At 42.4% G+C, this 288,358-nt stretch overlaps 3 protein-coding genes and 1 pseudogene across 6 annotated transcripts; 2 read left to right on the forward strand and 2 right to left on the reverse strand.

Moving 5' to 3' along the window:
- The first annotated feature begins 36,892 nt into the window (after positions 1-36,892).
- On the forward strand, positions 36,893-185,831 carry LOC112250116 (annotated as a pseudogene).
- Positions 185,832-190,066: 4,235 nt separating this feature from the next.
- Positions 190,067-240,940, reverse strand: LOC112250117 (rho GTPase-activating protein 18). 3 transcript variants are annotated; one of them, XM_024419981.1, is made up of 15 exons: positions 240,710-240,940; positions 206,576-206,778; positions 204,092-204,315; positions 203,675-203,735; positions 201,800-201,966; positions 198,660-198,825; positions 197,859-197,950; positions 197,581-197,658; positions 197,178-197,337; positions 196,801-196,883; positions 196,494-196,700; positions 196,237-196,383; positions 195,639-195,766; positions 195,254-195,309; positions 190,067-192,551 (listed from the first exon to the last, which is right to left on the reverse strand). In XM_024419981.1, exons 1-15 carry the CDS (start codon positions 240,847-240,849, stop codon positions 192,457-192,459), a joined length of 2,007 nt encoding a protein of 668 aa, XP_024275749.1. In that variant the 5' UTR covers positions 240,850-240,940; the 3' UTR covers positions 190,067-192,456. The 3 variants fall into 3 exon arrangements, with proteins under 3 accessions (XP_024275749.1, XP_024275748.1, XP_024275750.1); XM_024419980.1 differs by having other exon boundaries at positions 196,801-197,337; XM_024419982.1 differs by lacking the exon at positions 240,710-240,940 and adding an exon at positions 206,329-206,369 and having other exon boundaries at positions 196,801-197,337; positions 206,576-206,667.
- Positions 240,941-243,925: 2,985 nt separating this feature from the next.
- Positions 243,926-246,407, reverse strand: tmem244 (transmembrane protein 244). Its single transcript, XM_024422661.2, has 6 exons — positions 246,149-246,407; positions 245,661-245,746; positions 245,290-245,366; positions 245,022-245,147; positions 244,424-244,468; positions 243,926-244,249 (listed from the first exon to the last, which is right to left on the reverse strand). The coding sequence occupies exons 1-6, from the start codon at positions 246,251-246,253 to the stop codon at positions 244,152-244,154; spliced, it is 537 nt and encodes a 178-aa protein (XP_024278429.1). The 5' UTR covers positions 246,254-246,407; the 3' UTR covers positions 243,926-244,151.
- Positions 246,408-248,765: 2,358 nt separating this feature from the next.
- Positions 248,766-287,751, forward strand: LOC112250120 (lethal(3)malignant brain tumor-like protein 3). Of its 2 annotated transcripts, none has more exons than XM_024419984.2 (22): positions 248,766-249,045; positions 250,647-250,771; positions 252,431-252,542; positions 253,754-253,919; positions 254,960-255,107; positions 255,716-255,800; positions 256,065-256,159; positions 256,474-256,578; positions 256,937-257,072; positions 257,714-257,805; positions 258,400-258,551; positions 260,521-260,597; positions 261,821-261,906; positions 262,061-262,171; positions 265,749-265,863; positions 270,635-270,737; positions 272,486-272,641; positions 272,969-273,070; positions 275,675-275,766; positions 284,542-284,699; positions 284,792-284,854; positions 286,748-287,751. In XM_024419984.2, the coding sequence occupies exons 2-22, from the start codon at positions 250,664-250,666 to the stop codon at positions 286,889-286,891; spliced, it is 2,406 nt and encodes an 801-aa protein (XP_024275752.1). In that variant the 5' UTR covers positions 248,766-249,045; positions 250,647-250,663; the 3' UTR covers positions 286,892-287,751. The 2 variants fall into 2 exon arrangements, with proteins under 2 accessions (XP_024275752.1, XP_024275751.1); XM_024419983.2 differs by having other exon boundaries at positions 248,767-249,045; positions 284,539-284,699.
- Positions 287,752-288,358: the final 607 nt, after the last annotated feature.

A 288,358-nucleotide genomic window follows, 5' to 3' on the forward strand; every position in this document is an offset into this window, starting at 1 on the left:
TGTATTGTATTTATGATAATTTGGAGTAAAGTAAAATTCCTTTTATATAACAATAAATAATAAACAATAATGTGACTGAAATGATTAAAAACCGGAGCCTCCAGAGTCGCACCAAAGCAGTCCAACTGTAAGACTTTGGCAGGGAAACATAAATACTCCCAGATCACACTGCGGCAATAACAGTGTTTATGAAGAAAAGACATGTCAATGCCAACTGTTTTTTCAACATCAATCTTAATCATATTCATTTCCTTTTGGCGTTTGTCGTGTTTGTTTCATCTCTAAAGTAATCTTGTTCCATATCAGTGTTTGTTGTCTTTTTACATTGCTGTTGTTTACATTCTGATGCTTTCATACCCAATCCTTATGACTACGTGGCAGGTAAGCACTATGACCAAGCATTTGCATTTTAAGGATGACATAGTGGTTGAGACAGCACACACACACAGACACGCTAGCGTATGCATGCAGGCACACACTTCACAACGAATGTATGAACATGTACATAAAAATGACAAATATCTTAAAAGGTGTATACGTGTAAACAGCATAGGGATGACTCATTACTCCCCATAGACTTGCTGAACAAGTCTGTTAATGTTCTATTACAGTGACTGACTGGTGTGTTCAGACATCCAATGAGAGGGGAAAGCATTGTGACCCATTTTAAATTTCACCTTTATTTAACTAGGCAAGTCAGTTGAGAACAAATTCTTATTTTCAATGACAGTCTAGGAACAGTGGGTTAACTGCCTTGTTCAGGGGGCAGAATGACAGTTTTTTACCTTGTCAGCTCGGGGATTTCAATCTTGCAACCTATCGGTTACTAGTCCAACGCTATAACCACTAGGCTACCTGCCACCCCATGTTTAGGTTAAATGAGGTGTCTGTTAAACATATCTACCCTAGAACATACACAGCATGTACTGTACCTGTCACGTTCTGACCTTAGTTCTGTTATTATATCTTTGTTTTAGTAGGGTCAGGGCGTGAGTTGGGTGGGTTGTCTATGTTTGTTTTTCTATAATTTGGTAGTTCTGTGTTCGGCCTAGCATGGTTCTCAATCAGAGGCAGCTGTCAATCGTTGTCCCTGATTGAGAATCATACTTAGGTAGCCTGGTTTCACTTTTGAGTTGTGGGTGTTTATTTTCCGTGTCAGTGTTTGTGCTACACGGGACTGTTTTGTTTGTGTCGTTGATTCACGTTTATTGTTTTGTATTTCAGTGTTCATTTTGATTAAACATTATGGAAACTTACCACGCTGGGCATTGGTCCTCCGATCCTTCTCGCTACTCCTCCTCAGAAGAGGAGTAACGAGATCCATTACAGCACCGTATCATGTTTGGAGACATTTTACCAAGCAACAATATTTCATGCAAATATGTAAAAAATTTGTCACAGATATGTAATATTATTTCGAGGCAACATAAGATCATGTTTTGAGGCAATGAACATACACTAGTCAAAGGATCAAGATGTTTATCTTAACAACACAGTGTTGTTTCTGCTGTTGAATTTCTAAGGAAGTCTACACTTACAGTTGAAGTCTGAAGTTTACATACACTTAGGTTGGAGTCATTAAAACTCATTTTTCAACCACTCCACAAATTTCTTGTTAATTAACAAACTATAGTTTTGGCAAGTCGGTTAGGACATCTACTTTGTGCATGACACAAGTAATTTTTCCAACAATTGTTTACAGACAGATTATTTCACTTATAATTCACTGTATCACAATTCCAGTGGGTCAGAAGTTTACATACACTAAGTTGACTGTGCCTTGAAACAGCATGAAAATTCCAGAAAATGATGTCATGGCTTTAAAAGCTTCTGATAGGCTAATTGACATAGTTTGAGTCAATTGGAGGTGTACCTGTGGATGTATTTCAATGCCTACCTTCAAACTCAGTGCCTCTTTGCTTGACATAATTGGAAAATCAAAAGAAATCAGCCAAGACCTCAGAAAAGAAATGGTACACCTCCACAAGTCTGGTTCATCCTTGGGAGCAATTTCTAAATGCCTGAAGGTACCACGTTCACCTGTACTCTGTATTCTGTCTCCTAGAGATGAATATACTTTGGTGCAAAAACTGCAAATCAATCCCAGAACAACAGCAAAGGACCTTGTGAAGATGCTGGAGGTAACAGGTACAAAAGTATCTATATCCACAGTAAAACGGGTTCTATACCGACATAACCTGAAAGGCTGCTCAGCAAGGAAGAAGCCACTGATCCAAAACCACCATAAAAAAGCCAGACTATGGTTTGCATCTGCACATGGGGACAAAGATCGTACTTTTTGGAGAAATGTCCTCTGGTCTGATGAAACAAAAATATAATTGTTTGGCCATAATGACCATTGTTATGTTTGGAGGAAAAAGGGGGTGCTTGCAAGTCGAAGAACACCATCCCAACCGTGAAGCACGGGGGTGGCAGCATCATGTTGTGGGGGTGCTTTGGTGCAGGAGGGACTGGTGCACTTCACAAAATAGATGGCATCATGAGGTCGGAAAATTCTGTGGTTATATTGAAGTAACATCTCAAGACATCAGTCAGGAAGTTAAAGCATGGTCGCAAATGGGTCTTCCAAATGGACAATGACCCCAAGCATGCTTCCAAAGTTGTGGCAAAATGGCTTAAGGACAACAAAGTCAAGGTTTTGGAGTGGCCATCACAAAGCCCTGACCTCAATCCCATGGAAAATTTGTGGGCAGAATTGAAAAAGCGGCTGCGAGCGAAGAGGCCTACAAACCTGACTCAGTTACACCAGCTCTGTCAGGAGGAATAGGCCAAAATTCACCCAACTTATTATGGGAAGCTTGTGGAAGGCTACACGAAACATTTGACCCAAGTTAAACAATTTAAAGGCAATCCTACCAAATACTAATTGAGTGTATGTAAACTTCTGATCCTCTGGGAATATGATGAAAGAAACAAAATCTGAAATAAATCATTATCTCTACTATTCTTCTGACATTCCACATTCTTAAAATAAAGTGGTGATCCTGACTGACCTAAGACAGGGAATTTTTACTAGGATTAAATTTATTATGAGTTTAAATGTATTTGGCTAAGGTATGTAAACTTCCGACTTCAACTGTAGGTGTGTATAGTGCATTTAATCACCCAGGGGAATGGAGAAAACATCCTGCTGTTGGAGGTGTAGTAAAGGCCCTTGGTGTTGGCTCAGTGTGGTGTGCACAGTCGTGGCCACAGACAGGGGGCCATGGGGCGAAGTTGGACCAGGAACAGAGTTATACCCCCCACAACAGAGCCCTGGAGGAAATATCACAGGCATAGCAACTGGGAATCAGACACTGTGGTAGCCAGGTGCTACAGCAAAAACCAAGCCCTCTCAATTAAATCTCCAACAGTCGCTGGTTATTACAGATAAGTACTGTATGTGTCGATTGTCTTAGAATACATTTTTCAGATGTGGAGTGTTACTCAGTGCTGTCAAGTGAGTAATTAGTTAGACTTATAAATATGTAATTGGATAAAGGATCATGGAACGTTTATTAATTTAACCAACATTTTGGTGAAGCCTCTCTCCTTCATTTCTAGCAATGTACAAGTATGTGTGGACAACCTCATGTCCTCAATGGCAGATCTCCTGAAATGACTTCAGCCACCTCTCTGGCTCGTAATGAAAACCAAGCCACTGAATGTATTATCAATCACACTTGATCCAAGTCTCCAAGAACCACCAGGAGGAGACCTGACTGACAGGTACACATAGGAGTAATAAATAAGACTAACAGTGTCACAGAAGCGAAAAGAGAGTAGGAACACAAAGGCCTGTTGCGTCGCTTTATATGTCTGTGTCAAGCTTTCCTTTTTCAATGTAATTAATGGAGCTGTGGTATGACCCTGTGATTGCAACCCTAGCTCAGATCTAAATTAATTTGTATCTCTAAAGCATAATCTAACATTCTCAGAAATTATTGTGGCGGTATAAGTGTGCTAAATTAAAAACAAGGGTTATTAAAACAGTCGTAAATGCTCTCGCCTGTAGTGGTACCAGACTTTAAGGCAACAATGGAATTCCTGGCCAAAATTCCTTTCGACTTCCAAAAATACATGATCTTACTAGGCCTATATGCCCTTGACTTTATTGTATACAATTGTATACAATTGTATACAAAGCATACTCTTTGCTCTACCCTTGATATATTGGTGGGTGTAACGTGCTTTGTCTCTTTTTAGTTTGCCTTTTAATTGCATTTGATATTGATCTAGCATTCCAAAAGTTGGGAAAGTGAACTTGTCCTTTGTAGTTCCTTTTCTGTAATTCTTGCATGTCAGCGGTGTCAATCTCTCTGATGCAGAATGATGTCACAAGAGAAATCCAGTTCCTGTATCCTATCTGCCAATTGGCACAGTTGATGGTGAATAACAATGACCAGCTGATCTTGTAATGGGTGTGTCTGTGATGATGCTCAGACGAAATGCCTGAAATAACATTATCACGATGCTTATATACATTACAATGCGTTCCTATCCCACTGAGCACAGATGTCAATTCAACATGTATTTCACGTTGGTTCCACGTAATTTTGTTGAAATGACATGGGAACAACGTTGATTCAACCAGTGTGTGCCCAGTGGGATATCTCCACACAATCCACAGCACGGAGGACTGAAGGAATTGACCAAGACGGGCCTACAGCATTGGCAGGTAATTTGATGCTGAGATAAGTTGTTCGCTCTCTGCTCTTGTATTGATTTCCATCGACAGTGGACTGCGTCACAGGTAGCACACTTTCCACACGTCTCATGTTCACATTGTTAATGATCTCAGCCTGTCCTTTCAAAAGCTGTAGCTGATTCTCTTTTAAATGCAGCTACTATATTCTAATATTCAAGAATATAAGTGTTCTTATATTAGAGTTTTATCATCATGACCACATACCAGGAATGAGACCATTCACATGAAATTGGTGGAGTGTGACCTGTGCAATTAATAATGCCAGAAAAACATTTTGAGTAATAGCAGAGAGAGTGATCTTACACAAGAAATGGCCAGCTCAGTTTCCTATCCTGCATAATTGGAATACAGATCACTCCAAATATCAACCACAAGCCTCTAAAAGAGTGTAAGAACTACTACAATAAATTCTCAATGACCTTCATTAAGGTAAGTAAGAAGCACCACACTGCACATATATAGTTTACACTTTGTCCCTCACTATAATAACCAGTGTTGTGTATGAGACCACTTAAAGTGAGACTGATTCAAGACCAAGAACGGAGCAAATTGAATCAAATCAAATGAAATTTTATTTGTCACATACAGAGTCCGAGTCAAGACCGCGACTGAGAAGGACCATTTTTACAAAAACATATGGAAACTTCTGCCTTCTTGAAGGCCAACAGGTCTCTGCGCAACAGCGAGCAGTAGTTTTCCCATGGTCTATCTAGCTAGCTTTTGTTGTTGGCTAGTTTGCAGCGGCTGCAGCAGGTGTTATCGACTAGGATGTTGTCGCTAATTTGTTAGCTTCTCCCTTTTCAAGAATAATTTTCAACAAGTTACATTTTAAATGACCATCATCTGGTGAGTGGAACTGTGTTTTTTATTGCAGCATGCTTACTGTTAGCCATCTCTTTGAAAATAACTTACGTGTGAAACATTGTTGCATTTAAAGTGGAACTGACAGCATTTTAGCAACATGAAATCTTATTGAAATCTGTTCATATACACTCCCAGGAAGAATATGAGATTTTAAAAATAAAAACCTGACAAGCGACCACTTAGATATGGTCATTTTCACGTTTTCATAAATTCTTAGAATGTTTGGGAATAACAAATACTAAGGCATTTGTGAAAATTCTATAGCGATATAGAGTTCGAAAGCGGCTGTGCGTTTGGACAATTAATAGACACTGCAGGAAATAAAACCAAATAAAAACATCTGTCTTGTCCAGGACTGGAGTCTACTCAGTGTGCTATATCCAATAGGAGCTACAGTACCCAGCTAGCATTGAGGAAATGGTACAGCCCTTTTCCAGGGGGCCAGAAATGACTGAATTGGCCCGGAATCGGGTGTCAGACTCGGCCTGGAATCAAAATGAATGACCGCTCAGAATCGGCCCAAGTACATTGGGCTGTTTCCGTCTACTGGAATTCAGCCGACTTTACCAAAATTTGTCCCGATGCAAATTTTAATAAATCTATGCAAAATTACCCGATTTAGTAATTTTGAATATTACTATTATACATTTTATTCATACAAATTATACCCATCCACCCCCAAAAAATGTCATGTCAGAGGAAACATGGTACACCTGGTTACCACGTGTCAGTGTGAATGCGCCTGGCCCGCCACAGGAGTCACTACAGCGTGATGGGACAAGGACATCCTGGCCAGACAAACCATTCCCTAACTTGGATGTTGGCCAATTGTGCGTCGCCTCATGGGTCTCCCGGTCACGGCCGGCATGGGTATCGAACTAGCAACTGTAGCAATGCAGGTTGCAATGCGATGTAGTGTCTTAGACCACTGTGCCACTTGGGATGTGCCATCCATAAAGTTTTTAATGCTTATCAATTGCCTTGCACAAAGTATCAAAATACTAAAATACTACTTAAACAGGACTCCTAAAGAAATTAATTTAAATGTAATTTGAATATTTTTATCACAGAAACAATGAGAATATATGGAAAAATAAATAAATAATGAAATGTTAATTTTACAAAGAAGCCCATGTAATTTATTATTATAACTTTATTTCAACAAGGAACACAGACTGAGACCAAGGTCTTTTTTACAGCTGGGCCCTGCGTATACATGTTTACACATACAGTTTAGGTACAATGATTAAAAAATTAAACAAGACAAACAAAATGATCACAGATCACGATCATCTGCCAGAGAGTAGCCCCAATCGGCCGGAGACCCAAGTAATACATTTGGGCCAGATAGTTCAATCCCGCATCCTAGCCATAAGAAATACTGCCTACGGCGGCCCAGACTCGGGCCACATGACGTTGGCCAAGTCTGACTCTCAGCCGAGCGCCCGACTCTCAGCCGGAATCGGCCCAGATCCACTGTGCTAGCTGGGTAGGCCTTTATACAAACAAGCCATTTGCCACACGGGCCTGCCATCATTCACTTTGAACTGTGGACTGTGTGTTTACAGATATTTGCAACAGTGCAACTTTAGATCATTAGAACGCATTCACCAAAAGCCACAAAATATTCCGGAATAGATTTCTACAAATATGTAAACACCATGGGAGTCCTCTTACATTTTGGAACTTTACAGTCCTATTGATCAAACAAACATGAAAATGTAGGTTATTTCCTTCAGTTATGCACATCAACAATACCAAGATCAACAACTAATGCTAGCCAGAGCAAGATAAGCTCAAATCTAACAAAGGAACATTAGATAAACCCTCTCAAACTTTATCAGCTATTTGGCCTTAAAAATTGCACTGATAAACGATGGGCAATTGTAGTCTACTTGTCCTTCTGCAGCTTGCCTGCCAATGCATGCCTGTCCCAACCAAGCACCCAAGCTATGTGGGCTAAAGTTGTCTAGTTTGCTAGCTAGCTACTTCCAGACACAAATGAGACAACACCTCACTCTGACAATTTTACCCACTGTAGTAGAGCTGGTTAGGCTGTTTACATGTTATCTAGAGCGCTCTTGACTAACTTTTACTTTTTTTCTCTACATTTATTGACACCGGTCATATTCAGTGTTCGTGCTTTCGTAAACTCGCTTTCGTATCAGTTGTTCTGTGCTCAAGCACACAGATGAGAGTGCTCTGAAATCTGAGTATATAGCCGGAGTGAATCTGCGAATGAAAGAGATATGCCAACTGGATAACAGTCAAGTTCTTGCTAGCTAACCAAATGACACCTGCATCTCTTGCTGTGTATAGCCACCAAAAAACGATATGAGGGGGGAAGTCAGTCACTAACCCACTCCTCCAATGGCATAACATGACATCCTCATAGCAGTTAGCTAGCTAGCTATTATTATTAAGTTGAGGCACATGGGTTACTAACAGCTTACTACACAACATACACTTTGTATTACTTTCTTATCTACAGTATACATATCTCCCTGGCATATTACATCATTTATACAGCAGCATACAATACATTTTAGTACCCATCTTCTTGTGCACTGCTCCCTTGAACAAGAATTTTGTCATCAAACCTTGTCATCAAAGTCTGGCATTCGTTGGATTTATGGTGCTTTTAAGACAACTGGGAACTCAGAAAAAAACAAGGTTGAATCACAACGTCAGTGATCTTCAGGTCGGAGCTCTAGAAAGAGGGCTGAAGAGGCGACTCTGGGATGCTGGCCTTCTAGGTAGTGTTGCAAAGAAAAACTGTCCAATATAAAGAAAAGATTAAGATGGGCAAAAGAACACAGACACTGGATAGAGGAACTCTGCCTAGAAGGCCAGCATCCCGAGTCACCTCTTCACTGTTGATGTTGAGACTGGTGTTTTGTGGGTACTATTTAATGAAGCTGCCAGTTGAGGACTTGTGAGGTGTCTGTTTCACAAACTAGACACTCTCATGTACTTGTCCGTGTACCGGTGCCTCCCACTCCTCTTGTGTACCGGTGCCTCCCACTCCTCTTTCTATTCTGGTTAGAGCCAGTTTGCGCTGTTCTGTGAAGGGAGTAGTACACAGTGTTGTACGAGATCTTCAGTTTCTTGACAATTTCTTGCATGGAATAGCCTTCATTTCTCAGAACAAAAATAGACTGACGAATTTCCAAAGAAAGTTCCTCATTTCTGGCCATTTTGAGTCTGTAATCGAACCCACAAATGCTGATGCTCCAGATACTCAACTAGTTTAAAGAAGGACAGTTTTATTGCTTCTTTAATCAGGACAACAGTTTTCAGCTGTGCTAATATAATTGCGAAAGGGTTTTCTAATGATCAATTAGCCTTTTAAAATGATAAACTTGGATTAGCCAACACAATGTGCCATTGGAACACAAGAGTGATGGTTGCTGATAATGGGCCTCTGTACGCCTATGTAGATATTCCATAAAACATCTGCCGTTTCCAGCTAAAATAGTAATTTACAACATTGACAATGACTACATTGTATTTCTGATCAATTTGATGTTATTTTAATGGACCAAAAAGGGGCTTTTCAAGGAAACTTCTAAGTGACCCCAAACTTTTGAAAGGTAGTGTATATATTTTTTTAGCTGAACAGGTGGAGCTCTCACCTGCCCTGAATGACTGCCGATGTCATTCTTCTGTGAGCTGCTCCATGCTAAAACCAGTTGAAAGCTACACACTCTTGCTGCTTGCAGATCACATTCCTTTGAAACTATGTGTGCAGCGAGAATGTGAATATGTTTCACGTGCTTTGCGATTGTGTAGGCTACTTTATGCATGATGTCTCAATTGTCTTCCATAATTGATCAATCCTATACCGCCACCACACTACTTTGATACATATTTATCGGTAGGGATTCAGAAGTGAGTATAAGCAATGCCCACTGAAAAGAAAAGTAGTTATATGGTTTATACCTACGCATAGCCTCCACTACACCACTGTCTCTTTGTGTTTTACAGAAAGCGCACTCTCCTACATGAGTGTGCTGTATGGTTGCTGTCCTTTCAGAATCACAAACCTGTCACACAGTGAAGGTCTATAGCTTCACCGCTGCACAAACATGTCCATGATAGATATAAAAGGCTGTTAAAACACTGTATTAATGTTTCAAGATTATTTGGCTTGGAGAAGTGGTTTCATGCGCTGACTGAATGAAAACTGATAATTATGAGTTTCAACATTTTTTATTTTATTTTTATTTTTTTAACTCTGTTTATTAAGTTTTACACACACACACATTATGAGTTTTTTACTCAGCTGGTCTCTGAAAAATTAGGAGTCCTCACTCTCTGAGACCTAATCAAGACCAAGTACAAAGTACAAATGTATCCGACAACAAGACAAGACCAAGATACTCAATATATGGTCTCAATCGAGTACTACAACACTTCTAAATACAGAATGCATCCTGTCTATTCCCTATTCGATGTGAATATTAATGAATTGTTCCTAATGAAATCAAATTAATTATATGTCCCTGGTTGATCTGTGCAGTGCATTCAGAAAGTATTCAGACCCCTTCCCCTTTTCCACTTTTTGATACTTTACAGCCTTATTCTAAAAATTAAAGTGAAAACAGGATTTTTGAGATTTTAGCAAATGTAATAAAATTAAAGAACATAAATACCTTATTTACATAAGTATTCAGACCCTTTGCTATGAGATTCAAAACTTGATCTCAGGTGAATCTTGTTTCCAAAACCAAGCCATGAGGTTGAAGGAATTGTCCGTAGAGCTCCGAGAAAGGATTGTGTCGAGGCACAGATCTAGGGAAGGGTACCAAAACATTTATGCAGCATTGAAGGTCCCCAAGAACACAGTGGCCTCCATCATTCTTAAATAGAAGAAGATTGGAACCACCAAGACTCTTCCTAGAGCTGGCCGCCCTGGCAAACTGAGCAATCGGGGGAGAAGGGCCTTGGTCAGGGAGGTGACCAAGAACCCGATGATCACTCTGACAGAGCTCCAGAGTTCCTCTGTGGGGATGGGAGAACCTTCCAGAAGGACAACCATCTCTGCAGCACTTCACCAATCAGGCCTTTATGGTAGAGTGGCCAGACAAAGCCACTCCACAGTAAAAGGCACATGACAGCGGACTTGGAGTTTGCCAAAAGGCACGTAAAGGATTCTCAGACCATGAGAAACAAGATTCTCTGGTCTGATGAAACCAAGATTCAAGTCTTTGGCCTGAATGCCAAGCGTCATGTCTGGAGAAAACCTGGCAACATCCCTCTGTGAAGCATGGTGGTGGCAGCATGCTGTGGGGATGTTTTTCAGTGGCAGGGACTGGGAGTCAGGATCGAGGGAAAGATGAACGGAGCAAAGTACAGAGAGATCCTTGATGAAAATCTGCTCCTGAGAGCTCAGGACCTCAGACTGGGGTGAAGGTTCACCTTCTAACAGGACAACAACCGTAAGCCAACGCAGGAGTGGCTTCGGGACAAGTCTCTGAATGTTATCGAGTGGCCAAGCCTGAGCCCGGACTTGAACCCGATTGAACATCTCTGGAGAGACCTGAAAATAGCTGTGCAGTGACGCTCCCCATCCAACGTAACAGAGCTTGAGAGGATCTGCAGAGAAGAACGGGAGAAACTCCCCAAATACAGGTGTGCCAAGCTTGCAGCGTCATTTTTTTGTTTTTATATACGTTTGCAAACATTTCTAAAAACCTATTTTTGCTTTCTCATTATGGGTTATTGTGTGTAGATTGATGAGGGGGAAATAAACAATTTAATCAGTTTTCGAATAAGGCTATGATGTAACAAAATGGGGAAAGTCAAGGGGTCTGAATACTTTTCTGAATGCACTGTATGTCTACTGTAATATTGTCAGCTAATTAAAGGACCTGCTGGGCATTTCATAGGTTGATTATTTATGCATTATTTTCTTCTTTTTTTGGTTGATGGTATAGTAGCCTAATTATTATGGGATCCCCATTTTAATGAGTTGTGACAAAATGTCAGATTGCTTATTGATTAAAAGGTTGGCAACAGAAAGTTGAAATCACAATCCAATTATATCAACATTTAAACTCTGCTAATTCCATTTGTGGGTATGATTGGTTTGGCTGTGTTCATAACTCGATTACGATAAAGCTACACAGTCATGTTAATAAGATTGCCGCTTATTGCTGCCTTCCTTTATCAGATTGCTTGTTCAGTAAATTAAAAACGGTGCCTAGTAATTCCTGAACACAGGAATAACAAATATGATCAAACTGAATTTCAATGAAAATAAGCAGGAGAGTGGCTCCAACGCTTGGCAAATCATTAACTAGGAATGCCATGGGGCATATTTAAGGGCTGAGAGCACACTGGTAAAATGCCCAATGCCCACATAACCCTTGCGCCAACTGTGTTCTCAAGGCTGAAACCAGGGGCAGGTTTCCTGTTTTAATCATACTTTCAAATGTAATTTGCCCTATTCTCTTTTGATTTTGTAATAATTAACTAGTAACTATTATCGTTCCAGAAACTATAATGATGACAAAATGAGTGTGTGTCTAAAGAAAGTGATAATGAAAAGCCCTTTAAAGTAACAAATTAAAGTGTTATTTCTGTCTCCTATTCTTCTTTTACAGTCTCTTATCTAGTAAGTAGAGCACATGTAACCTTTTAATATCAGATTTTCATCCAGTGGCAGGTTGGGTTTGCTTTAGGTGATACAACACGTGTTCTTCAACATATAGAAACTTCATATTAAATGAACTGTACCTATTGTCTCTTCATAAAACTTGCAGGCCCTACAGTTCAAGACAACATCACACAAGGGTATGATTAAATCAAAGTTGAAACCCCACAAGGTGATTGGTATTCAATAGTTTTTCTGTTACTATGTATAGCTACATTAGCACAATCGAGAGAATGCACATTCCCAGCACTGTAGTTGCATGGAATAGCTTGCATATGGGGGCCAATTCAGACTTCAGAAATGTATGACTTTCCTACACACGCCTTTCCTACGCAATTCTCATATTCAGACTGACCTTACGCATGCGCTTCTCATATTCCGACTGACCTTACGCATGCGCTTCTCATATTCAGACTGACCTTACGCATGCGCTTCTCATATTCCGACTGACCTTATGCAGGCGCTTCTTATACGCAGACTTACCTTATGCAGGAGCTTCTCATATTCAGACTGACCTTACGCATGCGCTTCTCATATTCCGACTGACCTTATGCAGGCGCTTCTTATACACAGACTTACCTTATGCAGGAGCTTCTCATATTCAAACTTACCTTATGCAGGAGCTTCTCATATTCAAACTTACCTTATGCAGGAGCTTCTCATATTCAAACTTACCTTATGCAAGAGCTTCTCATATTCAAACTTACCTTATGCAGGAGCTTCTCATATTCAAACTTACCTTATGCAGGAGCTTCTCATATTCAGACTGACCTTACGCATGCGCTTCTCATATTCCGACTGACCTTATGCAGGCGCTTCTTATACGCAGACTTACCTCATGCAGGAGCTTCTCATATTCAGACTGACCTTACGCATGCGCTTCTCATATTCCGACTGACCTTATGCAGACGCTTCTTATACGCAGACTTAGACTTACCTTATGCAGGTGCTTCTCATATTCAGACTGATCTTACGCAGGCGCTTCTTATACGCAGACTTACCTTATGCAGGCGCTTCTCATATTCAGACTGACCTTACGCAGGCGCTTCTTATACGCAGACTTACCTTATGCAGGCGCTTCTCATATTCCGACTGACCTTATGCAGGCGCTTCTTATACGCAGCCTTACCTTATGCAGGAGCTTCTCATATTCAGACTGACCTTCTGCATGCGCTTCTCATATTCCGACTGACCTTATGCAGGCGCTTCTTATACGCAGACTTACCTTATGAAGGAGCTTCTCATATTCAAACTTACCTTATGCAGGAGCTTCTCATATTCAAACTTACCTTATGCAGGAGCTTCTCATATTCAAACTTACCTTATGCAGGAGCTTCTCATATTCAAACTTACCTTATGCAGGAGTGATTCCTTTGTGTGCGCTGAATACATGTAATTCAATATGAAAACCCTCCCACTTGCTGGCCAGCATATTTTCTTGTGGAGTTTTCATTCAACAGTGTTTTCAGTACATTTATCTTAAACCATCACTTTAAATACGGTGTAACTTTAATTAGAATGTTGACGACAGGCTCACTAGAATACATAAAGAAGAAGGCTTCAGAATATTCGGGATCAATGAAAGGAAGCCATCTAAAGATATGCATATTTTTCTCAGTTTCAGCACCAAAGTATTTGAAAAATACTCTGATCTTGTAGATTATTTAGGCACATATTAGGGTTCGGAAAGTATGTATGACTCATAAAAAATTGGTTTGGAGAGCCTTTACGCGCTAAATATATTGATGAATAAAAATGACAGTGGTTTGATTCATCCTGAAAGTTTCCAAACAATAAAATATATGTAACGGCAGAGCTATACTTATAGCCTACATCACTGTGGAAAAGGGGCCGCAATACATGTTTGTTTCCACATGACTGGTTTCACATTCTCCAGGGATCATAAGGATAAATCATCTAAAACAATTGCCCTTTGTATTTACAATCCCCTTCTCCAAATGGATTACTTACTTACCTAGCTCTTATCAATAGCTCTTATCGATTTATATATTACAGTGCATGGAGAATGCGGTTATTTCTATCAGAAAAAAATTAAGAAGATTTTTCAACTTGGAACGCTCAACCTTTTTTCATGGTTTCCTCGTGGGTAAAGGTGTTGGAATTGAGAGGGAATTAAGTCAAAGTCAGAATACGGCATATCTGTAGACACACCTTAATTTCTTTGATCTCCACCTCAAATGAATAGCGAGTGAATAGCATGCTATTCTCCTGCTTAAGTTCGAGGTCAGAATACGTGTAGTGAGAAAAGTGCATAAAAGGGAGTTTGTTCCATTTTCACAAGCTTAACTTGGCTCAGAATTCAATAGAAACAAAGTGTCTATAATCCACCAATGCATATTTACAAACAGAGTGGGAGCCAACATTTGGCTACCATCATAACAGAATTAATCATAATCAGTCATTTCTCCTTAATTATACCCACACACACTGAAATTCCTTAGTTAAGAGGTTGAACAGCAGTTGTATCTGCTCCATGCCTAGCAATTTGCTCTGGTGAAATGAACAAAACAGGTTTACAGCTGAGAGGCTTTTGTTTTCAACACCAGAATGCATCTATTGTTTATTTTCCACTCAACACTCTGGAATAACTCAGCAATCCCATACACTGTGAAATACTCTAATATCACATGATTTCAAGCTGTAGTTTTTTTCTCCATTGAATAATTGTTTGTTTTTCACTCTCATCGAACATTACAGGGATTCATCTTGGCATCATTAATGTTTCTCCCCTTGGGTTATCTTCTGTTTCACACAATACGCCCCAGGTTTGATCGTGATATGAGCTCTAGCCGCCATTTCTCTCAGCGCAGGGCATTATTGGAGTGAGTACAAGCCCTGTTTTCCTGGTTGGCATTTCAGTTAGTCAAATGCTGCGGTTTAACTTGTTGGTGTAAACTGCAAATAACATTTGGATAGAACAGTTACTTTTTGAATGATCCTTTAAGGGCCCTGTAATCTGCATGTGTGCTATTAAGAGAATATACAGTATGGCCTGGGTTGATGGATTGATACAAAACATTAAGGACACCAGCTCTTTCCATGACATAGACTGACCAGATGAATCCAGGTGAAAGCTATGTTCCTTTATTGATGTCACTTGTTAAATCCACTTCAATCAGTGTAGATGAAGGGGAGGAGACAGGTTAAAGAAGGATTCTTAAGCCTTGAGACAATTGAGACATGGATTGTGTATGTGTGCCATTCAGAGGGTGAACGGGCAAGATAACATATTTAAGTGCCTTTGAACAAGTTATGGTAGTAGGTGACAGGTGCACTGGTTGGTGTCAAGAACTGCAACGCTGCTGGGTTTTTCACGCTCAACTGTTTCCTGTCTGTATCAAGAATGGTCCACCGCCCAAAGGACATCCAGCCAACTTGACACAACATGGGTCAGCATCCCGGTGGAACACTTTCGACACCTTGTAGACTCCATGTCCCGACGAATTGAAGCTGTTCTGAGGGCAAAAGGGTTGGTGCAACTCAATATTAGGAAGGTGTTCCTAATGTTTGGTATACTCAGTGTATTATTGCAGTTATACGAATAACTGAAAGTGCTGAATTAGGAAGAATCTATTACCATTAGCACAGTACTGATCCTTTTGAATATTATATTGGATGTAGAATTCAAATATCTGTGAGTAAGCCCTCTTACCAATAATGGCGGAGACATTACATCACAGTACTATTTTCACTTTATTAAAGTCCATGCCGATATACAGTTAGTATTATCATCACCACTGTGAGGTATTATTAGGATGTCATGGTAGGAGTGTAGGCTGACCGGGTACAGCAGCAGCCTGTGTCTGACTGTGCCAATGTAGAAAACCCCTGGCAGGGTTGGAGCCACCCAGCCCATCCTCCAGGCTGGCACAGAGAGAGGATAATCACCTCAGGGTCACTGAGCTGCAGTGGAGACCTGGGATGCATCCCAAATGGCACCTGAGCCCTATGGTCCTTTGGGGTGCAATTTGGGACGCAGACCCACTGCCGCCCTCAGACAGACGGGCCACATGTGTCCCTCCTGGTCCTGCTGTGACACCAGGGTATTAGGCTCCACCATGCTCCAACACACCTCTGACATCTGCTGCTTCCAATATCTCTAATTGTAGAATTGGCTCAAATATACAAAGACCCTGAAAAATATAGTGTCATCAGATCTGTGTCAGATATATTTTGAGATGTTTTTTTGATGGTATCAAACCTATTGCTCAATGTATGCGTTACTCTTGACTTAATGTTTCACTCTAACTTAGATGGGGTGTTCAGGGGAATGACCGACCGGCTGGATTCAGACATGCCAGACCGACAGATGTTGATTATGTGGTTTCAGATCACCTCTGCCTTTCGCTGGCCTCTTTAATTACATACCAGATGATGAAAAAAATCCAATATCTGGTTCAGAACTAGCCTTTGCCGAATCCCCGACAACTGGATGTTCCAGTTTTTGGGGGAAATGGAAAGAGAGCCTGTGAAGCGACATCCGCTTTTGGACGTTAACAAGGCGATACATCTTAACTCCTCCTCCGCGGTTACTGGATTAGTTGCAGAAGATAACTGTTTTTTTTCTTCTTCTCATCAAGACCAGAATGTATGGCATTTAGTTTCCGGCGTTTTTTTTTATACGCCAGTTATGTTAGATTAGTTCAGAACAGACAGAGCTCCTACAGGGCCCAACTGAAAGACATCCTGCTCTAAAAGCGTTGTCCAATGAGAGAACAATAGTGTGGGCCGTGGAGTTGACGGCCCTTAATGGCCTCATTACGGCTGCAGATTGAAGCGGAATTGAAAGAGATGCAGCCAAGAGGGGGTGAATTGAAAACAGCACTCCCATGCTCTCCCCCTTTCTTTGGTCAGGGACCCCAATCGATACCTTACAACTGGGTTAATGCAGTCTCTTGAAAACATACTATTAATTTGCTCTAAACTGCACATCCAGATAATTGGTTCCCAGTGTGTGCATAGTGAGGGGTATTGGACTGGAGTTACAATGAGGCTTGGTGCCCTCTGTTGGAGTGTCGGTCCGAAGATCTCATTTCTACGCCTCTTGACAAGGATCCATGTTCAGAAGCACTTGATGAAATCTCATGTTTCGTTGAGCTGTTTTCAATAGTTGTTTTCCATAGTTGCTGTTATGCCAGCTGTACCAACTCTTTGGAAAAGGCCAGTGTATCAGGACAAAACAATGCCAGCACACACAAGCCTGTCATCATTTCCAGTCCTCGGGGACCTCTCCAGGTTATACAGAAACCAATGCCTAACTAATCAATTAACGACGCTGCTTACAGTTATGTTTTTCACAAGGCAACATGCAGAATGTTAATGAAAAACCATTGCCTGATGGAAAACCATTGTTTACAACATATCCTACATTGCTATATGGACATATTTTAGAGGCCATTATTACATTATTATAATTTGTTACCTTTACTCACTAATAGTAAAATGTTTTTCCTTAAAAATCTGACCATATCTTTGAAGTATTTGGAATTATTTGGAAATCATTCAGCTGCAATTCCCTGCTTCTCAGGAAAACACTCTGAATCATGGGTCTGTGAGTTACATGTTTAGTATGTTATAATTCTTGTGTTACACTATGTAAGTTTGCTCAGTAATTATAATACTAATAGCCTAATCAAATGCCTCTTCATACGGACTTGAGCAACTTTGAGTTAATAAGACAGAAAAATATTGATTTGGTGGTCCACTCTGTTGTCACAGCAACAAGAAAACAAACAATACATAATACTCTGAAGTATTCAAATGTCATGTACCCATATAGCCAGCAAATAACTATTAATGATATACATTTTGTACATTTAGTTTTCAAGTTCTTGGTTATCATTATTAGTTTATTTTTAACATAGATTAAAGTACTACTACTACCTCAGTATTATTGTCTGGTACCCTGCAAAAAAAATGTATGTAATTACTGGTTCCTATTTCCCTTGTGCTCTCTAGTTCTGGACAAAACTACCGTGAACTGAAGTGGAGGGTCCGGAGCCCATGTGGTGGCCTATAGCCACACTGCGTGAGGCGCCTTTCAGAGAGCTTTAGGAATATATCGCAGCTCTGAGAGCAGCTGAGACGTGGCAGCTCAAAACAAGCCACTTCTTGACATTTCTTCCTGCTTCACAGGTCCCCTAATCTCCCTCTGCAGAGCCCTCCATAACCGGGTGGCTCCCCTAATCACACCACATCACATGGATGCAAGGATAATTTGGTAACCTGTCTGGCATTTAATGGTACCACTGTGTGGGCAGCCCGGTGGAGGTACTGTGGTGGAAGGGCAAAAAACTAAAATCAAAAGCAGTGGATGTAGGCCTTCAGGCACTTTGCCATGTAAACCAAAGCACATTGAATTTAGTGCTGTGGATTTGTCTCCAGCAAGAGCCCTGGAGCTGTCTGCCAATGTTGCAAATCTGTCTGAGCATTTGTGCACTATTGGTTTAGGATGATATACATACAAAGGGCCAGATGAGTTGCCCTGGATTGATGATGATAATGTTATTACAGGAAAACTGACCAAACACCACTGAGCCAAAACCTGATGGAGATACTCTCAACTCATATTTATATACCCATTTAAATAACTGGACTAACTCAAACAACAAAACAACCCTACACATTATCCAAATTGTATGTCTAATGTTCATTGTTTCAAATAGATACAATTCTAGAAATTTATTTTATTTTGTTCAGCATATCAGAAGACTTCTGTCTCTTCTCTTTTCTCTGGAAAATGAAGTGATTGAGTGACAGACTTAGCAGTGGATGGGATTCAACAGACACAAACTGTGAATAGATAGTGGGTGGAAGAGAGGGAGGTGGGAAACAAATCATGCAGACAACATGGAACATGTTATTGACTTATGTTATACATTGTCCATCCAAGTTTGAGTATCCCTTTGCTTCATGTCATGCTATTGAGTGGCAGCACTTACTAATGTTCATGCAAATAAGCTGAAATGAAATTGCATGGATCAAAATGTTACCTACAGAAATCTGAAGGAATTAAATACGCAGTAAGAAGGTGGAAAGACCACCACAGCTCTAAGCAACAACACAGCAAGAATAGTGTTTTTCTCTGTCACATTTCTGCATTTCCCATCTTTCAAGGTTCACAGAGACAGAATTCACAATGATCTTCAGGTATTTCAAGACAAAGTAAATGTGAAAGTACTGTAGATTAAACCTGCCTTCCACCTAACTTAATTTAGTGCTGGGCAGGGATCTCTCATTAGCCTAGATTGACCAGAACATGAGTGCTTATGTAAAGTGTATTATATATTAAATATATTAGATTTCAAAAGTAAGCTTGGTCTGCCTCATATTTATTATACATTTTACACTTTGTCCAGTTCAATGTAGAAATGCAGTACGTACGGTATGTTTGAATTCTTACTGAAACCCTGGATTTCCCTCTTGTATGAAAAGGACCCTGAGTTTTAAGCTTTGACTCACTATGTGTTATGTGGGTAACAGTAACATTAAGGTCTACTGGAATCTCCCTGTGTCTGCCAAGCATGGTCCTTGGAGAGGTGCACCAAGACGAAACAAGTCTGGGAGCGGAGGACTGGCAGGAAAAGTCTGTTATTATTCAGATTTCCTCTCAGCTCTCAGACAATACGCCTTAAACACCAATTGCTCTAGTTTTTCAATATTTTTGGGAATCAAGACTCAGGACATTAGAGAGCAGATTGGAATTAGTACCCATAGTTATTTTAATGGTTTTCTTCTGTGGACGAAGGATCGGACTAAAGCGCAGCTTGGTTAGAGTCCAACATGTTTAATAAAGACCATAAATGTGAACACTACAAATTACCAAAATAACAAATGTGAAAAACCGAAACAGTCGTATCTGGTGCATAGACACAAAGACAGAAGACAACCACCCACAAAACCCAACACAAAACATGCTACCTAAATATGGTTCCCAATCAGAGACAATGACAAACACCTGCCTCTGATTGAGAACCATATCAGGCCAAACCCAACATAGAAACACAAAACATAGAATGCCCACTCAGCTCACGTCCTGACCAACACTAAAACAAAGAAAACACAAAAGAACTATGGTCAGAACGTGACAGTACCCCCCAAGGTGCGGACTCCGGCCGCAAAACCTGAACCTATAGGGGAGGGTCTGGGTGGGCATCTGTCCGCGGTGGCGGCTCTGGCGCAGGATGTGGACCCCACTCCACCATAGTCTTTGTCCGCTTTAGTGTCCTCCTAGGAACGGCGACCCTCGCCACCGACCTTCGACTGGCAACCCTACTAAAGGGCCCCACTGGACTAAACAAACTCCTCCGGACTGAGGGGCAGCTCCGGACTGAGGGGTAGCTCGGGACAGAGGGGCAGCTCAGGACCGAGGGGCAGCTCAGGACCGAGGGGCAGCTCAGGACCTAGGGGTAGCTCAGGACTGAGAATAGCTCAGGCTGGTTGATGGCTCTGGCGGCTCCTGGCTGAATGGCGGCTCTGGCGGCTCCTGGCTGAATGGCGGCTCTGGTGGCTCCTTGCAGACTGGCGGCTCTGGCGGCTCCTGGCTGACTAGCGGCTCCTGGCAGACTGGCGGCTCTTGGCAGACTGGCGGCTCCTGGCAGACAGGCGGGAGACTCTAGCAGCTCTGGACAGGCGGGAGACTCTAGCAGCTCCAGACAGATGGGAGAATCTGGAGGCGCTGGAGAGGAGGAAGGCTCTAGCAGCGCTGGAGAGGCGGGAGACTCTAGAAGCTCTGGACAGACGGGGCGCACTGTAGGCCTGGTGTGTGGTGCCGGCACTGGTGGTACTGGCCCTTGGACACGCACCTCAGGGCGAGTGCGGGAAGGAGGAACAGGGAGTACTGGGCTCTGGACACGCACAGGAAGCCTGGTGTGGGGTGCCGGCACAGGTGGTACTGGGTCGAGGACACGCCCCTCAGGGCGAGTGCGGGGAGCAGGAACAGATCACCCCGGGTTGTGAAGGTACTCTGGAGATCTGGTGTGTATAGCCGGCATCAATTGTTCCAGAGCTTTAACACATGTTTCAGGATGAGTACTAGGAACTGACACGTGGCATCAGACAGCTAACACGCTCCTCAGGGTGAATGCCGTGCATACTACGCCAAACCAACAGCTCTCTCTCCTCACTCTCCTACAATTTTATCAACAACTCCCCGAATGTCTCATACTCTCCCCTCCATTCACTCTCCTCCAATATGTCCAATAACTCCTCCACACTCTCAGACGCACACCTCAACTTCGCCGACTGCTCTGATTCCATCCTTGGCTCCTCACGGTAAACAGGGGGAGTTGGCACAGGTCTGACTCCTGACTCTGCCACACTCTCCCTGTGCCCCCCCCCAAGACATTTTTGGGGCTGTCTCTCGGGCTTCCATCTGAGCCGCCGTGCTGCTTCTCATTCCAGCGCCTCTCCGCCTTCGCTGCCTCCAGCTCTTCTTTGGGGCGGCGATATCTCCTGGCTGTGCCCAGGGTCCTTTCCCGTCTAGGATCTCCTCCCAAGTTAATTTCTCTAAATAGTGCTGCCTCTCCTGCTGCTGCTGCCTGTTACCACGCCGCTTGGTCCTATTGTGGTGGGTGGTTCTGTAACGGTTTTCTTCTGTGGACGAAGGATCGGACCAAAGCGCAGCTTGGTTAGAGTCCAACATGTTTAATAAAGACCATAAACGTGAACACTACAAATGACCAAAATAACAAATGTGAAAAATCGACATAGACACAAAGACAGAAGACAACCACCCACAAAACCCAACACAAAACAGGCTACCTAAATATGGTTCCCAATCAGAGACAATGACAAACACCTGCCTCTGATTGAGAACCATATCAGGCCAAACAACAAACCCAACATAGAAACACAAAACATAGAATGCCCACTCACCTCACGTCCTGACCAACACTAAAACAAAGAAAACACAAAAGAACTATGGTAGACAACACAGTAGAGGTATGCACATACTCACAGAATTATGCCATGAGATAATTATAATGATGAGATATATTTCACTTCACTTGGTTTAAGATGAGGTGATCTTCTCCACCACAAACAGAGATAAACAACAGTTAAACAACATATATAATTATACTCCAACAGCATAATTATGCTTCATATATAGAGCGTGAAAGTATGGAAACGTTAGAAACTAGAATCCTCCAACTATTCACTGAGATGAGATCATGGTTGTTATGCATGCTAAGTACAGTTTAATTATACAATTTAGTTGTGATGGGCACAGATATGGAAAGTCCCTATTGATATAATTAGCATTTTTCCCTTCGATATCGATATCTTTTCATATACTTTAGGGGCCGTGGCCACAGGGGGCGCTGAAAACACGAGACACATCACCTCTGAGTTTCTATTGGACAAATTCATGTAGGTCCCTCCCCGTTTCGTTTGCTTCCGATTGGTTCCTAGAGTTAACAGTAAAACAGTTTCAGTTGCAAAATGTTTTGCAACAGGTTAAAGGTTTTTCTAGTGCTACCTTCTGTGACAAATTAATACAACCCAGGTAAAAAAAAGCTTTTGAAAGCCCCAAAGATAAAATCTACAATAACTGCCCTAAAATGATTCAATATCAGCAACAAGTGATGTCTAGGCTACTAATTGCATGCACTCCTCTACCAAGCTAGAGATGATAGCTAGCTAACGTTAGCATAATATGGCTAGCTAACTGGTAAACACGAAATGTCTAAACATACTTAAGCAACAGTTTTGATTGGTCGGCTGCAACTGACATTGATGAGCTGTCCTTTTGACAGAAAATAGGCCTATATTTGTGCTCACCATTATTGATTACGTTGATTTCCACATGCCAGTCTCTTTGGATTAAAGGCTTAGATTACATTTCATGTCATTTAAAATGTATTGTATTTCTGCTAATTCTTGCAAAAACGGTTACATTTAATATCTTATCAATTAGAATGTGTCTTTACAATGCAATTACAGTATTTTCCATATTGCCTGTAAAACAGATAAATAAGAACATTCTATTAGTCTGAGATACTGTAGTAAATATATATTTTCCTACACAAGAACTTAATATTCATTGCCATACCTTTTAGTTTCAAGTGTAATAGTAATTAACAACATATTGTGAATTATGCTATAGACAACAAAACTAGTGAGGGAGGAATCATAATGACTTGGTAAACAGCAGAGCAGACATCTGCTCATCAGAGGAGGCTGGTCGGAAGAGCTACGTGAGGACGGGCTCATTGTAATGGCTGGAATGGAATAAATGCAACAGAGTCAAACATGTGGTTTCTATGTGTTTGATAGCGTTCCATTAATTCCATTCCAGTCATTACAATGAGCCTGTCTTCCTATAGCTCCTTTCACTAGCCTCCTCTGCTGCTCACACTAGATCGTTTACCACCATTTCCAATCACGTCTTTATTTTACAAGATGCCTTGGTGTGGTCTTCAACACACAAGCCAGGGAGTGTGTTCAACTCATCATGTAGGAGAAGTCCCCCTTGTCCTCCATGCTTCCCTCCAGAGTGGGCAGGAAGAACTGGGAGGTGTAGCTCAAGATGATGACCTCCACCAGGAACCTCTCAAAGTCCACCAAGAGGACCATCCCCCTCCAGGACCAGCAGTAGGCTTGGTTCAGGCAGTAGGCCACCATGATGAAGGTGATGAGGAACTGGGCCAAGGAGCAAAGCAGTCTGAGTCTGGACACCATGACCACCATGCAGGGCACCAGGGTCAGGAAGGCCACCACGGACCAGGGGCAGGGGTAGGAAGGAGAAGCTGTGACACATGATGCTGTAACACACCAGGTATAGGATACATCATCAGCTCAACGACCTGCGTTGCGTTCACCACCCGACCGCTCAGCAGGCGGTGGTGTCTTCGTAGGTGTCCTGCACTCGTATGGGCTGGCACTCCTCATTGTCCTCATGAAGGCAGGATACAAGGATCTTACCTGTGTAGTTGTAGATGACCGCAGCGAGAAGGAACAGACGCAATCCTTGGTAGCCACTCTGAAGGAGAGCGTAAGGCAGCCCCAGAACAAACACACCCTAGGAGAAAGGAAAAAACAAACAAACAACAGGTAGAGTGGGAACATGCAGTGATTTTTCTAATAAAGTGTGAGTCATCACCAAGGAGAGTGTAAATGACAGATCTTTGCCAGAGACACGGTTGTTTGAAAACTGACAGACATTAGAGGAGGATTTCTTCATGTACTCTAGACTAATCAGTACACAACATTAACACAACAATCTAATCTGGCAACAAACTCCTAATTGGATAGTCTGAGCACAATCTGGCTTCCAGTCAAATCGCAATGCAAAACAATGTACTCTAAGTAAACAAACTCTGTTTATAATATGATTCTGAGTAAATATGTAGATGCACTACATAGACAGAGTCAGGACAGACAGTAGGACACAGGGTAATTAGTGTTGTTGGAAAAGTACATGGTGTTGAGGATTATGATGATCGTATGACAAGGTAATATCTGAACAGATGAAGTTGTGAACAGCTTTTCAATAATCATACTCTGGCATAGACATATGAATAGGGGAAAACTGCTGAAATGCACATTTACTTACGTACTAAAATGATGCTTTAGTTATTAAAATGTTGTCAAACATTTTACACAGGATTATTCTCAGCTCCTCTGTTCCTTCCATTAAATATATACCCAATGCATCCTCTAGGCACAAAAACAACAACAACGCAACACTGGTAATGCTCATACAGTGCACTTTCTAACATTCATGCACCACAAACATTTCTTGAGAGTGGAAAAACACATAAAACATAAAGATAGAGAAGCATCTTTCCTAAGGTGAGAAGTCTAAAATCTAGGTTACCTGAATGGCATTCGTCACATTCCATCCCGCTTCCCAGGTGGTGATTTTGAACACTGCACTCAACATGAACCTGAGAGGCTTAATTGGCTCTCCCTGACATTTAAATGGTCTAACAGGTGATACATTATGAGGGCTATTGACAGGCTGTTACAAAAGATAATCCCTTCTGGCTTTTAAGGTGAATAAATAGTCCATTGTGCAATGAATGTCTGGCCTCTGCAGAGGGCCTGATAGGGTCCCACTGAATTTGTAAGTTGTCATTTTTATTTTTAAACAACAAGATATGATAACAGTTGAGTGTTTTTGGGCAAATAACTTACATTTGTTGCAACTCAAATAGCTGCCCTTGGTTCAACTATGGCAGTTAGACTTAAAAAACAAAAACACAATACCCCATAATGACAAAGTGAATTGTTTTTTTTAGAAAGTATGGAAAATGTATTGAAAATGAAATACTATCACACATTAAACTCTGTTAAACACATTAAACTTGCATTAAACTCACTATTGTCCTCCTGGTGAAACACCTGAGCGGTTTCCTTCCTCTCCGGCAACGGAGTTAAGAAGGACGCGTGTATCTTTGTAGTGACTCACAGAGTAAGTCTATGCAACTTATGTGACTTGTTAAGCAAATTTTTACTCCTGAAGTTATTTAGGCTTGCTTTAACAACGGGGTTGAATACTTATTGACTCAAGACATTTCAGCTTTTATTTTTGAATTAATTTATAAACATTTCTAAAAAAACATAATTCCACCTTGACATTATGGGGTATTGTGTGTAGGCCAGTCACACAAACTCTCAAATTAATCCATTTTAAATGCAGGCTGTAGCACAACAAAATGTGGAAAAAGTCAAGGGTTTGAATACTGTACATCCTGTCTGGTCACAGCCAGGCCTGAGAATGTCACCAGTGAATAAATTACTCTCAAGACATCGTCCAATCATATCCTAGCCCCATAAATCCCCGGAGGGCATATATCTATTTCAGGGGGTGTGAATGGTCAGACCCCTTCACCAAAAGAACATATCCGCTCCACAGTCCACACAGACACTATTCATATTTAATTTGCTCCTGCCTGGTAACATTTACTCTGTAGCCTGCTCCAGTGTGGCTCACCCAGCATATGTATAATGGGAAATACGACACCCAACACAATAAGAATTAAACGTTTACCAAACATTTCTTGTGTCCCATCTGTCTTGTGACGCATTATGAATTCAATCATGTTGGCTGTGGCTTTGTTTGTAATGTAGTAATCTTAGAGGTGAGTGTGGCTGCCTGGCTGGTCAGACGTGCAGAGCTTTGTGGTGTTTTCACAAAGTAAAGACACACAGTGTGTACTAGATGGGCCCTGTATTGAGCTGTTAGGGGTCATGGCCACGATTTATGCATATAGGGGAAACAGAGAGAGAGTAAGGGACAATGGTAGAGGTACAAACAAATGGAGAGAGAGTGACAGAGAGATGAGGAACATAGAGAGAGAGAGAGAGAGAGAGAGAGAGAGAGAGAGAGAGAGAGAGAGAGAGAGAGAGAGAAAGAGAGAGAGAGAAAGAGAGAGTGAGGAAGATGAGTGATAGAGTGAGAGAGCGAGAGAGCGAGAGAGCGAGAGCGATGGCAGATCTCCTGCAGAGACCAAAGGGTGCAACGAGAGGTCGGCCTTCCATCACTTAGTCAGGACAGACAGGCCAACATCACATGAGAGCAGTGTCTCAGTGCAGCTGCTGAGTGGGGAGTATGCCATGAGGATAAGAGAAGAAATCCCTCAGCTCTCTGAAGGGCTGCATATGGGGCCCATGCGTGAGGCAGTAGTAGCCAAAAGGTTATAGGTTCAAGTCCTGGCTACAGGTCCTGTGATGTGTTTAGTGGTGTCCTTCTGCAAGTTAAATAATCTTACCATACAGAGCTCTATTGGATGCGAATCTGGGACACAGAATTTTCAGCATGCATGACGATCTATACTCATATGCAAATATTTTAAACAAAACAACCACTGAAACAGTCAGACTATTGAAAATACATGATAAACATGTTTTATAGTCTCATTACCAGGTAATTTACACTCACAATGATTTTTTCGTTAACAATAGCTGTATGTCTAGAAATATACAGTGCCGTTTCATGAACAAGGCCCTTCTTCCTACGCATTTCTTCTTTTGCTATATTATGCTCCAAACATTTTGTCCTCAAACCTAATGGACAGCCCTTCATGTTTCTGATAGACACAGCAATTTCAAATGAATGCCAAAGCACCCACAGCTATTTTATTAGCATCCTTTCATCAGTATTTACTAAGACTAAGTCAGACTAGAGTTGGCCCCAGTTTTCATTGTTGTTGTGGCAGAATTAAGTATTGATTTTATACTTATAAGTATTCCACACAGTTTGGAAACACAGCTCTGCAGAGCCATGTACATAATGACCACAAAAAAATACATTTCTATTTCACCAGTAAACATTTTATTTTTCAGTCATAATGGGAAAGAAGACAAACAAACAGAAAAAGTTAAAGGTAGTCCCAATGACATTATTCTACTGCTGGTGGCCTGCCAAACAGAAATGTTACAGGGAAAAAATATGTTTTATTGTCACATACACCAGATAGGTGCAGTGAAATGTGTTGTCTTTTACAGGGTCAGCCATAGTAATACAGCTCCCCCAGAGCAAATTGCCTTGCTCGAAGGCACATCAACAGAGTTGTCACGTTAGGTATTCAAACCAGCAACCTTTCAGTCATTGGCCCAACGCTCTTAACGCTAGGCTACCTGCCACTCGAAGAAGCTACACTATCACAGAGTGGCACAGGCCTTAGAAACCTTACATAGCCGTTTCAGTAGCTTCTCTCCCTCATGTTGAAGGGGCTTATGTTGTTGTTTTGCATATCATCATCCATCCAGTATTACCATCTGGACAGCCATGGAGCCTCCACTAAACATCTGTTGGGCTGATTTGGTGATGCTCTAAATGACCACAGCATTGGAAGAGAGACACACCTCTGTCTGCTTAGCTCTGTTATCAAATACTCCTGACCAATGGGATTATCATGAGGATGACACACACCCATATAATGTCTTCTCCTTCCTGTGCCCATCTTAAGAATACAGGACGATATAGCACTATTTTTTGCTTATCACCTGCCTAAATTTAGAGTCCCCCCCCTGCTTTGGATTCTGTTAACAGACACGTGTCCCTTGCCTTTGACAGGAAAGGATACAGATCCTGCCTCTCACTGACCTGGAAAAAAGCCACTGAACAAAGCTCTATGTGATAAAGGAGAGGGACAAGTCTCAGTCGTACACTGACACAAGGCACAAACCTACAGTGACAGGGAATGATTACATTTCAACACAACACCCTTAGTGACAGACTAAAAAAGAAAATGGTTTGTAAGTAGACAGCCTCAATTTCCTATCAAAGCTGAAATGAGGGAAAAGCTCTAACTTCAGAGGGGATCTTTAACAATCCATCTCTAAACTTAGATGACACCAACCGATATCTCTGACATAATCCCTTTGTAACGCCTGTCGTCGGAAGGAGTGGACCAAAGCGCAGCGTGAAAAGTGTTCATGATTTCTTTTATTATCAATAAACACTCGAACAAAGTAACAAAACGAAAGCGAACCAGTCTGTCAAGTAAGAGACACTAAACAGAAAATAACTACCCACAAACGCAGGTGGGAAAAAAGGCTGCCTAAGTATGATTCCCAATCAGAGACAACGATAAACAGCTGCCTCTGATTGGGAACCATACTCGGCCAAAACAAAGAAATAGACAACATAGAATGCCCACCCCAAATCACAACCTGACCTAACCAAATAGAGAAATAAAACGTTTCTCTAAGGTCAGGGCGTGACACCCTTTCTGTTTTGACAGACATTTCTGTGGGCTCACAGCTGGCAGCTGCCCAAACATGAATATTCATAGAGAGATTTTAGAATTATTCTTTACACGGTTATTCTAAGAAATGTTTCAGAGAAGACTAATTGTAAAAGGATAAGTATCTTCTCTTAATTTTCTATTATTCTCTGCCAATACCAATATTTTCAGGTAATTTATTAAAATGATTTGAATTTGTCTGCTTTATGAAAGGACTAGAATAAACTCGACATAAACGGCCAATCTTGGCAAGGAAAATGTGTGTACTAACGACGGGGAAGAAAATCAATCAATCAAATGTATTTATAAAGCCCTTTTTACATCAGCCGATGTCACAAAGTTGTATTGAATACTCAGGGAGAAAAAGGTGTAGATTCACACGCAGAGCGTGGCAGGTGTTTATTTCACCTTCACAGAAGGCAGGAATCGTGGTCAATGGTCATACACAGGTAGGCAAACAGGTAGGTGAATCAAATATAACACTGAAGGCTATAACTGGTTCTCACAAACGAGCTAGGAAAAGTCTTAGTAGACTCAAAACGATCAATACCTCACAAAGGCAGAAACAGAATGAACTGAACTAAATAAGGAGCTGATGGGACCAGTTGAGTAACTAACACAGGTGAAATCAATGAACAAAAATGAAAGACAGGGCTACGTTCAAGAACACAACGAAACAGAACACAAGGTTGACTAAGAAAATAAATACAGAACCTTACAAAAGTACTGTACAGAAACCCAGCCTAAAACCCAAAACAGCAAGCAATGCAGATGTAGAAGCATGAAAAATAAAATAAAAGTATTGGACCAGCCTAAAACTAATTCACAAGTCACAAAGAAACATCTTAGACTGTGAGTAAAGCGATTACATGGCAATGATCCACTCACCCATTTACTGCGCTCGGCTGCATTGCCATAGCAACGCTATGAGTAGAAAAAGTACCCCTGGTTGGGAACCACTGATCTATTGTTCCCTCAGGTGTTAAAACTTATTTGGGGTAGGGGGCAGTATTTTCACGACAGGATGAAAAGCATGCCCAGAGTAAACGGCCTGCTACAAAGCCATAAAAGCTAGAATATGCATATCGTTAGTAGATTTGGATAGAAAACACTCTGAAGTTTCTAAAACTGTTTCTAAAACTGTTGATGAATGATGTCTGTGAGTATAACAGAACTCATATGCTAGGCAAAAATCTGAGAAAAAATCCAACCAGAAAGTGGGAAGTCTGAGGTTGGTCAATTTTCAACACAGCTCCTATTGAAGATACAGTGGGATATTGGTAATGTTGCACTTCCTAGGGCTCCACTAGATGTCAACAGTCTTTAGAACCTTGTCTGATGCTTCTACTGTGAGGTGGGGTCCAAAGGAGAAGGGAATGAGTAAGGTCTGCCATGAGCTGACCATGCTCTGATCATGCACGTTCACATGAGAGAGAGTTCTGTTCCATCGCACTTCTGAAGACAATGGAATTCTCCGGTTGGAACATTATTGAAGATTTATGTTAAAAACATCCTAAAGATTGATTCAGTACATCGTTTACATCTTTAAAATGTTGTAAAATACATGTGTTTGAGGAATTTTAATTCATTTTAGTTTCACTGGCTGTTGAAGAGGTGGGACGCTACCGTCTCACCTACCCTAGAGAGGTTAAACCTGTTAAGCTTCCCCCCTACTTTTTCTGAAATTCTGTTAAAAATCGCGCAACATTTTGGCGTCCTGCTACTCAGGCCAGGAATATAGTATATGCATATGATTAGTATGTGTGGATAGAAAACACTCAGACGTTTCCAAAACTGTTTAAATCACGGCTGTGACTATAACAGAACGTCTGTTTCATCGAAAAGCGCAGGAAAATCTGATCACTGGAGATGGAAAAAAGTATCCATGCGCCACTCCCATGAATTGTTAAAGGTGAACCGTAATATATTTGGCCAAGCTTGCAGTACCTACAGCTACCACAGGATCTATAGAGTCTCCTCATTTGAATCTGAATTGATTCTTGGTAGATCCGCCCAAAGGGAACCGATTCTCTCCGACCACCGACCCGAGGCATTGTCTGCCTTTTTCTCCGGACATTTTTCCACACGGCAGGCTATCGAATTTACATCGCCTCCTGATGATTTTTATAGCTTATTAACGTGTAGTTATACCTAAAGTTGCATTAGAAAGGTATTTCGAAGTGTTTTGTAAAAGTTTATCGTCGAATTTTTAACTTTTAAAAAATGACGTTACGTTATGAAACGCTCTTTTTTCCGTTTTCCACACAGTCTTCATAGATCGATATCTAGGCTATATATGGACCGATTTAATCCAAAAAAAGACCCAGTATTGATTATGGGACATCAAGGTGTGCAAAGAAAGAAGATGGTCAAAGGTAATTAATGTTTTATATTTTATTGTGCGGTTTGTGTAGCGCCGACTATGCTAATTCTTTTGTTTACATCCCCTACGGGTCTTTTGGGGTGTTGCATGCTATCAGATAATAGCTTCTCATGCTTTCGCCGAAAAGCATTTTAAAAATCTGACACGGTGGCTAGATTCACAATGACTGTAGCTTTATTTTAATACCAAACATGTGTATTTTAATGAACGTTTGCGTTTTAACTAATACCATTAGCATATAGCGTCGCGCATGTGCATTTCTAGAGCTCTAGGTGAGACGTCTGCGTCTCAAGTAAGCTCAAGAGGTTTTAAATAGATTTTGAATTCAAGCTGTAACAAAACAAAATGTGGAATAAGTCAAGGGGTATGAATACTTTCTGAAGCCGCTGTACATAGGAAGAACGTTCATTAAAAGGGAAGTGTGAGACTGAGACGTTCCACTCAACATCCCCTTGAATCCTGCATCAGCAGACGCTAGTCGTCATATGACTTATCCATTATCTAATGGCTTCAGTACTGACAGCATCCTAGTCTTCTGTTGGTCTATTGGATTTAATACCCACGTTTCTGGTGTCAGAAGCTACAGAAGGGAGATGGGGGTTTGTTATTGGCAAGGCTACCAATTGAGCCTGCAGTTCCTCATTTCCTCCACATCATTTAGCCTAATGAAGTTGCAAATGTGTATTCCTTTCTAAATGTGCATGATAGATAAAGTCAATTCTTGCACTTCTAGGAAGCTTGAAAAGGAGATTCCTCAGATGTTTTCTCAGCTTCCAATTACTTGACCATTTGTATTGCACTAAATGGATTCTCTTGTCACATTTGAAACCTGTGGGCAGCTTGTTTAGAGAACAACTTCACAAAGTATTGCCAGCAGTCACTAACTAACTCTTAACTCTGTACTTCAGAAGGGGTTTTGATTTTAGGGCTGTCTGTACTCATTTTCCTCAATTCACTCTCTCATGAAACGTTTTCAAACTATGTGCAATGTGACTTTGCTAAGTCAGTACTTAGTCATCTGGTGTACTAGTCTAAACCATGTTATAGTCTGTATTTAAATTCACATTTATTAACATATCTTACTTTAAAAGTAGATGATTATACTTTCAGAAAAAAAGTTGCTATCTAGAACCTAAAAGGGTTCTTCAGGTGTCCCCATCAGAGAACCCGTTGAAGAAACCTATTTGGTTCCATGTAGAACTGTCACGACTCCTACCGAAGGCGGCTCCCCTTCCCATTCGGGTGGCGCTTGGCGGTTGTCGTCGCCGGCCTACTAGCTGCCACTGATTCTTTCCTCCCCCTCGTCTGTTTATTGGTTACACCTGCTGTTTATTTGGTGATTAGCCAGCCGGCCCGCCTGCTCTTTGTGCGGGATTGTTTGTGTGACTAGTGTGCACGTTAGAGGTTAACGTGTTTTCCTGTTCGTGGGTTTTTGCTGGACTGTTTTAGTCCCCGTGTTCGGGGCATTTGTTTTTGTGTGCGCCCTGTGTTTTCGTGGGGTGGCTTATATTCACCGTTTGTGCATTAAATAGCACTACCCTGAACTCTCTGCTTCCTGCGCCTGACTTCGCACCCACTATACCCAGATCGTTACAAGAACCCTTTTTACATGGAACTCAAAAGGGTTCTACCTGTAACCAAAAAGGGATATCCAATGGGGACAGTCAAAGAACCCACCCTGGGATACCAGGTGTTATCCTTTATCTGTCACAAGGTGCATTATACAGACATATCTGCATCATGTTTTGGTCATTTTCTTCTTCCTTGTGTACTGGCATTGTGGACTCTCTGATATCAGACCCATAGTTCCCATGCATCAGCCTACCTCCATAGCCAGCTGTGTCTCAGGGGAAATATTACACACAGTGGTATTACACCATCAAGCTTGGCTTATATCGCTAATGTGTACATTAAGTTGTCCCAACTGTAAACAACATGGGATCTCCTTCACGCCTCCATTCAATGGGCTCCATGTAGACTTTGGGTCCTTCGAAAAATGACTCCAGCTGAAAGCACACTGTGATAAATATGAGAGCAGAACCCACAACATATTGTACAGACAATGTCATGAGGAAGTATACTGAAGTATCACAGAGATCCTTGATTTAGCCAGAGGACTGTATGTAGTCTCTTCCTCTCTTCCTCCTTTCTGTATTTGGATTCGTTCCCACACAGGCCTGCCTGTGTTTCTTCTGTGCAGAGGAGATTAAAGGCGTCCGCATGCTTCCCAGACGAAACAGTTCGGTAGACTTCCTGCATATATTAGTACAACCTTTTGTGACGTTTTTGGAGTTTGGTGAGTTTTTTGGGGGCTTTTCGAGCTCACACAAAAATGTCCTGCCCGCAAGCTGAAGTTCGGAGCCGAAGTCTACGCTCGCTTTGGCTGTGATTGGTCAACGGTAGTGATTTTTTTTTCTCATTGTTTTCATTGAAAAAAATGGAAATTGTGCAAATAAGATCTCTTCAGTAAAAATGTATTCTTACTATTTTGAGAAAGTGTATACTGGCTACGGCGTCTCAAAATGGACAAACATTATTGCTTGCCACAAATATTTCAAGTGTCTCTTTTAAGGTAGTATGCGAGCACACCCATTTGGTTCGGCTACCCGAGTTTGGCTAGGTGCCAGCTGAACTGAAGCATGCTGATGCCTTAAGTCCCACATCAGCCCCCCAAACTAATGGCTATTTGGCTTCCCTGAGCCTGTCGTCTGAGAGGTGCGACTGTGAGCACGGGCGAACCTTCTCCTCCAGGGCATGCTTGAAACCCATTTCCATTTGTTTCCCATTATACGTATTGCTGAACCAGCAAATAAGGTGTTATTGAGATGTCTGTTGAAGGTGCTTAGCTATGATTCATTGGAAACAAATAGCACCTTGACAAGTGGAATGGGCTTTTAACATATTTATAACATGCATTGCACCGTGGGGCCCCATTCTCACGCTGCCTTAATTTGTAATAGGAAGAAGGGCTTCCGCAGGAATCTTTCCCTAGCAGCCAATTGAATATAAAAATGTCTTCCTATATTTTTAATGAGTGCTGCCAGTAGGTGACGCATGGCATTGGATCATAGCCATTGCTTTTTGGCTTCACATTCCTGTGATTTAGAGCTTTAAAATATCGCCAGTCGTATTTCTTTTGGGAAAGCTATAAATATCACATTTACATGATTGCCAGGATTAAATAAGTATTTGAGAAACAAGCAAACTTACACATTTACCCACGGGATACCTTTTTGTGACAGCATGTTAAGCTTTATTTCCCTCTCTGCTACCAACTCAACTGTTGACTATTTAGACTATTTAGACTGACACCATGCATTTAAACTGGTTACATGTTTAATCATTCTAGTTGTGATATTCTAACCTTAATAACATCCATTACTGCTGCAATTATTAGATTAGTTGTTATTTGATATTCCCGGAGCTATGAGACGAAAATCTATCTGTGTTGATCTGAAAGCAGTCTTTGATTATAGGCTGTTCACTTAGAACACTGTCCTTTCATGCTTATTTCTCACTTTAGTTTGGTCTTAATTGAATCTATTTATGCGTCCCAAATGACACCCTATTTCTTATATGGTGGCCATCTTTTGACCAGAGCCCTAGGAGTGCCATTTGGGATGCAGACTAGGCTCAACAAGACGATGCAATAGCATCACCCACATGATAGCAGGCAGTCTGTCTTTTACAACACCGTCATGCTTTATCCTATTCTGTGGGCTCCTTGTAATGTAAAACTCATTTAAGAAATGACTTTGTCTTGTTCAATGTCCCTTTACTGGAAACAGTACAGTTTCCGCACCAGTCTGCTCCTACCTATCAACAGCACACTACACACACTATTATTGTACACAGAAAATGCCACCGACTTGTCAATTTGACACTAATGTTTGATAATAAAAAAATATCCAATTAACTAATAATGCTATAATATGACTCAATTACGAACAGGGCCTTAAGGTACAGTGCCTTCAAAACGTATTCATACCTTTGACTTATTCCACATTTTGTTGTGTTACAGTCTGAATTTAAAATGGATAAAAAATGTTCTTCTCACCTATCTCCACTAAATACCTGAGAGAGAGAGAGAGATTTGACTTTTTGTCTTTCTTTAATGAAACATTCTCATTTCATTAAAACCCCCTTAAAATAAAACACCAAAATATATCCTGTACAGCATACATGTACCATATTCACCTTGCCCTCTACCCCATGATACAAAACAACCGAAACCTCACTACTTCTACAACCGTATATCCAAAACATCTTCCCCAGCTATATAGACAGCAAACCCGACACACCATATCTCCTGAAACATCTCCACAATTTTTATCATTATATAGAACTCAAATTCAAGGCGAGCAGAGACCATCGCATTAAACAATAGTAAAGGTTCTGTTATCCCCCACCTTTGACCCTGTTCCTCCTTGTTAGCCAAATAGCCAACTTTGCCTGAGCAAACAGAAAATTCAACAAAACACATTTGACCTTTCCATTATAAACATCCCAAAAGTAAAACCACACCCAACCTCTCACACAGACATTCCAACATAAACATTAATGGCATTAACCTGGTGCACACAGAAAACACATGAATCACAGTTTCTCTCATAACACAGAAAGGACACCCCTGCCCAACTCCAGGGTCGACCTATGCCAACCAGCTGTTAGTGGCCAGGGCTCCATGTAGAACCCTCCACTGGAGGTCCCCTGACCTCCTTGGTACTGGGGCTTTGTAGAGCCCCCTCCATCTAAAACCCACCATACTCTCCACCCCACATACTCTCTGCCACTGATGTGCCTTCACTCCTGTTAGGCTCCTAATGTTCCAAACCGTAATGCAGAGGTTGTAGATGACTTTACCTCCAACCCCTTCAAACTCCCCCAGGCTCGGAGTTTTAAAATCTAACAAGTCCTCCAGACCCCCTTGCCAGTCCCCAGTCTCTGCCGTCATCTGCAGTGGCGGAAACATTGGTGGCACCTCCCCATTTGCCCGCTCAACCACCCCCTTACTGGCTCAGACAGTGCCTCCTGGACCTCCTCCAGGAATCTTTCCAGCAGCCTAAGAGACATTAGAGAGTTTTTCAGGGGGATTGCTATTCCTGTTTGTTGTGGCAAAACTTCTGGGGTTTTCCACCCCTCCTCTCCCAGCAGTTGCAGGTCACCCAGCCTTAGTAAACCCGCTGCCATCAGTTTCCTCTGCAGGGTGGCCGACTGAACCGATCTCAAAGGGATGGCTGGGTTGTGGAAGAAAGGCTCCACCCAAAGCCCAGGCTCCACACCCCCTTCTCATGAGGGCCTTAGTAGCTGCCAGGCCCTCAGCACTGCAGAGTAAAAGTCTGAGAGACCTGCTGTACTCAGCCTCTCCAGCTTCATGAGGAACAGCTGCCGGTCTAACCCTAATCCGCCAGCTCTCCTCAGCAGCGCGCATGCTGGTTCCCTCCAGCCGACATCAGTATGGTACAGCAGTCTCTGTAATGTCTTTAGTCGGAAAGCAGCCACCCTTCTCTCCAGTTCCACCAGGCCCCGTCCTCCTTTGTTGACGGTCATGTACAACAGTGATGGCCCGACCTGAAAAAGTCCACCATTTGCTTTGCAGGTCTGCGAGTCCAGCCCAGGTACACCCCTGACATTTTAAGACCTTCACAACCCAATAGCAATCCCCCTGGAAGCAGAGGAGGGGCCCTATCCCCCCCATGCCCCACATAACAGAAGCTCCCTCATACACCTTCAGACTAGTCTCTAGTGCCTGCATATCCTGACCATCCCTGACCATCACAGAAACGTAATATGCAAATGCTGACACTGCTATACCTGTCAACACACCCATGCCTGTCCAGCACTCTCCTTGCAGTCTCTTGCGTAGCAGGCCCAAAAAAGGCTCAATGGCTAGTGTATATAACTGCATCCTTGTCTAATGCCCCTGTCTCACCCAGACTGGTCTACTGAGCACCCCTCCCACCTTGACCATACATGACGCCCCAGCATACAACCTCTTCACACTGGCCAAAAACATGTCCCTGATTAAGAACAAGTTGTCTGTGATTGAGCGTCCCAGTACACAATATGTTTGGTCCTTGTGTACTATAGAGTCCAGATGGGACATCAATCTGTTAGAGAGGACCTTAGCAAATATCTTATAGTCCGCACAGAGCAATTACACAGGCCTCCAGTTCTTAAGTTCACACAAGTCCCCTTTTTTGGGCAGGAGAGTCAGAGCCGCCCCAGCTCATCGGCAACTCTATTATACCAACGCATTCACGCAACACGCAAAAGAAGTCAAGTCCAATTATTCCCCTGAATTATTTTGTAAAACTCCACTGGGAGTCTATCAACCCCCGGTGCACAGCCAGGGAACATCTGGGTTACGGCCTCTGCCAGTTCATGGGACAACAGAGGAATGTCCATTTCATCCCTCTGTGCCAGAGAGAGCTTAGGGAGTTCTGCAAACAAGACCTGAGCACACATAGCATCACACAGTTCTGCCCTGTACAACTTAGTATAAAACTCCACAGTCCGCTCCCGCATCTCCCCCACCACAGAGGTCACCCGCCCATCAGACAACCGTAGACAATGCATACTCTTGGCTTCAACACTCTGTCTTTCCAAACCAAAGAAGAAGGAGCTGAGAGTGTCCGTCTCCTTGAGCATGGAGAACCTAGCTCTTGCAAGTGCTCCCTTTGCTTTAACCTGGAAAAAACTGCCCAGGTCCCTACGTAATTCAGCTAAATTAGCCTGGAGCCTCAGCATCTTTACCTCCTGTAGGGGAATGGTCCCTTTATTGATTAAGACTTATATGCTTGCTACAGGCCTTATAATAGCATGCCTCACTATCATACTGTTGCTATATGTCTGAACTCTGCCACGGTTACACCCTAGCTGTTGCAAGAACATGCCTGCAGGCTGGGCGAGAGACAGACCGGAACTAGGTAAAGAGCTGAGAAGTAAACACTGTCTAGGTTGGCCACTTTGATCTTGTGCGACAGTGGAAAATGCTGATGATACTTAGAATTTAGAGAAGTTACTGTTCTAGGTATCTGCATTAATGTAGCCTCAACTCATTGGACATATACATTGACGTAGGTGATCACCACCAGGGAGTGATCACAGAGCTTACTCTGAGACACAGTTGAAGTCGGAAGTTTAGTCATTAAAACTCGTTTTTCAACCTCTCCACAAATTTCTTGTTAACAAACTATCATTTTGGCAAGTTGGTTAGGACATCTACTTTGTGCATGACACAAGTCATTTTTCCAACAATTGTTAAGGTGTATGTAAACTTCCGACTTCAACTGTACATGCTGTGTTTCCATTGTTAACTTCTGTCTGTAATTGCATTAATAAAGGTTTGATTGATTTACTTAAAGAAGATATTGTCTGACTGCTGATTTCACCAATAAGCCAATGATTGACAAGGAACAAGGAACCTAACCCGACACCTACATCTCACTAATACTACGCTTGAGTTCCCCCAATACTATCCTAGCCTCTGAGGATGATAGAGCTGTATACTGTCGACAGTAAAGCCAAATTTGGACTTTCCCCACATCCCACCATTGACTCAGACTCATACTCCTCTCTTTGCTGCCTCCACCTTTCCCAAAAAATCTGGAAACATGAGCAAAAATGGGCATCTTGTAAGAGCTTTACATTAAACTTCCAATAGGATGCATGCCGAGGCCCTGGTGAAATAGACAGCCGAGCCATGGTTATGTGGTGATCCGAAAAACCCACCGGGAGGATGGTAGCGCCCAACAGTCTATTGCTCTGATTCCTGGACATATAAAAACAATCAAGTCGGGTTGCGCTCACCTTAGCCCCAAAGACCATCACCCGTGTATACTGTCTTGTTTCAGGATGTTTAGTTCTCCAAACATCCACTAGGTCGAACTGATCAATGATGTCCCATAACACTCCCACTGACCCTGAATGAGGCTCCTCCCCATTTCTGTCTTTTGTAAAAATCCATTGTACAGATCCAGTCCATGCCGACCACCAGCATCTCCTCAGGCGCTACCTGTGAGAGTTCCTGTCTAAGACACCCAAATAGAACACCCCTCTCTCTAAGTGTGTTAGACGCATACACATTTCTAAAGAAAAATCCCATGTTGTTAATTTCTGCTTTCACAACAAACAGCCTACCCCTACACACCTCCTTTGAGGAGCACATTTTTACAGACAGACCTGGTACAAAAACGACTGCCACCCCTGCACTAAAATTTGTCCCATGGCTCAACACACTTGCCCCTTTCCACCAGAACCTCCAATCAACTTCATTCACCACATCACCATGCGTCTCCTGCAGAAACAACACCTTTACCTTTTTTTGTTTGACATATTCACCCAACACACTCCTCTTTCCTGCATCTCTGGCTCCATTTATATTAAGCAAGCCTACCCAAAGAGTCTCTATAACAAGTGGGAGAAAAGCTAACAAATAAAGAGACCAATAGCAAAGCTCAAAAAAACCCAGTGCCAGAAAGAAACTATTCATCTAAACTGTGTCTGAAGGTAGACCCTTACACACTGTTGTGATGTTGCACTGATCTTACAAACTTTCTCGGATGAGAATAAAAAGCCTCAAGATTAACTTCTTTTTTTCCCCTTTGGTCTCATTTAGCTGTTGCTCATTGTTATTCAGAAACTTGAACACTTGCCTCCTGAATGAAACAACATGCTTAAAGGCATCTGCCTGAACCTGCCGACAGTACACGAAAACCGCTAGCAAACTTATCAAAACGACTCAGCTCTTTCCTGATTTGATCATCCGTAATAAACAGAGGCAAATTTGCGACTACCATCCTGGTCAAATGGAAAGAAGAGCAATTGGCACCAACACACCCCTTACAAATATCCCACTAGCAATGAGTCTACCCAGTAGAACCTCCTCCACCTTAACTCCATTCTCAGGAACACAGCTGAATCCATGCCGTAATGACAGCGTCTCCTCCACGCTAGTCTGAGAAGCCATCGCGCACACCACACCTTCCAATCCCCAGGAAACTAAAACTCTGTCCTCTTCCACCCTAACTTTGTGAGAGTGTGAGAGTGTGAGATGTATATATATATATATATATATATATATATATATATATATATTCAGAAACTTGAACACTTGCCTCCTGATTATTACGGATGATCAAATCAGGAAAGAGCTGAGTCGTTTTGATACGTTTGCTAGCGGTTTTCGTGTACTGTCGGCAGGTTCAGGCAGATGCCTTCAAGCATGTTGTTTTGATCAGGAGGCAAGTGTTCAAGTTTCTGAATATATATATATATATATATATATATATATATATAATGTATGTGTCTGGGAATTTGGCATTATTATCTATGTCCTAACCAGGGGCGAGGAGCGAAGGCACATTCCTACACATTCTGTTTCCCGTTTAGACATCTGGACTTTCACTGGGCAAGAGTTGGCGGTGGGGTGGGGATCATCCTCACTTAAGTGTACTTTGGCAGGTGTTCCATCCAAGGGCCCGAACTCTCCACCTCAAAGCATCGGAGCACAAGGCTGGGCCATTGAGCCGCTGCAGCTCCATGCACACTGCTCTGGAAGCAATACAAGTAGCTAGGAGTCAGTCATTTAACTTCAGTGTTCAACGCTTTAAACTAAATGGTAGAGAGATGAGATGTTCTATTCTAATATTTTCCTTCATTTTCTTGTTTAATGAGAAGAACTTGCCATAAAGGCTGTCTGGTCGCTTTTATGAACTAAAACATTTTATGGGCAGAAACCAATCCAAATTTGCAAAAACTGTCAAATGAAATATGTGATTTGTGACTCGCAGCATCTCCACTTGCAGTTAAACCAGCACTTTATTGCAGTTTACAGCATATTGTTAATTTCCATCAGGAAAATGCACCAAACTGCAGTGGGAAACGAGCTCTCCAGAACAGAGCAGCAGAGACTGCAGGTTGAGTGGCCTAGGAATTTCTACACAATCTTTCTCATTTGGCATGTAGGGCAACTGTAGTGTAGAAATTTGGTTGGGAATGAAAACGTGTGCCTAGTTATTTTTCATGTATTATAACATATGCCATTAGCATTTGTATATTAAGTATGATCCATCTCATTTAAAATGAATAAAAAAACTAAAAAACGAACATCCATTGGAATGAATGAAGATGTTTGGATCATATCTATGTGTTTGTTACATTGTAAATCAGCAAAGGGAGAATTATCCCCTTTTATAAACATGTAAGGAGCATTGGCATGTGTTTGATTTGCCTTGGCTGGGCTGGTCATGAGCAAGTGCTTCAGTCCAAATGAAACTGGGATGGTTACCATGTTAAATCACCCTGGGGATCCTACAGCCAGACACATCAGGCTGCTTCACGGGAGATTTACCGGTGACTGGGCTGCACCACACTAAATCACAGTGACCACTTACTTTGGAGGGGACAGGGATGGAGAGGAGAGGAGCAGCTAGGGCAAGGTACCAAGAGGAGGGACGTGGGTGACCTACCTGTTTTAGTATTGTCCAATACTAGTGGGTGAGGGAGATAAGGCATTCAGAGGATTTTAGGATTGTGGTGTTACTGACAAGGACTGTGGGTAGTGTTGTCTCAGGGCTGTTGGGAAAATACACATCTGTCAGAGGACATTCCAGTGGGTCCCAGTCTTGAGGGGCGATCGGGAGTAGGGGGGACTGGGAAAATGTTTGCGTTGTTTGGATTGTCACCGGGCCCTTGCTTATGACTTTTCAGACAGGATCAGTTTCAGACACGATGTCTAAGAGAATAACTATTGTCACAGATAGTGTTTGTATGTGTTTGTATGATACATAAGAGGGATTTGATGTAGCCTTATGGCAGTTGCAATAGAATCATAGTTGGTGGAATGTCACATCGGCACCGTTATGAGATCATATCAAATCATTTTGTTGATTTCCTTGAAATATCTGTTTTTATCTAATTCAAGAGGATTTTATTTATAAAAAAATGCCTGTCACTGTGTATAAAATAAGATGGTATTATAAGACTAGTCTTAATCTTCCATAGGGGTCTTGCTATTTTGTTTCAGGTCCGTAGGAGGGGGAGCATTTGAGCATTTGAGAGCTGAGCGTATGCTCTAGCTCTGTCTTAAGATCCATATTAAAATCTTTGAAATGGCATGAATTTTAAATATATACGTATATTTAGCTGTGTGGTATGCACTTGGGTCCGACAAATCCTTTGTGATTTTTTTGGTATGGTTTGATTTAAAGGAAATCTTTATTGTTCAGCTCCGAGCACACTCTAGATTTCGCTGAATAACCTGAATGTTTTTTTTCTCGTGGCATTTGAGCAGTGCCAATTTAACGGAAATGACTCTGTGCTTCCGTCAATGTCAAGTGAAATGACTTTTGATATTGACAAATGACGGCAGTGTTACAGGTTGACTGCTCCTCTTTATTTGATATCAAATGAAATAAAATGCCAGTGTGTAATTGAAGAGAATTATGTTTCAGTTAGTGAAAGAGCGGTTTAAAAGTAATGACCACGAGAACCCACTGAAACAACTCATATGGAGCTTCCCAGTTGTACCTTCTCCCATACTGTACATTGGGATCATACTGAGATGTTTGTGTGTGCTTGCATGTGTGAGCAAGTGCACAAGTGCTATGGATGTGTGTGTGTGTGTGTGTTGTCCATTTGTCTGCCCTGAGGGTCTTTTGCAGTCTCATGAACAGTCTTGACCTGCTTGGACTGGATGTTTTCTCCTAGATTAAGGTCTAAACCAGTTGCTTTCCTGTTTGAGGTTAGCTTGTGAACCTCATCAGCAAAGCATTTGATCTGGGTTTATATGTATTATGGACATAAACACTCACACTTCCATACAACATGTATTTTATTTGAAATAATTAGTAATGATCAATTTATGGTCTGATGTGAACTTGAAAATGTTGCTAGACAGCACATTTTTGCCTGCATAAAGATAGGGAAATTAAACTTTTTATTGGAGGATGAGGACATTTTGTGAAAAAATGCTCTAACCAGTCCCACCTACACAACACCTGTAAAGGAATGTAGCTAATGAGTGGTTATAGATGCACTACCTTAAATTGAGCCAGTTTGCAGCAACAGGAAATGTGGATTATAATTCATTTACATTTTTGTGGAGGTTGTAAGGAAAAATCAAGTCTGAAATTTCAAAGTGCAAATAACAAACTTAAGAATAACAAACTTTCAGCAAAGTTCTCTTGCAACAGGGTGATCAAATTAAAATCCTACATCTGCAAACACAACATTCTGCTTTGCTCATGATTACAATGACTCCATTTAGAGAGAGAGAAATTATTCTAAAACAGTTAAATAGCTGTTCTATAAAGACATCTCTGAGTACTCTGTCCTTTCCTATTTGTATTCCTAGAAGAAGAGTGGGTTTATTTGACTGGCCTGTGATTGATGTTTATGTTGTGTTTTGATGCAACTTTGACTATGATGAATCTTAGATCCAGTGACAGTGCATTGTTCAAGGCAGTGAATCAAACATTGATTGAATGCACCATGAGTGGATATTCTTCTTGAAGTGCAGCAGGCATTTGAAAGGCCCTCAGATGTCACTCACGGTTCAGGCAGCTCACCTTCATTGATACCATGTTGGATTAATGTTGTCTTTCAAAAAAATAATGAATTTGATTCATTTTTAGAATCAACCAGCAATTCAGATCATAGAATGTATTGTGAACTGAATTGGTTTAGGCTATTACAGCTACTCTATGCTGAAATAACAATAATTTAGATGATGATGATGATGAAGAAGAATACAATGAGTTTTCTGCTCGTTGATAGTCTAGGAACAGATAGGATCTGTGTTTTCAGTGTGATCCTAGAACACTTCAGGACATGTGGAAGTGGCTTCTACAGTATAACATCATGCTCTGTCAGGCTTCCTGTCTGTCTGACTGTCCGCCTCATATTTTCTCTCCCACTCTTGACGTCTCTGTCTGAACCCAGCTTTTTAAGACGCTAATGAATTACTGATTGCTAAAATGAAAAAAATTGCAAATTACAAGTATCATTATCCTCTATTAAGGAAGTCATTCATTTCTTCGTGCATGTCCACAGATGTAGTTACTAGGGAAACGGCATGTTGTTTCATTAAAGCCTGCTATTCAGTGGTGGGGGCTCTAACCCCCTCTCCTCCCTCTTAAGATTGCATTACAGAGGTCTTAACTGTTCCATAATTGTCTGGTGGCTCTCAATCCCTCATCACTGTATGTGGGACGTGAATACACTTCCAGCCCTTAAAAAAGAAGAAAGGGATAAACAATAGCTAATGGAATGTGTTTTTAACAATAGTTTCAACAAAACAACGAGGTTACTTACCGGTAGGCACTTTGAGTTGTATTAATCCATATGTCACAGTGGGCTTTGCAAGCCATCACCATTCATGCCCAAATTTGTATTTCATGTTATGGATGGCTGATTTAGTTGGATTCCTATTTGAGAATATGTATCCATCTTTGGGGCTGTCGTGGTGATGCTGTCCTGTATCGATCTCCTGCAGTATGCGTGCAATGTGAGACTGATGCATGTTGGAGAGTACACACACACACACACACACACACACACACACACACACACACACACACACACACACACACACGTTTGAGACTAGCTGTTGCAGGGCTGGACAGGTGACCCACCTAGAGGAGTGATTGAATGCCACGACGCTGGGCTTTGGCATTGAGCAGATATAATGTAGAGTCTAAAGGTGCACCCTGCCATGATGATGAATACAGGCAAGATGAAAAATAAATGTTGCTGTATCATTCAATGGGCTGCTGCGTGACCTCTTTAAGATGCACTCTGTCTATTTTTTTTTGCCAGACACATTAAGCATCAGGATTAAAGTTTCTAATGTGAACACGGATCTCAAGGACAACTAAACTGTCTACTGGCATATGTCAGAGCAGGGCCTTCATCCCTGTTCCATGAGTTTCAACTACTCACTATCTTGGAGAGCAGGAGTCCCGAAGTAGCCTACAGGCCTAAGCTTATATGTTGTTATATACTGTGTATTTTCCTTGTATACTGGATGAAATGACTGGATGACATTAACTATGTTTATGAGGCCTTATAAGCAAGTAATGTTGCATATATCAACTGAGTATTCTAAATGTGAAGCAGATGTTTCATAACAAACTGGAATCTTTCAAATACACCGATAGTGCTGCATGCTTGTTTATTTTTGACATTGGGGCTGTCAGCGTTTTGAACATGTAGGCCAGACAGACATTCATTTTGAATGCAGGGAAAGGAACCACACTGGGAAAACTGTTAGCTGATAGGAGAGAAAGATCCATCTCTTTCTAAGAATCTGGAGCATGACTGCAGACAACCCTGGCTGAAGAGATGGCATGAAGTAGTTTTATCAACTTGAATGAACAATCAGCAGAAGCATAATATGAATGGGAGCAGCATCCACAGTATTATTGATTGGAGGCTGGAGAAACCACGGAGAGAAAGAATGAACCCAGCCTTGTCATCCATACTTCACATACCAAACACAAGCCCACAGTCAATACCCACCCCCTCCTGATTCAATAAAATATGTGTATACAATAGCAGCAGCAGATATCCCTGTAGTACACACAGCCTGTTTGGCTTAGCAATATTAGAAATAAATAGAGAAGCAGTACAGATGTAGGGTCTTAATTTGAGCTAGTTTGCTACAGCAGGAAAATATTCCTGCAGGAACAGGAAATGTGAATTATTATGTGGATTATAATTAATGGACATTTTTGTAGGGGTTGATCAATTTTTTTGTTAAGGCAAACCCAGTCTGAAATTTCTAAATGTAAATTACAATCTTTATAAGCCTTTTTAAAACTCAAATATACTACAAGTTTGCAAGAAAATTCTCAGCAACAAAAGAGTGATCAAATTGAGATCCAACATCTGTGTCAGTTAAAAAAGGCCAGTGCAATACCAGTATGAGGTACTTAGCCTTACATAGACATTTTCGTAACACTCATTTTGGGGTTTCTAAAGATGGGTCATTATCCAGCAATAATGTAAAGTATGATAATAGCTGATGATAGTACTTTCTTATTCCTTGATTGTTCCTCCCTCTGTGCCTCTGATGTGAATTTGAAATCTTGACCCCAGTACAGAGAAAAGAAAAAAACATAGAATGTAGGGGGGGTCTGTATTAACCTTCCATATTCAGAGCTCTGTTGTATCTTACAAGGTCCCCATGTAAGTATCAGCCTCATGAAAGCAATGAGTTCATGTCTCTTTAATCCTAGTCAAATGCCTTGCTTCTTTACTGATATTCACTCCTATGCTTTTAGACTACTGCTCCACTCTAATTACCAGCAAATAGTCCCTGCTGTGTTGAATGTGGTTCTGCAAATGGAGCTAGACACTGTTTATTAAACAGGCTGGGTTATTGGCTTGGTGAGTGAGGAGAAAACTCACAGTATAAAGATGTGGACGGACATTAACCAGATATTGCTTCCAGTTCAAGAAGTCATGGGATACGGTGTATTTTTTTGAGGTTGTACGGTACCATACTAGCTTATAATCTGACCTATAACAGTTAGGCCAGTGTTATTAGACCTAGACCTTCATCGGTTGGTGAAAGTCAGCGTTACTCGGGCCATAGACTTCCTCATAGGCATCCGTAAAACTTTATTTTCTGCAGCTTGACTTGGATATCAGATGTTCTTCACAGTTCATTTGGCCTGGACATCTGGAGGAACAGCTGGGAGCCATTTTGGAGCAATGGGCCCAGTCTTTGATATAGACTCAGTCAGTGTTCGCTTTCCATACAGATGCATAACAGAACAGGGGACAACATGAATCTCTCTCTCGCTCTCTCTCTCTCTCTCTCTCTTGCTCTCTCTCTCTCTCTTGCTTTCGCTCCTCTCTCTCTCGCTCTCTCTCTCTTGCTCTCGCTCCTCCTCTTGCTCTCTCTCTCTCTCTCTCTTGCTCTCGCTCCTCCTCTCTCTCTCGCTCTTTCTCTCTTGCTCTCGCTCATCCTCTCGCTCTCTCAGAACCAAGTACAGCTCCCTTTTATCCGCTCCCCCTTGGATATTTTTCATCTACGTTCCCATTGAAACTCCTCTGAACTAACGGCCCCATACTGTATTTTAATTTGAAAGCTGAAACCGTTGTGGCGGTTTATGTCTGTTTTTTTATTTTTATGGAGTGGCAGAGATGCATCAAACACCGGCCTTGATTGTGACATGATGTCGCAGCTATTCCTACCATTGCCAGATTGGAAATCTCTACCGTTGGGGTCGTAATTCTGCCAATGCTTGACATCAACAGTTCTGTATGTATGAAGGATGCTGTCCCTCACTCCCTCCCTCTACAGTACCATGAGCTAGGGGAGACTGTGGGTATAAACCTGATGGACCGTGGCTCTACTATGTATTCTCATACCGGCTGAGTCTCATTTCCCTCTCGGTGAACTCTGAGTGAGACCTGTCAAACTGGCCTGGGTCCTTGCTGTCCGGTATCTTTGGGACGTCCAACTCATACAACTCCCCATTTGACGTGGAAATTTAAATGCTCAAGGTTAGGGTTAGGTAAGGGTTAAGGTTAGGGTTTGTGGTATGGATGTCCCAAGGATTCTGGATAGCACTAACCCATTGGTGCCTATTCACCATAGGACTCCATTTATATTACAACAACGGCAGTGAAGGAAGCCACAAAATGTTCATAAAATTGGTCAGATAGCCTTGTATTGTCTATATAACAGCTGGATTTACAAAATGGCTTTGATAGTATTGAATTGTCAATGTTACAGATAGATATAGCTACTGTATGTACAGTGTCATATTATTAAGTAGATTATGTTTCCCAATCCTCATCCCTCAGGTCTGTTCCCAGCTGTACTGAACCTGGCCTCTAATGGTGGAGATCCACAACAACCTGTGGAGAGACAGGACCAGAGATGTACTGCAAACTAGTGGAGCACGTCCCCGGACAGCAAGTCAGGAACACGCAGTGCCTCATCTGCAACAACAACAGTGAGAGACCATTTGGTAACTATCACTATTATACTGTACCTACTGCATACAGTACAACTCCACTTTGTACTGTATCAGCATTATTCATACTGTACAGTAGGATTAGGAGTGTGGAATACTGTATACACCCACGTTCAGCAAAGATTTAGAGAATCAATTTGCACATTGCCCTCATCAAAGCGCATCCCTGCTATCATCATTTATCTATTCCAAAATCAATGGGCTCAGCCTATGAAATATAAGTGGCCTGAGATTGCTGAGGAGGGACTTTTGAAGAGCTCTGACTTGTGGTTCTGTAAGCACAGCCTGCGTTGGTGAGCATATCTCACTATCTAACTGAGGACACATCTTACTGTGTAAATCACAACAGTGTGCTGTGTGTACACAGAGAGGAGCCATGCATCCTCTTCTCACAGCCACTTTTGACTTAGGCTGTGAGTTGTAATTACTATCTGATAGAGAAAATCAGTCAGATGAACTGGTGCAGATAAACTTTGCAAATATATCCTAAAATATAATACATTTTTTCAGGAAACAAGTATCCTTAATACAGTTGAATTCGGATGTTTACATACACTTATGTTGGAGTCATTAAAACTTGTTTTTCAACCACTCCACACATTTCTTCTGAACAAACTATAGTTTTGGCAAGTCGGTTAGGACATCTACTTTGTGCATGACACAAGTAATTTTTCCAACAATTTGGACAGATTATTTCACTTACAATTCACTGTATCACAATTCCAGTGGGTCAGAAGTTTACATACACTAAGTTGACTGTGCCTTTAAACAGCTTGGAAAATTCCAGAAAATTATGTCATGGCTTTAGAAGCTTCTGATAGGCTAATTGATGTCATTTGAGTCAATTGGAGGTGTATCTGTGGATCTATTTCAAGGTCTACCTTCAAACTCAGTGCCTCTTAGCTTGATATCATGGGAAATCGAAAGAAATTGTAGACCTCCACAGGTCTGGTACATCCTTGGGAGCAATTTCCGAACGTCTGAAGGTACCATGTTCATCTGTACAAACAATAGTACACTAGTATAAACACCATAGGACAACGCAGCTGTCATAACGCTCAGGTTGGAGACACGTTCTGTCTCCTAGAAATGAACGTACTTTAGTGCGAAAAGTGCAAATCAATCCCAGAACAACAGCAAAGGACCTTGTGAAGATGCTGGAGGAAACAGGTACAAAAGTATCTATATCCACAGTAAAACGAGTCCTATATCGACATAACCTGAAAGGCCGCTCAGCAAGGAAGAAGCCACTGCTCCAAAACCACCATAAAAATAGCCAGACTACGGTTTGTAACTGCACATGGGGACAAAGATCATACTTTTTGGAGAAATGTCCTTTGGTCTGATGAAACAAAACTGTTTGGCCATAATGGCCATCATTATGTTTGGAGGAAAAAGAGGGAGGCTTGCAAGCCGAAGAACTGTCACGACTCCCACCGAAGGTGGCTCCACTTCCTGTTCAGGCAACGCTCGGCGGTCGTCGTACACGGTCTACTAGCTGCCCCCGATCCCCTTTTCCTTTTGTGTTGGTTTTGTCTTATTGGTTAGACCTGTTTCTTGTTTGGGTTTTGGTTAGGGCTGTTTAAGCCGGTTATGCCCGTCTGCTTTTGTGCGGGCTTGTTTCTATGTTCGTTTTGTGGATGTTTGGGTCCTGTTTTGGGGCCGGTCATTGTATGTGCCTGGTGTTTTGGCGTGACCTTTTCTGTCACCGGAATAAATGCGGTTGTCCTAAACCCTCTGCTCTCTGCGCCTGACTCCGCACTCACTACTCCTAGAAGTTGTAACAAGAACATCATCCCAACTGTGAGGAACAGGGGTGGCAGCATCATGTTGTGGGGGTGCTTTGCTGCAGGAGGGACTGGTGCACGTCACAAAATAGATGGCATCATGAGGTCAGAAAATTATGTGGATATATTGAAGCAACATCTCAAGACATCAGTCAGGAAGTTAAAGCTTGGTCGCAAATGGGTCTTCCAAATGGACAATGACCCCGAGCATGCTTCCAAAGTTGTGGCAAAATGACTTAATTACAACAAAGGCAAGGTATTGGAGTGATCACAAAGCCCTGACCTCAATCCCATAGAAAATTAGTGGGCAGAACTGGACAAAAGTGTGTGAGCAAAGAGGCCTACAAACCTGGCTCAGTTACATCAACTCTGCCAGGAGGAATGGGATAAAATTCATCCAACTTATTGTGGGAAGCATGTGGAAGGCTGCCTGAAATGTTTGACCCCAAGTTAAACAATTTAAAGGCAATGCTACCAAATACTAATTGAGTGTATGTAAACTTCTGACCCACTGGGAATGTGATGAAAGAAATAAAAGCTGAAATAAATAATTCTCTCTACTATTATTCTGACATTTCACATTCTTAAAATAAAGTGGTAATCCTAACTGACCTAAAACAGGGAATTGTTACTTGGATTAAATGTCAGGAATTGTGAAAAACAGAGTTTAAATGTATTTGGCTAAGGTGTATGTACACTTCCGACTTCAACTGTACATCTTTGGCTGTGTCCCAAATAGGGTTTGGCTGTGTCCCAAATATCTCCCTATTCTTTTTATAGTGCACTACTTTTGAACAGGACCCATAGGGCTCTGGTCAAATGTAGAGCACTATGTAGGGAATAAGGGGTCATTTGGGACGCATCTCAAGCCTCCATGAACCAACTAAGCAGTGTAGGTTAGAGTCCAGGGAGCAGGCAGCACAGATATCAGAGAGACTGACGGGCCAGACAGACAGACCTTGTTCAGTAATTACACAAGTCTCTCAGAAAGGTCATTGCTCTGTAAATGCTTTTAGACAATAATTATCGGCGAAGAGGGCTTCCTGTCTGGAAGAAAAGAGAAGAAATGGACTCGTCATCATTTATCTTGTCTCATCGTTCCATAATGAGACTTTCATTTTTCTGGTAATTTCAGGTCTGACTGAAAGGACATTTTTGTTAATTTACATTTAGCTTGTCATTGTGGGCACTCCTGATATGAAATACTATACATTCCCACCATATTAGTACGTCATTAGGGAAAGACAATGTTTGAGTCCATATTTTCCTCATCCACATCTTACAACTGCATGCCTGGTGAGTAATTAGCCATGTAAGAATAGGCCTGAACATGACCATGTTATAAGCAGATTCGTACTCCTTATTGTGAATCAATTGGACATGCATTAAATGAATGATTTCTCTCATAAATGGTAGAAAAACTATTAAACTGCGTAATCAAGAGGGCAACTTTAATCATTTAATGCTCCATAAGCAACGTTTCCTCATTAGCAGGCTCCTTACAGTTTCCATGGTTTCTAAATAGCACCGAAATGTCAGAAATAAGTAGCCTATGATTGAGAGTGTTCAATCATCTGATATCCAGCAGCTCTTCAGTTACAAGTCACACGCTAACTCATTGCTCCTATCTTCAAACACTGTCTCCTTAATTATAATGCTTTGTTTCATCTCATTGTTATTCCTAGAGCACCACCCGATTGAATATGCCATCGATGGGACTTACAGATGACGGCAGAGCCCCAGCATTAAGAACGGCATGGACTACCATTACGTCACTATCACTCTGGATTTACAGGTAGGCCCAGATCTGTAAGTGCTGTACAGCTAACTCCTCTGGTCGTTGTCTGGCATGACAATAACCATAGGTGTTGGCAAGATGGCACAAACAGATCTGGGACCAGGCTCACTGTAAATCCTATTGAAACTGTAAAGCCACTTGTCAGCCAAGTTCCCAGACCCGGTCCACAGTGTAGCTTAATTTACTTGGCAGGCTTATGTGATACATACTCACACGTTTGTTTAGCCCGGTGTCGATAGAGTGTTTGTAAAGATGCTGACGGTAGACTTTGAAATGCTATGAGATATTATGTGTAACTCATCATGTGAGATGCACAAGTGACTGGGAAGAGGGTTGTTGTAGTTGAACTCTGTGTAACCCCCATGGCTGTGTAACTCTATCTGAAAAAACAGTTATCGATTTCAAGCTTTCTCAGGAGGGGAACAGTACCACTGAATCACACCAACATTAGTTTTGTTTCCATATCCCCCCTGTCAATTACTTGACATGAAAAATAAATGAAAAGTTTCATACAAATATTTTCTTGGACACCGACACTATAGCTATCACTTTCTAAAATTGAAGTTTTTCTTATCAGCAACCCGCCCACTTCTTTGCACTTTTGCTCAACACAATATCTCAGTTGCAGTGAAAATGGGATTTAGACTAAGAGTGCAGCCATCCTTAGAACAGTTTGAGATGAACCCTAGCGGAAACATAGCATGAAGGTAGTTGTGTTTATGCCCACAATCATTATTTCAATTGACACACTTGAGAGGGTGTCTGGACTGCTGATTTCTTCCTTGTGTACCCTTCAAGCATATGTGTTCCGTAGGAGACTGTACTTCCTCATATCAGCATGATATACCTGATGTCTCTGTAATGACTCCTCTACTATTGACCTACAACAGGAAATTATTCAAACCAATGGAGACTCTCTGAATACAATAGTGTGCTGGATCTCTGTGACTTCTGGGTTCAAGGGCTGGTAGTATGCGTGTGTGTGTGTGTGTGTGTGTGTGTGTGTGTGTGTGTGTGTGTGTGTGTGTGTGTGTGTGTGTGTGTGTGCATGTGCGTCTATTCATGTGTGTGTGTGTATGCTTGCGTGTGAGAGAGCAAGAGAGAGAGAGGAACAAAAGGAGGGGGATCCTGAGGCTAGATTGTGATTAGTTTGGTAGGGGGTATGGTAACTCAGCCTTCCTCCCAAGGCCTCTGATATGATCAGGGGTGAGCGTGAAGACGTGGCCCCGCTCCCAGCGCCTCCACGGCTGGTGATTCATGGGAGTTTATCCCTGGCTGAGTTATTATGCTTAGGGTCAGAGTGTGGCTCTCAGCAGACGCAGGGGAAGGGTCCCTGTCTGTGTCTGTCTCTTTCCCTTCCAGGAAATAGACATGCAAACATGTCTCCTTCATCAACCTGTCATGTTACACAGGAGACGAGAGCAGGGTCACTCTGGAATTAATGAAAGTGTCACTTACACTGTTGAATTAAATATACAATGAAACTAAGTTGGGACCCTGGAATAAAAAAAAGAGAGATGGATGAAAAGGATGAGATTATGTGGAAAAAATCTCCTCGCTAACTCCAGCACAGCCCAGTGAGCCTATCATTGGTTATTCTACCAGGAGTAAGCAAGCAACCAAAGATGGAATGCGTAACATAGCAACTAGAATATGAACAGTAGAGAAAAGTATGTAATTTAATTTAATACACATACAGTTGAAGTCAGAAGTTTACATACACCTTAGCCACATTGTCACATTCTGACCTTTATTTCCTTTGTTTTGTAGTTATTTAGTATGGTCAGGGCGTGAGTTGGGGTGGGCAGTCTGTTTGTTTTTCTATGATTTTGGGATTTCTATGTTTCGGCCTAGTATGGTTCTCAATCAGAGGCAGGTGTCGTTAGTTGTCTCTGATAGAGAATCATACTTAGGTAGCCTGGGTTTCACTGTTTGTTTGTGGGTGTTTGTTTCCGTGTCTGTGTTTTTCACCACACGGTACTGTTTCGGTTTTGTCATTTCACGTATTCGTTTATTGTTTTTGTATTTCATAGTGTTCAGTGTTTTTGTTATTAAAAACGATATGGACACTTACAACGCTGTGTTTTGGTCCGATCCCTGCTACACCTCCTCAGATGAAGAGGAGGAAAACCCTTACAGAAACACCCACCAACCAAGGACCAAGCGGCGTGGTAACAGACAGAAGCAGCAGTAGCGGCCAGCATCACAAGACTCCTGGACTTGAGAGGAGATTTTGAATGGAGAAGGACCCTGGGCACAGGCTGGGGAATATCGCCGCCCCAAAGCAGAGCTGGAGGCAGCGAAAGCTGAGCGGCGGCGATATAAGGAGGCAGCACGGCAGCACGGCAGCACGACAGGTACGAGAGGCAACCCCCCAATTTTTTGGGGGGTAGCACACAAGGAGTGTGGCTAAGCCAGGTAGCAGACCTGAGCTCACTCTTTGTGCTTATTATAAGCAGCGCATTACTGGTCAGGCACCGTGTTATGCGGTTAAGCGCACAGTGTCGCCAGTACGTGCCCATAGCCCGGTGCGCTATAGGGCAGCCCCCCGAAAGTGTCATGCGAGTGTGGGCATCCAGCCAGGGTGTATGGTGCCTGCTCCGCGTGTCTGGTCGCCGGTACGCCATTTCAGTCCAGGGTATCCTGCACCGGCTCTGCGTGCTGTGTCTCCGGGGCGCTGGGTGGGTGCAGTGCGTCCTATGCCTGCGCTCCGCTCATGCCGGGCAAATGTGGGAGTGGAGCCTAAGGGAGAGGTGCGTGTAGTAGGCACTAGAACTCCAGTGCTTACCCACAGCCCGGTTCAACCTGTGCCTGCACTCTGGAGGGTCCGGGCTAGAGTAGTTATCCAGCCTGGGGGAGTGGTGCCAAGGCTGCGCACCAGAGCTCCAGTGCTCCCCCACAGCCCGGTCCTTCGTGTGCTCCTCCTATCACCAAGCCTCCTGGAGGTCTCCCCAGCCTGGTGGGTCCTGTGGCAGCCTCACGCACCAGGCTGTCTCTCTGTCTCCTCCCTACAGGTGCTCCCGTCTGTCCAGAGCTGCTAGAGTCTCCTGTCTGTCCAGAGCTGCTAGAGTCTCCCGTCTGTCCAGAGCTGCTAGAGTCTCCCGTCTGTCCAGAGCTGCTAGAGTCTCCCGTCTGTCCAGAGCTGCTAGAGTCTCCCGTCTGTCCAGAGCTGCTAGAGTCTCCCGTCTGTCCAGAGCTGCTAGAGTCAACCGTCTGTCCTGAGCCGCCAGAGCCGCCAGTCTGTCATGAGCCGCCAGAGCCGCCAGTCTGTCATGAGCCGCCAGAGCCGCCAGTCAGCTTGGAGCCGCCAGAGCCGCCAGTCAGCTTGGAGCCGCCGGAGCCACCAGTCAGCCAGGAGCTGCCAAAGCCGCCAGTCAGCCAGGAGCTGCCAGAGCCGTCAGTCAGCCAGGAGCTGCCAGAGCTGCCTGTCACACCGGCGATGCCAGAATCGCCCTTCACTCCGGAGCTGCCGGAGTCGTCCTTCACCCCGGCGCTGCCGGAGTCTCCTGCCTGTCCGGCGCTGCCGGAGTCTCCCGCCTGTATCTCCCGTCCACTCGGCACCCATTTCTAGGGTCCCCAGTCCGAGGTCGGCGGCGAGGGTCGCCGTGGTTAGGAGGCCACGGAGGCGGACAATGAGGCGGAGAAAGACTGTGGTGAAGTGGGGTCCACGTCCCGCGCCAGAGCCGCCACTGCGGACAGATGCCCACCCAGACCCTTCGCTATAGCTTCAGGTTTTGCGGCAGGAGTCCGCACCTTTGGGGGTTGGGGGGTTGGGGGGGTGTACTGTCACGTTCTGACCTTTATTTCCTTTGTTTTGTCGTTATTTAGTATGGTCAGGGTGTGAGTTGGGGAGGGCAGTCTGTTTGTTTTTCTATGATTTGGGGATTTCTATGTTTCGGCCTAGTATGTTTCTCAATCAGAGGCAGGTGTCGTTAGTTGTCTCTGACTGAGAATCATACTTAGGTAGCCTGGGTTTCACTGTTTGTTTCCGTGTCTGTGTTTTTCACCACACGGTACTGTTTCGGTTTTGTCATTTCACGTATTCGTTTATTGTTTTTGTATTTCGTAGTGTTCAGTGTTTTTGTTATTAAAAACGATATGTACACTTACCACGCTACGTTTTGGTCCGATCCCAGATGAAGAGGAGGAAAAGCCTTACACAAATACATTTAAACTCGGTTTTTCACAATTCCTGACATTTAATCCAGATAAAAATTCCCTGTTTTAGGTCAGTTAGGATCACTACTTTATTTTAAGAATGTGAAATGTCAGAATAATAGTAGAGAGAATGATTTATTTCAGCTTTTATTTCTTTCATCACATTCCCAGTGGGTCAGAAGTTTACATGCATTCAATTAGTATTTGGTAGCATTGCCTTTCAATTGTTTAACTTGGGTTCAAACATTTTGGGTAGCCTTCCACAAGCTTCCCACAATAAGTTGGGTGAATTTTGGCACATACCTCCTGACAGAGCTGGTATAACTGAGTCAGGTTTGTAGGCCTCCTTGCTCGCAGATGCTGTTTTCAGTTCTGCCCACAAATGTTCAATGGGATTGAGGTCAGGGCTTTGTGATGGTCACTCCAATACCTTGCCTTTGTTGTCCTTAAGCCATTTTTCCACAACTTTGGAAGCATGCTCGGGGTCATTGTCCATTTGGAAGACTCATTTGTGAGCAAGCTTTAACTTCCTGACAAATGTTTTGAGATTTTGCTTCAATATACCCACATAATTTTCCTACCTCATGATGCCATCTATTTTGTGAAGTGCACCAGTCCCTCCTGCAGCAAAGCACCCCTACAACATGAAGCTGCCACCCCCGTGCTTCACGATTGGGATGGTGTCCTTTGGCTTGCAAGCCTCCTCTTTTCCTCCAAACATAACGATGGTCATTATGGCCAAGCAGTTCTATTTTTGCTTCATCAGATCAGAGGATATTTCTCCAAGAAGTACGATCTTTGTCCCCATATGCAGTTGCAAACCGTAGTCTGGCTTTTTATGGCGGTTTTGGAGCAGTGGCTTCTTCCTTGCTGAGCGGCCTTTCAGGTTATGTCGATATAGGACCTGTGGGATTGATTTGCACTCTTCACACTAAAGTATGTTCATTTCTAGGAGACAGAACGTGTCTCCATCCTGAGCGGTATGACGGCTGCGTTGTCCTTTGGTGTTTATACTTGTGTACTATTGTTTGTACAGATGAACGTGGTACCTTCAGACGTTTGGAAACTGCTCCCAAGGATGAACCAGACTTGTGGAGGTCTACAATTTCTTTCGATTTCCCATGATATCAAGCTAAGAGGCACTGAGTTTGAAGGTAGCCCTTGAAATACATCCACAGGTACACCTCCAATTGACTCAAATTACGTCAATTAGCCTATCAGAAGCTGGAATTTCTGAAATTTTACAAGTTGTTTAAAGGCACAGTCAACCTAGTTTATGTAGACTTCTGACCCACTGGAATTGTGATACAGTGAATTATAAGTGAAATAATCTGTCTGTAAACAATTGTTGGAAAAATTACTTGTGCCATGCACAAAGTAGATGTCCTAACCAACTTGCCAAAACTATTGTTAACAAGAAATGTGTGGAGTGGTTGAAAAACGAGTTTTAATGACTCCAACATAAGCGTATGTAAACTTCCGACTTCAAATGTAATAAACGTGGAATTTACCCAAATACTGTATCTGAGTGGTAAGTATGCAGAGAGAGTCTCACTGAGGGCATCAAGCATCCATAAATCATACCTGCCCATGTTTAGTTAACGATTGAAATCTGACACAAGAAGTGTCGAGGTAGCAATTTTGCAATGCTAATTTTGCCTTGCTCATCTCTGTCCGGCCTGTCACAGCCGTGATGGAATCACTTTAACTATCCACATTGTCCCGGCTCAAACTGTTTGGCAGATTAGGGAGTTTCAAGGAGATTAGATTTAAGTAAAACAGTTATGTAATGTCCCATATGACATGAAGAGTAAACAATTGCAGAGATAATAGGCCTACTTCTTGGAAATAGCTTTCCCCCCTCAGCAAATCCATCTGTTCAACAATTTTTTATATAATGGCATATTTAAGCAATAATGCCCGAGGAGATGTGGTATATGGCCAATATACCATGGCTAAGGGCACAACGCAACGCGGAGTACCTGGATACAGCCATTAGTCATGGTATATTGACGATATACTATACCACAAACCCTCGAGGTGTCTTATTGCTATTATAAACTGGTTACCAACATAATTAGACCAGTAAATATTTTTAAAAAATTCATACCCGTGGTATATGGTCTGATATACCACAGCATTTAGCCAATCAGCATTCAGGGCTCGAACCACCCAGTTCATAATGAGGGTTATATACCAAGGTTCTACTATTGCTATTTCACCATGAATATGGATTAATCAGTAGTTGCATGTAGTAGATATTGATTGAGAATAATTTAATTGATATCCACTGATGCCAACCGTAAACACCCAACATCCATTTTGTGTTTTGCCTTTATGGCCCTTTTTACAACAACATTTGTCACAAAGGTCTTTACAGTAACCCGGCCTAGAGCCCAAAAGGGCAAGCAAGCAGAAGTACAGGGGCAAGGAACAACTCCCTATTAAAATCGGTCACTCCCTCCCTCATGGTTGGGCTAGCTTTGTCCATGGCCCTGTATGCAAAGTGTTTTCGCCATCAGTGTCCTGTAAAATGTAATCCTATTTGTGCTCCATTCAGGCACATTTCCCCGGCGGCCAGTCACTGTGCTTGCTGTCATCTCCTGCGGTAAATGAGTCTGTGCTGCTGTGGCTGTTGGTGATGTGTGTGAACGTATCGTTATCGCCCGTGACATCAGCACTCTCATTTCCCCCTCGTTATCCAGGAGCCCATGCTGGAGTGGAAATCTGAATAATGACAGACACTGTTGGAGGTGTGTGTGTGTGTGTGTGTGTGTGTGTGTGTGTGTGTGTGTGTGTGTGTGTGTGTGCTTGTGCTTGTGCGTGCGTGCGCGTGTGTCTTGGCGTCTGGGCCACTTTTCGATTAGACTGGGAATTGTAGTCATTATGCCCTGTATTTTTGCCCAGTGTGACTGACGTGGTCCAATCAGTTATTAGTTGTTACAAAAGCTTTAGCGCAGACTCTCCGATGGAGATCTGATCAGGAGCATAAATACTATGGAACATTTTGGTATGTTTTTGTGTCTGATAATCTGAAAAGACCCAAATAAAAAATATGAAATCAACATGGACATCCTTCGATCATGCTGTATGTCTAAGTCAGAGAAAAATGTGTCATTCATACACAGGACGTGAGCACAGAGGTCATGTTTGAATTATATTATATATGACAGCTAACTAATCACATACTCTACATGACAGATACTTGGTATGCTATTTGTAGACATGGAGGTGTTTTGTCAGTGAGTGGCTCTGGACTTATTTTGAAATACAAATCAGGTGTTAGCTATGTATTGTATTATTGGATTATTCTTTTCACGTTTGGGCACACAGAACAAACCCACACCATGGACCTCTGGCACCTCAACCTCCTATTGAGAATGACAGTGATGCGACCTAGCTTTATCTGTAGCTAAAGCTAGCCTACATCTTTGTGGATTTAAATAAAAATGGACCTATACTATAGATATCGACTCAAAATTCTCTGGCATTATAGGCCTCATTTCAAAGTAATTAAAGAGATGGTTTAATGGATATTCTGTATCACTTCTGTGATACGTGGAAAATAGATAGCCTACCTATGCTCAGTTATCTTTGTTCTATTCTTTAACTCGGCAGAGTCATTTAAATGGTTGACGTTTGCAGGTGATCTATCACTGAACCAAGACCTGACCTTTCTATTTAGCTGTTTTCAAGTTTGACTTCTACTTTACATTACACACAACTGGTATTCCCTTGTCATGTATGCTCTACATTCACATTCTTTATAGCGACTGCAGATTTTTAGGAACAGCAAACCTCCTCTGACTTCATTTTTGATCAAAACAAAGAATATGTGCAAAAAACAAATATCTCCCAAATCATCCGATTTCTGTTGTTGTTGTTGCTGTGTTTAAAATTACCCATAACTATTTCAAAGGCTGTCAAAGTGACTAATGCTTAGAGATTAGTAAGTAGGAGCAAAGAATTACAGCCAAGCAGGCGTTGACTCTATTGTCACTGATGTCACCGGGCTGGTAGCTCGAAACTAGTCCTGGCTTGGAATCCACATGGTCATGTTGTGACTCCAACACTTTCGTTTTAGACCGTGGTTAACAGGTCACGCTCTGCCCTGCAAACTTAAGAGCTCTCGTTTCTCCTTCTCCCCAGACTCCACTGCTCCCCTTTAATCATCACAATAATCCCACCTACCTACCCCTTACGCTGTGTGAGGACACCATCAGCCAGCCTTCCTGTTTTCCTGCTTCATCTGAATCAAGGAAACATTGAGGCTTTGTGAGATTTCCCCTGCTACCTGGACAAAATCCTATTGGGTTTCAGTGAAAGGGATGAGTACTGGGTTGAGTGGCGCTCTCTCTATTGTAAACACTGAAACGCTACACCGTTATCTACTGTAGATGAGAGGCAAACCGTGAGTCATTTTTTATGTTGATTGTGCCATGGTCGTTTATTTTTCTGCATCGTTGGGAGACAAGGAAACATTTAGGTGGAATGTCACCTTTCCCCCTGTGCTTCCTGTTTTTCTTGAGGAGCTGTCATTTACTGCTTGATGAAATTCATGTGTCCTTCGAGGGTACAGTACTGCACGTATTCCCATGATCCAGTCTTTTATTTCCATGATCTAGTCTTTTCAGCTATTTAGTGGTGGAGTACCTGAGGGCAGATCAGCTTTGGCTGTCTCTGAATGTACCAGGACGGAGATAAAGCATGTACATAAGTTGTTCCATTGGAAACGTCAAAGAAAGTACTCCATATTGTAGAGAATACTGTACAGGAGTGGAGACCTCATAAGGATAATCTTGACCATGCTCCCTGACAGGATTGTTTATTTCAGTGTCTGGTTTTCCTATCAAATACGACTAAACTGACTTACACTTGTCTATGAATGTGTCAGTGTCGTATTGAACGAGCAGGTGTGTTTTCTTAATTAACCTGAATATGAAACTTGTCATATGAATCTCGGGGTCAACACATTCACAGGACACAAAGGAAGGACTTTCAAAAGAAAATAATAAACAATAATTATATATTTATATATTTAAAATAAGATATAAATATTTACAAAAAAAAGTTACAAAAAAGAAAACATAACAAATGGATGGACTTCAATTCAATTACTTTTATAAGCTAAGCTTCTGAGTTACATCTGAATTCTACTTCCCTCTAAGGTGTACCAGATAGCATACAGTATATGATCCTGAAGGCTGCCAACTCCCCCAGGCCAGGTAACTGGGCGCTGGGGCGTTCTCTGGACGGGGTGACCTTTACCCCCCCTGGCAGTACTACGCCATCACAGACACCAAGTGCCTCACCCGATTCAACATTCTGCCCCGCACCGGACCGCCATCTTACACCCGCGACGATGAGGTTATCTGCACTTCTTTCTACTCCAACCCCTGGAGAATGGAGGGGTCAAGGGTCAGCATATAGCATCACTGAAAGGGCATAGGGGTCAGCAGTGGCGTAACAGCTACTTTTATTTATCCTTTATTTAACTAAGCAAGTCAGTTATGAACAAATTCTTATTTACAATGACAGCATATCCCGGCCAAATCCTAACCGGATGACGCTGGGCTGCCCTATGGGACTCCCAATCAAGATCGGTTGTGATACATCCCGGAATCGAACAAGGGTCTGTAGTGACGCCTCTAGATGCAATGCCTTAGACCGCTGCGCCACTCGGGAGCTACAGGGACTCATTTTTAAAGTAGATATGATTATGTTTGTTGAACACTTCAAATTGCAATCCAATTTCAATTCAACATAACATAAAACGTTGATTCCATTTAACTGTAATATATTAGATTCAACCATGGCCCACATGAAATAAGACCACCAGCACATTTATTCACTTGCTTCAATAGACATGTATGGAAGCTGCTAACATTTGATTGCCAGCTACATTAGTATTTAAGTGCTGTGGTGGTTTAATTAAATTACATCAGTCAGCTTTGAAGTCACTCACCAGCTTCTCACAATGAAATGTACATTTTGTGATTTAAGTTGTGATCAACACAGCTGCCTTAACATTATGCATTTTGTTTACAAGTTAGGCATACAGTCTAGGCACATGACACATTTTATTTCCTGGTGTGCTGGTTTCTATATTTGCTTTCATTGAGGATTTGGATAAAGAAAGCCTACCTCACACAAATAAATATACACACATCAACACACGCTCACTATACAAACAGCAACATTGCCTTGATCAGCTGTGTATCGGAGCAACTCCTTTTAATTGTGAGAACTGATCACACAGTCTGCTCCCACTGACAGTAATGAAGCAGTACAGTCAGTACCCCGCCCCCCCCACCACCACCGCGCACCCCGCACCCCCACCCCGCACCCCCAGCTCTGCTCAGACAATCAGGAGCTCCTGTCATCCAGCTCCTTTTAGTTAGTGACAGAAAGCGTAAAGCGTGATCACAGCGAAATCCTAATGAGTCGTAGGCGGGTGTCAAAGCATCGCAGATCTTATATTGAAATGTCACTCTCTCCGACTTCTTCAAAAACAACCAAGCTAACCACACAGCCTTAATTAGCAACCAGACACGGTTAACCCTTCATAGCTGCAAGCAAATCACATTTTTTCTTACTAGGTCCATTAATAATGTATTTTATTCTTACCACAGCAATGGAGTGCTGTAAATGTTGTTATGGGGCTCTTTTATAGATTTGCTGAGTAGAGATTGAATTCAGTATTTGTTAAATATGTGTAGGAAAATTTGAATAGAGGTCACTAAAGAGCTCCCTTTTCCTGTATAACTTACTAAGAATCCATACCATTCGGTGCTTTGTCTCTCACAATTTGCACCTGGGGCATAGATCCACACCTCTCTGATCAATGGAAGGCCGAGTGCCGATGACCCCTCCCCGACCTTACTGAACTTCACCTCTGCACGCTACATCCGCCTACAGTTCCAGCGAATCAGAACCCTCAACGCCAACCTCATGACCCTGGCCTTAAACGATCCCCGCAATGTCGACCCAATAAGAACGAAGCAACGTGTTGATGACCACACAACACGATCACTTTCATATAGAATCATGTATTCCATATGTGAGCCACTAGTTTATTCCTTTCTACCCAGCATCATTGGTGAAATGGCCATGGCGGCATGTTGATTACATTGCGCTCACCAGACAGATGGGTCTTAATTAAAAATGGCTATAATTAAGAAATCTGTTCCTTACTGAGCAACATCCACCTCATCATGTGTTGACTTTGGCCTACACAATCAGTCACCCAGTGAGCTCCTGTGTGACACATAATTACCGGACAGATTGCAGGGCTTATATTGAGCTAGGAATTTATCATTTACAAAATACTGTTCAATTTAGTCATACCAAAGGGACATAAATTATGAAATTGTGGATAAAATTATCTCTCACTCTCTCAGAAATAAACACGGAATACCAATGAGTGTCTTTGAATAAACTAGACTGTGCTGTAGCTTTGTAGAAGTAGCCAGTATATGATAGAAATATTAATGCCAGTGATCTCCATTTTTCTCAACTTGTTTCTTTTTTGTTTGTATTTCCAGTATTACTACTCTATCAAAGACAGTTGGAGGGATGTGTAGCTGCTATGATCATGCTAAAGCCTGTCCCCTGAACAACCAGACCGAGGTATGTCAGTCAACTTACATTCTCTATGGCCCCTTCTCTACATTGTAATCATACAGTGAGCTAGATTTTCTGTCCATGGGCACAGTTCATGTACCGTTTGATAGTAATATCAAAGAGAAACACAATACTTCTTAACCTGCAGCCCTCGTGTGAAGTGTGCTCCAGTTGTCTCTTGGGTGAAAAGATCTGAGTCTTTCCTTCAGTGACGATGACACTGTAACATGGCGTCATTTGATTCCCTGTCATGAATTTCAGTTGTGAGTGGGAACACAACACGTGTGGGGAGCGCTGTGACCCCTGTTGCCCCAGCTACAAGCAGAAACCCTGGATGGCTGGGACCTTCCTAACTCATCACAACTGTGAGAGTAAGACCACACAGTGATAAACTTAAGCATTAAGGCCCGAGGGGTTGTAGTATATGGCCAATATACCACAGCTAAGGGCTGTTCTCGATACAGGCCTTAGCTGTGGTAAATTGGCCATATACCACAAACCCCTGAGGTGCCTTATTGCTATTATAAACAGGTTTCCAACCTAATTAGAGCAGTAGAAATACATGTTTGTCATATCCGTGGTATATGCCAGACCTGTGCTGATGGCTACTACAGAACCACTGGGGTATGTACTGGTACTGTTGATCCCAGTTGACTAGGATCCAAGCAATGACTGAAGTGCATATTAGTGAATACTAAATAGCAATCTCACTGTAGCTTTGTATCATGACTAGGGTTAAGAGTTTTTCCTGGCCTGAGTCTCCTGCTCCCCTGTTCCCTCCAGGTGAGTCTAGAGACCCGTGTCAGCTCAGCTCATGTGACCCAGCAGGCTCCCCAGAATGTGTCCCAGACCAGTCCCCGATCAGTCCCAGGCTGAAGGAGGTAGGCTACTACTTAACCACCCACCACAGTTCTCCTCTCTACGCTGATCTAGCTGCCATATGTTTATTGCTGAAGCCTCCCCCCGTCTGGTCCTACAGACCTCACGGCTGGATCCTGCCACTGTAAGCAGGGTTACGGGGGACAGCAGTGTGACAGGTGTGCTTTCGGCTACAGCGGCTACCCCAACTGTGTCCGCTGTAACTGCAGTCTAGATGGAAGCCTAAACAAGGACCCCTGCCAGCTGCCCTGTGTCTGCAAGGTAGGCCACTCTCTCCTCCTCCACCCCCATCTCTCTGGCCTTTTCTCATTAGGGCAAAAGTCCATCCTCCACCCTCTCTCCTCTGACTTCACTCCTCTGTTACCAGGAAACCGATGAGTGGTCAAGGAAATGTCAATTTGTTAGTAGGCGAACGGAAAAGTGTCTTCCCCTCCACGATAGCCACCTTTCATCAAGGATAGTCTTCTGTATCCTACTTGAGTCCCTCGTGGAAGAGTTTAAATAATATGCCACACCCCTTTTGAATCAGCTTTTGTTTTGTCTGAGGAAAAAGCATGCACATGTTTAAAAACAATAATAATCATCCCTTCTTCCTATCCTCCCACACCACCAGAACCAATCCATTTAGTGTCAGGGGTGGACACATCAGCTCGATGCTTTATGCCTTCGTAGGGCCAACAGCTCCGAGTCCCCTCAAGTTCTTCTCACTAATTGCTCCAGCATATAATTTGACTTATCATTTTGTGTTCAAGTTAGCCGGCTACTTCCTCCACTGCTATTGTGCACACTCATGTCATACACATGTTATACCCTGGGCAAGTTTCACTCTTTCACTAGCCAATTATACCATCTCACTGCAGGGATGTCAAGGAGCACCGGTGAACTTTGCTCTCTATTGGTCTAATTATTGAGCTGGGGGGAGGATGTGCAGTCAAATATTGCATTTCGTTGTGTCTCCAGCTGAGTCAGATGCTACTGAAACTTTTCTCCCACTTAATGAGAGAGAGAGAGAGAGAGAGAGAGAGAGAGAGAGAGAGAGAGAGAGAGAGAGAGCTATAGGAAGGGTGTGGGTCCAGGACTAGAGCAGAAACTCTGGAGTGGGTGAGTGTCAATGCTGACATCACCAGGGGGTGGAGCCTACCCCCAAACGTGCACGTTGCTCATCACCCCAGAGCATCTGCACAACCACTCCCACCTGAGGAAGCAGACAGTAGGGATGTTTGCCAAGACTCTGAAGGACTTGGTAGACAAACACCCCATGCCGCACTAGACAGAGGACCACCCAGAGACCCCTACCAGACCACTGAACCACCAAAGACCCACAGGCCCCCTCAAGGCCCCACCCAGCCTACTACCCCAGACCACCACCTCTACCAGACCAGAGAGGAAGCCCCTCCGTCCCAGACCTGGCCCTCCTCCACTCCACAGGGCCCAACAGCAGGACCAGCGCAGAGGACCACAGGGCCCAACGCAGAGGTCGTCAGAGGACAGGAGAACCCTGTAGGATTAAGTTAGATTAAACAGCTCCTCCAATACATCTGCACTAAACTGCACTAAACGCGCACACACACACGGGCCCATGCATGCACACACACACACACACACACACACACACACACACACACACACACACACACACACACACACACCTATCGTACTAAAAGTTTACTTTTTCAATTAATAGGAATATACAGTATATATATATATATATATATATATATAGAGAGAGAGAGAGAACAGTTTTTTGTTGTTGCTGTTATCCTGTTTATCTCACTCTTAACAACTTAATAGTTAGTAGTTACTGTATTTCTGACAGTGCTATTCTTTCCTTTTGCAACATGAAATCACTATCAGTTAGCATGTGGAACATTCAGGGCCTAAACTCATCAGCCTTTGGACTGAAGAGTTTAGCACTGGAGTTCAACAAACATCTTAAAGATGTTGACGTCATTCTGCAGGAGACATGGTGTAAGGCAGACATTCTTATTCACTGTCCCACAGGCGACAAAGAGGTAATTGTGCCCTCACAGAAACACAGCTCTGTCATAGAGGCAGAGACTCTGGAGGATTGATCATTTGGTACAAATCCGAGCTACAAAATCTAATTGATCCCCTCAAAATTGTTAAATATCACATTTGGTAAAAAAAACGAACAAAAAACTTGTAATGACAGAATAAGATGTGTTCCTTTGCGCAATATATATCCCCCCTTCAGAATCACCATATTACTCAGAGGAGATCTTCCCCACCCTTGAGGAAGAGACGTGCCTTTTCCAGGCCCAGGGAAATGTTCTCATCTGTGGGGACACAAATGCGCGCACAGGAACACTACCTGATCTAACGACCACATGATGGACAGCTTTATTACAGGCCATACTGTTTCTAACTGCTTTAATCTCCCCATAGAAACAACAGTGACAACACCATTAACAAAAACGGAAGGGATCTGTTGCAGCTCTGTTGAAGCCTGGGTCTGTACTTTGTCAACGGTAGGTTACTCTTTGAGAAGATTCAACTATTGCTCACCTCTTGGCCACAGCACAGTGATTACATATGATTATAGACATTGACCCTTTCTCTCTCAGCTCATTCACCTCTGTCTGATCACAGCCAAATTACATTGTTCCTCAAAAGAACAGACATGGAAACAACCACACATTCACAGCCCAGTAAGCTGTACAACATCAGGAATTCATACAGATGCGCCCAAAACAGCACAGAAGAATACCAGAAAGCAACCAGTAAACAAAATATCCAAAGGCTCTTAGATAACTTTCTGGATACATCATTCACTCACAGTAAAGAAGGCATCAATCTACCAGTAAAAACATCAACTACAGTGGGGCAAAAAAAGTATTTAGTCAGCCACCAATTGTGCAAGTTCTCCCACTTAAAAAGATGAGAGAGGTATGTAATTTTCATCATAGGTACACTTCAACCATGACAGACAAAATTATTTTAAAAATCCAGAAAATCACATTGTAGGATTTTTAATGAATTTATTTGCAAAATATGGTGGAAAATAAGTATTTGGTCAATAACAAAAGTTTATCTCAATACTTTGTTATATACCCTTTATTGTCAATGACAGAGGTCAAAGGTTTTCTCCAAACAATCACGGATAATAAAGAGAAAGCCAAACACATCGCGGACACCGACACCTTACGCCCGGATCAGCTGAACACATTTGTCACCCGCTTCAAGGAAAATAACATTGAGCTGCTGAAGCGGGCCCCCTCTGCTCATGAGTTCTGTGTGCTCTCGTTCTCTGTGGCTGACATGATTAAGTAATTTAAGTGTGTTAACCCTCGTTAGGCCGCCGGCCCAGACGGCATCCCAAGCCGTGTCCTCAGAACATGTGCAGACCAGCTGGCAGGAGTGTTTACAGACATATTCAATCTCTCCTTATCCCAGTATGTTGTCCCCACTTGCATCAATATGTCCACCATTGTTCCTGTACCCAAGAAAGCAGAGGTAACTGAACTAAATTACTATTGCCCCGTAGCACTCACTTCTGTCATCATGAAGTGCTTTGAGAGGCTTGTTAAAAGCAGAGGTACAGGGGTGTGGGGGCCCCCTCCTGTACTGTTCACCCATGTTTACGTGGCCATGCACATCTCCAACTCAATAATTAAGTGGTAGGCTTTGTAAGAATATGTCGAAGATAAATACACAACGCGGAGACAGAGTACGAGAGGTAAAGAGGAACGAGGGTCAATAGAGTACTAACGATCAATGGAAATTGTGTTTTTTTCTGTAATAGGGAATTATTGATTAATGGTTTAGAGTCATGGGAGGAACATTTCTTCTGAAATAGGATACTTGTTATTTGGCCATTGGCTAGTTTTATTGGAAGAAAGTCTAATTTGTCAACTACAGGCTAGGGCTGGGTTATAAAACTACATACTGTTTCTTTGTTCTGTGGAGAAAGAACCACTGGAGAGAATCACTGAGAGAGCATCACTGAGGACAGTGGAGAATGACCATCTACCTCCCTTTATGATTTGTCCTCTTCAAATAAACCTATTCTCCTCCCCTGATTTGCTTTGGGGTTTGTGTTATTGAAGAGTAACATAAATTGCTAACATTTGGTGCCGTGACCCGAAAACATATCAACTGTGTGTTTATCCAGAATTAAGAGAGAAGGCTGAGTGCAACCCAGAAGGGAGTCAACTCTTAATCTCCTGATTGATGGCATAATTGCTGGGTGAGTCTAGACCAATATAATTTTAGAAGAACCAAATCAGGTTAAAATAGGTGCATGCAATGAGTGATATGTATCTGTGATGTATAAGTCCTTTGTTCTATTACAGACTTCCTTTGTTCTCCATGAAAATGTTTGAGGCCTTTGTCTTCGTTCTCTACTATAGGGGTTCAAGTCCTCTATTAAACGTTTGAGTCCTTTCTTTTTGTGGAACCTTCTTCTTGCATAGAAGTGAGTTGCTAGTTGAGTAGCGATTTTTACATGTGTGGTTAATGTCTTGAAGTCTTGAACAAGCTTCTTGAAGTGAACATATGTTCAATGGTAGCCATGCCCTACAGAGACAATTTGTGTTCCAGAAAAGGTTTGAGTCCTTAAAAGAGTAAAAAAAATTTTTTTTTTTTATTAAAAAAAAAAAATATATATATATATATATATGTATACAGTGGGGAGAACAAGTACTTCATACACTGCCGATTCTGCAGGTTTTCCTACTTACAAAGCATGTAGAGTTCTGTCATTTTTATCATACTTCAACTGTGAGAGACGGAATCTAAAACAAAAATCCAGAAATGACATTGTATGATTTTTAAGAAAATTTATTAGCATTTTATTGAGAGCCGGAACTCTTACTGGTTGGTAGGTGATCAAATACTTATGTCATGCAATAAAATGCAAATTAATTATTTAAAAATCATACAATGGGATTTTCTAGATTTTTGTTTTAGATTCCTTCTCCCCAGTCTGGGGCCTCCAGCGATGAGCTGCACTCCAGAGTCTTCAGCGACAAGCTGCAGTCCAGATCCTCCAGAGGTGGTTCCCAGTTCTGATCCTCCAGCGATGATCCACGGTCCGGTTCCCCCGACAACGATCCATGGTCCGGTTCCACAGAAGCGGAGGGATCAGTGTAGGGAGCGGGGACTGTGTCCAGAATCGGAGCTGCCACCGAGGGTAGATGCCCTCCCTTATAGGTTAAGGTTTGTGGCCGGGAGTCCTCACCTTTAGGGGGGAGTACTGTCACGCCCTGACCTTAGATATCTCTGCTTTCTATATATTTTGGTTAGGTCAGGGTGTGACTAGGGTGGTTCACGCTGCGCCTTGGTCTCATCATTACGACGAACGTGACATGGAAGATACACTCAATTCCTCCAAAAATGGGTCAGTCACTCATCAGCCGATGCAATCCATATATGGTGATTTGCAAAAAACGAAAAATGTATGTTTCCACAACTAATGACTGGGAAGAACAAAACTACGGTGACATCCTCGACAGGTTGTCACTACTGGACAGAGACGTCAATCAACATAATAAACCGTCTGTTATCAGAGTTGTGCTGGCTCCGAGTGAAACCAACAACATTATTTGTTCAGCAGAGTAGAAACCTGGTGTATGTCATTATTGCGGGATTTCTGGTCACTGGCAACAAGAATGTCGAAAAAGAAAATGTGTTGTTATGAGGAATGGCCAGGAGAAGCAGGGTCCGTCTAAGGGAAAAATGGAATCAAGACAACAGCCCCAACGACACAATGCTGATGCAGAAATATAAGAAGCTCTCTCCGGCTCAGCAGCAAAGTTTGCTGGATGCTGTTGAGCGAAACTAGTAGACCCCCTCTCACGTCCCATCTCAGCTAGTGTACATATGAAATCAGATGGAATATATGTGAACATGAAATGTGAATAACTTTTCAGTCTTTTTTTTGTAGATATGGGTGCTGAAGTCACTGTATTACCCATATCTTATGCAAAACATATATGTCATCAGTACACGGGCAAGATGATGAGAGCAACAGGAGTGGGGGGAGACAGATATGAAACAAACCAAACCATTATCAATTTCTATTGGCCCAATAAAGATTGATGCAGGGGTGTGGATAGCTTCATTTGAACGACCTATTTTAGGCCTCAATGTTATTATGCAACTTGACTCTACATTGAACATTTCTGAAGGAAAGGTAACGTGGCAAATTAGGTAACTGCAAGGATCTACAGTTCAGAACTATCCTCTTTGGACTATGAAGAAAAATGAGTGTGGAGCCAGTGTGCTTGACAGGTGTTGCCTCACCTTGCACAAAACATTATCCCATTAGCAAGGAAGCTAAGGAAGCTCTAAAGTAGTGATTAAAGATCTATGGGACATGGGTATAGTTGAAAAGACACCATGTAATCCAGCTACAGCTACTACATTACGACTGTTGTGAGTTGGTTTGGATCAGCACTCTGATGGGTTTATAGAGTCACATTAGGGACAAAATGGGAAGGTCCTTATCATGTTTGCTTATAACAAGGTCAGCAGTAAAAGTCCAGGGAAAATCACGATGGATACATGTCACTCATTGCAAGGTTGCCTGGAGAATAAAGAACTGATTGATTAGCATTTTATATTACTCTTCAATAACACAAACCCCAAAGCAAATCAGGGGGAGGAAAATAGGTACATTCGAAGAGGACAAATCATACAGGGAAGTAGATGGTCATTCTCCATCACCTCAGTGATGCTCCGCTCTTGAAATTATATTTCAAGAGCGGCATAGACTAAGAAACAGTAGAATAGGACAGAATACAGTATACAGTATGAGATGAGTAATGCAAAATATGTAAACCTTATTAAAGTGACTAGTGTTCCAATTATTAAAGTGGCCAGTGATTTCAAGTATATGTATAGGGCAGCAGCCTCTAATGTGCCAGTGATGGCTATTTAACAGTCTGATGGCCTTGAGACAGAAGCTGTTTTTCAGTCTCTCATTCCCAGCTTAGATGCACCTGTACTGACCTCGGCTTCTTGATGATAGCGGGGTGAACAGGCAGTGGCTTGGGTGGTTGTTTTCCTTGGTGATCTTTTTGGCATTCCTGTGACATTGAGTGCTGTAGGTGCAGATAGTTTGTTTCCGATGATGCGTTGGGCAGTCCGCACCACCCTCTGGAGATCCCTGCGGTTGCGGGCGGTGCAGTTGCCGAACCTGGCGGTGATCGGATGCTCTCAATTGTGCATCTGTAAAATTTTGTGAGGGTTTTAGGTGTCAAGTCAAATTTCATCTGCTTCTTGAGGTCGAAGAGGCTCTGTTGCGCCTTCTTCACCACACTGTCTGTGTGGGTGGACCATTTCAGTTTGTCAGTGATGTGTACGCCAAACTTGAAGCTTTCCACCTTCTCCACTGCGGTCCGTCAATATGGATAGGGGGGTGCTCCCTCTGCTGTTTCCTGAAGTCCACGATCAGCTCCTTTTGTTTTGTTGACGTTGGGTGAGAGGTTCTTTTCATGGCACCACACTCCCAGGGCCCTCACCTCCTCCCTGTAGGCCGTCTTGTCATTGTTGGTAATCAGGCCTACTACTGTTGTGTCATCTGCAAACTTGATGATTGAGTTGGAGGTGTGCGTGGCTACGCTGTCATGGGTGAACAGGGAGTACAGGAGGGGCTGAGCACACATCCTTGTGGGGCCCCAGTGTTGAGGATCAGCGGTGGTGTTTTTTCTAACTTCAGCACCATGGGGCAGCCGTAAGGAAGTCCAGGACCCAGTTGCACAGGGCGGGGTACAGACCCAGGGCCTGGAGCTTAATGATGATCTTGGGAGGTACTATGGTCGTGAATGCTGAGCTATAGTCAATGAACAGCATTCTTATATAGGTATTCCTCTTGTCCAGGTGGAACAGGGCAGTGTGCAGTGCGATTGCTTCGTCTGTGGATCTGTTGGGGCGGTAAGCAAATTGAAGTGGGTCTAGGGTGTCAGGTAAGGTAGAGGTGATATGATCCTTGACTAGTCTCTCAAAGCACTTCATGATGACAGAAGTGAGTGCTATGGGGCGATAGTCATTTAGTTCAGTTACCTTTGCTTTCTTGGGTACAGGAACAATGGTGGACATCTTGAAGCATGTGGGGACAACAGACATGGGATAGGGAGAGATTGAATATGTCCGTATACAGTCCAGCCAGCTGGTCTGCGCATGCTCTAAGGACACGACTAGGTTGCTCTCTGGGCTGGCAGCCTTGTGAGGGTTAACACGCTTAAATGTCTTACTCAAGCCGGCCACAGAGAAAGAGAGCCCATAGTCCTTGGTAGCGGGCTGCGTCGGTGGCACTGTGTTATCCTCAAAGCGAAGAAGGTGTTTAGCTTGTCCGGAAGCAAGACGTTGGTGTCCGCAAAGTGGCTGGTTTTCCCTTTGTAGTCTGTGATTGTCTGTAGACCCTGCCACATACGTCTCGTGGCTGAGCCGATAAATTGCGACTCCACTTTGTCTATATACTTACCTTTTGCCGTGTTTGATTGCCTTACTGATGGAATAACTATCCTGTTTGTATTCAGCCATATTCCAAGTCACCTTGCCATGGTTAAATGCGATGGTTCGCAGTAATGCTGCCATCTATTCACGGTTTCTGGTTAGGGTAGGTTTTAATAGTTACAGTGGGTACAATTCCTCCTATACACTTTATGATATACTCTGTCACCATATCAGTATATTTGCCTATTTTGTTCTTGGAGGCTACCTGGCACATGTTCCAGTCCGCGTGATCAAAACAATCTTGAAGCGTGGATTCCGATTGGTCAGACCAGCGACGAATAGTCCTTAACACAGTTACTTACTGTTTGACGTTCTGCCTATAGCAAGGGAGGAGCAAAATCGAGGTTAGAGCAGATTTGCCAGATTTGATACTCCCCAGCCTGCTTCCAGGGTCCTGCTCCATCCAGGATCTCCTCCCAGGTCCATTCCTCCTGACCACGCTGCTTGGTCCTTTGGTGGTGGGATCTTCTGTCACGTTCGTCGTATGAATGAGACCAAGGTGCAGTGTGAATAGAGTTCCACATATTTATTTAATAAATCGAAACTCGGTGAAACAAAAACCACAAACAACCAAACGAAACGTGAAGCTACTGGTGTGCACACAGGCACCTAACTGTAGACAAGATCCCATACCAGAAAGTGGGAAAAGGGCTGCCTAAATATGATCCCCAATCAGAGACAACGATAAACAGCTGTCTCTGATTGGGAACCATATCAGGCCAACATAGATATACAAAAACTCATAGACCTACAAAAACCCTAGACATACAAAAACCCTAGACATACAAAAAAAACTAGAGTACCCACCCTAGTCACACCCTGACCTAAACAAAATATATATAAAACAGAGATATCTAAGGTCAGGGCGTGACACTCGCGGCCCCACAGTTTGGGAACCACTGGAATAAAAGCCTGACTATGACACATGAAGACACTATTTACAATACACAAACATGGGAAGAAAAAATGCAATCCATGGGGGATTTGAATTGGTCCTGTAATGGGTAATGCTTTCATGTCCTCTTTCTTTTCCCCAGGTGAGATAATGTATCTAGCCACTCAAAGCTACAGAAACCTGGCTTTGGCTGTGTTGGCATGCAAAATGAATGTCCGTTGCGATTTGTTGACAGAAGCTCAGGGATGATGGCATTTAAAAGTGTTGATTTTGCCAAGTGTTTATCTGTCAGTGCATGCAATTCAACCAGAAAACAACAATCACCACCAGTTGTTACAGATTATGTTTGTTAGGAGAGTTTCTCTCAACGTGTGTTAGTCATACTTTATAAAATGTTAACGGCATCAGTTCAATGTTTTCACATTAGTTATTATTTTAATTGCTTTTATGTATCTACTATGTGATATTGGGAGAGAGGGAACGTCTGTCCCAGGGGTGTGTGGGCTGTCACAGTGTGTGAGTGCCTGTATAGCACATCCTCCTCATCCAGATGCTCTGTGTGTGTGTGTGTGTGTGTGTGTGTGTGTGTGTGTGTGTGTGTGTGTGTGTGTGTGTGTGTGTGTGTGTGTGTGTGTGTGTGTGTACATCTTCCAGGAAGACGTGGCGGGGGAAAATTGTGACCACTGCAAGCTGGGTTTCCACCATCTCCTGGGTGAGCGTCTCCGCGGCTGCGAGAAGTGCTACTGTTCCAGCATAGCTAGCAACTGCTCCGACTCCCACTGGACCTACAGTAATGTAAAAGACAACGCCAGGCCTCACTCTCTCATTTCCCCCCACTAACACAACTCATTAGTGCCTCCTGCCTGGTCTTGCGCGGCCTGCCGAGTTAAGTCTCTCCTAGCCGGCCTTATTAAATCAGGGTGCTGAGGGCTGGGCTGATGACAAGGTGGAGTGCAGGTGGAGGAACAAGGCATAGCCCCACACACACACACACACATCCATAAATACAGGCTGATTTATACTGCACAACACACTCTGACACGTTGACAGGATTAGTTGGGCGAGGGTCAGAGGTTGATGATCTGCAGAGGGTGATTTGCATAAGCAGGGGATGCTGGTGGGTGGTTGGGTGTAGACAAGCAAGGGAGCGGTATGTAGCCTAGAAGTTAGAGTGTTGGGACAGTAATCGAAATGTCTTCCATTTGAATCCCGAGCCGACAAGGTGAACAAAATATGTTGATGTGCCCTTGAGCAAGGCATTTAACCCTAGTTGCTCCTGTAAGTCTCTCTGGACAAGAGTGTCTGCTAAATTACTAAATTGTACAAAAATGGGGGAGGGCAGTAAAGACAGGCCTGTCACTGGATTACAGGGCCTGATTTACTGTGTAATACTACAGTGACAGACAGCTAGGCATCTGTCTCTGCAATTAACCTGACCTTGAGTTCTCCCTTCAATCCACCATTTGCTTTAATCACTGTGTGTAGATGTGGGGTGGGGGAGGTGTGTATAAGGGTGTAAATTTAATCTGTTTGTGGAGAAGACCATCTTCAACCTGTAATGACACAAAGGAATCAGCCATCGTCATTATCAGTGGAACAGTTAATCAGCCTGGGCCCTCAATGAACCTGTACCTCTTTATCCTAATGAACCTGTACCTCTTTATCCTAATGAACCTGTACCTCTTTATCCTAATTAATTTGTACCTATTTATCCTAATGAACCTGTACCTCTCCATCCTAGTGAACCTGTACCTCTTTACCCTAGTGAACCTGTACCTCTTTATCCTAATGAACCTGTACCTCTTCATCCTAATGAAACTGTACATCTTTATCCTAAAGAACCTGTACCTCTTTATCCTAATGAACCTGTACCTCTTTATCCTAATGAACCTGTACCTCTTTATCTTAATGAACCTGTACCTCTTTATCTTAATGAACCTGTACCTCTTTATCCTAATGAACCTGTACCTCTTTATCCTAATGAACCTGTACCTCTTTATCCTAATGAACCTGTACCTCTTTATCCTAATGAACCTGTACCTCTTTATCCTAATGAACCTGTACCTCTTTATCCTAATGAACCTGTACCAATTTATCCTAATGAACCTGTACCTCTTTATCCTAATGAACCTGTACCTCTTTATCTTAATGAACCTGTACCTCTTTATCCTAATGAACCTGTACTTCTTTATCGTAATGAACCTGTACCTCTTTATCCTAATGAACCTGTACCTCTTTATTCTAATGAAACTGTAACTCTTTATCCTAATGAACCTGTACCTCTTCATCCTAATGAAACTGTACCTCTTTTTCCTAAAGAACCTGTACCTCTTTACCCTAATTAATTTGTACCTCTTTATCCTAATTAATTTGTACCTATTTATCCTAATGAACCTGTACCTCTCCATCCTAATGAATCTGTACCTGTCCATCCTAGTGAACCACTACATCTTTATCCTAATGAACCTGTACCCCTCCATCCTAGTGAACCTGTACCTCTTTATCCTAGTGAACCTGTACCTCTTTATCCTAATGAACCTGTACCTCTTTATCTTAATGAACCTGTACCTCTTTATCCTAATGAACCTGTACTTCTTTATCCTAATGAACCTGTACCTCTTTATCCTAATGAACCTGTACCTCTTTATCCTAATGAACCTGTACCTCTTTATCCTAATGAACCTGTACCTCTTTATCCTAATGAACCTGTACCTCTTCATCCTAATGAAACTGTACCTCTTTTTCCTAAAGAACCTGTACCTCTTTAACCTAATTAATTTGTACCTCTTTATCCTAATTAATTTGTACCTATTTATCCTAATGAACCTGTACCTCTCCATCCTAATGAATCTGTACCTGTCCATCCTAGTGAACCACTACATCTTTATCCTAATGAACCTGTACCCCTCCATCCTAGTGAACCTGTACCTCTTTATCCTAGTGAACCTGTACCTCTTTATCCTAATGAACCTGTACCTCTTTATCTTAATGAACCTGTACCTCTTTATCCTAATGAACCTGTACTTCTTTATCCTAATGAACCTGTACCTCTTTATCCTAATGAACCTGTACCTCTTTATCCTAATGAACCTGTACCTCTTTATCCTAATGAACCTGTACCTCTTTATCCTAATGAACCTGTATCTCTTCATCCTAATGAAACTGTACCTCTTTATCCTAAAGAACCTGTACCTCTTTATCCTAATGAACCTGTACCTCTTTATCCTAATTAATTTGTACCTATTTATCCTAATGAACCTGTACCTCTCCATTCTAATGAATCTGTACCTGTCCATCCTAGTGAACCACTACATCTTTATCCTAATGAACCTGTACCCCTCCATCCTAGTGAACCTGTACCTCTTTATCCTAGTGAACCTGTACCTCTTTATCCTAATGAACCTGTACCTCTTCATCCTAATGAAACTGTACCTCTTTATCCTAAAGAACCTGTACCTCTTTATCCTAATGAACCTGTACCTCTTTATCCTAATTAATTTGTACCTATTTATCCTAATGAACCTGTACCTCTCCATCCTAATGAATCTGTACCTGTCCATCCTAGTGAACCACTACATATTTATCCTAATGAACCTGTACCCCTCCATCCTAGTGAACCTGTACCTCTTTATCCTAATGAACCTGTACCTCTTTATCCTAATGAACCTGTACCTCTTTATCCTAATGAACCTGTACCTCTTTATCCTAATGAACCTGTACCTCTTTATCCTAATGAACCTGTATCTCTTCATCCTAATGAAACTGTACCTCTTTATCCTAAAGAACCTGTACCTCTTTATCCTAATGAACCTGTACCTCTTTATCCTAATTAATTTGTACCTATTTATCCTAATGAACCTGTACCTCTCCATTCTAATGAATCTGTACCTGTCCATCCTAGTGAACCACTACATCTTTATCCTAATGAACCTGTACCCCTCCATCCTAGTGAACCTGTACCTCTTTATCCTAGTGAACCTGTACCTCTTTATCCTAATGAACCTGTACCTCTTCATCCTAATGAAACTGTACCTCTTTATCCTAAAGAACCTGCACCTCTTTATCCTAATGAACCTGTACCTCTTTATCCTAATTAATTTGTACCTATTTATCCTAATGAACCTGTACCTCTCCATCCTAATGAATCTGTACCTGTCCATCCTAGTGAACCACTACATATTTATCCTAATGAACCTGTACCCCTCCATCCTAGTGAACCTGTACCTCTTTATCCTAATGAACCTGTACCTCTTTATCCTAATGAACCTGTACCTCTTTATCCTAATGAACCTGTACCTCTTCATCCTAATGAAACTGTACCTCTTTATCCTAAAGAACCTGTACCTCTTTATCCTAATGAACCTGTACCTCTTTATCCTAATGAACCTGTACCTCTTTATCCTAATGAACCTGTACTTCTTTATCGTAATGAACCTGTACCTCTTTATCCTAATGAACCTGTACCTCTTTATCCTAATGAATCTGTACCTCTTTATCCTAATGAACCTGTACCCCTTTATCCTAATGAACCTGTACCTCTTTATCCTAATGAACCTGTACCTCTTTATCCTAATGAACCTGTACCTCTTCATCCTAATGAAACTGTACCTCTTTATCCTAAAGAACCTGTACCTCTTTATCCTAATGAACCTGTACCTCTTTATCCTAATTAATTTGTACCTATTTATCCTAATGAACTTGTACCTCTCCATCCTAATGAATCTGTACCTGTCCATCCTAGTGAACCACTACATCTTTATCCTAATGAACCTGTACCCCTCCATCCTCGTGAACCTGTACCTCTTTATCCTAGTGAACCTGTACCTCTTTATCCTAATGAACCTGTAACTCTTTATCCTAATGAACCTGTACCTCTTTATCCTAATGAACCTGTACCTCTTTATCCTAATGAACCTGTACCTCTTTATCCTAATGAACCTGTACCTCTTTATCCTAATTAATTTGTACCTATTTATCCTAATGAACCTGTACCTCTCCATCCTAGTGAACCTGTACCTCTTTACCCTAGTGAACCTGTACCTCTTTATCCTAATGAACCTGTACCTCTTCATCCTAATGAAACTGTACATCTTTATCCTAAAGAACCTGTACCTCTTTATCCTAATGAACCTGTACCTCTTTATCCTAATGAACCTGTACCTCTTTATCTTAATGAACCTGTACCTCTTTATCTTAATGAACCTGTACCTCTTTATCCTAATGAACCTGTACCTCTTTATCCTAATGAACCTGTACCTCTTTATCCTAATGAACCTGTACCTCTTTATCCTAATGAACCTGTACCTCTTTATCCTAATGAACCTGTACCTCTTTATCCTAATGAACCTGTACCAATTTATCCTAATGAACCTGTACCTCTTTATCCTAATGAACCTGTACCTCTTTATCTTAATGAACCTGTACCTCTTTATCCTAATGAACCTGTACTTCTTTATCGTAATGAACCTGTACCTCTTTATCCTAATGAACCTGTACCTCTTTATTCTAATGAAACTGTACCTCTTTATCCTAATGAACCTGTACCTCTTCATCCTAATGAAACTGTACCTCTTTTTCCTAAAGAACCTGTACCTCTTTACCCTAATTAATTTGTACCTCTTTATCCTAATTAATTTGTACCTATTTATCCTAATGAACCTGTACCTCTCCATCCTAATGAATCTGTACCTGTCCATCCTAGTGAACCACTACATCTTTATCCTAATGAACCTGTACCCCTCCATCCTAGTGAACCTGTACCTCTTTATCCTAGTGAACCTGTACCTCTTTATCCTAATGAACCTGTACCTCTTTATCTTAATGAACCTGTACCTCTTTATCCTAATGAACCTGTACTTCTTTATCCTAATGAACCTGTACCTCTTTATCCTAATGAACCTGTACCTCTTTATCCTAATGAACCTGTACCTCTTTATCCTAATGAACCTGTACCTCTTTATCCTAATGAACCTGTACCTCTTCATCCTAATGAAACTGTACCTCTTTTTCCTAAAGAACCTGTACCTCTTTAACCTAATTAATTTGTACCTCTTTATCCTAATTAATTTGTACCTATTTATCCTAATGAACCTGTACCTCTCCATCCTAATGAATCTGTACCTGTCCATCCTAGTGAACCACTACATCTTTATCCTAATGAACCTGTACCCCTCCATCCTAGTGAACCTGTACCTCTTTATCCTAGTGAACCTGTACCTCTTTATCCTAATGAACCTGTACCTCTTTATCTTAATGAACCTGTACCTCTTTATCCTAATGAACCTGTACTTCTTTATCCTAATGAACCTGTACCTCTTTATCCTAATGAACCTGTACCTCTTTATCCTAATGAACCTGTACCTCTTTATCCTAATGAACCTGTACCTCTTTATCCTAATGAACCTGTATCTCTTCATCCTAATGAAACTGTACCTCTTTATCCTAAAGAACCTGTACCTCTTTATCCTAATGAACCTGTACCTCTTTATCCTAATTAATTTGTACCTATTTATCCTAATGAACCTGTACCTCTCCATTCTAATGAATCTGTACCTGTCCATCCTAGTGAACCACTACATCTTTATCCTAATGAACCTGTACCCCTCCATCCTAGTGAACCTGTACCTCTTTATCCTAGTGAACCTGTACCTCTTTATCCTAATGAACCTGTACCTCTTCATCCTAATGAAACTGTACCTCTTTATCCTAAAGAACCTGTACCTCTTTATCCTAATGAACCTGTACCTCTTTATCCTAATTAATTTGTACCTATTTATCCTAATGAACCTGTACCTCTCCATCCTAATGAATCTGTACCTGTCCATCCTAGTGAACCACTACATATTTATCCTAATGAACCTGTACCCCTCCATCCTAGTGAACCTGTACCTCTTTATCCTAATGAACCTGTACCTCTTTATCCTAATGAACCTGTACCTCTTTATCCTAATGAACCTGTACCTCTTTATCCTAATGAACCTGTACCTCTTTATCCTAATGAACCTGTATCTCTTCATCCTAATGAAACTGTACCTCTTTATCCTAAAGAACCTGTACCTCTTTATCCTAATGAACCTGTACCTCTTTATCCTAATTAATTTGTACCTATTTATCCTAATGAACCTGTACCTCTCCATTCTAATGAATCTGTACCTGTCCATCCTAGTGAACCACTACATCTTTATCCTAATGAACCTGTACCCCTCCATCCTAGTGAACCTGTACCTCTTTATCCTAGTGAACCTGTACCTCTTTATCCTAATGAACCTGTACCTCTTCATCCTAATGAAACTGTACCTCTTTATCCTAAAGAACCTGCACCTCTTTATCCTAATGAACCTGTACCTCTTTATCCTAATTAATTTGTACCTATTTATCCTAATGAACCTGTACCTCTCCATCCTAATGAATCTGTACCTGTCCATCCTAGTGAACCACTACATATTTATCCTAATGAACCTGTACCCCTCCATCCTAGTGAACCTGTACCTCTTTATCCTAATGAACCTGTACCTCTTTATCCTAATGAACCTGTACCTCTTTATCCTAATGAACCTGTACCTCTTCATCCTAATGAAACTGTACCTCTTTATCCTAAAGAACCTGTACCTCTTTATCCTAATGAACCTGTACCTCTTTATCCTAATGAACCTGTACCTCTTTATCCTAATGAACCTGTACTTCTTTATCGTAATGAACCTGTACCTCTTTATCCTAATGAACCTGTACCTCTTTATCCTAATGAATCTGTACCTCTTTATCCTAATGAACCTGTACCCCTTTATCCTAATGAACCTGTACCTCTTTATCCTAATGAACCTGTACCTCTTTATCCTAATGAACCTGTACCTCTTCATCCTAATGAAACTGTACCTCTTTATCCTAAAGAACCTGTACCTCTTTATCCTAATGAACCTGTACCTCTTTATCCTAATTAATTTGTACCTATTTATCCTAATGAACTTGTACCTCTCCATCCTAATGAATCTGTACCTGTCCATCCTAGTGAACCACTACATCTTTATCCTAATGAACCTGTACCCCTCCATCCTAGTGAACCTGTACCTCTTTATCCTAGTGAACCTGTACCTCTTTATCCTAATGAACCTGTAACTCTTTATCCTAATGAACCTGTACCTCTTTATCCTAATGAACCTGTACCTCTTTATCCTAATGAACCTGTACCTCTTTATCCTAATGAACCTGTACCTCTTTATCCTAATGAACCTGTACCTCTTTATCCTAATGAACCTGTACTTCTTTATCCTACTGAAACCTATACCTCTTTATCCTAATGAACCTGTACCTCTTTATCCTAATGAACCTGTACCTCTTTATCCTAATGAACATGTACCTCTTTATCCTAATGAACCTGTACCTCTTCATCCTAATGAACCTGTACCTCTTTATCCTAAAGAACCTGTACCTCTTTATCCTAAAGAACCTGTACCTCTTTATCCTAATGAACCTGTACCTCTTTATCCTAATTAATTTGTACCTATTTATCCTAATGAACCTGTACCTCTCCATCCTAATGAATCTGTACCTGTCCATCCTAGTGAACCACTACATCTTTATCCTAATGAACCTGTACCCCTCCATCCTAGTGAACCTGTACCTCTTTATCCTAGTGAACCTGTACCTCTTTATCCTAATGAATCTGTACCTCTTCATCCTAATGAAACTGTACCTCTTTATCCTAAAGAACCTGTACCTCTTTATCCTAATGAACCTGTACCTCTTTATCCTAATTAATTTGTACCTATTTATCCTAATGAACCTGTACCTCTCCATCCTAATGAATCTGTACCTGTCCATCCTAGTGAACCACTACATATTTATCCTAATGAACCTGTACCCCTCCATCCTAGTGAACCTGTACCTCTTTATCCTAATGAACCTGTACCTCTTTATCCTAATGAACCTGTACCTCTTTATCCTAATGAACCTGTACCTCTTCATCCTAATGAAACTGTACCTCTTTATCCTAAAGAACCTGTACCTCTTTATCCTAATGAACCTGTACCTCTTTATCCTAATGAACCTGTACCTCTTTATCCTAATGAACCTGTACCTCTTCATCCTAATGAAACTGTACCTCTTTATCCTAAAGAACCTGTACCTCTTTATCCTAATGAACCTGTACCTCTTTATCCTAATGAACCTGTACCTCTTTATCCTAATGAACCTGTACTTCTTTATCGTAATGAACCTGTACCTCTTTATCCTAATGAACCTGTACCACTTTATCCTAATGAACCTGTACCTCTTTATCCTAATGAACCTGTACCTCTTTATCCTAATGAACCTGTACCTCTTCATCCTAATGAAACTGTACCTCTTTATCCTAAAGAACCTGTACCTCTTTATCCTAATGAACCTGTACCTCTTTATCCTAATTAATTTGTACCTATTAATCCTAATGAACCTGTACCTCTCCATCCTAATGAATCTGTACCTGTCCATCCTAGTGAACCACTACATCTTTATCCTAATGAACCTGTACCCCTCCATCCTAGTGAACCTGTACCTCTTTATCCTAGTGAACCTTTACCTCTTTATCCTAATGAACCTGTACCTCTTTATCCTAATGAACCTGTACCTCTTTATCCTAATGAACCTGTACCTCTTTATCCTAATGAACCTGTACCTCTTTATCCTAATGAACCTGTACCTCTTTATCCTAATGAACCTGTACCTCTTTATCCTAATGAACCTGTACTTCTTTATCCTACTGAAACCTGTACCTCTTTATCCTAATGAACCTGTACCTCTTTATCCTAATGAACCTGTACCTCTTTATCTTAATGAACCTGTACCTCTTTATCCTAATGAACCTGTACTTCTTTATCGTAATGAACCTGTACCTCTTTATCCTAATGAACCTGTACCTCTTTATCCTAATGAACCTGTACCTCTTTATCCTAATGAACCTGTACCTCTTTATCCTAATTAATTTGTACCTCTTTATCCTAATGAACCTGTACCTCTCTATCCTAATGAACCTGTACCTCTTTATCCTAATGAACCTGTACCTCTTTATCCTAATTAATTTGTACCTATTTATCCTAATGAACCTGTACCTCTCCATCCTAATGAATCTGTACCTGTCCATCCTAGTGAACCACTACATCTTTATCCTAATGAACCTGTACCTTTCCATCCTAGTGAACCTGTACCTCTTTATCCTAGTGAACCTGTACCTCTTTATCCTAATGAACCTGTACCTCTTCATCCTAATGAACCTGTACCTCTTTATCCTAAAGAACCTGTACCTCTTTATCCTAAAGAACCTGTACCTCTTTATCCTAATGAACCTGTACCTCTTTATCCTAATTAATTTGTACCTATTTATCCTAATGAACCTGTACCTCTCCATCCTAATGAATCTGTACCTGTCCATCCTAGTGAACCACTACATCTTTATCCTAATGAACCTGTACCCCTCCATCCTAGTGAACCTGTACCTCTTTATCCTAATGAACCTGTACCTCTTCATCCTAATGAACCTGTACCTCTTTATCCTAAAGAACCTGTACCTCTTTATCCTAAAGAACCTGTACCTCTTTATCCTAATGAACCTGTACCTCTTTATCCTAATGAACCTGTACCTCTTTATCCTAATGAACCTGTACCTCTCCATCCTAATGAATCTGTACCTGTCTATCCTAGTGAACCACTACATCTTTATCCTAATGAGCCTGTACCCCTCCATCCTAGTGAACCTCTACATCTTTATCCTAATGAACCTGTACCTCTTTATCCTAATGAATCTGTACCTCTCCATCCTAGTGAATCTGTACCTCTCCACCCTGGTGAACCTGTACCTCTCCATCCTAATGAACCTGTAATCGTCAGGATCACCTGTAATCGTCAGGATCACATAATCCACTTTATAAAATATTTACAAGGTTAATCTAGAAAACAAGGCAACAAGGCAGCAAATGTTCTTTATTCTACGGTTTAGGATATTCACTTGGCAGATCTAGAAAAAAAATGAGAGGGAAGAGAAAAAACATGGGGAAAAAAATAACATGATCATAGGCTGGCAAGGGAAAATGTCTTGTATAAATCGCAGGCTGCCAGACAGGAGTATTCATGGTGATTTAAGGAAGAGGGAACACGAGGGGTGTCAAACCGTGATGTATTTCCCTCTGCCTCGCACATAGAATATAAATCACAGAAAAATATCTCAACCAAAATCTGACTGTGGAATTTATTTTTCTATATTTATCTCGACCCAGGAAGAGTCATCTCTGTGTTCATTGGAGGGGAAAAAATGGCAAATTAGTGTTTTGAGATTGCCATCAACTGTTCTTAAACAATGACAATCTGTAGACAATGCAGTCCTACTGCATTGTAAAACTAGAAGCAGAATGTTTCAATATTTGAAGGGACAATTCCGTAACCTTATGAGGGATACTATGCTACACGTCATCCTCCATTATATGCTGCTGCCTTCTTGGCCAGCTCTCCTGTGCAAAAGAGACTCTGTGTCTTAATGGGCTTTTCCTGGTTAAATAAAGGTTAAATAAATAGAGTAAGGGCTACATAACACTGTCATAACAAGGACATAACATATGTCATAACCAGTCACAAGCTCTCTGTGTGCATTGATGAATATTTCAATCCTATCTGGTGTGATTCTGTTCAGGAGACATCCATGGCTGGCTGGTCCCTGACAGAGGCGGATGGGGAGGGGAAGGTGTGGCCCACCCCAAGCAGAGACAGAGACTGGCCCCAGATACTCAGCAATAATAACCAGGAGGCCAGGAGACACCTTCCTGCTGTCTACTACTGAAACGCGCCTGGAGGGTACCTGAGCAGCAAGGTCCGCACACAACAGCCCTCTTTCTCTCTCACATACACTCAAAACACAACTGTATTGTGCAGTCTTACATTGTCATTATACAAGGATGATCTGTGCTCTGCTGTACTGAAGTATAACACAACTGTTGTGGTCTTCTGTTGCATTTATCGTGTCTTTTGACAGTTTATGTACTTTTGTACTCTGAAGTTGTACTATTTATTTATGGAGTTTATGCAAGGGCTTTTTGTATATTGTTTGTATATAAGTTTCTTATCTTTTCTCCTCATAGGCTTTGCATGTCTTCGTATCCCATTGTCTCTAACACATTCTATTCCCCTGCAGTGCATTCTGGAGGGAAACAATGCTTTGATCCATGAACTCTGTAATAATGTATTTTTCTCTAACAAAAGTCTTCGGGCATCAGGGTTTACTCTGCTCTCCCTAATGTCAAAAGGCATGTCATTATGAGCTTTATATAGGGGTCCACAGTAGCGAACTAACGTGTGTGTGTGTGTGTGTGTGTGTGTGTGTGTGTGTGTGTGTGTGTGTGTGTGTGTGTGTGTGTGTGTGTGTGTGTGTGTGTGTGTGTCTGTGTGTGTGTGTGTGTGTGGCAGTCGAGCAGGATTTCAGTAAAAGGATCAGACACTAAAGCAGAGAATTATTTCATGCTAGCGTGGCGCTCAAAGCCCAACACAATTACTCCTGTACATCCGTGGTGCCATGTTTCATCCCATGAATTATCACCATTGTGACATGCATTAAAAGTGACTCATTTCTAATGAAAAAGAGAAATTGTTGAATTTCATTCCAGTTCCTACCAACGTCTATGACTGCTCATGAGTCTCAATCTATATAACATAGCAAAGGATGACTGACAGTTTTGTGCTTTATGTTTGGTTTATATATGTGGGGGAGGCTTTTTGCGGTTTACTATGTCCTTCCCTCTCCCAATAGAGTTTGTATCACTGTTGAGTTAGAGTTCTTGAGATTGAGGTAACACCGACCAGAGTACCACCACACAATGATTAGAATGAAATGAATACAATCTAGTCCTCAAAAGAAAATTACAGCTACAGTGCCTTCAGAAAGTCACACAATACCCCATAATGTCAAAGTGGAATATTTTTTTTTCTTTCGAAATTTGTATAAATTAATTTAAAATGAAAAGCTGAAATGTCTTGTCAATAAGTATTCAATCTCTTTGTTATGGCAAGCCTAAATAAGTTCAGGAGTAAAAATGTGCTTATTAACAAGTCACATAATAGGTTCATGGACTTTGTACCAATAATAGTGTTTAACATGATTTTTGAACGACTTCTTCATCTCTGTACCCCACATATTCAATTATCTGAATGTCCCTTTGAGCATGGTGAAGTTATTACTTACACGTTGGATTGTGTATCAATAGACCCAGTCACTACAAAGATACAGGCGTTGCTGAAGAAGAAGGAAACCGCTCAGAGATTTCACCATGAGGCCAGTGGTGACTTTAACACCGTTACAGAGTTTAATGGCTGTGATAGGAGTAAATGGAGGATGGATCAACAACATTGTAGTTACTCCACAATACTAACCTAAATTAGATAGTGAAAAGAAGAAAGCCTGTACAGAATAAAAAATATTCCAAAACATGCATCCTGTTTGCAATAAGGCACAAAAGTAACCTGCAAAAATGTGGCAAAGTAATTAACTTTGTGTTCTGAATCCAAAGCGTTATGTTTGGGGCCAATCCAACACAACACATCACTGAGTACCACTCTTTAATATGATCAAGCACGGAGGTGGCTGCATCATGTTATGGGTTTGACATTGGCCAAGACTAGGAAGTTTTTTAGGATAAAAGAAATGGAACAGAGCTAAGCACAGGCAAAATCCTAGAGAATCCTGGTTCAGTCTGCTTTCCACCAGACACTGGGAGACAAATTCACCTTTCAGCAGGACAATAACCTAAAACACAAGGTCAAATGTACACTGGAGTTGCTTCCAAGACGACATTGAATGTTACTGAGTGGCCTAGTTACAGTTTTGACTTAAATCGGCTTACAAATCTAGACTTGAACATGGCTGTCTAGCAATGATCAACAACCGACTTGACAGAGCTTGAATAATAAATAAAAAAATAATGTACAAATATTCTACAATTCAGGTGTGCAAAACTCTTAAAGACTTACCCAGAAAGACTCACAGCTGTAATCACTGCCAAAATTGATTCTAACATGTATTGACCCAGGTGTCATGCCCTGACCTTAGAGAGCCTTTTTATGTCTCTATTTGTGTTATTTGGGTGGGCATTCTATGTTCTGTTTTCTATGTTTTTGTATTTCTATGTTTTGGCTGGGTATGGTTCTCAATCAGGGACAGCTATCTATCGTTGTCTCTGATTGGGAATCACACTTAGGCAGCCTTTATCCTTTTTCTCCAGCAATGGTCCCCAGTCCAGGGCCCGCAACGAGGGTCCCCAGTCCGAGGGTCCCCAGCGAAGATAACCATCCAGCCAGGACGGGTTGCGCAGGCTCTACGCTCGAGACCTCCAGTGCGCCTCCACGGCCCAGTGATGGCCTCCAGTCCGGAGCCTCCATCGACCGTCTCCAGTCTGGGGCCTCCAGCGACGGTCTCCAGTCCGGAGCCTCCAGCGACGGTCCCCAGTCCAGGGCCCGAAACGAGGGTCCCCAGTCCGGGGCCCGCAGCGAGGGTACCCTGACCTTAGAGAGCCTTTTTATGTCTCTATTTGCTTTGGTCAAGGTGTGATTTGGGTGGGCATTCCATGTTCTGTTTTCTATGTTTTTGTATTTCTATGTTTTGGCCAGGTATGGTTCACAATCAGGGACAGCTGTCTATCGTTGTCTCTGATTGCGAATTATACTTAGGCAGCCGTTTTCCCTTTTGTCTTTGTGGGAAGTTGTCTTTGTTAGGGGTACTGTAGCCCTTGTAAGCTTCACGGTCGTTTTTGTTATTTCTTGTTTTGTTGACGACATTTTAACAAATAAAATAAAATGGAAGCACACCACTCTGTGCTTTGGTCTTCCTTGAAAGATGGCCATGACTCCAGGATTTTGAATACTTATGTAAATGAGATTTTTCTGTATGTATACTTTGTCATTATGGGGTATACTGTGTAGATGGGTGAGAAAAAAATCTATGTAATCCATTTTGAATTCAGGCTGTAACACAACAAAATGTGGAATAAATCAAGGGCTACATGTATGAATACTTTTCTGAAGGCACTGTATACATTCACTTGTTCGACAATCAGCAAAAAAGTAGCATCTTAATTGTTGCCAAATTTTGTAAGTACTTCCTGACAACGTCCACCTCTGATGGTGACAGATTTACAGGAGACAGTAAAACCTATAAACCTGCATAAAAATCTCAGATGAACTTTTCTCTTCAGAAATCTCCACGTGTTGATTGACTATTGCCCCGGTGCCGAGGGCTGCCTCCTTGCCTTCCCCAGCCGAGCAAAGTGAAAGGAATAGCACCAATTACTGCAGCTGCCTCTTCACTGAGTTGTGTCCTATCACGGGTAATAGACTATTATGATGATAAATGAACCCATCTCGACAGCGCTTGCCTGAGTACACACTTCAGCACTTTCTCCCAGTGAGGAACGGAGCCATTACCACTCGTCTTCAGATTGACAAGGCCGACAGAGCAGCCTGCGCAGAGAGAACCAGCGCACAGGAGAATATGCATGAGTGGTTGCCAGTGATAGTTTTACCCATATGAATGTATTTATTTACTATGTGTGTTTGGCTTCCTTTGTTGTACGAGGTAGTCCTTTCTGGGGACCTATAGACTAGAGACTGAGAGAGTGCCACTTATAGGATGCTATCGGAGCTCTGAATAGACACTGTGCTCCTCTGTCCCACTTGAAAGTAGAGAGGAGGATATTTAGCCACTCCAAGCCTGTCCCAGACTGCAGCTCCAGACTGCATGCTGTAGTTAACACTGTGATCGGGCCTCTATTCCCTCCACACTGCAGGGGGAGAGGCTGCAGGGCACACACAGCCTTATTCCCAGGCTATGCCACTTATGTAAATGTCCAATGAAGTGCAACAAGGAAGCCTCCAAAGTTTCCTCCTCATTCAGCGGATACTGGAGTAGATCATCTTCTGTTGATACAAATATAGCTTTTTTTAGCTTTGATAGAGCTCTATTAAAAAGATATTGGTTGCTTAGAAACAACTTAGTCCTGTGTGGCTCAGTTGGTAGAGCATGGCGCTTGCCACGCCAGGGTTGTGGGTTTTATTCACAGGACAGAAATGTATGCACTCACTACTGTAAGTCGCCCTGGATAAGAGGGTCTGCTAAATGACAAAAATGTAATTGTCAGATGCTGTGTGTTTTCTTATACCAAAAACATGGTGGAAATGTCTCCATAAAGCGCACCAACACAAACACATGGTTACAGATGGACAAACAAGCAGGGAAATTCTTGCAGCTTTTGAGGCAGCATTAGCCTTTGTCCCAGATGTGTTCACTTTGGACCGTCTCATTCGGGCCAGTAAAAGTGTTTCCCAGATGTGAGTGTTTCCAAACCCTAGTTTTGGACCCCCACCATCACCCACTATGCACAAACTAAACAGGACCCCATTTTGTAGGCAGTCAGAGGCTCTGAGCAGAGCCCCCTCTTTGTAGCTGTCCTGTGAGTGGCCGGTGGGAAAACACACATTGATGCTTCCTGGATATTAAAGTCAACAGAGCTAGGGCCCAGGGCTCGTAATAGGGGAGCAGATTTGAGGATCCCGGTGTCATGGTGAGACTTGTTTTAAGAACTCAGTAGATGGATCGAAGGTCTGTTGTTTATTTTCTGAAATGTGGGCGCTGATCACCCCCTGCTTGCTCTCTCTACCACTCTCTATCTCTCTGTCTCTCTGGGCATATTTGTTGTGGGATGGCTAGCCACTCTGGCTTTCTGTCTCTGTCCTAACACGGCCTCCCCTGTGATCTATAAAAGTGGATCCTAATTCCAGAGTCCTCTCTTCACAGGCCTCTCTTTATTTGTTCTATAACTCAATGTGTCCTCATGTAGAAAAACACACGTTTTTATGATTGTTCAGAATCAGCCATGGTGCTCCAGTAGGATTGTGAGATATACAATTTGATCCTGGACAAAGAGATCCTACTGCGACGTAGATGGTTTATTGATGTGAGTGTCCTGATAGGAGTGCTTTTGATGCTACTAACAAGAGGATTAGATCTGTCTCATTAGTGGTGTGTCTGACGCTTGTTGTTGCTCCTTAACAAAAGGTTAGATTTTCCCTGCTCCTCCCACCAACAATGCACTTCACCTTCATAGACCAGCCCCTTTGTTCCACAAAGGTTGAGGTGTTCTCAGTGTGAACTGGATTTCTGTGAGTTAAGAGGTTGTCATGACATTATATTAGGACCTGCAGTCTGTACATGACTCACTTTAGCCCTTGTTTATCTCGCTTCCTGTGTACAAACAAATAATGCTGTATTTCAACGCTTCTCTGCATTCATTTTGCCAGTGAACCATGGTTGGTTACAACGGGAACATTTTTATTAATCTATGTTGGTTGTCTGCACAGCTGTGCATGAGTCATATCACAATAATACATGCATAGACATCAATGATGCCAAAACACATGATGCCAAAACACACATTAAAAGAGCTCTGGCTCTGGTGCATGTGGCTCACTGCTGTTGCTGGTCTCCTAACCAGGGGATGATGGTGCTGGTAAGGCCCTGAGTTTTCCCTGACCACATGATCTGACCTGGACAAACTGTTATGGACAGAGCTACAGTCTAGGTAGGTCACATGCTCGGACCTCGACAAACTGTTACAGACTAGGCAGGTCACATGATCTGACCTGGACAAACTGTTACAGACTAAGCAGGTCACATGATCTGACCTGGACAAACTGTTACAGACTAAGCAGGTCACATGATCTGACCTGGACAAACTGTTACAGACTAGGCAGGTAACATGATCTGACCTGGACAAACTGTTACAGACTAGGTAGGTCACATGATCTGACCTGGACAAACTGTTACAGACTAGGCAGGTCACATGATCTGACTTGGACAAACTGTTACAGACTAGGCAGACTAGTGATTTGCCCTCCAGGTCTTAGTCAAAGGTTCTCCATGGTCGGAAAACAACAGGGCCTTTTCATTGAACACATCAGCACCCCCAGAGCTCCCTGTTATAGCCTCAGCAGGGGGCCAGGAGATAGAGTGGCTCAATAGCACCAAGATGAGAGGGCCCCTTTCTAGCAGGAAAAACACAACACACATGTCTGCTTTGTTTGGGGAGCTGGAGCAGCCAGAGGAGAACATAGGAAACATAGAGAGAGAACAAAGACAGATAGACAAATCCAAAGGAGGCGGGGGAGGATAGGCTGTCCTAGATCTGAGAATGTGTGCTCAACTGTACCAGACAGACATTTTGGGAATCCAGTCATCATTCGAACAATCACACACTCCAAGTTGTGGCAAATAGACATCCTAATCTTCAGGAGCCCAGTGCCTGTAAAACTGTGTCCATCTTTAAGGATCTTTGTTTTAAAACTGTTTGTAATGCATCTGGCGAGTACAGCCTCTTCAGTATTACTCCCAGGCATGGAAGTGTGCCACTATAAAACCTGTCCCTTAATGCTCATTACACACCGCTCGTAATGTCACCGAAGAGGTGTGGAGATTTGTTGGTGGTGTTGGGTCATTTCATACTCCACTGGGATTTAAAGGGGACTCTTGATCATTTTCAACTTTATATCCCGGTTTACTAATACAATAACTCCTATAACCCTCACTATACATGTACTGCATGCCTAATGTCAGTCCTTGTCTTTACATGCTGTTACATTGTTAAAGTTCCTTTGATGGTGGTAACCCATTTTCTTCTATGCAGCGCAAGTTAGCATACTGTAATGTACAATGTGACAGGTTACTTAAAATGTTGCCTTGTGTTTGTTTACACATCTCTGCCTATGGAGGAAGTCTCATATGATATGAGTTTCATATGACGCAGGAGAGAAAGACCAGGATATCAGGGTTAACTCTGCTCCTAATGTCATCATAGGGGTAAGTGTATGTAGCCTCATAAGCATGGACATACAACTACACTGAACAAAAATATAAATGCAACATACAAGAATTTCAAAGATTTTACTTAGTTACAGTTCATATAAGGAAATAAGTCAATTGAAATGAATTCATCAGGCGCTAATCTATGGATTTCACATGATTAGGAATACAGATATATGCGTCTGTTGGTCACAGATACCTTTAAAAAAGGTAGGGGAGTGGATCAGAAAACCAGTCACTATCTGGTGTGACCACCATTTGTTTCAAGTAGCACGGCACATCTCCTTCGCATAGAGTTGATCAGGCTGCTTATTGTGGTCCCACTCCTCTTCAATGGCTGTGCGAAGTTTCTGGATATTGACGGGAACTGGAACGTGCGGTCGTAAATGTCGATCCATAGCATCCCAAACATGCTCAATGGGTGAAATGTCTGGTGAGTATGCAGGCTACGGAAGAACTGGGACATTTTCAGATTCCAAGGCAGATCCTTGGAACATGGGGCATTATCATGCTGAAACACAGGGTGATGGCAGAGGATGAATGGCACGACAATGGGCCTCAGGATCTCGTCACGGTATCTCTGGGCATTCAAATTGCCATCGATAAAATGCAATTGTGTTCATTTGTATTCACCGCCACCATGGGGCACTCTGTTCACAACGTTGACATCAGCAGACCACTCGCCCATACAACGCTATACATGCTGTCTGACATCTGCCCAGTACAGTTGAAACCGGAAATGATCCGTGAAGAGCACACTTCTCCAGCGTGCCATTGGCCATCGGAGGTAAGCATTTGCCCACTGAAGATGGTTACGACGCCGAACAGCCGTCAGGTCAAGACCCTTGTGAGGACAACGAGCATGCAGATGAGCTTCCCTGAGACGGTTTCTGACAGTTTGTGCAAAAAGTATTTGGTTGTGCAAACTCACAGTTTCATCAGCTGTCTGGGTGGCTGGTCTCAGATGATCCTGCAGGTGAAGAAGCTGGATGTGGAGTCCTGGGCTGGCGTGGATACATGTGGTCTGCAGTTGGACGTTAATTCTCGTAAATTCTCTAAAACAATGTTGGAGCTGGCTTATGGTAGAGAAATTATCATTAAATTATCTGGCAACAGGTCTGGTGGACAATCCTGTTGTCAGCAAGCCAACTGCTTGAGACATCTGTGGCATTGTTTTCAGACAATGAGAAACAAGCTTCTTTGGCCTTAATGCCAAGTGAAATGTCTGGAAGAAACCTGGCACCATCCCTACAGTGAAGCATGGTGGTGGCAGCATCATGCTGTGGGGATGTTTTTCAGTGGCAGGGCCTGGGAGACTGGTCAGGATCGAACAAAAGATAAACAGAGCAAAGTACAGAGAGATCCTTGATGAAAACCTGCTCCAGAGCACTCAGGACCTCAGACTTGGGCGAAGTTTGACCTTCCAAAAAGACAACAAGCCTAAGCACACAGCCAAGACAACACAGGAGTGGCTTCGGGACATGTCTCTGAATGTCCTTGAGTGGCCCAGCAGGAGCCTGGACTTGAACCTGATCTAACGTCTCTGAAGAGACCTGAAAATAGCTGTGTAGCAATGCTTCCAATCCAACCTGACAGAGCTTGAGAGGATGTTTAGAGAAGAATTGGAGAAAGTCCCCAAATTCTGGTTTCAAATCAAATCCAATTGTATTTGTCACATGCGCCAAATACAACAGGTGTAGACCTTACAAGTGAAATGCTTACTTACAAGCCCTTAACCACCAACAATGTAGTTTTAAGAAAATACCCCCCCCCCCAAAAAAGCGAGAGATAAGAATAACAAATAATTAAAGAGCAGCAGTAAATAACAATAATGGGGCTATATAGGGGCTACTTGTACAGACTCAATGTGTCAATGTGCGGGGGCACCAGTGTCAAGGTAATTGATTTAAATATGTACATGCATGTAGGGTTATTGAAGTGGCTATGCATAGATAATAACAGAGAGTAGTAGCAGCAGGGGGGTGCAAATAGTCTGGGGAGCCATTTGATTAGCTGTTCAGTAGTCTTATGTCTTGGGGGTAGAAGCTGTTTAGAAACCTCTTGGACCTAGACTTGATGCTCCAGTACCACTGCCGTGCAGTAGCAGAGAGAAGTCTATGACTAGGGTGGCTGGAGTCTTTGACAATTTTTAGGGCCTTCCTCTGACACCGCCTGGTATAGAGCTCCTGGATGGCAGGAAGCTTGGCCCCAGTGATGTACTGAGCTGTGCGCACTACCCTCTGCGGATGTGTTGTTACCTACCCTTACCATCTGGGGGGCGGCCAGTCAGGAAGTCTAGGATCAAGTTGCAGAGGGAGGTGTTAAGGTGTTAAGTCCCAGGGTCCTTAGCTTAGTGATGCGCTTTGAGGGCACTATGGTGTTGAACGCTGAGCTGTAGTCAATGAATAGCATTCTCACATAGGTATTCCTTTTGGCCAGGTGGGAAAGGGCAGTGTGGAGTGCAATAGAGATTGCATCATCTGTGGATCTGTTGGTGCGTGGGGGATATTGCAGTGGGTCTAGGGTTTCTGGGATAATGGTGTTGATGTGAGCCATGACCAGCCTTTCAAAGCATTTCATGGCTACAGATGTGAGTGCTATGGGTCGGTAGTCATTTAGGCAGGTTACCTTAGTGTTCTAGGGCACAGGGACTATGGTGGTCTGCTTGAAACACGTTGGTATTACAGACTCAGACAGGGAGACGTTGAAAATGAAACCAAGCCATGAGCAATGTGTGCCAAGCTTGTAGCGTCATACCCAAGAAGACTCAAGACTGTCATCGCTGCCAAAGGTGCTTCAACAAAGTACTGAGTAAAGGGTCTGAGTACTTATGTATATGTGACATTTTAGTTCATTTATGAAATAGCAAACATTTTTAAAAAACTGTTTTTGTTTTGTCATTATGGGTATTGTGTATAGCTTGATGGGGGAATTTAAAAAAAAATCTATTTTAGAATAAGGCTGTAATGTAACTAAATGTGGAAAAGTCAAGGGATATGAATACTTTCCAAAGGCACTGTACATTAGGTTAGCTGCCAATAAGAACTCATTCATAGAGCAAGTGCTAAAATAGAGAATGTTGGTCCAAGTAATGTTCAACCTGATTGGCCCAGACTGATCATGACCCCCTGCAGTTCTAAAGATACTTTTATCTTTTGTTGAAGTTATGTCTGGTTTCATGAAATAAATGTTTGGCACAAAGCTATGTGTTGTGAATTGTGTTTGTGTGTGTATGTGTTCAGTGTGTGTGTACACATCTCTGTGTCTGTATGTGCTCCTAGGTATTAGACAGCATCTGTCTGTCATTAGCTGATCCTCCAAAAATGAGCTCAGCTTAGTAGTGCTGCATTGTTTTGTGTCCCATATGCAGTTGTCTTACACATTCCTGCTGGTCCCCATGGCAGAGCTCTATCCTTTTCACACAGGGTAACTTAAATGAAGAGGTTACGCAGAGAAGGCTAGGGGAGAATAGTGCGAGACAAAATGTATGTTTGGATATCTACAGAGTTGTTTACCGAAATCGATACAAGCTTGAGAATAAGGCAAGAATGAGTTCTTCGAAGTGAGGATTCTTCATCAAATTAAGCATGGAGGATGTTTCTCAAAGTAGACTTTAATGCTTTTTACAAGCGCTCTGTTGACAAAGCTGTATCATCAAACATGACAGCAATGGATGCATGTATATTTTTTATAATATAACCGTATAACAAACACTGTTCATTAACATGAACATATAGTGGTCCCCAGAGAGCTTTGCATCTAGTCAGTTGGTCTAGCTCCATACTATACCATGCCTCTGCATTAGTTTGTGCAGCGCTCAGAAGATACACTACATGTATGTGGACATCTGCTCATCGAACATCTCATTCCAAAATCATGGGCATTAATATGGAGTGGGTCCCCCATTTGTTGCTATAACAGCCTCCACTCTACTGGGAAGGCTTTCCACTAGATGTTGGAACATTGTTGCAGGGACTTGCTTCCATTCAGCCACGAGCATTAGTGAGGTCTTTGCACTGATGTTGGGAGGTTAGGCCTGGCTCACAGTTGGCATTCCAATTCATCCCAAAGGTGTTCAATGGGGTTGAGGTCAGGGTTCTGTGCAGGCAAGTCAAGTTCTTCTACACCAATCTTGACAAACCATTTCTCTATGGACTTCAGCTTGTGCACGGGGGCATGGTCATGCTGAAACAGGAAAGGGCCTTCCCAAACTGGTGCCACAAAGTTGGAATCACAGAATCGTCTAGAATGTCATTGTACGTTAAGATTTCTCTTCACTGGAACTAAGGGGTCTAGCATTGGGGCAGGTAGCATTCTCCTGGCATCCTCCAAACCTGATGGTGAAGCTTGATTCATCACCCCAGAGAATGCGTTTCTACTGCTCCGGAGTGCAATGGTGACGAGCTTTACACCACTCCAGCAGACGCTTGGCATTGCACATGGTGACCTTAGGCTTTTGTGCGGCTGCTCGGCCATGGAAACAGTTCTTGTGCTGACGTTGCTTCCAGTGGCAGTTTGGAACTCGGTAGTGAGTGTTACAGAGCATTTTTATCACTCGGCTGTCCCGTTCTGTGAGCCTACCACTTCACGGCTAAGTCTTCGTTGCTGATAGATGTTTCTAACTCATAATAACAGCACTTACGGTTGACCGGGGCAGCTCTAGCAGGGCCGAAATTTGACAAACTGACTTGTTGGAAAGGTGGCATTCTATGACGGTGCCACGTTGAAAGTCACTGAGCTCTTCAGTAAGGCCATTCTCCTGCCAATGATTGTCTATGGAGATTGCATGGCTGTGTGCTCGATTTTATACACCTGTCAGCAACGGGTGTGGCTGAAATAACCAAATCCACTAATTTGAAGGGGTGTCCACATACACTATATATACAGTGCCTTGCGAAAGTATTCGGCCCCCTTGAACTTTGCGACCTTTTGCCACATTTCAGGCTTCAATCATAAAGATATAAAACTATTTTTTTGTGAAGAATCAACAACAAGTGGGACACAATCATGAAGTGGAACGACATTTATTGGATATTTCAAACTTTTTTAACAAATCAAAACTGAAAAATTGGGCGTGCAAAATTATTCAGCCCCCTTAAGTTAATACTTTGTAGTGCCACCTTTTGCTGCGATTACAGCTGTAAGTCGCTTGGGGTATGTCTCTATCAGTTTTGCACATCGAGAGACTGAAATGTTTTCCCATTCCTCCTTGCAAAACAGCTCGAGCTCAGTGAGGTTGGATGGAGAGCATTTGTGAACAGCAGTTTTCAGTTCTTTCCACAGATTCTCGATTGGATTCAGGTCTGGACTTTGACTTGGCCATTCTAACACCTGGATATGTTTATTTTTGAACCATTCCATTGTAGATTTTGCTTTATGTTTTGGATCATTGTCTTGTTGGAAGACAAATCTCCGTCCCAGTCTCAGGTCTTTTGCAGACTCCATCAGGTTTTCTTCCAGAATGGTCCTGTATTTGGCTCCATCCATCTTCCCATCAATTTTAACCATCTTCCCTGTCCCTGCTGAAGAAAAGCAGGCCCAAACCATGATGCTGCCACCACCATGTTTGACAGTGGGGATGGTGTGTTCAGGGTGATGAGCTGTGTTGCTTTTACGCCAAACATAACGTTTTGCATTGTTGCCAAAAAGTTCAATTTTGGTTTCATCTGACCAGAGCACCTTCTTCCACATGTTTGGTGTGTCTCCCAGGTGGCTTGTGGCAAACTTTAAACAACACTTTTTATGGATATCTTTAAGAAATGGCTTTCTTCTTGCCACTCTTCCATAAAGGCCAGATTTGTGCAATATACGACTGATTGTTGTCCTATGGACAGAGTCTCCCACCTCAGCTGTAGATCTCTGCAGTTCATCCAGAGTGATCATGGGTGATCATTTATTCATATATTGCAGAGAGGAGAGCACTTGTCCTATGTGATATGGGGGAGGAGCCTGGATGTATGACAGATCATTATTGATAGTTAAACACTGCTTTGCATGTAGACTCCATTTATTCAGTGCAAATAAAGTGGATGTTGCCCATAAATTGTAATTTCCCAACAGCCACTGGAATAGTAAATAAACAGGCTGGATGAATAACATCTGATAATCCTCCCTGATGATTCCCACCAGTGTGTTTAAAGACTTTACCCTTAAAGTTTACCTGGCAATGCTTCCATTAGCTGTACTCTATCAGCAGACTCTCTCTCTCTCTCTCTCTCTCTCTCTCTCCCTCACACAGACAGATTTCTCTATTTCCTTCGAGCTCACACCTACACATAAATTACTATGCTTACACTGACAATAACTCACACACTTATTGAGTCGATGGACAATCTGGACAAAGACAAGTTTCATATTAGGAAATGTCACTCTTTATACAATTTAGCTATTCATGGTGTCTCAGAATAAAGTATTATTCATATGTGACACCCATGCTTCATTTATGGCCAATATTGACAGCCAGAGCCAAGACTTAGCATTCTGGCATGTGGATACAAAATACATGCACCAACATGGATGCTGTCTCTCAAACGGGGGGTGGAAAAAGAGAGAAAACTGACACGTATCATTTATTTTTTAAACCTGTAACTCTGGGTCTTTTTGTATCTGTCTGTTCTTGTAAGTTTATAAAATAATTGCATACTGGTATTTTCTACAATGGACAGTACCTATACACCCTTCTTGTGTGTGTTCAATAAAAAACACTTCAGCAACAAGACCAACATTTTCATCTCTTGCAGAGCAGCGGGATAAAAATGATTGACAGTCGATTCAGTCTGCCAGTGTACCCTTTTTTAGGAGAGCACAAAAATGATTGTGCTCTACCCTGACCACTTTGAGAATCAGGAGACAGGCTTGCCTGTCAGCATGAGGGACTTCATGATGGCTCTAACTAATGTGAGCAGCGTCCTCATCAGAGCCTCACACTGCAATGAGCGGGTCGCCATCTACAGGTAACCATACACACTGCACCCTCCTCTGTTCTGTTCCACACTGATCTGATCCTGCATCTGCTCTTTGGCACAAGAAGCCAAAATCTGCTGGGGTTTTCTGTGGTTGATGTCATCTGTATGTTAAAGAGGGCATCGTTATGAGGTCTGGCATGATATATTGGAGAGATGCTTGGCATTATTAGATGTTTGTTTTTGTGTTCTGTGGTCATGTTTTACAGCAGTTGATTTAGTGTGAACTGGATTATTTTTATGTTGCCATAAACCACCACTTTTCTAATAATGCTCTTGTGCTGTTGGTGTGTCTATCCTGTCCTGACCAGACTCCATTCTGTCAGTCTGGAGGTGGCCAGTAAGTTGTCCAGAAGATGACCAATGCCGTGTAGATGTGTCACTGTGTCACGCCCTGACCGTAGAGGTCTTTTAATTCTCTATGTTTGGTTGGTCAGGGTGTGACTCGGGTGGGAAACTCTATGTTCTGTGTTTCTATGTTTTGGCCGGGTATGGTTCTCAATCAGGGACAGCTGTCTATCGTTGTCTCTGATTGGGAATCATACTTAGGCAGCCTTTTTTCCTTTTGTATTTGTGGGTAGTTGTCTTTGTTAGTGGCATTATAGCCAAAGTAAGCTTCACGTTCGTTTTTGTTGTTTCTTGTTTTGTTGGCGACATTTATATTAAAGAAAAATGTACGCTCACCACACTGCACCTTGGTCCGGTCATTTCCAAAAGTGGTTGTGTGAGAGTGGCTCTGCTGGTGTGTCGTTGTCACTTCCGCTAGTTGTAAAGTGTGTGTGGTTTGTCAGTTTGGATGTGTGTGTGCATGCTTACGCGAGTGTGTCCGTAGGTGACTTGTAAATGTAAAGAGAAGCTGGTGTACAGGTACAAATACAAAGAAGTTTTTGCTATTGCAGCAATCTGTACTCTCGGTTAAAAACGGTCTTTTCTATTAAAAAAGCGATGGGTATTGATTTCGGCATGTGGCGTTTTGTGCTGACTCAAGCAAATGTGTGTGTGCGGGGGAGGGAGAGGGGAAATGAAATAGAATGCACGGTTATCATCAAGTCTTTATAGGCAATGGAAAGGGAGGGAGCGCTAGATGTGACCTCAATGAATAACAGCGGTGGCATTCTGTGAAGTGTGCAGGGCTCCCGGCTCAGTACTAATCCTTTCTCCCTCAGCAAAACCATTAAACGCCAAGAGAACTAAGAAAATGCTGCTTGAGGTTTCATATCCCCAAATCCAACAGCATAACCTTTCTAGAAAGGGTAAAGCGGAGGTAAATCCTCATAGTATTCGTATTGATGATTGTTTTATACTCTCTTCACCCAATGCCCAGGGGTCTAATATCTATCTATTTATACAGTATAGTATGTGTTGGTTTTTAAGTCCTTCATGCTTTTCTCTTGTGCTTTGTCTCTGTTCTTATCCTTTGAGAAAAACATCCTGGCTGTTCTATGCTCACCATTGTGCTCTTCCTGTATGTAGACATTGCTTCAACTAAACAAGTCTTCCTGTATGTAGGCATTGCTTTAACTAAACACGTCTTCCTGTATGTAGACATTGCTTCAACTAAACAAGTCTTCCTGTATGTAGGTATTGCTTTAACTAAACAAGACTTCCTGTATGTAGGTATTGCTTTAACTAAACAAGACTTCCTGTATGTAGGTATTGCTTTAACTAAACAAGTCTTCCTGTATGTAGGTATTGCTTTAACTAAACAAGTCTTCCTGTATGTAGGCATTGCTTCAACTAAACAAGTCTTCCTGTATGTAGGTATTGCTTTAACTAAACAAGACTTCCTGTATGTAGGTATTGCTTTAACTAAACAAGACTTCCTGTATGTAGGTATTGCTTTAACTAAACAAGTCTTCCTGTATGTAGGTATTGCTTTAACTAAACAAGTCTTCCTGTATGTAGGTATTGCTTCAACTAAACAAGTCTTCCTGTATGTAGGTATTGCTTTAACTAAACAAGTCTTCCTGTATGTAGGTATTGCTTTAACTAAACAAGTCTTCCTGTATGTAGGTATTGCTTTAACTAAACAAGTCTTCCTGTATGTAGGTATTGCTTCAACTAAACAAGTCTTCCTGTATGTAGGTATTGCTTTAACTAAACAAGTCTTCCTGTATGTAGGTATTGCTTTAACTAAACAAGTCTTCCTGTATGTAGGTATTGCTTTAACTAAACACGTCTTCCTGTATGTAGGCATTGCTTTAACTAAACACGTCTTCCTGTATGTAGACATTGCTTCAACTAAACAAGTCTTCCTGTATGTAGGTATTGCTTTAACTAAACAAGTCTTCCTGTATGTAGGTATTGCTTTAACTAAACACGTCTTCCTGTATGTAGGCATTGCTTTAACTAAACACGTCTTCCTGTATGTAGGTATTGCTTTAACTAAACACGTCTTCCTGTATGTAGGCATTGCTTTAACTAAACACGTCTTCCTGTATGTAGACATTGCTTTAACTAAACAAGTCTTCCTGTATGTAGGCATTGCTTTAACTAAACAAGTCTTCCTGTATGTAGGTATTGCTTTAACTAAACACGTCTTCCTGTATGTAGGCATTGCTTTAACTAAACAAGTCTTCCTGTATGTAGGTATTGCTTTAACTAAACACGTCTTCCTGTATGTAGGCATTGCTTTAACTAAACAAGTCTTCCTGTATGTAGGCATTGCTTTAACTAAACAAGACTTCCTGTATGTAGGCATTGCTTTAACTAAACAAGTCTTCCTGTATGTAGGCATTGCTTTAACTAAACAAGACTTCCTGTATGTAGGCATTGCTTTAACTAAACAAGTCTTCCTGTATGTAGGCATTGCTTTAACTAAACAAGACTTCCTGTATGTAGGCATTGCTTTAACTAAACAAGTCTTCCTGTATGTAGGCATTGCTTTAACTAAACAAGACTTCCTGTATGTAGGTATTGCTTTAACTAAACACGTCTTCCTGTATGTAGGCATTGCTTTAACTAAACAAGTCTTCCTGTATGTAGGCATTGCTTTAACTAAACAAGACTTCCTGTATGTAGGCATTGCTTTAACTAAACAAGTCTTCCTGTATGTAGGCATTGCTTTAACTAAACAAGACTTCCTGTATGTAGGCATTGCTTTAACTAAACAAGACTTCCTGTATGTAGGTATTGCTTTAACTAAACAAGACTTCCTGTATGTAGGCATTGCTTTAACTAAACAAGACTTCCTGTATGTAGGTATTGCTTTAACTAAACACGTCTTCCTGTATGTAGGTATTGCTTTAACTAAACAAGTCTTCCTGTATGTAGGTATTGCTTTAACTAAACAAGTCTTCCTGTATGTAGGTATTGCTTTAACTAAACACGTCTTCCTGTATGTAGGTATTGCTTTAACTAAACAAGTCTTCCTGTATGTAGGTATTGCTTTAACTAAACAAGTCTTCCTGTATGTAGACATTGCTTTAACTAAACACGTCTTCCTGTATGTAGGCATTGCTTTAACTAAACAAGACTTCCTGTATGTAGACATTGCTTTAACTAAACACGTCTTCCTGTATGTAGGTATTGCTTTAACTAAACAAGACTTCCTGTATGTAGGTATTGCTTTAACTAAACAAGTCTTCCTGTATGTAGGCATTGCTTTAACTTGACAAGTCTTTAGTTAATTTTTGTGAGTATTTTCACCTTCTCCATTGGCCCTTCTCTTTCTTCCTCTCTGCAGAGGTATAACAGGGTAACACTTCTTGTTAACAACAAAGTCAGTATAGAGGGAAAGTGCAGAGCGAGACGAAACACAGGGCATGTTTGTTATCGTTGTCATTCTCTGTCTTGTTGTTTTTAGCCTTATGAGAGCATTTTTGGAGCGATGCCTGACAGTGTGTTGTGTCTTATCTGTGTCCACGAGAGCATTGAACAACACAGTATGAACGGAGAGTTGACAAAAGGACAGAGAAAGGCATTTATTTTCAATGCTATTGTGACGTTTGTGCATGCCCCGTTCTCCTACTTGAAATTCAAACTAATGTTTTGCTTTTGGATTTGTGTGTGTACCTACTCAGATAAAAACAGTCTTTTTTTACCTCAAGTTGCTTACCCCAATTAATGCTATTTATTTAAAATTCACTGAAGATGTGTTTAAATTAGTTGGGTTGAAGATCTGAATGTAGCATTTAAAATTCAAATGTAGTCTTACTATTCCTGATGCATTTCTAATCTGACAGAACGATGTTACAATTTTCTCTCCAACTGCAGAAAGCACTTAGTTCAGCAACATTGATGCATTAATTACATCTTTGAAGGACTAATTATAAACCCTAAACAACTTATGAGGCGAGACAATTAAACTCCATTTCACTGGCAATTTTTTTTCATTTATTTATTTTGTTTTTCCCCTGTAGCTTGGAGACAGTTGATTTGTTTTTACATTGTTGGCTTTTTATTGATCTACAAATTGGTATCTTTAAACTGTCAAGATTCTGTACTCGTATTTTCATAGTCTAATAATGATATGCCTTGGTGAGTGTTTGTGTTGCAGATGTGTTCGTCTGGGCATCGCAGGGTTAATAGCAGTGTTTTCAAAGGAGTTTGTGAACCCTGCGACTGCCATGGCCATGCCACAATGTGATGACATCACTGGACAATGCTTAAATCAAATAAAATTTTATTTGTCACATACACATGGTTAGCAGATGTTAATGCGAGTGTAGCGAAATGCTTGTGCTTCTAGTTCCGACAATGCAGTAATAACGAGCAAGTAATCTAACTAACAATTCCAAAAAAACTACTGTCTTATACACAGTGTAAGGGGATAAAGAATATGTACATAAGGATATATGAATGAGTGATGGTACAGAGCAGCATAGGCAAGATACAGTAGATGATATCGAGTACAGTATATACATATGAGATAAGTATGTAAACCAAGTGGCATAGTTAAAGTGGCTAGTGATACATGTATTACATAAGGATGCAGTCGATGATATAGAGTACAGTATCAACGTATGCATATGAGATGAACAATGTAGGGTAAGTAACATTATATAAGGTAGCATTGTTTAAAGTGGCTAGTGATATATTTACATCATTTCCCATCAATTCCCATGATTAAAGTGGCTGGAGTAGAGTCAGTGTCATTGACAGTGTGTTGGCAGTAGCCACTCAATGTTAGTGGTGGCTGTTTAACAGTCTGATGGCCTTGAGATAGAAGCTGTTTTTCAGTCTCTCGGTCCCAGCTTTGATGCACCTGTACTGACCTCGCCTTCTGGATGACAGCGGGGTGAACAGGCAGTGGCTCGGGTGGTTGATGTCCTTGATGATCTTTATGGCCTTCCTGTAGCATCGGGTGGTGTAGGTGTCCTGGAGGGCAGGTAGTTTGCCCCCGGTGATGCGTTGTGCAGACCTCACTACCCTCTGGAGAGCCTTACGGTTGAGGGCGGTGCAGTTGCCATACCAGGCGGTGATACAGCCCGCCAGGATGCTCTCGATTGTGCATCTGTAGAAGTTTGTGAGTGCTTTTGGTGACAAGCCGAATTTCTTCAGCCTCCTGAGGTTGAAGAGGCGCTGCTGCGCCTTCCTCACGATGCTGTCTGTGTGAGTGGACCAATTCAGTTTGTCTGTGATGTGTATGCCGAGGAACTTAAAACTTGCTACCCTGTCCACTACTGTTCCATCGATGTGGATGGGGGTGTTCCCTCTGCTGTTTCCTGAAGTCCACAATCATCTCCTTAGTTTTGTTGACGTTGAGTGTGAGGTTATTTTCCTGACACCACACTCCGAGGGCCCTCACCTCCTCCCTGTAGGCCGTCTCGTCGTTGTTGGTAATCAAGCCTACCACTGTTGTGTCGTCCGCAAACTTGATGATTGAGTTGGAGGCGTGCATGGCCACGCAGTCGTGGGTGAACAGGGAGTACAGGAGAGGGCTCAGAACGCACCCTTGTGGGGCCCCAGTGTTGAGGATCAGCGGGGAGGAGATGTTGTTGCCTACCCTCACCACCTGGGGGCGGCCCGTCAGGAAGTCCAGTACCCAGTTGCACAGGGCGGGGTCGAGACCCAGGGTCGAGACCCAGGGTCTCGAGCTTGATGACGAGCTTGGAGGGTACTATGGTGTTGAATGCCGAGCTGTAGTCGATGAACAGCATTCTCACATAGGTATTCCTCTTGTCCAGATGGGTTAGGGCAGTGTGCAGTGTGGTTGAGATTGCATCGTCTGTGGACCTATTTGGGCGGTAAGCAAATTGGAGTGGGTCAAGGGTGTCAGGTAGGGTGGAGGTGATATGGTCCTTGACTAGTCTCTCAAAGCACTTCATGATGACGGATGTGAGTGCTACGGGGCGGTAGTCGTTTAGCTCAGTTACCTTAGCTTTCTTGGGAACAGGAACAATGGTGGCCCTCTTGAAGCATGTGGGAACAGCAGACTGGTATAGGGATTGATTGAATATGTCCGTAAACACACCGGCCAGCTGGTCTGCGCATGCTCTGAGGGCGCGGCTGGGGATGCCGTCTGGGCCTGCAGCCTTGCGAGGGTTAACACGTTTAAATGTCTTACTCACTTCGGCTGCAGTGAAGGAGAGACCGCATGTTTCCGTTGCAGGCCGTGTCAGTGGCACTGTATTGTCCTCAAAGCGGGCAAAAAGTTATTTAGTCTGCCTGGGAGCAAGACATCCTGGTCCGTGACTGGGCTGGGTTTCTTCCTGTAGTCCGTGATTGACTGTAGACCCTGCCACATGCCTCTTGTGTCTGAGCCGTTGAATTGAGATTCTACTTTGTCTCTGTACTGGCGCTTAGCTTGTTTGATAGCCTTGCGGAGGGAATAGCTGCACTGTTTGTATTCAGTCATGTTACCAGACACCTTGCCCTGATTAAAAGCAGTGGTTCGTGCCTTCAGTTTCACACGAATGCTGCCATCAATCCACGGTTTCTGGTTAGGGAATGTTTTAATCGTTGCTATGGGAACGACATCTTCAACGCACGTTCTAATGAACTCGCACACCGTATCAGCGTATTCGTCAATGTTGTTGTCTGACGCAATACGAAACATCTCCCAGTCCACGTGATGGAAGCAGTCTTGGAGTGTGGAGTCAGCTTGGTCGGACCAGCGTTGGACAGACCTCAGCGTGGGAGCTTCTTGTTTTAGTTTCTGTCTGTAGGCAGGGATCAACAAAATGGAGTCGTGGTCAGCTTTTCCGAAAGGGGGCGGGGCAGGGCCTTATATGCGTCGCGGAAGTTAGAGTAACAATGATCCAGGGTCTTTCCACCCCTGGTTGCGCAATCGATATGCTGATAAAATTTAGGGAGTCTTGTTTTCAGATTAGCCTTGTTAAAATCCCCAGCTACAATGAATGCAGCCTCCGGATAAATCGTTTCCAGTTTGCAGAGAGTTAAATAAAGTTCGTTCAGAGCCATCGATGTGTCTGCTTGGGGGATATATACGGCTGTGATTATAATCGAAGAGAATTCTCTTGGTAGATAATGCGGTCTACATTTGATTGTGAGGAATTCTAAATCAGGTGAACAGAAGGATTTGAGTTCCTGTATGTTTCTTTCATCACACCATGTCACGTTGGCCATAAGGCATACGCCCCCGCCCGTCTTCTTACCAGAAAGATGTTTGTTTCTGTCGGCGCGATGCGTGGAGAAACCCGCTGGCTGCACCGCTTCGGATTGCGTCTCTCCAGTTAGCCATGTTTCCGTGAAGCAGAGAACGTTACAGTCTCTGATGTCCCTCTGGAATGCTACCCTTGCTCGGATTTCATCAACCTTGTTGTCAAGAGACTGGACATTGGCAAGAAGAATGCTAGGGAGTGGTGCACGATGTGCCCGTCTCCGGAGTCTGACCAGAAGACCGCTTCGTTTCCCTCTTTTTCTGAGTCGTTTTTTTTTTTGGTCGCTGCATGTGATCCACTCAGTTACACTGGTTGTAAGGCAGAACACAGGATCCGCATCGCGAAAAACATATTCTTGGTCGTACTGATGGTGAGTTGACGCTGATCTTATATTCAGTAGTTCTTCTCGGCTGTATGTAATGAAACCTAAGATGACCTGGGGTACTAGTGTAAGAAATAACACGTAAAAAAACAAAAACTGCATAGTTTCCTAGGAACGCGAGCGAGGCGGCCATCTCTGTCGGCGCCGGAAGTACAAGTAAGTAGGGGTGGGGGGGGAGAGAAGATGTTGAGAGTCCACATGAACACTAAATCTGACCTTCTACACTGTATTTTCACATTTCAATTGGCTAGAATAATCCTCTTATAACAGATATTTTTTTCTGATTTTATATTGACTATCTAACACACAGGTACTAGTTCCTGTCAGTCACAGGGGTTTGAGATCTCAGAACTGCATTCCACTGAGTGACTTAAACATGTTCCTTCCTCCCTCTACCAGTGGACACAACACCTGATATCACCACTTGGAAATGTATAATAATGATATTTTCTTACGTGTAATGCTCCAAGTGTTGTTAATCTCACCCTTGGTAACTGTACTATTACCACTGTTAAATCCAAATAGCATTGATTTTAATGAGGATATCAGAACTCAGGATAAAACCCAGATGCAGACAGCTAGAATCACAGATGTCAGGTGTCACATCACAGTGTCACGTTCTGACCTTAGTTCTTTTTGTTATGTCTTTGTTTTAAGTATGGTCAGGGCGTGAGTTGGGTGGGTTGTCTATGTTCTTTTTTTCTATGATTTGGGATTTCTGTGTTTGGCCTGGTATGGTTCTCAATCAGAGGTAGCTGTCAATCGTTGTCCCTGATTGAGAACCATACTTGGGTAGACTGGTTTCACTTTTGAGTTGTGGGTGCTTATTTTCCGTGTCAGTGTTTTGTTCCACACGGAACTGTTACGGTTTTGTTTTTTCACGTGGTCGTTTATTGTTTTGTTCAGTGTTCATTATTCTTATTAAAAAACTAAGATGAACACTTATCACGCTGCGTATTGGTCCGATCCTTGCTACTCCTCCTCAGAAGAGGAAGAGGAAAGCCATTACAAGATGTTTATTGACCCAAACAGGGGGCAGGCAAAACACAGGTCAAGGGCAGGCAGAGGTCTGTAATCCAGGGCAGAGTCAATATGGTGAAGAAAAGCAGGCAGGCTCGGGGTCAGGGCAGGCAGAGGTTCGTAATCGGGTCAGAGTCAGGCAGGTACAGAACGGCAGCCAGGCTCGGGGTCAGGGCAGGCAGAATGGTCAGAACCGGGGCAACTAGGAAACAGAAACTTGAGGAAGATGGGAAAACACGCTAGTAAGACCTGACAAGACAAGACGAATTGGCAACAGACAAACAGAGAACACAGGTATAATGCACATGGGATAATGGGGAAGATGGGCGACACCTGGAGTGGGGTGGAGACAAGCACAAAGACAAGTGAAACAGATCAGGCTGTGACAGAGAATTAAGCCCCCACCTGAAGAGACTTGCTGGTTGGACCCTAACCAGGATTAACTTTGCTATCGTATTGACTTTCTACCCCCTCTTTTCATCTCAGCCTGTGTTATGATCAGGGCTTTAGAGGTAGAGATAGATCTCAGCCTGTAGCCCGTGGAGTTTTTTCATGACTCTGTGTTCAGATAGACCTGAGTTGTGTAGATGGCTGTGTCCCCGGGGCCGGAGGCCAGCCTCAGCTGTCTGTCTGTCCACATCCTGACAGCTAGCTAGCGCTCTCTGACCTCTGTACACCCTCACCTCTCTCAGCTTCCCCTGGCAGACGCCCCCACTGCCTCGACGCTACTTTCAGACATCAGACTAGACCTGCTTCAGTATGAAACAGACAGTCTGCTAGAACAGTGATGGGATGTTTTTTTTATTTTTTTTATTTAAACCATTATTTAAGCAGGGAAGTCCCATTGAGACCAAAGTCTGTATTTAATAAAAATGCACCAAATTCAAAATACATAAATGATAAGGAAGCAGTGATACAAATTACACAAATAAAGGCATGAACATGAGAAATACAACAACACAAACGATAAAAAATGCATATATTCACCTGAAAAGATTTACCAATACCCTAAAATACAGAAAGGCACTAGTCCAATCGTAGGATGTTCAGAAATGTACCACAAGTATGCAGCGCATAAAAATTAAAGGCTGTTTTACCTAAACCGGTAGGACAGAAGGAATTTCAATAGTTAGCCATTCCTGTGAATACGTAAGGTATTTGGTACTTCTGTAGGTTAGCGTTCCTGTGTCAGGTGTGGTGTCTATGATCGACTACTCCCCTGAGACCTACCGCTGTCTCCTCCAAGGCCGGTTGGTTCCTGTGAATGATGCCATAATGTTGAGTTAAACCCTGGTTGAGTGTGCCCTCCTCCTCCTAGGTAGTGTGCCCTCCTCCAGCTAGGTAGTGTGCCCTCCTCCAGCTAGATAATGTGCCCTCCTCCAGCTAGGTAGTGTGCCCTCCTCCTCCTAGGTAGTGTGCCCTCCTCCAGCTAGGTAGTGTGCCCTCCTCCAGCTAGGTAGTGTGCCCTTCCTCCAGCTAGGTAGGGGTGCCCTTCCTCCAGCTAGGTAGAGTGTGCCCTTCCTCCAGCTAGGTAGAGTGTGCCCTTCCTCCAGCTAGGTAGAGTGTGTCCTTCCTCCAGCTAGGTAGAGTGTGCCCTTCCTCCAGCTAGGTAGAGTGTGCCCTTCCTCCAGCTAGGTAGAGTGTGCCCTTCCTCCAGCTAGGTAGAGTGTGCCTTTCTGACTGGCTTTTATAAAGGCTCTCAGGATTTATCCCACAAGAGATAGGCTCTACGGCTCTGTGCCAAGCAAGTCTGGGGTTTATAGGTAGAGCCAATACACAAACTCATACATTTACACACTAAAACACACACACACACTTGTACGTGCACATGCACTAAACTGCGTGCCCATCCCTCCTCCCGTAATCAAGAAATCTTCTCTATGCTGGTGATTATGCTGAGTAGACATCTGCAATTGACTCAAGAGCGTTTAGTCTTTATTGGGGCTGACGAGGCGTGGAGCTGAAAAAAAAACAGCTCTCATTTTATTAGCGGTGCATTACCGGAGTTTGGGTTAATGCCAATCTGTGGGGAAATGCATTATGTTTAATTTGGCAACATCAGACTCACAAAGTCTCGGTCAATTATTCACCGGACCATCCCTGTCAGACAGACACTATGGAGAGGAGACTGTAGATTTTCTCTGTAGATTTTACTCAAATTTTGTTAATTGTTCATCCAGGTTTACTGCATTTGCCAATCAAGTACAGCTGCTACTCAAACTAATTATGACAATACACCAGATTATTATTTGGAAAAGCTAGTTTACAGTGGATATATTTATGTATTGGTAATGTTCTAGAAATAAATGGCCAAAGTGCAGTTGAAACAATAACAACACCCCACCACTGTTTTGGTAAAAAGCTTATGGATGGGGCTGGAGAAATGTAACCACTCTTAAATTCCTAGCCAGATCTATGGATAAAATGACTGACCATTGATGATATCACAGAGATTTATTTGTGGCTATATAGTGTTCGTTACATATTTATGTTCTTTACAATCATTGGAGTAAAACATGTTTATATTTTGGGTTCTAATCTAAGCTCATGAGGCTTTTATAAGATATGTTCTTCAAGAACCAATGGGTACATATCATTAATTTACAAGTCAGGAAATGTATGTAGCAACTGCGGATTGGCCTTTTAAAGAATGGATTCATTCATTTGCTGTATGTTAACCCTATAAACCTAAATAACCTACTGTACATTCCCAGGGCTGTACTGACCACACCACCGGATTCCACTGTGATGAATGTATCCCTGGATTCCATGGCGTAGCTAACAAGAGAATGCCGAATGACTGCCAGCCCTGCGCCTGCCCCCTCAACATCAAGTCCAACAAGTATGTCATCACTTGTCATATGGAAATAAGTTAATACGGCACTTAATCAGAACCCTTACCTTATCTAGCCACACTGACCTCTATCTATAATGCATTATAATCGTCTTATAATAGCTTTTATTTTCTCATCACGACACTAATCCTTAGTCACTTTAATGTTTTATTTAGGGCTGATGGTGCTGTCGACTAGCTCTGTTGTTTTTCCACAATGTTGAGGTCGCTGACTTGCGAACAGGGCCAGAGACAATCGCTTTAGTCAAGCACTGGTAACTGGCGGTAATCCTCTGGTGGTCAAAGTGGGGGCGGCACGCCCCGGTGCCAGGACTGGAGCAGCAGCTTAGTGGGACGATGGGTTTGTTGATACGAGCTTCTTTTCTTTTTCTTCTACTTCCTGTTTCTATTGCTGAAAAACATTGCCGTTTCAGTCCCACCTGCCATGTGGACCCGCGAGGGGAGCTGATATGTGACCGATGGCAGCCGGGGTACACGGGAGCACACTGTGACAGGTGAGTGTCCCAGGCCTCTGTACCCACAGACAAAGGGAGACACAATTATATCACAGCCTAAATCCAGTTTACTTGAGCCGTCCAGGGACCTTTTGTTAGCTTTGTGCTGCTGTTTGGTATTGGTAGATAACCTGCTTTTCCAATGGGTTGTAATCGTTTCTCACTTAGAAATTAAATGGGAATGTCTAAGCATCTTTATGTATGTCTGTACATAGGTTATAAAGGAAAACACTTGAGTAAATGAGGGATACAAGGTATATTTAAAGCAGGTGCATCCACACAGGTGTGGTTCCTGTGTTAATTAAGTTCCTGAGTCAATTAATCATCCCATCATGCTTCGGGTCATGTATAAAAATGCTGGGCAAGACATTATTTTGGATACCATTGCTATGCCCCCATAGGAAGAAAATGCCCCCATCCACAGGGCACGAGTGGTCACTGAATGGTTTGATGTGCATGAAAACGATGTAAACCATATGCCATGGCCGTCTTAGTCACCAGATCTGAACCCAATTGAATGCTAATGGGTGATTCTGGAACGGTGCCTGAGACCGCGTTTTCCAATACCTACAAAACACCAAATTATGAAATGTATTTCTCGTAGAGGAATGGAGTTGCATCTCTCCAATAGAGTTCCAGACACTTGTAGAATCTATGCCAAGGTGCATTAAAGCTCTTCTGGCCCGTGGTGGTCCAATGTCTTATTAACATGCTTTATGTTAGTGTTTCCTTTATTTTGGCAGTTACCTGTATGTAGGCCTATTTTATGCTCTGCTAAATCAAAATCAAACAGGAAGCCATGTCAATAGGTTATAGATAGACCTAAATTAGTCTAAATCATATTTAATGTAATTATATATGGATCACTTCTAAGTTGATTATGCTCATGACTATTGGCAGTTTTAGATTTTGTATTGGTCTGTCACTGGTGGCTAGTGGATTTTACAGTTATTCATTACACATGCATGTCAATAGCAGATCCATATGCCACTGTGGTCTTTTCTGGTTTGTCTGTTGATTTCAGTTGCCACACGGTGTGTGCCACTGTGTGGCTCTAAAAGCGTAGAGGCTGCAGAGGGGTTCAGTTGATGTTTCAAAGCGCTGGGATCTTTCCCAGAGGTGTCAGTAGACAAAGGACCATCCTCTCTGGAGCAGCGGGACGATTGATCACTTTGCAGTCGATGCCCACATATCTGTTCTGAGGTCTCTTGATTTCATTTGCATCATAAATACATACATTTCTCTGCCTCTCTTTCTCTATTTTTCTCTCTCTCCCTCTCTCTATATCATGCTCTGTCGGAACAGAGGGAAGGATGGTTGGTGCAGTATTTCTAATTGCTGTGGGTGTGGGTTTGCTGCTGCAGGGCTGAGATGGTGGTGAGGCGGCACCCCTCTTTATGACCCATGCTCTCTGACAGATGGAGACAGGCTGCTGTGGGCATGCTTGCCATCTCTGTGCCACGCTGCCTGGCAGATGCCCGCACTGCTCTGCTCTTGATCTATAAAGCGAGAGAGTCCAGGTGGGGCAAGGAGGGATTTGGGTTCTGTGGGTCATATGTGGGGACACAAGCCCATTTAGGCTGCTGACAGACAGGATGGGGCCTCATCTATCATGGCTGCCTAAAACAGGGGGCCTGAGGCCTGGGTCTCTGAGAGCCGGTGAAGTGAAGGACGTTACAGAGGCGTGCTATCAGAATGTCCCTCTTCACACCTGGACCTACAGTATCTCTCTCTAGTATAGTGAGAGTGAACTGAACCCTGGAAGTGGAGCACAGTCTGCCTGATAACAAGGGACGCTCTGCTGCAGGACCAAGGAGGGTTAGTTGGTAATAATAGCTATCACCTCAGCACCGTCAAACTACTGCAATCCCTGAAAACAAATTGGCAGTCGGAGCTAAAAGAGGCGTGTGAAGAGGTCTCTAACCCGCTGGGAGGCCATACTGCAGGGGCCAGGAGTACATTCAGTCAAGTGCAGAGTTGCCAGTAATAAGGTTATTGATTTTGGGGGGGAAAGTCTATCCAGAGAGCAGGGAAAGAGGGTTCACTTCAAATTTTGGGGAAGCTGATCTGAGTGGGCAGGTGAACACATGGAAGCTGTCGAAGAGAATACACAACAGTATCTTGGCAGTCGGAAAGATATATAGGCACTGCTTTCGATACATAGACACAGACCTCCAAACCTGTGCATCTTCTCTGTCTGAGTCTCTGAGCTCTCGGAGACATTAGAGTTTATGTATAGCTTGTCGGTGGGTGGGCATGGGCACCTGATGCACCAGGCTCTGTCAGATAGAGCGGTGTGTGTTGCCAGGTTGGGGTGAGAATGTTTCCTTTTTTAAAGGGGGCTGCTTGGGGCCAAGAGCAAGAGCTGAGGAGGTATTTATAGATGGGGAAGACAGACACCTGGCAGGAAACATCAATGTTTAAGACAGACCCTTCTTGTTTGTCTGAGAGAGCAAGGCTGCAAGGCTGCCTGGGTGAGATAATGGGTGTCAGACGGTGCCATGTGGACCCCTCAACCTCGACCCTACACTCTGAAAAAAAGGTACTATCTAGAACCTTAAAGGGTTCTTTGGCTGTCCCCATAGGAGAACCCTTTCAATAATCCTTTTTGGTTCCAGGTAAAACCCGTTTGGGCTCAATGGAAAACCCTTTCCACAGAGGGTTCTACAAAAACCCAAAAGGGTTCTACCTGCAACCAAAAAGGGTTCCACCCTTTTGGAACCATTTTTCTAAGAGTGTACCCTCTCCCAGGAACCACAGCCCCAACTGGAATGGAGTGAGTTGGATGTGGACCATAGAACCATTCTTAGTGGATATTAAGCCTACCTAGATCATGAGATAAAGTTAGATATACAGTTCTGTTTGATAGATCTTTGTCAAAATATGAATTATAGGTGAAACCATATTCAATGTACAGTATATGTTAAGAAATGTAAATGTTCTGTTTCATATTTCCATAGATTTCTATAAACAAGAAGGCTCCATAACTCACTACTCAGAAATTAAACAGGCCATTCCCCTATCCAAAGTACCTATCAAGCCATGTGGTGTATCGTCCCATTCATCTTGCTCCATGTTTGCCTGAAGTTACAAGCATGCAGGGAAGTAAACTCAGCAAAAAAAGAAACGTCCTCTCACTGCCAACTGCGTTTATTTTCAGCAAACTTATTAACATGTGTAAATATTTGTATGAACATTAGATTCAACAACTGAAACAGAAATGGAATAATGTGTCCCTGAACAAAGGGGGAGTCAAAATCAAAAGTTATAGTCAGTAACTTCTCCTGGTTCACTAGTTAGTGAACCTCTCCTGGTTCATTAAAACCTCTTGCTCCTACTTGAGACGCAGACGTCCCACCTAGAGATCTGGAAATGCAAATGCGCTACGCTAAACGCTAATAGTATTAGTTAAAACGCAAACGTTCATTAAAATACACATGCTTGGTATTGAAATAAAGCTACACTCGTTGTGAATCCAGGCACCGAGTCAGATTTTTAAAATGCTTTTCGGCGAAAGCATGAGAAGCTATTATCTGATAGCATGTAACACCCCAAAAGACCCGTAGGGGATGTAAACAAAAGAATTAGCATAGTCGGCGCTACACAAACCGCACAATAAAATATAAAACATTCATTACCTTTGACCATCTTCTTTCTTGGCACTCCTTGATGTCCCATAATCAATACTGGGTCTTTTTTCCGATTAAATCGGTCCATATATAGCCTAGATATCGATCTATGAAGACTGTGTGATAAACGGAAAAAAATAGCGTTTCATAACGTAACGTCATTTTTTAAAAGTTAAAAAGTCGACGATAAACTTTCACAAAACACTTCGAAATACCTTTCTAATGCAACTTTAGGTATTACTACACGTTAATAAGCTATAAAAATCATCAGGAGGCGATGTAAATTCGATAGCTGGTCGTGTGGAAAAATGTCCGGAAAAACACAGAGACGATGCATCAAGTTGGTGGTCGGAGGGAATCGGTTCCCTTTGGTCGGATCTACCAAGAATCAAATCAGAATCAAATGAGAAGACTCTATACATCCTGTGGAAGCTGTAGGTACTGCAACCTCGGCCTCATTTAATACGGTTCACCTTTAACAATGGGTTGAAGTGGCGCATGGATATTTTTTTCCATCTCCAGTGATCAGATTTTCCTGCGCTTTTCGATGAAACAGACGTTCTGTTATAGTCACAGCCGTGATTTAAACAGTTTTAGAAACGTCTGAGTGTTTTCTATCCACACATACTAATCATATGCATATACTATATTCCTGGCATGAGTAGCAGGACGCCAAAATGTTGCGCGATTTTTAACAGAATGTTCGAAAAAGTAGGGGGTAGGCTTAAGATTAACTACTTCTCAGATCGAGTTCAGTGTGCCAAATAGGAGGGCCTGTTGTCCGGACCTCTGGCAGTCTCTATGGGAGTGCTACAGGGTTCAATTCTCGGGCCTACTCTTTTCTCTGTATATATCAATGATGTCGCTCTTGCTGCGGGTGATTCTTTGAATCACCTCTACGCAGATGACACCATTCTGTATACCTCTGGCCCTTCTTTGGACACTGTGTTAACAAACCTCCATACAACACTCCGTGGCCTCCAACTGCTCTCTAATTCTAGTTAAACTAACTGCATGCTCTTCAACCGATTGCTGCCCGCACCCGCCCACTAGCATCACTACCCTGGACGGTTCTGACTTGTGGACAGCTATAAATATCTAGGTGTCTGGTTAGACTGTAAACTCTCCTTCCAGACTCACATTAAGCATCTCCAATCCAAAGTTAAATGTAGAATCGGCTTCCTATTTCGCAAAAACAAAGCCTCCTTCTCTCATGCTGCCAAACTTACCCTCGTAAAACTGACTATCATACCGATCCTTGACTTTGGCGATGTAATTTACAAATTAGCCTCCAACACTCTACTCAGCAAATTGGATGCAGTCTATCACAGTGCCATCCGTTTTGTCACCAAAGCCCCATATACTACCCACCACTGCGACCTGTATGTTCTCGTTACCTGGTCCTCGCTACATAACCCACTGGCTCCATGTCATCTATAAGTCTTGGCTAGGTATAGCTCCGCCTTATCTCAGCTCACTGGTCACCATAGCAACACCCACCCATAACACACACTCCAGCAGGTAAATTTCACTGGTCATCCCCAAAGCCAACACCTCCTTTGGCCGCCTTTTCTTACAGTTCTCTGCTGCCAATGACTGGGACGTATTGCAAAAAATCACTGAAGTTGGAGACTTATATTTCCACTTTAAGGGTCAACTGTCAGAGCAGCTTAACGATCGCTGCAGCTGTACACAGCCCATCTGTAAATAATCAACTACCTACCTCATCCCCATATTTGTCTTTGTTTTTCTGCTCTTTTGCACACAAGTATTTCTACTTGCACATCCTCATCTGCACATATATCACTCCAGTGTAAATTGCTAAATTGTATTTACTTCACCACTATTGGCCTATTTATTGCCTTACCTCCTTACTTCATTTGCACACACTGTATACAGCTCTTTCTATTGTGTTATTGACTGTATGTTTGTTTATCACCAACTCTGTTGTTTTTGTTGCACTGCTTTGCTTTATCTTGGCCAGGTAGCAGTTGTAAATGAGAACTTGTTCTCAACTGGCCTACCTGGTTAAATAAATGTGAATATTTTTTTCCCCCCCCAAAAAAATTGCGGACAGTCAGCCATGATGGAGGGATTGTGCGTTCCTGGTGTAACTTGGGCAGTTGTTGTTGCCATCCTGTACCTGTCCCGCAGGTGTGATGTACAGATGTACCGATCCTGTGCAGGTGTTGTTACACATGGTCTGCCTCTGTGAGGATGATCAGCTGTCCGTCCTGTCTCCCTGTAGCACTGTCTTAGGCGTCTCACAGTACGGACATTGCAATTTATTGCCCTGGCCACATCTGCAGTCCTCATGCTTCCTTACAGCATGCCTAAGGCATATTCACGCAGATGAGCAGGGACCCCGGGCATCCTTCTTTTGGTGTTTGTCAGAGTCAGTAGAAAGGCCTCTTTTGGTGTCCTAAGTTTTCACAACTGTGACCTTAATTGCCTACTGTCTGCAAGCTGTTAGTGTCTTAACCGTTCCACAGGTGCATGTTCATTAATTGTTTATGGTTCATTGAACAAGCATTGGAAACAGTGTTTAAACCCTTTACAATGAAGATCTGTGAAGTTATTTGGATTTTTACGAATTATCTTTGAAAGACAGGGTCCTGAAAAGGGACGTTTCTTTTTTTGCTGAGTTTATATGTGTAGTGTAAATTTTGCATGCATAGACTCTCGGGCACCCAGACTAGGATGCATGAAATATGTTGATCAGGACTCACTCTGTATAAGGACAGGTTTCCTTTTAAGTGTGTGCTTCCCCATACAGAGAACCGAGTTATCCTGGCTTTGACCTAGGTGTCTTCATATTCAACTGGTAGTGCTTTATAGTTTACAGCAGTCCATTGCCCAGTCAGCAGGACACTAAAAGTGCCTGATATCCCATTTAGTCCGGACCCAAGTTTGGCCATGATATCTGCATTCGTGCTGTCTATTCCCCAAGACACCCGCATGATGGTTCAAATGAAATTACAGACACGTACTCACTGTTCCACGCCAATAGCTCCTTCGAACATAAGACATTCGGAAGCAATAACATATTCAATTAATAAGTCTTCCGCGACTAAAGGAATCCGCTGCGCATGATATGGAATGATTACTTTTCCCATTTGGTATCATGGAGATAGAATGGCGGTGTGGAGATAAGAGTTGTAGAAACCATTTAACAAGGAGGCAATAGATGGAATGTATATCTTTATCAGGGCAGAACACGACTGACTTCTGAGGAGATATATGGCGGGAAAAGCAGGACAGTGCAGATAAGAGTTGGTAGGGGGGATATAGATATTGTCTGTGGCTTCACACGTTTGCCTTTTCAGATTGTTTCTCTGTGTTTTGACTGCCAAAGAAACTGCCTACTGTTTCATTACTGAAGCCATCTAAGTGAAACACTGAACGGCAGTCATATAAAGCTGTTCATGCTTGATGAGGTTACTAATTATCCAGTTTCACTACAGACTTGAAAAGGAGCAGAGGCATGGTGGTCATATGTTGATTTCCGTCATTATACTTTAACTCAGCTATGGGGAGAATGTGTTTCCCATAAGTAGTACCTATCAAGCCATGTGGTGTATCGTCCCAGCCATCTTGCTCCATGTTTGCCTGAAGTTACAAGCATGCAGGGAAGTAAACTCAGCAAAAAAAGAAACACCCTCTCACTGTCAACTGCGTTTATTTTCAGCAAACTTAATATGTGTAAATATTTGTATGAACATAACAAGATTCAACAACTGAAACATAAACATAAAGTTCCACAGACATGTGACTAACAGAAATGGAATAATGTGTCCTTGAACAAAGGGGGAGTCAAAATCCAAAGTTATAGTCAGTAACTTCTCCTGGTTCACTAGTTAGTGAACCTCTCCTGGTTCATTAACTACTTCTCAGATCGAGTTCAGTGTGCCAAATAGGAGGGCCTGTTGTCCGGACCTCTGGCAGTCTCTATGGGAGTGCTACAGGGTTCAATTCTCGGGCCTACTCTTTCATCTGTACATATCAATGATGTCGCTCTTGCTGCGGGTGATTCTTTGAATCAACTCTACGCAGACGACACCATTCTGTATACCTCTGGCCCTTCTTTGGACACTGTGTTAACAAACCTCCAAACGGGCTTCAACGCCATACAACACTCCGTGGCCTCCAACTGCTCTCTAATTCTAGTAAAACTAAATGCATGCTCTTCAACCGATTGCTGCCCGCACCCGCCCACTAGCATCACCACCCTGGACGGTTCTGACTTGTGGACAGCTATAAATATCTAGGTGTCTGGTTAGACTCTAAACTCTCCTTCCAGACTCACATTAAGCATCTCCAATCCAAAGTTAAATGTAGAATTGGCTTCCTATTTCGCAAAAACAAAGCCTCCTTCTCTCATGCTGCCAAACTTACCCTCGTAAAACTGACTATCCTACCGATCCTTCACTTTGGCGATGTAATTTACAAATTAACCTCCAACACTCTACTCAGCAAATTGGATGCAGTCTATCACAGTGCCATCCGTTTTGTCACCAAAGCCCCATATACTACCCACCACTGCGACCTGTATGTTCTCGTTACCTGGTCGTCGCTACATATTCGTCGCCAAACCCACATGCTCCAGGTCATCTATAACTCTTGGCTAGGTATAGCTCCGCCTTATCTCAGCTCACTGGTCACCATAGCAACACCCACTCATAACACCCACTCCAATAGGTATATTTCACTTGTCATCCCCAAAGCCAACATTATACTTTAACTCTGCTATGGGGAGAATGTGTTTCCCATAAGTAGAGTGGTGATCATTCAGTCCAATACTGTACAGTGCAGTCACTCCTTCCTGCTCAAATTAGTCATGAATGGGCTATACTATAACTACGGTCTGCGGTTATTCCTGGTCAGCAAAAAAAAAAAGCCTCACCCTGTCCCCTCCTTACCTAGAACTAGGGCCCAGATTACTCCTGGTCATCTCATACAGTATGGTAAGGAAACACTCAGGGTCCTAGTCACCAGTCTTGGTTTCCCGCTACCTCTCTGGTCACTGTAGATGCACCAATGGCTACTTCGGTCAGCCGGTGGTTAAGGGGGGCTTGAGCCAGCCCTGCCAGTGTAACGGTAACCTGGACCTGGCCTCACCACGGAGCTGTGACCCCATCACCGGATCCTGTCTGAGGTGTAGGGGTTCTACGGGGGAATCACCTGCGACACCTGCCAACATGAGTATAAGAAGTACATGAGTATCAGAGCCTGTAGTGCGTTAAAACCCCTGTTCCTGTCTGACTGTCTGAGTCTCCTGTGAAGAGTGGGGTGTTGCTTTAATGTTATGGAGCGCTGCGCGCCTGCCAGACAGCCTGTATGCCAGATGTAGCAGTGTGTTTGAGAATGTTTGGCTTTGAGAAGATAAATTAGGATGGAGAGAGAGAGAGAGAGAAGACTGAGATGTGCAGATGGTGACTGTCTGTGTAAATCCACATAAACAACCTGTGTTGAATCACAAACTTCAATGCCTGGCCCATAACAGTTTATCATTCATCTGCCTCTCCGTTCTCTGCAGTGTTGTCTGCTCTGTTGATTATGTCTGAAGATAACTAATTAGTCTCCGTTTACCAAAATAACCCATTTGACTATGATGCCAAGTTAATTAAAAATACATTACAGTGTATAGCCAAATGGATTATTGATATATAACTCTTGATAGACACATGCAATACAATAAGATGATTCATATAGAGTTATTGATAGTATATGAAAACTAGAGCCAAGGTAGAGTTCAAACGCTAAACATGCAGTTAGGCCTAATGCCTAAAGGGATTCTACAAGAGAATGGAATGGCTGCCATCATCTGCATGGTTAAAAGCTCTGCAGCAAAACACACTACTTCCATTTGAATGAAATCTATCGAGGTTGGTGAGAAGAAGTACATTTTCTCTGAAATAGTCTGGCAGTCCTAACTGATTCAAGTGGTGGTGGTGAGGCATGGGGCGGAGATGGAGTAATCAACATTAGGAATGCAGAAACAGGGCCGCAGTTGATGCAAATTACCGACACTATAATGGTGGCAGGGAAACTGCTCGTAGTGTTTCATTAAAAACAAGTTGATGATCATTGTCATAGATCGCTGCAACATAATGTGGCTGACACACAGTGTGATCTTGATGTTGATTTCAGTGTGTGATGAAACCATCAACCTGACCCGTTCTCTCTCTCTCTCTCTCTCTCTCTCTCTCTCTCTCTGACAGCCACAATTAAAAACTTGACCCATCCTAGATCCCATCTGGACTCCATGCTGTCAGAATGAGGAGAAAGGAATCTTACAACTCATACTAATTCCAACCTGTTAAACATTGAATAAATGCAGGCATTTTTTAGGCAAACCTTTCATTGGCTAGAGCGACTGAGTGTAGTACAAAGACAGGAAAAAAGCAGCTGTCTCCTCCAACCAGTCCTATAGGAAACCATCTGTGATGTCCCCTCCAACCAGTCCTATAGGAAACCATCTGTGATGTCCCCTCCAACCAGTCCTATAGGAAACCATCTGTGATGTCCCCTCCAACCAGTCCTATAGGAAACCATCTGTGATGTCCCCTCCAACCAGTCCTATAGGAAACCATCTGCGCCTGTGTTTTCTCTGCAGATCACTAGGACTTTTTAAAGTAAATAATGAGCCAGTTATACAACGGAAATGTGGTCCTATGTCTAGCAATCTGCAAGCTGTTGGATTTGCATACTCTATGAAATGATGATCGTAGACAGTAGTACAACACAGGAATAGGACAGAAGAGGACATGGTTGTACTGTACCATTACCTTTATCTGAGAGGACTTGGCTGGGGCTGTTCCTTTTTAAATCTGATAATATCCAACCCATCTCCTCCCCTCCTCCTCTTGTCTGTCTGCAGGGTGCCAGTGTCACAATGCGGATACTGCTTTAACTCAGTGACATTTGTGGGTTTTCAAGCAGGAACTGCTCATTCAAGTCTTGCCACAACATCTCAATTGGGATTAGATCTGGACTTTGACTAGGCCATTCTAAAACTTGAAATGTGTTGCTTTTTAACCATTTTCATATAGACTTGATTGTGTGTTTTGGATCATTGTCTTGCTGCATGACCCAGCAGCACTTCAGCTTCAGCTCACAGTCGGATGGCCTGACATTCTCCTGTAGAATTCTCTGATACAGAGCAGAATTCACGGTTCCTTCTATTAAGGTAAGTCATCCAGGTCCTGAGGCAGCAAAGCATCCCCAAACATCACACTACCACCACCATGTTTGACCGTTGGTTTAAGGTTCTTACTGTGGAATGCAGTGTTTGGTTTTCAACGGGCATAATGGGACGTCATCCTTGCACAGGAAGTCCAGGACCCAGGGCCGTGAGTTCAGACCCAGGGCCGTGAGCTTTGTGTTGAGCTTAGAGGGCACTATGGCATTGAAGGCTGAGCTGTAGTCGATGAACAGCATCCTCACATGTGCATTCCATTCGTCCAGATGGCTGAGGTCAGTGTGCAATGTACAATGGCAATTGTGTCATAGGTGGATCTGTCAGGGCGGTAGGTGAATTTGAGAGGGTCAAGTGTGTCGAGGAGGTGATGTGATCTTTGACTAGCCTCTCGAAGCACTTCATGATGACTGAGGTGAGTGCTACGGGTCGGTAGTCATTCAGCTCAGTTACTTTCCCTTACTTGGGCACTGGGATGATAGTAGACATCTTGAAGCAGCTGGGGATTGTGCTAGCAAATATCCATAGATTTGCTTTCTGACCTGATTTAGCCTAACCTGATTTTACAGAGAGCTGTGTCTCAAGTCAAGGACTGTCACGACTTCCGCCGAAGTTGGCTCCCCTGCCTGTTCCGGCGGTGCTCGGCGGTCGTCGTCACCGTCCTACTAGCCGCTACCGATCCCTTTTTCGTTTGTCTGTTGGTTTTGTCTTATTAGTTTCACCTGTGTGTATTTTAGTTTAATTAGCTTCCCTATATATAGTAGGTTGTCCCGCCCTTGTTTTGTGCAGGATTGTTTTTGTTACTCTGTTGGATTGTGGTTTTCATGTGTGTATTCTCCGGACTGTTTTGTCCTGTGTTTGGGCTGGTCTATTCTATGCGCCCTGTGTGTTGGCGTGACCGTTTGTTTGCCTGAGAATAAATTCACGATATACTGAACCCTGCTCTCTGCGCCTGATTCCAACCCACCACTCCTAGTATCCCGTGACAAGGACGTAGAGAGGCCGGTGTTAGCAAGACTAGGTTATACCTGCGCCTGTTACTGAATAGCCATATGTGATAGACTGTACATGTATTTATTTTTATTTAACCTTTATTTAACCAGGTAGGCCAGTTGAGAACAAGTTCTCATTTTCAACTGCGACCTGGCCAAGATAAAGCAGTGCGACACAAACATTACACATGGAATAAACAAACGTACAGTCAATAACACGATAGAAAAGTCGATAAACAATGTGTGCAAATGAAGTAAGATTAGGGAGGTAAAGGCAATAAATAGACCATAGTGGCGAAATAATTAGAATTTAGCAATTAAACACTGGAGTGATGAATGTGCAAGTAGAGATACTGGGGTGCAATATGGGAATGAGGTAGTTGGCTGGGCTATTTACAGATGCGCTATGTACAGGTGCAATGATACAGTCTGCCGGGTCCTCGGAGCATGCGCAGACCAGCTGGCTGGAGTGCTTACGGACATATTCAACCTCTCCCTATCCTAGTCTTCTGTCCCCACATTCTTCAAGATGGCCCCCATTGTTCCTGCACCCAAGAAAGCAAAGGTAACTGAACTAAATGACTATCGCCCCATAGCACTCACTTCTGTCATCATGAAGTGCTTTGAGAAACTAGTCAAGGATCATATCACCATTATCTTACCTGACACCCTAGACCCACTTCAATTTGCTTACCGCCCCAACAGATCCACAGCGCTGCACACTGCCCTATCCCGTCTGGACAAGAGGAATGCCTATGTAATAATGCTGTACATTGACTATAGCTCAGCCTTCAACACCATAGTACACTCCAAGCTCATCATTAAGGTTGAGGCCCTGGGTCTAAACTCTGACCTGTGCAACTGAGCCGCCCCCAGGTGGTGAAGGTAGGAAACAACACTGATACTCAACACTGGGGCCACACAAGGGTGTGTGCTCAGCCCCCTCCTGTACTCCCTGTTCACCCATGACTGCCTGGCCACGTACGCTTCCACCTCAATCATCACGATTGCAGACGACAGTAGTAGGCCTGATTACCAATAATGACGAGCCAGCCTACAGGGAAGAGGTGAGGGCCCCGTGAGTGTAGTGCCAGGAAAATAACCTCACTCAACATCAACAAAACAAAGGAGGTGATCGTGGACTTCAGGAAACAGCAGAGGGAGCACCCCCCTATCTACATCTACGGGACCGCAAAGATTCAAGTTCTTCGGCGTACACATCAATAACAAACTGAAATGGTCCACAGAGACATGGTGGTGAAGAAGGCGCAACAGCACACCTAAAACCCTCACAAACTTTTACAGATGCACAATTGAGAGCATCCTGTCGAGCTGTATCACCGCCTGGTATGGCAACTGCACTGCACTGCCCGCAACCGCACCGCCCACAACCGCAGGGCTCTCCAGAGGTTGGTGCGGTCTGCCGAACGCATCACCGGGGGCAAACTACCTGCCCTCCAGGACACCTACAGCATCCGATGTTACAGGAAGGCCAAAAAGATCATCAAGGACAACAACCACCTGAGCCACTGCCTGTTCACCCCGTTATCATCCAGAAGGAGATGTCAGTACAGGTGCATCAAAGCTGGGACCGAGAGACTGAAAAACAGCTTCTATCTCAATCCATCAGACTGATAAATAGCCATCACTAGCACATTAGAGGCTGCTGCCCTATATACAAAGACTTGAAATCACTGGACACTTTAGTAATTGGAGCATTAGTCACTTTAATAATGTTTACATAATTTGCATTACTCATCTCAAATATTTATATACTGTATTCTGTTCTACTGTACAGTATCTTAGTCTATGCCGCTCTGACATTGCGCGTCCAAATGTTTATATATTCTTAATTCCAATCCTTTACTTAGATTTTAGTCTATTGTGTGTATTGTTGTGAAATTGTTAGATATTACTTGTTAGATATTATTGCACTGTTAGAGCTAGAAACAAGCATTTCGCTGCACCCACAATATCATCTGCTAAAACACGTGTATGTGACCAATAACATTTGATTTGATGTGAAGTCTATAGGTATCTGCTAGCATGCTACCATATACCTATTCATTTCCAGCCATTGCACTAACGCTAGTTAGCATTTGCACTAGTTAGAAACTTCCTTCAAACTTCACGCAGAGACATAAAAATGGTATCCACGAGTTCATCCGTCTCTGGGGAAGTAGATATCCTGAAGCATAATTTGTTGTTTTATTGATGGTAGTGGAAAACGCTGTTTCAGGCGCTGCTACAGAATCTCCCATAAGAGATCTATTGGGTTGAGATCTGGTGACTGAGACGGCAATGGCATATGGGTTACATAATCAAAACACTGAGTGACCACTCGTGCCCTGTGGATGGGGGCATTGTCATCCTATGGGGGCATAGCCATGGTAACCAAAATAATGCCCTGCCCAGCATTTTTATACATGACCCTAAGCATGATGGGATACTAATTGCTTAATTAACTCAGGAACCATAACTGTGTCGAAGCAGCTGCTTTCAATATGATTTGTATTCTTTATTTTGGCAGTTACCTGTACCACAGGAGGTTGGTGGCACCTTAATTTGGCAGGACAGATTCATGGTAAAGGCTGGAGCGGAATAGGTTGAATGGTATCAAATACATCAAACACATGTGTTTGACGCCATTCCATTCGCGCCGTTCCTGCCATTTATTATGAACCGTCCTCCTCTCATCAGCCTCAACTGACCTGTACATATACAGTCGAGGCCAGAAGTTTGAGAATGACACAAATATACATTTTCACAAAGTCTGCTGCCTCGGTTTGTATAATGGCAATTTGCATATACTCCAGAATGTTATGAAGAGTGATCAGATGAATTGCAATTAATTGCAAAGTCCCTCTTTGCCATGAACTGAATCCCCCCCCCAAAATTCCACTGCATCTCAGCCCTGCCACAAAAGGACCAGCTGACATCATGTCAGTGATTCTCTCGTTAACACAGGTGTGAGTGTTGACGAGGACAAGGCTGGAGATCACTCTGTCATGCTGATTGAGTTCGAATAACAGACTGGAAGCTTCAAAAGGAGGGTGGTGCTTGGAATCATTGTTCTTCCTCTGTCAACCATGGTTACCTTCAAGAAAACACGTGCCATCTTCATTGCTTTGCACAAAAGGGCTTCACAGGCAAGGATAGAGGCTGGATATCCTTGAGGCTGCCAGTAAGATTGCACCTAAATTGACCATTTATCGGATATTCAAGAAAATCAAGGAGAGCGGTTTAATTGTTGTGAAGAAGGCTTCAGGGCACACAAGAAAGTCCAGCAAGCGCCAGGACCATCTCCTAATGTTAATTCAGGGGCACCACCAGTACAGAGCTTGCTCAGGAATGGCAGCAGGCAGGTCTGAGTGCATCTGCACGCACAGTGAGGCGAAGACTTCTGGAGGATGGCCTGGTGTCAAGAAGGGCAGCAAAAGAAGCCACTTCTCTCCATGAAAAACATGGGACAGACTGATATTCTGCAAAAGGTACAGGGATTGGACTGCTGAGGACTGGGGTAAAGTAATTTTCTCTGATGAATCCCCTTTCCGATTGTTTGGGGCATCCGGAATAAAGCTTGTCTGGAGAAGACAAGGTGAGCGCTACCATCAGTCCTGTGCCATGCCAACAGTAAAGCATCCTGAGACCATTCATGTGTGGGGTTGCTTCTCAGCCAAGGGAGTGGGCTCACTCCTAAGAACACAGCCATGAATAAAGAATGGTACCAACACATCCTTCAAGAGCAACTTCTCCCAAACATCCAGGAACAGTTTGGTGATGAACAATGCCTTTTCCAGCATGATGGAACACCTTGCCATAAGGCAAAAGTGATAACTAGGTGGCTCGGGGAACAAAACATCAATATTTTGGGTCCATGGCCAGGAAACTCCCCAGACCATAATCCCATTGAGAACGTGTGGTCAATCCTCAAGAGGCGAGTAGACAAACAAAACCTCACAAATTCTGACAAACTCTAAGCATTGATTATGCAAGAATGGGCTGCCATCAGTCAGGATGTGGCCCAGAAGTTCATTGACAGCATGCCAGGGTGGATTGCAGAGGTCTTGAAAAAGAAGGATCAATACTGCAAATATTGACTCTGCATCAACTTCATGTAATTGTCAATAAAAGCCTTTGACACTTATGAAATGCTTGTAATTATACTTCAGTATTCCATAGTAACATCTGATAAAAATATCTAAAGAGACTGAAGCAGCAAACTTCGTGGAAATTAATATTTGTGTCATTCTCAAAACCTTTGGCCACGAGTGTACATGCAGTTAGGAATGAATGTAGAACAGCATTCTTTAGACTGTTCATCTAAATGTAATTGTAAATCCCTGAGGCATTGAACAAACACTTGAATGCACAATGTGACCCATTTACATAGGCTGTGTTTACACAGGCAGCCCAATTCTGATTTTTTTTCCACTAATTGGTATTTTGACCAATCACATCAGATCTTTTCACATCACATATTTTTCTGATCTAATTGGTCAAAGGAACAATTAGTTGAAGAAAAGATTAGAATTGGGCTGCCTGTGTAAACACAGCCATACTGTAATCTACATTCTAGAGAGGTGATAGAGGATTCTTGGAAATATCCAGCCCCCACAAGACCCTTCAATCGATGTGATAATAGACAATGACTTTATTATCCCATAACAATACATAATGGAAGATAGACAAAGGACATAGACAGACAGTAAATACTGGTAGAAAAAGTTATGTTCATCAATGATCATCTGTACACTATATACACTATAAACAACAAACCACTCTGTCAACTACAATGGTACCTGTAGGCCAGCCTGCTGGTCCTATTTGTGGTTTTAAACATTCAGTAGCCTTACTGCCACTGGGACAAAGGATAGTTTGGCCCTATTGTTTTGTGCCCTTGTACGCTGTAACGTCGCCACGAGGGGAGAAGCTCACATACCTGACGATAACTGACAGCTGCAAGCAGTCTGGTGGGGCAATTTTTACGCCCAGGGGCCCAGAGTTTTTCCTTATCTGTTAACCTAACCAGGAAAATTCTGGATCCCATAGGAATGTCAGTGATTAATCCGTTGTAAAAGTTTTTTTATAAGGACTATGATCGGACCAGTTTTCCTAATCACCCTGTCAAACTGCAGCAACCTTATACTTGTTCATACTGTTAGGTTCTTATTTTTCAGAGTAAATAACTCACAGACACTAGAGAAGCTTTAACCAAGTTTAATCATTCCCAAAGGTTCTGTACAGCTGTAATCAGACAGCAAAACATTTCAGACATCACAGTTTATATACATCCTACTTAAGACACTCCTCCTCCTTACAGTTTATGGCTCCACAGGAAAGAAGGTAACCAGATACTAACCCTAATTACTCCCTTAAGGGGAGCTGACCTCACCCCTCACCTCCTGACCTCAACCCCTCCTTCACCTAATCCACAGATATCATTCTGTTTTCCCAATATCAACACATCGCTCTCCTCTCCTCCATCAAACACATGCCAAAGCCTTCTGTCTTTCTTCAGAGAACCATTAACTTCTAACAGAACACCCAGGCTCTTTCATTTCCTATCATTCATTTACTACCTCAATGATCAAAGTTTAGCCGATTCCAACAATATGAATGAAATGTAGACCAAATGTCCTCTACCCAGACACGGAGACAACAGCTGATAGACAATAGAACTCACAGAGCTGAGCTTGCTTTATGCATGTTTGCATCATGCAGGCCTATGCAACCGTAGACCTTAAAACATTTACTCACAACTGTCATCACTATTATGTTGATTGATTCATTCCAGTTAATCATTTTATATTGAAAACATATAGGCAGCCTAGCCAGCCCAATTTTGAATATAAACAACATTTGATCACATTCACATTTTCTCCTGTCACACAAACACTATAAATACATAACATAACGTGAAAGAATTCGCTGCGTCAACCTCTCTCTTTAATCAAACTTTTACTTGATGATGTGATGGAAGCTATTAAATCATTCTGCATTGATTTCGACATCCCAGAAAAGACAGTCGAAAGTTCCATATGTTCAGCAAGTAAAGCATCGTAACGTACAACTACCTCTGCAAGCTCCTTGTAGTTTCCCTTGTTAGCGCAATGTTCCCTCTCGTCGTGTCCTCTAAAAGCCTATTCTTGCATGCCCAAAAACGCAGTGGTGTTGATAAGCCGCTTGAGAACATCCCTGTTTCTTCTTACTTTCTTGTTGTGTTGCACAGTTTGAATACGCAGACTTTCGTCATGATCTCAGGCAGAGGTCGACCCTTGGATTTAATTCGTACCTTTTCCGTGTACCCCAGAGAATGATAGGGGTTATTCAATGAAATTACTGAAATTAGCAAGGCAAATTGAACTAAATTGCACAAACTAGGCACAAAAATAAAGTTCTAAAACCAAGAAAAACATGTATAATCTACCCCCTCTGTCTCCTGTAATTTGAATAAACTAATTTGAATTGAATAATATCCCCAAAAAACTATCCCTTTTCAATTTCTATCCAGTAATGTCACCAACTCACCAAGCTTCTCAACAATTAGGACCCCAATACAACACAGTAGGTTCATTCTCTGTTCCTAATCCTATGATTGGATGGACAACATCCAATCATAGGTCAGTTCTGTTATGTCTTTAGCGTCATTAACCTGAAGACTTATTTTATCAAATAAATTCTCTGTAATTATTATTACGTGATTAAACTAATCATGTAAATGGAATTAACTAGGAAGTCAGGGCACCAAAGAAAATCTTCAGATTGCAAAGTTATAATTTTCCTAATATAGCTTTCAGATATTTTAATATCTGATCATTTAGTCTTCTAATTAATGAATTATTCTTAACCTCACGTTAGTCTCATTCCAAATGTCGTAAATTGTTGGTTATCTGCATGAACCCAGTCTTCACTATGAATCATCCATACATCAATTGTCTCATTCATTTATTTATTAACTAACTAAATAATCACAGAAATGCACAAAAAGAAAAACAAAGTAGATATGGTTACAAGGAAATGATAGGGGATGTGCCCTAGTGGGCTAAACCGGCATGGCGGCTTGGTAAACAAAGGGACTGAGAAAGGCACGAAAGACAAAAGACACTACACAGCTGACAATTATAACAATTTAATTGCTAATCCTTTGCACATGAACGCTCACTCATTCCGGAATAATTGCAATCAATAAATATATTTACACTCAGTGTGTCGTCTCAATTCTCTATTGGAATTGTCCTTCTTTCTGTTGGAAGTTAACATTCATCCGCTCGTCTTTCGTGGTTAGAATGGATACTTCCACTTCAGAAATGTTCTTATAGAATAGATGTTTCGGCGGTTGTCGGCCTTCGCATTCAATTCCTAGCTGCAGACTAGTACACAATTCTTAGCTGCACACTAGCAATTAGTGTTGAAGATTTGCTCTTATTCTGTCGGTATCGATAGTCTCAGATTTTCAACAACCATTACAACCTTAGCTTATACTCAGGTTTTAATGTCTCTACTCAAACCTTAGCCCTCTCGGTGATCGAGGTAAGCTTGGTCTCCTGGGAAATTCCCACGGTGGGGGTTATATCCAGAACAGTAGGAAAGGGCTGTCCCATGACGACAGATCAATGTCTGTGGAGTTTCCTTCATTAACGTCTTTTCGCTAGGGGGCAGTGTTTTGACGTCCGGATGAAAAGCATGCCCAAAGTAAACTGCCTGTTACTCAGGCCCAGAAACTATGATATACATATAATTGGTAGATTTGGATAGAAAACACTCTAAAGTTTCTAAAACTGTTAAAATAATGTCTGTGAGTATAACAGATATGGCCGGCGAAACCCAGAGGACAAACCATCCCCCAAAAAAAACATTTCAGCCTACCACTGTTTTCAATGGCATCCATTGTTTATTATGAGGCGAAATCCTCCCAGATTGCATTCCCTAGGGCTTCCACTAGATGTCAACAGTCTTTAGAAAGAGGTTCAGGCTGGTTTTTGGAAAAATGAGCTAGAATTTGTAGTTTTTCTAAGTGGCTCCCATTTTGTCTGTGGTGTTTTTATGCGTGTGGATGAGAACACGTTCTTTGTTGTTTATCTCCGGTAAAGACAATAACGAATCTCTGTCTTAAATTTTATAGTTTATTTACGTATTATGGTCGCTGAGGTTTGATTATAAACGTTGTTTGACTTGTTTGGAGAAGTTTATTGGTAACATTTGGGATTCATTTTGTATGCATTTTGAAGGAGGGAAACCGGTGGATTATTGAATGAAGAGCCCAGCTAAACTGAGTTTTTTGGGGTTATAAAGAAGGACTTTATCGAACAAAATGACAATTTGTGATGTAGCTGGAACCTTTTGGAGTGCCAACAGAAGAAGATCTTCAAAGGTAAGGCTTTTATTATATCGTTATTTCTGACCTTCGTGGCGCACCTGCCTGGTTGAAAAATGTTTTTCATGCTTTTGAATGCGGGGCGCTGTCCTCAGATAATCGCATGGTGTGCTTTCGCCGTAAAGCCTTTTTGAAATCTGACACAGCGGCAGGATTAACAAGAAATTAAGCTTTATTTTGATGTATGAGACTTGTATTTTCATGAATGTTAAATATTTATATTTCTGTAATTTGAATTTCATGCTCTGCAATTTCACCGGATGTTGTCGAGGTGAGTCGCTAGCAAAACGCTTGCGCCAGAAAGGTTGAACAGTTTAAAATCACATTACATAATTTCACAAATAGTTTAATCTTTACTCGTTCATTTTATACAACAATTAAATGCAAGCCTTAGAACTGAGACTCTTGTATAAACAGAGTTATGGTAATGTGGCTGTTTTGTCTCTTATGAGTTTCACAAACATTAAACGAAATGGACCAGTCGTAGCTGGATTCTCCCCAGACTGTGTACACATTCTCCAAAACATGGACATTGTTCAGTTCTCAAGTTCTATGACGGAGAAGAGGTTCCTTTGTTCTCCTGCGAAACCTCTCTGCCTGGCCATGAGGAGAGAGACTCCTCTAGGAATTTAGGACCTGCGATAACAGAGCCTGGGTGTAGGGGGAAGAGAGACGTGGTGAGAGAGAGAGGGGGATAGTGCTCGCTATACCCAAAGAGGGCCACCTCATGACAGTTCATACTGCAAAAGCTTTGATTGGTTGGAGGTTGTCCTCCGGAAGTGATCATAATTACCATGTAGGTCTATGGAAGGGGGTGAGGCCTACGAGCCTCATACTTTTGTATTGAAGTCAATGTAACCAGAGGAGGACAGAAGCTAGCTGTCCTCCGGCTACACCATGGTGCTACCCCAGATAGTGCTGTTGAAGTTGCTGTAGACCTTGATTGCAAAACAGTGTGTTTTAATCAATTATTTGGTGACGTGAATATATTTAGTATAGTTTTATGTAAAAGTGTTTCACTTTTTATTTTCATGAAATCTCACTGAGGAGGCCCATTCCTCCTCTGAGGAGTATCCACTGCTTGGTCTGTGGTTGCTGTTATGAAGTAGGTCTATGTCTCTCAGATATTTATCCAGCATGTTATTCCCATATAGTTAAGACTATAATGTGATTAAGGGATTGAATATATATGCTTTTCACTTAATTAACCTGTGGCCATTTGGATTATAATATGTATAATATGAAATATATCAATGGAACACTAGTCACTTGAATAATGTTCACATTCTGCTTCACTCATTTATTATGTCTATACTGTATTCTATTCTACTGTATTTTAGTCAATGCCACTCTGACATTGCTCATCCTAATATTTATATATTTCTTAATTCCATTGTTTTACTTTTAGATTTGTATGTGTTGTTGTGAATTGTTAGATAATACTGCACTGTTAGAGCTAGGAACACAAGCATTTCGCTACACCCGCAATAACATCTGCTAAATATGTGTATGTGACACAATTTGATTTGATTGATATTCATGACTGGTAACAAGCCATCCATGGCTTTTGAGCATCACTTTCTGACTTTAGCCATGTGGAGAAAAGACTTTTAAGCAGACGCCATTAAAGTCAATGACATATCCCTTTGAACTTCTTTGATCTAGAGGTGGTGTAAAAAGCTACAATGGATGCGGCTCGGTTTTAAATCATCCCTGCATGTTGAGTGAGATTGGTGAGATTGCATGCAACGCTAACCACACTACACACAACCACTCTACACACAACCACTCTACACACAACCACTCTACACACAACCACACTACACACAACCACTCTACACCCGACCACTTTACACACACAGTAGGGCTATTATTTAGCTGCGCAAACAAGAGTAAGCAGACACTTCTACCACACAGACACACACATATCGGTCATCCCAACACAATACCTGGTTGCTGCTCAGTGGCTAATGCTTTCTGTCAATCAGTCAGCCGTCCATGTCCGCTCCCGCCTCTGAGGCGACTGTGTCCACATGGGCGGTGGACACATCCCGCCAGGACTCCCAGCACCCCCAGAGAGAGCTCCCATATGACTCCCCCGGAAGGGGCCCACACTTTACCTAGGTCCGTTGCAGTGACCATATTCCCGCCACATTGGCAGTCATGAGTCATGACCGCAGTAAAATTCCACGTGACCGTTGAGTCATGGTATTCTCCTTTTATGCACTCTGGACATGCTTAGATAGTACACAACTTGCTAACGATTATCAAGTCTTAATGACCTGGTAATCAGGGCTCTATTGTCTCTCTAACCACTCTGACATCAATGCAAATGCCATCGGAAATCACATAAAACACATATCGTCAACTGTAGGCCTATAGTACTTTTAAAACTCACTGTGATGATCAATTTGAAGAAAGAAGTTGAAACAGGTTGAACAGGTTGAAACACTGTAAAACATGGTTGTTGTGGATGTTGTTTCAAAGCCTAACAACAAAATGGACAGCTCTTTAATTCAAAACAATCCATTTGCATATTAGATCTTATGCATATGCAATAGTTTTATGAGCCCAAGCCTGACAATACGTAGATAACCACATATTAGGCATGGTAGAAAAACACAATACAAAACTGTTTTAAAATGTCTTTGGTACATAATTGGTCTAGCCTATACTCCAAAATTAAACAAATTAGAGTAATCGTGCACTGCATTATTATGCATACTCAATGGACTGGTTACCTTATGCTACGCTCCAAAATGTACATCCACGAGTCTGGGAGAGAATGTATACCCCTAGGCGATGCTGTTGGTTCATTGATTGTGCAGTGTAGCTTACAGTTAGCCTAGAGTTAGTGAATTTGATTTTGAATAGCCTAGTAATAAGGCATGTTTTATATTTTCATAATTCATTGGGTGACCTGTTATCTTTAGCTATACAGAACATCTCACCACCATGTGTTTCCATCTCCTCCTCTTGCTCCTTTGTTCCTTTCTCCAGCACACAGAGGGGCTGTCATCAGTTTAATTGAAAACATGTTACTATCCATGTTCCCGAACAGATTTCACTTTGTTTTCCAAATTAAGCACTGGGTAACTGCAGGAACAAGGTTGGAGAGCCCATCGCATACAGAGTTTGAGCAGAATATCACCGTTCGGGGCAGCGAGAGCATGCTTCTCAAACAGTGGTTGACGCATGGATAGAAAAAGGTGTCCTTATATTTATTTCTCAGCTGCTCATATTAACCACATGCTCCGCTATAAAACCGAAATAGCCTACAAAACGTGTGGCCTCCATTAGCTATTCCAGTGCATACAGATGACATGTCTTCTTCCCCTGCCTCTGTTCCTGCCCATTTGATGAATGGGCCATTCTAAATCTAAACTAAGTTTACATATTAGTAAAGAGGAGATTAAATTGAGAATAGTCTGATGGATAAAAATATGATCACTTGATGAGACAACAGTTGTGCAGCCTGAGGCAAGGAATAGAGCAAGCTTTCTTAGGTACTTTCTCAAATCATCAATAGCCTACAGTCGCATCATGCAGACCATATATGTATTGATTTCTAAGACATTATAAGGTTTGTATCAGTCACAACTAAAGTCGCCAAATAACTCTAAATCTAGTATTTTAGTATTTTATTTATTTGTTTCAAATGATCACTTTTACTCTCAACATAGCCACTTCATATGAGCACTCTCTCCATAATGGGAAAACTATCCTTTCTTATCGTTCAATTATATTCTTCTTATCATAAAATCATATCAAATTAAATAATGGAACAGGACTTATAAGCATATCTTGTCAGCTAAATTAACAAATCTGCAGCCTATAGCACGGAGCATAGCCAGATAACATAGGCCTACAGTAGGCCAACTCGTATTCCGATCTTCTGAAATACATTTTCTTCATATGTTTCTTTAGACCTGACTAAAATAAGTAATGGATTTATTGTGATGGTGTGTATTAAATTGATTTAATAGACTTTTTAAAACGTAGATGTTCCAAAGGGATGCATCAGGGGCTTGTACGTGTGGAGGCCTGGAGATGCTAAACGTTTTTATGTTAATTAACGGTCAGTTACCATGAGACCGGCAGCCTTTTGCATGACAATAACTGGCTGACAAAATGTCATGACCGCCACAGCCCTAAATATACCTCACATTATCTCACCTGCCCGCCTCCACACTGGTTCAGTCTGGCTTTGTGGAAAGTTTCTGGATTGTTTAACATGAAGCTGATGGATTAACCCTTTGTGACTGGTTATTGATTAATCTGATGGTGTATTGATTATGAATACCTGACACTCTCCTCCACAGGCCTGTGGCTGTAACCAGGTGGGCTCAATGACCCAGCAGTGTAACCCCAACACAGGCTGCTGCTTGTGCCGGGAACAGTCTCACGGAAAGAAGTGCAGTGAGTGTAGGCTGGGCTACCGGGACTTCCCTCAATGCATTTCCTGCATCTGCAACATGGCTGGTTCGGACATCCAAACCTGTGATGCAGACCAGGATGTGTGCGCCTGTGTGGACAGGACTGGACAATGCAGCTGCAAGGTAACCCACAACCATCAGTTGATTGTAGTCTACTCTATTTTCTATCTATCGATCACTTAGAATATTCATCACAGGATGCTGTGTCAGGTGATTGCATCAGAGTTTTCAAAATACGTGACAGCAATCACCTACAATGAAATTATCTCAAAAGAAACCAACGCCAGCTCTTCTGGCATCTCCCTGATGTCTAGCCAGCACTGAAATAATATCTGTTTTTGAAGTTGAAGTTATATAGCATTACTAGGTGTGTTTTTAAGCCTCTAACTGCAATTACCTGTTAATGTCACATTAGCGTGACTATAGCAGATTTCTCCATATAGCCTATATCTCAACAGCAGCGCTCTAGCCCTCCGCATCTACCTAGTATCTTCCCTATCTGGGCTCAGCACGGGGCCTGTCGCCAGGTTTTGGCAGGCAGGGCAGCGTCTGTGTGTGGGAGGGAGTGTGAGATGGAAATAGACCTGATGTGGGGGAGTGGGGGGGCATTCAGATCAGCTAGCGCCAGGCAGGCAGGCGTTGCCATCCCCAGCTCCCTGCCTCAGGGTGACAGTGCAGTGACAGGCTGTCACGCAGTGCCAGCGATGGGAGGTGATGACCCTCATTAACAGAGAGAGAGAGACAGACAGAGAGATTTAAAAAGCTACTTTTGACTCTGAAGTAAAAGTGACATTTGAAGAGGAGAAGACTGTGTGTTGTTGGGTCTCTTGTTGTGCTGTTTAGTGTGTGTGTGTGTGTGTGTGTGTGTGTGTGTGTGTGTGTGTGTGTGTGTGTGTGTGTGTGTGTGTGTGTGTGTGTGTGTGTGTGTGTGTGTGTGTGTGTGTGTGTGTGTGTGTGTGTGTGTGTGTGTGTGTGTGTGTCTTTCCTTGCTGACTGTTTATTTTAGACTACTGGGATGGAGGGATGAAGGGATAGAGGGAAGAGGTTGATGGGGTCTGGGGGACGTTAGTGAAGGTCACAGTGATGGACGGATAGATGGACAACTGTGGCTGGAGGGGTGGCATGGCTCTGTGTGTTACATGAGGCCATAGCAATATAATTGCTGGCATCCTTAGCACAGGGGCTTAGGCAAGGTTGGGCCTAGGTGGGCGCATGTCCACCCACTGGGGAACCAGGCTCACCTAATCAGATTGAGGCCCAAAAATATTATATATATTTATTTGATTTGCTGTACTTGTGTTTCAAACGGGACATTATTTGTCTTTTTACCTTAGCACAGTACTTGACTTGGGCAGGAGCTCACCGGAACTGAGTACTGGCATCTCAAATGTTCTTCTGCTTGAGTTCCTGCATCTCCTATAGAATATTAACTCAAAAGTATTGAGGAGATCCTGGACCTAAATGTAAATGGTACGCCAAAATGAGTACCTATTTCAGTCCAAGTCAAGCAATGGCCTAAACATACACCATCAGATAGAATTCATAGCAAGCAGTAAGGAAGGGGTGGGCCAACTAAAGGGATACACACAAAGTGTACATCCTTCCATGACATAGACTGACCAGGTGAATCTAGGTGAAGGCTAGGATCCCTTATTGATGTCACTTGTTAAATCCACTTCAATCTGTGTAGATGAAGGGAAGGAGACAGGCTAAAGAAGGATTTTTAAGCCTTGAGACAATTGAGACATAGATTGTGTATACAGTTGAAGTTGAAAGTTTACATACACCTTAGCCAAATACTTTTAAACTCACATACATTTAAACCCAGTTTTTCACAATTCCTGACATTTAATCCAAGTAAAAATGTTCTGTCTTAGGTCAGTTAGTATCATCACTTTATTTTAAGAATGTGAAAAATCAGAATAATAGCAGAGAGAATTATATTTTTTCAGCTTTTATTTCTTCCACAACATTCCAAGTAGGTCAGAAGTTTACATACACTCCATTAGTATTTGGTAGCATTGCCTTTAAATTGTTTAACTTTGGTCAAATGTTTTGGGTAGCCTTCCACAAGCTTCCCACAATAAGTTAGGTCAATTTTGGCCCATTCCTCCTGACAGAGCTGGTGTAACTGAGTCAGGTTTGTAGGCCTCCTTGCTTGCACACGCTTTTTCAGTTCTGCTCAGAAATATTCTATACAATTGAGGTCAGGGCTTTGTGATGGCCACTCCAATACCTTGACTTTGTTGTCCTTGAGCCATAACTTTGGAAGTATGCTTGGGGTCATTGTCCATTTGGAAGACCCATTTGCGACCAAGCTTTAACTTCCTGACTGATGTCTTGAGATGTTGCTTCAATATATCCACATAATTTTCATTCCTAATGACGCCATCTATTTTGTGAAGTGCACCAGTACAGCAAAGCACCCCCACAACATGTTGCTGCCACCCCCATGCTTCACGGTTGGGATGGTGTTCTTTGTCTTGCAAGCATCCCCCTTTTTCCTCCAAACATAACGATGGTCATTATGGCCAAACAGTTCTATTTTTGTTTCATCAGACCAGAGGAAATTTCTCCTAAAAGTACGATCTTTTACCCCATGTGCAGTTGCAAACCGTAGTCTTTTTTATGACCGTTTTGGGGCAGTGGCTTCTTCCTTGCTGAGCGGCCTTTCAGGTTTTGTCAATATAGAACTTGTTTTGCTGTGGATATAGATAATTTTGTACCTGTTTCCTCCAGCATCTTCACAAGGTCCTCTGCTGTTGTTCTGGGATTGATTTACACTTTTCACACCAAAGTATGTTCATCTCTAGGAGACAGAACACGTCTTCTTCCTGAGTGGTATGTTGGCTGCGTGGTCCCATGGTGTTTATACTTGCGTACAATTGTTTGTACAGATGAACGTGGTACCTTCAGGCGTTTGTAAATTGCTCCCAAGGATGAACCAGACTTGTGGAGGTCTACAATTCTTTTTCTGAGGTCTTGGCTGATTTCTTTAGATTTTCACATGATGTCAAGCAAAGAGGCACAGAGTTTGAAGGTAGGCCTTGAAATACATCCACAGGTACACCTCCAATTGACTCAAATGATGTCAATTAGCCTATCCGAAGCTTCTAAAGCCATGACATCATTTTCTGGAATTTTCCAAGCTGTTTAAAGGCACAGTCAACTTAGTGTATATAAACTTCTGACCCACTGGAATTGTGATACAGTGAATTGTAAGTGAAATAATCTGTCTGTAAACAATTGTTGGAAAAATTACTTGTGTCATGCACAAATCCTTGGGAGCAATTTAAATTTAAGCAATTTAAAATTTGATTTGATTTGATTTGAGGTAGATGTCCTAACCTACTTGCCAAAACTATAGTTTGTTAACAAGACATTTGTGGAGTGGTTGAAAAACGAGTTTTAATGACTGCAACCTAAGTGTATGTAAACTTCTGACTTCAACTGTATGTGCTATTCAGAGAGTGAATGGGCAAAACAAAATATTTAAGTTCCTTTGAATCGAGAACAAAGGATTTAAGTGCCTTTGAACAGGGACATCCAGCGAAATTGACACAACTATGGGAAGCATTGGAGTCAACATGGGCCAGCATCCCTGTGGAACGCTTCGACACCTTGTAGAGTCCATGTCCCAGCGAATTGAGGCTGTTCTGAGGGCAAAAGCAGGGAGTGCAACTCAATATTAGGAAGGTGTTCTTAATTTTTGTACAGTGTATATTGACAACAATAATAATAATAATACATTTTATTTGGCAGATGTCTTTCAGGATATTTAAGGACATCATACATACAATCTGGTGCTGTTTATAAAATCTATTTCATAATAGGCCTATGTAATGAATTTGAATTATACTTGAATTATTAACTCCCCCACAAAATTAAATAATAACTTATCAATATCAAAATAATGGGCTGGTTCTGGCACATGCACTGATACCATTTGCATTAAACAGTAGCTATTGCTGTGTAGGCTAGACTCCACTTTGTAGGCTACTCATCGTTAGCTAGCTAACTAAGACTCATTAGCCAACTTGGCTCGCAAAAATAAATAAAGTGGCCAAACAAAGCTCACTGTTAAATTATTTTAAGATACGTTTTTCTTTGTGTATAGAAGAAAGAGTTATTTGAAATCAGAGATTTCGCCCTCGATCTGTGATTATATTGATCTAATGGAGGGCCTTAAAAAAGTGTTTCAGTACATTCAGAGACAAGGACCAGCACCACAACACTGTTTTTATTCAACACTTTTAGAAATCATGAAACACGCTTCTCCACTCCGACTCACACTCTCTCGGTCCCTCCACTGAGACATGATCATCAGTCCATCAGTTCAAATTAAAATGTCAATTTATGCTCTGACGTGCCTCGCAAGTAATAGGCTACAACAACTGACCTATTACCAGTGTTTTATTAATATAGCCAAACATGAGACTCGAGTTTTGAAATATAAGGCTCTACGTTATTTATAAGCCTACATGGAGAAAAATCGAGTCAATGTAAATAGCCTATCATTTTTGGAATGTAATTTAATTGGAAATAGCACTTTGCCCTGTATGCTGTTGATCATTTAATTGATATCACACAAAACATTGTAGGCAGACTTGATCTCCCGCACTCAGCAGAGAATTGCACTCTGCTTGCATTTTGACTCAAAATGATCTTGACTAAGAAAAGGTTGGTGACCAGTGTTGTTTACTGTGATCATATACTGTATCTGGACATTATGTTCTAGTCTATTAATTATAGGGGTTTATTATTATTGGAGGTCTACGTGAGTCGTATGTTAAAGAGTCATGGATTAACGTAAGCTTACAAGACTATTTGGTCTGTAATGCGAAATCACACGTTAGATGGTTTGTTGTGTGCGATCGATTACAGTAGGTTGTATGGTAGGCTTTGTTTTAATGATAATTTGAGTGGCCAAATTTTGTCCCACCTACATTTTTGCTGGCCTGCCATCAACAGATTTCTACACCCCTGTCATAGCATCCTCTTTACAGTCTGGTGTGTAAACAAAACATCTTTACATTTAATGTCTGTTATGAATGTGGCTTCTCAGCTCTCCCTGCTTTAGGAGTGTACTAACTAGGGAAGCATCAGATGAGATCGAAGGGAAACTTTTCATATAAAATACACCCTTATCAGGACTGTCACTGTTTGTGTCTGCTGTATGTGGGGGTATGCCCCTTATCATAGCTCCTCGGTGAGCCCCGTTGAAATGCACCTACTCTACCTATTGAAATGGCTGCCTTGGTATTCTTCTGAATAGAATCTTCTTTGATCAATATAGAGCAGGGTAAGGTGAAGAGAACAAGAGATTACTGTCACAGTTATTTATAGCTTGGCTCTGTCTTAAATCAGATATCTCCCTAGGCCTGTAATATGTTTGCAAATCTATTCAGATGTGTTTTGTATTCAGGTCTTATGTGTACTCTACTGAAAACTGCAATAATACTGTACCTGCTATGTATTTGACAATAATGACCAGCCATTTTGGACTACAAATAGCAGTCTTATTGCTGAGTGTCTGTGTGTTGTGTCCCAGGCAAATATACAGGGCCTGAAGTGTGACAAGTGTAAGTTGGGGACGTTTGGCCTGAGCACCAGGAACCCACTGGGCTGCAGTCAGTGTTACTGCTTCGGTATGACCAGCAACTGCAGTGAGGCACAGGGCCTCATCCGCGTGTGTGCACACACGCATATCTTGAACTACGTGTACTGTGTGGCTCAGTTGGTAGAGAAAGGTGCTTGCAATGCCAGGGTTGTGGGTTCGATTCCCAAGAGGGACCAATACAAAAATGTATACACTCCCTACTGTAAGTTGCTTTGGATAAGAGTGTCTGCTAAATGTCATGATAAAAAAACATTTATTTCAAGCAACAGTTTGTATTTACATGAGAGTCGTTATTCTTCATTCCCGGCCAGGTATTTATTCCTCATCTTATTTTGCTGTAATTTATGGGACGTAGAGAGAATCAGGGGGACCAGGCACAAACAGGAGGCTAGCCTGGTACCAGTGAGGTATGGGGGGCTTGAAAGCAGGCAGAGTCTGGGAGTTGTAGCTTCCATGTTTGTTTTAATAAGGATTTCCTGCCAGTGCGCCACAGACCTGATAACTCTCCGCCTGCTGTAACCATGGAGACCGTGGCTGAGGACATTGGCAGAGGGACCCTTCTTTCATATAAATGGAAACGACAACCAAACTTAAATAAAGGTTGCTGTTCCAAAGTTAATCTAAGTTTGTTTGCTATAAGACTATGAGTAAAAAGAGAGCCAGTTGAGAATCCTCTCCCTCATTTATTGGAAGGCAGGAGCTTTTCTCTAAGTCAGTGAGTCGTGTGATTGCATGGTGAGGTGAGGGGCACAGCCCGGCCCCTCTGGAGCCTTTAGTGAGCCCTACCCTGGATATTTAGATGGGAGTGGTAAGGATGGGAGTGGTCTAAAAAACACTATTTTGCTTAAAACATTTATTTTTTTACCCTTTTGTGTGTTTACTTGACTGTATTTATACTTGGGATATCGCTTTTCAACAGTAAAAGTTCACAAATCGCTGGAGGACGTCTTTAAAACAGGGGCCTCAGAGGCATAGCCTACTGTACAGGAGTGGCTTCTTAAAGATATTCATGCTCTATTTGCCCAGTGAAACATGTCTCTGGCCTCAGGATGTGAAATGCATTTTAATCTACGACTATAGGAGAGGCTGAGTCCTGGTGTGGTATTGGAGAATAGACTTGTCCAATGTCACAGAGGCTGTTTTTCTTTTGAAATACCCTTGCATAATCCACTTGCAACATAAGCATATTGAATCCTTGGAAAAGACCTTCTCAAATACATCCCATTATCTGTGTATTTTGTGTGACATTTATAAGTGATGCTGTTTGTTTGTTGTCTCTGTGTTGCTGCAGTTGTCCCTGAAACCAGAACAGACCAAGCTGCCCCTAGTGGACAAAGACAACCAGCAGGAGACCACACGTGGAGTGACCTTCCAGCACCCAGAGATCATCGCTAACGCTGACCTGGTCACCCAGAAATTGACCAAAACCTACTACTGGAAACTGCCTGAACAGTTCCAGGCGTCCATGGTGAGGGCATTCTCCTCTCAAAATGATTTAACAAGTTGATAAGAAGTGTACAATCGACCGCTGACATATACTGTATAATTGCTTGGGACTGATTAATGTGTTTGAATTGAGAACTGGTGAACATTGCTGCTTTAAAACACTATCCAACTTGCACTTATCAGGAGTTGACTATATTCTGTTCAGAGATGAGTATTGTACTAACAAGTTACTTGGATGGTTTCTCCTTTTCAGATCACAGCCTATGGCGGCAAGCTGAAGTACGCCATCTACTTTGAGGAGCGTGACGAGACAGGCCGCACCTCCTACGAACCCAAGGTCATCATAAAGGGAGTGTCCAACAGAAACAAGGTGATGGTCCGCCACATGCAGGGCCTGCAGATTGGACAACCCACCCGTCATGAGATCAACATGACAGAGGTAAGGACCTGGGCTTACATGCTGGATCTCTTGTTGTCATTACTGATTCCTAACCTCTTAAAATGCAGTTATTATCTATTTGACACTGAGACTCGCGTATGTTGTTAAAACAATTATGGGCCTTTGTGATGGATGCCATGCCAATGCATCTCTTGTCTTTTTCCCAATAGCTTTTCAAAGCTAGATTTTAACCTCTAAAGATACAGTAATGATAAATTGACACTGAAGTGATGTTATGAACATGTTATGTTTTTCAAAAAGAGTAGAAGTACAAAGACAAGAATGTCATGACAATGGAGGACTTTATGGGCGTGCTGTTTTATGTTGACTACGTCCTCATTCAGAGTTCCCATGGGAACATGATGAGACATAGCAGGTGAGCTCTCCTCTCTGTGTCTGAACACTGACCTGTTCAATCCATGTAATGAACTAGGGGCAATAGCATAATAGCATATTTTAAGCATAGAGAAGAGAATGCAGAATGTCCATGGAAAAGCTTTGGATTGTTGCCATTGGCTCACATGGCTGTCTCTCTCTCCCTTTCTCTTCCTTTCTCTCTCTCCCTCTCTCTCTCCACTAAACACAGGATTTCTATGGAGGTGGCAGAGGAGGGAAGGCCGTCCATGGAAAGTGAGTGGGCTCACCAGAAAGAGAAGTGTGACTGCCCCCTGGGCTACTCCGGACTGTCCTGCGAGGTAAGCTAGCTAGCCACACCACCTGCTGTGTGTCTGTGTCTCCCATCAGACCATCAGCCCTGGTGACAGGGTCATCCATCAGATAGGGCTGTGTGTGTGTGTGTGTCTCCCATCAGACCATCAGCCCTGGTGACAGGGTCATCCATCAGATAGGGCTGTGTGTGTGTGCCTCCCATCAGACCATCAGCCATGGCGACAGGGTCATCCATCAGATAGGGCTGTGTGTGTGTGCCTCCCATCAGACCATCAGCCATGGCGACAGGGTCATCCATCAGAGAGGGCTGTGTGTGTGCCTCCCATCAGACCATCAGCCATGGCGACAGGGTCATCCATCAGATAGGGCTGTGTGTGTGTGTGTGTCTCCCATCAGACCATCAGCCCTGGTGACAGGGTCATCCATCAGATAGGGCTGTGTGTGTGTGCCTCCCATCAGACCATCAGCCATGGCGACAGGGTCATCCATCAGATAGGGCTGTGTGTGTGTGCCTCCCATCAGACCATCAGCCATGGCGACAGGGTCATCCATCAGAGAGGGCTGTGTGTGTGCCTCCCATCAGACCATCAGCCATGGCGACAGGGTCATCCATCAGAGAGGGCTGTGTATGTGCGTCTCCCATCATATCATCAGCCATGGCGACAGGGTCATCCATCAGAGAGGGCTGTGTGTGTGTCTCACATCAGACCATCAGCCATGGCGACAGGATCATCCATCAGAGAGGGCTGTGTGTGCGTCTCCCATCATATCATCAGCCATGGCGACAGGGTCATCCATCAGATAGGGCTGTGTGTGTGTGTCTCCCATCATATCATCACCCATGGCGACAGATCATCAGTCATGGCGACCAGAGAGGTGTGTGTGTATGTGTGTGTGTGTGTGTGTGTGTGTGTGTGTGTGTGTGTGTGTGTGTGTGTGTGTGTGTGTGTGTGTGTGTGTGTGTGTGTGTGTGTGTGTGTGTGTGTGTGTGTGTGTGAGAGAGTCAGTCACAGTCCAATCAGATCCACAGCCGTGGAGTCAGGCTGAAACACCTGTTAGAAACAGTTCACATCCTTCTCATCAAAACTGCTAGCTCTTCCCCTCTTTCTCCCACCTCCGTCCAGACACCTCGTGCTCCCCCATCCTTTAGTGCGTCTCTACTCCACTCCTAATGAACTCTTGTTGTGTTACTACGACAACCTCCATCCAGATCTGAGTGTTACTGATGTGTCTCCTACTGGATCCCTCATAAATGTGGCTGTAAGAAAACCAGACAGATGGCAATAATTTGAAGCTGCCACATAGTTAATAAAGTATTTTTAAACAGGCGTTTAACGTGTTTGCGGGGAACAGATGGCGCCTCAAATTGACCCGATTAATTCTCAGTGAGTATGTCTCGTTGGAGCTCCATAGGAGCCCGGGACTCCCACGAGTGGGGGGGGGTGTAACAGCCTAACCGGTAACCGTCTGTCTGTGTTTCGCCCATCGGCAGGAATGTGTGGCCGGGTTGTACCGTCTATCTGCCCGTAGTGGTGGCGCGGCCTCCAGAGCAGACATTGGGAGCTGTGTGCAGTGCCAGTGCAACAGGCACAGTGAGGCCTGTGACCCGGAATCATCCATCTGCCAGGTAAGCGCTTTACAACGTCCCTGTGACCTGAGGAGGACGGTGCCGTTGGCAATAGTTGGCAGGCTGTCCTGTGACTGCACCCATAAGAGTGGAGGATCAGCACATTTGTTCAGAAGCCAGTTGATAGGTTACATAGTCCAGTGGCACCAGGAAGTAGAACATAGTGTAGTGCCTGGAATAGATTTGACTGGTAAATGCTGATAACAATGTAGCAATAGAGAGCAGTCCATGTCATTTAATACAGAGCATGATGTGCCCTTCAGATATAAGGTCCTTTGGTCAAGATAAAACCAACCTTATTCTCTGCTTCCCAAATCATCCCCTAGAGCACGTAGAAGCCTGTCCTGCCTCATGTTATAGGCTGGAACTGAAACTCAATCCCAGCTTTCATTTGCATTTGTGCTAATAACAATATAATTTGCATTTTACGGAGCCGGCAAATTGAAAATGTTAAATGGGTTTGTACAGCGTAATTTGGGTAATTGAGGTACACAGGAAGTTAATGAAACTCTTTTGAATACCCCGGCTCAGTAGGCCGCAACTTCTGCTGACTGATTAGTGTTTCTGCTCTGAATTGGCAGTTTGGCTCAGGCTCTGGAAGGGCCCTCACTTCAAAACAACAGTTAAGACACATGCACCCTCCACCCCGACAACCACTGTGTTTAGTTGAGTTAGATTCTGAAGGTGTGAATTCATTTTTAGTGAATCATCCATCAGAGTGAATGGTTGTGAATGTGGAACTGATATTAGTGTGTTTTCTTTACAGAACTGCCAGCACAACACAGAGGGGGACAGGTGTGAGTGCTGTGCCCCAGGATACTATGGTGTATTGAGGGGCAGACCCGGCGACTGCAAGCTCTGTGCCTGCCCCCTCAACAACCATGAGAACAAGTAAGTCACAGAGGCACAGTTGAATGGCTCTACTAATGTAAAATAACATCAGTTCTCACATGGAGCTCTCTTTCTTTTAGTTTCAGCCCTTCGCGTGTGACAGAGGGATTGAATGACTACCACTGTGCTGCCTGCCCTGAGGGCCATGTGTGAAAGTACTGTGAGAGGCAAGAACACTCTACTGAACATACAAAGCCCACAAGGCTCTTTGTGAATTGTATTTTAACTGAACTCACCTCATCAGTGACTTTGCTATCCCACATTGCTAACAGAACATCACTTACTGTTAGTTATCTACTCTAAACATGGTTTTTGCTCCTCTGCATGTGCAACGGGTTACCACATCGACCCCCGTGCCCCAGGCGGGAAGTGTGAGGAGTGTAAGTGTGACACGCACGGGGCATGGCCCCAACCGTGTGACCTCCGCTCAGGCCAGTGCCGCTGCTGCACCGGGGCCACTGGACGCACCTGTAGTCAGTGCATGAAGAGGCATGTATGTGGGCCCTCTGGGATCATGTGTACGTACACTAATATAACTTACTAATGCACTGTTTTCAATACACACACACACACAAAACTACTAGTACAGAAAATCAGCAAGGTTTCTGAGTAGAGCTCTCTTTGTTGTTTTTTATGTTTGTTCAATATTGTAGACTAATCCTATTTTAGATTTTAGACCCCTAAATCACCTTTGTTGTGAGTCTTAAGTGGAAGAAAATTGTTTTGGGGACAGTTGTAAAACTGCCTAGCTACTTGAGGAATAACATAATTGCCCTTTCTTTGCTCTTGACATTTAGGTTAATTGAATTCAAACAACTTTGTAGTGATGTCATGGTTAATATTGAAGACGGTACGATAGGCTGTAATATGTATTTATAAGCCTACATATCACACTTGACTGCTAGCTACCTAGCTACCTAGCTAGCTCTGTGTTGTTTTGTTGTTGTTTGCTTTTGTTTTTTTTAGCTGTGTTTACATGTTATCTCCATACCCCACTTTCCTAGCTACTGAGCGTTGCACACCTATTTAAATTTTTTGATGTGTAGTGTTCACCTTCTCTTCTTTACGTCATAGTCAAGCCACCTTTTGGGAATTGGGTGCTCCTCTATACGTTGTGTCTGTTAAACGTGTTTATTTCTCTCAAATGTTGTGCACGAATTTGTTAACATCCCTGTTAGTGAGCATTTTTCTCGATTGCCAAGATAACCCATCCACCTGACAGGTGTGGCATATCAAGAAGCAGATATCATTAAATAGGTGCACCTTGTGCGGGGGACAATAAAAAGCCACTAAAATATGCAGTTTTGTCACACAAGTTTTGAGGGAGAATGCAATTGGCATGCTGACTACAGGAATGTCCACCAAAGCTGTTGCTAGAGAATGTAATGTTAATTTCTCTACCATAAGCCGCTTACAACGTCGTTTTAGAGAATTTGACAATACATCCAACCAGCCTCACAACTGCAGACCACATATATGGCGTTGTGTGGGCGAGCGGTTTGCTAATGTATATGTTGTAAACAGAGTGCAATTTGAATGCACAGAGATACCATGACAAGATCCTGAGGCCCATTGTGAGGTCAATTGTTTATAAGGTATCTGTGACCAACAGATGCATATCTGTATTCCCAGTCATATGAAATCCATAGATTAGGGCCTAATTAATTAATTTAAATTGACTGATTTCCTTATATGTAGCTCTGTAAAATCGTTTAAATTGTTGCATGTTGCGTATCATTGTTTTTTCATGTTTAGTTGTGTCGTGACTTGACTTTCGTTAATCTGATGACTGATATTTATTTAACAATATTTATGTATCAATTAACTCATTAGGATTTGGGGCACCACGGAAGAAGTTGTTTAACGAGTTACCATTTCCCAAATTAAACTCGAAAACATATATAAGTTATATATCGATAACAGTCACTTATTAATCATTACCTCATATCAGTCTCATTCTGAACAGCGAATACTCCTTGGACCCGCAAGAACCACAGTTTGACTTTTGATTCAGCACTACACAAAATGTGTTCAATTATTTATTTACTAGCTATCTAAATAATAACACAGAATACACATACACACTTATATGAGACAAAGGTCCCTAGTGTACTGACAAGATATGACGGCTTATTAAACAGCGATGGAGAAGGGGGTGGTGAGAATAGAGAGATAGAGAAAAAGGGACATTTATCGTGGCTACATTCTAGGACTGTCCTCACATTAATCATATACCTTGTACACGAACTGCCACCTGTTTGGAATAAGAAAATAATTAATGTATTTACGCATTGAATGCCGTTCGTTCGTCATTTATCTCGGTCGGAACCAAGCCCTCTTGGAAAGTTGATTCGGTGAGCCTTTCCTGTGGGCCACTTGTACAGTACATGCTCTGATTGTCCACCAGAGGTCACAATGTCCTTCTTAGTTGTCCAGTGTCCAATGGGCTGTTTCCTAAGAACAGTCGTACCAGTGATTGTCTGGAACAGCCGTACCAGTGATTGTCAGAGAGGGGAGTTTTCTTCTCCTCTTCCTTGGGTAGATAGTCAAAGTTCCAAACCACTTTACACACGCATTTGCAGGCTGGCGGTGTCCTGGTCTGGTAAGTTCATTTTCTTCACCTCGTCTTGAGAGTTTCAGAGTTTCTAACCATTTCAACATGTGGACCACGGTCTCACGTCTTTCTGGGCTAACATGTTAATTCTTAGCCAGTCCTTTTAAGCACTCTGGCCAAAGGGGACCGCTCCGTCCATGTGACACGCTCTTCTGACCTTACTTGGGGCGTGGCTACTTAATGTACAAAGGATATGATTAGAAGTTATCTCTTATGACTCTTAAAATCACATTCCTATCTTAAAAACTTCTTATGGCTGCAATCCCATTAACGGGATCGATATGACAATAGCCAGTGAAAGCGCCAAATTTAAAACAACAGAAATCTCATAATTACAATTACTCAAACATACATGTATCTCATACCATTTTAAAGGTAATCTTGTTTTTAATCCCACCACAGTGTCCGATTTCAAATAGGCTTTACAGCGAAAGCACCACAAATGATTATGTTAGGTCACCACCAAGCCACAGAAAAACACAGCCATTTTTCCAGCCAAAGAGAGGAGTCACAAAAAGCACAAATAGAGATAAAATTAATCACTAACCTTTGATGATCTTCATCAGATGACACTCATAGGACTTCATGTTACACAATACATGTATGTTTTGTTTGATAAAGTTCATATTTATATAAAGAAATCTGAGTTTACATTGGCGTGTTACGTTCACTAGTTCCAAAAACATCCAGCGATTTTGCATAGCCACATCGATTCAACAGAAATACTCATCATAAATGTAGATGATAATACAAGTTATACACATGGAATTATAGATATACCTCTCCTTAATGCAACCGCTGTGTCAGATTTCAAAAAAACTTTACTGAAAAAGCAAACCATGCAATAATCTGAGACGGCGCTCAGAAAATAAATAAAATTATCCGCCATGTTGGAGTCAACAGAAACCAGAAATCACATGATAAATATTCCCTTACCTTTGATGATCTTCATCAGAATGCACTCCCAGGAATCCTAGTTCTTGATTTGTTTGATAATGTCCATTATTTATGTCCAAGTAGCTACTTTTGTTAGGGCTTTAGGTACACATATCCAAACGCTTGTGCAGGTTCAGCATAACTTCGGACAAAAACTTCAAAAAGTTATATTACAGGTCGAAGAAACATTTCAAACTAAGTATAGAATCAATCTTTAGGATGTTGTTATCATAAATCTTCAATAAAGTTCCAACCGGAGAATTCCTTTGTGTCTAGAGAAGCCATGGAACGCAGGTCGATATCATGTGAAATGCGTGTGACCAGGAAATGGCTCTCTGCCAGTAACCTGACTCATTCAACTCTTATTCAGCCCCACACCACAGTAGAAGCCTCATTCAAGTTTCTAAAGACGGTTGACATCTAGTGGAAGCCCTAGAAAGTGCAACTTCATCCATATCCCACTGTGACTTCAATAGGGCCTGGGTTGAAAATCGACCAACCTCAGATTTCTCACTTCCTGTTTGGATTTCTTCTCAGGTTTTTGCCTGCCATATGCGTTCTGTTATACTCAAAGACATAATTCAAACAGTTTTAGAAATTTCAGAGAGTTTTCTATCCAATACTAATAATAATATGCATATATTAGCAATTGGGACTGAGGAGCAGGCCGTTTACTCTGGGCACCCCTGGGCACCTTTCATCCAAGCTACTCAATACTGCCCTTGCAGCCATAAGAAGTTATTAACAGAAACATCTTCATAATATTTAATATCCTATGCACAACGTATTGGATGGAAACGTGACATTTAAAGGGGGTATCCATTCCAACTTACAGTATTTGTTCCATATAGTTTATAATAACATCACAAAATGAAAAGAAATATGACATTTGTTTACTACATCTCCCCACTGACCATTTTCAACATTCTTTGTGATAGAACTATTGTTTCATTATCAACTTTTTGAACGTTAGAGTTTTTGGGCGGCAAAAGTCTTCTGGAGACGAAGACATTCCTTTGGTTGATACTAAGGAGCAAGAGTTCTCTGCTGCATAGAATTTACGACCAGTGTGTGAAGATGTCAAAACCCCCACAGTTCCCTCCTCCCCCCCTTTGCGGATGGGAGAGGGTCTGATGAGTGTCAGCCATTTCCAAGCTGATCTGATCCATTGTGATCCTCACGTGCAGTCATAACAGTTGTTTTGGTGGTTTCCTCCAAAGGTTTCCTTTGAGGCAAAGCCAAAGGGATCATGCCCAGGGGGCCAGTGTTCTGGCCTGGAAGCACGCTTTCCACTGTGCTCACTTTTGGTACTGCAATGTAGCTGAAGCCGAGGCCGAAGGACAATCCAATAGATGGCCCCACAGAGAAGTACAATTTTAAAATTCCTAAAAAGACACTTTCGTTGTCACCTTTGTGACAAAAATATACATTGAATTATTCCAGTAATTGTCTTCAAGGCCGTTTTTTTCCATCACTCACAGCCGAAGATATGAACATGTAGTATTCATCCAATGTCTGTCATGCTTCTGGATGACGTGATGATGTCATCGCTGCTCGCACTTGCTACAGTGCTCACTGAGCGCTAGTGCGCAGGCATTATCGGCTCTGTAAAGCAGATGGCAGCGACCACGAAACTGAGTATGTGAACGTGAGTAGATTACATTAAAAAACAACGGGCATCCATCTTGGAAGCAGTCTCCAGTTCTTTTATACCTCAATGATCATGCCTCATCTTTTGGAGGTGAATGCAGATTGTATGGTGCTCCACAACAACACTCTTGGACTATAACTAAAGTCGATAATCGACATTGCTGCTCAGGAACTCCTTCCGTTTATCCAAATGTAATGGCAGGCCACCCGAGTGTCACAACCGGCCGTGATCGGGAGAACCTAGGGCAGCGCACAATTGGCCCAGCGTCGTCCGGGTTAGGGGAGGGTTTGGCTGGGGGGGCTTTACTTAGCTCATCGCTCTCTTGTGGCGGGCAGGCGCCTGCAGGCTGACCTCGATCGTCAGTTGAACGCTGTTTGTGCGGCTGGCTTCCAGGTCAAGGGGTGGGTGTTAAGAAGCACAGTTTGATGGGTCATGTTTCAGAGGATGCATGACTCGACCTTCGCCTACCCTTCGGGCAGTTGCAGCGATGAGTCAAGATTGAAATTGGTGAGAAAAATAAATAAATCATTTTTAATGGCAACATTTTACTGAACAATATATTACCGTAATTTGTCGTGAAGAGTTCATCGTCAAACGGCGGGAAATTAGCTAGCTAGGTAGGCCTCATTCCCTTCCTTGATTGGTGCAAGGCAAGCCACAAAAAGTGTGCTGCTTGTTAGGGCGGCGGCGCAATAGTGGGTGAAAGTAGTCTTCTTCTTCTAGTGGATTTTTAAGTGTATTGATGCCTCTCAAAGGTACTGTATGAGTGCAAGACTCACTCAGATGAACAAAAATATATATTGGAAGAAACTAAAAAACCTAAAAACCCACCCTAAACTACATAATCAGCACCCAGCCCTATCCCACTATCCATAATACAGATAGATCCGGTGGGATTAATCCTTCCTCGGGCCTGGGAGACCGGCACTTCTACTGGCAACATTCCCTGTAGGTTCACAGATATGTCTCGAACTTCCATAAAAATGTCAGCTGCTTTCACAACAATGCCAATTGTTGTGCCATTTCTGTGGCCTGTGTTCTACTTGCACAGCACAATTCACAACCATCGTGATGAAGCCAGGAATCTTCATTTGTCAAAGCACATTTTCTGGGGACCACAAGTTATAATGGGAACATTCACTGTTTCCGTTAGTCCTTCTGTAACAGTGGCGGGGAGAGCATTACCTCCCGGTCCTCCACAACCCTTTTCACTGCACTGCATACCTAATGTAACACCCTGTCCTATTCTGACTTTAGTTACCTGTATCTGTTTCCCTTTTACCGGCACTCTGAAGACCTGGCTTCATGATTACCTTTGGAGTTACTACACTGACTGGGTTTGTCCTCCAGGCATGTCTCCACATAATGAAAACCCTCACATCTGGCACATCTAGGCTGCTCCTTCCTACAAACTGATGCTTCATGATCAAATATCTGGCAGTGAAATCCTTGCAGCACAGTAGGCATGAATACTTTAACTGTGTTGCTAACATATGATAACATTGCCCGAGAAGGGAGAAACTCCAAAACAAAACATCAGACAACTCCATGATTTACTTCTTTTTTTTTACCTTCATCCGTACTTCAATCAACAAAAAATCATCGTGGACAGGTCTTCTCACACCGAAGCCGCTCCTTAATTTAATACTTCATCCTCATTCACTTCAACTCCTTCAAACTCCGTGTCAATCCCTCCATGGTCACTATTAACAAGAGGAAAAAAGTACTCAGAATCAGTCGTTTTTTTATATTTGCGAGGACCAAGTTTATATTTGGAAGACGTAGGTTTATATTCGAGAGATGCAGGTTTGAGCTTGCTTGGCGCCATTCTTCCTCCACTTTAGGATTCTCAACCTGGGGTGTATTCATTAGTCGGATTCCGTAGCAAAACATTTAGTCTGATGCAAAAATAACCCGTATACCGTTTACTCCAGGAAGCAAACGGAACAAAATCCGGAGGGACCTATTCGTCCAATAGAAACTCTAGTTTTTGTTACGAAATATTTTCTTTTTGGAGTAATCCGACTAATGAAAACGACACCGGAAAAGACACGCAGGATGTGTGCCCTCTTTCTGTGTGGATTGTCAGGCCTTCCTCTGTAACAGTGGGTCTGTAAAAAACATGTTCATTTATTCAGGAGAAACTGGAAGGACATGACAAGTCTACACATGGTTTGTTTTGTGTGTGTGTGTGTGTGTGTAGTGTTCCCGCAAGTGTGTGTTTTGCTTTCCTATTGCTTGTGGCATGTTGAACACTCATAATGGGCTGCCAAAAGCCGTTTCACACTCTATGTTAAATTTCACGCTTGAGATCCCTTCACCCGGTGCCGCTCCTGTTTAATCTCAAAACAGCCAAAAAACTCCAGGATTCTCCAAAGCCTAAAGAGTAGAGGACCAAGGACGGCTATCTTGAAGTGTTTCCAAAGAGCGATTGTGTCTTTTGAGGGAGCACTGGTGTGTGTGGGGGAATGGTATGAAACTAAACTTAACAAGGTGAAGGAGGAAGAAGCTGGGGCTCAACCCGTTCCACCATGTCCCTCACATTGAAAAGCACTTCTCTCAGGCTGTGCCCCCTCCTCGGGTGGCAACACAGTCGCCTTTGTAAATACAGTAATGCCCCCCTGGTAGAGATGTTGCCAGGCAACAAGCTATCATTAGCACTCCCATGCCCTTGGGGTTGACCCCTTGACCCCCAGTAGGGTGGTGTGTATGTGTGTGTGTGTGTGTGTGTGTGTGTGTGTGTGTGTGTGTGTGTGTGTGTGTGTGTGTGTGTGTGTGTGTGTGTGTGTGTGTGTGTGTGTGTGTTATAGCATGTGATGACGACTGTTCTGGGCCCTTCATTAGTAATATGCAAAGATTGCATCATATTATCATCAGTATCAACCTCACCACCCCTCTACCACTGCCATACAAGGTCCTCTACCAGTTTAAGAACATGACAGAGTAACTCAAGGTGAATGGAAGGCACCCAAACACTTCCCTTTGTGTTCTCTCCAAAGAGAGTACTACATTATTTCTGTATAAAACAATTATATGATTAATCGATTTTAAAGATAAAGATTCTAAGCTGATATATAAAAAAATAACTTGGATTTTGCTAAGATGAACAGAATCAGTCGTGATTAAGTTACCCACCTGGACAAGGTGCTGTGTTAATATCTCTCAGCTGTTAGTGTCTCTGTGGGAGACGTAGAGCCCGTCACACACTGCGGCTTCAAACACTCCTCAAATCCACTCCAGACGACACCATAGCTCCACTCCGTTTAGCCACCTCTCCCTCTCATGCAAGAACAAAGACGCAATCACCAGAATCTGTAGCAGTGATATATTACACACACAGCAGCCTTTAAACTTGTTGATAACAAGCGGTTTTGATAACAAGGGGGAATTTTCCCCAAATCCTCGGAAAGCAGAGGAGATGGAACTGGAGATATAAGACACAACAAAGATGCAGATTATTACTAAAGGGCATCCTGAGGGGGGCCAATGAAGATATCACTTGATTGCTCCCCTCTTGTGGAAAGCCAGATCATTGGCTCAGGCTGGGCTTTTAGAGTCCACTGAGCTTGATGCCCTTATGCAGTCTCTGGTGCTCTGCTGTTTGTAAGTCTGTGAGGAGATATATGGCAGGGGGCCTACTGGCATAACACTGATGAATTGGGCTGGGGTGCAAAGTTAAATACAGGGAATCGAGGGTCTGCTCACACACACCTCGCCTGCCAGAACTGTGGTGATTTAATGGTAGATGACCTTTCGGCACAGTACCCCACTCTGACTCTCTCCCCTCTGTGTGTGTATGTGTGTGTGTCTCCCCCACAGCACATGCTCTCGCCACATAATTCGCTGGAGAGGCGCCTGCAGCTGGCCGGCAGTAACCTAGGCAGCCTGGTGACAACCTACTGGTTAAATAGCCCTTGCACAGCCTGGAGGTGTGTTTTGGGTTATTGGCCTGTTAAAAACAAATGATAGTCCCAATAAGCGCAAACCAGATGGGATGGTGTATCGCTGTAGAATGCTGTGGTAGCCATGCTGGTTAAATGTGCCTTGAATTTTAAATAAATCACTGACAGTGTCACCAGCAAAGCAGCCCCACACCATCATACCTCCTCCTCCATGCTCCACGGTGGGAACCACACATGCAGAGATCATTCGTTCACCTACTCTGTATCTCACAAAGACATGGTGGTTGGAACCAAAAATCTAAAATTTGGACTCATTAGACCAAAGAACAGATTTCCACCGGTCTAATGTCCATTAGTTGTGTTTCTTGGCCCAAGCAGGTCTCTTCTTATTGGTGTCCTTTAGTAGTGGTTTCTTTACAGCAATTCGACCATGAAGGCCTGATTCACGCAGTCTCCTCTAAACAGTTGATTTTGAGATGTGTCTTTTACTTGAACTCTATGAAGCATTTATTTATTTTGGCAGCAATCTGAGGTGCAGTTAACTCTAATGAACTTATCCTCTGCAGCAGAGGTAACTCTGGGTCTTCCTTTCCTGTGGTGGTCCTCATGAGAGCCAGTATCATCAAGGCGCTTGAGGGTTTTGCGACTGCACTTGAAGAAACTTTAAAAGTTCTTGAAATGTTCCGTTTTGACTGACCTTCATGTCTTAAAGTAATAATGGACTGTCGTTTCTCTTTGCTTTCTTTGAGCTGTTCTTGCCATAATATGGACTTGTTTTGTTTTTTACCAAATAGAACTATCTTCTGTATACCACCCCTACCTTGTCACAACACAACTGATTGGCTCAAACACATCAAGAAGGAAAGAAATTCCACAAATTAACTTTTAACAAGGCATACTTGTTAATGAAATGTATTCCAGGTATCTACTTCATGAAGCTGGTTGAGAGAATGCCAAAAGTGTGCAAAGCTGTCATCAAGGCAAAGGGTGGCTACTTTGAAGAATTTCAAATATAAAATATATTTTGATTTGTTTAACACTTTTTTGGTTACTACGTGATTCCATATGTGTTATTTCATAGTTTTGAAGTCTTCACTATTATTCTACAATGTAGAATACAATGTAGAATGTACAATAATTGGGGCGGCAGGGTAGCCTAGTGGTTAGAGCGTTGAACTAGTAACTGGAAAGTTGCAAGTTCAAACCCCTGAGCTGACAAGGTACAAATCTGTTGTTCTGCCCCTGAACAGGCAGTTAATCCACTGTTCCTAGGCCATCATTGAAAATAAGAATTTGTTCTTAACTGACTTGCCTAGTTAAATAAAACAAATGTAGAAAATAGTAATAATAAAGAAAAACCCTGGAATGAGTAGGTGTGTCCAAACTTTTGACTGGTACGGTAGAATGTTCTGTTGCAGAAAGATCTTTGGATAGAGCTCTGTTACCAAAACAACCCACTGTCTAAAAGACATCTTTACTTCGCATTTCTCTGACAAGAAAACACATTCTGACATTGACATTTAATCAAGACCTCTCTGTTAGGTTGTTTGGTTTAGTCCTAGTCTGTTACGTAAGCACAGCTAGTCCATTTTGTGATTCACTCATTCTATAATCCTGACCTTGTTGTTTTGTTCCTTGCTGCAGAACAAATATGTATATTTTCTTTTGGAGCCTTGGTTATTGTAAGAAATCCATATATTTTCATTGACATTGGTTCTTTGTGTATGTACTAGGTTGTCTCTTTTGATTCGAACACACAGTCAGGAACAGTACTTAGCTATTGACCTTGATTTAGCATTTATGAATGGTCTAAATCAACTCTGACTGCTGGTTCTGAAATAGATTGTTTAGACCAGTCACCCTGAGGCTGTCCCTTATACCATTGGGGGCCACAGGATTCCGGATTGGAAACATGCAGTTAACACACTAGGCACAATTTCAAATAAAATAACATCAAGTTGTAATAGTCACATGCGCCGAATACAAAAGGTGTAGACCTTACAGTGAAAAGCTTACTTACGAGCCCCTAATCAACAATGCAGTTTAAAAGAAATATGGTTAAGAATAAGAAATAAAAATAAACAAGTAATTAAAGAGCTGCAGTAAAATAACAATAGCGAGACTATATACAGGGGAGTACAGGTACAGAGTCCATGTGCAGAGCACCGGTTAGTTGAGGTAATATGTACATGTAGGTAGAGTTATTAAAGTGAATATGCATAGATGATAACAACAGAAAGTAACAACGGTATGAACACAATTTAACTTCTATTCCATGTTGGTTCAACGTCATTTCATTGAACTGACAATATAACAAAAGTTGATTCAACCAGCGTGTGCCCAGTGGGAATTGTGCATCTTGAATAAACACTCTGAACACTGGCCCATCCTGGATTGGTTTGTCCATCCAACTGATTGAATGTGTGTGTGTTCTCTCCCAGGTGACCAAAGTGTCGGCAGACGGCGAGCAAACAGACAACGATGCTGAGAGAATCCACAAAAGAGCCAAAGACCTGGAACTATTCTTCAAGAACAACCTACTGGCTGCAGAAGGTACAGTACATTTGTCTACATTCATATAACATACGATTCTCCCATAAACTAGCACATCTAAATGACATTCCTGCTGTACTGCTGCAGAGCACTGATTCAGTGTCGTAAAGGCCAGAGCGTCAGGATGTTGTGGAAATCAGTGTCTGGGCTCAGTGCTGTGTCCTCTGCTCTGTGATTAGACACCATTGTTTTGTAACATTTTCTACTGGGTTGAAATTGGAAGAGGATTCTGTTAATAAAGGGCCTGGTCGGTGTAGAGCGCTGGAGCGGTGTTGCCATGTAAAGGCCTAATTAATAGGGATGGAGGATGGGTTCTAGAGAAGGCGGTACAATCAGAGTGGGCTGGCATGTTGTGGCTCCTCACCGTGGGTGACATGATTAGTGTCAGCAGGGAACCTTTCTCACCCAGCATGCACCATCCCTATTACAGTTGAGGTCAGACGTTTACATACACCTTAGCCAAATACATTTAAACTCAGTTTTTCACAATTCCACAATTTTCATAATCCTAGTAAAAATGCCCTGTCTTAGGTCAGTTAGGATCACCACTTTATTTTAAGAATGTGAAATGTCAGAATAATAGCAGAGAGAATGATTTATTTCAGCTTTGATTTCTTTCACCACATTCCCAGTGGGTCAGACGTTTACATACCCTCAATTAGTATTTGGTAGCATTGCCTCTAAATTGTTTAACTTGGGTCAAACATTTTGGTTAGCCTCCCACAAGCTTCCCACAATAAGTTGGGTGAATTTTGGCTCATTTCTCCTGACAGAGCTGGTGTAACTGAGTCAGGTTTGTAGGCCTCCTTTCTCGCACACGCTTTTTCAGTTCTGCCCACAAATGTTCTATAGGATTGAGGTCAGGGCTTTGTGATGGCCACTCCAATACCTTGACGTTGTTGTCCTGAAGCCATTTTGCCACAACTTTGGAGGTATGCTTGGGGTCATTGTCCATTTGGAAGATACATTTGCGACCAAACTTTAACTTCGTGACTGATGTCTTCAGATATTGCTTCAATATATCCACATCGTTTTTCTTTCTCATGATGCTACCTATTCGGTGAAGTGCACCAGTCCCTCCTGCAGCAAAGCACCCCCACAACATGATGCTGCCACCCCCGTGCTTTGGCTTGCAAGCGTCCTCACTTTTCCTCCAAACATAACGATGGTCGTTATGGCCAAACAGCTCTAATTTTGTTTCGTCAGACCAGAGGACATTTCTCCAAAAAGTACGATCTTTGTCCCCATTTACAGTTGCAAACTGTAGTCTGGTTTATCTATGGCGGTTTTGGAGCAGTGGCTTCTTCCTTGCTGAGCGGCCTTTCAGGTTATGTCGATATAGGACTTGTTTTACTGTGAATATAGATACTTTTGTACCTGTTTCCTCCAGAATCTTCACAAGGTCCTTTACTGTTGTTCTGGAATTGATTTGTACTTTTCACACCAAAGTATCTTCATCTCTAGGAGACAGAACCCGTCTCCTTCCTGAGCGGTATGACGGCTGCGTGGTCACATGGTGTTTATAGTTGCGTACAATTGTTTGTACAGATGAACATGGTACCTTCAGGCATTTGGAAATTGCTCCCAAGGATGAACCAGACTTGTGGAGGTCTACAAGTTTTTTCTGAAGTCTTGGCTGACATCTTTTGATTTTCCCATGACGTTAAGCAAAGAGGGACTGAGTTTGAAGGTAGGCCTTGAAATACATCCACAGGTACACCTCCTATTGACTCAAATGATGTCAATTAGCCTATCAGAAGCTTCTAAAGCCATGGCATCCTTTTCTGGAATTTTCCAAGCTGTTTCAAGGCACAGTCAACTTAGTGTATATAAACTTCTGACCCACTGGAATTGTGATACAGTGAATTCTAAGTGAAATAATCTGTCTGTAAACAATTGTTGGAAGAATGACTTGTGTCATGTACAAAGTAGATGTCCTAACCGACTTACCTAATCTATAGTTTGTTAACCGGAAATTTGTGGAATGACTCCAACCTAAGTGTATGTAAACCAACTTCAACTATACATGCTACAGCAGGTGGGACTCGCACTGCCAGAAGCATACGGCACAGACACCCGCATGAGCAGATACACAGACACACATGCACACACATTCAAAGGAATGTACACAAAAACCACATGCACACACAAACACACACACTGTCAAAGGAATGCAAACACACACACAAACTTTCACTGAACCTCAATCACAGTCTCTAACCCATTAGAGGATTGGACTTGTTCAAATGGGCTATTTAAATGTCTACTGATTGTAGGCAATGACTGACTTCAGTGATGCCATCCTCATTTACATAAAAATTGTATTTTCTGAAATATTTCCAAAAAAGAACACACTCAAAGTGGGATGCACAGAGCATGTCTCCCTTGACTTCCTCGCAGAGATTCATGATCACATAGAGTTTCTTGTAAAAGCATTAAGGAGGAGATTGGACTGTTTTTTCATGCTGATGTATTCGTAAAGGAGACAATCTGATTATGCAATCCACCAAACATTTAAGTGTTTAATTGCCTTTGAAACATGCTATGTAATTATTCCGTGCCGGAGTACTTTAATAGGTATATATTTTGTCTTTGTAATCACATTAAGTGTTTACGTTTGAACTGTTCAGGAATGTAGGGAATGCATCCAATTAAGCCTCATTTTCAATTTGATGATTTATATTTAAATTAGAACCCAATTGGAGCAACTTCTCTCTCCGTTTCTTTTGAACTGATTGGGTTTAGATTTCAAAGACCACATTCATTTGATTACAGTACATTGGTCTGCCAAACAGAATTTGAATGTCTTTGAATCAACTTATAAGAAGCCTCCATCGCCATTGAATGGAAAGTAAAAAGTGCTTTTGTTGTGATCCACTTTGTTCTGCCTTGCTTTGAGCAACTCATCTAATCTGGGCCCTCGCTAGCTGCTTCTGTAGCTCATCCCTCTGTGCTCTACGAGCACACACACAAAGGCTTGGCTGTACGCAAATAACACACATACGAAGATGAGCTCTTTGCTGATGATGGCGTCTAGTGTAGTGTAGTAATACACACTTCCTGTACTAACTAACTGGCCCTTGGGTGGTTTAGAGGCCAGTGTGGATTTGGCATGTTTTTTTGACGTTAGCAGCATAGCAAACAGACGCACAGCCCTCTCAGATCCTTTCTCTCTCTCCCTCTCTCTCTCTCTCTCCCTCTCTCTCTCTCTCTCCCTCTCTCTCTCTCCCCTCTCCCCTCTCCCCTCTCTCTCTCTCGCTCCCCTCTCTCTCTCTCTCTCTCTCTCTCTCTCTCTCTCTCTCTCTCTCTCTCTCTCTCTCCCTCTCTCTCGCAATTTCCTCTCTCCTCTCTCTCTTGCTCTCTCTTTCCTCTCTCCTCTCTCGCTCTCTCTCTCTCTCCACCTCTCTCTCTCTCTGTCTCTAATGGTCATCATGGCAGCAGCAGGATAAAAACCTGGGTTTTGATGAGAGGAGACATGTATCAAACACTGTTTGATTTATAACACATTCTGTTCTCAGCCTTTCAGCTAGAGGTGACAGTGTAGGACAGAGTGTCAGGAGATAGAAAATTGTGCCTTAAGGCAGTGTGTGTGCGTGTTCCTGCGTTCGTGTAAAACTTACAATGTCCTCTATCCTCCAGCTCTGAAAGTCAAGGCTAAAGAGCTGAATGAGACTCTGGGAAGGAATGGAGCTCCAGAGAAGAGCCTGAATGAGATGCACCAGGAGATTGAGACCATGGTAGCCGAGCTCCCCAAACACCAGCTGGGAGGAAGAACCACATCTCAGAGGAGGAGCTGGGGTAAGGCCTGACTGGTCAACCTCAGATACCAACCTCTAGTCAACATCAGATCACAGACTATAATGTCAGTCTATTATGGTTCACACAGGGATGGGACTAGTGTATCCAAGCATAGCAGCACACCACAGGAGGTTGGTGGCACCTTAATTGGGGAGGACGGGCTCGTGGTAATGGCTGGAGAGGAATTAGTGTAATGGTATCAAACATAGTTTATACGTGTTTGATGCCATTCCATTTGCTCCGTTCCAGACATTATTATGAGCCGTCCTCACCTCAGCAGCCTCCACTGCAGGACACAGGTCACACCACATATGCAGCACACAGGTCACACCACTCACCTCATATTTTTAGGAAGGTATCCCCTGCTTTGCCTGGGCCACTGTAATCACAGCTAAATTAATGCCGTCATATAGTAAACAAAGAGGTGATCTATTTAAAAACATATTTGTGTACTGTAGTAATTTTTTAATTTGCATATTTATTGATTCACTGTTTTTTAAAATATTATACAAATAATTTTGCGGCCAAGCAAATCTCAACTGAATGAAGGAAGTTTACTTTTCTTATGTGAAACCTTAATGAGCTAATTAAAAGTTGCCTGAGGTGTGTGTGTGTGAGGAACATTATTAATTCTAATCAAACCAGTTTACTCATGTTTCCTTCTGGCTGAGGCCTGGATGAGTCATGCAAAAAGAAAGAGGGACATCTAGTGGCTGGTCTGATCCACAAATGAAGGAGAAGAAGAAAGAAAGGAGAGAGAAAGAACAAAGTTCCTCTCCTCCTCACGCTATACAGTACTCTGATCTTCCCCTTTCTCTTTCCCCATCGCTCTGTCTTTATCTCTCTCTTTTTCTCCGCCCCATTCTCTTTCCCTCTCTTCTTCCCTCTCTCTTTCTCTCTCCCTCTCTCCCCTCCTTCTCATTCCACCCTCCACACTCGCTCCCCAGACTTGCAGAGGCCCTGTACCAAAAGGTGAAGCTTCTCTTTGGGGACCCCCACCAGGCTACGGAGGACCTGAAGGCCGAGGTGACAGAGAAGGGTGACCACCTGGCCAAGCTGTTCGAGGCCCAGGCCCTGCTGAAGGATGCCCAGGGGAAGAGCAGGGAGGCTGGGGCCCTGTCTGGACAGAACCAGTGCAACCTCACTCTCCTGGAGGTAGGCAGCTTGTACACACACACACACACACACACACACACCTCCCATTTCACCCTTTTGATAATGGGTAGTGGTGTCTATTCACAGTTATGGTATATACACCGTTTTGTGTTGTAGTTTCTGTAAAGTTAGTTGGGCTGATTGTGTTCTCTGGTCTGCTTGCAGAGACAGAGGGATTCTTTGAGCTCAGTGAAGAAAGGAACTGAAGACTTGCTGGAAGACAGAGAGCGCATTCTGGCTGAAGCCAACGGGCTCTCAGACAACATCAATCAGGAGATTGAGGTAGTCTCTAGACACCACACACACACACACACACATCTTAAACTCAGGCCTGTCAAGCCCCCGTCATTGGGAGAGGAAGACACACTTTTACTCTGTTGGAATGCTTTCATGATGTCAGACAGATGTTGCCTGGAGCACTATTGGACTTGACCTTTTCCCGACCGGGCCTTTATTTGTACATATGTACCACCTGCATCAAGCCAGGGGTTCAGCTTCGTCTCTCTCCCTCTTTCTTTCTCTCTCTTTCTGTTAGTTTTTCTGTCTGTCTGTGTTGCTCTCCTGCTCTATTTGTCTTTCTGTCTGTCTGTCTCTCTCTTTCTCTTCTTCTTTCTCTCTCTTCTGTGTAGGATCTGGAGGAGATGGAGCGTGAGCTGGGCTTCTGCATGAGCACCTGGACTACAGGGTGACTCGTCTGACTAAGGGCCCGAGTGACAACACCCTGACTGATCTGCTGCAGGACGCTGAGAACCATGCTGCCCAACTCAACGAGTCCCCTGGCATCCTGGAAAGGTACGGGACAGGCAGACAGACACACAGACAGACACACATACATCAGACGTGTAGTACTTTTGTTTGCTGTACCTCTGTTATAATCGGGGCGGCAGGGTAGCCTAGTGTTTAGAGTGTTGGACTACTAACCGAAAGGTTGCAAGTTCAAATCCCCGAGCTGACAAGGTACAAATCTGTTGTTCTGCCCCTGAACAGGCAGTTAACCCACTGTTCCTAGGCTGTCATTGAAAATAAGAATTTGTTCTTAAGTGACTTGCCTGGTTAAATAAAGGTCAAATAAAATGCCACGGCAGCATTCAACGGGACTAGACAACTTCATCGAGGAGGTGGATAAAGAGGCAAAGCAGGCCAGGGCACACGGGACAGAGGCCCTTCAGCTGGTGAGTGCATGCACACACATCACACCTTTACCCTGTGTGTGCGTTGATTCAAAGAGGACCTCTGTCTCTAATGTGCTGAGCAGCAGAGATTTGGCGTTCAAACGTTTTTGCATTTCCTTATTCACTTCCATTTGTCACGCTGTAGAGATCAAAGTCCCAGCGCTGTCGTCCTTATTATCGTGACTCGCCCTCCTGCAGCAGGAGCCAGCGGAGGTGAAGAGAAACCTTTTCCCCCTCTTTCTTCTTCTCTTCTTCTCTCTAAAGGAGAGAGGGAGAGGCTCAGAAGTCTGAGTGGGAACGTTGGTCCCCTCTGTGGAAAATCTCCTCAGCCCGTGTGTCCTCTGTTCAAAAACACAGCTTTATACTCCACACATTATTACAGTTTTTTCCAACTGCTTACACACAAAATCTTTTCATGTCACACGATTTTTGAAACCTCTCACTCAAAGTGCAAATCTACACACCAAATATCCAAAACCATAAGCTATTTCTCAGCGTTTGACTCAGTTGTCAATTGCATAAAACACTTTTTTCAAAACACTACACACAATTATCTACCTAAAACACAAAAATCGAACAGGAAGTGACTTGCTTTCCTTTTCCAAACACAACCAATCAAAATGCTACACTTATTCACCAGGTCACACACACACTCCTCACATGTGCAAACACTAATAGCTTAACTGATCACTAACCAATCACTGCTTTACTGTAGTATAGGCCTATAAATAGGTCAAAGGTTAGATTACCTGTTTTGAACAATGGATGCCAACAATGGACAGAGAGCAAGAGGATTAGGAGGGAGAGGAAGAGGACGAGGGCAAAGAAGAGAAGGAATGAGAGCCATCTCTAATGAGATTAGGGCAAAACTTGTTGATCATGTGATCAACCACGGTTTGACCATGAGAGAGGCTGGACTGAGAGTCCAGCCCAATTTGAGTCGATTTACAGTGGCGTCCATAATTCGAACCTTCAGAAATGAGAACAGGTATGCAACTATCTAATGACTATTTTAGCATTACAGTAATGTACTGTAAAATACGTATGACTGCATAGTATTGCATAAACATTTGTAACTCTAAGCCATCCATTTACTGCACTGCATTGAATGAATGAAGTTGGTTATCATGCTGTACCACATTTTTTTGTACAGTTGTACAGTTCCTATGCTGAACACATACTGTGTTTGAGTTCTGTACAGAGTGGAAAGGCAAAGACATCATGGAGGACGAGGACACTTGTTTACAGATGAACAAGAGACTGCAATTATAAATATGGTCTATGTGGGGACATAGAGGTTGCCTCTGTCCAAGGTTGGATACGCCATGCTAGGGGATACTTCCCTCTATGTGGGGACATAGAGGTTGCCTCTGTCCAAGGTTGGATACGTCATGCTAGGAGATACTTCCCTCGATGTTTGGCAAGAGAAAACGTATCCTGTGATGTGGACGAAGTATTGTGGCCAGACCCAGGCCGGAGAAGAGATGAAGCGTAGCTTAGCACTGGTGATTCCCCCCCTACCAATTCCTGAACTGACCCCCCGGGACCCCACACACACAAATTGTGTTCTTTACTGTATTCTAAAGAATATACTTTTGGTTTACATATGTTTATGGTTTTGTTGTATGCTACTGTATACAACAGTAATGTTTGGCCTAATAAATATGTTCTGTTTCTACATTGCATTGGTGTTTACAGTGTACTTGTTACCCCTCTCAGCAGATTACTTTCACTGTAGAACATTGTATTGAAATGTAGATATAAGCCTATGAAAGACCAAAGAGCTTTAGATTTAGAACAACAGTGTTTACATGGTATATCCAAAAATATACTATTATGAAAGCAGTGTTTGCCATTTGATGCAAATGCTTCATTCCGACATGTGTTTATGTCATTTTGAATGCAGTGTTACATTTTGAAGGAGATGTGAGGCATTTTGCATTTTGTGTGTGCAGTTTTGAGAATTGTGTGTAGAGTTTTGAAAAAAAGGTGAAAGTTTTGAAAACTTGTGTAAGCAGTTGGAAAAAACTGTAATACAATGTTGAAAAAGACTACGGTCGTTTCCCAAACTGTGTTGCTATTTTTTTATTAATTGATGTACTTTAATATATTCAGTTATGATGAATACTCTAAGAAACAGAGCCGTATTTACCTGGGGTTCTCTCTATGAGGAATATTAATCAGCATTTGTCCTGTTTGTACATTGTGTAGTACCCAGGGGTACATAGTATGTATGTTTGTTTGTATGTACGTAGTACCACTGTATATTTGTATGTACATAGTACCACTGTATGTTTGTATGGACGTAGTACCACTGTATATTTGTATGTACATAGTACCACTGTATGTTTGTATGGACGTAGTACCACTGTATGTTTGTATGGACGTAGTACCACTGTATGTTAGTATGGATGTAGTACCACTGCATGTTTGTATGGACGTAGTACCACTGTATGTTTGTATGTACGTAGTACCACTGTATGTTTGTATGTACGTAGTACCACTGTATGTATGTATGGACGTAGTACCACTGTATGTTTGTATGGACGTAGTACCACTGTATGTTTGTATGTACGTAGTACCACTGTATGTTAGTATGGACGTAGTACCACTGTATATTTGTATGTACATAGTACCACTGTATGTTTGTATGGACGTAGTACCACTGTATGTTTGTATGGACGTAGTACCACTGTATGTTAGTATGGACGTAGTACCACTGCATGTTCGTATGGACGTAGTACCACTGTATGTTTGTATGTACGTAGTACCACTGTATGTTTGTATGTACATAGTACCACTGTATGTTTGTATGGACGTAGTACCACTGTATGTTTGTATGGACGTAGTACCACTGTATATTTGTATGGACGTAGTACCACTGTATGTTTGTATGGACGTAGTACAACTGTATATTTGTATGGACGTAGTACCACTATGTTTGTATAGACGTAGTACCACTGTATGTTTGTATGGACGTAGTACCACTGTATGTTTGTATGGACGTAGTACCACTGTATGTTTGTATGGACGTAGTACCACTGTATGTTTGTATGGACGTAGTACCACTGTATATTTGTATGGACGTAGTACCACTGTATGTTTGTATGGACGTAGTACCACTGTATATTTGTATGGACGTAGTACCACTATGTTTGTATGGACGTAGTACCACTGTATGTTAGTATGGACGTAGTACCACTGTATGTTTGTATGGACGTAGTACCACTGTATGTTTGTATGGACGTAGTACCACTGTATGTTTGTATGGACGTAGTACCACTGTATGTTTGTATGGACGTAGTACCACTGTATGTTTGTATGGACGTAGTACCACTGTATGTTTGTATGGATGTAGTACCACTGTATGTTAGTATGGACGTAGTACCACTGTATGTTTGTATGGATGCAGTACCACTGTATGTTAGTATGGATGTAGTACCACTGTATGTTAGTATGGATGTAGTACCACTATGTTTGTATGGACGTAGTACCACTGTATGTTTGTATGGACGTAGTACCACTGTATGTTTGTATGGACGTAGTACCACTGAGTGTTAGTATGGACGTAGTACCACTGTATGTTTGTATGTACGTAGTACCACTGTATGTTTGTATGGACGTAGTACCACTATGTTTGTATGGACGTAGTACCACTGTATGTTTGTATGGACGTAGTACCACTGTATGTTTGTATGGACGTAGTACCACTGTATGTTAGTATGGACGTAGTACCACTGTATGTTTCTTCCGTCACTGTTGAATGCATTATTCTGATAATCACACTTACATTCTTGGTGCACACACACGCACACACACAGGCCTCAGGACCTAAAGGCTCTTTGAAGAATAACGCCAAGAACTCTGTTCAGAGGAGCATTCAACTGTGGAATGAAGCCAGTAAGTTAAGGAGCAATGTGAACGGTAAACTCAGTCCCCCCCCATACAACACCCACCAACTGTGATGATAAACGGCAGAAATATTTCAAAGAACTGTGTTTTCTGAGGACTGTTTGCTAAACAAGCAGAGGGTGCGGTCTTTGTTCAGAGACCGCAGAGAGTGTGGGCAGTCTCCAGGCCCGGGTGACAGCTGGTGGCTTGAAGAATCAAATCAAATCTAATTTATTGGTCACATTCACATGGTTAGCAGATGTTAATGCAAGTGTAGCGAAATGCTTGTGCTTCTTGTTCCGACAATACAGTAATAACCAACGAGTAATCTAACCTAACAATTCCAAAACTACTACCTTATACACACAAGTGTAAAGGGATAAAGAATATTAACATAAAGATATGAATGAGTGATGGTACAGAACGGCATAGGCAAGATGCAGTAGATGGTATCGAGTGCAGTATATACATATGAGATGAGTAATGTAGGTGTAATGGTTTTCTTGCGATGAAGGAGAGGTGGACCAAAACGCAGCGTGGTGGTTATTCATGGTTCTTTAATAAAGATACTATACATGAATAGACTAACAAAACAAGAAATTTGAACAACCAAAAACAGCCCTATCTGGTGCAAACACAGAGACAGAAACAATCACCCACAAAACCCAACACCAAACAGGCTACCTAAATATGGTTCCCAATCAGAGACAATGACTAACACCTGCCTCTGATTGAGAACCATATCAGGCCAAACATAGAAATAGACAAACTAGACATGTAACATAGAATGCCCACTCAGATCACACCCTGACCAAACAAAACATAGAAACACACAAAGCAAACTATGGTCAGGGTGTGACAGTAGGGTATGTAAACAAAGTGGCATGGTTTAAAATGGCTAGTGATACATGTATTACATAAAGCTGCAGTAGATGATATAGAGTACACTATATACATATATGATGAATAATGTAGGGTATTTAAACATTATATTAAGTAGCATTGTTTAAAGTGGCTAGTGATATATTTGACATCAATTTCCATCAATTCCCATTATTAAAGTGGCTGGAGTTGAGTCAGTTTGTTGGCAGCAGCCACTCAATGTTAGGGCTTGCTGAAAGATCTCGACAGTACATTAGGGAAGCTGAATGCAATCCCCAATGGTAAGCACACAAACAACACTATAAAATGCCTTTTGTTTTAAAGGAAGAAGTTATAAATATTTCTCATTGATGTTGCTGGAGAAATGTATCAGGCTGAGCCCAGGATGTGGGACCAGAGCGGATGGATAGTAGTATAGTGGTGTAGGTATTCGATTAGGGGACATCCTCAAATCAAATCACATGTTATTGGTCACATACCTGTATATGTGTTTAACAGATGTTATTGGTCACATACCTGTATATGTGTTTAACAGATGTTATTGGTCACATACCTGTATATGTGTTTAACAGATGTTATTGGTCACATACCTGTATATGTGTTTAACAGATGTTATTGGTCACATACCTGTATATGTGTTTAACAGATGTTATTGGTCACATACCTGTATATGTGTTTAACAGATGTTATTGGTCACATACCTGTATATGTGTTTAACAGATGTTATTGGTCACATACCTGTATATGTGTTTAACAGATGTTATTGGTCACATACCTGTATATGTGTTTAACAGATGTTATTGGTCACATACCTGTATATGTGTTTAACAGATGTTATTGGTCACATACCTGTATATGTGTTTAACAGATGTTATTGGTCACATACCTGTATACGTGTTTAGCAGATGTTAAGTGATTAAGATGCCACCATCTCTCCGCTGATCTCTGACTAATAGGCCTGGCTCACAGAAAGCAGTGGCTGTGAACGTGCTACAGTAGTTAAGAAGGAAGAGTGATGTTTTTAGACTGATGTCTCTTCCCTGTGTGTGTGTGTGTGTGTGTGTGTGTGTGTGTGTGTGTGTGTGTCCTCACGTGCGTTGTGGTGGCTAATTTCTCCATTGCCAAATGAGGAGAGTTACAAACTTCACACACGTCAGAGTTATACTTGAACTACATCTTTAATAATAAGAGCTTTGCATTAGCAATGACTTTCAACGATTCACCATTTCTAATGAACCGTTGATAGTGACAACGTAAAAGTACTTTTAAAGCCAAGATACACCCCTCTCAACCTACATGATGAACCACAGACCTTCGGGAACAGTCCACAAAGGAAGACTTTATAATGAGAAAGGAGTATCCCTTAGCCAGATAGCATTCGCTATAAATTATCATTCAGTTTGGTCCCTAAGACGAGGTTCTAATCTTGTTCCTGGTACTTCATAGCACAAAAACATTACCTTATGTTATCTGGAATGCTCTTTAGGTTTTATCACCCAAAGACATCGTAAATCTCCTCTGTCAGTGTTATCTCATAGAGGCCCATCCTCAGTAGAACACACACACAATAGTTAACAGAATACTTTATTCTGTCCAATAAAACAACCATTATAATGCAATACAAGCACTATAACATAATCTTGCAATTTTCCACGACAGCGTGTGTTTGTTCGTGCTTGTGTGTTTGTTTCTGTCTGCCTGTGTGGGTGTGTGCTTGCGTGTGTGTCTGCTTCTGCATGTGTGTGTGTGCGCATGTGCGTGCCCGTGTGTGTCTATCAGTCCATGCAGCGAGGCCCAAGGTGAAGGACCTGAAAGACAAGGCAGACAGACGGCTGGAGAAACTGAAGCCCGTCCAGGAGCTACCGGACAACCTGTAAATCCCTGTAAATCCCTCCACCCAGCTTTACCCTGTGGTTCACATGCATTGCCGCCGTTTGAGTGAAGGCTCTGTTCAAAAAAGAAAAATTAAATCAATGTCAAGGCTTTTTTTGTTTGTTTGTTTTTTTGCAAAAATAACAAATTGTTTCTCTTGCCTCTAAAGGACCTTGTATTTTACTTCTGTCAGTACACAATTGTGTTTTTTTCCTGAGTGTTCCTTGGGCCTTTTCATTGCTATTAGCTTGTGAGCATCGTAGAGCAAAACATATCAGTGTTCCTGAGAGTCTAACATTTTCAGAATGGGAACATAACAGTTTGTAGCTAAAATCGGTCAGATTTTACAGCATACAATCATTGCTTTGCAGACGTTACAAACACTGCTGTAGCTCAGCTTCCGTCCACCTCACAGACTAATAGCAGGCATCTACGGATTCAGTGGAAATAGACACATCCAATAGAAGATCCCTGAGCGTTCCTTGGGCTTTTTAAGTGCTCTCTGCCTGGTGATCCATGTGATGTCTCTCTCCACAGATTAAAGTGTCTGTGTCCTCCGGGGGAGACTGTGTCCGTGCATATGGACCAGAAATCAAGAAGGGTCGCTACAACACCATCAGTGTGAATGTGAAGACCACCTCCCCTGATAACCGACTCTTCTACCTGAGTTAGAGGACATATCACCACACTGGGATGTTAGTCACCTCGTGTGTGTGTGTGTGTGTGTGTGTGTGTGTGTGTGTGTGTGTGTGTGTGTGTGTGTGTGTGTGTGTGTGTGTGTGTGTGTGTGTGTGTGTGTGTGTGTGTGTGTGTGTGTGTGTGTGTGTGTGGATACAATCCCCCAGTAAATCACTGAACCATAATAAGAGAAACCTCAGGGCAACAAATAATGTGTGTGAAACGTAACATATTAGGGCCATTTAGTGTTTAGGTTTGGCTCATCTCTATTCTGGGATGTGTAATGTGTTGTTGGCCAATTCATTTCAAATCATTCCACCAGTGGTTACTTCCCAACATACTAGATAAATACCAATTATCTTAAAGTCAGAGAGAAAATAATAAAAGGTTACTTGTTTCCCTGTGTGATCCCCAGGAGAGAGTAGGTGATATTGCCTCTATATACTGCAACAGCAACCACAGCAATTAGCCGCCAGTTCAAACCGGACTATTTCATCTGTCTTCATCACTGATTTCCCTGGGGAAATCACACTGCTGTTGTTCATCTCTTGATTTGCCTGTGATTCTTCCCCATTATCTTATTCTAATGTGTCCTGCTCTGTTCTCCTGCACTGTGCTACCTACACTACACTACAGCAACCAAGAGAGACCGAATAATAATGGACCTGTAATGTTATCAGATAGGAGATTGCAGTGCTGCATCTTATTGGCTCATCATCTGTCTGCCTCTAGATTGACTTCCTGGCAATTGAGATGTGTAAGGGCAAGGTCAACTTCCTGTGGGATGTGGGCTCCGGAGTGGGTAACGTGGAGTACCCTGACACGACTATAAACTATGGCAACTGGCATCGCATCGAGGCCTCACGGTAGAATACCATTGTTATTAATTTTCTATACCAGATATTTTTCAGAGCAAAGATTATACAGGGATAGAGAGAGAGTCTATCAGTTTACTTATTAATTCATTCATATTTTAGCATTGATTGTGCCAGGTAAGTTTCTTATTCAAAAATCAGACTTCTCGTCAGATCATTTCTGTTTTTGTCCCAGGAATGGCATTAATGGCACCATCTCTGTCCATGCACTGGAGGGTCCCAGAGCTGGCATCGTGCCCACCTCTAAGAGTGGCACCTCCCCTGAAGGCTATACGATCCTGGATGTGGACCAGAATGCCTAACTGTTTGTCGGTGGCATATTGGGCAGTGTGAAGGTAGCTGATATCACTTTGTCATACAGTAGTTTATCCCGGAGCCATTTAGACATTTTTACCCGTTTCTATTTTGGTAGATGCAATGGTATTCACTATGTGTTTCGTTGTTTGTCCTGTAGAAAGTGGTCAAAACCACTACTCTCTCCCGGTATATGAGATTGACATACCTGGACAACAAACCTATCGGCCTGTGAAACTGTAGTTTAAGAACATTTCCCTCAAGTTGATGTTTCTAGAGCCTGTGTATTTTAAAGAACATTTTCCTCAAGTGGATGTTTCTAGAGCCTTTGTAGCTTCATCAAATCAAATCAAATGTTATTTGTCACATGTGCCGAATACAACAGGTGTAGTAGACCTTACAGGGAAATGATTACTTACAAGCCCTTTAACCAACACTGCAGTTTTAAGAAAAACACAAAAAAACAAAGAAATGAAAGTAACAAATAAGTAAAGATCAGCAGTAAAATAATAATAGTGAGGTTATGTACAGGGGGTACCGGTACAGAGTCAATGTGCGGGGGCACCAGTTAGTCGAGGTAATTGAGGTAATATGTACATGTAGGTAGAGTTATTAAAGTGACTATGCCTAGATAATAAACTGAGAGTAGCAGCGGCGTAAAAGGGGGGCATTGCAAATAGTCTGGGTAGCCATTTGATTAGATGTTCAGGAGTCTTATGGATTGGGCGTAGAAGCTGTTTAGAAGCCTCTTGGACCTAGACTTGGCGCTCCGGTACCGCTTGCCGTGCGGTAGCAGAGAGAACAGTCTATGACTATGGTGGCTGGAGTCTTTGACAATTTTTAGGGCCTTCCTCTGACACCACCTGGTATAGAGATCCTGGATGGGAGGAAGCTTGGCCCCAGTGATGTACTGGGCCGTACGAACTACCCTCTGTAGTGCCTTGTGGTCAGAGGCCAAGTAGTTGCCATATCAGGCAGTGACGCAACCTATCAGGATGCTCTAGATGAGGCATGTGTAGAGCTTTTTGAGGATCTGAGGACCCATGACAAACCTTTTCAGTTCCCTGTGGGGGAATAGATTTTGTCGTGCCCTCTTCACGGCTGTCTTGGTGTGCTTGGACAATGTTACTTCGTTGGTGATGTGGAGAATAAGCAACATGAAGCTCTCAACCTGCTCCACTACAGCCCCGTCACTACAGCCCTGACCTCCTCCCTATAGGCTGTCTCGTTGTCGGTGATCAGGCCTACCATGGTTGTGTCATCAGCAAACTTAATGATGGTGTTGGAGTCATGCCTGGCCATGCAGTCATGAGTGAACAGGGAACGCTGGGCTGTAGTCAATGAATAGCATTCTCACATAGGTGTTCCTTTTGTCCAGGTGTGAAAGGGCAGTGAGGAGTGCAATCTGTGGATCTGTTGGGGAGGTATGCAAATTGGTATGGGTCTAGGGTTTCTGGGATAATGGTGATGATGTGAACCATGACCAGCCTATCATAGCACTTCATGGCTACAGACGTGAGTGCTACAGGTCGGTAGTAATTTAGGCAGGTTACCTTACTGTTCTTGGGCACAGAGACCACTATGGTGGTCTGCTTGAAACATGTTGGTACAGACCCAGACAGGGAGAGGTTGAAAATGTTAGTGAAGCCACTTGCCAGTTGGTCAGCGCATGCTCGGAGTACACGTCCTGGTAATCTGTCTGGCCCTGCGGCCTTGTGAATGTTGACCTGTTTAAAGGTCTTACTCACATCGGGTGCGGAGAGCGTGATCACACAGTCATCTGGAACAGCTGATGCTCTCATGCATGTTTCTGTGTTATTTTCCTCGAAGCGAGCATAGAAGTAATTTAGCTCGTCTGGTAGGCTCGTGTCACTGGGCAGCTCGCAGCTGTGCTTCGCTTTGTAGTCTGTAATAGTATGCAAGCCCTGCCACATCCGACATGCGCCGGAACCAGTGTAGTACAATTCGATCTTAGCCTTGTGTTGACGCTTTGCCTGTTTTATGGTTCATCGGAGGGCATAGGGATTTCTTATTCGTTTCCGGGTTAGAGTCCTGCTCCTTGAAAGTGGCAGCTCTATCCTTTAGCTCAGTGTGGATGTTGCCTGTAATCCATGGCTTCTGGTTGGGGTATGTATGTACACTCACTGTGGGGACGACATCATCGATGCACTTATTGATGATGCCAGTGACTGATGTGATGTACTCCACAATGCCATCGGAAGAATCCCGGAATATATTCCAGTCTGTGCTAGCAAAACAGTCCTGTAGCATACTATCTGCTTCATCTGACCACTTTTTTATTGACCTGAGTCACTGGTGCTTCCTGCTTTAGTTTTTGCTTGTAAGCAGGAATCAGGAGGATAGAATTATGGTCAGATTTGCCAAATGGGGAATATTGTTGAACAAGCAAGTAATACCTTTACCCTTGTTAGTTTCCTCCCACCCCCGCTACGGTGGCCATCGTGGACATATACTCCAATGAAGAGGAGAAGCTGGTGCTGTCATTTCAAGGCTCTGCCACTTGGCTCAACCTCAAAGAAGATGAGAGGATTTACTTTGGTGGTTTGCCAACCATTGGAAATGATAGGTATTTCCTGTACTCTTTAGGAGGTCAATCACCTCCACAGTAGGGCCTAGTAATACACACACACACAACTCTGTGTCTGCATACTGAACACTACCTTTGATCATCAATCTCACTTGGGTTAACATGTGTAAAGGTCTGTAAGAAATCCCAATATGGTCATTTGGAACTTTCTTCAACTAAAGTACACCTCGGATAGCTTTTCTTTACACCTCTGCTCCGTGTTTTGCTCAGACACTCAGTACTGTACAGTCTGTTACTGTTTGTTCCTGTTCTTCTCATATTGTCACGTTTGGCCATAAAAGTTGAGGGTTGACAAGGCATATAGGTAGCCAGATTAACAGACAGACAAACAGACAAAGATTTGAGTTTCCATTAGAACACCTCTGTCTGCTGCCGGACCTTGAGTCAGTGTCACAGTGTCATTGTCGCTGGCCTCTCTGGTGTTAACTCTTTAGGAACTGTCACATAAATAGTAACAATAGGTTATGTAGATATGACCTTCACAGTCTTCGGCAATATGAGAGGTGTATTCTATAGGTCTTTAAATCACACATGGAGAACTAAATATACTTTTTAAGTTTCTGTCTACGTGTGTCATTCTTGTCTTAATATGCAAATATATTGTATCTTTTGCTCCTACGGTATTAAAGAAAGGTAATACATGTACTGTTTAAAGTTTACTGTATCACCTTTTGCATGTACTTAGCATAGCCCATTACTCTCTAAAGCATCCCTGGTACCTTGGCTTTATCATACAAGTTACCATGCATTTACTTCACAAAAGTATGCTTACTTAGCTCATTGTAAATAAGAATTTGTTCTTAACTGACTTGCCTAGTTAAATATATATAAAAAAAATAAAACGTTTTTATATATACCTGTGTATATATATATATATATATATATTGTAGATGCTTTAATGCAATATATGCTGGCCAAATTGCAATTGAGACAACTCTCTCTTCTCTTTACAGGTCAGAGGTTACCAAGAAGAGGTATGCTGGCTGTATGAGAGACATTGAGGTTAACAGAACCCCCTGTAACCTGCTGAGCAGCTCCGACTACACCGGCCTGGCCAAAGGCTGCTCTGTAGAGGTCAGTTTAGCACGCCTTCTCTTTCATCTCCCTCTTTTTTTCATCACCCCTTTAATTATTCAGAGGTACAGGCACACTCATGAAATATGGCCAAACATTTTGCGAAAAAAACAAGAATAATAAAAACGAGTGGGGCATATAAATAACAGAGAAATCGCTGCTTCTGAAATAGTTATTTTAGTTAGGGGAGAATAGTTATACACACATTCACACCACAGACACAGAATGTAAAAGAGTGTAGCAAAGAATTGAGTGGGAGAAGTCATTTTTAATTTAGCAATGGCTGGTTTGTACGTCTCAGTTGTGTTCAGTTGTGTTTGTAAAATGTTTGCAAGATTTCACACTCACTTCAGTAGGCCTACATCCATTTCTTGTTGACCCTGTGTCAATGCCTGATGATGCATCTGAAAATGCATACTGTGCTAATAAACTCTACTCTAACAGACAAGGTTTATTATTATGTTCGATATAACTCTGAAATTGATATGGACATTATAAACAAAACAACACAACGTTATACTATATTGTTTTATTATACAGTATTCAGAATATAAAAAGAACTCTGCCAATTACTGATGACTTTCAAATGATTGTGCTGTGAATGAACATCATGACTGGTCTCTCTCTCACCAACAGAACCTCCATACAGTGAGCTTCTCCAAGCCAGGCCACGTGGAACTGAAGTCCATGTCCTTTGACGCTGGTACGGAGATCAGCCTGTCCTTCGCAACCAAGAGTGACAAGGGCATCATCCTGTTTGGCAGTGGGGACACCAATGGGACCAGCTCCCAGTTCCAACTCCCCAAGAGGAGACACAGGCAGTCTGGGGAGGTAAGAGGATGTGGATGAGACACACACATGCATACACGCATACACACACACATACACTCCTCGTACACACACATATACATATACTGTACACACACACGCACGCACACACGCACGCATGCATGCATGCACGCACACACACACACACACACACACACACACACACACACACACACACACACACACACACACACACACACACACACACACACACACACACACACACACACACACACACACACACACACACACACACACACACACACACACACACACAAACACTCACTTCAGTGTTACAGCTATCAAAGCATGCTAACACAGCACTAAGTCCTCTATAATGTCACCTCCTTGTTCTTTATGTCATTGAATCCTATTACCCAGTAGAACTGGAATGGCTGTTGGAGGTGTTTCTTGGTTCCTGTAATTGAATAAGTAGCACTGTGCTGTCTGGCTGAGTTGCTTTGAAAAACTAACAGCACATTGATAATCAACTCCTGCTGTGTGCGAGGCTCCTTATTAAACTAACTATAAAAGAGATGGATTGCCTGTGAGGTTTAATGATTATACTTTCACCCGACAGCAAACAAAAATTGATAATCTTTCACAGAGGGCTAAAGGCTGGGAGATTTGCGACGACAGTTTTGATTAAAATATGACTTTCTACGTCTCTGTTAGGGCACCCTTCATCTCTCTCTCCATCTCTCCTTCTCTTCATCTGCAGACCACCACATCAATTAGTGCCTGTGGCTGCAGGAAATGATAGTGGGTTTAACCTCTAACATTCTCCCTGCAAGTGTCGTTAGTAAGAAATACATTATACAACAGTCCTCTGATGGATCACGTCCAATTTAACGATGACCCTTGGTAGACCGTCACCTTTAAAAATCATTAGACCTAGTAAATTAAGTGAGTGTCATTTCGAATGAGTACACGTCAGCCTCATCTGTCTCTCTGTCCTCGTCGTTCATTCTGTCAATTTGCGCAGGGGACAGGAGGAACGCATGCTGAATCAGACCATAGTTATTGTAGCAGTAGCACTTCCCCTCACTCTCCCTCACTCTCCCTCACTCTCCCTCACTCGCCCCAGGCAAACTCCCTCTGTGCATGCTAGTCTGCAATTCCAACGCTGTGGTGGGATGTGCTCACCATCTCGCTGGACTGATTACAGAGAATTTAATCATAACAAGAGGCACTTAAATCTATCTACTTCTCGTCTAGTATGTTTCAGAGAGGGCTGAGCTTTCTTTGAAGCTCTGCCCAAACAGAATCCAATCAAGGCGTGTAGAGAAATGGAGGACTTACATAAATGCTACAGGCCCTCAGGGTTGAAAAGCATATCGGTATGCAATTATGTAAAGTTGACTTCCTTTTCTCAAAGTATCTGAGGTTTCATCATTATTGAACAGATTTTTCTTAATGTTTCTGGGCATAAAGTTCTTATTGTCTTTGAACATTCAAGGCTCCATATTGTATGAAGCCTGTCCTGACTTTCTCCATATTGTATGAAGCCTGTCCTGACTTTCTCCATATTGTATGAAGCCTGTCCTGACTTTCTCCATATTGTATGAAGCCTGTCCTGACTTGCTCCATATTGTATGAAGCCTGTCCTGACTTGCTCCATATTGTATGAAGCTTGTCCTGACTTGCTCCAGATTGTATGAAGCCTGTCCTGACTTGCTCCATATTGTATGAAGCCAGTCCTGACTTGCTCCATATTGTATGAAACCTGTCCTGACTTGCTCCATATTGTATGAAACCTGTCCTGACTTGCTCCATATTGTATGAAGCCTGTCCTGACTTGCTCCATATTGTATGAAGCCTGTCCTGACTTGCTCCATATTGTATGAAGCCTGTCCTGACTTGCTCCAGATTGTGTCTTCTAACCAATGGTTTTATGCACTGAGTGTGTTTATGTATTGATTATATGTATAACCCTGTGTCCCTGGTCATTTAGATTGGGTGGTCCCGCCTCACGCACCCTCTCTTCTCCACTGCCTCCTGCAGCCCTTCCTGGCTGTGTTGCTGAACAAGGGGGCCCTGGAGGTGCTAGTGTTTACAGGCAGCCACAGCCCACTTCAAGGTGGTCCGCAAGCCTGACCAGGGCATCCTGCATGACGGGAGAGAACACACCCTGCGCATTGAGAGATTGGGCAGCAGGTAAGATCACACACACACACACACACACACACACACACACACACACACACACACACACACACACACACACACACACACACACACACACACACACACACACACACACACACACACACACACACATGTTGCACTGTCCTGCGTGTTTCTGTCCAGGTCATTTGCAGTCCAGGTGGATGAGGAGCTGAAGAGGGAGCAGGGCCTTCCCAACGAGCAGCTAATGGGCGTCAAGAGACTGTTCATAGGGGGTATCCCCGCTGACGTAGAGTTCAGCTCCCAGAGACACAATGTCCACTTCGAAGGCTGCATCTGGAACCTCATGATCAATACCATGTACATCTCTCAGCAGCGCCTATTATCTCCCTACTATCTCCATATAACGATTCATTATCCTGATCGTAGATATTGGCTCATTATTAGTAGATATTATTAATGGAAGGCTATGTGGGAAGTGTTGTAAATGTGAAGTATTTGTTTCATGGTGCGTTGGTTTCTCCCAGTTAAACAGGTTGTAAAAGCAGTCATTTGACACCTTGACTTGTTTTTGTCTATAGATGATAATACATTCATATTATTAGGCTCAGGGCTCTCTCTCGCTTCCCAGTGGACTAAACACAGTTCACCCATATTTAGTTGGCTTTAATGGGGTTATCCTCTGTGATAACCATGTTCATAATTCAACTGATTACACATCATCACCCATTAACACACTTTCTGTGTATTTGTGTACTCGTATGGGTATCAGGGAGTAAAAGACAAAAAAACGTCACATTAAAGGACTAAGTTCCCAGCCTATGATGGAGTGATATATTATCCCCATAAAGAGCTGTCATCTGTCCCCAGCACAGCTCAGCCAGACAGACCGGTTGGCCCTGAGTCTAAATACACCATCAGAGAGGTTGATGTGGCTGGAATAAAGAATGGGCCGTTTTCCAATCCATTAGGTCTGCTTTATAGGTAAAGCTGCAGTGTTGACAGGGCTCTTTCTCATAGCTCCACTGCTCTGTCTATCCTCTCTAGCTGACAGCTGAGGTACTGTAGCAGTATTCTCTCTGTCCTCGCTCTGTCCTCCTTGCTCTCTCTCTCTTTCTGTCTCTCTGTCCTCCTCTCTCTCTCTCCCTTTCCTCCTCTCTGTCTCTGTCCTCCTCGCTCTCTCTCTTTCTGTCCTCTCTCTGTCTCGATCTCTCGGCCCTCTTCGCTCTGTCTCTCTGTTTGTCTCTCTCTCTCTCGCTGTCTCTCATCCATCCTTCCAGACTCATTCATTCACTGCTAACCAAGCTGCCTGCATTGGCCAACACCACCTGTATTTTCCTCAAATATTCTCTCGATATATCTCCATAGTATGTATCATTGTAGGCAAATGAATAGATCGCTACACTATTGTCACTGGTAGTACAATATTTTCTTGTAGAACTCATATTTTTCTTAGTACTGTTCCTCTAGCTACCTGCTGTGCTGACTTTCGCCATTCATGACATCAGTGACATCAGACGTGTGTCTGTGGAACCTTCATTTGAATGGATTTCAGCCATAGACCTTCAACACCAAGCCTCCTGTGTGAAGATGTGTTGCTCGTGAGATATACATGCACACACTTTCCATGTCCATATTCCAAGTATTGCCAGAAGACATTTGACTTTCAATAGGGATTTTCTTCATTTCTTTCTAAGTAAATCAATATGGTTTTAGTAGTTCTGCTTTATAAAACAGGCTACATATGATATATGCTGTACCGTGTGCAGTGTGATATAAGTGTATGTAGTGTAAAATAAATGTAAGCAATGGGAGCCTTTGTGGCTCAACAAGAATATAGAAAGAAAGAACCATTCTGCATTGAGAGAGATGTATTGTATAATGCAAGGTCAGAGGAATAGGGATGTCTTCATGTTCTGAACAGAACAAAATAAGTGATTCAGATGTTGGCCTTGCAAAAACAAATGTACATTTTCTGATAGTCTCAAAAGCAAATCCATGTCTTTTTCAATAGCACCATCTATTGGCACGTTAGAATAGCACTTCATCTAGAAACAGAAAGCAGGTCAACTATATTCATATTAAAATGAATGTTTGCATTGTGTTTTTAATGCATTCTTTGAATGAGATCATCTTAGCTAATATGAATGGTTTTAAGACGACTGCTACTCCCCCGTCCCCTACAGGCCTCCCGTGCTGCCGAGGAATCTCCAGTGGTCTTAAAAAAAGCCAAACAGTTTGGGTTCTCCAAAAACAGCCATTTTGAATTTGATGACACAAAGGTCAAGAACAGGTATATAGAGTTTTCATTTCTTTGAAAAGTCCCAATGAGACCTTTCTTTTCTAGATCATGCGTCAGTTCTGTAAATATCATATTCGACTGACTGTTGTGAATCTGCTTGCTTACAGGCTAATCATAGAGTTTGAGCTGCAGATCACAGCAGAGTCAGGCCTGGTGTTCTACATGCCGAGGATCAACCACGCTGACTTCGCCACCATTCAGGTGAAGGAGGGCATGGCCCACCTCGGCTATGACCTGGGCTACGACAACACCTCCGTTATCAACGACGGACACTAGCACAAGGTCTGGGATCACCTAATGTACCTCTCGAGCCAGCCGAGGAAACAATCATAATAGTAATTTAGCATGGTGTACAGTCTGTTGGCAGTTACCATCAGTTCTATTTCACTGTCTGAGTGAGTTTAGATCGTGAGAGCAGACAGCTAAATACTGTGTCACAATGACACAACTACAAAACCACATACTTTTCTATTTGACTAGTTCATTGACCAAAACAGGAGGCAAGCAAAGTAATCAGGAACTACAGTTCTTTATTTCCATCATGTATTAAAGATATGTATTGTTATTGTCCTTATTTACCCCTGAATCTTTCCCTTTCTGCGGTCTCCGATCCAGGTGGTGAGAAAGAAACAGAGAGGTGTACTGGTGATAGACAACCGCTACTCCAAGCACACCACCAGCCCCAAGAAGGCTGACATCCTGGATGTGGTTGGCATGCTTGTACATAGGTGGCCTACCTGTCAACTACACCACCAAGAGGATCGGACCAGTACGTTCATACATGCTTCCTCACATTTCATTTGTAGGAAGTAAAACACAAAGCCTTATACACTGTATTACTGTAATTGTATGTATTTACATATGATCAGTTGAAAGGGTTGATGTTAGAAGTAATCATTTACAATGTATGGGATAGATTCAACAGTAAATGAAACTTCTCAGTGTAAAGTCATATGTTATAGCATAGTTAAAGGTGTGTTGTGTTCTTCTAGGTCTTGTATCGTATCAATGGCTGCATCAGGAACTTTAAGATGCTGGGTATTGTGTTGGACATGGACACGCCCACCTCCAACCACCAAGCGGGCAGCTGTTTCATCATCACTGAGAAGGGAACCTACTTCGATGGCACTGGATATATTAAAGCAGGTACGTTCTGACACTCAAAACATAGAACTATAACTATAGGAAAGACTCCAGGCTATAGTAACATAACTATAAGATCCTGGGGTTTTCCTGACCAGGCTATAGTAACATAACTATAAGATCCTGGGGTTTTCCTGATCAGGCTATAGAAACATACCTTAAAGATCCTGGGGTTTTCCTGACCAGGATATGGTAACATAACTATAAGATCCTGGGGTTTTCCTGACAAGGCTATAGTAACATAACTATAAGATCCTGGGGTTTTCCTGATCAGGCTATAGTAACATAACTATAAGATCCTGGGGTTTTCCTGACCAGGCTATAGTAACATAACTATAAGATCCTAGGGTTTTCCTGACCAGGCTATAGTAACATAACTATAAGATCCTAGGGTTTTCCTGACCAGGCTATAGTAACATAACTGCCTACTGGACAAGCCAGGTGTATTCTTTTTTTTTTTTTTTTTTTACCCCCTTTTTCGTAGTATCTAATTATTAGTAGTTAGTATCTTGTCTCATCGCTACAACTCCGGTACGGGGTAGGGAGAGACGAAGGTCGAAAGTCATGCGTCCTCCGAAACACAACCCAACCAAGCCGCACTGCTTCTTAACACAGCGCGCATCCAACCCGAAAGCCAGCCGCACCAATGTGTCGGAGGAAACACTGTGCACCTGGCGACCTTGGTTAGCGTGCACTGCGCCCAGCCCGCCACAGGAGTCGCTGGTGCGCGATGAGACAAGGATATCCCTACCGGCCAAACCCTCCCTAACCCGGACGACGCTAGGCCAATTGGGCGTCGCCCCACGGACCTCCCAGTCGCGGCTGGCTGCGACAGAGCCTGGGCACGAACCCAGAGTCTCTGGTGGCACAGCTAACGCTGTGATGCAGTGCCCTAGACCACTGTGCCACCTGGGAGGCCAAGCCAGGTGTATTCTGAGTAAAGTATGTCTTCTCCCTTTCCTAGCTGCTGTTCCACGTGGACAACTGGGTGGGCCGGTTCACAGCCGAGTACCAGCCTGAAGCAGAGGCCTCTGTGACGGTCAGTGGCACTCAGTCACTGTCCACAAGCTCCGCCATAGGCTGGAGATCATTGTGGACGGCAGGAAGGAGCAAGCAGAGAGCCTCAACACCAGGTCCAACACCACTGACATCTGGGACAGGTACATGATACGACAGCACTCACCAAGCATATCACACCTGAGACATGTTCAGTAGAGGCACCTGGGACATGTTCAGTAGACGTACCGTTGTGGAACATTAAACATTCAGTTAGAACTGTATCATGTAGAATAGACATGCCTCTGGAATCAGGTTACATACTAACTCCTGAACATGACCCTGGATACTGTGGGGGACATTAAAGTTGTGCCAAACCATGCTTCACTACAACGTTGAAGATGTTTGTGATTTACTTCCTATCTAAACCTCAGGAGATATTTAAAGTTATAACCTCCAGCAGTCATCGGCTTCCTGACTTATGAAATAGATTCATGAATTTGTTTAACAGGCCAGAAAATTACAGTCATAAATCAACCGTTGTCTTTTATCTCTTTTCCAGAGGGGCTCAAGCAGTTTGGCCTGACTACCAGCACTTCATTCAAAGGCTGCATGCGCAACCTGAAGATAACAAAGGCATCCAAAGTGTTGGAGGTTCAATTCAACAAGGGCCTGGAGTTCAAGGGGTTTCAACCTCTCACCTGCCCAGCCAATGCAGCCTAAACACAGACTACCAAAGCCTGTCACTGCCAGAGGTACAGCAGCAGCACCAAAACACATGGAGACACAATTTACAGGACTGTAACTTCTCTCTCATTCTGGATCAGCGGGCCAACCAGCTTTATACCAAGGGTTTGGATTGCTTTTTAGAGTGTGAAGTATACAATACAAGTGACTGGAACCTTTAGGAAGACATAGTATAAAATCATGGTTCATTTAAAGGACTATAGATCCTCTTCTTTATCCTGTATGTCCTAAGCCTCCTGTGTCTGTCTGTCTAAACTACATGTGATGTAGCATACCGTATGTATGTTGTGGTTGGAATTTGTACTCTGTAACAACAAACAGCATTTTGAAATCCATGCTTTGAAGGAAATCAAACAATTGTATTGTCTTTATTACGACTAGAACCGACTACGAGCATGGAATTTGTATGTGGAAAGGTCGGCAAGAATGCCCAAGGCCTAAAGATGAATTAATTCTGGATTAAATGTTTGGATGGGAAAGTAGCAACACAACGCACAGGTAGCAAACCTGGTGAGAAGCAGGAGGAGCCAGGTGTTACCCCACAGAGCCCAGAGCCTCCATGCATTGCAACAAGTCCCTCCTGAAAGATCATCAGAGAAGCTTTGCATCAAGTGGCCGCAAACCTGCAAGACAAGTGTGGTAACAGTTCATCGAGGATTCAGACAAGGTGCTGGGCGCAACAGCAAAGGGAGACGCAGACTGGAGGCTACAAACTATAACAACAATCTTAGTCAGCCTAGCAGCGGAATGGTTTGGCGCAGTGAAGCAGAGCTGCAAAAATCCACAAGATCAGGCAGGAACTGAAGGTCCTCAAGAAACAAAGAAACAGCACAAGGAGGCCAGTGACGAGCATCTTGAGAAAGATGCGTAGGGCTGAATGGCAGAGAAGATGGCGGAAAGAATGAGCCAGGAAGCGAACTGCCTTTATAGCCAATCCCTTTGGTTTCACAAAGCAGCTACTAGGATAGAAGCTCAGTGCGAACCTGGCTTGTCCAAAGAGGAGATTGACCAGCACATCCAGAGCACATACAGTGACTCCGACAAGGAGCAGGAGTTGGGTCAGTGTAACATCTTGATACACCCATCAGCACCGGTCACAGAGTTTGACAACAGGGAGCTACTCCTGTAAGAAGTACAGGAAGTTGTAAAGAGGGCAAGGTCTAGCTCAGCTCCTGGACCAAGTGGAGTCCCATACGAGGTCTATAAGCACTGCCCTCTGTTACTCAAGCGGCTCTGGAAGATCATTAAGGTCAGCTGGAGGAGAGGTTGTACAGCAGTAGGGATTGGCCGAAGGAGTTGGATCCCAAAGGAAGAGGATTCTGAGAGAATCAACCAATTAAGGAGGTCAAGGAGGTCAAAGAAGGTCAAGGTCGTAGACAGATTCCGCTTCGTCATCGCAGGAACACCAATCCCCACAGTCTCGAAAAAGCCAGTGAAGAGCCTTGGCAAGGTGTTTAACAGCAGACTGAGGACACAACATCAATCCAGTCCACCTGTCAGGAGCTGGAGACCTGGAAGAGAGCAGTTGACCGGTCAGGACTGCCCGGAAGTTCAAGGCGTGGATGTATCAGCATGGCATCCTCCTGAGAATACTCTGGCCTCCGCTCATCTGTGAAGTCACCATCTCCACAGTCAAGAACTTGGAGAGGAAGGTCAGCAGCCATCTCCAAAGGTGGCTGGGGTTTGCCAGAAGCTTTAGCAGCATAGCCCTCTATGGGAACAGCAACAAGCTGAGGCTGCCCTTGAAGTCCCTGGAAGAGGAGCTCAAGGTCACTCGGGCGAGGGAAGTGAAACACTGCCAAGGGGAAGGAGAGACAGGCTGGTTCAGGAGGAGATGAGAGCAGCTGTGAAAGAGGTCCAGCAGAGCAGTGGGAATGAGACAGCAAAGAGCCTGGGCGAAGTAGGACCAGGCAGTGTAAGCGAGCTCAGCCCAACTGTCAGAAGATCACTTTCGTTTCAGCCAGGCTCAAAATCCAAAACAAAATCTAAAGTACCAGGGACTGGTCATCGACTGTTGGAAGCAGGGTGTGGAAGGCTAGATGTGTGCCTATCGAGGTAGGCTGTAGGGGTTTAGCTGGGCAATCCCTCTCCAGAGCCTACAGTACACTCAGCATCAATGGATCGAAGACGAGGAGAGCCATCAGCAACAACATCAAGGCAGCTGTAAAAGCCTCAATATGGCTCTGCATCAAGAGAGGAGATCCTTTGGGCACAGCATTATGCCACCTGGACACAAGTCGGATTCTGATCAACCTCGGCTGGGTCACACGCTTTCTTCAGCCTCCCAGTCTATTAGGACTATCAGGTTTAACTTCTTATGGGCAGTAGCGCCCCTGGCCAACATCCGGTGAAATTGCATAGCGCAAAATTCAATCTACATTATTAAATATTTAACTTTTATAAAATCAAGTGTAATACATCAAAATAAAACCCACTGTAACTTCTTGTTAATCCAGCCGCTGTGTCATATTTCAAAAAGGCTTTATGGCGAAAGCATACCATGCGATATTCTGAGGACAGCTCCCCGCATATAAACACATGAAAAACATATTTCAACCAGGCAGGTGTGACACGAAAGTCACAAATAGCGATATAAAAAATGCCTTACCTTTGATGATCTTCTTCTGTTGGGACTCCAAAAGGTCCCAGTTACATCACAAATTGTCCTTTTGTTCGATAATGTCATTCTTTATATCCGTTAAAAACTCAGTTTAGCTGGCGGGCTTCAGTCAATAATCAACCTAGTTTCCCTCCATCAAAATGCATACAAAATGAATTCCAAACGTTACTAATAAACTTTTCCAAACAAGTCAAACAACGTTTACAATCAAACCTTAGGTACCCTAATATGTAAATAAACAATCAAATTTAAGACAGAGAATCGTTATTGTCTTTACCGGAGAAAAATTCCAAAGAACGCGTTCTCTTCCACGCGCTTGGAAACACTACAGCCAAAATGGGAGCCTCCTAGAAAAACTACAATTTTTCCAAAAACCAGCCTGAAACTCTTTCTAAAGACTGTTGACATCTAGTGGAAGCCCTAGGAACTGCAATCTGGGAGTACTTGGCCTTATAATAAAAGTGATAGCCATTGAAAATAGTGGTAGGCCCAATTTTTTTGTTGTTGGGATGGTTTGTCCTCAGGGTTTCGCCTGCCTTATCAGTTCTGTTATACTCACTGACATAATTTTAACAGTTTTAGAAACTTTAGAGTATTTTCTCATGTATATGCATATCCTAGCTTCTGGGCCTGAGTAACAGGCAGTTTACTTTGGGCACGCTTTTCATCCGGTCGTCAAAATACTGCCCCCTACCCAAGAGCGTTTAAGGAAGTGAGATTATAGTGAGAGTGTACCACTACATCCCAGTGTAGAAGTAGAACTGATTCATCCATCCTGTGCTGCTCTGCATCGGTTGTCATAATGAGGGCTCTGTTTAGACTGACCCAGGAAAGAGTCCTCTCCTTGGGGCAGAGAGAGAGAACCATCCTGGAGCTCTACGGCAGCTCCACTCCAGCTCAGCACTGGTGTACAGACAGCGTGGACATCACCATGACCCAGTCAGGTAAGGTATGATGTCTTAACTGTGTGTGGAGTCGAGCTGGAGCGCACATGATAACATAGCTCAAAGTGAGAACAACTCTCTCTCTCTCGATCTCTCTCTTGAGCACTCTCTTTGTCTACCTCTCTCGACCTCTGAATGCTCAGCTATGAAAAGCCAAATGATTTTACTCCTGAGGTGTTGAACTGTTGACAATGCTGGTCATCTTTGAACGTCTTGAAGAAGGATCTGGCCTAAATAGCCATGTACTCTTATAATCTCCACCAGGCATTAGCATTTACATCTAAAGATACACGGAGGACAGAGGCAGTCAGGTCGATACAGACAGCTCAAGAATTCTGCTTATATATGCAGAAAAAAAATACATTGAATTTTGAACAATTATTATGTCTCTAGACTGCAAGAAAAAGGTGTTTGAATTCAACATTCTCTAATGTACTTTGCTCCCTCAGATGTTTGCACATGACCCCCCCAGGCAGAGTTCACATTTGTTTTCATGTTCAACGTAATCTCAAATGATTTACAAATTGTCCTGTAATTTGTAGACTAAATGTAACCTTGCTTACAGTATACCCTTGACATTTCTGTTTTCTTTGGCTCTCCAACAGAAATGTCTTATTTTTAAGAAATTCACATTACAAGTATTCTGGATGACACCGTGGAAAAGGAATAACAGTAAAGGTCAGCATGCTGCACAAAGCTCACTCCAACCCACAAGTGCACACATTTTCTTTTGACTTTCAAAATATGAAATGTGGCGTCGTGTCTCTCTGTGTGTCCCCTGCAGGCCATGGTGACCTCTGTGTGTGGCCTAGTAAAGTCTAGCCAGCACCAGCCACCTCAGTTTGTCCAAGTCCCCTTCCACGACTACAGCCAAGCCCTCCAGGCCACTATACAGGCCCATCAAAGGAAACATGGACTACTCATGTAGACACAAGCAAAACAGAACACAATATTCTCCTTTGGGAAAAATGTGTTCCCTTTGATTTTCTATTATTGTTTTTAATGTATTTTATTGTGTATACATGAGAACATTGCACACTAAATAGGAGCAATTACACATTTATTTACAAAAAGTTTAGTGGTCATTTCAGAAGCAGTATAACATACAGTATACAACATCAAATGGAACATCTTTCAAGTCATATTCACAGTATCAAGAACAACATAAGGGCAGGTAGAGTGTATAAAATACAGTACATATCTGAAATAATGTTATTCATGTTTTCTAAATTGAAATGATTGGACATACATTGCATTATTCAAAACTGATCCCTCCATCGAAAGTACCTTTTGAGAACTACACATGTTAATGTTATTAGGAAGCGACCTGGAATGCTAGCTAAGGACCACAGCTTGAGAACCAGTTCTACCCAACATATCTACCCAACACATATTCATATGAACACAATTTTAGCTAGCAGGGTTGAGGTCAATTCCATTTCAATTCTAGTCAATTAAGAAAGTAAACCATATTCCAATCCCAATTTTTCCCAATTGAAAAGCATTGAAGAGAATTGGGATGTCAGTGTACTTCCTGAATTGACTGAAACTGAAATAGAATAGAATTGACCCTGGTAGTTTGGGGAGGCCTGTATGCTACGTTTTAGTTATCTTACAATGGAGAATAAGCTGCAGAGTAAAGAAAATCCTATTAGTGTTTAAATTATGTCTATCATTGAATGTAAAAACATTGTCGTCATTTTTAGAGCAATCCATCACAATATACTGTTTCCTCAACTGTTGTTTTCTTGGTTTGGGGCATTTACTGTATTGATCAATACCACCACAGATTATAGTTCAGTGGCTCTCCTCAACTCCTCAAGCTCTTGGCAGTTGGACTTCCAGTAGCATACATGTCAATCAGGGGAGTGCTTTATCCCAAACAGTAAGTACCCTGTACACAAGTGGACCTAACACACCACAGGGCATATATTTCAGAGGAAGAGCCCTCATCTACTTAAACTGTATTCTAAACTACAGCACCAAAGGACAACAACTTTAACACTTCTGTAATACCTGTCCTGCTGGGTCCAGTGGTCAGCCTTAACGTTACCCCCGTACGTTATCCTTTAAATGCCCAGTGCACTCAAAAACATGATTTTCCTATGTTGTATATACACTCACTGGCCAGTTTATTAGGTACAACACCCCGTTCACAAAGATGCATCGCACCAATAGACAATTAGACACATGGCCGTGGCTTGCTATAGAAAGCAGGCAGAAAGTCATCGAGGCGTTCAATGGAACGTTAGGATGGGAACAATTTGTGAGCTAAGGGACTTTGAGCATGTTATGATAATCGGTGTCAGGCGCACCGATTCCAGTATCTCAGAAATGGCCGGCCTCCTGGGCTTTTCACGCACGACAGTGTCTATGGATTACCAAGAATGATGCGAAAAAACATCCAGTCAGCGGCAGTCCTATGGGCAAAAAAACAGCTCGTTGATGAGAGAGGAGAATGGAGAAGGAGAATGGCAAGAATCGCGCAAGCAGGCTGGCCACAAATAGGCAAATAACAGCACAGTACAACAGTGGTGTGCAGAACGCCATCTCGGAACTCACAACTCGTCGATCAATGTCACGGATGGGCTATTGCAGCAGACGACCACATCAGGTTCCACGCCTATCAGCTAAAAACATAAAGTGGTTTCAGTGGACAATTGAGGAGTGGAAAAACATTGCCTGCTCTGACGAATCCCAGTTCCGGTTGCATCATGCTGATGGCAGAATCAGGATTTAGCATTAGCAGCATAAGTCCATGGACCAATCCTGTCTGGTGTCAACGGTACAGGCTGGTGCCAGTGGTGTAATGGTGTGGTGAATGTTTTCCTGGCACCCATTATGACCCATGATCACAATTGAGCAATGTTTGAACGCCACACTTTGTAGAAACCACGCCACAAAGAATTCAGGCTTTTCTGGAAGCAAAGGGGGGTCCTTCCAGGTACTAGATGGGTGTACCTAATAAACTGGACAGTGAATGTATATTTCCACACTATGAGGTTGGAAAAAGTCTGTGAATTTGTAAAAATTATGACAATGCCCTTTTAGTGCAAGAGCCGTTTGAAAAGACCGCCTGAAATTTCAGCCTGTTTCAGTGGGATGGAGTGAGGCCTGCCTAGCGACCTCTCTGCCAATAACAGCTATCTGGTTACATATCCCTCCCATTAGGCTCGTGCAATCAGGCCCCTCACTCAGACCCGACAGTCCTATCAAAATTCATGCTTCAGAAATTGCCCTTTGCAAATAAGCTATTTTTGTTTCATTTTTACCATTTTAATAGAAAACAATCACAGTAAGGTACTTTATTTGTTACCCAGAAATTATTTGATATTGAGATAAAAATGGCTGCATTGGACATTTAAGACATGGCTGGCAGGGTGTGAGTATCCTATCTCTGGATGACCCACTTGATGACCCACTTTGCACTGGGGTTCAGCTCCAACAGGTCTTTCATATAGGTATCCTTATCCAGACAGCGCTCCTCTGTTCAGGAACAACACACAGCAAAGAACTAATCAGGTACTGTCTGACATATTGGGAAGGTGACGCTTTGAATATGGTCTGAATAGAGTCTACTGTAGGATGTTGTAATATCTAAAAAAAAATGTAAGTACCAGTCAATAGTTTGGACACACCTACTCATTCCAGGATTTCTTTATTTTATTATTTTCTGCATTACAGAATAATAGTGAAGACATCAAAACTATGAAATAACACATATGGAATCGTATTAAACAAGTCAAAATATATTTTACATTTGAGATTCTTCAAAGTAGCCACCCTTTGCCCTGATGACAGCTTTGCACGCTCTTGGCATTCTCTCAACCAACTTCATTTGGTAGTCAACTGGAATGCATTTCAATTAACAGGTGTGCCTTGTTAAAAGTTAATTTGTGGAATTTCTTTCCTTCTTAATGCGTTTTAAGCCAATCAGTTGTGTTGTGACAAGGTAGGGGTGGTATACATAAAGATAGCCATTTTTGGTAAAAGACCAAGTCCATATTCTGGCAACAGCTGAAATGAGCAAAGAGAAATGACAGTCCATCATTACTTGAAGGACAGTCATTTCAGAAAATTTCAAGAACTTTGAACGTTTCTTCAAGTGCAGTTGCAACAACCATCAAGCGGGATGGTGAAACTGGCTCTCATGAGGACCGCCACAGGAAAGGAAGACCCAGAGTTACCTCTGCTGGAGAGGATAAGTTCATTACTTACCAGCTTCAGAAATTGCAGCCCAAATAAACGCTTCACAGAGTTTAATTAAGTAACAGGCGCATCTCAACATCAACTGTTCAGATGAGACTGCGTGAATCAGGCCTTCATGGTCGAATTGCTGCAAAGAAACCACTACTAAAGGACACCAAAACGAAGAAGAGACTTGCTTGGGTCAAGAAACACAAGCAATGGACATTAAACCGGTGGAAATCTTGTTCCAACCTCCATGTATGTGTGAGAAGCAGAGCGGGTGAACGGATGATCTCCGCATGTGTGGTTCCCACCGTGAAGCATGGAGGAGGAGGTGTGATGGTGTGTGGGTGCTTTGCTGGTGACACTGTGTGATTTATTTATAATTCAAGGCACACTTAAACAGAATGGTTACAACAGCTGTCTCCATTGATACGCCATCCCATCTGGTTTGAGCTTCGTGGGACTATCATTTGTTTTTCAACAGGACAATGACCCAACACACCTCCAGGCTGTGTAAGGGCTATTTGACCAAGAAGGAGAGTGGTGGAGTGCTGCATCAGATGACCTGGCCTCCAGAAACACCCGAGCTTAACCCAATTGAGATGGTTTGGGATGAGTTGGACCGCAGAGTGAAGAAAAAGCAGCCAACAAGTGCTCATCATATGTGGGAACTCCTTCAAGACTGTTGGAAAAGCATTCCAGGTGAAGCTGGTTCAGACAATGCGAAGAGTGTGCAAAGCTGTCATCAAGGCAAAGGGTGGCTACTTTGAATAATCTAATATATCAAATACATTTTGATTTGTTTAGCACTTTTTTGGTTACTACATGATTCCATAGTTTTGATGTCTTCACTATTATTCTACAATGTAGAAAATCGCCCTCAAACGTAAGGCTCTCCAGAGGGTAGTGAGGTCTGCACAATGCATCACCGGGGGCAAACTACCTGATGACTACTATGATGTAAATATATCACTAGCCACTTTAAACAATGCTACCTTATATAATGTTACTTACCCTACATTATTCATCTCATATGCATACGTAGATACTGTACTCTATATCATCGACTGCATCCTTATGTAATACATGTATCACTAGCCACTTTAACTATGCCACTTGGTTTACATACTCATCTCATATGTATATACTGTACTCGATATCATCTACTGTATCTTGCCTATGCTGCTCTGTACCATCACTCATTCATATATCCTTATGTACATATTCTTTATCCCCTTACACTGTGTATAAGACAGTAGTTTTTTGGAATTGTTAGTTAGATTACTTGTTTGTTATTACTGCATTGTCGGAACTAGAAGCACAAGCATTTCGCTACACTCGCATTAACATCTGCTAACCATGCGTATGTGACAAATAAAATTTGATTTGATTTGGAATAGTAAAAATAAAGAAAACCCCATGAATGAGTAGGTGTGTCCAAACTTTTGACTGGTACTGTATATTAATGCCACAGAATACACAGTGCACAAAACATTAGGAACACCTTCCTAATATTGAGTTGCGCCCCCTTTTGCCCATCGGGGCAGGGACTCTGCAAGGTGTCAAAAAAGTTCCACAGGGATGCTGGTCCACGTTGACTCTAATGCTTCCCATAGTTGTGTCAAGTTGGCTGGATGTCCTTTGGGTGGTAGACCATTCTTGATACACACAGGAAACTGTTGAGCGGGAAAAATCCAGCAGCGTTGCAGTTCTTGACTACTACCATACCCCATTCAAAAGGCACTTAAATATTTTGTCTTTCCCATTCACCCCTGAATGGCACACATACTCAATCCATGTCACAATTGCCTACAAGCTTAAAAATCCTTCTTTAACCTGTCTCATCCCCTTAATATACACAGATTGAAGTGGATTTAACAAGTGACATCAACAAGGGATCATAGCTTTCACCTGGGTTCACCTGGTCAGTCTGTACACTCAGTGTATTTGAGATGGTTTGTGTGTTGAATGACTGCACACCACCATGGAATACTTACTGATATTGCCCCCTATTTCATAAAGGCACAGGTCTTCTCTCTTCACAGACACAGAGCTAGAACACACAGATGACATAGTGAGGGATAAATAAAAACCTGTTAGAAATATAGAGTGACATTCCAATACAATGTCAGAGCTATGACATTTTAGTTTTATGTAACAGATGTGGGGAAATCTGAGCCATGCCATGCAGTGTCACTCAACTGAGTTGGAGCAGAAATAACAGTCTCCATAGTCTGCTCAGTCATACCACACACAGGGTGTAAATGTCTCTGTACTGTAATTTAGCTGGACTCAGAATGCAATCCTTTTGTGTATGATGGGCTTGACAGTAGTTCCCCAGGGAGGACGTGGACAGGGGAGAGGGAGGGGTGTTGGTCTCACCTCTTCTGGCTGAGGAAGTGACTGAGGACGTCAAACGCCTGCAGCTCTTCAGTCAACTGGACAGCCATGGAGACCTTAGAGAATTGAGGGGCCTGGACCCTGATGAATTCCTGAGAACTACTGTCCGCCTAAGGATAGACAACAGACACGTCTCCGCTAACCATCATAATAGTGTACACACTATAGTGTAGCTACTGTACTTCATACTACACCAATACAAACTGTACAGCAGCTATATTCTTGTACAACATATCAAGCGTTTCTTGAAAATTGCACTTCAATATCAATATACTTTGAAGGTACTCAAATTTTATGCTAAATCATACAATTTCGTCATAAATCCATATTCTTCATTATTAAGTAATTTTTCAAACAAAAACATTTACAGTTCTACATATGTCCACTAGGCGTCACAGGGGAGCCATTCCCTTTTAACTCAGTTGAACCAGGAAGTGCAGAAGGCATTTGAGTTGAGTCATTCACATATTATCCTCGTGATTCACTCAGGAGCATGGGTGTTCCCTCAGCCATAACTGCTTTTCAGTTACCATACACAGGTGCTAGACAGACGGCCTCCTTTGTTTTCTGCTGCTCTCACCTCTGAGGGGGGTTTCTTCTGTTTTTCGGGTTTCTCTCGGTCATAAGCAATCTTCTTTAAGAGTTTCCTCATGGCACGCTCTTTGCTAATTTTCTTCTGGTTCTCCGTGTTTTGTTTCCTGACTTGGTTCATTATGAATTTAGGAATCTGAAGTGAAAAATGTATAATAACATTACAAATATGATACCAAAGTGTAATTTCAACTACAGTAGGCCTATAAAGTATCTATGTAAAAAAGGTAGAAGACTAGAGCATACCGTCCAGAGCAGGTTTTGGTATCGGATGAGCAGTCGGACGATGTTGGCGGTCTCTGTGGCCATGGATAATTCCTGCTGCATACTGATCTTGTTGCGGAAGCCTTTAAACATGAATATGTTTGGAGCCATCACCACGGCAATGTTGTTCAAGGTCATCTTGTTCTGCTCTTTGTGGTCTATGACCCTCTGAAGGAACTCCATCAGCGCCTGAACCCATCATAAGATACATTATATTGTGTCCAACAGACACCATGAGCCTACACTGTATTGGCTAGAAAACTAGCACAGAGAAAGCAGTTCTATCTACCTTCAGTACATCACGGCTGGACTCTGGAAGTAGCAGAACCACTAAGTTGAGAGCCTGCAGCTGTTGCGTCTTAGTGGGCAGTTCTGTAAGGCAAGCAAGCAAATCACATCCACAATGGATTGGTTTACTAACCCATAACTCAACATATGATAAAACTTGTGGTAATTGCTGGAGCGGAATTAGTTGGTATGGTATCAAATACATCCAACATGCAGGTGTTTGATACCATTCTATTTGTGCCGTTCCGGCTATTATTATGAGCCGTTCTTCTCTCAGCAGCCTCCTGTGGAGTATACATATAGTGCACCATTGTGAGAAAGTGTGTAGCATAAGGAGAGTCTGGTGCATAATGTAGTGCAGTATATAATGGGACTGACTGAGCACTGCCATGAAAGCAATGAGGTACTCCACAGTGAGCAGTGGGTGGGGCAGCTCCCTGATGAAGAGCTTGAGCAGGCTGGCTGCATCGTGCTGCTTCAGACTCTCCCATGAGAACAGGCCCTCATAGAACTTCCCCTCCAGCTCCACATGAACCGCCTGCCAGCAGGACACATATGTTAATATACACACATACATTGCAGGCTTCATCACATAGGCCTACAGTACAACACTCATCATAAATTCCACACAGTCTGTCACCACACCAGCCCCTCCGTTAGCCAAATGTTCATTTCTCTATTGCTACATTATGCTGATTTTACAGCATGCAAATCCTTGCCCAGACACCGTATAGGCATAAACCATAAACCATAAAATCTATCAACAATGATGAACAATGACCTTGACTCTTGTGGCTGATCCGGGTATCCGTAGAAGCCACTCTGTGTCCAGACCTTCCTCCTCTATGTGAAAGATCAGCTGGAAACAATAGAACACTCTATAAGCTTTAACCACCAAATCAACAGCACACATGAGAATACCATCACCACTACAGCAAACTGCAGAGATTTCTACTTCAGGGCACACATTTAGACATACCGTAGGATTAAAGTGAACCGGGATCAGATTACAGTCCACCAGGATCCCTAACTGTGTTACTGAGAGGTTGTGCTGCTCACCCTCTGCAGTATGATTGGCACCTTGGTCCCTGGCTGTCTCCTCTGGTCCTGCTCCAATAGGGTGGCCAGGGGAACTCCAAACAGGCCAGACTCTAGAACACAGACACAACAAACATAATTTCCTCAGAGCTTCCTGAGACTAAGGGTGCTTTCACACCAAATTGGTTTGTAGTGTTTTTTCCAAACCCTGGCGTGTTTTCCCCCTTAGTTCGGTTCGTTTGGACAGGTGTGAACACTCTATCCGCACTCTGGAGCGCACTAAACAACACACCATGGTTCGCTCAAAAAGGGTGGTCCATTCGTACCATGTTGCGTTTCGCTACAGGTGGGAACACAGTCCGGACCAAATACAGGGAAAGAACCACAGGTATTATTGGTTACTTGAATGCGAGCATTGGATTAAATAACTTCATATACCTGAAACATTATGTGAGTAGCAGAGCATTTATGATTATCGTGCCGTTTCCTCCCATATGTTGTTGGAAAACCAAAGTGAAAGTACTAGGCCTATGAAGTTTGGGACACACAAGTTATGCTTCTTGATAATCGTAGATGGATTTAACGTGAGCATTTTTCTCCAATAAACAAATTACCTGCATGAACACATGTTTAGGCATTTTAGTTTGTTTGACATTTGGCAATGTGAAACCAACCGGACCAAATGAATAAAATATAACAAATAATTAAACTCTGATTCGAACTATAGCTCAAAATGGGATAGTTAATGGGACAGTTATTAGGGCACTTAGATATACTGTTATATAGTACTTCCATGCTAACAGTTGTAGCATACTGGCTCACCTTTGACCTTGAGTTTGACTGCTTTGTGGGCCTTGAGGTCGATGCCTGCCGTGTCAAACAGAGCGGTCATCTCTATCAGTACCAGGCGGTGCACCTTCTTCATATCCTGAGGGGACAGGTCCCCCATCTTGGTCAGCCCAGTCTTGTCTCTGCTTAGCTTGAAGTTCTGTCACACAGAGAAGAGAGAAGCAGAGGTTAACATAGGCAAGTTAGCAAACCGACATAATTTGAGTATCTGTGGTTATACTTTAATGTCACCACCAGGTGTCCCTAGAACCAGAGACTAAAATGCACAAGTAGGCTAGAATAGTTTGGACTGTGAAATGTATTCGACAAAAAGTACTCAAAGGTTCTGATTGATCATCTGTGCAAACGACAGCATTCAATGTCATATAAAACTTACACTAGTACACAGGCATGGGGGGGGATATAAGAAACAAGACATAAGAAAGCTCAGGATTTGTGTTGTTGTTGACATTTATTTGGGCAAAAAACTACTTCCATAGTTCCATTCATTTTTTAAACCAATACCGGGTTACATTCAGACGATTTCCGTGACGCCTGTGAGGGTACTAGAACAAACGGAGAACACTGTCGTGTTCCTGAGAGTTCATTTGTTTGAAGCCCAAACGGTTCGGATGCTACAGACAGAAGTTGGCACATCTGCGGTACAGACTTCAGATGAGGCCCCTGGGGCCCATGGGAGTCATGGGCAAAACGGAGAACACCATCGTGTTCATGAGTCTCCTCTTTCCATACAGTGGTCATATTAGTTGGGATGCTACATTAGTTTTCATAAGAGGAACGATTTTCAGGATGTCTCTTGGTCTGGCAAGCACCGCTGTTGCTCTGCCACTTTCTACCGCGGATGCGTAAGGCCAACATACTATGCCTTCAGGAAGTATTTTTTCACATTGTTTTGTACTACATCCTGAATTTAAAATAGATTTTTTTTTGTCACTGGCCTACACACAATACCCTATAATGTTAAAGTGCAATTATGTTTTGTTCAGAAATGTTTACAAATTAATAAAACATTAATAAAATACATAAATAAAAAATGTATAAAAAATGAAAATAAATATCTTGATTCAATAAGCATGCATCCTTTTTGTTATGACAATCTTAAATAAGTTCAGGAGTAAACATTCGCTTAACAAGTCACAGAATGAGTTGCATGGACTCATTCTGTGTGTAATAATAGTGCTTAACATGATTTTTGAATGACTACCTCTTCTCTGTCCCCCACATATACAATTTTCTGTAAGGTCCCTCAGTCGAGCAGTGAATTTCAAACACAGATTTAACCACAAAGACCAGGTAGGTTTTGCCACAAAAAGAAGGGCACCTATTGGCAGATAAAATAAATAGACACTGACTATCCCTTTGAACATGGTGAAGTTATTAATTACACTTTGGATGGTGTATCAATACAAAGTGATATGTTTGGGGAAAATCCAACAAATCACATGAATATCTTCATATCTTCAAGCATAGTGGTGGTTGCATCATGTTATGGGTATGCTTGTAATCATTAAGGATTGGGGAGTTTCAGGATTTAAAAAAACAGAACGTAGTAAGCACCGGCAAAATCCCAGAGGAAAACCTGGTTCAGGCTGCTTTCCACCAGACACTGGGAGATGAATTTACCTTTCAGCAGGACAATAACCTAAAACACAAGGCCAAATCTACACAAGTTGTTTACTAAGAAGACAGTGAATGTTTCTGAGTGGCTGAGTTACAGTTTTGACTTAAATCTACTTGAAAATCTATGGCAAGACCTGAAAGTGGTTGTCTAGCAATGATCAACAACCATTTGATAGAGCTTGAAGAATTTTGAAAAGAATAATCAGCAAATGTTGCACAATCCATGTGTGGAAAGCTCTTAGAGTGTAATCAATGCCAAAGGTGTTTCTACAAATTATTGACTCAGGGGTGTGAATACTTATGTAAATGAGATATTTATGTATTTGATTTTCAATAAATGTAATTTTTGAATATAAACTTGTTTTCACTTTGTGATTATGGGGTACTGTGTGTAGATAGTTGAGAAAAAATATATTTAATACATTTTGAATTCAGGCTGTATACAACAAAATGTGAAATAAATCAAGGAGTATGAATACTTTCTGATGGCACTGTAGGCGAATGCGGTGGATTGAGACCCAGCCCAAACAAAAACATTTATATCTCTAGTTTAAACAGACGGATTTCAATGGGAATTGTTTATTATGTTAATTATACTGAACAAAAATATAAATGCAACATGCAACAACTTCAAAGATTTTTCTGAGTTACATTTGAGTTCATATGAGTTAATATGAGGAAATCAGTCAATTTAAATAAATAAATTAGGCCCTAATCTATGGATTTCACATGACTAGGAATACAGATATGCATCTGTTGGTCACAGATACCTTTTTAAAAAATTACCTAATAATGGGCCTCAGGATCTCGTCACGGTATTTTTGTGCATTCAAATTGCCACTCGATAAAATGCAATTGTGTTTGTTGTCCGTAGCTAATGCCTGCCCATACTATAACCCTGCCACCACCATGGGGCACTCTGTTCACAACGTTGAGATCAACAAACCACTCACCCACATGATGCCACACACATGGTCTGCGGTTGTGAGGGAGGTTGGACGTACTGTCAAATACTCTAAAATGATGTTGGAGACGGCTTATGGTAGAGAAATGGACATTAAATAATCTGGCAACAGCTCTGGTGGACATTCCTGCAGTCAGCACGCCAATTGTACACTCCCTCAACTTGATACATCTTTAGCATTGTGTTGTGTGACAAAACTGCACATTTTAGAGTGGCCTTTTATTGTCCCCATTGCAGGATGCACCGGTGTAATGATCATGCTGTTTAATCAGGTTATTGATTACCACACCTGTCAGGTGGATAGATTATCTTGGCAAAGGAGAAATGCTCACTAACAGGGATGTAAACAAATGTGTGCACAAAATATGTGCATACGGAACTTTTCTGGGATCTTTTATTTCAGCTGGGACCAACACTTTACATGTTGTGTGTATATTTTTGACGAGTGACACTTCCTGTTTTGACATGTAAACTTTACTCCAGCTGAGAGGCTCAGTCAATCTGTGTGGTGGTGTTAATGTTTACTCACAGGTAGCTTATCGTCTGTGTCCGTCAGAGCCTCACTGCTGGTCTTTGAGTCCTCCTTATAGCTGAGGGCCTGATCAGAGAAGGACAGCTCTAGGTTGATGTCAGTCTCAGGTTCAGACACACTCTGCTGAGAAGGGCCAGCCCCATTCCCCTGCCCCACCACCTCACCTGTACACACACACACACACACACGTGTGAATCTGAGCCATGGACATGCCAAACGTTGTCAATAAGCTAGATTGAATTCACTATTGATAAGACTTTTAAAAAAGAGTCAATAATTATAATATCATTTGAATCAAAATGAAACAACAACTTGTTTTAATATATACTACGTCAAAATACCGTTACAGGCACCATAATTGCTCCCCGTGGGCATATTAAGGTAGACTATGGAGGCTTTTACGAACATCCAAATTAATAACGAGTGCAGGCTAAAATAATGATAAAAAGGGGAGGTCCGCTCACTGTTTTGCTGCTTCCAAACTTGATCTTTTAATAAAGCTTTGGTGATTCATATTTATTTCAAAGCAGTCTTATTTCAACCCTTCATTGTTATGCTGCTATTTGGCGAATGCATTTGGCAGGACAAAAAAACAGCCTTCATTGAGGGGAGGCTATAACTGGTTTTTAATCAAATGAAAAACAAGCCATCTGTTTTTAAAAACAACAACATTTCTAAATAGGATGGGGTCAGAAGCATGATATCATAAATCACATCACTTGTTCCATGGCACTGTGTGCACACGTAGGCCTAAATGTCTTTACGCATTACATTTGCACGTCTTTACAAAATACTACGCTCCTGTCATTGTATCGTTGCCTATGTGCGAGGCACATTCTCAAAATAATCTGCCGTTGTTATGGCATTATAGGACTGAATAGTTTGTAGGATCATGTCTTTGGTACTCGGATGAGGGGTACTCTTTGAAAATGGGGAAGGATAGCCTACTTGAACAAGCAAAGTGAAGTATTCAGGTATGTGAATTGTGAATCATGAAAAAGCACGAGGGCAAAAACCTCCAAAATATTTCAAGGCACTCTCAGTAGACCATTTAAGACCCCTTTACTCAAAACTTGGCTAATGGAGTGGCAGGTAGCCTAGTTAGACCGTTGGGTCAGTAACCGAAAGGTCTCTGGTTCGAATACCCGGAGCCGACAAGGATAAAAATCTGTCTATGTGTCCTTGAGCAAGGCATTTAACCTTCATTTGCTCCGAACAACTATGACTGACCCCGTAAAACAACACATTTTACAGCACCTATCTGGTGTATGTAACAATACAACATAATAAAAAGATGCACCTATGTGAAACCAGCCGTGATTAAAGGGATATTTTGGGATTTTGGCAATGAGTCCCTTTATCTACTTCCCCAGGGTCAGGTGAACTTGTGGATGACTGGACGTCTATGAGTATCTACTAGCCTGCTAGCAGATACCCATAGACTTCCAATCATTGTGCAAATTCTAGTTAGCATTGGCTAGTGAAACTACCTCTAAATGGTATCCACGAGTTCATCTGACTCTGGGGAAATGGATAAAGGGCCTTATTGCCTCAAACGAAATGGGGGGGAAACCAATAGTTTTTTATGTTTCGAAAATACGAGATTCACCAGCATAAAAGGCACACCTCTCTTTCAATGGGCACTGAGAGTCACGGCAGGACAGGCTGCGCTGCCTCTTTCAAAATCAATGCCATTATCAACTGCATTACCGTTAAGACCTTCTTTTTGGGGGTCTTAAAACTTCCCTTTAGTGCTGCATGAAATGTTCACTTTTGCACTTGATTTTAAGGACACACCTCAAATGTTGCCAGTGTGCCAGTTTTTACATGATGAAATTGACCCTTGCGCCTACTAGAACTTGTGGTACATACCATCTGTCGTAATATTCATTTTGCTGTTTTCACTTCTCTCTGTTGACTTTGCATCATCCTCCTGCAACATAATACAGAACAAAAACAGGCTCTCATCAGATTTCAATATAGCTTATTTTGCACAATTAATGAATCAAACAAGTTCATGTAACTGCTGATATTGTAGAAAGTCGATATGTTTCTATTACCAATTGTGAACAGACTAAAGACAAGACTCTCATTAGGATAAGATATCCAGTTACCTATTACCTCACATTCTGGTGTCCATTAACAGACCATCTCCATGTGATTAGTAATGATGTTAACTGACTGTGGTACACAAGTCAATGGGTTCTTTCTGCAGTGAAGCATCTCAGGCATGACTGAGTTCTAAAACCAGGTTTGTGTCCGTGTTAACAGGACGTGTGGTAGGCTGACCTTTGACTCCAGTGTGCCTGGGAGTTTGAAGATGTCTCTGACGTCAGGTATGTGGTGCTGCTTGTTCCTCTTCCTGATGGTTTCAAAACGTTTCTCTACGGCGGCAACCTGTGTGCGCGTCAGTGTGAACAACAGCCCCATCATGTCCTCGGGGTCCGACGCCGACTCATCAAACAGAGGGGCCAGCCCTGCCTCAGTCAGCCATGCCTTCTCCTGTTCCCCCTCTACAGACAGACAGATGCACAAGTTCAGTTAGGTTGAGTCATATCAGTTGATGATACACCAAAAGAGCTGTAGTATGTTAATGGTAAAGTCTAGGTCTAAAGACTGAATAATAAAGATACAAACTAATTCATAGATTATTTCTGTGTAATTACTATTATATTATGCAATTTCTCTGTACCGAGGAGTGGGAATAGAAACAAACAAGGACATGAAACAGGGAAGGATGTCTCACTCCTAACCCCTTACTCCAGGGGTTCCCAAACATTTTTATCCCACGACCCCATTTTGATCAAAATATTCTCGCAACCCATGTGGACCATGTGTAATTAACAGCCAAAGATCATTTGATAATTTGGGGGGGGGCTACGACAATCAATTAAAAAAACATTCTAACAGTATTTCTGATTGTCTTCAACTCACCATCACATACTTTTAATGTGGGGCTAATTTGTCTGACGTAATGTGTCTTATCTCACCACCACTAATGAAATAGTTGTGCTTGATGACTGTTTTGTTGGAGCTTCTCAAAGTCAGGGGGCGTGGTCAACAGTAATCACGTCATCTCTGCGTTCACATTCAACCCGGATCGACATTTGGTTTTAACACAGACGAGAGCACTGAAACCAGCTTCACACAGATATGAGCTGGCGAAGGGTACCATGAGTTTTAATCCTAAATGGGAGACAGCAGGATATTCCCTTTGAGTCAGGAACCAAAATTCTTCCGTAGTGACACGTGAATGTGTTGTCTGCAGCATTCAGTCACATGACAGCTCGATCAGCTGTTCGACTATCACTTAACGGCATGTCAACTGAGCCATTCAAACGGAGTGCTCTTCCAAGCGTTGGAGGTGAGCAGTGTTCACTCGTGTGGGACACTTACTGATGCTGTTTTGTGTTAGAAACATGCACAGCTGAGGGAAGGGGGCATGGTTGGCTTTCGAAAAACTCTCTCTCCAATAAGAATTCTTTCCTCTGAATCCACTGATCATCTGTAGAACGTTTTCGTATTTCCCCTGCATGCTTGCGTTCAGTTCGTTCCCAAATACTGTATGTCTGTTACATAAGCAAGGAGACATTTCATTTCCATTACATCCATTGTGAATGACAGTTCCTCTCTCAATGCAAAAAATCCCCCAACATTAATTGCGAACAAAGGTAAATCCATGGGCATCTCGGCCCTCACAGCTAACGTCCATTTGGAGATCATAAACTGGGGATTTTGAGTCGTTCAGTCAGAGTTTCCTCTTGATTGCTAGCAATAGCATCAATTATTTGTTTAACAATGTTATCTGACAAAGGTATTGATGTGTTTGTGTGCCTCTGTCACCCCACACATTGTTTTCACCATATCAATTGCGGCCAGTAATATCAAAGTCTCTGCAATAGTGTGTGGTTTCATAGTGTAACAGGCCTAGCCATTCACCGTGGGAATAGTTCAAGTGCAACCGTCAAGTGCAACATTTTCCTATGATCTAAGTGCGCTCTCTGGTTGAATTTAATAATTTTAATTTAGATTTTTAAGGTTAACCACATTCCAATGATTTTGAGATAGACTATATTATTATAATTTTTGGGGGGTTGTTGTTTTTCAGAATTTTGGGAATTCTCTCGCGACCCAATTTACATATCAGGTGACCCTTCGTTTGGGAACCGCTGCCTTAACCGGTCATACACCAACATTCTTGATATAAGAAATAACAGAAGGAAGTTCCTACGTTTAGTGCTTCAGACAAAACAATGCATTTCGACCTTATAAACAAACTTCTGCAGGGCTTTTTATAGGCATTTCCTGACCCTGTAGGATCAAGCCAGGCTATTGTATTTTGTGGATGAAAGAAATCAGTTATCATTATGTCATTAGAACGGACCAGTATGTACTGCATGTGCTCTACTAAAAGAATCCTTTCAGACAGTGATCTAGGTAAATCACAGTCATATACTGTACCATAGAAATAGAATGAATTCATTATATTTCTAATGTACATAGTACATACTCACTGGCAGACTTACCGTTAGGCAGAAGAGGCAATTGCATCAAGTGGCCTCGTAAGCTGGGCATAATGAAAAAATATGTATTTATTATTATTTCTCCGCTAAAGCCCCCCTTGCTAAGCTCATCACTCTCATTCAATCTTGTTTCAGCAGGTTGGTCTAAAATGTTTCTTTGAAGCAGCAGGGCATATAGTCCTTCCACTATAACAACCTCATCTCATCTCTACTTCAATTGACACTCCTGCTATAGTGTAGAGCTCCATACCATCCGGCAACTTCAGCTGCACCACCTCCTGTGGCTCTGCATCCCCCTTTCCTGAGCCGCTAAGGGTGATGTTCTCCACCTCTGTCCAGTATTCATCCATGAACAGCTCGTCCAGTGAGTCCCGGGAGTTACAGCAGTGGTGTGGGGGCTTTCCTGAGGCATTTTTGGGCCGGCTCTGGACACTGAAGAGGCCTGTCCTGCGACTGAGGAAGAAAGAGGGACAAAGTACGAGGACTAGTTCAGTGTGAATTTTATTAGGGTTCAAGTGAGTTATAAATACTACAAGCCATACCATACAACAATGTGTTGAATTTCCAAACTGAACTCTAATGAGAAAACCAACTGTGGTTGTCCGGTAAAGATTTTTTCATTGCAACTCTGTGAATGCTGTGTTGTCACATATGGTTGTATTTTCCGCATAGAAGTTAGTTTAGCATGAACGTGAAGGGTTAACTAATTTCAGTCATTCAATGCAGAACTGTTTTCTTCTGACCGAGTCACACTAAAACACGTAGTTCTGTGCACCCCTGCTGTTAGCTGCTGTTAGCTGCTTGTTAGCTGGCCCAGGACCAACCCCTGTATTAACCTATTACAAAATGCCAAGTTAGTAGTTTAAAGCTGTAATCCATACTGGTGAAACAGCCACTTCCGTTTGAGATATTAAAACAACTAAGTTACAGCAAACAACGAACACAGTATTTTTTTAAATTGCACATGCAATAAGCATTTCACTGTTGTATTCGGCGCACGTGACAAATAAACTTTGATTTGATTTGAACTGCATGTAGTTTTATTTCATATATATTTATATATTTTTTAAATAACAACGACCGTGGGGCAGACAGTGGCGCTAATTTGCACTAATGCGGATTCCATCTTTAAGGTGATACAGCCCGACAGGATACTCTCGATTGTGCATCTGTAGAAGTTTGTGAGTGCTCTTGGAGACAAGCCGAATTTCTTCAGCCTCCTGAGGTTGAAGAGGCGCTGCGGCGCCTTCGTCACAACGCTGTCTGTGTGGACCAATTCAGTTTGGTAACTTAAAACGTACTACCCTCTCCACTACTGTCCCGTCAATGTGGATAGGGGGGTGCTCCATCTACTGTTTCCTGAAGTCCACGATCATCTCCTTTGTTTTGTTGACGTTGAGTGTGAGGTTATTTTCCTGACACCACACTCCCGAGGGCCCTCACCTCCTCCCTGCAGGCCGTCTCGTCGTTGTTGGTAATCAAGCCTACCACTGTCGTGTCGTCCGCAAACTTGATGATTGAGTTGGAGGCATGCATGGCCACACAGTCGTGGATGAACAGGGAGTACAGGAGAGGGCTCAGAACGCACCCTTGTGAGGCCCCAGTGTTGAGGATCAGCGGGGTGGAGATGTTGTTACCTACCCTCACCACCTGGGGTGGCCCGTCAGGAAGTCCAGTACCCAGTTGCACAGGGCGGGGTCGAGACCCAGGGTCTTGAGCTTGATGACGAGTTTGGAGGGTACTATGGTGTTAAATGCTGAGCTGTAGTCAATGAACAGCATTCTCACATAGGTATTCCTCTTGTCCAGATGGGTTAGGGCAGTGTGCAGTGTGGTTGCGATTGCGTCATCTGTGGACCTATTGGGGCGGTAAGCAAATTGGAGTGGGTCTAGGGTGTCAGGTAGGGTGGAGGTGATATGGTCCTTGACTAGTCTCTCAAAGCACTTCATGATGACGGAAGCGGAAGTCGTTTAACTTAGTTACCTTACCTTAGCTTTCTTGGGAACAGGAACAATGGTAGCCCTCTTGAAGCATGTGGGAACAGCAGACTGGGATAAGGATTGATTGAATATGTCTGTAAACACACCAGCCAGCTGGTCTGCGCATGCTCTGAGGACGCGGCTGGGGATGCCGTCTGGGCCTGCAGCCTTGCGAGGGTTAACACGTTTAAATGTTTTACTCATGTCGGTTGCAGTGAAGGAGTGTCCAAAGGTTTTGGTAGCAGGCCGTGTCAGTGGCACTGTATTGTCCTCAAAGCGAGCAAAGAAGTTATTTAGTCTGTCTGGGAGCAAGACATCCTGGTCTGCGACGGGGCTGGTTTTCTTTTTGTAATCCGTGATTGACTGTAGACCCTGCCACATACCTCTTGTGTCTGAGCCGTTGAATTGCAACTCTACTTTGTCTCTATACTGACGCTTAGCTTGTTTGATTGCCTTGCGGAGGGAATATCTACACTGTTTGTATTCGGTCATGTTTCAGGTCACCTTGCCCTGGTTAAAATCAGTTGTTTGCGCTTTCAGTTTCGCGCGAATGCTGCCATCAATCCACGGTTTCTGGTTTGGGAATGTTTTAATAGACGCTGTGGGTACGACATCGCCGATGCACTTTTTAATAAACTCGCTCACCGAATCAGCATATTCGTCAATGTTGTTGTTGGACACAATGCGGAATATATCCCAATCCACGTGATCGAAGCAGTCTTGAAGCATGGAATCAGATTGGTCAGACCAGCGTTGAACAGACCTGAGCGCGGGAGCTTCCTGTTTTAGTCTCTGTCTATAGGCTGGAAGCAAAAAAAATGGAGTACTTTGCCACCTCTGCTGAAAAAATCCTAGGGGAAACACTGAAGAGGACTCCTGATGGGCATCAGAGAGCGTCTAACCTCCCCTCCCCCTATAATCTCTGGTGGTTGCACTTAAAGGGACGCCTAGAGTGGCGTTTTATCAAACCTCAGCAGTTTTACATTCCTTAATGACTGCTACTGCTTTATACACTCGATACTAAACACAGTCAATCTGGGTCATGCCAGGCTACACATTGGCTTAAATGCAGCAGTCAGCAGTAAGGTTTGTTTTACACTACCAAGGTGTCAGCATGCAATGAGAAATATGTGATGACCTCAATACAAATTAGCCAAGATAATTCCAGTTTAGTGTTCTTCACAGCTGTGAGGTATACAGTCTTTCTTGCAGTGAATTGTCATAAACAGGACGGAAGACAAATGAGCTGCAGGCCTGTTAGGCTGTTAGGTCTCACCTAAAGGTCTGTGGAGGTGGTCAAATGAGTATCAGCTCCCTCCTAGCCACAGGACAGGATATCAGTAATACCTGACATTTCTGGCATTGGATAAATAACATACAGTACCTGAACAAATCTGAAATTCAGAGAGTGTTGGGGAAATGCTCTCACAAAGCAATTGCTCTGTCTATTTTCTTTCTAGCTTTCTTTGATATTTCCACCATGTTTCAATTTTAAAAGAATAAGTGCTGTAATGTTTTTTATTCAAATGCTCAGCCGTGTAATTACCTTTTATGGGGAACAACCCAAAACACAGCACACATATTTGGTTTAGAGGGGCATTTTAATAAACACAACAACCACCAGAAAATGCAGCGAGAAAGAAGAAAGTGTTTCACTGTTAGTAGGTAATCCATCCCAAGACAGAAATATCTCCCCCATTAAGAGAAATGATGCAAGGTTTGAACACAGCCACTCAAGATGACCAGGAAGGAAACCAAGTATACCAACAATGCAAACAGCACCAATGATATCCCACAGCCTGCCCCATTTCATTGAAAGTTCAGCTATTTTGCTGGCTCCAAGATTGACAAACTGCCAGTGCACAAGGACAAAAGGGGAAACAATTTAGTCTTTCTCTAGTGTTTTGCCTTGTCATTTTGCATACAGACACAAATCCGAGGAGCCATAGTAATACAGTCATACAGAAGATCTGACAGTACAGGTCAGATTAGGGGCACACAGGTATACTGTCCCCTCCGAGGCTTACTAAATCTGAGACTGTGTGGTAAAAAAGTATTTCTACGTAGTGACAGAAAATGCATGCGTTTAGCATGGAAACAGGGAATTACAGTACTATCAATCACATGCACTAGCAATCAAGTTTCACTTAACTCATAATACACATTTCAAACATCCACTACTGTTAATACAAGGGCCTATGCCTGTTGGTTACTGCGACAACCCCAACAGAGACATGGAATGTTACTGCTGGGGTTCTATCTGTCTGGCCCTCCACTCTTCTATAGTGTACACTCTCAGAGGACATCTCATTTCCAGAAGACTGGAGAATTGGCTGGGTTTACTACTGATAACATGTGGTGGCAAATACTGTAGTACCTAGTGAATGGATGCACCATGGAAACAGTTCCAAGGAATTTGAGGCAAAGCTGTACTGGACAGACTGCATGGGAAAGCCCCCAGTGATGGGTTCTGGGAGGTTATGTTTTCAGATACTGTGTATGTTCTTTTGTGTAAAAATAATTGCTTGATTGTATTTCTTTGTATTCCTCAAATATAAAATATGTTGTTTTACTCCATTGTTTGTAAATTGTAAACAAACACTGTACACCTTCAAAACATGGTTAAAACTAGGGTTTCAAGGGGTTGGATACTTTCCGCGTAAATTTCCGGAATTTGGGGAATTTTGCTTAAATTCATCAAAAAAGTTAGCTTATAACAGTGAACCTTTTTTTGTGGGATACACATAAGGCAATTGTAGGTCTTGGGGATAGTTTAACCAAAATATGCCACAATTCAATGGAATTGCAACCCTCTGCATGCACAGTGTATTCTTCCATCCCATGTACAGCTGATTCTCAAGATGTTGCACACTAATGAGATGCTATTGAGCCCACACTACTATACTGTGTGAGCCAAGGACTACATGCTTTCTGGTAATTTTTGCACTATTTGGCACTATCTGATGTGTGGAGACATTTCATTGCAGCTAATGTAGAAGGAAAAGCTGTGTACATTTGCAAATACTGTGCAAAATCATTTGTGAAGAATGCAACAAAGATGCAGAATCATCTGGCCAAGTGCATAAAGTTCCCTCAGCGCTCACAACAAGCAACCTCTGACAAAAGTCCCTCTACTTTTTTTACACCTCTGATGCTCAGAGGCAATGTGTTTTGGGAGAGATTTCTGAATGTTCCCTCACCCAGCATACACCCCTCCAACTAGACATGCTTTATCTACTCATTTGCTGGATGCAGAGTTCAACAGAGTTGAAGTGAATGTCAAGCAAATCATAGAGAAAGCAGAAAGTTTTGCAATCATCTCTGATGGGTGGTCGAATGTTTGTGGGCAAGGAATAATTATTATTATATATATATTCTACAAGAGCACAGACACAAGGGACAACATCTACACTGCAGATGAGCTGAAGGCATTCATCAATGTCATGCATTGAATCTGTTCCTCAAGTACATCATGGCACTGAAAACAATGGATACTCTACAAGAGAGCCAAGCAAATGGTTAGGTATGTGAAGGGTCATCACATTTTAGCAGCAATCTAGCTCACCAAGCAAAGTGAGAAGAATAAGAGCACCACATTGAAGCTGCCTAGCAACACCGATTGTGGTGGTGTTGTCATCATGTTTGACAGCCTCCTGGAAGGGAAGAAGTCTCCAAGAGGATCCTCCTGGATTATGTATTTTGGGAGAGAGTGGTAAGCAGCCTGAAACTCCTTAAACCTATAGCAGTATCCATTGCACGGATTGAGGAAGACAATGTCATCCTGTCTGATGTTTAGACTCTGCTTGCAGATGTAAGATAATACATCTGTACTGCCCTGCCCACTTCACTGTTGCTCCAAACAGAGAAAACTGCAGTTCTGACTTACATCAAAAAGCATGAAGACTTCTGCCTGAAGCCCATACACGCCGCAGCGTACATGTTGGACCCCAAGTATGCTGGCAAGAGCATCCTGTCTGGTGCAGAGAACAACAAGGCCTATGGTGTCTGGTGATGTACAGTTCCAAGCAAGGGCTTTAGGATGGAGATGCAATATGGCAGTCGTGCCAACATATCTCATCAGCCACCTGATGGAAGGGACTTTGTGGATCTGAGTCTCTTTCCCCTGTTGCCTCCATCATCCTCCAAATCCTACCAACATCAGCCGCCTCAGAGCGCAACTGGTCTTTGTTTGGGAACACACACACCAAAGCACACAAGAGGCTTACCAATACAAGGGTCATTTGGGTCTGACAATGAGCCATTCTCAACAAGGTTGAAAAGTGACAGTGAAGATGAGGCCTCAGAGTCTGATGTTCAAGAGGTGGACATTGAGGAGGTTCAGGGAGAAGACATGGAAGCCTGAGGAAGACAACCAAAGCTTTAGTTTCTAGACTATCATTTTACAGATTGGAAGATGCGATGGATCATTGGGGATCATTCAATATTCCCTTTCTTTTGTTGTTCAGTGAAATAATCCCACGTGAAGCGTTAAAGTTCAATTCGTAACTAAAATATTTTCTATATTTATATTGTAAGGATTTAATCATTTGCAATTATGTCTACTTATGATAAGGTAAATGGTTTATGTTTCTGTCTCCATATGATATGGTAAATATATCCAATGCAACAAACATCTACATTTAAATGGTATTAATATTAATTTGCATATATTTCTGTTAATTCCCATATGTTCCCGTTAATTCCTACGGAAAGTTTCCACCTCTGAATATAACCCAAAATGTGCAACCCTAGATAAAACTATCATTTTGATTTCATGTGATTTCATGTGATGGTCAGTCCTTGCATCCATAGCCCCTTTCGGTTACTGGCCCAACGCTCTAACCACTAGGCTACCTGCCACCCCTTGCGTCCTTTTGTCTTTTCCCATGCAGAAGCACAGATGCAAGACAAACTGAACTGGCACATTGGACAAACAAGTCAGGCAAGTCGGACATTCCAGGACTGAAGGGCAGATTAACTGAAAGCAGTCTTCCCTAAACTCAGAGGAGACCTGTGGAACCTCTAGTACCAACCAGTCTTCCCTAACTCAGAGGAGACCTGTGGAACCTCTAGTACCAACCAGTCTTCCCTAACTCAGAGGAGACCTGTGGAACCTCTAGTACCAACCAGTCTTCCCTAACTCAGAGGAGACCTGTGGAACCTCTAGTACCAACCAGTCTTCCCTAACTCAGAGGAGACCTGTGGAACCTCTAGTACCAACCAGTCTTCCCTAACTCAGAGGAGACCTGTGGAACCTCTAGTACCAACCAGTCTTCCCTAACTCAGAGGAGACCTGTGGAACCTCTAGTACCAACCAGTCTTCCCTAACTCAGAGGAGACCTGTGGAACCTCTAGTACCAACCAGTCTTGAGTCTTAGAATTACTAGATTTCCAATTTAGAAGTGAGTTGAGGTAGTATGGGATATTCTGGAGAAATGCTTTATATACGAATAATAGTCAATGTTGGGCCCTTCTGGTAGTCAGAGATTCCAAACCATTAAAACTATATAAGAGACAATGATACTCTCTTCTGGTAGTCAGAGATTCCAAACCATTAAAACTATATAAGAGACAATGATACTCTCTTCTGGTAGTCAGAGACTCCCAGCCAACAAAACTATATAAGAGACAATGATGCATACAGAAATGATCACTAGTGATAAAATCAAGGCTGAGTGATAGACTGAATCTATAGGTTTTAACACAGAGGCTGACCCGTGCATGTACTGTAGATTGAGTCGCCATAGTCAATTACTGGGAGAAGTGTCGCTTGAAAAATCTTCCTCCTATTTTCAAAAGGGAGACAGGATTTATTTCTATACAGGAAACCAATCTTTACTCTCAACTTTTTAGTCAGTTTATCAATGTGTGTTTTAAAGGACTCAATCGTCAAGTTTGCAGATGACACTACAGTGGTAGGCTTAATTACCAACAATGACTAGACGGCCTACAGGGAGGAGGTGAGGGCCCTCGGAGTGTGGAGTCAGGAAAATAACCTCGCACTCAACGTCAACAAAAGGAGATGATCGTGGACTTCAGGAAACAGCAGAGGGAGCACCCCCCTATCCACATCGAAGGGACAGTAGTGGAGAAGGTGAAAAGTTAAGTTCCTCGGCATACACATCACAGACAAACTGAAATGGTCCACACACACAGACAGCATGGTGAAGAAGGCGCAACAGCGCCTCTTCAACCTCAGGAGGCTGATGAAATTTGGCTCGTCACCAAAAACATTCACAAACTGTTACAGATGCACAACTGAGAGCATCCTGTTGGGCTGTATCACCGCCTGATACGGCAACTGCTCCGCCCACAACCGTAAGCCTCTCCAGAGTGTAGTGAGGGCTGCACAACGCATCACCTGGGGCAAACTACCTGCCCTCCAGGACACCTACACAACCCGATGTCACAGGAAGGCCAAAAAGATCATCAAGGACAACAACCACCCGAGCCACTGCCTGTTCCCCCCGCTATCATCCAGAAGGCAAGGTCAGCACAGGTGCATCTGGGCCCGAGAGACTGAAAAACAGCTTCTATCTCAAGGCCATCAGACTGTTGAACAGCAATCACTAACATTGAGTGGCTGCTTCCAACATACTGACTCAAATCTCTAACCACTTTAATAATTACAAATTGGATGTAATAAATGTATCACTAGTCACTTTAAACAATGCCACTTTATATAATGTTTACATACCCTTCATTACTCATCTCATATGTATATACTGTACTCTATACCATCTTGCCTATGCCGTTCGGCCATCGCTCATTCATATATTTATATGTACATATTCTTATTCATTCCTTTATGGTAGTTGTTGTGAAATTGTTAGATTACTTGTTAGATATTACTGCATGGTCGGAACTAGAAGCACAAGCAAATATTTTCTGTCTGGATTTTAATGATTTGTATGTGACATACAAATGACATACAAATCATTAAAATCCAGACAGAAAATATCTACACAAGAAGCAATCTAATATCACACAGTCAAAACTCTGTCGTTTAGTTAAGTTCACACTCGCATTAACATCGGCTAACCATGTGTATGTGACCAATAAAATTTGATGATTTGATTTGTGCATTACCAAATATACTTGAAATTATTTTGCTGCAACACTGCATCCAAGTTACTTGACATAGGCGTTTCAAAGAGTTGTCAGTCAAGTCAAGCTGATGAATGTACATCTTTCCAAACTTCCTGGTAGTTAGCCATTAAAAAAAATGAATTTCTATCCCCATAGAATATTATGGGAGATATTTTAGTCACTCAAAAGGCTATTTTACGTGGTAATCAGAATGACTGTTTGGGACCTTTAAGAGAACACCATCAGCAGATATACTGTACGTTGACTTCTGTCGTGCAGGTCATTTCTTTAACCAGCCGCAGGCCGCTTGGTCTTGAAAAATGTTGGATAGTCTCCGTAGCAACAGTGCATGATCAACTGTATTGAATGTTTTCCACATATCAATATAAAGGGAAAGTGGGATACCAAGTCAGTTGTCCATCTGAATGTATTCAACTGAAATGTGTCTTCCACATTTAACCCAACCCCTCTGAATCAGAGGGCAGAGCAGTGCTGTTAACTATGTAATTTATTAATAACTATGACATTGGTGTCCTGGCCTAAAGTCTGACTGTTGAGCATTCAGAATACATTTTCATCTAAAAAAGGACCGCAGTTGAGAACGTATCAAGAGTTCTAATATTTCCACTAGCCATGAACGTTTTGAAATTGGGCGATAATTATTAAGATCGCAGGGCTCACCACCTTTGTGGAGCGGGAGAACAAGGGCCACCTTCCACACCTTAGGAATAATACCCAAGAGAATGGATAGATACAAAATGTGTCAAAGGCTCCACAATCAGAGGTGCAGGAAGCCGTAGAAGACACAGGTCAAGCATGTCTGCCCAAGACGATTTCTTTACATCAATAATTAAGAGAGCATCCAGAACTTCCCTAGTTGTGACTTGAAGAAAAGAGAACAGTGGGTTACCATTTACAGTAGCAGGCAAGTCTGTGATTAAACAGGGGTGTATCAGAGATGAGCTTGTTTCATGAACAGTCTTTTCAGAGTTGTCCTTATTGCTGCTATTTCCCCTTTCAAATAAATGGCCCGCTACAATAAAATGTTGGTTAAACGCGTCAGTTATTCCAGTTTTGTCTGTTATAGTATTGGAGCTAAATAGAACCTCATTGGGCAGAGACGTGTGGCTGCTTCTTTTTAGCAATTTATTAGCCTTCCAAAACATAGCTGAATAGTCACAAGGGTCAGGAATAGAATTAATGAAATAGATTGATTTTGTCCATTTTATGGAAGCTAATGTTGTCTGAAGGTGAGCCAGTTAGCAGAGCTACCAGTGTGTCTTGTTTCAGACCAAGCTTTCTTCGTTAGCTGAATTAACTCGGCAAGTTCAGGCGTTGACCAAGGGTTGGCCCTATCTTTAATTCTTAATCTCTTCGTAGAGGCACAGAGATAAACATACTAGAGAATTGTTAAAGGGCAAGTTCCACGTCCGGACTGTCATTAACACCAAGAAACTTGAATGGTAAAGGTCATGTAAGAACCCTTGCGCATGGAAGTGTTTAATGTTTATTTTAATAACAAGGCGTGGTTTAGTTTTAGACATCTTGTGATTCTGACATAGACTATGGGACAGTGATCACCGAGGTCCATATCAAAACGCTACTAGTTGACTATTTATGAGGGTTATTTGTAAGTATGAGATCAATCAGAGTTGATTTAGCATGACTTTTACATTCAAATGAGTGGGCTCTGAAATCAGTTCAGATCAATACATGCTGATTTAACCCTTGTGTTGTATTAAGGGAAAAAAATGACCCGCCACTAAGTTTAACAGCAGAGAAAACCCCCTAAATTATATTTTTTCACCTTGAAATTTGATTACTTTTCCTAGAGTGACCCCAAAATTAGAAAAAGTGAAACATCGCCTTTGTTCATATTTCCATGAAAGCTGTACACCACCAGGGTACAAAGATTGTCTTAGGGTAATTTTTGACCCGGCAGTTATAAAATAATTTACACACACACACACACACACACACACACACACACACACACACACACACACACACACACACACACACACACACACACACACACACACACACACACACACACACACACACACACACACACACACACACACCCCACACACAGAGATTGTGTGCTACTGATTGAACAACACTAAAACTTTATTGTGCATGTGCAGCATCTCCCCTCCATGACCCCACACATGGCTCAAGTTCACAGACAAAATAAACTACATTTCATATAATAAACATTTCTTGAAAGCATTGTTTACTAATGGGGAATGCAGAGGCTATAAAAGGTGCTGCAGATCAAAAACATCAATTATTCCGGAGCTAGCCAGCTCCGTCAATCACTCCTGAGTTCCGTCAATCACTCCTGGGCTGCAGTCACCTATCCGGACCCGTTTTACTGCCTACGCGGAGCCCCACCGGGCCTTCACAACTGGACTGCCGACGTTATCTACCCGAAGGAGATCCAGCTGGCTCCTCCGTCGCGACGTTACCTGAACGCCCATCTGCGGCCTGCTAACCGTTAGCTGTCTTACCGGCTGCTATCTGAATAGACAATCGGACAATTTATTTATTTTTATTATTATTATGTTTTCTTCTTGGGCCTCTATAACTATATCTATTGTTTTTATTTTTGTTGTTGTTGTGTGATTTGGATTAATCCCCTCTACCACACGGAACCGCACTAATCTACTGACGGAACGCAAGAGGTGGCTAACAACAGACCTCCATCCTATGCTAGCTTGCTACCGATGGCCTGGCTAGCTGTCTAAATCGCCGTGACCCCCAACCAACCTCTCCACTCACTGGACCCTTTTGATCACTCGACTAAGCATGCCTCTCCTTAATGTCAATATGTCTTGTCCATTGCTGTTCTGGTTAGTGGTTATTGGCTTATTTCACTGTAGAGCCTCTAGTCCTGCTCACTATACCTTATCCAACCTATTATTTCCACCACCCACACATGCAATGACATCTCCTGGTTTCAATGATGTTTCTAGAGACAATATCTCTCTCTTCATCACTCAATACCTAGGTTTACCTCCACTGTATTCACATCCTACCATACCTTTGTCTGTACATTATACCTTGATGCTATTTTATCGCCCCCAGAAACCTCCTTTTACTCTCTGTTCCAGACGTTCTAGACGACCAATTCTTATTGCTTTTAGCCGCACCCTTATTCTACTCCTCCTATGTTCCTCTGGCGATGTAGAGGTGAATCCAGGCCCTGCAGTGCCTAGCTCCACTCCTATTCCCCAGGCGCTCTCTTTTGACGACTTCTGTAACCGTAATAGCCTTGGTTTCATGCATGTTAACATTAGAAGCCTCCTCCCTAAGTTTGTTCTATTCACTGCTTTAGCACACTCTGCCAACCCGGATGTTCTAGCTGTGTCTGAATCCTGGCTTAGGAAGACCACCAAAAATTCAGAAATTTTAATTCCAAACTACAACATTTTCAGACAAGATAGAACTGCCAAAGGGGGCGGTGTTGCAATCTACTGTAAAGATAGCCTGCAGAGTTCTGTCCTACTATCCAGGTCTGTACCCAAACAATTTGAACTTCTACTTTTAAAAATTCACCACTCTAAAAACAAGTCTCTCACCGTTGCCACCTGCTATAGACCACCCTCTGCCCCCAGCTGTGCTCTGGACACCATATGTGAACTGATTGCCCCCCATCTATCTTCAGAGCTCGTGCTGCTAGGCGACCTAAACTGGAACATGCTTAACACCCCAGCCATCCTACAATCTAAACTTGATGCCCTCAATCTCACACAAATTATTAATGAACCTACCAGGTACCTCCCCAAAGCCTTAAACACGGGCACCCTCATAGATATCATCCTAACCAACTTCCCCTCTAAATACACCTCTGCTGTCTTCAACCAAGATCTCAGCGATCACTGCCTCATTGCCTGCATCCGTAATGGGTCAGCGGTCAAACGACCTCCACTCATCACTGTAAAATGCTCCCTGAAACACTTCAGTGAGCAGGCCTTTCTAATCGACCTGGCCGGGTATCCTGGAAGGATATTGATCTCATCCCGTCAGTAGAGGATGCCTGGATATTTAAAAAAAATGCCTTCCTAACCATCTTAAATAAACATGCCCCATTCAAGAAATTTAGAACCAGGAACAGATATAGCCCTTGGTTCTCCCCAGACCTGACTGCCCTTAACCAACACAAAAACATCCTATGGCATTCTGCATTAGCATCGAACAACCCCTGTGATATGCAGCTGTTCAGGGAAGTTAGAAACCATTATACACAGGCAGTTAGAAAAGCCAAGACTAGCTTTTTCAAGCAGAAATTTGCTTCCTGAAACACTAACTCAAAAAAGTTCTGGGACACTGTAAAGTCCATGGAGAATAAGAACACCTCCTCCCAGCTGCCCACTGCACTGAAGATAGGAAACACTGTCACCACTGATAAATCCACCATAATTGAGAATTTCAAGAAGCATTTTTCTACGGCTGGCCATGCTTTCCACCTGGCTACTCCTACCCCGGTCAACAGCACTGCACCCCCAACAGCAACTCGCCCAAGCCTTCCCCATTTCTCCTTCTCCCAAATCCATTCAGCTGATGTTCTAAAAGAGCTGCAAAATCTGGACCCCTACAAATCAGCCGGGCTAGACAATCTGGACCCTTTCTTTCTAAAATGATCTGCCGAAATTGTTGCCACCCCTATTACTAGCATGTTCAACCTCTCTTTCGTGTCGTCTGAGATTCCCAAAGATTGGAAAGCAGCTGCGGTCATCCCCCTCTTCAAAGGGGGGGACACTCTTAACCCAAACTGCTACAGACCTATATCTATCCTACCATGCCTTTCTAAGGTCTTCGAAAGCCAAGTCAACAAACAGATTACCGACCATTTCGAATCTCACCATACCTTCTCTGCTATGCAATCTGGTTTCAGAGCTGGTCATGGGTGCACCTCAGCCACACTCAAGGTCCTAAACGATATCTTAACCGCCATCGATAAGAAACATTACTGTGCAGCCGTATTCATTGATCTGGCCAAGGCTTTCGACTCTGTCAATCACCACATCCTCATCGGCAGACTCGACAGCCTTGGTTTCTCAAATGATTGCCTCGCCTGGTTCACCAACTACTTCTCTGATAGAGTTCAGTGTGTCAAATCGGAGGGTCTGCTGTCCGGACCTCTGGCAGTCTCTATGGGGGTGCCACAGGGTTCAATTCTTGGACCGACTCTCTTCTCTGTATACATCAATGAGGTCGCTCTTGCCGCTGGTGAGTCTCTGATCCACCTCTACGCAGACGACACCATTCTGTATACTTCCGGCCCTTCGTCACTGTGTTAACAACCCTCCAGGCAAGCTTCAATGCCATACAACTCTCCTTCCGTGGCCTCCAATTGCTCTTAAATACAAGTAAAACTAAATGCATGCTCTTCAAACGATCGCTACCTGCACCTACCCGCCTGTCCAACATCACTACTCTGGACGGCTCTGACTTAGAATACGTGGACAACTACAAATACTTAGGTGTCTGGTTAGACTGTAAACTCTCCTTCCAGACCCATATCAAACATCTCCAATCCAAAGTTAAATCTAGAATTGGCTTCCTATTTCGCAACAAAGCATCCTTCACTCATGCTGCCAAACATACCCTTGTAAAACTGACCATCCTACCAATCCTCGACTTTGGCGATGTCATTTACAAAATAGCCTCCAATACCCTACTCAACAAATTGGATGCAGTCTATCACAGTGCAATCCGTTTTGTCACCACAGCCCCATATACTACCCACCATCACGACCTGTATGCTCTCGTTGGCTGGCCCTCGCTTCATACTTGTCGCCAAACCCACTGGCTCCATGTCATCTACAAGACCCTGCTAGGTAAAGTCCCCCCTTATCTCAGCTCGCTGGTCACCATAGCATCTCCCACCTGTAGCACACGCTCCAGCAGGTATATCTCTCTAGTCACCCCCAAAACCAATTCTTTCTTTGGCCGCCTCTCCTTCCAGTTCTCTGCTGACAATGACTGGAACGAACTACAAAAATCTCTGAAACTGGAAACACTTATCTCCCTCACTAGCTTTAAGCACCAACTGTCAGAGCAGCTCACAGATTACTGCACCTGTACATAGCCCACCTATAATTTAGCCCAAACAACTACCTCTTTCCCAACTGTATTTAATTAATTTATTTATTTTGCTCCTTTGCACCCCATTATTTTTATTTCTACTTTGCACATTCTTCCATTGCAAAACTACCATTCCAGTGTTTTACTTGCTATATTGTATTTACTTTGCCACCATGGCCTTTTTTGCCTTTACCTCCCTTCTCACCTCATTTGCTCACATTGTATATAGACTTGTTTATACTGTATTATTGACTGTATGTTTTTTTTTACTCCATGTGTATCTCTGTGTCGTTGTATCTGTCGAACTGCTTTGCTTTATCTTGGCCAGGTCGCAATTGTAAATGAGAACTTGTTCTCAACTTGCCTACCTGGTTAAATAAAGGTAAAATAAATAAAGATAACAGTCCCCCCATTTCTCTCTTTGGTGAAGCCATGAGTGCATGTTTCAGTGCCCAACAGGTAGTAGATCTGATTTTTTCAGATGTCTAGGAAGAACAAGAGAACAATGATTTAGTGGAGGAGGTATCTGAAGAAGAAGATGGGGAAGAATACAACCCAGAGAACGATGCATCATCTTCAGATGAAGAAGAATACAACCCAGAGAACGATGCATCATCTTCAGATGAAGAAGAATACAACCCAGAGAACGATGCCTCATCTTCAGATGAAGAAGAATACAACCCAGAGCACGATGCATCATCTTCAGATGAAGAAGAATACAACCCAGAGAACGATGCATCATCTACAGATGAAGAAGAATACAACCCAGAGAACGATGCATCATCTTCAGATGAAGAAGAATACAACCCAGAGAACGATGCATCATCTTCAGATGAAGAAGAAATCCCCCAAGCTGAAAGAGACATTTTTGTCAAAGAACAGCAAAATAACATGGTCCTTGTCACCGTATGATAACCAGGGCAGGATGGCAGCACAACATTTCATACGGATGACCCCTACATAGGGCTGTTAATCTTAGCGGGTGAGTATAGGACCCGAGGCGAGGCTACATGTAGTCTCTGGGATGCAAAGAGTGGAAGGGCATTTTCGATGCCAGTGAAAGTCTTTCACACTTTCTCAAGAATGCTACAATTTGATAACCGTGAGTCAAGACCTGCAAGACGTGTGAGAGACAAACTGGTGGCCATAAGAGAGGTGTAGGAGAAGTGGGTGGAGCATCTGCCATACCTCTACAATCCTGGGCCTGAAGTAACAGTGGATGAGCAACTGATTCCATTCAGAAGTACATTTTTATTTTCATATCTGTAATATAAGGGATTTCCACTGTTCATTTTATTATGTATTGCTGTAATGTCATTGATTTATGTGATTGTTTTCTGTGACCCCGATACTAATTACTGATAGTAATCTCTTTTGTCAAAAGGTCCCTGTCCTTTCTGGCAGTATATGCCCAGCAAGCCAGCAAAGTATGGCATCAAGATATGTGTGGCCTGTAACACACAATTCAGCTACGCTTGGAAGATGCAAGTCTACACAGGGAAGCCGACCAGTGGAGGCCCGGAGAAAAAACAGGGGATGCGGGTTGTGCTTGATGTGACAGATGGACTGAGGGGGCACAATGTCACGTCTGACAATTTCTTCACCTCTTTTAAACTCAGCCAGCAGCTCCTGAAGAGGAAGATCACCATGGTTGGCAGTTAGAAATAACAAGCCTGAGCTCCCCACTGCACTCCTCGCAAGGGGGAGAGGGGCCTTTCTCATCAAAGTTTGCCTTCACCCCCACCACCACTCTAGTTTCTTACCTCCAAAGATGAACAAGAACGTGGTTCTCCTAAGCACACTGCACAAAACGGTTGAGATCAGTGATCGTGAGGACAGGAAACCAGCCATAATCCTGGACTACAACCACAACAAAGGAGGCACGGACAACCTGGACCAAGTGATTGGAACTTACAGCTGCAGGAGGATGACTGCCCGCTGGCCCCTGGTCATCTTCCACAACATCATTGATGTGTCCTCATACAATGCCTTCACGATATGGAACAAGATCAACCCTACCTGGATGCCTGATAAACAGAACTAGAGGAGCGTGTTCCTGGAGCAGCTGAGAAAGACAATTGTAACCCCACACATTCAAAGAAGGGAGCGCCTTCTCTGCAAAGCAGCCTCTGCAGCACTTGTGAAAGCTGTTCAGGGGGCTGAGTCTTGTCCTGATCCAACTGAGGCTGGAGCTGGGGCAGGCAAGAGGAGGATATGCCAATTTTGCCACCCAAGGAAGGACTGTAAAACAAATACTATATGCTGCACATGTGAGAAATGCATCTGCAAAGACCATGCACACACACTTGCATACTGTCCAACATGTGCTAATTAGAGTTGATTGATTTATGTTTTTCATGTTTTTGTTTTGTATCTATTATCTTATTCCTATTCATTGTTGTTGTTTATACACCTTGTGGGTGGGGCAATGGTTAAAAAAATAGGAGAAGACTAGTATTTTGTAGTTGAATTCCTCATTGTACAGTATAAGAATATATCACTATGTTGCCAAAAAAGTTCAAGACTGTTATTGTTTCCCTTCAATAAAATGCATTCAAATCTATATTCTGCACATTTCTGCTACTTTCTTAGGCTATACAAGTGCTATATCTTGCTAAACCAATTATGTTTATACCTATGCAGTACCTTTAGCAATAATAATAATAAACCAAATCAAATCAAAGTTTGTCACGTGCGCCAAATACAACAGGTGTAGACCTTACAGTGAAATGCTTACTTACAGGCTCTAACCAGTAGTGCAAAAAAATGTGTGTGTGTGTGTGTAAGTAAAGAAATAAAACAACAGTAAAAACACATTTGAAAATAACAGTAGCAAGGCTATATACAGACACCGGTTAGTCAGGCTTATTGAGGTAGTATGTACATCTAGATATGGTTAAAGTGACTATGCATATATGATGAACAGAGAGTAGCAGTAGCGTAAAAAGAGGGGTTGGCGGGTGGTGGGACACAATGCAGATAGCCTGGTTAGCCAATGTGCAGGAGGGTCGGAGGCTGAGCAATTGCCGTACCAGGCAGTGATGCTCTCGATGTTGCAGCTGTAGAACCTTTTGAGGATCTCAGGACCCATGCCAAATCTTTTTAGTTTCCTGAGGGGGAATAGGCTTTGTCGTGCCCTCTTCACGACTGTCTTGGTGTGTTTGGACCATTCTAGTTTGTTGTTGATGTGGACACCAAGGAACCTGAAGTTCTCAACCTGCTTCACTACAGCCCCGTCGATGAGAATGGGGGTGTGTTCGGTGCTCCTTTTCCTGTAGTCCACAATCATCTCCTTAGTCTTGGTTATGTTGAGGGATAGGTTGTTATTCTGGCACCACACGGCCAGGTCTCTGACCACCTCCCTGTAGGCTGTCTCGTCGTTGTCGGTGATCAAACCTACCACTGTTGTGTCGTCTGCAAATTTAATGATGGTGATGGAGTCGTGTCTGGCCATGCAGTCGTGGGTGAACAGGGAGTACAGGAGGGGACTGAGCACGCACCCCTGGGGAGCTCCAGTATTGAAGATCAGCGTAGCAGATGTGTTGCTACCTACCCTCACCACCTGGGGCGGCCAGTCAGGAAGTCCCGGATCCAGTTGCAGAGGGAGGTGTTTAGTCCCAGGTTCCTTAGCTTAGTGATGAGCTGTACTTTAGTAAAGAAAACTATCATGACAGGTGTGTTGTAATAAAAACGAGTGATGTCCACTGATTAAATGCAGTCTTTCTGCATTGTGAAGAGGGAAAACCAATATATTCACAAAGTTTGTGATGAATGACAAGTTATTTCTTCATGCAAAATAGATTTGGGGTTTAAAATTCAATCAAGCTGCTATATTTTAGGGGTTTAGTAAAGGCGGGTCATTTTTGACCCTTAGGACAAGGGGAGTATACAGAATGTTACACGTGACTACACAAGGTTTAAGACAATCAGATGAGGGTGTAAGCCAATCGAGATTCAGATGCTCCTATATCCCTATTTCAGAGGCTATGAATGGGGTGAGTGGTTCAGAGGCAGCATTGATTGCTCCTGCTGTGGCAGAGGGAGGGCCATTGGTCCCTGCAGCATAGAAATTAACATTCTGGCAAATAACAACATGTATAACTACGTAGTAGCTCAAATTGCTTTGGAAGTGAGACATTGAGAGATTGGGTAGCCTTAAAGTTTTATTTTTTTTACTTTATTTATAGATTTTCAGATATAACAACAAAAACAGTACAACCCCAAACCCTCATTCTCACATCCATCCATCCATCACCTCCCTCCCTCCAACCCTTCACTCCCTCCCTCCAAACCACCCACCCGCCAAGGCATCTATAAAAGTAAGCTAAATAGGAAAGAAAAACAGAAACAAAAAGTAATAGAAACAAAAACGGAGAAAAAAAAAGTTCAATAAAAATTCTTATCAGCACAAATGGCCACTAGACAGACATGACTGCTTACCAAACTATACAAAGTTACACTAAGTAAGACAGGCTCTCCACATTGTAAATTCAGCAAAAAAATAAACGTCCTCTCAACTGCGTTTATTTTCAGCAAACGTAGCATGTGTAAATATTTGTATGAACATAACAAGATTCAACAACTGAGACATAAACTGAACAAGATCGACACACATGTGACTAACAGAAATTGAATAATGTGTCCTTGAACAAAGGGGGGGGTCAAAATCAAAAGTAGTATTCATGGCTTGGAATTTTAGTCACAATACTGTTTTGAACATTCTTTTAGGACTGATGCCCAACAGCATTCTGCTCAATTGGCACGGAGTAAAATTTCATCAAAAGTGTATTACAGTGGCTTGGAAATACAACACATTTCTACCTTTTGTCATCATTGTGATGTAACCAGATTGACTGTAGATGCAGTAAAACGTTAGCTAGCTAGTTAATATTGAGGGGAGACCAACAGATTTTAGCTAGCTAAAGTTATCATTGCTAGCTATTTTTGATGAACTTTGCTTACTAATAAAAACATTGTCATATGTATTAAGTAAATTTAACAACATGATAATGATGGCAAAGTTTTTTCCTACCAACTACACTGAACAAAAATATAAACGCAACATGTAAAGTGTTTGTCCCATGTTTCATGAGCTGAAATAAAAGATCCCATAAATGTTCCATACGCAAAAAATGCTTATTTCTCTCATATCAAGATGCTGAATAAACAGCATGATCATTACATAGGTGCACCTTGTGCTGAGGACAATAAAAGGCCACTCTAAAATGTGCAGTTTTATCACACAACATAATGCACAGATGTCTTAAGTTCTGAGGTAGCGTGTAATTGTCATGCTGACAGCAGGAAATTCCACCAGAGCTGTTAGGGACTAATGGGACAAATGACCTGTTCCTGGTGCTTCATTGGCCCTGATATCCACTCAGCTAAGGAAAATGGAACTACAAGTGGTGTGCTGCTGTTGTTATGACATCGTGCCAGAGAATTGAATGTTTATTTCTCTACCACAAGCCGCCTCCAACATCATTTTAGAGAATTTGGCAGTACGTCCAACCAGCTTCACAACCACAGACCTTGTTTAACCACGCCAGCCCAGGACCTCCACGTCCGGCATCTTCACCTGCGGGATCATTCGAGACCAGCCACCCGGGTAGCTGATGAAACTGTGGGTTTGCACAACCAAATAATTTCCGCACAAATTGCCAGAAACAGTCTCAGGGAAGCTCATATGCCTGCTCGTCATCACCAGGGTCTTGTCCTGACTGCAGTTTGGCGTCGTAACTGACTTCAGTTGGCAAATGCTCACCTTCGATGGCCACTGGCACACTGAAGGAGTCTGCTCTTCACGGATGAATCCCGGTTTCAACTGTACAGACAGCATGTATGTGGTCGTGTAGGCGAGCGGTTTGCTGATGTCAACGTTGTGAACAGAACGCCCCAAGGTGGTGGTGGGATTATGGTATGGGAAGACATAAGCTACAGAAAACAAACACAATTGCATTTTATAACTGGCGATTTGAATGGACAGAGATACCGTGACAAGATCCGGAGGCCCATTGCCGCTCCATCGCCTCATGTTTCAGCATGATAATGCATGGCCTCATGTTTCAGCATGATAATGCATGGCCCTGTGTTGCAAGGATCTGTACACAATACTGACTGGTTTTCTTATTCACGCCCCTATCTAAGGTATCTGTGACCAACAGATGCATATCTGTATTCCCACTCATGTGAAATCCATAGATTAGGGCCTAATGAATTCATTTCAATTCACTGATTTCCTTACAGTATATGAACTGTAACTCAGTAAAATCTAAGACATTATTTCATGTTGCATTTATATTTTTGTTCAGTGTATTTGTCTACTTTAGCAATGTCATCGACATGTTATGAATGTGTTAGGGTACACTTTTCCCCTTCACCTCTCTAAAATATATGTTTCCGGCTGAATTCACCAGACCATTGAGAGAGGGGGAGAGCCGCCACGGAGTAGGTTTTTACCATCTCTAAATCTGACACGTTGTCAGGACATTAGATCCAGAAGATGGGTGCGTGTAGTGGAACCTCATTTGGCCCCTCTCCAGCTACTGGCAAGCGCAATTTTAAATGAGAATAGAAATGGATCTGCTCTGACAGCATTACCAAAACGGATATAAGCAAGAGTAATGCTGGACAGTAGGCCATTTATCTTCACAGGCATAGGAGGGGGTGAGGAGGGATGTAAAGGTGATCAGCTTTATCTCTGCAGCATGACAGAGGCTCTCTCTGACGGCTGATTTGATGACCAAGTCCATCATAACATCGATATCTCTCCTGAGCTCTCAGACAAGTCAAAATGCCTGGGTTTTAAATCTGCATATGTGGTTTTAGTGAAAGGCTGTCACTCATAACAAGGGATTTATTTCTGGTAGGAGAATCTTGAATTAAGATTTATTCCTGCTCACTTTATCTCCATTCTGTGTAGGACATAGATTTAGTCGTGGCATCATATCAGTTAGAGGACCATACACGGAGTGTACAAAACATTAAGACACCCCTAAAATATTTTGTCTAGCCCATTCAGCCTCTAAATGGCACACATAAACTCAGCAAAAAAATAAATGTCTTCTCACTGTCAACTGCGTTTATTTTCAGAAAACTGTGTGTAAATATTTGTGTACATATTTGTATGAACATTTAAATGAACATAACTAGATTCAACAACTGAGACATAAACTGAACAAGTTCCACAGACATGTGACTAACAGAAATTGAATAATGTGTCCCTGAACAAAGGGGGGTCAAAATCAAAAGTAACAGTCTCTGGTATGGCTACCAGCTGCATTAAGTACTCCTCGTGGACTGCACCAGATTTGCCAGTTCTTGCTGAGATGTTACCCCACTCTTCCACCAAGGCAAATTTTCTGGGGGGAATGGCTCTAGCCCTCATCCTCCGATCCAACACGCCCCAGGCGTGCTCAATGGGATTGAGATCCGGGCTCTTCGCTGGCCATGGCAGAACACTGCCATTCCTGTCTTGCAGGAAATCACGCACAGGACGAGCAGTATGGCTGGTGGCATTGTCATGCTGGAGGGTCATGTCAGGATGAGCCTGCAGGAAGGGTACCACATGAGGGAGGAGGCTGTCTTCCCTGTAACGCACAGCGTTGAGATTGCCTGCAATAAAAACAAGCTCAGTCCAATGATGCTGTCATGACGTTGGCCTGGGGTTAGGTTTATGACAGTCATAAATACCTCTTCCCCCCCTTTTCCTCTCTCTACCCTACTGATGTTACATTTGCAAACCCCTTGGTTAACATAGTGATTCTGGGAACATCATAAGGTGGGGGGAAATGAACTATATTCTGGTAATCCGACCAATTGAACATATGCGGTGGTACTTAATGAATATGATGTCAGTTTGGTTGTCATCTGAGACATTCTCATCAATGATAAGATGACAAACTCTACAGTGTAAAGTCTACACATCAGAGTTATCTGATTCACATAGAATTGTTGTTCAATTTAAATGTTTGAATATGACATTATTCGTGATGGGATGAAATATGATTTTAGCTTCTAAAATGTGAGATTTGGGTTTTCATAAGATAGGGCTCTGCTCAATCAGTGGCCCGCCTCTGTGAAGGAACATGGGCTATAAAACTTTTCAAACACGCCCTCCTCTCCCTTCCTATATAAAGCCTTGATGACAATTTAAAACTTGTTAGGGAGGATGTTCCCTTGTGGGGATCAAATCAGCGGATATTTTAGAGCGTCACTGATCGTTTTTCGTTAAAATTCAAACTTTCATGAAAACACACAAGCAAGGTATTGAATTAAAGCTACACTCGTTGTGAATCTAGCCACCGAGTCAGATTTGTAAAATGCTTTTCGGCGAAAGCATGAGAAGCTATTATCTGATAGCATGTAACACCCCAAAAGACCCGTAGAGGATGTAAACACAAATAATTAGCGTAGTCGGCGCTACACAAACCGCACAATAAAATATAAAACATTCATTACCTTTGACCATCTTCTTTCTTGGCACTCCTTGATGTCCCATAATCAATACTGGGTCTTTTTTTGGATTAAATCGGTCCATATATAGCCTAGATATCGATCTATGAAGACTGTGTGATAAACGGAAAAAATAGCGTTTCATAACGTAACGTCATTTTTTAAAAGTTAAAAAGTCGACGATAAACTTTCACAAAACACTTCAAATACCTTTCTAATGCAACTTTAGAGTATTACTACACGTCAATAAGCTATAAAAATCATCAGTGGGCGATGTAAATTCGATAGCCTGCCGTGTGGAAAAATGTCCGGAAAAAATACAGACAATGCCTCGGGTCGGTGGTCGGAGAGAATCGGTTCCCTTTGGTCGGATCTACCAAGAATCAATTCAGATTCAAATGAGGAGACTCTATACATCCTGTGGAAGCTGTAGGTACTGCAAGCTCGGCCCCATATATTACGGTTCACCTTTAACAATTCATGGGAGTGGCGCATGGATATTTTTTTCCATCTCCAGTGATCAGATTTTCCTGCGCTTTTCGATGAAACAGACGTTCTGTTATAGTCACAGCCGTGATTTAAACAGTTTTAGAAACGTCTGAGTGTTTTCTATCCACACATACTAATCATATGCATATACTATATTCCTGGAATGAGTAGCAGGGCGCTGAAATGTTGCGCGATTTTTAACAAAAAGCTGCGAAAATTCGCATCATCCCAAAGAGGATAACCTCCCGTTCCGAGGATGTGAGGACGACGGTCCGATGTCAGAATGGTTCAGATAATAACTACAGAACGAAGCCAACATCAGCGTGAGCTTTGGTTGCGAATGGTATGAACTTTGAATTCTTATTCACTACAGAAGTGATACCTCCTAGCCGTTGAGTTAGCAACAGCAGCTGCAAACGAGGGTTAGGAAGGAATAGACAGAGTATCCCGTCTATCCCACAACAACGTTACTACAACGTATTCAATTGACCACCAGAGACATTCTTCAAAGGACAACGGACTCGGTTTGGCAACACGGCCTTCCATCTACCACCAACCTCAGAGTAAATATTTATTGCATTTTCCTTTTCCAAATGGGCGGTAATTTAGAATGCATAAGATACTGTATTTACGATAGCACAGCTTCACCCTTTGTTCCTCAGTCGTCCCGCTCTTTCACTCAAACCCAGCCCCTTTTCTTTTGTGTAACAACCTGTCGTATCTATTCCGCCCGCTAGGGACGTTTTCCTTTATGACATAATTTGTCATCAAGTTATGATGAATTATGTGTATGTGTAATTCCGTGTGATTAGTTAGGTATTTAGTAAATAAATAATTAAACCCAATATTGTATTGCTGATTTAACTTGTTAGCCAGGGTTCGTGAAGATATCTGAAAGTTGTAAATTCTTGGTTGAGACTGAATTAAGTTGACAATTAATATTGACTGATATTGATGTAAAATATTACTAGGTCTTTAAGAGTTTATTCGGAAGATAACAGCTCACCCTTTCATGGTGCCTTTCATGGTGATATTAATTACGGATAAATTATTTTATAGAATAGCATGTCATATCACTTAATCCGGCATAGCCAAAGACACAACAATGCTGTGACACACCGCCCCAGACCAGAGTGCAGGCCTCGATGTAACGCTCATTCCTTTGACGAATCCAACCATCACCCCTGGTGAGAAAAAAACGCAAAACATCGTCAGTGAAGAGCACTTTTTGCCAGTCCCTTCTGGTCCAGCAACAGTGGGTTTGTGCCCATAGGCAACATTGTTGCCGGTGATGTCTGGTGAGGACCTGCCTTACAACAGGCCTACATGCCCTCAGTCCAGCCTCTCTCAGCCTATTGCGGACAGTCTGAGCACTGATGGAGAGATTGTGCGTTCCTGGTGTAACCCAGGCTGTTGTTGTTGCCATCCTGTACCTGTCCCGCAGGTGTCATGTTCGGATGTACCGATCCTGTGCAGGTGTTGTTACACATGGTCTGCCACTGCGAGGACAATCAGCTGTCCGTCCTGTCTCCCTGTAGCTCTGTCTTAGGCGTCTCACAGTACGGACATTGCAATTTATTGCCCTGGCCTCATCTGCAGTCCTCATGCCTCCCTGCAGCATGCCTAAGGCACGTTTACGCTTTTTCAGAGTCAGTAGAAAGGCCTCTTTAGTGTCCTAAGTTTTCAGAACTGTGACCTTAATTGCCTACCGTCTGTAAGCTGTTAGTGTCCACAGGTGCATGTTCATTAATTGTTTACGGTTCATTGAACAAGCATTGGAAACAGTGTTTAAACCCTTTACAATGAAGATCTGTGAAGTTATTTGGATTTTTAAGAATTATCTTTGAAAGACAGGGTCCTGAAAAAGGGATGTTTCTTTTTTTGCTGAGTTTATTTATGGGGACCAGGTTAAGTCAAACTTTTGTCGGGACCCATGCACAATGTATCTAACCTTCTCCAGAGGCAGAGATGACATCACCTCCTTAACCCACAGCATTAAGGAGGAAGCCTTTGCAGACTTCCAGTGAAAGAGGACATTCTGGTCAAGGGGAAGTACCCCAAAAATGGCAGTGACCGTGTTGGGGCTAACAGTTGTATTACACATATGTGAGAATGCCTCAAAAATGGGGTCTCAGAGGCCACTTAAAGATTGGCATAAACAAAACATGTGTCCCACAGTCGCCGGACTCTAGTGGCATCTCAAACACTTGGGGTCAACATTTGGGTATATTTTTGCCAATCCGTCATTTGAGTGATGGACACGGTGCAAAAGTATAAACTGAATAAGCCCATGCCTTATGCAAAATGATGATGTGTGGATAAGCTCAATAGTTTGTTGACATATATAATCTTGTAGTTCGCCACCTACAGTATATCTTGCTCCCATGCAGATTTTGTATTTGCAATGGAAGTCGGATTAATGTTCTGTATTATGTCGTATAATCTGGAGATTGTGCCCTTCAGATAAGGGTTAAGATCTAAGCACCTCTCAACGACACTTAGTTGGCTCGAGTGGAAGTTAAGGAAAATGTTTTTTTTTGGCAAAGCTGCTAGTGGCCAGCACAGTCACCAGATCTCAACCCTATTGAGCTGTTGTGGGAGCAAGAAGTGCCCATCAAGCCAATCCAAGTAGTGGGAGGTGCTTCAGGAAGCATGGGATGAAATCTCATCTTTCCTCAACAAATTGTCAACTAGAATACCAAAGGTCTGCAAGGCTGTCATTGCTGCAAATGGAGGATTCTTTGACGAAAGCAAAGTTTGAAGGACACTATTATTTCAATTAAAAATAATTATTTATAACCTTGTCAACGTGTTGACTATATTTCCTGTTCATTTTGCAACTCATTTCATGTGTTTTTTCATGGAAAACAAGGACATTTAAGTGACCGATTAATTAGGGCCGATTTCAAGTTTTCATAACAATCGGAAATCGGTATTTTTGGACACCGATTTGGCCGATTTTTAAAAAGTTTTTTAATTTTTTTTATTTGATTTTATTACACCTTTATTTAGCTAGGCAAGTCAGTTAAAGAACACATTATTATTTTCAATGACGGCCTAGGAATGGTGGGTTAACTGCCTTGTTCAGGGGCAGAATGACAGATTATTTCCTTGTCAGCTAGGGGATTCAATCTTGCAACCTTAAGGTTAACTCGTCCAACGCTCTAACCACCTGCCTTACATTGCACTCCACGAGGAGCCTGCCTGTTACGCGAATGCAGTAAGAAGCCAAGGTAAGTTGCTATCTAGCATTAAATTTCTCTTATAAAAAACAATCAATCATAATCACTAGTTAACTACACATGGTTGATGATATTACTAGTTCATCTAGCGTGTCCTGCGTTGCATATAATCGATGCGGTGCGCATTCGCAAAAAAGGAATGTCGTTGCTCCAACATGTACCTAACCATAAACATCAGTGCCTTTCTTAAAATCAATACACAGAAGTATATACACTGCTCAAAAAAATAAAGGGAACACTAAAATAACACATCAAAGATCTGAATGAATGAAATATTCTTATTGAATACTTTTTTCTTTACATAGTTGAATGTGCTGACAACAAAATCACACAAAAATGATCAATGGAAATCAAATTTATCAACTCATGGAGGTCTGGATTTGGAGTCACACTCAAAATTAAAGATGAAAACCACACTACAGGCTGATCCAACTTGATGTAATGTCCTTAAAGCAAGTCAAAATGAGGCTCAGTAGAGTGTGTGGCCTCCACGTGCCTGTATGACCTCTCTACAACGCCTGGGAATGCTCCTGATGAGGTGGCGGATGGTCTCCTGAGGGATCTCCTCCCAGACCTGGACTAAAGCATCCGCCAACTCCTGGACAGTCTGTGGTGCAACGTGGCATTGGTGGATGGAGCGAGACATGATGTCCCAGATGTGCTCAATTGGATTCAGGTCTGGGGAATGGGCGGGCCAGTCCATAGCATCAATGTCTTCCTCTTGCAGGAACTGCTGACACACTCCAGCCACATGATGTCTAGCATTGTCTTGCATTAGGAGGAACCCAGGGCCAACCACACCAGCATATGGTCTCACAAGGGGTCTGAGGATCTCATCTCGGTACCTAATGGCAGTCAGGCTACCTCTGGCGAGCACATGGAGGGCTGTGCGGCCCCCCAAAGAAATGCCAACCCACACCATGACTGACCCACCACCAAACTGGTCATGCTGGAGGATGTTGCAGGCAGCAGAACGTTCTCCACAGCATCTCCAGACTGTCACGCCTGTCACATGTGCTCAGTGTGAACCTGCTTTCATCTGTGAAGAGCACCAGGCGCCAGTGGCGAATTTGCCAATCTTGGTGTTCTCTGGCAAATGCCAAACGTCCTGCACGGTGTTGGGCTGTAAGCACAACCCCTACCTGTGGACGTCGGACCCTCATACCACCCTTGTGGAGTCTGTTTCTGACCGTTTGAGCAGACAAATGCACATTTGTGGCCTGCTGGAGGTCATTTTGCAGGGCTCTGGTAGTGCTCCTCCTGCTCCTCCTTGCACAAAGGCGGAGGTAGCGGTCCTGCTGCTGGGTTGTTGCCCTCCTACGGGCTCCTCCACGTCTCCTGATGTACTGGCCTGTGTCCTGGTAGCACCTCCATGCTCTGGATACTACGCTGACAGACACAGCAAACCTTCTTGCCACATCTCGCATTGATGTGCCATCCTGGATGAGCTGCACTACCTGAGCCACTTGTGTGGGTTGTAGACTCCGTCTCATGCTACCACTAGAGTGAAAGCACCGCCAGCATTCAAAAGTGACCAAAACATCAGCCAGGAAGCATAGGAACTGAGAAGTGGTCTGTGGTCCCCACCTGCAGAACCACTCCTTTATTGGGGGTGTCTTGCTAAATGCCTATAATTTCAACCTGTTTTTAAAAAATATATATATATTTCACCTTTATTTAACCAGGTAGGCTAGTTGAGAACAAGTTCTCATTTGCAACTGCGACCTGGCCAAGATAAAGCATAGCAGTGTGAACAGACAACACAGAGTTACACATGGAGTAAACAATTAACAAGTCAATAACACAGTAGAAAAAAAAGGGGAGTCTATATACATTGTGTGCAAAAGGCATGAGGAGGTAGGCGAATAATTACAATTTTGCAGATTAATAACACTGGAGTGATAAATGATCAGATGATCATGTACAGGTAGAGCTATTGGTGTACAAAAGAGCAGAAAAGTAAATGAATAAAAACAGTATGGGGATTAGGTAGGTAAAAATGGGTGGGCTATTTACCGATAGACTATGTAACAGCTGCAGCGATCGGTTAACTGCTCAGACAGCAGATGTTTGAAGTTGGTGAGGGAGATAAAAGTCTCCAACTTCAGCGATTTTTGCAATTCGTTCCAGTCACAGGCAGCAGAGAACTGGAACGAAAGGCAGCCAAATGAGGTGTTGGCTTTAGGGATGATCAGTGAGATACACCTGCTGGAGTGAGTGCTACGGATGGGTGTTGCCATCGTGACCAGTGAACTGAGATAAGGCGGAGCTTTACCTAGCATGGACTTGTAGATGACCTGGAGCCAGTGGGTCTGGCGACGAATATGTAGCGAGGGCCAGCCGACTAGAGCATACAAGTCGCAGTGGTGGGTGGTATAAGGTGCTTTAGTGACAAAACGGATGGCACTGTGATAAACTGCATCCAGTTTGCTGAGTAGAGTGTTGGAAGCAATTTTGTAGATGACATCGCCGAAGTCGAGGATCGGTAGGATAGTCAGTCTTACTAGGGTAAGTTTGGCGGTGTGAGTGAAGGAGGCTTTGTTGCGGAATAGAAAGCCGATTCTTGATTTGATTTTCGATTGGAGATGTTTAATATGAGTCTGGAAGGAGAGTTTACAGTCTAGCCAGACACCTAGGTACTTATAGATGTCCACATATTCAAGGTCGGAACCATCCAGGGTGGTGATGCTGGTCAGGCGTGCGGGTGCAGGCAGCGAACGGTTGAAAAGCATGCATTTGGGTTTACTAGCGTTTAAGATTAGTTGGAGGCCACGGAAGGAGTGTTGTATGGCATTGAAGCTCGTTTGGAGGTTAGATAGCACAGTGTCCAAGGACGGGCCGGAAGTATATAGAATGGTGTCGTCTGCGTAGAGGTGGATCAGGGAATCGCCCGCAGCAAGAGCAACATCATTGATATATACAGAGAAAAGAGTCAGTCCGAGGATTGAACCCTGTGGCACCCCCATAGAGACTGCCAGAGGACCGGACAGCATGCCCTCCGATTTGACACACTGAACTCTGTCTGCAAAGTAATTGGTGAACCAGGCAAGGCAGTCATCCGAAAAACCGAGGCTACTGAGTCTGCCGATAAGAATATGGTGATTGACAGAGTCGAACGCCTTGGCAAGGTCAATGAAGACGGCTGCACAGTACTGTCTTTTATCGATGGCGGTTATGATATCGTTTAGTACCTTGAGCGTGGCTGAGGTGCACCCGTGACCGGCTCGGAAACCCGATTGCACAGCGGAGAAGGTACGGTGGGATTCGAGATGGTCAGTGACCTGTAGGCAGGATGGATATAGGTCTGTAACAGTTTGGGTCCAGGGTGTCTACCCCTTTGAAGAGGGGGATGACTGCGGCAGCTTTCCAATCCTTGGGGATCTCAGACAATATGAAAGAGAGGTTGAACAGGCTGGTAATAGGGGTTGCGACAATGGCGGCGGATAGTTTCAGAAATAGAGGGTCCAGATTGTCAAGCCCAGCTGATTTGTACGGGTCCAGGTTTTGCAGCTCTTTCAGAACATCTGCTATCTGGATTTGGGTAAAGGAGAACCTGGAGAGGCTTGGGCGAGTAGCTGCGGGGCGGAGCTGTTGGCTGAGGTTGGAGTAGCCAGGCGGAAGGTATGGCCAGCTGTTGAGAAATGCTTGTTGAAGTTTTCGATAATCATGGATTTATCGGTGGTGACCGTGTTACCTAGCCTCAGTGCAGTGGGCAGCTGGGAGGAGGTGCTCTTGTTCTCCATGGACTTCACAGTGTCCCAGAACTTTTTGGAGTTGGAGCTACAGGATGCAAACTTCTGCCTGAAGAAGCTGGCCTTAGCTTTCCTGACTGACTGCGTGTATTGGTTCCTGACTCCTCTGAACAGTTGCATATCGCGGGGACTATTCGATGCTGTTGTCTATTCCATTTGCACAACAGCATGTGAAATGTATTGTCAATCAGTGTTGCTTCCTAAGTGGACAGTTTGATTTCACAGAAGTGTGATTGACTTGGAGTTACATTGTGTTGTTTAAGTGTTCCCTTTATTTTTTTGAGCAGTGTATTTTTAAACCTGCTTAGCTCAAATAAATCCAGGTTAGCAGGCAATATTAACCAGGTGAAATTGTGTAATTTCTCTTGCGTTCATTGCACGCAGAGTCAGGGTATATGCAACAGTTTGGGCAGCCTGGCTCATTGCGAACTAATTTGCCAGAATTTTACGTAATTATGACATAACATTGAAGGTTGTGCAATGTAACAAGAATATTTAGACTTAGGGATGCCACCCGTTAGATAAAATACAGAACAGTTCCGTATTTCACTGAAAGAATAAACGTTTTGTTTTCGAAATGATAGTTTCCGGATTCTACCATATTAATGACGAAAGGCTCGTATTTCTGTGTGTTATTATGTTATAATTAAGTCTATGATTTGATAGAGCAGTCTGACTGAGCGATGGTAGGCAGCAGCAGGCTCGTAAGCATTCATTCAAACAGCACTTTCGTGTGTTTTGCCAGCAGCTCTTCGCAAGCAGAGCTCTGTTTATGACTTCAAACCTATCAGCCTAATGGCTGGTGTAACCGATGTGAAATGGGTAGCTAGTTAGCTGGGTGTGCGCTAATAGAGTTTCAAACGTCACTCGCTCTGAGATTTGGAGTAGGTATTCCCCTTGCTCTGCAAGGGCCGTGGCGTTTGTGGAGCGATGGGTAACGCTGCTTCGAGTGTGGCTGTTGTCGATGTGTTACTGGTTCGAGCCCAGGTAGGTGAAAGGAGAGGGACGGAAGCTATACTGTTACACTGGCAATACTATAGTGCCTATAGGAACATCCAATAGTCAAAGCTATATGAAATACAAATGGTATAGAGAGAAATAGTCCTATAAATACTATATTAACTACAACCTAAAACCTCTTACCTTGGAATATTGAAGTCTCATGTTAAAAGGAACCACCAACTTTCATATGTTCTCATGTTCTGAGCAAGGAACTCAAACGTTAGCTTTTTTACATGGCACATATTGCACTTTTACTTCTCCAACACTTTGTTTTTGCATTATTTAAACCAAATTGAACGTGTTTCATTATTTATTTGAGGCTAAATAGATTTTTATTGATGTATTATATTAAGTTAAAATAGTGTTCATTCAGTATTGTTGTAATTGTCATTATTACAAATAAATAAAAATAATTTTCATTATTAAATCGGCCGATTAATGGACATCGGCTTTTTTGGTCATCCAATAATCGGTATCGGCGTTGAAAACTCATAATCGGTCGACCTCTAGTTAGAATTAGGGTTAGGGGGGCCTCCTGAGTGGAGCAGTGGCCCAAGGCACTGCATCGCAGTGCTACCTGTGCCACTAGAGACCTTGGGTTCGAGTCCAGGCTCTGCCACAGCCAGCCAGATGTCCTTGTCCCATTGCGGGTTAGGGTTAGGTGTAGTGCACACTGACACGGTTGCCAGGTGTATGGTGTTTCCTCTGACACATGGTGCAGCTGGCTTAAGTGGGCATTGTGTCAAGAAGCAGTGTGGCTTGGTTGGGTTTTGTTTCGGAGGATGCACGGCTCTCGACCTTCGCCTCTCCTGAGTACGCAGCGATGAGACAAGACTAACTACCAATTGGATACCACGAAATTGGGGAGAAAAAGGGCAACAACAAAAAATGTGGTTTAGGTTTGTGTGTATTTCTGTGTGTTATTATGTTATAATTAAGTCTATGATTTGATAGAGCAGTCTGACTGAGCGTGTGTATGTCCTCTGTAGCCTCTGCATGGGGTTTGATATTGTTATTTAAACATTTGCAGAACAAACAATGTTTGTGTAACAAAAATGATATATACTGAACAAAAATATGTTCAATATGCAATATGTAAAGTGTTGGTCCGATGTTTCATGAGCTGAAATAAAAGATCCCGGAAATGTTCCATGGGCACAAAATCTTACTTATCTCAAATTGTCTGCACAAATTTGTTTACATCCCTGTTAGTGAGCATCTCTCTTTTGCCAAGGTAACCCATCCACCTCACAGGTGTGGTATATTAAGAAGCTGATTAAACAGCATGATCATTACACAGGTAAACCTTGTGCTGGGGACAATAAAAGGCACTCTAAAATGTGCCGCTTTGTCACACAACACAATGCCACTGTTGTCTTAAGTTTTGAGGAAGCTTGCAATTGGCATGCTGACTGCAGGAATGTCCACCAGAGCTTTTGCCAGAGAATGTAATGTTAATTTCTCTACCATAAGCTGCCTCCAACATCGTTTTAGGGAATTGGTCAGTATGTCCAGCCGGCCTCACAACCGCAGACCACGTGTCACCACGCCAGCCCAGGACCTCCACATCTGGCTTCTTCACCTACGGGATCATCTGCAACCAGCCACCCCGGAGTATTTCTGCGTTTTAAAATGCCCTATACTGGGGGGAAACTAATTCTGATTGGCTGGGCCTGGCTCCCCAGTGGGTGGGTCTTTCTCCCAAGTGGGTGGGCCTCTGCCTTTCCAGGCCCACCCATAGCTTTGCCCCTGCCCAGTCATGTGAAATGCTTAGATTAGGGCCTAATGAATTTATTTCAATTAGCTGATTTCCTTATATGAACTGTAACTCAGTAAAATCGTTGAAATTGTTTCATGTTGCGTTTATATTTGTGTTCATTATATATCCTGTAAGGGCTTGCTCTAAGGTTTTCTGTAGTCCAATAAAAAGTGGGGTTATGGACAGTCGAATTTTGGCATAATGACGTAGCCTAGTTTAGCCTACACTTGGTATTTATACTGCTTGCCTTGTCATACGCTCGGGTGTATCGTCACTGCTTGTTTAGTCAATGAACTCATTCGATTTCAAATATCCATCATAGAATACAATGTATCAACACATGGAAAAGTCAAAGGCGGCTTGAAGGCTACTGAGTGTTCTGTTAGAGGTCAGATTACAAACCGGACAACTGGTAGCCATATCTGACTAAAAAGAGAATATGCTAGGCAACTGCACCTCTCGTTAATATTCAAGCGGCAATGTTACATACAGTACGCTATGTTCAATAACAGACTATCCGCTCACCTCAACGATGAAGACTCGCTCTCTTCGGCATTATTGACAACTGAGGCGGGAGGTGAAACGTCACTATTGCTAAAATACCCGGTCAAGATTACTCCCTTGGCGTCCTGCTGGCGATTCATGTTGCGCGACTCATGCTGCATTATTGTTGCAGTTCGCAGGTGATTTAGAATGTACACACCTCTAGGGGTAGTAACGCTGTGTGTGAGAGGGGAGCTGTTTCAGTGATCTCACTCACTGCCTCCCCGATAACATGGATAATCAACAGCTGCCTGAAAGCACCGCCCAGAATGCCGCTGAGCCGTGTAATCTGGGCTGAGCCACTCCTATAAACCTATGAAAGATCACTTTTTTTCTTGTCCCAGCCTTCTATCGTATCTACTTATTTTATATGGTCCACCAGCAATTGGCCCCAGAACTACTAATATCCTACCTGGGGCATTCATTTGTCAAGTAACAGGGCACTGACCTGAAAACAGCACAATCATGTTTTACTGCTCTAATATTCCAAATGACTGTATGTTATAGCTCATCCTTGGCCTACATTGATATTAATCCTGATTCAGGATGCATTATAATGCCATATAATTCCACCTGTACTTAGTGAATTGGAATTCACTGTTCTGATCCTGATATTGATCTGATGTCCTCTGTGACTATTGCATAGTGTTATGGATTCATGGCTTTTAAGCCTGCATTATCTTGCTCTTATAGCTGTGTAGTAAGGCTGTAATAACTGCAGTACAACAGTTATTTAATTTGCGTATTTTGTGTGATTTATGTCAATGTCCATATCTACAATTAGAATATTGATTTAGGAACTATGTAGGGGCTCTTGTGCGTGCCAGAAGAAAAAGCCATTATGTTACACTTACAAACTGTTACATTCTGTTCCAATCAATTAGTAAATATGTATTAGCCTGGCAGGCTGAATCAGAAGACCTTTCTCCTGGTGTGATTAGTTATCAGACCAGCTCCAACGCGCCTCATAGGTTTAACATCTGAGCAGCATTGGCCATTACAATAAAGGCCTCCCATAATACAGTAAATTAGTAGGCTACCTCTATACTGCCATCTGGTGCTCGGTTACAACATGTTCTATGTCTGTTGGGTGCAGCAGAGGAAATCCCTTTGTTTTCGATTCACTGGTAATGATGCTCAAAAACAATCTGGGTTCATTGCTGCGATAACGTCTATCAGTGGGAGTGTATAGAACAAAATGGGGGCAGTATTAATCACAATTAAATACTTAATAGCCACTAAACTAAGCAAACTAACTTAAACTAATATCACTGTAGGTTAAATGAAATGTTACTGTTGGTATTGAATTTTACATGGTAATGGCTGTGTATACCTCTGGTACCAGTCATCATACAAGGACTGTTTGGTTAGGACTGGTTAGGCAGTTGACCTTTCGGATTACGAATTATGCCATGTATTTTGTGCTTATCATGGCTTCATAGTCATAGTCAGATTAGAAAACGGATCTGATGGTAAGTCTACTGCTAAATCTACTGCTGGTAAAGAGGTCTGTCCATTATAACGCATTGCTCTGTTTTCTTGACATCTAAGTCAAGCAGACAGGTCCTACAGGCCCTAGTTTTGTCGCATCTGGAATACTGCCCAGTTATGTGGTCAGGTGCAGCAAATTGCAGTTGTTCCAGGACAGAGCAGCACGTATTGCACTTTGATGTACACAGAGGACGAATGTCAATAACATGCATTTCAATCTCTCCTGGCACATGTAGTGCTATGTACTGTGTATTATGTATATTATGTATTTTATTTGTTATGTTTTGATTCCTGTTTTGCCTCAGCAGCAGCTAACTGGGGATCCTAATAAGTACTACTAATACTACTATTACTCTGATCAAGTGTTTGAAATACAAGTAGGCATATAACAAAACCTTGTGTCAATTCACTAAACAGAAACATTTATATTCTTGGCATGTTACTTAAGACTTTAACCCTTATATAAATTTGATATTAGATTAATAACGCCCTCTGTCAATCCATCTGGAAAGGTGTGGACACTATGATCTGAGCAAAGCTCTTACCAAGGTCAAATCTACACCTGCAGGTACAAGAATGGAGTGACTCTGGATAAGAGTGACTGCTAAATTACTAACATATTATGGGTAGATATACTTCCTGTTGTAGCTTTTTAATTATTTTAGTTGAGTATTTGATTTACTTCACTGTCTGGGGTGTGTCTGTGTAAATATGGGGTCACTGGGATTACAACTGTGACTAGGGTCAGTATTGCAGACTGTAATGATCAGCAGACTGACCTGTTCAAGAGGTGGATGTGCGCTTCAGTACTGAAATGACACCATTCAAAATAGTAAGGAGGAGCGACTGACTGACTGCTCGCTACTGCCTCAGTAATTCTAAGCATTCTTAATCCCAAGGGCTTTAACAGACAACAGATGCTCAGGCTTAATAACAATCACCACTGTGCTATCCCTAAGGTTCCTTAGTGTTTTAATTAGGTAATGTGTTATAAGACACTAATACCACTTTGTTTTAACCCTAATTGCTCCTGTAAGTCGCTCTGGATAAGAGTGTCTGCTAAATTACTAAAATGTCAATGCAATAACACTTTGTTACAGTAATAGCACAGTAATAACGCTTTGTTACAGTAATAACAGTAATAACACTTTGATATAAGTAATACCACATTGTTAGAGAAATAATGCAGTAATAACAGTTTGTTACAGTAATAACACAGTAATATCACTGTTACAGTAATAACACTTTGTTACAGTAATAACACAGTAATAACACTTTGTTACAGTAATAACACAGTAATATCACTTTGTTACAGTAATAACACTTTCTTACAGTAATAACACAGTAATAACACGTCCTTACAGTAATAACACAGTAATATCACTTTGTTACAGTAATAACACTTTGTTACAGTAATAACACAGTAATAACACTTTGTTACATTAATAACATAGCAATAACACTTGTGTTTATTCCATCTCTAAAAAGAGTAATTCTTTATTATTTCCAATGGCATGGAGGAGGATATGAACAAGATACACAAAAACATTGTTGGCAAGAAGTGTTTAATATATTATTTTTTTAAATCTTTATTTAACTAGGCAAGTTAAGAACACATTTTTATTTTCAATGACGGCCTTATATTTTGGACTAGTAACCGAAAGGTTGCAAGTCTGTCTTTTCAGGGGCAGAACAACAGATTTGTCAGCTCAGGGATTTGAACTTGCAACCTTTCAGTTACTAGTCCAATGCTCTAACCACTAGGCTACCCTGCTGCCCCATATTCTCAACTATTCCTTCCAAACAACCTTTAATTTCAAAATATAATGTGTGAATTTACAGAGTACCAAAGTTGTGTAGTACAAAAAATATATATAAAAAAAAAAATATTTGACCCTACATCATTTTGTAGAAGAAAAGCTAAATGCTTTTCTTAGAAATGTTGGAGCTCATCCGGATACACAAAATTATTCCTGAAGAGCTTATATGCTACAAGTTGGCCTCCGAAAATCATCATCACCAATCCAGAACCTGTGACACAAGTGGATTTAAAGGATAGACCTATTTGAATGCATCAAGTATTGAATCACTTGCAAAATAAATGTAAGTCGACTAATTAATGTGATGATCAAAATACTGTGTATATAACAACAAATCATGTTTTTATTGGCTCCAAATGGCCTGAAATCAAGTATGACTCCTTACCAAGGGCAATCCAATAATGTTCTGTTGACGGGAAATCAGACATAACTGGATGAAAGAAACAGACAGGATATTAATTGAATATGGCACATATTCAACCACATCAAATAAACTAATAATTAACTAACAATTGTGAAACTGTATGATCATGATGTTCTTCTGACAAGCCTGTTTATACTAAAGTGGCCTTACAACCTTGCATATCATAACCTACTGTAGATTGAAATCCTAGCAATTGAAATCCTAGTTATTTTTAATCTAATTCATTAGCAGATACTGAAACTAGTACTAAAACATCTACTAAAAAGTGTATCTCAGGTGGGAAGTAGATTCATGTGGAGTCATTGATGTGTTTGCTATTATCAAACCTTACAGTAGAGCACAGGCAGCACCAGACAGAACCAGACAGACAGACGCCATCACACTATAGGACTGGTTGCTATTCAGTAGCGACATTAATTGATGTTAACCAATAAAAGGAGGGACTCTTGAAGCATGGTACTTGACACAGATTTAAACACAAAGTAGACCGCTGCATATACACAAGGCAGTGATTAGACCATATGTACATACTTGTAAAAATGGCTCTCTTGCTGCTTACCTGCTACCGTCAGACCGATGTGGATTAGTGTGACTGTGATGGCGTAGTCCCACACCCACTCCTCGACAATCCACGCAAATATCAGGCCTCCCAAAAGATAGGTCAGCTCCATGGAGATCACTGTCACTATGCAGGAAATACAAATCTACACACCTCAGCCAACATGCTTACCAACATGAACACACAGAATTCAAGGTAGTCTATCTAAAAAAGGGATGTTGCTAACTACTGAATAACAAGAATAGAGCAGAGTCTTCGATCAACTCACCTAGGTATTTTGGACTTTGCCATGATGGCTGTGTTGTGTAGTCAAAGGGCGCTAAAAGGCTGTCAACCTCATGTACTCTGCAGAGATGATGAATAATGAGAAACTTGGGTCATAAATGGTATATTTGCTGTTAACTGTAGTTACAGTAAATGTGTGAGGTAGCACTGGAGACATATTGTGATGCTTTTTGGCAGAAACCAGAATGAGGGTTCCATGAAGACACTGTGCATTTTTTTGTGGATAGTTTCTGTGTTCATGAGACAGGAAGTACACGTCAATCATGTACCACAACATATGACAATGAAACTATATGAAAGACAGGATATACTTCATTTGAATATTGTGCAAAATATCTATTATTTTAGACTCACCTGAGAATACCAATGCAGAGACTGACCACTATGTAGTAAACAGCATAGAAGGATATTATGCACATCAGCAAGTTCTGGAGAACAATCTGTAATACATAACATCACATCAGACTCCGTCACACAAGACCCTCAAAATGTCAGATGCTCATTCTTAATAAAACCTCAAATATGATCCATAATAATATGGATTCATTTGATCATTGCTGTTGCCACAAATCTACAAAAAATAAAGGCCATTTAGAAAGTTTCGGACTGAAATACTTGCATAACCTGAACTCAGATACGTTCAGTCATTTCATTGAATGGTATTAGAATTCTATACCAAATGCTCTAACTTGAATAGTGAGCTGTGTTGCCAAAACTACAGCAGCACATGAACTATGTACACAGTGCCACACTAAGTAGACACTGGTAAACATGTACACCTCCTGTAGTTCTCTACTACTACATTTCCTGTGGTATCCAAAACTGAAGTCCAAGGTCTTTACCCATGTTTCACTGACGTTGGTCTTGATCTTGACTGATGTTGGGCCATAGCGCTTCAGAGTAGACCCACAATACCCACAACACCTGCAACAGTAGTCCAACAACATGAATGGCCGCCTTTTCTTTTATCAGTTGAGACGCTACAAGGCCGCCTACAGTAGAGCAAACACACCAGGGGATGAGGGCTGGTCTTAATGGTTAATGGGATTACACACACGCAAAAAGCTTCCTGTCTCAATCCAGGCTGGATAAAGCACGCCCCAAGGCCCAGACCACTTCTACAGCATCACCAACACTCAGTGGCTAGAAATACACCTGAGTGGGGTGACAACCAACCTCTCTTCACATCACTGTGATGTCACTGCATACATATTCACTGGACGGTATTATTTTTTAAGATATTAATATGTGATGTTGGCCTGTTGGGGTGTATATACTGTAACAGCTGCTGGAGCACCAGGAGGCAAGCCAGACATGACTCTGAGTAAATTAAATGTAAATAGGTCACACACTTCTTTAGAACAGTGGAATTCTCTGCTTCTCTGGCCAGTTGATCAACAGCATACTGCACAGCAAATTGGCCAGTGTTACCTAGTGTAGATTTTTCAGTGTAACTTTTCTATTGTTGATTCAGGAGTGAAGTTAACTCTGTAAGTGTTAATTTAACACTCATTGGTATAAAATAACCAGAGTGTTGGCATTAATAACCAGAGTTGAGCTCTATTGCAAGTTGGTTTTTAGAACAGTTTGATTCAATATCTATGCTTTTCATGTATATTGATTGATTTATTAGTCTTATGCTACTCAAATATAAACAACATTTTTCTAAATCTGTTACTTGGACTTATTCCACCGGTTACTGAAATGGTTGTTCCAGTTCAGATGCTTTAGGTAGTCTCATATTTTAGTCTTCCCAATCCAGGCAGTCATTCTGAATACAGGTTCCAGGCGAATACAAATTCCAAATGTTGGATATTCCCAGTCCAGCTGTATTCCAATAGGAATTACAGATCACTTTGCAAGCCAGCATGAGTTTCAGGTCACTGTATTAGGTTACAAGTAGGCCCTCAAAATAAGGTGTTATGAAATATGTATTGTATTGTCTTAAATAATTACAGTTTAAGGATAACATATTGACTTAGGATCTCACTTGGTGAGGTCCATAGGACTGAAAATGAATGAATGCAACAACAATGTCACTGTCACTAACAAATACAGTCATGGGTTGTAAAACTCTACAATTCACTCAATAGGAAAGGCACACTGGGAAATAAGACTTTACACTTAGCAATGTGTTAATTTAACACTGAAAAGTGTGGACTGTATAGACACTGGAACAATGTTAAATGTAACACTCTACAGTGTTGATTTAACACTGGAGAATCTGCTGTATGTGTGTGTGTGTGTGTGTGTGTGTGTCCTACTATATATGATCTCTGTAAAACTGAACATATTCTTGAATGTTTAGAGTTGAGACATTGAACAGGCTCCTGCGACAGTTGTTAAAACCATGACAGAACTTTGAGGGAAAGCAAACAAGTCCTAAGCACTTAAATCATTATCCCAGTCATAAACCCAGTCTTCAGTATGTCTTTTGACAATCACCCTCAGCACAGCATCATCAGCACAGCATCATTTGAGCTTCTTTTCTTTTTAGCGAATTAGTGACACTGTAACTCACTAATCACTAATGTTCTATACAGTGAGTGGATTGTGCGGTGACGCCAATCATGCATTAGAGAAGAGACAGATCACCAACACAAAGCATGTCTTCAGTTAAATACTCAGTCATATGCAAGAAAGGGCTCCCAATGAAATCTTTGCCCGCATGCCATTCCAATATGCACATTCCATGAATTGAAATTGAGCTCCATAAGTAACAAATTAAATGTACACTATGGTGATATGCAACAGCAGTAACACCCAATCCAGTATGCATTAGCTAGACATGCTCTCACAGAGCAGTCCATAATAATCTGATGACAAAGCATGAAAGATTTTATAGAAAAAGTAGTCATACTCATGATCATACATTTTTTTTATAACTGAATGCATTGGTAATGATAAGCATGATTGACTACAAATCTGCACAGATAGTTACAGTACATGTGTCTCTAGACAGCCATTACTGATGAAAGTCATACATAATGTATTCTACTCTAACGTTATGTATTCTATTATGTACTGCTACTTTTACTGAAACAACTCTAGATAAACTAACTAGAAGTCCAATAAAGGTATTTGAATTAAAAAGTAGGCCATGGATACAGCCTATTAGTGTTTTTCATTTTGATGTCATTACATCAAGTTGAGCCAATTTGTTCATAGTAATGGAACTATAGCATGACATAAAGAAACGTTGTACATCAATATTTGCATGGTTTCTTGAACAGGACTCACAAGCACAGATTCATTTTAGTATATCAAATGCAACGAAAACGAGCTTGCTGCGTACTATAAACCTAAGCACAAAATTGAAAATGTGTTGATGGCGCACTACGTACTATACAACACAATGTCGGTAGTGAAACGTTTTCTGACGTTCTTTGTGCTATTTCGCAAGTCACCCCGTTTCACTGTCGACAAGCACACTGGGTTGTATTTTTAGTAACATGGTATTCGTGCTCTTGTATTCCCATTATCGCATATTTCATTCTCCAAATATCCAGAACGCATCAATAATCGTTTGCTGGTGCTTTTATTTCGATGGCAACGTTATGCGACAAATAATGGTTAAATCTATAAATATTTTGTTACTCAACCAGCTAAAACTTTCGATATTGCCATCATGTGTTCTTCAGTCTAGCTGGGGCACTCACTGCAAGCACTCGCTCAGAGCCACGCTCATGCGCATTGACGGCTGCCTGGGCAATTTGTCAGTACTCGTGGGAGAATTTGGGTAAGAAACAGACAAATTAAAACAAATGTACTTTACGATAAAACAGTTAATGCAGGAAATTATGTCTTATTGTAATTAGTGATCTATTGTGTAGTCTAATACTTTCGTGAGAGGTTCATTGCGACGGAATTTGACCAAAACTTAGCAATAAAGTACAAAACGACTGGACGTGTCATCAATAATATCAGCCAGGAAGAGGTTCAATGTAAAGCGTTAATCTATTGCGTTCTAAAATTGTAACAAAAGTTGCGTTGAAAATTACTGCAATCGATAGAAAATATGTTGCGCTACATTTCTTGTCTCTTGGAGACGTATATAATAATGGTATATTGTACTCTTTCAAGAATAATGCGCTTCAGTGTAATTCCCGGTTATGGATGTGGAAAGGAGGAACTGTGCGCTTGACAAGCGATTTGGACTAAAATATTTATATCACCATTTCCTTCCAAAAAGCTGTCAAGGCAGTTAAATATTATTTTTGTTGTAGTGCAACGAGTCTGCAGGCCTGCCGGTGAGAATTATATAGAGTATATTCCAGCTCCGCCATTTTGGGAAACTGCCTTTAAAACACATTAAATAGTATCAGAGCAAAGAAAAGTGTTTAGATCTGATACAATGCATGTTGGGCGTCTTGCTAAGGGACATCGCTACATACCTGTAACACTCCTAGTTGGAATACAAAGGAAATGCGAACTGGTTGCGCCCAACCGAATAATTTAACCCCACTCGTAATAAAAACTATTTGACTCAAAGAGCTCGAAATAAATATGAATAACGCTCACAACCGGTAGTGAGCATCTGATGATAAAATCTAACACACATGGAGAATAATATGTGCACAGTCAACATGCGGAATTTTCCTTTGTAATAATATTTTTGGATCATTCAAAAAAGTATTCCCGCAACGATGCAATTTTGACGCTTAGCAGATAGGAGTAATCCTTCAAATAGTTTGGGTTGTAAATTAAATTATATGCTTGCGTCAATTTGAAGTTACTTTCATATTGCAATTTCAGAAATGACTGTCAACGATTTGCTGTTGATATAGGCTACTGTAACTGCCTGAATGCCTATAGCTTATAGGCGCATACATAAAACATAAATTATAGCCAATACCCTACCCCAATGTCAGGAATTGTATTTGAAAGACAGCAATATTGATGCATCATATTGCATAAACTATCAATAATTCATATTTTCTATAAAATACATTAGACATTTTCGTCTCGATTTTTTGTTCAGTGATTTCATTGTTGAATAGGGTCTGAAAGTTTCAAACGCAGTCGTCTTAATGTTGTCAGCAATGACCTCTAGTGGTTGATGCACGTCATCGAGTTCCAATCACATGGCTTCCGCTGTTTCGACAATAGTGAAATATTGTTGCAAAGCAGCTCTGAAATATTATTGAAACATTGTTGCCAATCGGCTCTGTTGAACGTCACTTTGTTTTTCTTCATTTCATTTGAGTTGCACTTTAGTTAGCTAATGTTATAAAAAGCCTTATAAAGTCAGTTTATGTAGATTTAGTAGGCCTATGACATTTATTATGCAGTGCATTATTAATTGTCTGGCTTGGCTTCATCTATCATTGTCTATTTCAGATATCACCATTTTTAATATGGATGAGTCTACAAACATCACAAATGCAGTAACCCCTGATTTTGATGTGTATGGTGCCATGGACTGGAGTGAGGGTGTTGGGACCTTACCTGGGAGTGAGCTAAAGGTACAGATCACCACAATAGCCCAAAAGGTTCAATATTGTCATATACATATATATATAGTACCAGTCAAATGTTTGGACACACCTACTCATTCAAGGGTTTTGCTTTATTTGGACTATTTTCTACATTGAAAGCGTTGCACACTCTTGGCATTCTCTCGAACCAGCTTCACCTGGAATGCTTTTCCAACCGTCTTGAAGGAGTTCCCACATATGCTGAGCACTTGTTGGAACCTTAACCTCCACTCTGCGGTTCAACTTATCCCAAACCATCTCAATTGGGTTGAGGTCAGGTGCTTGTGGAGGCCAGGTCAACTGATGCAGCACTCCATCACTGTCCTTATTTGTCAAATAACCCTTACACAGCCTGGAGGTGTGTTGGGTCATTGTCCTGATAAAAAAAAAAATGATAGTCCCACTAAGCTCAAACCAGATGGGATTGTGTATCGCTGCAGAATGCTGTAGTAGCCATGCTGGTTAAGTGTGCCTTGAATTTGAAAGAAATCACCAGCAAAGCACCATCACACCTCCTCCATGCTTCACGGTGGGAACCACACATGCAGAGATCATCTGTTCATCTACTCTGCGTCTCACAAAGACACGGCGGTTGGAACTAAAAATCTCACATTTGGACTCCACCAGTCTAATGTCCATTGCTTGTGTTTCTTGGTCCAAGCAAGTCTTTTCTTCATATTGGTGTCCTATAGTGGTGGTTTCTTTGCAGCAATTCGACCATGAAGGCCTGATTCACGCAGTCTCCTCTGAACAGTTGATGTTGAGATGTGTCTGTTTCTTGACCTCTGTGAAACATTTATTTGGGCTGCATTTCTGAGGCTGGTAACTCTAATGAACTTATCATCTGCAGCAGAGGCAACTCTGTGTCTTCCTTTCCCGTGGTGGTCCTCATTAGAGACTGTGTCATCATAGCGGTTGATGGTTTTTGCGACTGCACTTGAAGAAACAGTCAAAGTTCTTGAAATATCTGGATTGACTGACCTTCATGTCTTAAAATAATGATGGACTGTCATTTTACTGTGCCTATTTGAGTTTTTCTTGTCATAATATGGGCTTGGTCTTTTACCAAACAGGGCTATCTTCTTATTCCAATCCTACCTTGTCACAACTTATTGGCTCAAACGCATTAAGAAGGAAAGAAATTCCACAAATGAACTTTTAACAAGGCACACCTGTTACTTGAAATATATTCCAGGTGATTACCTCATGAAGCTGGTTGAGAGAATGTCAAGAGTTTGCAAAGATGTCATCAAGGCATAGAGTGGCTATTCTGAATTATTTGTTTAACACTTTATTTGTTACTACATGATTCATATGGGTTATTTCATAGTTTTGAGGTCTTCACTATTATTCTAGAATGTAAGAAATAGTAAAAACATAAATGAGTAGGTGTGTCCAAACTTTTGACGGGTACTGTAAATATTTGTATTATACCTAGCAGAAAAATGAAACATTATAATGAAATTAAATGAGCCGTTTTTGTAATGACAAATGCAATGTTATATATAATTGTGTACATCATAAATTGTAAAAATCATAATTCGTTTTAGTTTTTCCTGACCATGTTGCATGGCCCTAATCACAGTATTCTAAATATAATAAATATAATTACTCCTCACGTGTGTGTGTGTGTGTTATGTTTATCAGTTTAAGGTGAATGAGTTTGGAGTCTTGGAGGTCCTAACAGAGGAGGGAGATGATGAGAGGGTGAAGAAGTCTCATGCTACCACTACATGGGCAGTGCCCACTGTTCAGGAGGGTAAGATGGCATGGTTCAATGTACACAACTTTGATATGCTCCCAACAGGGATATATTTGTGAGATGTAAGCCTACACTTGTACAATGTTTGTATCCCCATTGGGATCTTACATAATATGCACCTGTCTCTCTAGCACCTGACCTGGTGGGATGTGCATATATTTACTCTTTCATCTTCCTCTTTCAAGTAGGCATGTTTAACTGACGGTTTTCACTACCTTACCACATACCACATACACAATCTACAAGAAACGACTTCACATCAGTAGTGGTGGCTTTGTTTTTATGACTATTCACAACACCAGACAATTACATCAGGTAACTGTGCTGTCTGAAAAATGCTTTCATCTTTTAGTTTAGGATACCTCTGATATATGCATTTTCCAGAATATTACATTGTCATAATTGTGTCTAACCTTATAGGTATGAGAATTAGTTAAATTGAGCTCAAAGCTAAGAAAGTGATGAATAATGATCATTAAAAGTGGTCAGCTGTCAGCTATCTATTGGAGCATTTCTGATTAGCTGAGATCTCAAATGCTTTTAATGTACAGTATGTGTTAGTTTAGCTCGTGGCTATTGTTGTTTAAAAATATCAAATAGGGTATCAAATCAAATTGTATTTGTCACATGCACCGAATACAACAGGTATATACCGTGAAATGCTTACTTACAAGCCCTTAACCAACAATGCAGTTCAAGAAATATAGTTAATAAAATATTTACTAAATAAACTAAAGTAAAAAATAAATAAAATAAATCAAAAGTAACACAAAACATTTCCATAACAATATTGAGGCTAAATACAGGGGGTAACGGTACCGAGTCAGTGTGCGGGGGTACAGATTAGTCAAGGTAATTTGTAAAGTGACAATTCGTAGAAATAACCAGCAAGTAGCAGCAGTGTAAAAATAAAGGGGGAGGGGGGGTCAATGTAAATAGTCCGGGTGGCCATTTGATTTGTTGTTCAGCATTCTTATGGCTTCGGGGTAAAAGCTCTTAAGGAGTCTTTTGGTCCCAGACTTGGCGCTCCGCTACCGCTTGCGGTGCATATGACTTGGGTGACTGGAGTTGACCATTACCTTGTTCTTATTGACCCTGAGCTTAGAAACATTTCATTAGCCACACAGGAGATGGGTGAGGATGACTTTGTGACTCTCTCTCTTTCCCTTTCTCCCTCTTTCTCTCTCTCTCTCTCCCTCCCTCCCCAGCCCTCTCAGACAGTGCGTGTGTGGCGGTGAAAGAGGAGAGGCAGGAGGGTCAGTGGGCCCAGAGAGGCCTGGTGTGTGTGCGCTGCCAGAGGAAGGGCTCCCCCGTGGATTTCCTGTCTGACTGCCTTCACTGCAGCGAGCGCTGTCTGCAGCAGGACCAGCAGGAGTGAGTGGGCTGGGGAGGACTAGAAATTTATTAGGGTCCAGGGGGTCTGGTCTGGTCCTAACTGCAGTGTCTGTCTGATGCTGTGGGAAAATATCATGCTACTTTCTGGTAGTTGAACTGCTGTTTATTGAGCTCTTGAGGTTATTCCTTTTGTAATAACTTTCCCTTATGTACAATACACTGAAATAATAGCGGTGACAGACTCACATAGTCAATGTTGATATCATACACTGATGCCAAATTATCATGTTCAAATTATTTTGAAACACCAATATAGATTAAAAAAAGGTTTTACTGATATCATATTTTCTCTTTCTCAATTTGCTCATATGAAGAACTATAAACATCCTTCATATGCTTAAAAAAAATCAATGAGTCTCCCTCCTAAAATGTTTTTGGGGCCAGCCATCCTATGCAGAGTGGAAGCCAGGAATAATCGATCAGTTAGTTAATGTAAAGACTGGTGGTGATGCTAATGCATGCTCTGAGCTGGAGAGAGAGAGAGCCAGTGCTGCATTGCCGTGGGCACCATGTATCCATTGTCTTATAGGAGGAGAAGCTGCCAACAGAACGTTACATCTTAAAGTGGTATTCCCTCTGTGGATTTACGACTGCCATGGCAACAGAGAAAGGAAAATACTGCCTTTGCATCCAAAAAATAAATCGTTAATTACACTTAATTAGAAACATTTTGAGTTAGATTACAACAAAATAAAACATTTTTTTTTATTTTGCCCATTTTATAGCTGATGATGATACGATTATTCATAGGCAGCCGTCACCAGGAATAAGTCAATGTAGGCGCAATGCGTTATGAATATGAAATACATGTGGTCCTCATTTACATTTTTGACTTCAATTATTTGCCGTGAATGAACACTGTATTGAGCTGGTCATACTTTAGATATTTTGACAGAAACATTTCCCAGTTGAGTTATTACTGAAACGATAGTTTTTAACAATGATAATCCTTTTTGCATAACCTTTTAGAAACCTTCTAGTTTCTAAATCACTGGTACTCTGTGTTCTTTCCACTGCAGTGAGCTGAAGCTGAAGAAAGAGGTGTCTAAGAGCAATGGGGAGGTGGTGGGGGTCAGCTGTAAGAGGCCTCTGCAGCAGTACAAGGAGAGCCTAGCTGACAAGATGGACACCACAGAGGTCCTGCCTGAGGACCATGATGAGGACTATGTCAGTATTACTTTATACTCCAAGGAATATGGGACTTTTTGTTTTTTTACCAATGTTGTTATCCGGAATTCTTATCCATGCTCCCCCCTCACTTTTACAGACATTGTGTACCTACTAAATCACTCCCAACATTTTAAGACATTTACTGATATTTCTTGATATTTCATCACATTTTGTAGATGTTGCTTATGTGATTTTAAAGACGCTATAGAGAAATAGTTTCAGAGCTCTCAGTCTGTACAGTTTTTGCATCACTCCAGATTGCACAAGATTGTGAGGGATGATACATTAGCCTTACATGTCTTTCACTGCCGAGGTGTCGTAACTAAATTAATACCTCTCACAAAGTTCTGTGACCTGATTGGTGCTGAAAACTCGCTGATAGTCTCTGATTTATCATTAATGTTTCAAAATGGAAACATTTCAATGTATACACAAATTCAGAATGATTTCCATACTACCTCATAAACACTGTCCTGATTGCCTGCACCAACATATCACATTGCTCTAGTCTATACTGTATTTGTGAGTATTCTTAGTCTCATTAGAATGTTCCTGAATATTATAGTGTTCTAGTGTGTAAATCCTGCTGTTTGTGCATCAAACAGGAGGAGAAAGACAGCAGGAAGACGACGCGTGGAGCTCCGCGAGGCAGGAGGAAGCGGAGGGGGGATGCAGCCCTGCTGAGACACAGTAAGTAGAAACAGGCAGTGGAAGGGACACCTGTGAGGGCTGTGTCCCAAATGGCACCCTATTCCCTATGTAGTGCACTATGGGGCCTGATCAAAGGTAGAGCACTATATAGAGGATCGGGTGCCATTTGGGACTGTCTCTTGGGACAGAATCTTCTCACTATTTCCAAATCACTATATTCATATAATCACTGCCATTGCACACACACAAACTGTATGTAATTTAATTTATTGCTTGTTACAATCAAATCGTTATTTATGGCAGCTGTTCCATATGGAGGGAAGAAGAAGTCTTGGTGTTGGGCCTCCTATCTGGAGCAGGACAAAGCCATCGCTGCCCCCACTAAACTGTTCAAAGAGGTGAGCTATCATACCTCCCAGCCCCCAGGCCTGTCTAGAATTGGTTATTAACTGAGGTCTAACACATTATCATTCTCTGTTTCCTTTGAGTCATTCTAATCTTTCTCCTATTTCTCCTTTGCAGCTTGTCATTCAGCGTTTATATGCAATTTCAAAACAAGGCCTACATTGTGTCCTGCATGTTTAGAGTTAATTTATTCATCTCATTAATCATATTATTATTTTCCTACAGCAACACTGTTAAGTTCATTATTTATTCTACATAAGTCTGGGAATATGTATTTTAAACTAATTATGTCCCATTTTCCTTTCAGCACCAGGCCTTCCCCCAGAGTAAGAATGGATTCCGGGTGGGGATGAGGCTGGAGGGTGTGGACCCAGAACATCCCTCCATGTACTGTGTGCTCACTGTAGCTGAGGTAACCTCTCACCTCGACTCATCATCGCTGCCCTCTTAGAGGAGTCTAAACTCATGGCATGGATTTCTTCAGCTTTGGGAAGATCTGAAGCAAAGTCTGCATTGTCATTGTTCTTGTTCCAGTGCAAAGCAATAGTTGTGTTCACTAACATGTACTGTATGTGTTGCTATGCAATGGCATTTAGCAAATTACAGTATTAATACGACCATAAATGCTTGTTTGGTTTTGAGTTATGTCTACTTTTCTATTTTGGCATCATGTGCACTTCTGGTCAGTATTCTGCTACTTCATCTCTGTGTAGCAAACACAGGATGACCATGTTAGGTATGAAGATGCTTAATGCTTCTTCCATGTTTAGGTTTCAGGACACCGAATACGGCTTCACTTTGACAAGAACTTGGACTGCTATGACTTCTGGGTGAATTCCAACTCGGCAGATATCCACCCTGTGGGATGGTGTGAGAAAACGGGACACAAGCTGCACCCCCCCAAAGGTAAGAGACATGCTACCTTTGACAGATATCCACCTGGAAAAGAAAATAACGTATGGATTGCTTGTCATTTTGAATGGGATATTTTGAAACGGTTTCTTCAGCACTTCCTCATCTTCTTCTCATTAGTATTTCCTTACTGCTGTATTTTAATTTGAGCTAGTTTGCATCAACAGGAAAGTTGAATTATTATTATTTGGATTATTATAATTAATGGCCATTTTTGTAGGGGTTGATATATTTTTTTGGAAGGGAAAATCAAGTCTGACATTTCAAAGTATATATTTTTTTACCTCAAATACACTACACGTTTTAAATGTCTTGCATTGCAGGAAAGTTCTCCTGCAACAGGGTGATCAAATTAATATCCTACATCTGTATGCGAGACTAGTCATTTAGGGATGGTTATAGTGTGTATACTTTGACAAGCAGGTGTGCAAGCAGGTTACCCATGGCAACTAGAAAACGTTTCTAAACTATTTTGAAAACACAAAGAACACAAAGATTTTATTTATATGACTTCTATGTATGATTACTAGCACTGTAATTTAACCAGCGATATTTAATAAGGAGTCAAATCATTTCCCCACAGTTCTTTATGGAAACGTGAGTATAATCCTTGTCATTTCTCTATGGATGGACAGGTATGAAGGATGAGGAGTTCGTCTGGTCGTCATACATCAAACAGAGCAAAGCCCAGGCAGCTCCCAAGGCCCTGTTTGAGAATCAGAACACGGTAAGAGAAGCCTACAGACTTAGATTTGGCCGGGGACACACTCCGATGCATGAACACAAATGAAATCGACATTCATCATTGTCCATTTTTGAGCGTCAGAAGTACAACTCAAGTAAACTATTTTCTCTGACACAAAATCTCAATGTGTCCACTTTCATATTGCTTTAGTAGTAGCATTTTACCACCACTTGGTAAAACTGTTTAGTTAAGACGACACGTCATTCATTGAAGTACAGTACTTGACATCAGCCCATTCAACATAGATTTGACGCAGATGCATGTGCAGTTTAAAGGGTTTAAAAAGTACAGGTGTGGTTTTCTACAGCAGGAAAATAGTCCTGCAGCAACAGGAAATGTTAATTATTATTTGGATTATAATTAATTGACTTTGATACATTTTTTCTTAAGTCTGACATTTCTAAGTGGAAATTACAAGCCTCAGAAGCCTTCAGAATACACTACAAGTTTAAAATGTACTGCATTGTGAAAGTTATCCTACAACAAACAGGGTGATCAAATTAAGATCCTATATCTGTAGGGTTATGGATGAAGTAACTTTTGCCTTTGAGTAACTGTCCTATGTATATTTTCCAGACTGTCACCCCTTTAGGATTCAGAATTGGGATGAAGCTGGAGGCCATTGACAAGAAGAACCCCTCCTTCATCTGTGTTGCCACAGTAACAGACATGGTGGACAGTCGATTCCTAGTGCACTTTGATAATTGGGATGAGAGCTATGACTTCTGGTAATGTCTAACTTTGTGATTACATTTCCTTCAGTACTCAAAATCAAAGCACTGTATCATCACCAGCAGTGATTTGTGTTAACTGATGCCGTATCATAATCATATTGCTTTGGAGTCTGTGTTGGTTTAGCTTGTTGCAGAACTGGGCACTAGATGGTGCTAGATTATTAAAACAGAAGGTTTGTGTCTGGGAGGAGAAAATCATTGCCTCTTACCAAAGTGTTTGTTATTTATATTTTACACAAGCAAACATGCTACATCACTTGAATCTGCATTATTGCTTTCAGATTTGGAAGACAAAAATGTCTGTACCATGAATTATTATTTTGACACTGGCACGCACATCACTTTTCTCACAATTAATGAGTCTTATTTTTTATCCCTTTTATTGGTTTCTTATTGCATTTGTTTGGCTCTCACACTTCTTAATGCTTCCGTTTCCCCCTCGGTTTCCATCACTCCAACCCTTGTTGATTGTCACCATTGTGTGACTTTGTGACTGAGAACTGCGTGTGTGGTTACAGTCGTTACTGTCAATTCGTGCCCACTCTGACCTCTCCCAGCTGTGGATTTAGATTGCCAGCCAGGAGGAAGCTTCAATCTGCACGATGCAGGAGCTTGTATTGGTTGAATTATGGATGATCGTCAATAAATCTCAAGAAGGAGTTAGAGAAAGAGTAGAGCCCAGAGCGGCTAAGGTAGGAGCAGACTCATCCAGGGAGATGACTTTCTCACACGTGATGTCACTACGTATCACATCAGCCAGTTACAGCCAGTCACAGGCCATTCCAACATCACAGCTCGGGCCAGAGAGCAGCTAAACTACTCCACTCTGCTCCACCCTGACCTGGCCAGAGAGTAGGACACCAGGGGGGAGTGCACCGATACAAATTATTTTGGTTTCATGTGCTGAAGACATCTATAAATCGGTCTACTAATACAGGACTAGTAAAAGCCCATTGCACTACTGAGATTATTCCATACTGGCATACCACAATAGGGATTGGCTTTACAGTATGTTGAGTACATGGTGAAAAAGTAAACAGTTTAACTCTCCAAAGATATTTCAGTAACAGCCTATTGGACAAGTAAGGAGGGTTGCAATATACTAAACAGATTTGCAAGCCCCTTGCAATTTATCCAGCAATGTCGATGCAATAACGGCATCATAACAGTATTAATATCTGTAGTTGCACCTAAACAATGCTACTCATCAGGTCAATGATGTGCCCTCCATCATTCAGTGATGGGTGAATGTTGTCCTACTGATGTTTGTCGTGCAGAGAGGTATTCTTAGGAAGCTGTGAGAGAAGTGTCCTTTCTCACCCTGACTGTCCCGATATGTTGCATAACATGCCATCATGGCTAAATGCACGCCACAGTGTGTCAGACTCTGTCACATTGTCAATTGATCTATTCCTCTGTCTGTATTCGCAGTCATTAACATGATCCTTATTCAATCACTCATAACAGTGGGGATTCACATCATAAACTTCATGTCTTTAACAGTTTATGGAGACAAAGGGAAAGGGGGATACCTAGTCAGTTGCACAACTGAATGCGTTCCACATTTAACCCAACCTTTCAGTTTCTGGCCGAATGGCAGATAGCCTAGTGGTTAAGAGTGTTAGGCCAGTAACCTTTCGGTTACTCGTTTGAATCCCGAGCTGGCAAGTTTAAAAATATCTGCTGTTCTGCCCTTGAGCAAGGTAGTTAACCCCCAACAACTGCTCCTTGTGTGCTGATGACATCGATTAAGGCGCCCCCTGCACCTCTCTGATTCAGAGGGGTTGGGTTGAATGTGGAAGACACATTTAGCTTGAATGCATTCAGTTGTGCAACTGACTAGATATTCCCTTTCCCTCTTAATGGCTAGGCTAACTGCCGCCAAGGCAATAGGAAAGGGGGAAATTTGACATTGGTGAGCTGATGGCATTTTAACCACTGTCCTTCTCCTGCTCTTCTGTAGGTGTGATGCAACCAGTCCCTACATCCACGCAGTGGGCTGGTGTCAAGACAACGACAGGATTCTCACGACCCCTCCAGGTGACATACTAACTCCTGTCAATCATTATTGTCACTATTTGTCCTGTAGATACCAAGATGTAGTGTGTAATGATGACTGACCATACAGTTATACACGGAACACAAACCGGCATCGTGCATAAATGTATTTTGTCCCCCTACACCAAACGTGATCACGACTTGCAGCGCGATCTGCGTCATAAATAGAAAGGAGTTCTATTTTATCCCTTGGCATCGCAGACGCTCGTTGGCACGCGCGAGCAGTGTGGGTGCAATAATTGAATAACATCGATTTCTACATTTATTTTGCGACACTCGCGCACGTGAATTGTCCGGTCTGTTAGATGCTGACCAGGCCGCATGTAACATGCTGACCAGACCGGACACGTCGCATGTGTGAGCGTCGCAAAATAAATGTAGAAATCCATGTTATTTAATTATTGCACCCACACTGCTCGCGCGTGCCAACGAGCGTCTGCGATGCCAAGCGATAAAATAGAACTCCTTTCTATTTATGTCGCAGATCACGCTGCAAGTCCTGCCTCTCCCATCTCTTCATTGGTTAATAGAAGCAGGTACCCACGTGCCATCTCCTCATTGGTTATACCCACGTGGGTGATTGAAAGACAAAGTGTTTTGCCGGTTGTTGTGGTAATACTATGAAAGTGTAGATGCCAATCACCATATAAGTTCAAAGATGAAAAAGCCTGGAAGGAGAAGAGATGACTAGAAACAATTCGGTTGGCTGTTTTGTGTGGATTCATTGTTCGAGTAGAGGACCTTGTGCATTTCAAGTAAAATAACAACTCAATGTTTATATCCCAGGACAAATTAGCTAGCAACAGCAAGCTAGCTAAATAAGACAAATTAGCTATCAAGTGCAAGTTAACTAGCTAAATTGCCATACATGTTTAATGCTTTTCGACCTGTCCCCAAATGAATGTAATTGGTTCAGAGTTTGTTTTGATATTTTAACCTGCGTGTCGTGATCGCATTTGGTGTAGGGGGACAAAATAAATGTATGCACGATGGCGCACGCGCGCAGCCGGTTTGGGTTCCATGTTAGAGTAAAAAAAACACATGAAAAGTTTCCAAACAGATGATCTGATCTATAAATGATGTTATTCCACTGTGGAGTAGACAGATGGTTCCGAGTACCAGAAAGCACAAGGGACTTTACCCGCCTGCCCACTACATAATATAGAATATAGTAATAACATCCTCAATCTTTTTCCTTGCTCTAGGTTACCCCAGTGTCAAGGATTTCTCCTGGGGAAAGTATCTGGAGGAGACCAACTCATCACCGGCCCCTGCCAGGGCTTTCAAAGGGGTGAGGCTGTTTCTCTCTATCCTCGGCCCGTAAGACGATGTGGCATCCCCCCATCCACATCCAAACACAATTTAATAGAGTAGCCTAGCTGGCTGTCTGCCTGCTGCAGAGTCACATATGACATGCGGCCTCACACCCCCCTCTCCCTCTACAGAAACCCCCTCACACCTTCCTGCCACTCATGAAGCTGGAGACGGTGGACAAGAGGAACCCCATGCTTGTCAGAGTGGCCACCGTGGTAGACACTGAGGACCACAGGATCCAAGTGAGAACATATCTATCACTCTCTATCTACTGTAAACCTCTCCTTAGGACGCGCACCCAGTCCATCCATGTTTTTGATCTATGCCAGAGCAAGCACACCTGATTCAACTTGTCAACTAATCATCAAGCCAATGAGTAGGTGAATCAGGAGAGCTAGTTCAGGGCTAAAACTAAATAGTGAAATGTCTGGGGGTCCCCAAGGAGAGCTTTGAGACCCAATGATCTATCTGACTCCTGTCACTGTGTCTATCATTATCTATCTGTGTCTATCTGACCCCTGTGTCTACCGGTATCTACAGTATCTGCACTCCACACTGGATTCATTCAAAATGGCAGTGTCACTCAGCTGTAGCAACACTTCTATCTGTGTCAATAACTAGGAATGCTCCCTTCCTCCTATCACTAGTATGTAGCTCAGACCGGGAGATGAGTTTCACCAGGTGTTATGTGTGTGGTTCAGTTCAGCTGTACAGAAGGATTAGCCATTACATCACTCATCTGCACTCTGAACTACAATATGTCACTTTTTAGATTTGAAAGAGTATAATCTTAGATGACAGAATTATATGCCTAATCCGAGCTCTGTATAGCGCCTATATTTCAACATTTCTCTGGAAAAAATGTAAAGGAATTTCACATAGAAAGTTGGAAGGAAATGAAAGGGTCCTTTATATGGCAAATAAGTGAATTGCACTGATGTACTGCATTGGGAATGAATCGAAAAATGATTAAAGTCCCTGGCATTGTCACATCCCATTGTCCCAGTACATTTTTTATGTAATTTGTTATATTTAACTAGGCAAGTCAGTTAAAAACAAATTCTTATTTACAATGATGGCCTACTCTGGCCAAACCCGGACTACGCTGGGCCAATTGTGCGCTGCCCTATGGGACTCCCAATCACGGCCGGATGTGATACAGCCTGGATTCGAAATAGGTACTATAGTGATGCCTCTTGCACTGAGATGCAGTGCCTTAGACCCCTCGGGAACCCGAGTGGTGTCAAATGAACATCTGCCTGAATTTCTCAGCGAGATCATTTTGAGGAGCACTATAAGCTTCACTTTCCATGAACAGTAGTTCAGTGCCAGTGGCCAGCCTGCTGCCTGGGGGGAGTCATGAGGGGATTGCATTGTGCTGGGACATTAGTGCAGGATAGGTATCTATCCGCAGAAGGCAGTAGTGTCACCTCTCCCTTCTTCTCTCATCCCTCTCTCCTCTTCCCTAACCTGCTGCTCCTGCTGATGGGCCATAGAGTAGTCTTTCTTTCCCCTGCTCTCTAGCCCTACAGTATGTCAATGCCTTTACCTCAGCCTTACTTATGTCTATGCTGTTCAGTCATCTCAGTCTAAACGCTTCTGTCCATTGAGCAAAATAACCCTTCATAGCATATCTCCACTCTATACAGTCCCTCAGGTTTCTAAAGTCCTAACCCCTACCTGTCCACCTACTGGACGATTACCCTGATTCATTCTCTGATTCATTCTCAGTTTACATATTTATTCATGGATCTACCGACTCTAGGAGAATCCTTTTTCAAATCACGCAAGACAAAATGTTTATTTTTATTTGGAGTTGTAAACCAGATAAAATTAAACAGGCATATTTATAAAACGAACATGAGTTTGGAAGGTTAAAACTATTCAATATTAAGGCATTAAACCTCTCTCTTACAGCCTTCATTAGTCAAAAATGATATCTAAATCCAAACTGGTTACTAAGAGAGGCCCATCCTATGCTTAAGAGTGGGCTCTTTGCCTTTTTGCAGATTAAAACTGTACATTTTCGGTTTATTGACAATGGATCCCTGTTTAAGTATCCTCCTTTATAAAATAAGCCATAAAGAGTTGGTTTAAATTTCATCTTCCAGGAAAGGCAGATCAAATATTACAGCAAATAATATAGCTGAACTCCACTGTACTGATAGAGAAAACAACCATTTTCTTAGAAAACATTTACAAGAAGGGTATAATATTTATGAAGAACATTGTAAACAAGGATGGTAAAATGATGTCACACAAGCAACAGGCCCCCTCCCCCACTTTCCCCTTGGATTCACCTGGTTAGTCTATGTCATGGAAAGAGCAGGCATTCATTTCAATTTAAGCTATTATATAAAATCCTTGCTACAAATAGAATACTCAATATATGGGGCATTGAACAGTCAGCATTGTGCAGACTCTGCCATGAGGAAACAGAATCAATAGAACATGTTTTCTGGTACTGTCCATTGGCAGCTCGCTTTTGGAGGAATGGTCGTTATGGTTGTTATGCCAGGAATGGTTGTTATGTCATAATATCAGGGTTCAGATGGGCTTGCAAACTGTATTGTTACTGGATCTGAAAAAACGCGATCAGTCAATGTGAAATATCATTACACTCTTCTGTAAAGTATTTATTTTTAGGGCAATATCGTCAGAAATGTTACAAATAGGGAGGTTCAGGACCCTCATAACACATCACAGTCAAGTGGAGGGATGTATTGCAAAAGGAAATGGCAAAACTGTATTATACTGGGAAAGATGGGTTAGACTGTGGACATTGGAGGGTCGGAGTTAAGATCACAATGAATGGTGGATTTACCCGCTGTGGGTGAACATTCAGAACTTGCAGAATGAGGAAATTAGGAATAGATCTATAATTATTTAACTACATGTACCGTACCTATGAGCGAAAATAGCTGTAAGTAGAAGTATTGTTATCAGTTAGTTTACTCCAGTCAGGAGAGGGGTGATACAGTTGGAGACAACACATAAGTAGGGGAATTAGAAATTATGCAAACAGTTAAATTGATAGAACCCAATACCTATCAACAACATTCAAGCTGATCTACCTCCCCCCACACTCACACACAAATATATTAAATAAATCCTAACCCCTAAACTGTACTCTACTTTCACTCCTCCATTTATATACAAGCTTTTAGATGTGATCTGGACCTCTGTCCTGACTTTTATCTTCCATTCCACCACCACCATTCCAAGGCAGGGTTCTCTAAATCTCCTTCCATCCCCACCATCACTATCACTCACACACAAACCAACACTACATGCATTTCATGCTCTCATTGTCCTTCAACAATCACATGCGTTATCTTACTGCTTCCCCTTCTCCAGTTCCTCTGAAAACCATCACTTGCTTCATATTTCATGTTGTCTTCAACTGTAAAATAGTAATAAGGGTGTTCAGCCAGGGAGGGAAGAAGGCTGTAGACTAGGACGGTCTGCCTTTCCACAACTCCCTGATGTGCTCCTGTCTCCTCTTGTTTGCCCCAGACTGTGAAGCACACTCTCATTGTCAGGAGTGTGAATCAGAACTGAGGGAGAGATAGTGATCAACTAGGCTGTGTGTCTGCCTCACATAGATAGCAGGGCTAGCCAGCTGTAAGAGGCAGCGACAGGGGCTTCAGTCAGAGACAATACTTGTCAGGTAGACTGGCGCAATCAGTAGTTCTGCTTCTTACCTCCAAGACATGTCCTTATCATGTCTACCATGGTTTTGACAATCTCTTTTCCCCACATTTCTATATTTAGCTATTTTACTGTGACCGTTTGTCCTTGGTTTCTGTGTTCCTTTAGATCCATTTTGACGGCTGGACGGATAAGTATGACTACTGGGTGGACACAGACAGCCCAGACATCCACCCTGCGGGCTGGTGTGCTAAGACAGGCCACCCCCTCCAGCCCCCGATCAGTGAGTGGCTTTATGACTCATCCTAATCTATTCATGTCCAGCTCCCTGCCTCAGTTCAAGACCTACGGTTCATAGCAGACACACATAGAGCCAGGCCTCCATTGATGCTGCTATTTCTCATCCCATTCCATCATAAATGGCGTAATATGCTATCCCTGAAAAGACGGTTCCAACTTTACATTGTTTTAATCTGATCTGCCGTCATTATATTTAAGAAGTAGTTGAAGCCTTGTTTGTGAAAATAATTGCTCAAAATAACTCAAGATGTTTGATGGCTCCCGAGTCCGGCTCCTGAGTCCTGTCCTGAAATCATGTGGTCAATATCCTGTATTTTACCCAGAGGATGCTGGGAGCAGAACAAAGAACTTCCCTCTGCCTCCCCTTCCTGATCATTTCTCCCTGTGTAATGGTGTCCATGGAAACGTGGCGTGGAGAAGTCGATGCTGCCGTCATATTTCAGAGTACAGAGCTACTGCTTCACATGACAGCTCACTCGTGTCATAAGGACAGATTCAGGAAGATATCTGCTTTTTCTCTACCTGTATGGCTCTCATTAGTACCAACTCCTTCTGAGGTTGGCACCTACTTCTTGTGACTCTGAGGCTATCCTAATATGGACATTGTACTGCCCATTAGCATTACATGAATCCAATAGATTTTGTAACATTATTCTAGGATGGTTTGCCTGAAGTCATGTTGTGGATAATGTCTCACTAGGTACAGTACAAGTCAAACGTTTGGACACACCTACTCATTCAATGATTTTTCTTTATTTTTACTATTTTATACATTGTAAAATAATAGTGAAGACATCACAACTATGAAATAACACACATGAAATCATGTAGTAACTAGAAAAAGTCTTAAACAAATAAATATATTTAATATTTTAGATTCTTCAAAGTAGTCACCCTTGGCCTTGATGACAGCTTTGCACACTCTTGGCATTCTCTCAACCAGCTTTACCTGGATTGTTTTGTCCAAAAGTCTTGAAGAAATTCTCACATATGCTGAGCAGTTGTTGGCGTCTTTTCCTTCACTCTGCAGTCAAACTCATCCCAAACAATCTCAATTGGGTTCAGGTCAGGTGATTGTGGAGATCAGGTCATCTGATGCAGCACTACATCACTCTCCTTCTTGGTCAAATAGCCCTTACACAGCCTGGAGGTCCTGTGATAGTCCCACTAAGCGCAAACCAGATGGGATGGCGTATCGCTACAAAATGCTGTGGTAGCCATGCTGGTTAAGTGTGCTTTGAAATCTAAATAAATCACTGACAGTGTCACCAGCAAAGCACCCTCACATCACACCTCCTCCTCCATGCTTCACAGTGGGAAGTACACATGCGGAGATCATCTGTTCACCTACTTTGCGTCTCACAAAGACACAGCGGTTGGAACCAAAAATCTACGATTTGGACTCATCAGACCAAAGCACAGATTTCCACCTGTCTAATGTCCATTGCTTGTTTTTCTTGGCCCAAGCAAATCTCTTCTTCTTATTGGTGTCCTGATTCACACAGTCTCCTCTGAACAGTTGATGTTGAGATGTGTTTGTCACTTGAACTCTGTGAAGCACCTATTTGGGCTGCAATTTCTGAGGCTCAAATCAAATCAAATGTATTTGTCACATACACATGGTTAGCAGATGTTAATGCGAGTGTAGCGAAATGCTTGTGCTTCTAGTTCCGACAATGCAGTAATAACCAACGAGTAATCTAACCTAACAATTCAAAAACTACTACCTTATACACACAAGTGTAAAGGGATAAAGAATATGCACATAAAGATATATGAATGAGTGATGGTAGAGAACGGCATAGGCAAGATGCAGTAGATGGTATCGAGTACAGTATATACATATGAGATGAGTAATGTAGGGTATGTAAACAAAGTGGCATAGTTTAAAGTGGCTAGTGATACATGTAATACATAAAGATGCAGTAGATGATAGAGTACAGTATATATTGGCAGCAGCCACTCAATGTTAGTGGTGGCTGTTTAACAATCTGATGGCCTTGAGATAGAAGCTGTTTTTTGGCCCCAGCTTTGATGCACCTGTACTGACCTCGCCTTCTGGATGATAGCGGGGTGAACAGGCAGTGGCTCGGGGGGTTGTTGTCCTTGATGATCTTTATGGCCTTCCTGTGACATCGGGTGGTGTAGGTGTCCTGGAGTGCAGGTAGTTTGCCCCCGGTGATGCGTTGTGCAGATCTCACTACCCTCTGGAGAGCCTTACGGTTGTGGGCGGAGCAGTTGCCGTACCAGGCGGTGATACAGCCCGACAGGATGCTCTCGATTGTGCAACTGTAGAAGTTCGTGAGTGTTTTTGGTGACAAGCCGAATTTCATCAGCCTCCTGAGGTTGAAGAGGCGCTGCTGTGCCTTCTTCACGATGCTGTCTGTGTGGGTGGACCAATTCAGTTTGTCTGTGATGTGTACGCCTAGGAACTTAAAACTTACTTCCCTCTCCACTACTATCCCATCGATATGGATAGGGGGGTGCTCCCTCTGCTCTTTCCTGAAGTCCACAATCATCTCCTTAGTTTTGTGGACGTTGAGTGTGAGGTTATTTTCCTGACACCACACTCCGAGGGCCCTCACCTCCTCCCTGTAGGCTGTCTCGTCTTTGTTGGTAATCAAGCCTACCACTGTAGTGTTGTCCGCAAACTTGATGATTGAGTTGGAGGCGTGCGTGGCCATGCAGTCGTGGGTGAACAGGGAGTACAGGAGAGGGCTCAGAACGCACCCTTGTGGGGCCCCAGTGTTGAGGATCAGCGGGGTGGAGATGTTGTTACCTACCCTCACCACCTGGGGGAGGCCCGTCAGGAAGTCCAGTACCCAGTTGCACAGGGCGGGGTCGAGACCCAGGGTCTCGAGCTTGATGACGAGTTTGGAGGGTACTATGGTGTTAAATGCTGAGCTGTAGTCGATGAACAGCATTCTCACATAGGTATTCCTCTTGTCCAGATGGGTTAGGGCAGTGTGCAGTGTGGTTGAGATTGCATCGTCTGTGGACCTATTTGGGCGGTAAGCAAATTGGAGTGGGTCTAGGGTGTCAGGTAGGGTGGAGGTGATATGGTCCTTGACTAGTCTCTCAAAGCACTTCATGATGACGAAAGTGAGTGCTACGGGGCGGTAGTCGTTTAGCTCAGTTACCTTAGCTTTCTTGGGAACAGGAACAATGGTGGCCCTCTTGAAGCATGTGGGAACAGCAGACTGGGATAAGGATTGATTGAATATGTCCGTAAACACACCAGCCAGCTGGCCTGCGCATGCTCTGAGGGCGCGGCTGGGGATGCCGCCTGGGCCTGCAGCCTTGTGAGGGTTAACACGTTTAAATGTTTTCCTCACGTCGGCTGCAGTGAAGGAGAGTCCGCATGTTTTGGTAGCGGGCCGTGTCAGTGGCACTGTATTGTTTTCAAAGCGGGCAAAAAAGTTATTTAGTCTGCCTGGGAGCAAGACATCCTGGTCCGTGACGGGGCTGGTTTTCTTTTTGTAATCCTGCCACATACCTCTTGTGTCTGAGCCGTTGAATTGCGACTCTACTTTGTCTCTATACTGAAGCTTAGCTTGTTTGATTGCCTTGCGGAGGGAATAGTTACACTGTTTGTATTCGGTCATGTTTCCGGTCACCTTGCCCTGATTAAAAGCAGTGGTTCGTGCTTTCAGTTTCACGCGAATGCTGCCATCAATCCACGGTTTCTGGTTTGGGAATGTTTTAATCGTTGCTATGGGAACGACATCTTCAATGCACATTCTAATGAACTCGCACACCGAATCAGCGTATTCGTCAATGTTGTTGTTCGACGCAATGCGGAAAATATCCCAGTCCACGTGATGGAAGCAGTCTTGGAGCGTGGAATCAGATTGGTCGGACCAGCGTTGAACAGACCTTAGTGCGGGAGCTTCTTGTTTTAGCTTCTGTCTGTAGGCAGGGAGCAACAAAATGGAGTCGTGGTCAGCTTTTCCGAAAGGAAGGCGGGGGAGGGCCTTATATGCGTCGCGGAAGTTAGAAAAGCAATGATCCAAGGTTTTACCAGCCCTGGTTGCGCAATCGATATGCTGATACAATTTAGGGAGTCTTGTTTTCAGATTGGTAACTAATGAACTTATCCTCTGCAGCAGAGGTAATTCTTGGTCTTCCTTTCCTGTGGCAGTCCTCATGAGATCCAGTTTCATCATAGCGCTTGATGGTTTTTGCAACTGCTCTTGAAGAAGCTTTGAAAGTTCTTGTGATTTTCAGGATTGACTGACCTTCATGTCTTAAAGTAATGATGGACTGTCATTTCTCTTTGCTTATTTGAGCTGTTCTTGCCATAATATGGACTTGGTTATCTACCAAATAGGGCTATATTCGGTATACCACCCATACCTTGTCACAACACAACTGATTGTCTCAAACATATTAAGAAGGAAATAAATACCACAAATTCTCTTTTAACAAGGCACACCTGTTAATTGAAATGCATTCCAGGTGACTTCCTCATGAAACTGGTTGAGAGAATGCCAAGAGTGTGCAAAGCTGTCATTAAGGCAAAAGGTGGCTACTTTGAAGTATCTCAAATATAAAATATATTTAGATTTGTTTAACACTTTTACTTAATACATGATTCCATGTGTTATTTCATAGTTTTGATGTCTTCACTATTACTCTGAAATGTAGAAAATAGTAAAAAATAAAGAAAAACCCTTGAATGTAGGGAGGTGTGTCCAAACGTTTGACTGGTACTGTAGACCCAAATGTAATATCTCCCCTCTCCTCATCCCCAGGTCCACAGGAGCTGTTTGAGTCATCAGGGCAGGGCGGATGTCCCACCCCAGGGTGTAAAGGTGTGGGCCACATCAAAGGAGCCCGCTACTCTGGCCACCACAGGTGCTCTCTCTCTCTCGCACAGCACTCAATCTGGCTGGCCAGGAATAAAACTACCATCTACTGGAAACTGACACTTATAGGGCTCCTGAGCAGTCTAAGGCAATGCATCTCAGTGCTAAAGGCGTCACTACAGATCCTGGTTCGATTCCAGGCTGTATCACAACCGGCCGTGATTGGGAGTTGCATAGGGTGGCGCACAATTGACCCAACGTCGTCCAGGGTAGGGTTTGGCCGGAGTAGGCCGTTATTGTAAATAATAATTTGTTCTTAACTGATTTGCCAAGTTAAATAAAGGTTAAATAAAAAATAAAAAATTATACAAATAACACCAACAAGCTTCATATCACTACAGGCCAGTGAATGGTCAAACTGGGTCTTCTTGCTCATTGATCAACTGGTTACATGTATTAGCCGATATTGTAGCATAGACATCCGTAATGCAAAAGACACCCAATATATGCCTAGAGCAGCTGTGTTAGGTCTGGATGTCAACAGTATTGGTATTGTACATGATCCACACGTACCTGTATGCCCCTGAGGTGAGGCTGTATATAGGCTGTATAATTGGCTGTGTGGAGCTAGAAGCACAGCCGTGTAAGCGCATGAGTGTCACTCTCTCCCATCAGTATTCATCACCATTCTTTCCCTTTTCTCCTAAGAAACCACATCTCCACTCTCCATACACCTACAATGATGCATCTGCATCAGCTGGCTTTCTTACAGCATATACCTCTCCAGGTGTAGTATATCTACTAATGTGAGCAGAAAAATATTTGCAGCAAAGGCAATATGACTCTGACGTTTAAGTCCTACATTATATAGTTACCTGAGGTCATAGATACTGCTGTAGAGTCACTTTTTAATGGGGACACTGTACCATGGTTCAGTATCTGTAATGTAAGCTGATTAACCTTGGAGTCTGAGTACTTAATGTAGTTTATTAAAATGTATCTATGGAATGAAGGGCGATTTATCAGGATTTGTGGGCTAACCTGGCATATTAAACAGGTAGCGCCACAGCTAGCTATGGACAGAAATAATGGGGAAGATCCTCATTTGAATAAAAATGTGTGACAGTGGCCAGAGAGGAATGAGAGAGGGATTAGAGGAGAATGAGAAAAACGCTTCAATTTCTCTTCTCTCCTCTCATCAGTCAGTGGTCGCAGTTACTCAACCATCCATAACCCCATGTATATGCAAATATGTTGTTTATATATTTCCTTTTTAGTGGAGTTAAAGTATGTTTCCCCCAAAGTTAATGAGAAGTTGTACATTACACAGGTGGGAGGTGATAATGCACTGTAAAGAAGTAGTCACAGTCTGCACACTGCTATTGTCTGCAGCAAATGTAATGCTTCCAAATTGAGATTCATCACCCTGGAATTAATTACATCAACCCCAGCGACTCAGAATTCTTTGGTTTGCTGCAGTGACTATTGAGAAGTACTTGGAACTGTGTAAACTCACGTGTTTTATAGCAAAATCATCTTTTGCCCGATTAGACAGGAAAGAGAGTCTGTGACACGCTCTCAGTGTGAGACAACTTCCCTATTCTCATGATTTATTATTGCTTTTATTGATTCTGTCCCCAAGAACATTGATGTGTGAAATCATATCTTGTCTGATGGTAACATATGTTATTAATACCTTATTAAGTTATAATGAAGTCCTATTATGAAGTTGGTATTACACAAAGTCCTTTTTCTGAAATCAGTCATTTGTAATAATGTCCGTTTTCTGATTTGCAGTGCGGTCGGATGCCCATACTCTGATCTCAACATCAACAAGGACTCAGTGCTGCCAGACCGTCTGAGTGGTGAGATGCCAGGGTCAGGAGGACTGGGCCGACCCCGACGGGCAGAACCCAACCCAGAGAACCACCCAGCTCTAGCTCTCACTTCAGAGTAAGGACCAATTAGTAACCAGAACACGCTCAGAATGCTCTTAACTAATCAACATTCTCAGACATTCCCAGACAGATGTTGTAGGGGGAAAAATATACAGTATAATTCCTGAGTTTGGCTGAAACTATCATCGTGTAGCTTCATATTTTGAAATATAACTGAATTCCTTGAAGCATTTTAGCAGCTTAACACCCAAATAAGTGTGAACAGCCCTCATCAATTTCTGTCTGAAGTGACTAAACATTCTTAACGGTTCCCCGCCAGCCTTATTATGGATGTTCTTTCTGCACAACTTAAAAGCAATTCCTCTCTCTGACAATTTCTTAGCAAGCACTTAAGCGCCAACACAAATCACCTGGAAAAGCCTGGCAGGGGTGAGATGGCTGGCAGCGGCATGGCGAAACCCGCCGGCACAGAGCCCAAGAGGAGGTGAGTGGCCCTTACAATGCATGTGAATAACCCTGCTCTCCGGAATGGCTGCCAGACCTCGCATTAAATCTGGTGGTGGAGTGGTGTGTGACTGTACTGTATTATTACTGCCTGCCTGCCTGCCTGCCTGCCTGCCTGCCTGCCTGCCTGCCTGCCTGCCCGCCCGCCTGCCTGCCGGCCCAGTGTTGGACTCTTGATAGGACTGTGAGGATTTGATAGTCACGTAACAGGTTGTGACTAGCTTGTGAATTTCTGATGTTGGTGTGAAATCTGCGAGACATGACTCGATCTTCACTTCCCCCAAGCCTGTTGGGGAGTTGCAGTGATGAGACAAGATCGCAATTGGATATCACAAAATTGGGAAGAAAAAGGCAGTGAAATACAATACAAAATAAAAATGCCCCCCCCCCCAATTGTTTTTTATGTAGTTATATTATGTAAGAATAATGGTGCAACACTAATAAATATAATAATATTTTATAACAAATGTGCGTTCTTACACGTTGGATAGCGGTCACTGTCCGCGGTTCTGAAACTTAATCTTCAGTTTGCTGTTGAATTGGTGCCTTTCCCTGGACAGTACCAGTCAAATGTTTGGACACACCTACTCATTCACTTTTCTGGTTACTACATGATTCCATATGTGTTATTTCATAGTTTTGATGTCTTCACTATTATTCTACAATGTAGAAAATTGTTTTTTTTAAATAGCTGGAATGTGTGTCCAAACGTTTGACTGGTACTGTATGTTGCTTCTGTATGTGCATAATAGCAAAGTTAACCAGCATATTGGTGTTGAGAACACCAAGCCTCACTCAACCACAAACTGTAGCATAAAGCAATTTCACAAATGTGCTGTTTTTAATCTTTGCTATGCTGTAATATAGGCTTTTTCCCCGTTAGACTGGTATTACTTTTAAATTATTTAGTGTTGTTTACACTGTTCCAAACATTGTGATCTAACAACACCTGTTTGTCACACATAATATGCACGCAGCCTTGTATAACCAGCACTGAGCTGAAGGCCTAAGAGCGCTTCCTGTTTAGTCTTAATAGCGTAACCTTCTTAGGCCTACATTTCAATATATACTGTAAGCTACTGCAGGGGTTCCCTAACTTTTTTTGCCCACAACCCCGTTTTTCTCGCAACCCCAACCCCGTGATTTTTTTTATTTGGGGCTATGCCAGTCAACATTATAACAGTATTTCTGACGGTCTATTCAACTCAGCCCCACATTAAAAGTATGTGATGGTATGATAGTCAATTGCAAATTAGTCTGACATAATGTATCTTATCTCACCACCACTAATGAGATGGGTGAGCTTGACCTTCTCAAAGTTAGAGGGTAAACAGTAAACACCTCATCTCTGCTGTCACATCCAACCTGGATCGGTATTTGGTTTTAATGCAAACAATAGCACCGACTCCAGCTTCACACAGATATGAGCTGGCAAAGGCTACTGTGAGTTTTATGGTGCTTTCAAGACAACTGGGAACACTGAAAATACTAAGTCGAATCATGATGTCCGTGATCTTCAGGTCGGAAGGTCGGGGCTCTAGAAAGAGGCCTGAGTTCCCGAGTTGGAATCCTGAGTGAGGATGATCAGAGTGAGACTGACAGCAGGGTATTCCCTTTGAGTCAAGAACCAAAACTCCTCCGTAGTGACCCGTGAATGCATTCGGTCACATGATTCATCCGTTTTTCATCAATACAGCCATGCAGCACACTGAACATCCCCTGGCTGTTTTATTCTCGGGAATCGTGAGACAGAACAATATGTCCTGGTGAATAACATCCCCCGACATGTATAGTGAACAAAAGTCAATGCATGCACATCTTGGTCCTCACAGCTAAAATCCATTTGGAGAGCATAAGCTGGGGAGTTTTTGAGTCATTCAGTCAGTTTCCTCTTGATTGCTCGCAATAGCATGAATTCTTCGTTTAACAATGTAATCTGACAAAGGTATTGATGTGTTTCTGTGCCTCTGTCACCCCACACATTGTTTTCACCATATCAATTGCAGCCAGTAATATCAAAGTCTCCGCAATAGTGTGTGGTTTCATAGTGTAACAGGCCTAGCCATTCACCGCAAAACGTCACTTTATTCTTAAAATGTTCAATAAAAAAATGTTGATTGTTAAAATGTTGAGTAATGTTATTTGCACAGAGAAATTGGTTGTTTAGGGACTGGCACCAAGTTTTATCTCTGTGTTTTATTCCAGAGTTGGAACCTGCTTTCAGTCCACTGCACAAAACAAATTCTGAAGACATGGAAAAGAGAGGGGACCGAAGGGGTTCTCTTAAGTTTAATTTAGAGAGAAGCTCAAGTCATCACTCTGTTATTTATGAATTATCAAGACTCATCAGAGCAGCATGTTGATTGAGTTTGACCAAACAATTTTTTGGATTTGAGAGTGATTACAATCTACATTACATTTTCACCCCAGGAGTAGTGAAGGTATTAGAACATATTGGGGTGTACTGTGATAATTAAGTAATAACTCAGTATGTCATTAAAAATGTTTTTCCAAATTGTGTGAACCCAGTTCCTGCAAGACTGCCCTGTTTGTGTGTCTCTATTGACCCCCTTCTCTCTTCCAGGGTTGGGCGGCCTTGCAAGCAGAAGAAGGTAGAGGAGCTGGTGGAAGACGAGGAGATGAAGAGTGAGGTGCCATGCATAATTGAAACCAAAGGTACTGAACTGTTGTTACGGCTCTCGTTTGTAGCATGAAGAGTGGACCAAGGTGCAGCGTGGTAGGCGTACATCGTTCTTTTTATTGATGACACCAAAAGCAAAATAACAATGACAAAAACGAAAGCACACACAGTTAGTTCTGTAAGGCAAAATAAACTATACAGAAAACAAGATCCCACAAAACCCAAAAGGAAAATGACAACTTATATACATTGGGGAGAACAAGTATTCGATACACTGCCGATTTTGCAGGTTTTCCTACTTACAAAGCATGTAGAGGTCTGTAATTTTTATCATAGGTACACTTCAACTGTGAGAGACGGAATCCAGAAAATCACATTGTATGATTTTTAAGTAATTCATTTGCATTTTATTGCATGACATAAGTATTTGATCACCTACCAACCAGTAAGAATTCCAGCTCTCACAGACCTGTTAGTTTTTCTTTAGGAGCGCTCCTGTTCTCCACTCATTACCTGTATTAACTGCACCTGTTTGAACTCGTTACCTGTATAAAAGACACCTGTCCACACACTCAATCAAACAGACTCCAACCTCTCCACAATGACCAGAGAGCTGTGTAAGGACATCAGGGTTAAAATTGTAGACCTGCACAAGGCTGGGATGGGCTACAGGACAATAGGCAAGCAGCTTGGTGAGAAGGCAACAACTGTTGGCGCAATTATTAGAAAATGGAAGAAGTTCAAGATGACGGTCAATCACCCTCGGTCTGGGGCTCCATGCAAGATCTCACCCCGTGGGGCATCAATGATCATGAGGAAGGTGAGGGATCAGCCCAGAACTACACAGCAGGACCTGGTCAATGACCTGAAGAGAGCTGGGACCACAATCTCAAAGAAAACCATTAGTAACACACTACGCCGTGATGGATTAAAATCCTGCAGCATGCGCAAGGTCCCCCTGCTCAAGCCAGCGCATGTCCAGGCCCGTCTGACGTTTTCCAATGACCATCTGGATGATCCAGAGGAGGAATGGGAGAAGGTCATGTGGTCTGATGAGACAAAAATAGAGCTTTTTGGTCTAAACTCCACTTGCTGTGTTTGGAGGAAGAAAAAGGATGAGTACAACCCCAAGAACACCATCCCAACTGTGAAGCATGGAGGTGGAAACGTCATTCTTTGGGGATGCTTTTCTGCAAAGGGGACAGGACGACTGCACCGTTTTGAGGGGAGGATGGATGGGGCCATGTATCGCGAGATCTTGGCCAACAACCTCCTTCCCTCAGTAAGAGCATTGAAGATGGGTCGTGGCTGGGTCTTCCAGCATGACAACGCCCCGAAACACACAGCCAGGGCAACTAAGGAGTGGCTCTGTAAGAAGCATCTCAAGGTCGTGGAGTGGCCTAGCCAATCTCCAGACCTGAACCCAATAGGAAATCTTTGGAGGGAGCTGAAAGTCCTTATTGCCCAGCGACAGCCCCGAAACCTGAAGGATCTGGAGAAGGTCTGTATGGAGGAGTGGGCCAAAATTCCTGCTGCAGTGTGTGCAAACCTGGTCAAGAACTACAGGAAACGTATGATCTCTGTAATTGCAAACAAAGGTTTCTGTACCAAATATTAAGTTCTGCTTTTCTGATGTATCAAATTCAGATTCCAAGAACACAGGATGAGATGTTACTATCCTTTGTGCAAGCACTTCCAAGAGTTAATGAACAGTGAGCGTGGTGAAATTTGGGGAGTGCATCGTCAGTAGTGTACCTTTGGTTCCTAGGGTGTACTTATGTCTTATGTCATGCAATAAAATGCAAATGGATTACTTAAAATTCATACAATGTGATTTTCTGGATTTTTGTTTTAGATTCCGTCTCTCACAGTTGAAGTGTACCTATGATAAAAATTACAGACCTCTACATGCTTTGTAAGTAGGAAAACATGCAAAATCGTCAGTGTATCAAATACTTGTTCTCCCCACTGTATGATCCACAATCAGAGACAACTATAGACAGCTGTCTCTGATTGGGAACCATACTCAACACAAAGAAATAGAAAACAGATTTTCCCACACCCTGACCTAACCAAACATAGAGAATATTAAGGATCTCTACGGTCAGGGCGTGACAACTGTCTCTAAATAACATTATATTCTTCCCACTGGATATCAAGAGCATCACTGCACAGTGTTTCCCCAATATAGTCTGATCTATCGCCTCTCACTCATCTTACCCCGTGCCTTCCTTCACAGTATGAATCAGTAATGTAGATTAATCAAGAATTACATCACTTCCTCTGTCTTTTACTATGCTGAATGTGTACACCTCTTGGGATTTCTCTCCCCTTAATCTGTCGTGTCAGGGCTAGGCACAAGCTGTCAAAACAGTTTTTCACAGTGCAATTATGTAAATGTTCATGTCTTTGGCACAGATAATATATATTGTTTCTTGTCCTAGCTCCTTTGGTTTCAGTTGATTTATTGAGCGAAATTCCAACATTCACATCCTCTCCAAATGAAACCAAACTGCACCGCATACCAAAGCAGTCCTTGTAGTGTAGTGTGAACATAACCATTAAGCAATACAAAACCTTAAAGCAATAGGAATGACTCACTCCTTCTACAGTACAGTCTCTGGATTCAGGGTTATTTGTGTGATGTCCCTGTGTCAGAGCATCAAAGGCTCTGGTCCTTTGTGTCTTTGTGAGTTCTCACTCTTCTGAAGGGATAGAAGGGTGTTAGATTCTAAATAACAGAGTAAGAAACTGACGGACACTATAAAAGCTCCAACAAAGTTTATTCACCCAAAGGATCGAACAGCTGAACAGACAAAGACATATTTCAATAGAATACCTGATAGTTAACAATATTTTAAGTTTATAGTCAGAACTCATCAAAGGCTAGCAAGCTGGAAGCAAATATTATTTGAATACCAAAGACGGACAGAATTTGTTTTCGTTAGGGTTGGGCGGTTCAGATTTTCATACCTTCATACCGTTCCTGTACCATACCGGGGTATATGTTATTACTGGCAGTGCACACAGGGGGCGCTACTTCTTTCAAAATCTTTTTTTTTACACACAAAACAAATTTAGGCAGCATTCTCATTTCGACGCCAAACACACCTCTGGTGTGCGTGGCCAAATAGCTGTATTTCATGTCATCCAACATATGTAGTTTTGAGTTTAGTAAGCGGCATTGACACATGGATTGGAACCAGTGCTTTGGTCAGATGACATAAAAATAGAGCTCCTGAACTACGCGCTCCAGTTGTGGGTTTGCAGTCTCAATTAGAATACATGTGCAGAAAAGAACCCTATACCACATACCTACCCCTACCTACTAAATGGTGGTGGATGTTATGGGGTTATTTTGCTTCCATTGGTCCCAGGGCCCTTGTTATGGTTAAGGCATCATCAACTTTACCCAGTACTAGGACATTTTAGCCAAAAACCTGGTTGTCTCTGCCAGGAGGCTGAAACCTGGCTGCAAGTGGATCTTCCAGCAAGAAAATAACCCCAAACACGCATCGAATTACACAAAGAAATGGTTCATTCGACAGAAAAACATCATTTTGCATTGGCCATCTCAGTCTCTGGACTTGAAACTCATTGAAAACCTGTGGTTTAAATTGAAGAGGGCAGTCCATAAGCGCAGACTAATGATATCAAGGCTTTGGAAGGATTCTGTATGGAGGAATGGTCTAAGATCCAGTGGTGGCCGCTGATTGGCTGTATACCAGGGGCGCGGGGTCGTTGGAGTTGTCAACAAAGCAGCATGACAAAAATATGATGAAGTTCTCGAACTACTGATAGTTTCTTTGAGAAGATATAGAAACAATCTGTGCATTTGAACAACAGCATAAATACATTTCACTTTTGCATGTCAAAAACCGAATGACAAATGCTGCATATGCTGCCACTGTTGTGAACAGATTAGATTATACTATTTAGAACGAGCAGCCAGCTCACGAACTGGGAGAACTCAACAAGCATGCAGATGCAATAAGTGAAAATACATTATCTAAATGGGGATAGCTAGCTAACATGTCACAAAGCATGATGCGCTAGCTAGTTTCATTCTGAAACAACTTAATATTTCTGAGTTAGTCACATATTAGTTTAGAAAGACTAATTTGTAATGGGAGCTAACTAGCTAGCTATAGCTAGCTAGATGCTTATCAAAGGTAGATAACTGGTTAATTTGACCCAAAAATGTACCAAACTATTTCTCAATGTTTCTAAAAATGTATTATAGCTGGCTAATTAATTTGATCATGCTTTGTGATACACCCAGTTTATGAATACCATGGGGGGAATTGGCCAGCCACTGTCATGCTTTTTTGTCCTACCAGATCCACGATGAGAAGGTTTGAGCTAGTGTATCTCTCAGTCCTTCGGCTCTTGTTGGATGTAGATGTCCGTTTTATCAGATCCCAGACTCCGGTGACTGTTATGATTATTTCATTACAATTTGCTTTTAGCTTTCGTGCCATCTGTACCTGATAGAGCAGATCTAATCTCAAGCCATCTGGTGCAGGAGACTCATTGGGAGGGAGACTAGAGCAGACCCAGAGGTTTTGACTGAGTCCACATTTGAGTGCCACAGGATGATCCATTTACTTTGTGCTGTTATAATTTATTCTATGAAATCCTGCGATTTCATTGGGGCAGTTCCCCCTCATAGCAAATGGCTGGTAAAACAATCCAAACAATGTTCGCCGGGCCTATGCGCACGCGGAGCTGTTGCTGCTGGCAGAATCACTGAGGGGTAGTGCTGAGTGATTAACCAACATTTATTTTCTCCGGGTTTAAATAACTAATTGGCCAATGTTGGTTCAATTTCTTGAATTCCATTTAGTTCAGGGGTTCTTGTGAGCCCAATGCGGCGTTTCGCAAGAGAGAATTTAAATAACTTACAACTGAAATCAAGGCAAGAATTTTGTGGAATGCTGGGCTTAAGTGAGTTGTAGTTTTCATTTAAGCAAATATTCAACCTAGTTCGACAACGACTCCCATTGTTAGGTCCCGGGGAGACATGAACATCTCGTCATTATATATACAGTACCAGTCAAAAGTTTGGACACTCCTACTCATTCATGTATCAACCAACAAGTGCTCAGCATATGTGGGAATTCCTTCAAGACTGTTGGAAAAGCATTCCAGGTGAAGCTGGTTGAGAGAATGCCAAAAGTGTGCAAAGCTGTCATCAAGGCAAAGGGTGGCTACTTTGAAGAATCTCAAATATAAAATATATTTGGATTTTTGTAACACTTTTTTGGTTACTACATGATTCTATAGGTGTCGTTTCATAGTTTTGATGTCTTCACTATTATTCTACAATGTAGAAAATAGTGAAAATAAAGAAAAACCCTTGAATGAGTAGGTGTGTCCAAACTTTTGACTGGTACTGTAGATCTCTGGATGGATACACTTTTACGCCTGATACGTTAGGTTAGATTTCCACACAGACCGCACGATAGATGAATGTACAGAACACAACAACGAGCGGGACAGAGACAGTTTGTGAAAGTATGCCTTATCTACTTTGAAAAACGAGTACAATTATTTAATCAGACAGCGCTGTAGCATACTGTATGTAGGCTACAGTATTTAGGCAGGCTAGCTAAATAGGATGACTAAAGACAGTACAGTATGGGGAGCACATAGATAACATTAGGTTTAGCTGGCAGACTGCTACTGCATGAGCAGAGATGCGATGATGACTTTAACAAATGAAAAATAATTCAGTTATTAAATAAAAACTAAGTAATATACACAACTTAAATATTTTTGTATTTCATAATAATTTCCTATTTTTCTATTTATGTCTACCCAATGTGGACCTGACAGACACATTGCAAAATGTTCAATGTTTTGGAAATGTAATTCTCACTATTTCGGTGTTTGGAATTTCCATTAAAAAGCTTTATTTCATAATGCATTTAATGTATAAAAAAAATCTAAAACCTGATTATTTTAAAAGTAATCTAATCAAAACCGTACCTACCTCAAAAAGCACTAATCACTCAGCACTACTGAGAGGCTGACTAGTAGGTAACTGAACAGCTTGTTTTAAACAATATAATTTTGAAACCGGAAAATGTAAATGTTTACCACACTTTTATCAGCATTTTAAAATATAATCCATGAATGATATAATATATTTGTTAACAGTGTATCACAAGTGGGGTGCCGTCCCTAACGCCTTAATGGGTGAGCCGCCACTGCCAAGATCCTTTCCAATGTGTTCTCCAACTCATAAAATAATTTAGAAAAAGGCTCAGTGCCGTTCAACTCGCAAGGTGAAGTATTGAAAACAGGGGTGTCAATCATTTTGAGCCCTACCTTTTGAGAAAATAGTATTACTTGTTATACAGAATCTCTTTATCTGAGCAATTGTATTAATATAAAATAAAAAATAATTCCCAATTTTTTGGAGCATACAATATAATTTAATTACATTTTAATTTCGGACTCCGCTGTATATTATAGATTTAATGAGTAGTGGTCATTCTCTAACATGCATTTTCATATATACAGTGCCTTGCGAAAGTATTTGGCCCCCTTGAACTTTGCGACCTTTTGCCACATTTCAGGCTTCAAACATAAAGATATAAAACTGTATTTTTTTGTGAAGAATCAACAACAAGTGGGACACAATCATGAAGTGGAATGACATTTATTGGATATTTCAAAAAAATGTAACAAATCAAAAACTGAAAAATTGGGCGTGCAAAATTATTCAGCCCCTTTACTTTCAGTGCAGCAAACTCTCTCCAGAAGTTCAGTGAGGATCTCTGAATGATCCAATGTTGACCTAAATGACTAATGATGATAAATACAATCCACCTGTGTGTAATCAAGTCTCCGTATAAATGCACCTGCACTGTGATAGTTTCAGAGGTCCGTTAAAAGCGCAGAGAGCATCATGAAGAACAAGGAACACACCAGGCAGGTCCGAGATACTGTTGTGAAGAAGTATAAAGCCGGATTTGGATACAAAAAGATTTCCCAAGCTTTAAACATCCCAAGGAGCACTCTGCAAGCAATAATATTGAAATGGAAGGAGTATCGGACCACTGCAAATCTACCAAGACCTGGCCGTCCCTCTAAACTTTCAGCTCATACAAGGAGAAGACTGATCAGAGATGCAGCCAAGAGGCCCATGATCACTCTGGATGAACTGCAGAGATCTACAGCTGAGGTGCATAGGACAACAATCAGTCGTATATTGCACAAATCTGGCCTTTATGGAAGAGTGGCAAGAAGAAAGCCATTTCTTAAAGATATCCATAAAAAGTGTTGTTTAAAGTTTGCCACAAGCCACCTGGGAGACACACCAAACATGTGGAAGAAGGTGCTCTGGTCAGATGAAACCAAAATTGAACTTTTTGGCAACAATGCAAAACGTTATGTTTGGCGTAAAAGCAACACAGCTCATCACCCTGAACTCACCATCCCCACTGTCAAACATGGTGGTGGCAGCATCATGGTTTGGGCCTGCTTTTCTTCAGCAGGGACAGGGAAGATGGTTAAAATTGATGGGAAGATGGATGGAGCCAAATACAGGACCATTCTGGAAGAAAACCTGATAGAGTCTGCAACAGACCTGAGACTGGGACGGAGATTTGTCTTCCAACAAGACAATGATCCAAAACATAAAGCAAAATCTACAATGGAATGGTTCAAAAATAAACATATCCAGGTGTTAGAATGGCCAAGTCAAAGTCCAGACCTGAATCCAATCGAGAATCTGTGGAAAGAACTGAAAACTGCTGTTCACAAATGCTCTCCATCCAACCTCACTGAGCTCGAGCTGTTTTGCAAGGAGGAATGGGGAAAAATTTCAGTCTCTCGATGTGCAAAACTGATAGAGACATACCCCAAGCGACTTACAGCTGTAATCGCAGCAAAAGGTGGCGCTACAAAGTATTAACTTAAGGGGGCTGAATAATTTTGCACGCCCAATTTTTCAGTTTTTGATTTGTTAAAAAAGTTTGAAATATCCAATAAATGTCGTTCCACTTCATGATTGTGTCCCACTTGTTGTTGATTCTTCACAAAAAAATACAGTTTTATATCTTTATGTTTTGAAGCCTGAAATGTGGCAAAAGGTTGCAAAGTTCAAGGAGGCCGAATACTTTCACAAGGCACTGTAACACCACATGTCCCAAAGGTATTTACTCAGCAGAATGGTGAGAGAAGACTCTTCCAAAAAATACTTCCCATTTCCCTGAAACATGAATAATATTGTCCTTGAGTGCTTTGTTGTTAGTTTTCTCCATCCACCAAAGTAAAGTAACATGAAGTTGCTGTGTCACAACTGTCATTCAATTTGTACTAAGAGTTATGACCCATCCGTTTGTGACTGTGGCCTTTGCTATTGGCTGAAACCTTTCTAAGTGGTCCTCCCTCTCTTGCTACAGTAGATTCGTTCCTCCCGGGGCAACATTTATCTTTGTTCCATCAAACTTTAGAATTACTCTCAAAACATCAAAATATTTTGCTTCACTTGAATTGTCACTACCAATTATACATTTTAGGAAATAATCTTTGGAAGATGCTCAAAGGTGTGTTTATGCCTGGAGCAAAGTAACTGATTAAACTGGTTGCCCCTGGTTCCTAATATGGTTAGGAGTGAGCGTCAAGCATCTGCGTTCTGTTTCTTCTAGCATTTCTAGATACTTCCATCAGATCACTTGCTGATTTAATATCAAGCAGTTAATCTACAGGTAGCCACAGCAACAGATCCCTTGTTGTTTAAAATTAAGTTAATTCATTCAAGGTTTTGTATGTTTATTTTCTTCTCTTCCATACAGTAGAGCTGACACTACAGGAAGCCCTTCACCAGTCAGTGTTCATGCCATGCACCTCGCCATCCCCCAGCAGCACTCCTTTCTGCTGGGACCAGCACAGCAAGCTGCTACCCACCGTGGCTGGCATCACTTCAAGCAAAGTGGCTGTGTGGACAGTGGAGGAGGTACTGGATAACTTACATTGTTTCTTGCAGTCTAAATAACTGTCTGGGTAATTTGGATAACTGTACTAACCATGATGTTCAATGTGTTACAGGTGATTGAGTTCATCCAAGGTCTTCCAGGCTGTAACGAACACGTGCACACTTTCAGAGATGAGGTACAGTTTCAGTACACTACAGCTTTTAGCTCACTGACCACACACACACACACACACACACACACACACACACACTTCTGGGAAAAGGACTTCCCATTTACTGTCTGCTTGTGGGATTATAAAGATCCAATTTTTGTTTCATCAGATGCATTACCTCCACATTATCGCTCTGTGGCCTCCACATCTGTGTCTGCCTCAGAGTTGAAACTTTTACTGCAGTGGGCTAAATCAGCGTCACAGAGTGTTTCTTGGTAGTCCTAAATAAATCTACTTTGAAACAAAAGTACACACCTCACACACACGGTTATGAGCTTAAAAAAAGAAGACACCTGTACCATGTCAGATATAGAGTTGAAATGTATTCAATTTGGAGCATCACAATATTAATCAAATGAACAGTGATGGTGATGGTACTTGAAATATTATTTTTTGCATGCTAGTACATTTAAAAAAAGTGCCAATATTTCATGAATAAGGTGCAAATATTTTGCAAATAAAGTAAACATTTTTAGAATAAAGTCTGATATATTTCAAGATTAACGTAGGGGATTTGTTAAAGTGCATGTCTCCCTGGCTCCCTAATGCTGTGCACGCCACCATTGAAATGTCTTAGTTACTGTAGATGACCTGGTGAAACTATACTTTAGAATTGGCTTTAGTAAGAAGCACATAATTACCATATTATTATAAGTATTAGGACTTGGAAAAGGATGTGCCACAGATTATTTTCAGAAGGAGGAACCGTTGTTATATACAGAGACAGGCGCGTTGTGTGTGTATGCAGGTGTGTGTGGGTGTGTGTGTGTGTGTGTGGGCGGTACAAACTAGGGGCAAAACAAACTAATGGCCATCAATCTAATGACTAAAAACACTCATTCAAACAGGCGTCACTGCACATGATCTATTAGCTCACACACACACACACCAAGCTTCCCCCTGTCAATTTCATACTATAGGTGTACACTCTTCTAACGACCATGGAGTGTTATGAGCACAAACAAAAGTCAGTATGCGCTCCAGATTCGCTACAACGTTCTGCTGCGTACCCTAGGTGAACATTTTGCAAAAATGTTTTTTACATAACTATTAATGACCTTATCCATGGTGCTTTACTAACAGTAGTATTTCGCCCTTATGGCAACTATCCTTCTAACGGCTATACGCTAGTTGGCTACATGAGCGCACCCAATAAAACACATTATCTTGGGATCCTGGAGACTGGGGACTATGCGTGTGTATGTCCCATGTCAAACTGCTCTCCAAATTCGGCACAAAACCACTATTTTGCAGCCCATTATAAAACTATAGCGGCCTACTAGATTGAGTACCCTAGGCTAATCATATGTTACAGTGGGCAAGTAAAAGTAAATTATGTGCCTATCCAACGGCTGCGGGAAGTATGAACAATGAACAAGAGGGTTTTACGTAAGTTTCTGTGGGAGGAGAGGCAACACAAGTACCACTCCTACATGCGCAAACCAGCTCATCTAAGGCACTGTTTGAATATATTCATCTGTCGGTCTCCCTATAGGATGGGAGGAATGAAGGATGCATAGGTTATCCCAAAACAAGAGCATCGTTATTATGCCATTCTGTCAGAGTTAATAACGGGAGATATTACGACTGCTTGTTAAATGTAGAATATGACTCAATCCCTGAATAACACCCCCTCTAATGAGCCATGGTCATTTGTATGGTGAAGAATCTTTAAAAACCCTTGGCTTTGAAGTTAATTCTTTATGCACCACTATGTCTAAGCTGCCTGTTTTTGGAGGTTGAAAGTGAAACATATTCCTTGGGGCAAAAAGGTTCATTAGGAAAGCGCTTTGATGGTGGACATTTTCAAACGTGAGACTTCTCTAACGCTTCCCTCCCTCATATGTTTTTGTCCAGCAAATAGATGGTGAAGCCTTCCTTCTGTTGACTCAGGTTGACCTAGTGAGGATCATGAGCATCAAGCTGGGTCCAGCCATAAAAATCTACAACTCAATCTTGATGTTCAAGACGGCAGAGGAATCGGCATGTAATGAGCTCTAACGAAGGTCGGAGGCCACTATTTTTACCCTGAGCAGAGCAGAGCCAGGAGAAGGAAGTCTACAGATAAGGATGTGAAGCACAAAGAACCATTCTTCTTCCCAGAGGAAGCAAACTGAATGCACATGTGAATTGCACAAGTTATTTTTTTTAAGACAGCCATATTGTGTACTGCGAATATCCAATGTGATTGACTCATTGGAGAAATGTCATTTCAATCATCAGCTCTATTATGTGTAATATTATTGTACAGTATAGGCTCTTTTTATATTAGTGTTGGGGTGGTGCCACGAGTATGCTCGTTCTACCTAAAAACGAAAACTGGAAATGTAGTGCAAATGCGTCAGATTTCCTTTAGTGCATCACAATCAGCAACTCTGACATTTTCATCATGTAGAAAGTCCCATCTGCACAGGGCTTTAGCTGTTCCGGTCTCTCTGGGATGCTGATGTCAAGCAGGTCAGAGAGATTCTAACTGAGAATGGAAGATCTGTTCAGGCCCTATGAAGCAGTGACAAGTGTCTGTTTACTTTAAGGTACTAACCCCAGGGAAGGGGTTTGGTTGAATGAATTAAATCTAAAAGTCCATATAGACAATGGTATTTCTTTACGTGGACTGTTGTTCACTTGTTTATTTACAGTGCATTCTGGTGGTATTCAGACCCCTTGACTTTTTCCACATTATGTTACGTTACAGCCTTAATCTAAAATTGATGATTGTGTGTAGATTCCTCGTCAATCTACACACAATACCCCATGTTTGCAATGTATAATAAAATTTAAAAAGCAGATACCTTATTTACATAAGTATTCAGACCCTTTACTATGAGACTCAAAATTGAGCTCAGGTGCATCCTGTTTCCATTGACTCTCCTTGAGATGTTTCTACAACTTGATTGGAGTCCACCTGTGGTAAATTCAATTGATTGGACATGATATGGAAAGGCACACATCTGTCCATATAAGGTCCCACAGTTGACAGTGCATGTCAGAGCAAAAAACCAAGCCATGAGGTCGAAGGAATTGTCTAGGAACAGATCTGGGGAAGGTTACCAAAACATTTATGCAAAATTGAAGTTCCCCAAGAACACAGTGGCCTCCATCATTCTTAAATGGAATAAGTTTGGAACCACTAAGACTCTTCCTAGAGCTGGTCGCCTGGCCAAACTGAGCAAACGGGGAGAAGTGCCTTGGTCAGGGATGTGACCAAGAAACTGATGGTCACTCTGACAGAGCTCCAGAGTTCCTCTGTGGAGATGGGAGGACCTCCCAGAAAGACAACCATCTCTGCAGCACTCCACCAATCAGGTCTTTATGGTAGAGTGGCCAAACGGAAGCCACTTCTTAGTAAAAGGCACATGACAGCCCACTTGGAGATTGCCAGAAGGCACCTAAAGGACACTCAGACAATGAGAAGCAAGCTTCTCTGGTCTGATGAAACTAAGATTGAACTCTTTGGCCTGAATGCCA

This window comes from Oncorhynchus tshawytscha, linkage group LG05, assembly GCF_018296145.1.
Source record: "Oncorhynchus tshawytscha isolate Ot180627B linkage group LG05, Otsh_v2.0, whole genome shotgun sequence".
NCBI lineage: Eukaryota > Metazoa > Chordata > Actinopteri > Salmoniformes > Salmonidae > Oncorhynchus > Oncorhynchus tshawytscha.

Coding starts and splice junctions, on each gene's coding strand:
- tmem244 (XM_024422661.2), bottom strand. CDS start 246,253: ATGTTGTTGGACTACTGTTGCAGGTGTTGTGGGTATTGTGGGTCTACT. Junction 245,367..245,660: donor CTCTGCATTGGTATTCTCAG/GTGAGTCTAAAA, acceptor TCATCTCTGCAG/AGTACATGAGGTTGACAGCC. Junction 244,469..245,021: donor CATCGGTCTGACGGTAGCAG/GTAAGCAGCAAG, acceptor TCTTTCATCCAG/TTATGTCTGATTTCCCGTCA.
- LOC112250120 (XM_024419983.2), top strand. CDS start 250,664: ATGGATGAGTCTACAAACATCACAAATGCAGTAACCCCTGATTTTGAT. Junction 265,864..270,634: donor CCCCCTCCAGCCCCCGATCA/GTGAGTGGCTTT, acceptor CCTCATCCCCAG/GTCCACAGGAGCTGTTTGAG. Junction 284,700..284,791: donor CTGTGTGGACAGTGGAGGAG/GTACTGGATAAC, acceptor AATGTGTTACAG/GTGATTGAGTTCATCCAAGG.
- LOC112250117 (XM_024419980.1), bottom strand. CDS start 240,849: ATGCAGCATGAGTCGCGCAACATGAATCGCCAGCAGGACGCCAAGGGA. Junction 198,826..201,799: donor ACACAGACGATAAGCTACCT/GTGAGTAAACAT, acceptor TCTGTGTGACAG/AACTTCAAGCTAAGCAGAGA. Junction 196,384..196,493: donor ACCAAAACCTGCTCTGGACG/GTATGCTCTAGT, acceptor TTTTCACTTCAG/ATTCCTAAATTCATAATGAA.